The 208,638-nt window shown below is 34.5% G+C and overlaps 25 protein-coding genes and 1 non-coding gene across 32 annotated transcripts; 13 read left to right on the forward strand and 13 right to left on the reverse strand.

Annotated features, from left to right (window-relative positions):
- Nucleotides 1–7,494: 7,494 nt before the first annotated feature.
- LOC111015573 (NAD(P)H:quinone oxidoreductase) lies at nt 7,495–9,740 on the reverse strand. Its single transcript, XM_022290644.2, has 3 exons — nt 9,494–9,740; nt 9,204–9,395; nt 7,495–8,033 (listed from the first exon to the last, which is right to left on the reverse strand). The coding sequence occupies exons 1-3, from the start codon at nt 9,597–9,599 to the stop codon at nt 7,723–7,725; spliced, it is 609 nt and encodes a 202-aa protein (XP_022146336.1). The 5' UTR covers nt 9,600–9,740; the 3' UTR covers nt 7,495–7,722.
- A 2,839-nt stretch (nt 9,741–12,579) lies between these two features.
- Nucleotides 12,580–14,795, forward strand: LOC111015571 (Transducin/WD40 repeat-like superfamily protein). The gene has a single exon (XM_022290642.2). It carries the CDS (start codon nt 12,656–12,658, stop codon nt 14,099–14,101), a length of 1,446 nt encoding a protein of 481 aa, XP_022146334.2. The 5' UTR covers nt 12,580–12,655; the 3' UTR covers nt 14,102–14,795.
- A 3,438-nt stretch (nt 14,796–18,233) lies between these two features.
- HCF153 (high chlorophyll fluorescence 153) lies at nt 18,234–20,179 on the forward strand. The gene is made up of 2 exons (XM_022290636.2): nt 18,234–18,582; nt 19,856–20,179. Exons 1-2 carry the CDS (start codon nt 18,274–18,276, stop codon nt 19,982–19,984), a joined length of 438 nt encoding a protein of 145 aa, XP_022146328.1. The 5' UTR covers nt 18,234–18,273; the 3' UTR covers nt 19,985–20,179.
- Nucleotides 20,180–20,812: 633 nt separating this feature from the next.
- EMB3131 (Pentatricopeptide repeat (PPR-like) superfamily protein) lies at nt 20,813–23,391 on the forward strand. Its single transcript, XM_022290757.2, has one exon. It carries the CDS (start codon nt 21,080–21,082, stop codon nt 23,276–23,278), a length of 2,199 nt encoding a protein of 732 aa, XP_022146449.1. The 5' UTR covers nt 20,813–21,079; the 3' UTR covers nt 23,279–23,391.
- Nucleotides 23,392–25,137: 1,746 nt separating this feature from the next.
- LOC111015671 (uncharacterized) lies at nt 25,138–28,723 on the reverse strand. The gene is made up of 2 exons (XM_022290766.2): nt 28,352–28,723; nt 25,138–26,531 (listed from the first exon to the last, which is right to left on the reverse strand). The coding sequence occupies exons 1-2, from the start codon at nt 28,443–28,445 to the stop codon at nt 25,615–25,617; spliced, it is 1,011 nt and encodes a 336-aa protein (XP_022146458.1). The 5' UTR covers nt 28,446–28,723; the 3' UTR covers nt 25,138–25,614.
- LOC148212026 (small nucleolar RNA snoR111) lies at nt 26,786–26,886 on the forward strand. The gene has a single exon (XR_015790562.1). It is a non-coding gene; the product is annotated as a small nucleolar RNA snoR111 (small nucleolar RNA).
- Nucleotides 28,724–48,524: 19,801 nt separating the features above from the next.
- On the forward strand, nt 48,525–52,346 carry IQD11 (IQ-domain 11). The gene is made up of 5 exons (XM_022302208.2): nt 48,525–49,283; nt 49,367–49,729; nt 50,505–50,723; nt 51,389–51,517; nt 51,598–52,346. The coding sequence occupies exons 1-5, from the start codon at nt 49,209–49,211 to the stop codon at nt 52,234–52,236; spliced, it is 1,425 nt and encodes a 474-aa protein (XP_022157900.1). The 5' UTR covers nt 48,525–49,208; the 3' UTR covers nt 52,237–52,346.
- A 2,319-nt stretch (nt 52,347–54,665) lies between these two features.
- On the forward strand, nt 54,666–56,544 carry LOC111024492 (protein EARLY RESPONSIVE TO DEHYDRATION 15). The gene is made up of 3 exons (XM_022302189.2): nt 54,666–54,813; nt 55,434–55,814; nt 55,912–56,544. The coding sequence occupies exons 2-3, from the start codon at nt 55,502–55,504 to the stop codon at nt 56,073–56,075; spliced, it is 477 nt and encodes a 158-aa protein (XP_022157881.1). The 5' UTR covers nt 54,666–54,813; nt 55,434–55,501; the 3' UTR covers nt 56,076–56,544.
- A 1,248-nt stretch (nt 56,545–57,792) lies between these two features.
- LOC111024499 (uncharacterized) lies at nt 57,793–58,249 on the reverse strand. Its single transcript, XM_022302199.2, has 2 exons — nt 57,925–58,249; nt 57,793–57,809 (listed from the first exon to the last, which is right to left on the reverse strand). The coding sequence occupies exons 1-2, from the start codon at nt 58,247–58,249 to the stop codon at nt 57,793–57,795; spliced, it is 342 nt and encodes a 113-aa protein (XP_022157891.1).
- An 896-nt stretch (nt 58,250–59,145) lies between these two features.
- Nucleotides 59,146–67,084, reverse strand: LOC111024493 (nucleotide pyrophosphatase/phosphodiesterase-like). Its single transcript, XM_022302190.2, has 13 exons — nt 66,762–67,084; nt 66,579–66,666; nt 65,463–65,732; nt 65,154–65,265; nt 64,504–64,621; nt 63,852–63,990; nt 63,304–63,491; nt 62,366–62,552; nt 61,755–61,822; nt 61,453–61,546; nt 60,974–61,162; nt 60,674–60,754; nt 59,146–59,480 (listed from the first exon to the last, which is right to left on the reverse strand). The coding sequence occupies exons 1-13, from the start codon at nt 67,082–67,084 to the stop codon at nt 59,415–59,417; spliced, it is 1,923 nt and encodes a 640-aa protein (XP_022157882.1). The 3' UTR covers nt 59,146–59,414.
- A 2,364-nt stretch (nt 67,085–69,448) lies between these two features.
- Nucleotides 69,449–74,654, reverse strand: LOC111024497 (protein trichome birefringence-like 38). The gene is made up of 5 exons (XM_022302198.2): nt 74,217–74,654; nt 72,043–72,214; nt 71,578–71,756; nt 71,274–71,435; nt 69,449–69,951 (listed from the first exon to the last, which is right to left on the reverse strand). Exons 1-5 carry the CDS (start codon nt 74,465–74,467, stop codon nt 69,660–69,662), a joined length of 1,056 nt encoding a protein of 351 aa, XP_022157890.1. The 5' UTR covers nt 74,468–74,654; the 3' UTR covers nt 69,449–69,659.
- Nucleotides 74,655–77,469: 2,815 nt separating this feature from the next.
- Nucleotides 77,470–80,944, reverse strand: LOC111024501 (cation/H(+) antiporter 4). Its single transcript, XM_022302203.2, has 3 exons — nt 80,427–80,944; nt 78,862–79,872; nt 77,470–78,774 (listed from the first exon to the last, which is right to left on the reverse strand). Exons 1-3 carry the CDS (start codon nt 80,679–80,681, stop codon nt 77,647–77,649), a joined length of 2,394 nt encoding a protein of 797 aa, XP_022157895.2. The 5' UTR covers nt 80,682–80,944; the 3' UTR covers nt 77,470–77,646.
- Nucleotides 80,945–83,093: 2,149 nt separating this feature from the next.
- On the reverse strand, nt 83,094–86,554 carry LOC111024494 (uncharacterized). The gene has a single exon (XM_022302191.2). The coding sequence runs from the start codon at nt 86,156–86,158 to the stop codon at nt 83,609–83,611; it is 2,550 nt and encodes an 849-aa protein (XP_022157883.1). The 5' UTR covers nt 86,159–86,554; the 3' UTR covers nt 83,094–83,608.
- Nucleotides 86,555–93,832: 7,278 nt separating this feature from the next.
- Nucleotides 93,833–99,408, reverse strand: LOC111024506 (cytochrome C oxidase subunit). Its single transcript, XM_022302207.2, has 7 exons — nt 98,645–99,408; nt 97,646–97,974; nt 96,535–96,687; nt 96,186–96,278; nt 95,432–95,490; nt 94,546–94,639; nt 93,833–94,262 (listed from the first exon to the last, which is right to left on the reverse strand). Exons 1-7 carry the CDS (start codon nt 99,117–99,119, stop codon nt 94,044–94,046), a joined length of 1,422 nt encoding a protein of 473 aa, XP_022157899.1. The 5' UTR covers nt 99,120–99,408; the 3' UTR covers nt 93,833–94,043.
- A 3,136-nt stretch (nt 99,409–102,544) lies between these two features.
- On the forward strand, nt 102,545–104,606 carry ABA2 (NAD(P)-binding Rossmann-fold superfamily protein). The gene is made up of 2 exons (XM_022302206.2): nt 102,545–102,704; nt 103,614–104,606. Exons 1-2 carry the CDS (start codon nt 102,565–102,567, stop codon nt 104,410–104,412), a joined length of 939 nt encoding a protein of 312 aa, XP_022157898.1. The 5' UTR covers nt 102,545–102,564; the 3' UTR covers nt 104,413–104,606.
- A 1,332-nt stretch (nt 104,607–105,938) lies between these two features.
- On the reverse strand, nt 105,939–114,259 carry IMP4 (Ribosomal RNA processing Brix domain protein). Of its 2 annotated transcripts, none has more exons than XM_022302202.2 (10): nt 114,074–114,259; nt 113,793–113,932; nt 113,413–113,496; nt 111,871–111,980; nt 111,678–111,728; nt 110,791–110,934; nt 110,614–110,703; nt 109,935–110,041; nt 107,819–107,903; nt 105,939–106,341 (listed from the first exon to the last, which is right to left on the reverse strand). In XM_022302202.2, exons 2-10 carry the CDS (start codon nt 113,902–113,904, stop codon nt 106,243–106,245), a joined length of 882 nt encoding a protein of 293 aa, XP_022157894.1. In that variant the 5' UTR covers nt 113,905–113,932; nt 114,074–114,259; the 3' UTR covers nt 105,939–106,242. The 2 variants fall into 2 exon arrangements, with proteins under 2 accessions (XP_022157894.1, XP_022157893.1); XM_022302201.2 differs by having other exon boundaries at nt 113,793–113,939; nt 114,074–114,258.
- Nucleotides 114,260–116,879: 2,620 nt separating this feature from the next.
- Nucleotides 116,880–123,633, forward strand: LOC111011850 (deoxyhypusine synthase-like). 2 transcript variants are annotated; one of them, XM_088123478.1, is made up of 8 exons: nt 116,880–117,096; nt 120,018–120,232; nt 120,367–120,534; nt 121,239–121,457; nt 122,175–122,261; nt 122,685–122,790; nt 122,891–123,126; nt 123,324–123,633. In XM_088123478.1, the coding sequence occupies exons 2-8, from the start codon at nt 120,038–120,040 to the stop codon at nt 123,426–123,428; spliced, it is 1,116 nt and encodes a 371-aa protein (XP_087979604.1). In that variant the 5' UTR covers nt 116,880–117,096; nt 120,018–120,037; the 3' UTR covers nt 123,429–123,633. The 2 variants fall into 2 exon arrangements, with proteins under 2 accessions (XP_087979604.1, XP_087979605.1); XM_088123479.1 differs by having other exon boundaries at nt 122,891–123,106.
- Nucleotides 123,634–125,202: 1,569 nt separating this feature from the next.
- Nucleotides 125,203–138,274, forward strand: LOC111011838 (uncharacterized). 2 transcript variants are annotated; one of them, XM_088122837.1, is made up of 10 exons: nt 125,203–125,443; nt 125,551–125,705; nt 126,022–126,309; nt 127,831–127,960; nt 130,304–130,411; nt 130,512–130,614; nt 130,735–130,860; nt 134,997–135,190; nt 136,894–137,027; nt 137,772–138,274. In XM_088122837.1, exons 1-9 carry the CDS (start codon nt 125,391–125,393, stop codon nt 136,988–136,990), a joined length of 1,254 nt encoding a protein of 417 aa, XP_087978963.1. In that variant the 5' UTR covers nt 125,203–125,390; the 3' UTR covers nt 136,991–137,027; nt 137,772–138,274. The 2 variants fall into 2 exon arrangements, with proteins under 2 accessions (XP_087978963.1, XP_022141443.1); XM_022285751.2 differs by having other exon boundaries at nt 125,204–125,443; nt 136,894–137,021.
- A 1,868-nt stretch (nt 138,275–140,142) lies between these two features.
- LOC111011764 (E3 ubiquitin-protein ligase DIS1) lies at nt 140,143–143,366 on the forward strand. 2 transcript variants are annotated; one of them, XM_022285649.2, is made up of 4 exons: nt 140,143–140,329; nt 140,861–141,174; nt 141,982–142,368; nt 142,820–143,366. In XM_022285649.2, exons 2-4 carry the CDS (start codon nt 140,965–140,967, stop codon nt 143,138–143,140), a joined length of 918 nt encoding a protein of 305 aa, XP_022141341.1. In that variant the 5' UTR covers nt 140,143–140,329; nt 140,861–140,964; the 3' UTR covers nt 143,141–143,366. The 2 variants fall into 2 exon arrangements, with proteins under 2 accessions (XP_022141341.1, XP_087978891.1); XM_088122765.1 differs by lacking the exon at nt 140,143–140,329 and adding an exon at nt 140,375–140,429.
- Nucleotides 143,367–143,995: 629 nt separating this feature from the next.
- LOC111011913 (uridine 5'-monophosphate synthase / UMP synthase (PYRE-F) (UMPS)) lies at nt 143,996–148,111 on the reverse strand. 2 transcript variants are annotated; one of them, XR_015790273.1, is made up of 7 exons: nt 147,158–148,111; nt 146,743–146,826; nt 146,120–146,202; nt 145,937–146,024; nt 145,463–145,717; nt 144,268–144,465; nt 143,996–144,186 (listed from the first exon to the last, which is right to left on the reverse strand). XR_015790273.1 is itself a non-coding variant. In XM_022285892.2 (6 exons), exons 1-6 carry the CDS (start codon nt 147,959–147,961, stop codon nt 144,337–144,339), a joined length of 1,443 nt encoding a protein of 480 aa, XP_022141584.1. In that variant the 5' UTR covers nt 147,962–148,110; the 3' UTR covers nt 143,996–144,336. The 2 variants fall into 2 exon arrangements, 1 of the variants encoding a protein (XP_022141584.1); XM_022285892.2 differs by having other exon boundaries at nt 143,996–144,465; nt 147,158–148,110.
- A 4,421-nt stretch (nt 148,112–152,532) lies between these two features.
- LOC111011827 (putative ADP-ribosylation factor GTPase-activating protein AGD11) lies at nt 152,533–164,272 on the forward strand. The gene is made up of 12 exons (XM_022285725.2): nt 152,533–153,035; nt 153,169–153,233; nt 153,349–153,439; nt 154,458–154,529; nt 154,868–154,915; nt 158,945–159,029; nt 159,781–159,856; nt 161,046–161,209; nt 161,295–161,607; nt 163,079–163,195; nt 163,302–163,397; nt 163,651–164,272. Exons 3-12 carry the CDS (start codon nt 153,397–153,399, stop codon nt 163,930–163,932), a joined length of 1,296 nt encoding a protein of 431 aa, XP_022141417.1. The 5' UTR covers nt 152,533–153,035; nt 153,169–153,233; nt 153,349–153,396; the 3' UTR covers nt 163,933–164,272.
- Nucleotides 164,273–165,809: 1,537 nt separating this feature from the next.
- On the reverse strand, nt 165,810–167,188 carry SRR1 (sensitivity to red light reduced protein (SRR1)). Its single transcript, XM_022285724.2, has one exon. The coding sequence runs from the start codon at nt 166,774–166,776 to the stop codon at nt 165,943–165,945; it is 834 nt and encodes a 277-aa protein (XP_022141416.1). The 5' UTR covers nt 166,777–167,188; the 3' UTR covers nt 165,810–165,942.
- Nucleotides 167,189–177,402: 10,214 nt separating this feature from the next.
- Nucleotides 177,403–181,623, forward strand: LOC111011940 (putative glycerol-3-phosphate dehydrogenase [NAD(+)] 1, cytosolic). Its single transcript, XM_022285940.2, has 6 exons — nt 177,403–177,751; nt 177,841–178,502; nt 179,286–179,507; nt 180,095–180,342; nt 181,062–181,201; nt 181,322–181,623. The coding sequence occupies exons 2-6, from the start codon at nt 177,851–177,853 to the stop codon at nt 181,446–181,448; spliced, it is 1,389 nt and encodes a 462-aa protein (XP_022141632.1). The 5' UTR covers nt 177,403–177,751; nt 177,841–177,850; the 3' UTR covers nt 181,449–181,623.
- Nucleotides 181,624–181,983: 360 nt separating this feature from the next.
- On the forward strand, nt 181,984–184,406 carry LOC111011781 (uncharacterized). Its single transcript, XM_022285672.2, has 3 exons — nt 181,984–182,318; nt 182,733–183,032; nt 184,144–184,406. Exons 1-3 carry the CDS (start codon nt 182,170–182,172, stop codon nt 184,205–184,207), a joined length of 513 nt encoding a protein of 170 aa, XP_022141364.1. The 5' UTR covers nt 181,984–182,169; the 3' UTR covers nt 184,208–184,406.
- A 1,274-nt stretch (nt 184,407–185,680) lies between these two features.
- LOC111011882 (mitochondrial phosphate carrier protein 3, mitochondrial) lies at nt 185,681–189,716 on the reverse strand. Its single transcript, XM_022285843.2, has 6 exons — nt 189,274–189,716; nt 188,595–188,956; nt 188,440–188,483; nt 186,502–186,716; nt 186,293–186,417; nt 185,681–186,193 (listed from the first exon to the last, which is right to left on the reverse strand). The coding sequence occupies exons 1-6, from the start codon at nt 189,565–189,567 to the stop codon at nt 186,127–186,129; spliced, it is 1,107 nt and encodes a 368-aa protein (XP_022141535.1). The 5' UTR covers nt 189,568–189,716; the 3' UTR covers nt 185,681–186,126.
- Nucleotides 189,717–192,605: 2,889 nt separating this feature from the next.
- On the reverse strand, nt 192,606–199,957 carry LOC111011848 (aspartokinase 2, chloroplastic). 2 transcript variants are annotated; one of them, XM_022285765.2, is made up of 14 exons: nt 199,719–199,957; nt 198,965–199,478; nt 198,767–198,849; nt 198,646–198,686; nt 196,933–197,087; nt 196,431–196,580; nt 196,184–196,279; nt 195,890–196,006; nt 195,362–195,481; nt 195,177–195,269; nt 194,958–195,074; nt 194,409–194,525; nt 193,791–193,853; nt 192,606–193,035 (listed from the first exon to the last, which is right to left on the reverse strand). In XM_022285765.2, the coding sequence occupies exons 2-14, from the start codon at nt 199,367–199,369 to the stop codon at nt 192,889–192,891; spliced, it is 1,704 nt and encodes a 567-aa protein (XP_022141457.1). In that variant the 5' UTR covers nt 199,370–199,478; nt 199,719–199,957; the 3' UTR covers nt 192,606–192,888. The 2 variants fall into 2 exon arrangements, with proteins under 2 accessions (XP_022141457.1, XP_022141456.1); XM_022285764.2 differs by having other exon boundaries at nt 194,952–195,074.
- Nucleotides 199,958–208,638: the final 8,681 nt, after the last annotated feature.

Here is a 208,638-nt window from a genome sequence, read left to right on the forward strand (position 1 = left end):
AGATTGAGACTTTGATGCATAGCGATTTGGATTATGTTCAAATTGACATTTTGAGATCGATGGCTTCTAAAAATAGTCTATAATTTTAGTGGACTCGTAGATCTTTGTTAAATATAGACTATTGGATGATACCCATTATTAAACTTTAGTTAAATGGGGTCAAAAGCGACGGACCGTAGATCTATTGTAGTTCTAATACACTAAAGATAAATAAATTTCCCAAGTTTCCTAAGTTTCCATCAAGATATATAACTTTCCTGAGTTTTAGTTTTTTCCAAGCTTACAAAATTTTTTATTTTTATTTTTTATTGTCCTTTTCCATGAGAGATTTGGCATTACGTGGATGGCTTATATGTGGCATTTATTAAATACTATGATGGGAAATTTTCCATAATAGCTAGGAGTAGCCTTACACGACATTTTCAACTCACATGCCACACCCAAAAACAAAACTTCCTCCAACTCTCACTTTTTACGGGAAAAATTTCTGGTACCACGAGAATATCACTCTCATTCATTTATTATTTGTCACATCAACAGTTTATTAAAAATGAAGGGGAGTCGATTTTTTCTATTTATTGTGTAAGTGAGAGAGAGTATAATACTCTCGTAGTACTATAAAATTTCTCCTTTTAATGTGGCGACTTTAATTTAAGGGTAATTAATATATATAAGTATAAATTGATTTGTATATTACATAAAATAGGTTCATATTTGTCAAACTGGGTATAACTTAACTAGTTAAGATATCTATTTTTGATAAAAAAAAAATGGTGAATTTGAATCTCTATCCTTACAAGTTGTACTAAAAGAAGGTTGATTTTTTGAGTCACTATTAACTAAACTTATATCACATAATATTTAGTGATGGACAAGAGATCTTTTACATTTCTATTATTGTCCACTTTACGTAGTCTGTGTAGTTTTACTTTTAATTTTACCCAAAAGGCTTCATACGATGAGATGTTGTCCCCTCACTCATATATCCCAGGATCTCTTCTTATCTAATCAATATGTGGGAATTTAATTGTATTCCTCATATCAGAAAATGGTCGGGGAAGGGACTTGGGAACTTTGGTGGTTGAAATTCAATCACCTACCCTACAAGTCAATAAATTAAAACTAAAACATTTGATAGTTTAAAGTCCAAAATAAAATAAGTATGAAGCAAGTGTTTTTTTTTTAAACTAAGGTTTTAGGTATTGATATTGTTGATGTCTTAATTTTATGAAAGTGTCCATAGAAAACGTTGAAGAATATTTTCACGAAAATTATTAAAAAAGTATAATTAATAAATAAAAACACCACCACACACCTTAAAAATAAGTTTAAAATATTTATTATTAACATCATATTCTTATGTGTTATATATATATATTTCATGACACTCCTGTAATAAAATGAAAATTCAAATTATCCCTTGTGTCAAATGTGTCTCTTTTTTTTTCTTTTTTCTCCCGACTAGGCCGATTCTTATAGTTGAAGATAGATAATTGATACCTCGTCTACTCGTTAATATTCATAAAATTCCATCTCAAAATTGATTGGTAATGTGAGGATTAGCTCACTTATATTATCAATCTTTGTTAGATCTCTTATCAACGTGAGATCCTTAAAATACCTTCTCAAGATCGTTGCTTTTTTGGCTTATTGATCTTGGTCGGATCTCATTTTTTGATTGAATGTTCAGAACTTTTTGGACTCTAATAACATATCAATATTTATGGAATTCCATCCTTAACACCACCCAACTATCAATAGCTCAAACTTATAGACATATAAAAATGTCAATGAAAACATCGACACATGTCAACAGAAATTTAATATCGCGGCGGAGACTATCTTTTTGTGTGCCTCTTATCAACAAACACTTGGGGCTTTGCTGGGACCTTATTTCACGTTTTGGGGTTTTGGAAGCCAACTTTATGGATGGCAATGGCAGGTGTGTTGTGTTCCAATATAAATGGCCTTAGAGGGGACAAATTAAAACCGACTATTTTGAACTCATTATCTTCTCTTTTGTGATGTGTTTGTCTCCTCTTTGGGTGTCTGTTCCCACCCCCTTCTGTCTCTAATTTGGTAGCCAAACTCAAAAGAATTTGTAACATATATTGTTCAATCTAGCTAGGGTTTAATTTTCACAACCAATGTATGAGTTTTGGATTGGGTGAGGAACACAAGTACAAGTGTTTTTGGAGACGTTTAACTACGATGACATCGATTGATGGTGACAAATTGTAATTGCATGCTCAAAAACGATAGAATTGTATTTGAAATATTATTCTAGTTGTCCAAGTGGGTGAGTTTGAAATGACATTTGAAAGATCCGTACGTGCATCGTGAAAAAAGATAGAATTATTGTTGTAGTATTATTGGAATTGCTCAGATATATGGGGGAGTTTGAAATGATATTTGAAAGTGTGTGGAAAAATATATTGTAGTTTTTGTTATATACCAACTATATTGGAGTTAATACATTTTCAATATTTTCAATCTGTCACCATCAATCGACGATCATTTGGAGTTAATACATTTGAAATCATACATTATTGAATTCATATGAATGTATTAACTAATTAAATTTATATCTTAAACCGAACCCTTAAAAACTTTAGCCAAGAGACGAATTAAATTCATGCATAAACCCTCCAAGCACATGGTTTTGCATGCACTTTCCCATGGTTTATGCTTAACGTCAAGAGGAAACAAACAAAGAGTTAAGAGTCAAATATCTATCAACATTTCCATTGATATTTTATAAATACAAGAATTCGATATTAATTTAATATGTCACAAAAATACCACTAATATGAACATAAATATTACGTTATAATTATAAATTAAGTACCTAAACTTTGATAGGTTGAACCTCTAATTAGTTACTAAACTTTGAAAAGTTCTTATTACGTTTTTAAACGTTTGATTTTAATTTTGATAAGTCTCTATCATTAATGTGGTTATTTAAGTGTTAAGACGTAAATTGTACAATATAATTGAACTAAATGAGCGATGATTTAGCATGATGTGATATAAGAAGGAGTGACCAATAAGGTAGGACCAAAAAAGTTCAATTGACCGACGAATCAAAATATCATTTATTTGACCATGTTATTTTATCCAGTTAACCTACTTTATTATGACACATCATGTCAAATCAACTCGAATCATTGGATCAATCTGCCTACTATAATCAACATTTAAATAACAATGTCGAAGATATTAACTCGTTAAAAACTAAAATTGGAAGTTTTAAGAACAATAAACTAAATTCACAAACCATCAAATTTAAGGAGTACATCTTATATTTAGATAATAATGATTTAATTAGACTTATTTAAAATACTTATTTATTTATCCAATATATTTTAGAATTTTTATGAATCTTTTAAAGGATACCAATTATCATTTCTATAAAATTAAAACTTGGAGGTTTTGTTGATGTTAAGATCTTTTGATTAAAAAGTTAAAACTAATGAGTCATTACTAGCTGTGTTCAAAATCAGATTTGGGCAAGTGGAAGTTTTTATGTATCACAAGCTTAGCTAAATCCACAATGAAGACAAAAAGAAAATATGAATTTTTTTTTTAATTTTTAACTTTTTTTAAACAAAATTTTTAACTTTTTTCAAACACACAATTAATAAAATATACCAACAAGCCATGACCTCATTGCATTTTGATGGATTTGGTAAACCTTTTTTAATCTTTATTTTCTTCTTTTGGTAATATCTTTATGTCATGTGATTGGATTTTGTTAAGTGCATATAAGGATTCCATTCTTTTGCCAATTAAAAAAAATTAATAAAATAAATCAAATTAAAATCTAATTCATATAATTAAGATTAGTAAATATGGATGACGTGTATTATTAGGACCTTTTTCTTAATATCCAACTAATTTATACATATTAATAAAATTTCACTTTGGTTCGGTGGAGCACACACCAAAGCTTCTGGCCTAGTTGTGGTGTGAGTTTCCATATAGGGTTTTTTTTTTTTTTTGGTTAAAATTTACTACATACAATTATAAAAATTTATAAAAATAAAAATATATAGCAGCCGCTGACTACTCAGCTTTTGCGCTGCTGTTTATCGTTGGATCTTGCCAATATAGTCCAAACTTACTAAAAATAAATAAATAATACATATATAAACTTTTTATGTAAGTAAATAATTTAATCTTTTATATTTTATAATTTCAGATTGTCAATCATATTTTCTTTAAAATATTGTATAAATAAAGTATCCATAAATAAGAAGTTATTTATTTTTTATCTTTTAAAAATATTGTTTTTGTTTTAACTTCTTCAATTTTTTTTATCTTGATATCAAATATAACTAAAAAGGAAGAAAAACATTTTTAAAATTTTAATAAACTATTCTCTGAAAAATTGATCCCATAAAAATGAACTATGATTATTATAAAAAGATATATACTTAGTATTTCAATTTTCAATTTCTTTCTTCTATATTTATATAGAAAAATTAGACTAATATTAAAAAATATATCAATGTATTTAAATTTATTTTTATACGAATTTGTATTTTAGATCCGCCACTAAATGAAGCTATGTAGTAATTTTATTACATTGAAATTCGTAGAGGAGAAATTATGATGTATTAAAATAATAATTTAATTGATTTACAAATTTTTGAAATTACTTAGTAAATTTTTTCAACTCAATTTAAATGAAAGTCTCCTATAAATTATAGATATGGTGAGGAGGTGTGAAAATATAGATCCACTCAATTAAGTCTCTTTTTTTCAATAGTTGTTTTGAGAAAATTACAAAAATATTATAACAAAAATGGTAAAAATTACATATATAGAAAAGCCAATATAAAAAGTTAAAAAACATACACAAACATTGCACATTCTATGTTTAATATTTTCAGAGTACAGCTTGCTCTCTATCAGATTGTTTATATATTATATGTAATAAAAGCTAAATATATGCTTTGGTCATTAGGTATTTTTAGGTGTTTAAAGGTTTCAAATCGTCCTTTTATGTATTGAATTTTTTTCAAGTAAGTCGTTGCGATAACATAATGTTAAAAATGACGATACATGAATTTTGAGATATTAATTTTTATGTTTTCGTCAATCACGTAGGGTGAAAGCAAGAACTTGAGGACTAAAATATATAATTAAGTCGCATTTGATAACATTTTCGCTTTTTGTTTCTCGTTTTCAGTTTTATTAAGTAACTTAAAGCATTTGACAACTATTTGTGTTTTTTGTTTCTCTTTTTTTTAGAAACATTCTCAAAATTTTATAAAAATTTTGAAAACAACTCAATCAAATCAAGTTTCATGTTTCCATTTATTGGAATCTTATAATTATATTTTTCTTTATTAAAAAAGAGGAAATAGAAACAAAGCGCAAGTAGGAGCTTTGGTTCTTATTAATATTTTTTTCCTAAAAAATAATCACTATTAAAAGAGCAAGTAGGAGCTCCTCCCATCCTTACTGTTATAGAGAGTAAAAACGACCCAAAACGAGACAAGAGAGAATAAGTCCGAGGTCATCGACTGAGGGGGAATCGGCCCATAACGTAAAGGACCGACCCACGCCAAGCGACAACCCGACGTCGAGACCATCACGGCGCCAGCCTCTCGCCTTGGCCTTTGGGCCAAGGTATGATGCGGTTTCCTTCGCTCAGATCTAATTGCTAGAGGTTAAACACCCCTTGTTCGGGGCTGAGCCCAATATCGACCCTTTCCTATCGATTAACAATCGTTGGGCCTCGACAATATAAAATTAGGACTCGATCAGAAGGTACTGATGGGATCCTTCCAACAATTATAAATAGTTGTGTTGCCTAACCATAAGGTAAGGCAGTCTCCATACTAGAAAATAACTATTTCTCTACTCTCCTTACTGACTTAAGCATCGGAGCTCGTGTGACAAATGTCGCACTAGTTTGGATTGGGTTTGTTTTGCAGGTGTCCGCTCCCTTCACCATCGAATTGGTGTGTGACGAAAGGAGAACCGGAAGATTGCAATCCACGCATCAACACTTACCATTTTTTTTTTTAACTATGTATTATTTGGTATAAGAATTCAAAAGTATATTAAGTTATTTCAATTAGGTAGACACAATTTGACATTGTTATTATTATCAAGTTTTATATATGTAAGCATGTGAATTAGCATCTATATCTCTTTTGATTAATGGAAAGAATTAGTATTAAAAGACAAGTGTGTAAGACCACACTTAGAAGCTAATGACAGAAGACAATTGATTTGATGGATTAAAGTGGCAATTAGAAAAAATTTTCTTCCCAACATCATAATACGCAACAAGTATGTTGATATTCTCACAAAATAGTTTACAGATATGAACAAGAATGTCAAGTTAAAAGCTACAAATTTAAAGACCTAGATTTGCAAATTAATTATAAACATGCTTTAAGATATTAGAGTAGCAAAGAATAGGGTAAAATAATATACTTTCATTTCATGTATATCACTGATATATGTATATCACTGATATACCTAATCTGAAGTATATCACTGACATGATATACTTAACGCGAGAATTTTTCTCATTCTTTAGAAAAACTATCCATTTTAAAAGTATAACTTACTTTCAAATATTTTCGTTTGGGCTAAACCTTCGTTTTCTACTATATTTACAATTAACTATAAACATTTTGCTATATTTGTAAGCATGCTTAAATATGACTATTAACGTCAAAACCTCATTCTAATAATAATTGTAATAACAAAAATAAAATCATTTCTCATAAGAAAATGTATATCAATCCCAAACACTTTAAAGTTATTGTAATTATATATATATTTTTTAATTTGACCGTTGCAGAGTAAGAGATTAAACTATTGATCTTTAAAATGGTAATAGGTGTATCTTATCTATTAGGTTCGAGTTGACTAATAATAAAATCTATTGTTATAGTGATGTAGGCTATATTAATTACCATCATATTAAAGCATACAAATAGTAATCAATTTTCCTAGAGGAATACAATTCAAATAATAGGTGAAATTTGAACCCAACACCAATAACAAATATTGTTTAGTGTGTTTTTTTTTTAATTTTATAGTGAGCACTGATTAAGGCTATATTGTTTACTTGATAGTGGTGAATTATGTTGATAAAAAGATCTCTGGTATTAAATTAAAACATGTTTAAATTACAAATAACAACATATTAACCAATTTAATTAAGGTACGATTAAAATTTCGTGAATTCGAAAATCATCATCCCTAAATATTGTATTCAAGAAAAAAGAAAAAAACACTCAATCGTTTGACGAATGATATATGTCTTAACTGGTAAAATTATGCTTATGCTCAAGTTAATAGTAGTATTAAAACATATATAAAACAAATGTATTCTTTTTGACATGGTTGTTCATTCAACCTTCTATATCTAATCAAAGAAAAATCCAGAAAAGTTTCAAGAATAATCTAAAAGTACAAGTTCAAAGTGGAAATGAAAGAGATTGAGAGCTTAATGTCACAACATCATGGAGAATCTATTGCCCTTCTGGGCCAAACTTGGGCTTTAGTATTCTCTGAATTCTTTTAGTCCAATTGTAGAGCTTATGGAGTTTCATATCCCTCCAAGATTTCCTTCTTGAGGATCTAGAAGAGCAAAAGAAACTTAGCTAAAAAGTCATATATCCCCATATGCAAGAATGCTCTATATTACACACACATGACACAATAACATATATACTTATTGAGGCATATGGTTCAATTTATACGGGTTGGTCGGAGTCTCGAGGCAAATGCTTGCAAGGACAAGAGAAGAGCCTTCAACTTGTCCCTGATCTGGGCATCGATCAAGTCGCCGTTGGCGTCAAACTTGGGCGGGGGCTGGAATGCATTCAAGAAAAACTCGGGCTTGTTTATGAAATGAAGGTCGAGAAAAACTCCGATTTGGCGAAGATGGTACTGTGATCGTACTCCACTGGAGCCACCACTTGCACTCACCACTGCTGCTGCTTTGTCGCCCCACACGTTTGGTGGCCTTGATCCCCAGTCGAGAGCATTCTTTAATGGCGCTGATAAAACCATCACCAACAAGATCAACAACAACCCAAATTAAAATTATACTAAAAGAACCACCCCTAATTCAAAGCCTCTCTAGGAATGAGTACTTTTGTATTTGTATTATTCAACTCTAATGACTTTCAATAAACTCACGTCCCTCTAAAACATTCTTAAACTCATCCTAACTCTGATAAAAGTTTTTTTTTTTTTTAATATTCATGAGTGTTCGGATCAGTTTACGAACTAATCTCACCGCTCTACATACCCTGCAAAAATTCATAGAATATTAATCATATAGGTAAGGTGGGCACCATGATTTGGACACATTTCCTACTTTTTTTTCCTTAAAATTTACCTTAGCCCCTTTGGATCAATAGACCAAACCACGATAGTTAATTATGAAAAAAGTACTAGTAATTAGAGTAATAAATGATTACGGTTGCGAAAACTAGAGAAAGTCGAGAGTGTCAGGGAATTTTTTGAATCAAAGTAGCAAGGAGCGAATTTCATGCTCTTTTTAAATAATCATTTCTTCACACAAAATATTGGTTAAACGAATTTTATTGGCATGCATGAGAGAGTTTCAAAGATAATTGAAGAGCTAACATTATTATTTTGACCATTTGCTACTTTTTTTCGAGGTTGAATGCCCTCTTGTTGGTGGACTATTCCAATGATACATTTTAAAACAATTTCTTTTTCAGTACGTGTATTAGGAATTCGAATTCATTCTCATAAGTTCTCCCTCTAATTTTTTTTTCCCAGTAGTTATACAAATCTCTCTCATTCACACACTTTTTCTTACTAGTCCTATCTCTATGCACACAATTTCTCTCACTTTGTTGTTAAATTTTCTTGCAATGTTAATTATTTTCCTTTTAATGATTTATAATTTTTAAAAAACTTGATCGAGTAAATATTAAAAATTACTTTTAAAATTTTAAAAGAGAATCTAATATCTAAAATAAAATTGATAAATGTAGCTTTTTATTAAAACAAGATTAGGTTTACAATATTCGAAAAGAAACAGAAAAAGAAAAAAAGAAACGTTCAAATTTGATTCTCACGGTTTAAATGTTGAAAAGCAAAATCAATTAATCGAAATTTGTATTTTGTACCATTAATAATTTTTCATCAGGATGGATGTAAATTGTAAATAGTAAAGGTGAAGAGGAATATACCGGTGACGGAGTAATTATATTCCGGCGAAGCAAAGAGGATGCTATCAGCTTCCAGAATCTTCCGGCGAAAAGCCTCGACGGCCGGCGGGAATGTTCCGTCGATCTCCAAATCGGTGTTGAGCATCGGCAAGGGCGAGATGTCTACATACTCGATTTCCAAGCCCTTGATCGACTCCTCCGCAATCTCCGCCGCTAAAACCACCGCGCGACGGCGGAATCAGAGCCCTAGCGGGCGAAGAAGCGAGAAACAGAGGAAAAAGGAAAAATGAGGAGAGAGATTGGATAGTTACCAGCACGAATGAGGCCTCTGTTGTAAGAATTTTGGCGGAGAGAACCGCAGAGAGCGACGATTTTGATCGCCGGCTGCGCTCCGACCACCGTAGATAGCGCCGCCATTTGGATCGAAGAGTATTCTCTGATGAAGAAAATGAAATTTACCAGTGGTACGCTACGTGTGGCCACTGGTCACGCTCATTTTTGGATATTTAGTCATTATTTCCACAAATTTTCTTCATTCCCTATCCTGTCCTCATTAAAGCCCTTCCATTAATGAGAGGAACGCCACCCCTAGTTCAAAAAAACTTATCCAAACAGTAAGAGTTGGGTTGTGTTTGGTTAGATGAAACCTCGGATTAGATTGGATTGTGATTTTCTGGGTTAGGTCTCGAGGTCAACCCAACCTAAACCTGAATTTATGCATATATGTGTATTTTTCTTAATTATATATATGATAATATCTTTATCTTCAATGTCAACCGTGTTAATGATAGTCTTTCATCTAAGATTTTCATATTATCTTCTTTCATTTTGTATCTCAATGTCAATCATCCGTTAATTTTTAATTCTAATTCCTCATCACCGCTGTGATAATTAAAAATTAAAAATTAAAAAAAAAACAAACCGACATCCCAACCCAAAAAATATTGGGTTGGGTTGCATTGACCATCCAATTCAAACATGACGGTTCCTATATATGGTGAATCCGAAAATTCGGATCAATCCCAAAATCCCTCCTAACCCGATCCAACTCAACCCGTGAACACTCCTATCGCCTACCCACCCTGCAATTTGGGGTAAATACTCATGAACTTTCACATATCTTTTGAAAAAAATAATATTTGTCCTATTACCAAGACTATTTTAATATACTCTTGAACTTTCACAATGTTTCAAAAATACTCTTTGAACAAACATTAGTTAATATTCGGAATGGAAGGTTAACGTATTTAAGATGTGTTTGGAAGTAAAAGTAGAATAAGTAATTTTGAAAAGAAAAATTAAGCATAATTGATTTTCTAAAATCTCCTTCTAAAGTGATTTTAAGTTTTACTAAAATCAGTTTTCTAATTTACCGAACATGATCAATGGGTGGAGTGATTTTGAAAATGGTAAAAGTGATTTTGGCACACCATTAAAACGATGTGACAATTTTTATCGTTTTTAAATTGAGGATTAGGGCAACATTGGATAAACAAACTCTTTTGACAATAGAGGAATAAAACTTTTTTTTTTTTTAGAAAATAGAAGAATACTTCAAAATTGAGAATGAAATATTGTTAATTGTCACGTCGTTCTAGATTTTACCACGTTTTCCGTTCAAAATAGTAATCGATATTTACTCAGAGTATTTTGAAACGTTTATGAAAAAATTAGGGATAATATCAACATGATTTGAAATGATAGGTGTATTTTTAAAACAAGTGGCAAAGTTTAGAGGAATTTTTTATAATTTACTATTCATATAAATTTAAAATTGAGGTATATATGAACATCGATGACCAAATTAAAATATAAATTTTGATAGATGGCCAAAAAGTATCTGATATTGCAAATATGACATTTTAGGAATATTCTAGTATATTATTTACATGAAATTGCACCTAATACAAAATCATTTTCTCATGCAATTCTAAGACAGGTGTTTTGGGCAAATATCCATCAGCTTAAAACAAGGTAAATATTCTTAATCTAAGAGGAAATTCATAGGTTTGAAATTAAATCTTTCATTAATTAGCTGATTATTAGCCAAAGCGAGCATAGCTCAGCGGTAATTGGCATATACCTCCAACCAAGTGGTTGTGAGTTTGAATCCTCTCCCCAACATGTTGTATTAAAAAAAAAATAGCTGATTATTAATTATTTTTTTTTAAAGGAACACGATGTAACATTCAAATTCAAATACTATTTAAAAGTTGAATTTATTAGCATGAAAACAAAAACATTAAATAAGTATGGAAATATGATCTATATACTTGGTAGGTCTAAAATTCCCATTCAAGCTTTTTTTTGTCATTCCCTTGAAGAACCATTGCGAACCGTCCATAGTCTCGATACAACATTAAAAGGTTAGATATCTTATAAATGATTAAATTTATTTTAACTTATCACCTTAAACTTTTTGATTTATTGATAATTAATCATGTTTAACATAGCATTAGAGTAGGAAATCCTGTGTTCGAACTTATTTTCTCCTCACCATCTTTTGCCCAAGACCATCCTTGCCGATGACTTGTGATTGTTACAAAGTTTAACATGGATTTTCAAATTAGTTAAATTTGTCGGAGAAAACTTGGAGAGGTTAATTATCGCAATTAGATTAATTGCTACAAATTACAACGAGAGAGATCATTAGTCTCTAAGTGGGAATTGTTGGTAGACAAGGGAGCCTAATCATCAAATAGATTTTTATCTAAAACTTTCAAATTCTCAAGTTCCCTGCTCACTTAAGATTGAGATGAAATTGTAAAGAGTAATTCTAGTGATGTACTATCTTCCCGTACAAGAAAAACACAAACATATCATTGTCCAATTTTATACCATAACATTGCACATGATATTTCAACTCATATATTTGTACATAGATGCTCCAAATAAAACCAATGGTAACAATTACCAAGTACATCATATCAATATCAGCATTAAAATTAAGTTTCCACAATATCCCACTACCTAAATTACCTCTCTTAAACTAAATCTTGTATAAACACTATATTTGTTTAGTACCTAAACTTTTATGATTTATCTAACATGTCTTTAAACTTTAAAAAACGTCTAATTAGTTCTTCAATTTTCAAATTTGTATCAATCATATGTCCAAATCATGACGAGACGAAGTGTCAAATTAGGTGGGGATTTTGAACTTTCATCCTCATTTTGAGTTTTTTGTTTTTTCTTATGCTTGAACTTGAACCTCTTTAGGATGAGTGATCTTTTCACACATATCAAATTTAGAACATAGAATTACTTGTGAAGACAAATATGAGAACCTTGGTGCCAAGGTCCAATTGGTGATCAAAACACTAAAATAATAATAATAATAATTAAATAAATAAATAAACTTCATTCCCCAATTCCAACGCCATCAAATAAATTAAACATTTTAATAACCATAACGTCCATAGAAAAGAAGAAAGAAAAAGTTCAAAAAGGACCCCACCGATCATTCTCTTTCTATGAACAACCCAATATTCATAGCCAAACCCAAAGTATCCGTTACACCGACTTCTCATTCTTTTTTCCCCCAATTAAAAAAAAAAAACTCCCATTCTTCGTTTTCCATCACCAGATTCCCCTTTTTTCTTCACTTCTCCGCTCCCCTACCTCTCTCTAGAATGGATCGCGTTGTATCTGAAGCGGCGACGCCATTGCTGCACTCTTCAAGCTCCGACAGCAGCAGCAGCAGCAGCGACGCCGAGGCGCAGAGTCCAGCGATCTCTTGTAGATTCGATTTCGAGGACCTCAGGTTAAAATCGTACGATTATCTCTGCAAATCCCCATCTGGGTTTCACTCGTACCGGCCGCTGGCGGTTCTCTCCGGCCACATTGGGTCTGTTTCTTGCTTGGCCCTGTGTGGCGAGTTCATCCTCAGCGCGTCGCAGGGGAAGGACATAATCGTGTGGCAGCAGCCGGATTTGAGGGTTTTCACCCGATTCGGGCACGGTGAGGGCTCGGTGAAGGCGGTGGTCGCCGTCGGGAGCCGAGTTTTCACGGCCCACCAGGACGGCAAAATTAGAGTGTGGAAGGTTTCACGGCGGTCGGAGAACATTTTCCGCCTCACAAACTCGCTTCCGACGACCAAGGACTATTTGGGCAAATTCATGAAACAGAGCAATTACGTCCAAACGAGGAGGCACCACAAAATCCTCTGGATTGAACACGCCGACACCATTTCTTGCTTGGCAGTCCATAATGGGCTCATTTACTCCGGCTCTTGGGACAAAACCCTAAAAGTTTGGAGGGTTTCCGATCTGAAATGCTTAGAATCCATCAAAGCCCATGATGATGCCATTAATGGGGTTGTAGCCTGTAAAGGGGTTGTGTACTCTGCTTCTGCAGATGGGAAAATCAAAGCATGGGGAAGAAGAAAAGAAGAAAAAAAAGAAGAAGAAGAAGGAAGAGGGTATTCACATTCTTTGTTGGGGATTTTGGAGGGGCACAAGGATGTATCTGTAAATTCAGTGGTGGTTTCTGAAGATGGGAAGTGGGTATATGGGGGAAATTCAGATGGGTTCATAATGGGGTGGGAAAAAATTGGGGAATCAGTGAGATGGAAGGTGATTTGTGAGAAGAGGGCTCATAAAATGGCAGTTTTGTGTATATGTTTGATGGGGGAGTTTCTGTGTAGTGGGTCAGCTGATAAGAGCATTGGGATATGGAGAAGAGAGGCCTTTGGGAGGCTGTGTAACCTGTGGGTGATAAATGGGCATGAAGGACCAATCAGATGCTTACAGGCAGCTTCTAATGGTGTGGGAGGAGGCTTCTTGTTGTACAGTGGAAGCCTTGATAGAAGTTTGAGAGTTTGGTGGGTTCCTAAAGGTTCTTCTTCTTCTTCTTCTGCCATGGGAGGAGCTGCTGCTTCTGTTGCAGAGGATTCTGAGAAAGCTATCATCTCCTGTTGAGTCAACTCCGTGAAATCAATCGGTTCGGTTCGGCTCAGTTTCGTTTTGCAACCCTTTGTATGAAGCTCTGGTTGGTTGTTTTTGTTCAAGCCTGCATTGCTTCTGAAACTTTTTTTCTTTTCATAGATGTGAAGAATGGGAGAGAATAGGCAAAAGCATAATTGGTCTCTTTTTCTTTTTTTTTTTTATTGTGGGTCAAATTGTTTTTTCTTTTTTGAAAAAAAATCATTTTTTTTGAATTGTATATTTAGTTGGATAAAAATTTTAACCTTAAAGTTTTAGTTTTAAGTCTGAATTGAGTTTCGAACGCGAATAGAGTAGTGAAAATGAAATTAATACTCCTTTTTTTTTTAGAATTTAAAATATTTTGTTAGTTGCATTTGAGATGATTTATTGATTTTATTTTAACATTTTCAAACGAATAAAGTATTAATTTCACTACTTATTCAAATTCAAAATTTATTTTTGGCAGAAACTAAAAAAAATAAAAAGAGTTTTTTTTCTTTCTTACTTTACTTTTTTACTTCTCATAGAACTCATTTGGGTGTGCTTGATAGAAGTTTGTGGTAAATTGTGTGTACCTTTTTCTTTCTTCTGTTGTATTCTTTACATTTGTTACAAGTTGTAATTATAGAGAATAGAGTTGAGAGGGGGATTCAATGAATGAAACAGTTTGTTCTTGGTGTTGATCTAACTATTATATTGCATATTTTTTCTTTTGTTTTGACTGAATTTTTTGAAAAAAAAAACATTTAATGGAAAATCTATATGATTAGATAAAGAAGAAGGAACATGTCAAGCTTGCTTCAATAGGGGACATGGTTACCCCACCAAATATGAAGCAAGAATGAAATTCATCAAACAATGCCTCAAATCCCTACCAACTCAAATCAATAACTAAAAAGTTTAAGCTTTTTTGCCAACAAATCCTTCTAGCATCCCACTTTTTACCATGAACAACATTTTAGGTGCTAAACCGTATATGTCATGTCAGCACTCATCTTCGTTCCGACCATAAATAAAAATATGACACCTTGTTGGTAGGGATTTTGTTGTGTGTTTTGGAGTTAACTTCAATTTGGCTTTTATGATTTTACTAATTTTTAATTTGGTCACTGTGGTTTGATTGAACTTTGAAAATCGCCTCTCTCGCCAAAAAAAAACCTACATATTTTCTTTTCTTTTTTTTTTCTCGCCTAAATAGAAAATGTTGGCTCATACATAGACATATATCATGCCACATATTTTATATGATAATGGTTTGTGAGGTTAACTATATTGTATGAATCAAATTAAAATTTATAAAATTATAGGGACAAAATTGAAACCAAACCCTAGTTATAGGGTCCATTTGACACTTTTAAAGCTATAGAAATTAAATTAAAATTGAACTCAAATCATAAAAATCAAATTGATAATTTGATGTCAACCTTAGCATAGCTCAATGAGTCAATGTACATATTTCCGACCAAAAGGTCGTATTTTAACCTTTTTTTTTGTGTCTTACCAAAAATGTAGATGGGAGAATATTTCTTTTGGTAGGGTGATAAAGAGAATACAAGATTGCATGTTATTAGAGCAATCAATGCCTTGAAGAATCTTTCCTTACATGTGACATTGTGTGTCTCACAAATATTTTATGGTATTTGGTTAGTACTTTTTTTTTAATATAAAAAGGTAGTAGTAGCCTAGTAGGAGCGAGGAGATATGAGAACTTGATGTTACAACAATTAGACTTGTCATTGGATTTGACTAATGAACAAATTCTAGGAATGTTTTGATTTTTTTAATACAATATGTCAGGACGGAGATTCGAACTCACGTTATTTTCATCGAAGATAGTGCCTTAACTAATTGAGTTATATTCAAATTGACCTGAATACTTTGGAAAATGTAGATTTGATATGACTTTTGGAATAATAAAAAAGAATTTTAAAATTTGAGCGAGAGAATTTATGTAGTAAGAGAAAGATCAACGAGATAAAATGTATATGTCAACCTTAATATAGCTAACTGGTTATGATATATATCTACGGTCAAAAGGTCAGAAGTTCAAATTTCTTTCTACCACCGCATGTAATTGAGCTATAGAAGGAAAAAAATCAAGACACACTAACATAGTACTTTTATTGTCAATTCGATCATAGTTTGGTAATCAAGGCATCAATAACCTGGTCAAAGATTTGCATCTTTACTTGTACATTGTTCCATGTCTAACATATTAGAAGATTTTGACCATGAATATAATGTTTGAAGATTAAAATAGAATATTATAAGGAGTACCAAGTTAAATCATTGAAATGTTAAAAAAAAAAAACACATTTGGTATCTCTAAATTCATTGAAGTAACGATTTAGTCCCTAAACTTTAATTTATAACAATTTAGTCACTATACTATTCACAACAATTTAGTCTGGTGAAAATTTTGTTTAGATTTAATAAGGTTTCTTATACATGTAGATTGATAAATTGATGACTATATGAATTACAAATTGAATCATTATACGATAAAAATCTATGCTTAATGAGATTTTTCATAATAGGGACTAAATCTTTACAAACTAAAGTTGAGAGACTAAATTTGTCTGGACAAATTTTGTGTCTTTTAACGTTTTTTAATATTTTTTTAGTACAACAATTAAGAGATATGGGGATCAAACATTCGACCTTAAGGTAATGAGTGCGTGTCAATTACCAATAAACTATGCTCATGTTGACTCTTAAAAGAAGTGCAAGACGACTTTCTAAGTGATCATCCAACTTAGTATTACTTTAATCCAAACACGCTTAACTGTAGAGATGGTGCATTAGTACGATGGCACCCTTTGATAAATAAATTTAAAGAGAAGGCGTGGAAAGCAATTAAAATTAGGCTTGTGGAATCCGCAGCCGCAGGCGGTCAACCGACGATGGTCATTATCCATAGTGGAGGAGCGGCCTGAAACAATTCAAATTTGAAACTCTCCCCAATGGAAGCCTTCATTCATTCATTCTTCATATTTAAGCCAAGGATTTGGACCATTTTTTGGAAAGCAAAGTGGTCCTAAACCAAACAATGTTTTAATTTAGTCTCTTTCTTAACACTTTGGTATATATAATAAGTCTAACTTTTGAGGGCATGTGAGCAAAAAGTTGCCAAACTCAACCATCCACTAGCAAAGACTTGAAGTCAAGTTTGAAGAAAAAGTTGTAGCCAACTTTGAATGGTTCCATCAACTTTTTGGTAACAAAGAAAGTTGAACTATTCCTTTTGTGGATAATTGCACAACACACCCTCATAGTTTGAAATGGTAAAAATTCCTCTTCTTGTTGGAATATTATACATTTTTTTTAACATATATTCGTCAAACTGATCATATCTTTGATTGAATTTCCATTTAAAAATTCTAGTTAATATTCTAGTTCAAAGAATTGGTTACATCAGTATTCTAGGAAAAAAAAAAAAAACAATCCATGGCACTAAAGATGTGTAAACCAGTAAATTTTGAAATATCGTATGAATGGAAAGTATGGTGAAGTAAATTTGTCTCTAATTCAAAATCTCATCTTTTATTTACCTATCTGATACTTCATTGTCTCTGAGATATTTTCTATGGGAGTACCATACTCCCTTCTTACACAATAAATAAAAGAAATGGACCTCACATCATTTTTAATACAGTGCTAACATATCAAGTAGTGAAAGCAAAGGAATATAGTACTCTCATAGTATCAAATTTTTTCCAAATTTCCCCTAGATCCTAATTTAGTTTTGTGATAAAGTTGAGTGAAAACAATGTAAGGCAATTATATATATGCATATACTTAGGTGACTGTGGATCAGTGCTTATTATTTACTAACCACCGTTAAATTTTTTGATAATTAGTTGAAAGAAATGAATAAAGAGATATATTTTTTCTATTTAAAAAAAAACTGTAAAATTTTTCTCTGTGGTCAGCACCACTAATTGCTAAGTATCTAATTATTGTTTGACAAGAACATAGTTATCGACTTTTCTAAGGTTTGTCAACGTGATTATAATTTAATTGATTAAAGCATATATTTTCGACTGACTTTAATCTTATCCTTGGGTTGGGCCGCTTAGATTCAATTGGATGTGGGTAAAGAGGGTCTCATAGGGCTATGCCGATCCAATACTACGCGATGGACGATACAACTTCAGCCTTCCACCATGTCCATTCCCTTCTCAAGCGCTATGGCGAGCGCCAGGCTCCTTATCTCATTCCAAATCCGAACCTTTCCCATTCCCCCTCTCCCCGTCGCTCCTCCGCGGTTGTTCTTCAGACCCTCCACTCCCTCGCCGGCGCTCAGATTCTCCTGCGACCCCAGACCCCTGCGCCTGCGACTGCTGACCACTCGTGCCGGCGCCAGCACCAGCAGCTACATCTTCGCCTTCTCCATCCCCTTCTCTCTCATTCTCATCACTGTTCTCACCGCTCTTAAAATCGGCGATAACCTCGACAAGAAATTTCTCGAGGAGGTACTCTTATTTCTAATTTTGATCCGTTTTTGTTCGTGGGACTGAACTGAATTTTGTTGGTGATTCTGGTTGTTAGTTGCTGTTTCTTTTTCCTTACTTTTGTAGTTCAATTTTGGTTTAGATAAGACTGGTTTACTGTGAAATAAGGGTTGATGTCGTATTGAGGCTTTGTGGGTGGTGCAGATAACCTGTTTGATTAAATGTTTTACCGTGTTTAAGGTTGAATTAGCCTTCATGTTTAGAATTAGTCTCCTAACTAGTGTTAATGTTAAAACTAAAACTGCTCTAACTTATTCTTATACGAAGAGAAAGGGGAAATGGTAAGATGAAACTTCGTCAAGTAAATGTTGTACTCTCTTAAGTTAGTGGGATGAAAAGGAAAAAAAAAAAAAAAACAGGTAGAAGAAAACTAAACTCTTGCACTTAAAAATAAGATAAGAGCGGTTAGGTTTATAAGGAATGCAAACAAAGTCGTTGGCTAGGAAAGCAAAAGATCGTGGGTATATATACAAGGGACAACATCTTCATTGGAATAGGTGTTTTAGGTGAAACCAAAACCAAAGCTATGCCCAAAATGGATAATATCATGCCATCATAGAGATACTTGGGTACCATTGTTCTTAACAAAACCAATTTGTTAAACACTTACTCATTTCTTCTTCCTATCTTTTCATATTCGTACTTATTGGAAGAAAGAAAAGAAATACTTCTCATCCCATTAATACATTGCTGTAGAGTCGTAAGTTTTAGTGTCAATGGTACAATAATCCCCCCAGAAGTTGCCCTCTATGTGTATTGGTGCTCAAAAGCTTTTGTAGGTTCATGGCCATTTGATTAGATGATTGGTCACTTGGATAATCGGGTTATTGAGGGCCTCATTCCTTGCATTATATGCTCTCATGGCCCATCAGCGAGAGGCTTCGCCTACCCGAAACCCCAGCTCCGAGACACAAGAATTTTAAATTACTGTGTTTCCTACCTGAGACTTGAACCTAGAACTTTGGAAGGTAACTCCAAATATTCAAGTTGTTACCACCATGGTCACCCTTTGAGACTAAAGAATAAAATTTTCAATTCATTAAAATAGGAAGATGGCAAAAACCATATGCAGAAGCTCTTGGATGAGTTTGATCATGACACTTCACTGACATTCTTGCTTGTGATGAAAGGGATGAAAACTTGGTTCATTTTATGTATGGTGGTCTGTTTTTGAGGCAAATTGATTCCTGTAATTGAAAAACGACTCTTGAGTTTGTATTTGTTGGTGAACCAGGTTACTCTGAATGAAGCCATTATGGAAGCAGATGAGGAGAACAAAGATGATAATTCAGAAATATCCTTCGAACCAAAACCTGCTCTTCCACGAACTCGCAACCGCCCTAAAAGGGAAGCTGAGGTGTAAATAATGGCAGAGCTTTCGAAGGTGCCACAATCAGACGGTAGAGAAATGGCTCAAAGAATGCTTCCATGTATTATTATTGTATGTAAATTTTTCTTCGTAATAACATTAGTAAAAGAAAAAAAAAATTAACAATATTGTTGTATATTCTTCCAAGTTAAATAATTTTTCGCTAATATGAACATAATTCAATGATAATTGGTATCTTTTTTGTTAAAACTCAATTGGTTAAAGCGCTTATCTCTGAAAATGTGTTGTAAAAAACAAGGTTAAATTATTTTTCAGAATTGAATCACTACGTCTTCTTGTTCTTTAAAAATTATGACTATATTTTTATATTTTACTCTCAAATTTGTTTTGAAATTATAGTCCTGTTTCTAAAAAAAATCCTATAGTTTTCAAATTTGGCTAACATAAAAACTTAATTTTGAAAAAAAAAAGGCCAAAAATAAAATTACCATTAATTGTGTTATTAGAAGTTATCCAAATTATTTTTAGTATCTTAGAAAAGATGAGTATTGAAGTCTATTGAGATATGTTTGCAAACGATTGTTTTGATCTTTATACTTTTGTTGTTTTGATTTTTTTTAATACAATAGCATGTGAAGATAGGCTCAATTGATCTTTGTTAAAGTTGACACGTTTTAATTCTTATTTGTTAAATATTATACCAGTTATTTAATATAAATTTAGGGTTACATTTCAACCTAAAGATCTAAGACCAAAATTGTATTTAAACGAAAAAGAAATTATATATAAAGAGAGAGAAGATGTAGGTATTTTGGAGGTTGAATTGAAATTAAACACAAATGATGAGTAAACCTGAAAGATTTAAAATTATGATAACGGAATCAAAATCAAAACTAAGTTGATTAGGGTTAGAAATTAGAGATGCAGCTCTAATTCCTCCCAGTAGGGTTCAGATTGATTGCACATTGGCATTTCAGATTGCATTTTTTACCTCATCGTCTTCTTCCTTCTTCTCTCGGGTTGACACTTGAGAATACTGGAGCTGCCGATTCTCAACCTGAGGAGCAGTGAGCAGATTTCTTGAGAACTGTGGATGAATTATGCGATTTCTGCATCCACATCCCTCAAATGCCCCCTCAAATCCCCACAAAACCCCACAAATCATACTTCTACTACGGCCACCGCCACCGCAATCCCAAGCAGCACCGCCCCACCGTCTATGGCGGCCTCTTCTCCAATCGCCAATCCCTCTCTCCACCCAGCCCCCACAAACCCATTTCCCCTAAATCCCAACCCTTCGATCTTCACAAGTGGGATCCTGATCCCTCCTCTGCGCTCTCCAAGCTAACGCCGCCGCCGCCGCCGCCGGCTTCGGAGGCCTTCTTCTCCAGCTCTGTCCGCCTCTCCCCCATTGCTCGCTTCATCCTCGACGCCTTCCGTAAGAACCAAAACAAGTGGGGTTCATCAGTAATCTCTGAACTCAACAAGCTCCGCCGTGTTACTCCGGACCTTGTGGCCGAGGTTCTCAAGGCTTTTCATCGCCGTGATTCTAATCCAATTTTAGCGTCCATGTTCTTCCACTGGGCAGGGAAGCAAAAGGGATTTCATCACAATTACGCTTCCTATAATGCTTTTGCTTATTGCTTGAATCGCCACAATCGCTTCAGGGCTGCTGATCAAATTCCCGAGCTCATGGATTCACAAGGTAAGCCTCCAAGTGAGAAACAGTTTGAGATTCTGATTAGGATGCATTCTGATGGCAATAGGGGTCTTAGAGTTTACTATGTATATGAAAAGATGAAGAAATTTGGGGTTATTCCCCGGGTTTTCTTGTATAATAGGATTCTTGATGCCTTAGTCAAAACAGGTCATTTAGATTTAGCTTTATCTGTTTATGGGGATTTCCAGGAACATGGGTTAGTGGAAGAAAGCATCACATTTATGATTTTGATTAAGGGGTTGTGCAAGGCAGGGAGGGTTGAGGAAATGCTGGAGCTTTTGGCTCGGATGAGGGCAAATTTGTGTAAGCCGGATGTGTTTGCTTATACAGCAATGGTGAAGGTGTTGGTTTCTGAGGAGAATGTGGAGGGATGTTTAAGAGTTTGGGATGAAATGAGAGCAGATGGAGTAGAGCCTGATGTTATGGCGTATGAGACTCTGATTACTGGACTTTGCAAAGCCGGGCAGGCGGGAAAAGGGTATGAATTGTTTCAAGTGATGAAGGAGAAGAGGATTTTGATAGGAAGAACCATTTATGGGTCCTTGATTGATGCATTTGTGCAGGATGAGAAAGTTGGATTGGCTTGTGATTTGTGGAAGGATTTGGTAGATTCAGGGTATAGAGCTGATTTGGGGATGTATAATTCTCTCATTAAAGGTCTTTGTAACATAAATCAAGTCGATAAGGCTTATAAACTCTTTCAACTAACCATACGAGAGGATCTTAAGCCAGAGTTTGAAACCGTGAAGCCTATTTTGACGATGTACGTGAAGTCGAAAAGAATGGAAGACTTGTGGACGTTACTGTCCTTGTTGAAGAAGTTGGAACTTTCTGTGGATGGTGTTCTTTCCAGATTTCTCTCTTTTATGGTAGAAAAGGAGGACAAAATAAGCACGGCGCTAGAGGTATTTCGTGGTTTGAACGTTAAGGGCTATGGCAGTGTCGCCGTATACAACATCATTATCGGGGCTCTTCATCAGCATGGGCAGGCAAAGAAGGCATTAGAGATCTACGACGACATGAAGAGCTCAAATTTCAAACCAGACTCATCAACTTACTCCATTGTTGTTTCGTGCTTGGTCGAAATCGGGAAAATCCAAGAGGCTTGTGAATTTCATAACGAAATAGTCGAGTTGGGTTCAGTTCCTTCCATTTCTGCCTATTGTTCTCTCGCTGAAGGCCTCTTCAAAACCTGCGAGATCGATGCAGTCTTGATGCTTGTTAGAGACTGCCTAGCAAACATCGAGAGCGGACCTCTGGAGTTCAAATACGCCCTTACAATTGTCCATGTATGTAAATCAGGTAAAGCGGAAACGGTGATCAGTGTTCTTAATGAGATGATTCAAGAAGATTGCCCTCCGAGCACAGTTACATACTCGGCAATAATATATGGAATGTCCAAGTATGGGACAGTTGATGGGGGAAAGAAAGTGTTTTTGCATCTGAAGGAGAGCAGGCATTTGACAGAAGCTAACTGCATAATGTGTGAGGAATTGTTAATTGATCACATGAAGAAGAAGACAGCAGACTTGGTAAGATGTGGTTTGAAGTTTTTCAATCTTGAATCCAAATTGAAAGCCAAAGGTTCTATGTTGTTGTCAACTTAAGAATATAGAGAAGATAGCATGTATTTATTTAATAATAAACCCCCCCTGCATGATTAATTGTTTACCAACAACAATTCTTTATCTAATCCTTGCTGAATGATTCTTGTACGAAAGCGTGCATAGCTTAGCGGTAATTAGCATATACCTCCAACCGGTAATTGACATATACTTCCAACCAAAAAGTTGTGAATTCGAATTCTCCCCCCACCATGTTGTATTAAAGAAAATGAGGATTGATTCTTGTATTACTTTTTTTTTCCTTTAATATTTTTACTAAAAATTCTACCCTCCTTCAAAGTCTTGATAAAAAAATTGTAAAATTTTCTATCCTTCAAAGTCTTTGATAAAAAAATTGTAAAATTTTCTACCAAACCATGAAAAGATATCTAGATTAGGGTATCAAATTACGCCCATGAGTATCTAGTATTGAGTATCTAGTATTTAGAATTTGTCTTGACATTTTATCCCTAAGATGTCCAATCAACACCTTTGGGGTGAAAGAGACGAAATAAACAATCCATAAAAGGTCACTTACCGAATATAAAAAATATCAACAAAATACTAATACGAAATATTTATTTGTTAGTTTAAATATATTTTATAATTTTTTTATTTTTATAATATTTTAAATGATATCCAAATATTTTTACCAACATTGATAGGTCACACGCATCTCGATTAATTTCATAGGATAATTAAAACTCACTTTTTCTAAGCTCTTTACTATTTATATCGACCTTTATTGACCACTATATCAATTCATGATAGTTCCATCTATGCAAATTACAACAGAGCTTTGAACAAATGTTTATCAGCTCCAAAACTCGAACTCAATTCATAGCACGATCCCTTTTAGAATCTTATGATATCTATTTATGCTTATTTGTTTATTTAAAAATCTAGTAGATAGTAAATAAACATGACTTCTAAAAAATAGAAAACCAAACCAATTAAATAAATGAAAAGTTATTAAATGAACTCTACCAGAATCAATTTTCATCTCTCTGTAATGGAAGTGTTATCAGGTGGAACTGAAAAACTTGCAACTTAGTTCAAGCTTGCTACAGCCAGTGCATAGCTAACATTGCTACAACCAAACACATCAATCAATTTCCATTCCTTCAATCAAACATCCTGCAATCTCAGAACTACTAAAAAACTTGCAACTTAGTTCAAATTTGCAAAATATTTCAACCCTTATCTTATAATTCTTTGATTCAGACTCGACAAACGATTAAAAGTTCTCTTTCCATTTTGAAAACTTAACGAATCCAGACCATTCTACTGGGGTTAGATCGTCAAGAGAGAGCCTCCTTTTTTCATCCAAAAACCTTACAGGCAGAAAAATAGCTGAAAACAGGCTTAGATTATAGAGACAGAGCAAACAGAGCATCAACAGAAGGAGGCTTAAAATAACCATGTTTAGGAGGGTCTTACTTCTTCCCACTTACTGCTTTCTTCTTCTGCGGTTAACCGTGTTGGACTCGTACACTCGTCCTTGTGATACCCAGATCTTGGTTTACCTCCTATCGAAGCAGAGGAAATCTCAATTCTCAGAATAGTGATCAAAGAACAAGAACAAGTTGTGCATGCCCCGGAGTCTGTCTGAAAATCTGAAAAAAGGCACTTAATTCTTCTTGAGAAAAAAGAAACATCAGTGAGAATGTGGGTTTGAGGAAAAAGATATATGAAGAAAAAAAGATAACGAAAAATGAGCGAAAATAATCAAACGTTAATGAGGACAAGAGATCACTAGCACTAGCAAGGCTATCAAATGAGAAGGTTACCAAGATGACGCATTCAATGGAGCTTCATGGTGTTCTTGGCTTAGGAGAAGAAATCAGACTTACAATGCAGAATTAGATTTATAATAGAGCTGTTATTGCCTTTATAAAGCCAGCCAAAAGAGGTTTCTCAAATCAAAATGATACAAACTTAATGGAGCCTATTAATACAAGGATCAAGCATTGGGAGGGAATCTTAACAACAACAACAACTATTGACCCTCTATGCCTATATAAATCATTGGAATAAAGGAAGAAAAAGAACAGAAGAACCAAGCCATTCATATTCAGGTATATCATATCCATACGATCCTTTATACCAAAATTCCTGGAGTAATCATTCTTGTTGAAATAAAACTGAAAATTTACTAACAAAACATGGACGATCCTGCAGTTTCAGAACAAAAAAAGAAGTGATCAGCTAGTTGAGGGCAAAATCAGAATTCGTGTTGTGATTCAACTCCTCTAGCTACCATTCATAATCTCTGAGGCTTTGAATACACACGGACTTGAAACATACTCCTGGGAGGAATGGTGCCAGTCCCATGATCCCTACCACTCAATGTTAACAAATTCTGCATCTTTTGGCCTCTTGCCATACCACTGATATTTCCAACCCTGTTCATTCCCTTGATTATTTGGCTGTATTCTATCTGTTAAATTCCTGACATTCCGATTATAACTATTACTCCAAGGCCTATTATAATGATCAAAATTACAGGCACGCTGCTTCTGGTTCCAGCCCCACATGTTATTTCTTGTGTCGCTAGCAAACCCTTTAGTCTTCCAGGAGGTGGCGCCACCTTGATGCACTTTCTCTCTCCAGGAACCGTCCACCATACCCCTTGCATCACTAGAAAACCCTTTAGTATTCCAGGAGGTATCACCTTGTTGCACTTTATCTCTCCAGGCACTGTCGACTATACCCCCATTCACCTGGGTAACGCTACTGTCCCAAGGATTGCCATCGTTGTTCGCCTTCCCTGGATCACTTAAATTCCTCTGGTTCCATCCTTCTCCTGTATTTGCAATGCATTGAATACCATGTTCCCAAGCATTGCCCACATAACCTGGATCTTCAATGTGGCCTTCTGCCCAAACAGAACTGGAGTTCTTCGTCCTTTTATTTTTACCCTCCAACAAATCATCACTTTCTGTCACATTAGGAGCAAAGTATGCCCAATCCAGTTCCTCAATCATTTCAGAATCTATTTCAGGATTCCAATCTATTTTTTCAATATATTTGTCTGGATCAGGCAGATAGATGTCACACCGATGGCCATTAGTATGTGCCCAAAAACGTCTTTTGGCATTATGGAATGCCTCTTCACAAGCAGAATCATTCCAATTAACTATATTATTATGACAATAAATAAACTTCTTGGAATCAACTATTTTACCCCACGGCACACGACCAATCTCCGTGCAGAATTTCTTTTCCCATAAAGGAATACCATCTTTCCAAAACTCTACACCAAGAGGAAAAGTTAAAGTTAATTCAGAACCATCAATTTCACTGAATGATTAATAATATGGATGAGGAACCTAAAGAAACAAGGTGTTACTAGAATGCATATTCTGCTTATTCAAACAAATAAAAATTGCGCCATCGCATATTTCCAAATGCTTTATAATCAGTGAAGAAATTCAAATAAAAGGAGAAGTCGCACATTTGATCTCTAAGGTTCGGTTCAGGTTTCATTTTAATCCTAATTTTCAAAACTCAAAAAACATTTTTATAGGTTCAGCGAAAAATGAAGGCCAAGATATTGTTTCAGTCATCATTTGTAATTGGTTGGCGATTCGATTGTTGCTCATCCACATTATTGTTCTTGTTTTCTTCTTCAATCGAAAAACTTAAGACAAATTTTATCTTGAAGTTTTGAAAGTTCAACCTTCTGTTAGAGACTTCAAAAAAGTGATGGCATGTGGCAAAGCTTTTATTCATTGATTTTTCTACGTTTATGTTGCACCCTCCTCTCTCTCTTCCATCTCTTCAGTCCCTTTCTTCTCTCTCCAGTTCTCTCTCTTCTCCCTTAGGATCTCTCTGTCTCCTCCCTTTATGAATCTTCACATTCCTCCTCCCTTTCCAAATATTTTTCACCACTACATCACCCTCCACAAATTCACTGTCACTATAGAATCGGCCACCTAATCCCTTTACTTTCCCTTTTTCCTTCAGGGATTTAAATACCTCCCCACTTAACAATCTATGGGTTGGAAAATTTTGATTGATAATCGGAACAGGTAGTTATATCGAAAGAGGTATAGAAGCTGTGTTTACCCTTGATAAAGTATCCACTCTACTCAACTACGGGATTGGTTCTTTCACCTCAATTATCAACCCCCCCATGCTTAGCACACATCCAAATTCCAACTTATTCTCAATAAGGGTACCTGTTTTATCCAATAACACCTACCTTATTAGTCCAAAATCTAATATTTATTTCAAATTAGACATTGAGGTCTTGAATTTGATGCTTCATCATACATTCGGCATCTTAGATCATGAAAACAGCCTGGCCAACATGAACAAGAACCATTCAAATGTATGATGAAATGAGGATCATTATTTGAAACTTGAAAGAAACACAATGATTGACATGAGGAATACACAAAAAATGCATCGAAACCCGGTAAATTCCTTCGTATAACATTGCTGGTTTTAAAAAGTAGAAGAGGGACCAGATACAATTTTGTTTGAATTTTAATCGAGTGTTAATTATATGACTAATTAAACTAGTCTCGTGGAGCACTCCCCTTCCCCATTTCTAATCACATACACCATCGTAATCCACCACCCAAACTTGTCAGAATTTCAAAATTTGATAGAAAAAGAAAAGCCACCACTCAGATGTCACATTGCAGTTTTATAGTCAGAAACTACTCAAAAGAATAACTTCAATGCCAGTACAATTGCAGGGCAGGCATCACAATATTATGGAAAAAGATAAGGGCCATGCTTTTGGTACAAAACCTAACACGTACAAAGCAAAACAAAGGACCAATCAAACCCCCTGCCAACTCCAACCATCTAAATTCCTTCTTTCCAAAGTTTGTGCACAGCCTAAACCACAAAACTTTCCATAAAAATCACTCCTCAAAACATAAATTACCAAACAACCCAGATGCACTTTCAACAAAACAACGAAAGAAACCAAGTTAAACGGAACATCTACCCAATTGAAGAGTGGGAAAATTTCCCAGAGCCCAAGAGATCAAAGAAAATCGAAATGACAAAAAAGTAACACAATACAAATTACACAAAATGGGCAAGGGAGAAAATTACCTAGAGGAGGATCGTGATCGTAATTTCTTATGGCGGACCACGGAGGCTTCTGCTTGCGAAAAATCCTACGCGGACGCTCTCTCCAATTACCCATTACATAAAAAGATTCGAATCGCGCAGTAAGAGCGTCAACAGAGAATTTCAGGGACAAAAAGACAAGGAATCGAGAAGGAATCCATATGGGGGCACCGGAGAAGGTAACCGATGAGGATGAACAAAGCAGAGAGTGTAGGAGATGGAAAGATAGGGCGCGAAATCTGTAAGAAGAGAAGACGGTATCTGGGAAACTCTGTTGGAAGCTGAAAGTGAAAGAACTGACGAAATCACAGAGATAGAGAGAGAGCAGTGAGAGAAGAGTAGACGGTGGATTGCCTGCCTATGCGGTCGGTTAAATAACAAGATTAACTTTTTAATTTTGTGTTTATGAGTTTTACAAAAATGTTAAAATATTACGAGATAAAATACATAAAATTCCTAAGTTTCACAATCTCACGATTTACTCCTTTGGTCTCTAAATTTCAAAAGTTTCGGAAGGAGGGAGGGGGAGAGAAATTATATTTTAATTTTAATAATTTTTTCCATGTCAGCAATAAAAAATTATTTTAAATTGAAAAATATGCCACGTATACATATAAATTTGCCACGTTACGTTTCTGTAGAGAAATTATCGACGAGATTGTTTAGAACTATTTTCAAAATTTTAAAAACTAAACTATTTGATTTTGGAACTTGGAGGTCAAAAATAGAATACTAACCTAGGTCTAAAAATGTATTTTACCTTATACTATTTTGGTTGATGTGATTTCAGTTTTTGTTCATTTACTTTTTAAATGTTCGTGTGTGTCTTTCTAACTTTCTACTTTTATTCATTTTAATCTATATACTTTCGAAATGTTTGTTTCGATCATTCTACTTTAAAAAGTATCCATTTCAACACAAATTCTATATTAAAACTCGTTAATATAAGGTTAAAATATTGTTTTGGTCCCTATACTTTCAATCTTAACTCATTTTAGTCCTTTTTTTTATAATTTTCATTTTTTCCCTATACTTTTAACTTTAATTCAAAAGCTTATTAGATACTGTTTATGCAAAGATATGCACAACAGTGTATTCTAGATTGTAGCTCGAACTCGGCCTCCGGACCGATCTGAATCCTTGGGCGGACCTGCACAAAAAGGTGAGCACTCCGACCATCAAGTCAGTATAGGTCGGATTCCCAGTTTAGTTCGAGGCCAGAAATCATCGTACCTGATCGTGGAGTGAAGTCCTCTACTTATGGGTGGTAGTCCCGCTAATCTCGCAACGGTTACACCCGGTAATCTCGGGATCGTCGGTTACACCCGGTAATCTCGGGACCGACGACTATGCCCGATAATCACGCCGCTGACTGTAGTTCGCATCGGCCCCCACCGAGCTTCCCGGTAGGTCGAACCTCGGCCAGGTTCACCTCGGCCCTCATACTTAGCATCTGTCAACGCTAGTAGTGGTGATCTCGACGTCCGAGCTGGACATGACTTATGAGCCATCTTGGAGCACCAATATAACCGTCGCGGAAGATTTATCGTTGGAATATTCAAATATTCCGATGCTTCGGATCTAAGGGAGGATCCTAGCCGCTCGTTGATTACACGTGTACGGTGGGGAAATTCTTCCGACGGGCTATAAATGCCCCCAATCCTTCAGGTCATACCTTACGTTCCCTGAATTCTTGGAGTTCGACCTGAAGGCAGCTCGAACCCTTGGTAGGTCGGTCTCTTCCCTCACTTTCTCTTTCGAACGTAGTTGCCATGTCGTCCTCTTTTAGCAGCAACTCAGGATCCGATGAGGACTTAGCTCGTAGGTTAGAGTCCGAGCTCGAGGAGATAGAAAACTTTAGACTCTCCGATGACGGGGAGGATAGCGACGCCTCCACCTCAGGTCAGGGTTTAGAATACCCTTCTAGGATACCTGAGCACTACCTCGGATCCCTTCGTAGGGGGTTCGCTATCCCTGAGAACATCCTCCTCAGGCTTCCGGAGGAGGGGGAGAGAGCTGACAATCCTCCAGAGGGATGGGTCACTCTCTACTTCAAAATGTTTGAGTACGGCCTCAGACTTCCCCTTCACCCTTTTGTCCAATAATTTCTCTTCCGGACTGGGTTGGCTCCGGCTCAAGTGGCCCCCAATGGGTGGGGTGTCATTTTCGCTTTGGCCATCCTTTTTTGGCTACGAGCTCGGGATAGTGAAGAGGCCGAGCTGTTGGACGTAGACCAGCTCCTCGCGTGCTTCGAAGCGAAAAGGATAGCTAAGAAGCCTGGTCAGTTCTATATGTGCGCAAGGAAAGGCGTAGGCGGTATAGTTAAGGGGCCGACCTCCATCAAGGGATGGGTGAGGAAGTGGTTCTACACTTCTGGGGAATGGCTCGCAAAGGACGAGTCAGGTCGTTCCTTCTTTGACGTCCCCACTAGGTTTGGGAACCTAGGTACGGAGTAGTTCTTGCTTTTTGTAATTTTCTTTTCTGTCATTCAGGTCTAACTCGGATTTTGTCCTCGTGCAGTTTCAATCCGACCAGTCCCCGAGCTTACGCAAGCCTCCTTCGACACGTTGAAATATTACAAGGAGCGCTTTCCGAGGGGTAGGAAGGTCGGAACCCTGGTGACCGACGAGCTGCTGCTTGAGTCTGGGCTGCTAGATTACAACCCTGCAGTTCGTCCCATCGAATCCTCAAGGCCGAACTCCGAACTTGGTATGCCGAGCTTGCTTCCCCCATTTTTCCTCTAACCTTGCGTTGACCCCTGTTTTTATTTTGCAGCCATGGTTTGCGGATTTGCTGCTAAGCAGCGTGAAGCGCAAGTCCAAAGGCCGAGCCCATGCTCTTGAGGCCGCCCAGAGTTCGAAACCTGCCACCCCTGCCGTGGCAGGGCCTGCCTCGGAAGATCCAGCCCCAGTGATTGAGCTGGAGTCTTCTGGGGGTCCCTCGAGGGAGAAGCGCCCCAGGGATCAGACCGAGGCGGTGGACGCCCTGCCTTTGGGCGAGGAGGTGAGGGAGGAAGTCCCTCTGAAGCGAAGGAGGAAGAAAAAGAAGACGATCTCCCCCTTGGAGGTCGGAGCTTGCAGGGTCTTGCCTGCGAGTTTCGCAGATCGGGTGGACGATCCTGAGGCCAGGATGGGCGGGACGTCCGACGTGACGGCACGGTTCAGAGTTCAGCCGTCAAGTGCCGGGGTGAGGGACCAGGTGTCCCGCATCTCGGCTGCAAGTTTGGATCACTGCCTAAGGAGGGCGTCCAAATTTGTGAGCGACCCAGGGTCTGTTCTTCAGAGGACCATCGACTACGCCGCTGAGGTAAGACTGGTGTCCATTTTGGCTCAATTTACCTAACAGGTAGCTCGGTCTAACTTTCTTCTTTGTACCTTTTCTCAGGCGTTTGTTGCTTCCATTCAATCGGCTCTGGCCGTAAAGGCCGAGCTGGATGGGAGGGAAGTTCTGGCAGCGAGGGAGAAAGAGGAGTTCTCTGCTGCCTTGGAGGCTGCTTCCTCCACCATGAAGGATGAGCTACTGAAGGCTCACTCTGAGGTGGAGATTTTGAAGGCCGAGGTGGAGACCCAGGCCGAGCTGCTGAAGAAGGAAGAGGACAGGCGCAAGGCCCAACTCCGAGCTGCCCACGCTATCACCAGGGGCTTGGAGAAGGAGAAGTTCCAACTCCTGAAGGAGAAGGACGACATGCTCCAGACGCTTGAAGCGAAGGACAAGGAGCTGGAGCATGCGACTGCCGAGCTGGAGACGGCGAAGGAGCGTCTCAGCAATGGAGTCCTACTGGAGGAATCGTTTAGGCAGCATCCTGACTTCGATGGATTTGCCAAGGACTTCTCTGACGCGGGCTTCAAGTTCCTCATGAAGGGCATTGCTTCCGACATGTCTGACCTTCAGATCGATCTCAGCGGTCTGAAAAAGAGGTATGCCGAGAAGTGGGCGTCTGGGCCTGGCGGCACCCCTGGCTTCCAAGCGTTGGTGGATTAGTATGTCAGAGATCTGGACTCTGACTACTCTGATCTCGAAGAGGACCAGGTCGGCACCACACAGGAGGGCGCTCCTCAGGCGGACTCTTAGGCGATCATCCTTCATGAGGCTTTTCTCTGTCTCTCTTCTCTTCCTTTTTTGTTTGTAAGTGTCAGGGCAGAGCTGCAAGGTCTATAAGCCTTGGCTCTGCTCTTCATTCAATAAAGGGGCTCCCATTTGTTTCTACTTTGTTGTTGGCAACCTCTTTTCTTTGCTTTTTCTTTGAACTGCAGCTAATGTCACCTCGCACCTCTTACTTTTGAGGTCGCGCCTTTAATTAAAATAATTTGGATGTTTGAATTTGAATCTCTGTCTAGCATTCAATGCATTGCACCAACTCTGGATTTTTTAACATCGCCCCCTTAACTTAAAAACGTTAAAAGGCTAAAAGCCTAAGTCCGTAGCTATTCTTCACATCGCTCCTCGTACCCTCAAGTTCGGAGGCTTGACCATTTTGAACTTTTCACATCGTCCCTTTACCTTGAAGGTAGGTGTTTCACATCGTCCCTTTACCTTGAAGGTAGGTTTGAATTTTAAGTTCATGAGCGGTTTCGGCATCGCACCTCGTACCCTTAGGTTTTGGAGGATTGAATTTGAACCGACTGCTGACTGCTGGAATGCGACTGCGTGGGAGTCCGTGGCCCCCATTTAATTTATGGTCGAACTCGGAATCATGAAATTAAATCATCACATTTATTCCGATCATAATTCTTGTGGAACAGTGTTTACAGACCCATTGAAAACCCTTCCGGCGTTTCAAGGATAATAAGGCTTCAGGTGCTCCGCGTTCCACGGGTGCGCGAGGACGTCTCCTTGCAGATCGGCCAATACGTACGTCCCAGGTCGGACTATGCCCTTGACCTCAAACGGGCCCTCCCAGGCCGGATCAAGGGCACCCACATGTGTTTGGACCCTCCTTAAGACCAGATGTCCGACCTGAAAGGCCTGAGGTCGAACGCGGGCATTGTAATGTTTGGCCATTCTGCCCTGATATTCCGTCAGGCGTAGCTGGGCCATTGCTCTTCTTTCTTCCAACAAGTCGAGGTTGATGAGCAACTCTTCCTCATTTGTCATAGGCTTGTAATGCTCTACTCTGTCAGATGGCATGTCGATCTCAACCGGGACTACAGCTTCGGATCCGAAGGCCAGGGAGAACGGGGTTTCACCCATCGATTCTCTTTGGGTGGTCCGGTACGACCATAGAACCTCTGGTAGCTCCTCGGCCCACCTGCCTTTCTTGGAGTCCAATCTAAGTTTGATGCCACGCTTGATGATCTTGTTGACTGCCTCCACCTGCCCATTTGCTTGCGGATGTGCGGGGGACGAGCTAAGGTGACTTATGCCAAGCTTGCTGCAAAAGTCTTTGAACTTGGCGTTGTCAAACTGCTTCCCATTGTCTGTCACAATGGCCTGCGGTATACCAAAGCGACATATGATATTTGTCCATACGAAGGACGTGACTCTGGATTCCGTTATGTGGGAGAGCGCCTCGGCCTCGGCCCACTTGGTGAAGTAATCCACAGCAACCACAGCGAACTTGGTCTGGCCCTTACCCAAAGGGAAAGGACCAATGATATCTACCCCCCACTGCGCGAATGGCCACGGGGCCGAGATGGGGGTGAGCAGCTCGGGGGGTTGGTGGATTATGGTTCCGTAGCGTTGGCAATTGTCGCAAGTTCTAACGAACTTCTTGGCGTCCTGGCTGAGGGTCAGCCAATAGTATCCTTGTCGGATCACTTTGGCTGACAGCGACCAGGCGCTTGAGTGATTGCAGCACACTCCTTTGTGGATCTCTCTGAGGACGTACAGGCCCTCTTTAGGGGTTAGGCATCTCAATAGAGGTAGGGAAAAGCCGCGTCGGTACAATGCTCCACCTCGGACCACAAACCGAGCTGCTCGCCTTGCCAACTTTCTGCGCTCCTTGGGGTCTTGTGGTGAGTTGCCCCTAATGAAGTCCGCAATCGGGTCCATCCATGAGGATTCTGGAGCGCCGATCTCCATCAGATTTGGCTCTGAGATCGAGGGATTATTTAAGATCTCGACGGGGACCGACCTGGTCAGGTCGGTCTCGTACGTCGATGCTAACTTGGCCAAGGCGTCAGCATTAGAATTTTCTGCTTGCGGAACCCGGCTTACTTCGTGAGTTCGAAACTAGGCGAGGTACGATCTGACCTTGTCCAAATACTTCTCCATTCGGGAGTCTTTGGCTTGGTACTCTTCCTTGATCTGGCTCACAACCAGCTGTGAGTCACTGAAGACCTTAACACAAGAGGCCCCCAATGCTCTAGCGATTCTCAGGCCGGCAATAAATGCTTCATACTCAGCCTCGTTGTTAGAAGTCCGGAAGCCGAACCGCAAGGCATACTCAAATCGCTCGCCTCCTGGTCCGAGCAAGAGGACCCCGGCTCCGCACCCCTTCTCATTGGAGGATCCGTCGACATAGACTGTCCACCGTAGGTCGGACTCGCTCAGCTCGGAAGGTGGTGTGAGCTCGGCTATGAAATCTGCCGCTGCTTGTCCTTTCAACGCAGTTCTGGGTTCGAACTGGATGTCGTTCTCACTTAGCTCCATTGCCCACTTCATTAGGCGTCCAGAAGCTTCTGGCTTATGGAAGATGCTTTTTAGGGGCAAGTTAGTGAGCACCACCACCGTATGGGCTTGGAAGTATGGTCTAAGCCGTCGGGCCGAGGTGACTAAAGCGAGAGCCAACTTCTCCATCTGAGGGTATCTCGTCTCGGCTTCGGTCATAGCCTTGCTTGTGTAGTAGACCGGGTTTTGCCGCGCTTCCTCTTGCCTGATTAGGGCCGAGCTGACGGCACTGTCAGACACTGCTAAGTACAATTGGAGCTTGTCCCCCGGCATGGGCTTGGCGAGCAAAGGTGCCGAACAGAGGTAGCTCTTCAATTGCTGAAATGCTTGTTCGCACTCCGCTGTCAATTCAAACGGCCCTTTCTTGCGTAGGACTTTGAAGAAAGGAAGGCACTTATCTGTCGACCTTGCCATTGAGGCACTGAAGCTGCTTCAGCGTTTTAGGTGCCTCCATCTCGATCACGGCTTTAATCTTTTCGGGGTTGCCCTCGATTCCCCGGTTGTTCACCATGAAGCCAAGGAATTTTCCCGAAGAGACTCCAAAGGCACATTTAGCTGGGTTGAGCTTCATTTGATATGCCCTCAAGACCTCGAAGGCTTCGGTCAGATCGGAGAGATGCGACTTAGACTGCTTGCTCTTGACAAGCATGTCGTCCACATACACTTCCATATTCCGGCCGATCTGCTTGGCGAACATTTTGTTCACCATTCTCTGGTAGGTCGCTCCTGCATTCTTTAACCCGAAGGGCATGACCTTGTAACAGTACAGACCTTGGTCTGTTATGAAAGCGGTATGACCTTGATCTGGGACATGCATCTTGATTTGGTTGTACCCAGAGTAGGCGTCCATGAAGGTGAGTAGTTCGTGCCCTGCTGTGGCGTCCACGAGCTGATCAATCCTCGGCAGTGGGAAGCAATCTTTCGGGCATGCCTTATTTAAGTTCGTAAAATCTACGCACATTCTCCACTTTCCGTTAGATTTTTTAACTAATACAACATTGGAGAGCCACTCGGGATACGAAATTTCTCTTATGTATTCAGCTTTCAAAAGTTTGCTAACTTCCTCAACAATTACATCACTCCTCTCCTTGTTTGTAGGTCTTCTCTTTTGTTTCACAGGTCGGAATGATGGATCAATGCTGAGGCGATGCGTCATAATTCGCGGGTCGATGCCAGGCATGTCCTCATGGGACCACGCAAAGACGTCCGAGTTGGATCTGAGGAAGTGGATTAACTCCTCTCTGTCGGTGGCCCCCAGCTTGGTTCCTATGCTTACCTGCTTCTCGGGACTAAGCAGAGGAACAAGCTCGAGCTCCTCAGTAGGTGCGGCAAACTCCTTCCTCGGCAGGTCGGCCTCGAACTCGAGCGTCCCATCCCTACCGGCGAGAGTTTTGAGGGCGCAGACCGATGAACCTTTGAGTGCGGAGGCATAACACTCCCTCGAAGCGGTCTGTTCTCCTCGGACCGTGCCCACGCCATTAGGGGTGGGATACTTCAAAACTTGATGGAGCGTTGAGGGAATGGCCCGAAATGAGTAGATGATGGGTCTCCCAAAGATGGCATTATAGGCCGATCTACCGTCAATTACCACGAACTCGGCCATTTGAGTGACCCAAGTTTGGTCCTGCCCCAGCGTGACCGGCAAGTCGATGCAACCCTCTGGGATGACCGATTCTCCAAAGAACCCAACCAGCGGTGTCGGGCTTTTCTTCAATTGCGACTTCGTCCATCCCAGGGCGAGCTAGGTCGGTAAGGACAGGATGTTAGCGGAGGCGCCCCCGTCTACCAGCACTCTCTTGACCACCACATGATCAATCAAGGGAGCGATCACAAGTGCATCATTGTGGGGCAGGTGGACCTCCTCCAAGTCTGCACCGTCGAAGGTGATTGGGCAGGTCGGCCCCTGCTCCCTGATGATGCACACCTCGCGCCTGGCTGCACGAGCTAACTCCTTTCTTTTATGTCCGGACTGACCTCCGCTTGGCCCTCCGAAAATGGTATTGATGACCGCAGGTCGGTCAGTGCGCCGGGGCGGCGTCCTTGAGCACTTTCGCTCTTCCTTTTTCTCTGCTGAGCTGGTCCTGGGCTTTCCCACAAATTTCTTGAAGTAGCCATCTTGAATTAGATCCTCAATTTGGCGCTTCAACTCCCAGCAGTCCGACGTGTTGTGGTCGTGCTCCCGATGGAAGCGGCAATACTTGTCCTTGCTGCGCCTCTCCGGGGCTTCCCGAAGCTTCTCAGGACGCTTGAGTAGTTTTTCCATTCCAGACTCCTCGATGTTCGTTAGGATCTCGGAAATTGGAATCGTGGTCGGGGTGAAGCGTTCGTAAGGTCGACTCTTGGTAGGTCCGCTCTCCGCCCTACGATACTCAGCTCGGCCGCTGGAAAAGGATCCCTTGTCCTTGGACTTGGGATCTGCCCTTTCTACATCTTTTCCTTGAAGCACCTCGGCGAAGGTGGCCGGGGCCTCCTCTCCAAGTTTCACCGTGAGGGCTTCGTCGGCTAGACCGGTGAGGAAATAGCACATGGCCGAGTCATCGGAACAGTGCGCAACCTTCAACTGCTCCTCCTGGAATCTGGTGACATATTCCCGCAGCGTCTCACCCTCCTTCTGTCTGATGGAGGTGAGATGGGTCGCTGTCTTTTTGTCATAATGCCGAGAAGAGAACTGGGCGAGAAACTCCTTTCTCAGCTGAGAGTAGGTCGAGATCGACCTGGCTGGCAGTCTCCGATACCACAATCGCGCGCTGCCAGTAAGCGCGATCTGAAAGGCGCGGCATTTGATTGCGTCTGATGCCGCTTGGAAGTCCATGAGGCCTTCAAAGACCTCAACATAGTCCTTGGGGTCCTTCGTCCCATCATAAGGCTTCACGGTAGGAGCTTTGAACTTCGGAGGGATCGGTGCTTCCAAAACGTCCGAGGTGAAGGGCGATTCTCCCAAGTCACCATCGTTCAGTGAATCTTCTTTCTGCTCACATTTGACCTTTAAGGCCTCCACCTGAGCATCGAGCTTGCCCCTCAACTGGTCGAACTCCTCCCTTGTGACCACCCCTGTGGGATTGTGAGAGGATTCAGCTTGCTGGTTGGAGCTCCTGTGTGAGCGGGATGGTGACTGCCCTTTTCGGAGAGACGAGCCTCTCTTTCTGTTGAGATGCTCACGGAGGTCTCCCCTCTGGCGAGTGTACCCCTCGCTCTCGTTGTCTTCGGGACGTTCCTCCTCGGCTGGGCCGAGGTGGGAACCCCTTTGCTCGCGTACGTCCACGCGCGTCACTCGATTTTCAGATCGGGACCCTGCGCCTGCAGCTAGTATCATTTCGTTATACATTTCCTCCATGGACCGCATTTGTGTGCGCATTGCCTCCATCTCTCTCTGGAGTGCATCAAAGTTCTCACTTGTTGGAGCCGGGGCTGGACCCCGGGCGCCCTTCTTAGAGGTCCCACCTCGGCCACGGGTGGCCTTGGACGTCCTCAGGTGCGCAGGCGGTAGGACAGGCGCGGTGATCCGTGTCGACCTGCGGAAGGGTTCTGTTGCGAGGCCGTCGTGACCTTGCCCCTCTACCGCTGCTGCTCCGACCTCCCTCTGGTGGGCATCGCTGGCAGCTAGGGTCCTCCGATCCGCCGTATTGGTCGAGTTTGCGGGTTGAACCATTTTCGCTCGCGTAATGGTTTAAAAAGATTGGAATGACTTAGATTGTCAGTCCCCACAGACGGCGCCAAATGTTTATGCAAGGATATGCACAATAGTGTATTCTAGATTGCAGCTCGAACTCGGCCTCCGGACCGATCTGAATCCTTGGACGGACCTGCACAAAAAGGTGAGCACTCCGACGATCAAGTCAGTATAGGTCGGATTCCCAGTTTAGTTCGAGGCCAGAAGTCATCGTACCTGATCGTGGAGTGAAGTCCTCTACTTATGGGTGGTAGTCCCGCTAATCTCGCAACGGTTACACCCGGTAATCTCGGGATCGTCGGTTACACCCGGTAATCTCGGGACCGACGATTATGCCCGATAATCACGCCGCTGACTGTAGTTCGCATCGGCCCCCACCGAACTTCCCGGTAGGTCGGACCTCGGCCAGGTTCACCTCGGCCTTCATACTTAGCATCTGTCAACGCTAGTAGTGGTGATCTCGGTCGTCCGAGCTGGGCATGACTTATGAGCCATCTTGGAGCACCAATAGGGGTCCTCCACGTGTCCAGGGTATTCTCTTCCCCAAACAGATACAAAATTAAGAGTTCTGGGACTTATTAGATACAACTTGAACATTTAGACACTAAATTTGGATTTTATATAAAACTTTAGTATCAAACAATTTAGTTTACATCATTTAAATTTTGTAATGATTTTGTTATATTTAAAAAAATAATGATTTACTCATGAAGTATGCAACCATTTTCTTTTTTTCTTTAATTTTTTTTTGAAAAGATATGCAATAATTTACTTCTTGTAATTTAAAATTGGGTAAAATATATTTTTTATCCTTAAGGTTTGGCCTTGGTTTCTATTTGATCCCTGAGTTTAAAAAACTATCACTTTTAGTCCTTAAGATTTAAATTTAATTTCTACCTTATCCTTAAGTTTCAAATGTGACATATTTGATGCCTGAAATTTGAATCTAGTTTTTAATTGGTCCCTGATGTTTGAGTGTGGTTTCTAATTGATCCCTAGGGTTCGAGTTTGGTTTTTAATTGGTCTCCTGAATTGAGTTGATCATTAGTTGAGCTAATGGAATGATGATATCACAAATGACACATGTTGAGTAGATGTTACTTAGACAAAGGAGAATGAAGAATCTCATTAGGTTAACCAACGAGCAATTTAACTCAAGGGACCAATTAGAAACCAAATTCAAAATCCAAAGACTAATGAAAAACTAAATCAAAATTTCAGAGACTAAACATGTGACTTTTGAAGCTTCAAAGACCAAATTGAAACTAAATTTAATTCTCAGAGATAAAAAATGATGGTTTTTTTTAATTCAATGACCAAATAGAAACTAAGTCTAAATTTCAAGAACCAAAAATGTATTTTACCCTTCAAAATTTGTAACAATTTAAGTTCTATCGCAAGAAGTATTTGCTAAGGTGTTATGTGAGTAATTACTAAAATTTTGTGGACTAAATATTTACGTTGACAAAATTGCAAAGATCAGTGTATTTCAATAAATGTTGTTTTCTTTAGTTCAACTCCAAACAGAGGTGAATATTTGAATAGATGACCTTTAAGAAGTTATTAATGTCTCGATAAACTAAACTAAGCTGTATGTTTTTTTTTTAATATAACATGTAAAGGTGAAGATGGACAACTAAACTTTATTTACTATTAGACTTGGAATAGATTGAAATACTTGAGAGAGGAATAAATCAAGACAGATCAACCATTGGGCCATTGATCAGCTATAAAATTCTCTATTTAAATGGTACGAGGGGCAACCTGAGTAGGTCTTATAGTGTCTGGCTAATGCAAATGTTGTCATGTTAGCTAGAACACGAGCAAACAAAAGTCAACTGTTTGATATTATTTTCGTTTATTGTTCCTCGTTTTTTTTATAGTTTCCTCTTTTTTTAATAAAAAAAAATATCATTTGATAAATGTTTAGTGTTTATTGTGTTTATCTTTTATAGGAAAAAATATAAATATATTTGGTAAGTACTTCTATTTCACATTATTTGACATTTTAAATTAAAAAGAGTAAAATTCTAATACGAAATTAAGTTTCTTAAATTAAATATTCAAAAACTACCTAATGTTATATTTACTTTTTATATTGTAAAATAATGATTTTATAACTTTTTGAATTTTTAGATTTTTTTTAATATTAAAGATCAAATTGTGAATTGTCTAAAATATTAGGGAAATTTTCATATATTTAGCCCAAATAATTTAACAAAAAAAAACAAAATAAATTATCATACTTTATTCCTGAAATTTCAAAATAATTATAATAACAACAAACTATAAAATAGTTTCTTTATTATTGATGTCATAGGAATTTTCTGAAGAGACGAGACACAGACAAAATCTAAGTTTCAAAACCTACTATATTAAGAGACATTCACGATTCAGCAAACCATGGTCAATTTCTTATTTTCCTTTTCAGTACTTTTTTATTTTAGTACATTCTTTTATATATTAATAGAAAAAGAATTCTATTTTAAAATAACAAATAATGAGAGAGAAAAAGTCTTAAGAATTATTATTATTATTATTATTTTATCTAAAGCATTTGGCATGTTTGATCCCAACTCCAAAAATTTCAATTATGTTTTTTGAATTTGAAGTATTCATAATTAACACTATTGATAAAATACTTAGGTCATATTTGATAACCATTTCTATTTTCGGTTTTGGGTTTTGGTTTTTTGTTTTTTGTTTTCATATCTAAAACTTTGATAACTGTTTTTATTTTTTGTTTTTGAAAAACTGAAAATCAAACATATGTTTGATAACAACTTTTGGTTTTCTGTTTCTAAAAAGTTAGAAAATTAAAAATATATATTAGAGATAGAAAAATCTATGTATATTAGAAATGACAACGGTGTGGGGTGGGAGTCGGGATGCTCTCCTATCCGTTCTCTGATTTCGAGAATCAAGGTGAGGTTCAGGAATCCTCATTTGGGGGCGAGGATCTTCACGAGAAAATTTATTGGTTTAACAATTAATTTGAATTATTTATAGAATTTAAAAAATAAAAGTAATAAAGATATATAATTTGTATTATTTTACTAAAAAATTATTATACTCGAAGTAAAAAAAATTATTATACTAGTATAAATAATTAGATTAATATTTATTCACAATTTCATAAAATAATTTATAAAATATACATGAAAAAAAATAGAATGAGAGACAAGACATGTCGGAATTTCGTTCTCAAAGCGGGGACTCGACCCTACGAGAATTTTTGTTGTCTCTAATGTAGAGACGTGAAAATAAAGTTTAGAGATATGAAAAAAAAATTAAAAGATAAATTTTAGAGAGTTAGAGAAAAGTTAGAAAAACAAATTAGTGAGAGAAAAGTTAAAAGTAAAAAATAGAAAATTCTAGAGAGAGTAAAGTTGAGAGTAAAAAAATACATGATAAAGAACAAAAATAAAAAAGAGAAAGAAAAATTATAGTGAAAACAAAATTTGGACAAAGACAAAGTTCAAAATATATTTGTTACAAAAAGTAAATAAATAAAAAGATAAAGAAAAGCTATAAGTGAAAGAGAATTGAACGAGAAAACAAAAAAGTTGAAGACATATTTTTTAAAGAAAATATGGACTAGACAGAGAAAGAAAAATTATAAAACGTGAAATTTGAGAGTTAGAAACATTCGGAAAAATATTAAATTTTTAGAGAGGGGAAAAAAGTAATGGGTTGGAACAAAAAGAAAGAAATATAAATATATATAAATGAAAATTTAGAAGAGGGAGGGGGGAGAGAAATAATGCAGAGATTAAAATTAAAATTTTTAAAATTAAAATTTCAGGGAGGGAAAGATAAATTTTTTTAGAGGGAGGAATTGAGGTAGAAAATTATTTTAGAAAGAAAAAAAAATATTAAAGAAAAATATGTCGAAAAGAAAAGAAAAAGTGGAGCATTAGAGGAAAAAAAATGAGATTTTGAAAAACAAAAACCTATTTTTAAAATTTTTTTTTCTCGAACTCCATTAAGGATTTCATAACAATTTTAAAGAACATAACACATAAAATTGAAGTTCTTGTTTTTCAAAAATTAAAAATAAAAAGACGATAACGAAATAGTTATAAAAATGTCTTTGTATTCGTAAAATCATTTCTGTTTCAATCGGGTGATGTGATCAAATAGACTAAAGGCTCAAATAAATATAGGTTTGAGGTCAGATGGGTCAAATAAACAAACAATTTATTTATTTTTTTGTTTTTTTAGATCAAAATAAACAAACAAATTATTAAAATCAAAGTTAGAAGAATTGTATAGTAGTCGATCACATCATGCTAATTCGACCCAACTTTAATTAATGGAGTATGCACTATGTTAATGATTTATTTAATTATTATTATTTTTAATTCAACAATATCTAGAAAATATCTAGAATTGGGAGGATTGAACTTCCAATCTTTTAATTGAAGATATATATCTTAATTAGTTAAATTGAATATATCAACCTTTATTTAAGGTACTAACAATGTAGAATAAATAAAAACATAATTTAAATATAAATGATGTAATTATAATTTTTTTTAAGTATAAGGAATTTTTTTTAGTAGAATACGTAGGGTGGTGATTTGAACTCACGATCTTTTGAAAGATACATTCGTTGCTTAACAATTAAAAGGTTATTCATGGAACATAGGCTAAATTAATAATTTAATGCATTAGCTAAAGTATTTTTTGAAAAGTTAAATATATTAAACCATCTCAGCCTTTTGAAAAATTCTCAATTGAATAGTTTTCACTAGGAAAATTGTTAAAATTTATTAACAAAAAGCTTATATATTATTAAATTATGTTGGGTAAATATACGAGATATATGTAAATTGTGTAATATTGACAAACAATTACAACGTACTGACTACAAACGATATAAATTTGAACAACTTGATGAACACCAAAACTTGAAAAGAATAGTCGAGGCACACTTCAATAGCGCTAACCTGAAGACAATTATTCACTCTGCACAAATTGCTAGCAGACTACAACGATCGTCTCAACAGGATATAACGACTAACTCCGATAGAACTACAACCTCGAACTACTCGGATCTGACAGAACTCTTAGACACTTGCTCTCAACACAAACAAGAATAACTCAAAAAAAGAGAGAATTCTTGTGAGAGAATGAGAATACTCAATTGTAGTATGTTTGGATATCTCAAAGGGAATAAATCCACAACTAAATGGAGTTGTACAAATAAGTAACCTCTCACTTAAAATTAAACACATATGTAACATTTTTACATATGTTACTTAGGTAACTTTAACACATATATTTGTAAGTTTAACAAAATAATAAGATAACTTAAAATTTAATAAAATAAAGAAACAAAACCACTATAATAATAAATAAGAATAATATTCATAATTTCTTTTAAGTTTTACTTTCTTTCACATCTTAAAAACTAACAAATTATTGTTTCACGAACATATTTGTACATATAGACATCTCACTCAGATACTACTTGATATATAAAACCCAGCTCACCTATCCTATAATCAATTTCTTCCCGAGTGTCATGTATGCGTAGGTTTCCAATACATTAAAAAAACAATAATTTAACATATTTTTGTACCGAATAATTTAATTAAAAATTTTTAATATATTGAAGTAAAATAGATTAAGGATGAAATCAAGAAAAAACTTTAAAATTAAATGGCCCTAAGTATATTTAAACTATAGCTATTTGTTTGATGTGAGATTTAGATTTGGATTCCAATGTCGAATGTTTCGAATGAACCTCTACACACAAAATGAGATATGCACATCTGTATGATCTAAGTTCAAAATACTATAATGTTTAGATCATACAATGAGTCAAGTTAAACGTAGTACAGAATAGGATTGTGAAAACGTATTTTACATCATCGATCTCTCATCTTATTTATAAAGAGCTCAGTCTCTTTGAGTTGGTTGGACCAACTCGATCGGGTCGAACTGACTCTATTTTGATCTGGTAGAGTGGTCTGATCCAGTCAATTTTATCCGAACAATTCGACAGAGTTACTTTTTTAGCTTCATTTCAAATAAATTGAGTAGATTCCACCCATAATACTACTTTTAAAAAGAGTGAGAAAGAAAAGAAAATAATACATGAAGGAATTTAAGTGGGAAGGAAGATGATATTAAAAATATTCCTCGGCCACAAAAGATGAGAATATATGATGACAAGGCCTCTGTGTGGGTCCCACCACCAGCTGGCTTCCCTGCTCCCTTCAAGAACGATGCTTTGTTTTCTTTCTTACATTCTCACATTCTCTCATCTCTTTCCCATCCCCAATTCCCCATTTTACCCTCCACTTCTCTCTCTCTCATTATGTTTGTAAAATAGTAAAATATTCTAAAACATTAACTAAAGAAAATTAGGTTAAAATACTATTTTAATCCACTTTTAAATTATTTTAATATCCGAATTTATATGTTCTGTTTGGTACCTCGGATCCCACATTGAAAAGAGGGATGATCAGGTTTATAGTAGACATGGACTACTCCTCCCGTTGTAAAATGGTTTTGAGATGAAACTCATGAATATTAATAAATTCCACGGTTTGGTAACACATGATTTGATTTCAAATCCTATTTCTACTTACAAAAATTTCCATATTAAAATGGTCCGATTTTCCAAGATTTCATAAACTTTTGAAATAAATTACATATTTAACCTCGTCATATAATTAATAAATTTAGACTAAAAGCTCAAATCAATAAAATTTTTATTTTCTTTTCATTTACGGTGAACATCCAAATAAAGAAATGTAATTTAATTCGTTTCAAATTATTCTCGTTCTAAACAAGATAACAAATTTTAAATCATTTCTTGGATTTCAAATTACAGAATTTAAAACGATTTCTTCAACTTTCCCGACGTCAAACAGATGGTTAATGTTGGTTCATTTTAATTTTTGTATTTTTAAAATAATTACTTCAATCCATGTAATTTTAAAAAGTGATAATTTTTATTCCTTAATTTTATTTATCATCTCTTTTTTTTATATATAAATTTTCAACATGACATTATACTCAATATTTTTTTATTGAAATGTAATTCTGACTTTATATTAAAAAATTTCCATTATATATAGAATTTGTGTTTAAATTTTGAAAATAGATAGCAAAATGATTTTTAAAGTACATAGACCAAAACAAACATTTTGAAAGTACATAATTTAATATGAACCAAAATCAAAAAGTATATGGACCAAAATGAGAGTATAAACACCAAAATAAACTAAAACTCAAAGTACAGATACCAAAATAGTATTTTAACAAAAAAAAATTTTATCTATAATTTCAACACTATTCATAAATACTAGTGTTTCTTCCAATGAGTTATATGTTTGAATCTATTCCTCTAGATTTTTAATGTAATGGAAAAAAATTATGACATTTGACTTAGATGTATTTCGTTTGTAAATGTATAATAAAAGAGATGACTACATAACATAATAAAAGATACTTTCTATGGGTTTTGTTTAGTAAATTTGGTTTAAATAATTGGATATTTGTTTCATGACGAAATATTTTGTAAAAATGACACAAATATAAAAATTCATACATCACTATTATACGCACACCAACTAGTAGTATACTTTATTGCATAAACATCAATAATATATTTTACCAATAATACAAAAATGGTACATCAGCAAAATATTGATTTATCACATAAATGATATATAAAAATTGGTTATCAATAATATACGATGGAAAAATAGATTTAGACTCGTTATTGTACCGATCTCTACAAAAGTCTCCTAACCAAGCCAATAAAATAGTTATAATAGACCTTTATTAGACATTTTTAACCCACAAAAATTAATTAATAACCCAAGAGATCACATCAATCAACTTTTTGTTTTGTTTTTCAACTTAGGATGTTGATTAACAAGCTTTTTAACCCTAAATATGGCTTTTTGATTGCCAAACTTTTAAGGCTCTTGATTATGTTATGAGTTTGATTCACTTTTGTACAAAAAAAAAAAAAAAACAGTTGAATTAAAATATGTTTTTATCTTTTTTATTTTTTATTTTTTTTCTATTTCCGAATTTATCTTTATGAAAAAAGTCGTTGCTATGTTACATTAATGTATGAATATGCAAACACACTTGTTTTTTCTTGTGACATTGTTTCTTTGAGTATGACAGTAGAAAATTGAAACATTATGTCTTTATCTTGAGGATATGTGGATAACAAAAATGTATTTTAAGAAAAAATAAATACAGAAATTTAGGTTCCATTGGACAATAACTGTTGGATGCGAATCCCGACCTGCCACGTGTCATGATCGAAAAGGTGAGATTGATTGAACACGCGGAGGGAATGTAGGAATTGACTCCAAAATATTCAGATCGGCAGTAGGGGTAGGACCTACATTGCCGAGCCTACCTAGTACAAAGTCCGTAACTATGTCTCTTCCGTACCCGACAACACGCCGCGATTTTAGGGTGTGTCAGAATCCCTGTCGGGCCCAGTTTCTATAAATAGAAACCCTAACCTTAAATGCAAGGTACGCAATCCTAAGTAGACTCGGCAAGTTAGCTCGGACCAGAACTAACTTGGTGCTAACTTTGTTTTGCAGGTCTCAAGAGTGTTCAAGGAAGGTACGGGACCGTTGGAGGTAGTTCGTCCTGAACGAATCGTATCCGAGCTCATCAATTTCTGGCTCAAACAATAACTGTTTTTTTAGTTCTTTAATTTAAAAATTGGTTTTTTAAAATATATATTTTATTATTTTGCTTTTTCACTCTACAAAAACTATTAAAATCTGTAAAAATTTTGAAAAGTAAAAAATAGATTTTGTTTTTAAAAATTAAGCTAAAATAAAAAAAAAGTTTCAGAATTTTTTTCCATTTCTTTTTATTTATTATTATTATTTTTTGGTAAAAAGGGTATCAATTAGAGCTGTTTGGGTGTATCATTTGAAATCTATCTTGTAAACTGACTTACCTTTTTTAAAATCTTCTTATTATTTTAATATTATAAATGATTTGTAAATATATTCTCTTTCCCTCTATTTATTTAACATATGAATTGAAAAATATAAATGTTAAGTTTTACCTTAAAAGAAAAGTTTAAATACTATTTTCCTCAAATTCATTTTGATCTCCATATTTTGAACTCATCATCTTTTTTGCCTTAACTCCTTGAGTTATGTTTGATTTGACTGATATTTGTAATTTTAACTTTTGTTTATTTTAATAATTATACTTTCAAAACATCTGATCTTTGTCCGTATATTTTAAAAAAGTGACAAACTTTTATTCTTATTTGTAAAATATTAACATAAATTTTATACCTAATGAACCATTTAATATAAATAAATATATTGGGTGGGATAAAAATAAAAATAAAGAAACAAAAATGGTCACCTTTTAAATAAGACAGAGACCAAAATGGACATTTCGAAACTACGGATATTAAAATGAATAAAAGTTAAAAGTATAGAAACCAAAATAAATCAAAACATGGACCCAAATAGTATTTAAATTTAAAGAAAACACTAAAATAACACATAATAACAATAAAGCACTATTTCCATATAGTACTCCCTTGTTTGTTTTCAAAACCATCTCTAAAACTTATCCTATCAAACAAATTTCCTCCATCAATTTCTTTATATTTTATTTATTTACTTTTTGGCAAAGGAACAAGTTCTTAAATTCTTACACATGGTTTGGTGCATGGCTTAGTACCTTGATTAATAATGAGTAGTACACTATTAATTATGCAATAAACAAAAGAAATAAAAAGAAAAAGAAAAATCAAGTGGCAATTCAGTAATTTGGCACCCAACAAGCATTTGAATATGTTTGAGAGAGAAAAAAAAAAAAAAAAGAAAAGTAAAGGCTGTGACAAAAGATTGGAGGACCCATTTGAAGTCAAAAGGATTTTTTCTCTCACAAACCCACTGAAGGAGGTTCCACCAAAAGTAGGCCTCTGCCACTCTTTTTCCTTTTTTCTTCCTCCTGCTCCTTACAGTTTGTGATTGAAGCCACTGCCAGGCCCACAAAACTGGGAGAGCAACGGAAAGAAGGAACTCATATCCTCAAACAGCAAAGAAAAGAGAACATGGATTCACAAACACATGGAATTATTGGGTTGACATCTTTTCACATTTTGCCCATTTCGGTTCTTTTTTCAGTTTTTTCTCTCTGCTGAGTGCTGATTCTTATCTTGCAATCTCTTCTGATGGTTTAATGGGAAGATCTGGCTCTGGGTTCTCTTGCCCGCTTGGTGTTCGATGAAATGCCTCCTCCACTCCATTGTTTTGGAGGTTCTATCAATGGGTTTCTTTACTTTTTTCTGTAATTGGGATTGAAATTTGAAGGACCCTTGATTCGTTTTTGAGTAACTTTCTCGGAGAACTTTTTGAGTTTCCTGGAAAATAGTTTCTGCAAATGGGTTTCTGGTTTCATTGCCATAGCTTCTAGCTAGACCTGATTATTCTCTCAACTTTGGGATTGGGAATCTGTTGAGTTACTATTCTATTCTATTGCTCATCGATCTCATTGGGAAGCTGATTTATTGTCTGCGGGTTCTCTTCTCCAATGGGCAAGAAGAAGGGGTGGTTTTATTTAGTCAAGAGGCTATTTGTTTCAGAGGAACAGCCAAAGCCTGAGAAGGTAAAGATGGACAGATATCCTGCTTGATTTTTTTAACATCTCTTCAACTAATTGTTCATGCCAATAAATGTTTGTTTTTTCAGAAGCAGAAGAGATGGAAATGGGTGTTTGGAAGGCTAAAGAACAAGAGATTAGTCACACTGACAGCGCCATCGCCACCGAAAGTGGCGATGAGCCGAGAGGAAGCAGAGGAGGAAGAGGAGAGGAAGCAGGCTCTTTCAGTGGCCATTGCGAGTACTGCAGCGGCCGAAGCGGCGGTTGCAGCCGCCAAGGCTGCTGTTGAGGTTGTTTGGCTCACAGGGACCCCTCAATCTCAGCATCAAGAGGCTGCACAAGAAGCCTTTAAACCTCTCAAGAAGGCCCCTCCATATGATCTCCATAAACGTGAAAGGGAAATCCATGAATTTGCTGCTATTACTATCCAAACTGCTTTCCGTGGCTTCCTTGTGAGTACTTCTTTCTGACTGTACTTCTCTCTCTTTCTTCAATGGAACTAGAATGGAAAATGTTGAAACCAAATTGGTACTGTCCGAGTTAAAAAGTATAACCCATGAAGCAGGACTTGAAATCTTGTACTCAAAATTTTTCTTGTTAAGGAATTGAAATTTCATTTAGAAAAACAAATATTCAAGAAAATTGTCATTTGTTTACTAATTTTTTGGATGAAGATGAGACTTATGAGCAAAAAACAACAAAAATGACAATTTTATTAACATTTCTGGAAAGTTAGAAACACAAGAGAGAGAATACTGAAACTTCTTCCTTCCACAAAGTTTGGTAATGTTTCTACAAGAGAGAGAATACTGAAACTTCTTCCTTCCACAAAGTTTGGTAATGTTTCTACAAGGATATTAGAGAATGTTACTAAATACACTTATTTTATAAAAATAAAAACGAAACATAAAATATACAACACGAGAACAAATATTCCTTAGTCCTAGACATAAGAAAGTCCTAGCTTGTGTATATGCTTACAAGTCTCGACTCTCTAACCCTGTCTACCGAAAGAAAAATTATTAAATGTGGGTGTCACAATATGACTACCTCATAATAATAGTTGGACGAAATATATATGCCTCCTAATATTTTTTGGATGCAGGTTCAAAATATATTTCGTAACAGGTGTATAACTATCAGCCACATTGTTTCAACCTCTAATCATTTCTCCTGCTAGGGTGATATTGTTATTATTAAGCAAAGAATATAAATTTGAATTTGCAGGCAAGGAAAGCATTGCGAGCACTGAAAGGAATAGTGAGGCTTCAGGCAATTATCAGAGGGAGAGCTGTTAGGCGCCAAGCCATTGCCACCTTGAAGTGCTTGCAGTCCATCGTTAGCATACAATCTCAAGTCTGTTCAAATCGACTCCATCCTTCTCAAAACACATTCCATTCTCCTGAAACCAGACAGTTGCAGAGCTTGAAAGATAGGATTTTAAAGGTATGCCAATGGCCCAATTAAAAGTATAGCTGTATTCATTACTCTGTTAAACTACTGGTTGGTTTGATGATATTATTCACATTGTCTATAGTTATTTGTTTTTATGATTTTCTTCGTCATCTATTTTTCAATCTCGGATAACAGATCTCTTATTTCTTACTTTTACAATAGTATCATATTGTCTACTTTGGACTTAAAAAACTAATTTTATTTTCGTACTCTTCCCTAAAGGCTTACATGAAAGGAAGAATTATCCTTACATATCTACCAAAGTTCTTTCCTGTTTTATCTCAAGTAGGATTGTGTTTGTATCCAAGACTACTTGTACCAATGAAGATGTGTTTATGTATTCGCCTAAGATCTTCTCCATTTCTTCTCATGTTGTATCGATGATAGACTATGTTCACGTCTAAAATACTTCTCCACTCGAATAAAGTAGCACCAAACTCATCTTAAATAATTGTTCATTCGTCTCTACCGCATCGAGAGCTTGCTCTTATTTAGGCTGAATCCTCTTCCCCAGAACGTACTGGACTTGAACTGAACAAGGCACCAATTTTTGTTGCACCTTAACAACATCCTGCATCAATATACACAATAGCTGTTTATTCATTTGATATATTTTCTTTCTTATTCAATTCTGCCCTTCCCCATTGGTTTTGCAGTTGGATTCGGACGGTCAAAGGTGGGATGATAGCCTATTATCAAAAGAAGAGGCGGATGCCGTGTTCTTGAGTAGGAAAGAAGCAGTGATCAGGCGAGAGCGAGTCAAGGAATACTTGTTCGCCCACAGGGTAAAATAATCAGCCTTCTCAAACAAAAACTCTGTTTCTTAACTTCCCGAGTCAAATTTCTCATTCTCCACATTTTGCAGAGATCTGCAGAATCAGAACGAAAGAAGGTAAGAGGAAGATGGAGATACTGGCTAGACCAATGGGTCGATACCCAACTCTCCAAAAGCAAAGAACTCGAAGATTTGGACTCCATTTTCACCTCAAACCCAAAACACAAAGAAACAGACGGATTCAGCGCAAACCCAACAAAAAACACGGATCATCGAGCCACAGAACTCCCCAACCAATCTCCATCCCCAAAACCAGTTCTGAGAAAACTCTCTCACCACAAGAAGCAGCATTCACTGGGGGGCGGCGTGGACTTAAACAACTCATTTTCAAGCTCCCCGCTCGCGCCCACTTACATGGCCGCCACAGAATCTGCAAAGGCAAAGGCCAGGTCCCTGAGCTCGCCGAAGCTAAGGCCGGCGGGGGGTTTGGACACGTGCTCCGATGGAAACTCGCCGTGCAAGACGAAGCAGCTGTGTTTGGTGTCTTCAACGGCGAGTGAAGTGGCGATTGGCGGCGGCAGAAGGGGGTTCCAGTTCCAGCAGCAGCAGCGGTCGCCGGGTCTAAAAGGGCTTCCGGGGCCTACGAGATCGAGCAGAACTCTCAAGGATTTGAGCATTGATTCGGAGCATTCATTGCCAAATTGGGATGGACGAAGTTCCTTCCAATGATCTTTTTTTTTTCTCTTTCTTTTTTTGGCATATTTATGAAATGCTTACAGAAACAGTTTGTGGTGTTGTGCTCATATATATCTAATAAAAATGTGCTCTCTCTGTTTGTAGGTAGGTGTGTGAATATATTTCGATTTGTTTACGTTGGGTTTGTAAAGTGAATGCAAACAAAGTTTCATATTGACTAGGAAAGAGTATGATCCATGATAAAGTGAATGCAAACAAAGTTTCATATTAACTAGGGAAGAACATGATCATGATATATAGATGATAACAATTATCTCTATTGGTATAAAGTCTTTTGAGTGAAACAAAAACACTACAAGAGATACTTGGCATAAGAGGAGTACCATTGTCTTAACGGTTTGTTTAGTCTCAATTTTGTAAGTGGTTAGAATTTTTAATTTGAGTTATAGGATTTAGTCAAATTTCATAAATGGCTTATACTATTACAAGTTATTGTCAAATTGAATATTTGGCACATCAAGAACAGTAATTCACGTTAAATAAATGATTGGTAGAGCAAGTTGAAGAAAAGCTTATTAACAGACACCATTATTTACCTTTTAAAGTACTTTTGTGAACATTACATCTTTGAAAAAGGTAAAAGAGACACAAATTTTCCAAAAATCGATCGCAACACTTCAAGCATATTGGACAACATGTAAATAAAGACCTATAGGACCAACTAAAACTCCAAGAATTGGCTCAAGGTACTCAAGGAAGGTATGCATTTACCTCTTAAAAACTAAAAAGGACCCAGCCTTGAATAACTTTAAAGAAAGGAAGGCTAAGTTAATGAATCATGTGAGGAAAAATATTAGGTACCTTGAAATTAATTGGTCTTGAATTCTATCGAACATAATGTTCAGTAAGTACTGTGCATAAAATAGAATAACCAAATACGAGACAGTACTAGAAAACTCTATAATAAAACGAAGTAGTTGAGTGTTTAAATAGAGTCATAATAGAGAGAGTAAGGTACAACTTTGATGCAAAATTAGAGAAAATGACAGTCACTTTTAAATGGCCACAAATTAGAGACACTTATTCTTAGAGCTTTTAGAAAAATTTCTACGTGTTTCATAAGGTGTAAGTGACCACAAATTAGAATTAAGAAAAAATAAAAATAAAAAAAATAAAAAGTACACCCGTATAGAGTAGGCAAGCTATACAAAAAACAGGTAGGTCGGAGAAAAAAAATTGATTTGAAACATATTTTATTCACCCATCCATCAACTTTTTTTTTTGCTTGCCTACTCTTATGTTATCTAGTTGTCATACTCGTTTGTATCACGTCCAAATGATTATTTAATCATATGATTAAGATGTCACATCAATATTTAAATAATACTATTAAATTTATAGGTTTATTAAGTTTAAATATTATTTTAGTTTTATTAGAAAGAAAAAAAAAATTTATTTTAGCTTTCCTACTTTTAACTTTGTTTCATTTTAATCTTCATATTTTTCAAAATATCCATTTGAATAATATATCTTTTATTTTTGTTTATGTAGTAATCATTTTGATTTATTTACACAAAATTTTATATATAATAGAAACTCTTTAATATAAACCTATCGGTACATTTCAAGAAAATCTATTAATTATATTGTCATATTGCCATGGTAATATATATATATATATAAAGAAATAGAAAGCAAATAAAAGGACCATCAATCCCATTTTAGAAGTACATAAATCAAAATGGAGGTTTGGAAAGTATAATAATTAAAAAAAAAAAACTAATAGTATCGAAACAAAAATGAAGAATAGATGAACCAAAACAGTATTTAAATCACTAGTTAAAATCAAATTTGAAAGTACATAAATGTAATTAAAATGTTTGAAAGTTTACGAACAAAATAGATACATGGTTAAAATTAGAGTATTAAATTTTCATCATCACATCGACATTTTCATATGTCTATGCATTCCACATCAACACAAAAGATGAATCGATATTTCCATTGTATCATAAAAAAAATCGTTAAAGTATTATAAAATATCATTAATATATACGCAATACCAAAACAAAAAAACTTTAAACTTATTTAAAAAAGATAAAATGCTTAGGGCTTAATTTAAATATTTTTTTCCAAGGTTCATAAAACTCCCGTAAAATTAGATTTTAATATACATGTTAGGGGTGGAGTTAAAATTACCGTGCTGTCCTCACTTTGGCCTGATTTTAATATTTTTATGGATACCAACATTTAAGTTTAATAAAAATTTAAGGGGCCCGCTGATGCCACCTGGCACGGCGCAGTTAAATCTAACTTATCTTATATATTTAAGCGCCGCCCCAATAATTTAAATCCTTTTGAAGACCGAACCTCAAAAATATCTTCGCACCACCTAATCCAGCCGTCCGATGAAGACACCTTACCACCATCTGTCCGTTGATTCGGTCACGCTTTTAAGAAAAGCCGTTAAAGAGTCATCTCCGAACCTCAGCTTCGGCATTCCCTAACCTACTGCTTCGTTTCTTCTATCTCACCATTTTGTTGATCACTCGCTTCTTAAGCTACTGCTTCAGTTCTACTCCAAAAAGATTTCGTCTCTTTTTAGTCACGGTAACGAGAACGATTCTTTTTCTATTTTTGATGATTCTATTTCTGTTTTCGTTCTGGTGTTTTAGTTTGTGTATGCTGGTCTGTGAAGTTTTTGTTGGAAATTTGAAGTTTGAATGATGCAATTATTGTGCTAATACGTGCGATGAAACGTTTTGATTTGTAATTTGCAGTTGGAGGAGTGGCGATATTTCGATCATTATAATTTGTGTTATAGAATAATTAATGGATATGGATTAGGTTCCTCGGATCAAATTAATTTTAAGAGAATCATGAGCTAATTTAACTCATTAGGAACCGAAGTAACTCAAAAGGTTTATAAACTCTGTCCAATCGAATCCCTTCGGATTGGGTTGGGTTGTGTAGTTTGGATTTGAGAAACACAATAATAAATTGATTTACAAATATGATGAGAATTTCCATTCTGTATTTTGAAGTTGATGTATTGATTACGTTAAGAACTTATTATGCCACGATTTATGCATTTTCTCAAGCTTAGAGTTACATTTTAGAGACAGGATTCTAGTTGTTTTCTGCTTTATTTCAGTAGACAGATTGTAATATCCCACTTTAGTCTAGTTCAGCGGGTTTCTCATAATGTATTGCATATCCAAAATTTCCAGGTTTGTTGGTCTGTTGAGGCTTCTAGAGCTGCTGCTTGGTTTAAAGAATTGGATGATCTAGAGTAAGGATGAAATTATTGTCTGGAAGAAGTTTTTCACTGAACCCCAATGCCCCAATCTTCATTCCTTTCACTCTTCGGAATGTGGAGGATTTCTCTCCAGAATGGTGGGAACTAGTCAAGACATCGCCATGGTTCCGGGATTATTGGCTGAGCCAACATCAAGAAGATGATTTCAACAACACTATTGACGATGATTTAGGCGATGTGGAAGAGTTCCTTGATCTGGAAGAAGCAGAGTTTGAGGATATGATTCAATCAATTGAAGCTGATGAGAAGCCCGAAAAGGTGGACCAAATGGTGCTGAAGAATCACATAAAAGGTGTTCCTTTAGTCTTGTCTTATAACATTACAAAAGGAGTACAAATCGAGTAGGCAGACGCAGACCTGACCTTCATATCGGACTTTGATATCTGCAGGTTCTGAAATGGATGCTAAAAAAGTATTGAAGGACCTAGCCATTCCAAAATCTCCAAAGAATAGAGGTCCAAAGTCCCCAGTTGGTCCTTCAAAGTACAATGTGAAGCCAGCCAAGTGCATCGGCCCAAGGCGTGCTCCAAAATTTATTCACCAGCCTCGTTGAAAGAGATGCAAACTGGATATCAGATTGCAGTTGCAGCGAGCCCGCATATGGCATGAGTACAATCGTCGCGAACCCGATACGGGTAATGTAAGTTTCACTAAATGATGGTTTTTCTTTTTATACTAGGAGTCATTCACCAGCCTCGTTGAAAGTGATGCAAACTAGATATCGGATTGCAGCTGCAGCGAGCACACGGAATGAGTAGAATCGTTTTATCACACGGGTCTTGTAAGTTGAGTTTGTTTTAGTAGGTGAGAATTGAAATGGCCTTCACATAAGTTTTTCATCAAATCACTTTTGCTTTTGTGTATATATGATGAGATCACAAGTCATATGTAAAATTATGTATCAATTGTCACAGTCTTGTTGTCCATCTGTATAGATTATGAGTACTTTCTGGTCCTCTGTTTTCAAAACTTACCATTATATCATTCTCAGTAAGAGCTGCCTCTGTTAATGGGTTGTTTCATGTTCCTTTTTTCTTGACTTCAATTTAAATTGACCACTTACTCTAAGTAGGTTTATCATAGTATATTCTTCATGGTTCTGATGGAATTCCCATAGATCCAAACGAGATAAAAGAGGAGGTTCTTCATAGTTCTGATGGAATTCTCATAGATACAATCATCCAAACAAGATAAAAGAGGAGGTTCTTACTTTAGAAGTTCGTATTACGTTAGATTATGATTCTATTTAGTTCCTATCATTGCTACCGTTAACTAAATTACTAAATTGTTATATCAATTTTGGTTGAGTTAGCATGATAGGACGAATGGTTAAATAGACTAATATACCTGCTACGTCTGCATTCTCTCTTTTTCCTCAGAAGAAAATAGGACCAAAGTGGTTAGTGTTTTAAATATTACTTTGTTGTTGTATTTATTTATTATTATTATTATTTTTTTTGATAATTGGGAGTCGGAGCTGTGCTCCCTGTATGTAGGAGACGTCAAAGATTTTTGATATTAAGCTTGTTATAAGGTTCGAACTTGAGATCTATAAGCTAGTATGACCAAGAGACCTTAAGTTCTTGCCAATTAGGCCCTTGTTTTCTCTTTATATGTTCGACCCTGGTTTATTTTGGTCTCTATGTTTTCGACTTTGGTTCATTTTGGTTCCTGAACTTTTAAAATATTCATTTTAGTCTTTGTAATTTTAACTCTTTGTTCATTTTTTTTTTACTTTCAAGACATTTATTTGATATTTGTACTTTTAAAAAATGGTTATTTTGGTCGATTCATTTGAATTTTTATTTAATTTCTTTCAATCATAATTTCCACACTGACAATTCACTCACTAAGTTTCTTGAAATGTAGGCATAAATTTGTATTAAAGAGTTTTCATTGTGTATAAAATTTGTGTTAAAATTTTGCAGATAGAGATCAAATTGACCACTTTTTAAAAGTACAAAAGACCAAAGTAGACGTTCCGAGAGTAGAATGACTAAAATGAACAAAGTTTAAACAAAGTGAATCAAAATCGGGGAATAAAATAGTATTTAAGCCCTAATAATATTAGTTAAATGAATAAGATTCACATCACTCACCCAAATGAAACTATAAGATCATAACTCATGTTCTTATATTTAGGTTATATAATTTTATTTCCTTGCAAGTACAAGTACAATTACAAGTTTTGAGGTAGAAGCCATTTCATTAAAGCTTAAGCTACAACCCATTTTCTTACTCTTTCTCTACTCTTCCAATTAGCAGCTGCTTCATGGAACTGTATAGCCTGCATACAACATCATTGAATTGAAACCATCAATAACTGAAACATATATATTTATTTCTCTTGTGCTCAAAATCTTTGAAAGAAATCAAAAACTAAACCATTTTTTTTCCCTTACTTCCACACTTGCTTCCATGGGGAATTGGGTTCCCACAAAAGTCTGCAACATGAACCACCTTGCTCATGTCTAGAACCCTCTCCGCCTCCGCCGTCATATGTTGGCACATGCACCTAACATCCGCCGTGCTCACGGCGTTGCAACACGCTGGAGACGGGTCTTCCTCCGGTGCCCCTATTTGGGCAACGTTGCCGCAACGAGCAACCATATCTTCCATATTGCCCTTGCACTGCCCGTAGACAGTGATATTGTCTTTGCTAGATAATAACATTCCGAGCACTGCGATCGCAGCGAAAGCCTTGAAAGTCTTGATCAAAATGGCCATCGTTGAACTAACTCGACTCAATTCAACTCAACCTTTTCTCTCTTTGATTTGGAGTAGTACTTCTCTACTATGTATATATAGAAAGTCTATATGGTAGAATTAATAGTTTGATAGTTTGGAGTTGAGAAAAATGCTGATTTTGGGAGGTTACATGTTGTTGGCATTTTGCCCTTTAAATTTGGGATCATTTAATTTATTAAAGCGGTGGATTTTGATCCCTTTCACTTATTTATTATTTGGTTGTTTGTGTGAAAGAATTAGGAAAAATAGAGTTCTCAAAAAAAAAAAAAAAAAAAAAGAAATGGAGAGGGGTGGGGTGGAGGGAAGTTCATAACCCTCTTTTTCTATCAAAAGAAAAACTATATAGAAATTTGTGTTTGATATATTTTTTTTCTTTTTTAATCTAAGTTTCTCATGGAACGGTTCTAAAACTATATTTAAATTTAAGAACAAAAAGATTTCAAGAGCCAAAGTGAGCATAGCTCAACGGTAATTGACATATACCTCCAATCGAGAGGTTGTGAGGTCGTGGAGCTCAGCGATAACTTATTCTTCTTTGACGTGTAATCATATTTTAAAATTTTAGTCGCTTTTTAAAATATAAAAAACTAATCATCAATTTTCTTTTTGAAATTTGGGTAAAGAAAAAGCATGACGGACAAACTTAATTTTAAAATGTAAAACTAAAAACAAAATTGTTATTTAACCACATTTAGAACTTTATTTGACAAGTTTGATGTTGATTTCAACGTGAAGGAGGAAAAAATAAAATAAAAAAAGAAAAAGCAGAGAAATTAAAAGCAAAATAATAAAAAATATTATATATGTTAATTTTGATGGACACTATTCATTCAATTAAAGGATAATTCCATTTGAAGAATTTTAAATTTGGAAGATATAATGTTCTAAAATAACCAAACAAATGTTTATAATATAATCTAAAATGTACATCAAATAAAATGTACATCAACATGTGTTTGTATTCTTGCTTAATTTACTCGGTTAAGAGTCTGCCTACTTAACCATTAATTAATGACTTTGTAACACCACTCAACTAGACTTACATTAGTGGATACAGAGCTCCACGTCTTTGCCGCTGCACCATCTCTAAAGTATAGCGTCACCATTTTATTTTATAACACTAATACGTAACTCATATGTTTGCCTATGGAATTTGAGCTTTTATTATGTTGAACCTATCCTCTACTTCTCTAGTGACAGCATTCACCATCTGCATAAGAAGAAAGAAAATTAAAATCCATAACTCAGTTGGAAGTTAAAATATCCTATTTATGAGTAATCTTATTATAAAACATGAGAATATTTGAATGGCTAGATATATTCTTTTAATTTGTTTGCAATTTTTAAAATGTTAAATTTTATCTTTTAAGGGTATACAAATTTTCTTTTTCTTATGGTTTGGATCGAAGTTACTTGAATATTTTCCATACTAAACTAACACTAAACGCGGCTCAAATGTACCGTGTTATTTTCCATACTACTTGACATATCAAGACTTTATTAAGATTGACTCATTTAGATTTAACACTCAATTGATCTTTAACCTTGCACAGATTTTACTTAGACATGTATGGCTCTATCTCGAGGATGACTATTTGAATGTGCCAACGGAGCTATCACTATGTCTCTCCCTCCTTCTCATACTGTTCCTTTCAAAGGGCGTTTTGTTATGTGACATCAAAATGGGCAAATATGACGCCAAATGTGCATCAAATTGTAAGGAGTCATTCGCTACTCGCCATTAAATCAGCCATATGAAATTTGACACTTGGCGTGCTTTTTGGTATCTATAATGTGTTTCCAAGCCAATATTCACTCCACCAATGGTTGACCCATGCCTAATTTCTGGGTCTGGACACTTAACCCGAAGCAAACTCTATATTCAAATATTTTTCTTGAGAAGTATGTGCGTTAGAACAAAACGTGTTGAAAAATAACTTGTATTATTTGATTTTTTACTCGTAGAAATTTGGACTTCAATGATAGTTAAAAACTGTCACATTAACATAATTCATGATAATTATATAAGTTGTAATTTGTCACGAATAGATGTTTCATCACAATTGAAAAATGTCACAAAAACTAGTTTGACGATAATTTATAACTGTCACTAAAATAATCAAATATTTAATTCTTTTATCAATAAAAACTTAATAACGATAGTTTATAAATGTCATGAAATATTTTTTAACGACAATTTATAATTGTCATCAAATGTTTTTCAATGGCTGTTTTTCAACGTTGTATACTCTTCAATCTTGAAAACAAATTGGTTTAGGGATCAAGTTTTGATTTTGACTAACCCATAAGATTTTAGATTGGATTGACTAGAATTAATTTTCAGAATTATCAAATATTTGAACATTAATGACTACTTGAAGTTGATCTTTATTATATACTAACCTCTAAATTTAACTCCTCCTTTGTTGCATGTCCTCTTAGATAACCAAACTTGGAAACCCTAGACAAACTCCAGCTCTCTATCTGCACCATATATAAACAAAGATAAATTTTTAAAATAAACTTTTAATTCTGATTTGGTAACAATTTTGATTTTAATTTTTAAATTTTATATCAATAAACAAGCCTATTTAACAAAAATTAAAACGAAATCATTATAAAACATATTGTTTAACGTATGTAATGTACGACGATAGATAGAACGAAGTTAGAAAAGAAAGAGAAAGAGTGTAATCGGAGTACATGTACGGGAAAGTTGTCGAGGGTGAAACCCGCCATGCCGATGATCACGTGCACCGGAGCCGAGTAATTGGTATGATCATATGTATCAATTCCATTTCTATCTTTGGAAGGCATTGCCTTGCAAATGTTGTTGAAAACAGAGCATGTTCTCTCATAGTTATGCACATGCCCAAATAAGGCCAAATCTACCTACAAAACATATCAATCTCAATATATGAGCTTTTAATTTTATGTTTTTGAAAATTTAGCTTATAAACACTTTTGTATTTATTTGTTCATAACTTTTAAAAATAAAAAACTAAGAATAAAGCCGTTATGAAATAGAGTATTGACTTTCATTCATCTTGAATAACTTTTGACCCAACCACGAGAAGAGAATTTGGAAAAAAAATAGATATTATTATGAACCGGGTTGGGCTCTTTTACCTGAATATTTATGTTATGATGTTATTTTTAGTATAGAGTATAGAAAAAGTGACCTTATTTTGTAGGAGAAGTGGTTCTATCGCTACAACGAATCTTGGATCAACACTAGGAATAATTCCATCCACCGAAGAGTACATTGGTCTATGCCTACATATCATTAAAAACGTCTCAAAAACTTTGTGATAATTTAATAATTGAACATATTTGAACTAATCAAGCTATTAATAACCTTGTTTAGATGTGTGATGCTATAAACTTAAAAATATATATTTGAAAATATGTACACATAATTTAATTAGTTTTCTTTCTTTTTTTTTTCTTCTTATTTTAAGCTCTAAAATTTGTAATAACTTACCCGGTGAAAATAAGCCATGGTGTTTTCGACCTGTCAACAGAGGCCATGTCATTCTTCATCCATTCATACTGTTCAAAAAAAAAAAAGCACAATTTTATATCAATTAATTGAATAAGACATATATTAGGGCGGACAAAAAAAATACAAAAACCACTCATCAAGCCATGAACTAAAAATGGTTATCTTCTAAAACTTTTAATTTAAGCAAAAAAAAATGTCTTGTCACATCCTCCACTATTCTTTTTTCTTTTTTTTAATCCGTGAGTGTCCGGACTAACTTACGCACACCTGATTAATCTTACGGGCAACCGTCTAACCCTACAACATTAGATGCCGGAAAACACATAGAAATTACTAATTTTAAGGTAGGTAGCCATCATGGAGTTTGAATACATTCCTTCTCAATTAACCCTAGCCCATGATGAACACATTCTCTGCTATTCATTATCCATTTTTTTCATCTCGATCATCTAAAGATCGGTAAAAAATCAAACATAATTTTATCGAAAGATCCATAAGTGTCCATTTAGTACACAATATATTGGGATAAATATGATTAGGATTATTATCATTAAAGAGAAAGAAAGGGGGAAATTTTGTTGGGGGCAAACCTGTGGTGAGTTGATAGAAAAATCATGCTCAGTGGAAATGAGAGTGAAGTGAACAGATGCAATTTCAATGGAATACCATGGCTCATCTTTTGCAGAGATTGGCATTTGAAAATATGTTTCATAAGGAACTCCACATTCTCCTCCTGAATCAGGTAGTTTATACATTGATCCTGACTCATCGTAATCCCTGCACATACTCAACAAATAAAACTTATATCAACTTAGGACAGGTTCAAGGTTGAATGGAATGATCACCGAGACTACTCCAATATCAAAATAGCGATGCATGGCTCACTCTCATCATCGAGTTGATCCAAAGAAGCAAGGGTCCGAGCTCGACCTAGGCCCAAATCCTACTAGCCTCAAACATTGTTTGGATCGGACTTGAACCGATCCAACCACTAAAACCTAGACCCATCACCCAATCTATATGCCTAAATCAATGAGTCAGAGGTGCATTGGACTTGGATCAGCCATTTGGATTGGATTAGCCAATATAATAAATTACTTTTTAATTATTAAAAAATATTTATTAAAACCTTGTTCTTTGAGTTTTAGAACTGTGTTTTCATTTTATGTTTTGTACTATTTTTTAAATTTTTAAAAAATTATCAATAAATTTTGTTATATCAATAAATAATTTTTTTTAGAGGAATGAGAATGACAAAAAAAGAAAAAAATTAACCCTAAAGAATAATAATAGACTATATATTAGATCATGTTTTTCGACCGACCCAACAAGCCTATCAAAATTTTAAAAAGAACAAAGATTCATATATAATCAACAGTTGAAATAGGTCGGGCCGTGTCAAACGTTGACCTTGGACCAAGTTTGGATTGGGTCTGGAATGGACTTGGATCGACCTTTGGACTTTGAGCCCGACGATGAAACAGATGCATGACAATGGTATGAAAAGATGGATGACAGGTTTTCGTACCTCTCATGGTTTCCAATGGCAGTCATGTAAGGAACGCGAGAGGCAATGGGATTGATGAGGTGAAGGAAGAAATCCCATTCAACTAAGAATCCAGTTGCATAGCTTATGTCTCCAATGTGAAACACTGCATCTATTTCTCCAGATTCTACTTCCTCTTCCATTGCTTTCACCACTGGGATCGATCCTGGCTAGTATCCACAACATACATTCAATATAATTCTATTTTACTCTATAAACTTTCCTTAAAATCTCATTAATATTTGTGCTTATTTTGTTATGGTTTGAATTTAAATTCAAATTTAGACTAAATCATTAAAGGAGAAATGAACTGGAATGACTAAAATAATAAACGTAAATCAATGATTTGAAACAGTCAGAAGTTTTTCAAAGTTTAGTTAGGATTTTAGGTATTACAAATAGAATATGTACATAATCAAAATCATAATTTTTTAATCTAAATAAAATAGAATAATTTATCTATCTACATTTTTTTTTATATAGTTTTTCGAATTGACCCTAATATATATGGTTTAATAATAATGTTGTACCTGAATATAATGCTCAACAGAAGAAGAATCCAGAGGAGCTTTTCCCATATCACCAAAAGCAATGAAATTAAACTCCTTCGCCGCTCCGGCGGCCGGCGGCGTCTTGAACGTTTTCCGATCACTCCAACCAACTGAATCACTGCAATTTCACATCAAATATAACCCTCAAATTTTCCATTAACTCCGTTAAATTTTACGTAAAATACACTTTTAGTCCCTTCAATTTATAAAATGAATCTAAATGATTTTTACTGTTAGTTTGACTAGTTTGAAAATGATGCAGCGATTAAGTTGTTGACGGTATATTAGTTGATTTGTCAAAACTATATTAATTTAATATATATATTTTTTAAGGCGATTGAACTTTCTATATCCTTTCAATCTTCCCCCCTTTCTTCAACAAACTATGTCACACTGCTGCTTGTCATCTCTCTTGCTCTTCGTTCAGATCTTCGGTCAGATTCGTCCTCGTTCGAATTCGAATTCGACGAAAGAGGAACGCTTCCTCTTCCCGATTTGGAAGTTTCTCTTCCTAGTCCATCTTTTTATTTTATTTCCGTTGAAAGTAGTACCTACTACTATGATAATACAAGATATTTTTCCGTATAGTTCAAACGAACTAAACCGATGCAGTTGGACAGTGAAAAAATACCTTCCATAACGGTATGAATAGGTGGTAGAAGGCTGAAGTTGTGTCATTACTGCAGAATGAATGAAGCCTGGGTCATGCCAACCAAAGTCCCTTGCTGGACTTTGAATTGATGCTGAATCTGTCACCAAATCAAAATCTTTACAATTCAAATCACAATTATCTCCAAAAATCAAAATATATATACCCATTATTATTTTTTTTAATAAATTCACAAAATTTCTTCTTTTTTCTTTCCTCACTTGGATGGTTCAAATTTAGTATTAAAATCAATACATGTGACTTAGAATATATACACAAGTCCACATTTAAAAAATGGTTAAAATTTGTTAACAAAAAAGTTAATGTATCATTATTTGAATACGTAGACGCCCACTCAGATGTCATTTGACACATGAACTCAGACTTTTCCACCGTCGTAATATCCAAATATAATGAAACAATTATAATTTGATGACACGTCAGATTTATATTAGTAAATTAATAACTGAGTACCTAGAAGATTATATTAGACATTAAAAATTAAAATGCAATAATAAAGACCACCTTAATGATCTAAAAGAACATAAAATTAATTTTCCATAAATCTCAAGAACTTTTTTCTTTCTGTTATATAGAAATAAATAATTAAGAAATGGAAAAAAGGAACTCACTGCACATGTCATTTTGTGAAAATGTTGAAACTTGAGAGGTTTGTGTTCTTCCTTCTTCTCCATATTGGACTTGTTGGGGCTCTTTATCCCCACTCACCCAACTCACTCTCATCTGATTCATAATTTCTTTCGATCAAATACCAATTTCTTTTTTTTTTAATCAACAACAATTTAATAAGCACATGATCTTGGTTTTTCTTTTCTAAAATGTTCCAAATTTTTTAACTTTATATTCACTGTGATTTATTTGAGACGCATAATTGAAAGTTTAGACGACACAATTTTAAAGATATGAATTTGGGGACTCACCGATGTTCCAGTAGAATCAGTGCTAGAAAGATGTCCGTACAATGGAGCATTGGGATTTTGGAAGTTGAGAGGCGGCGTTGTTTTGAGGATGAGGCAAGGGGCGATAAAACCGCCACCAAATAGAGCGAATTCCACGTCGGTTCTGAAGTTGATGACGTGGAATGACAGAGTGGCACTACACGTCTCTAGTAGGCATCTCCCTCCGACACTTTTCTTACACTCTTTTTTTTTGCAACCCATGTAATCTGGATCGCTCTTTAAAAATGCTGCCTGCAAAAATATATATATATATATATATATATATATATTAAATTGTATACGAATAGCATAAATTTAGTTTCAATTCAAACAAAAAAAAAATTATCCCACAGAAAAAAAGGTGAAGTTTGTGATATTTTTCTAAAAAGTAAAAGTATTGATATTTTCAAAATCCATATAATATTTTTGCTGTCCAATGTAATTTTATCTTTAATTTTTATTTTTTTCTAAATTTATTTAGGGTCATTTTGTCAAGTTAAATTACAAGTTTGATCCTTGAATTTGAACAACATATTTAACAAGTTTTTGAATTATAAAAAAAAAATTTTATATATATATATATACACACACGAATTATAACCAAACCAAACTGTTAAATAAGGCAGATTTCTTTTCTTTTTTTTTTTTTTTTTTTTCTTTTTTCCTTCTAAAAAGAACTGTTAAAAGACGGTTGAGTCATAGTTGAAGCATGAAAGCCAATCCAAACGCTCAATAAAATTAGTATCTTTTTTATTATTATTTATTATTGATAAAAACTCAATGAAACTAAGTCATTTTTAATCTTGTAAAACTATTTTTTAATTTCAACCGATTATTTTCAATAAAAGTATATTTATTATTAAAGATAGTCAATTGGATGAAATATACCTTCTCCACACACTCATCAAATCAAAGAAACCTATTCACTTTAAAAAAATATACAAAATTTTTTATTATTAGAAATTTTCTAAGATAGAATAGGTTAAAAATTTCTAGAAACTGGATATGGGAAAGTGCATCTTCAACCCCAACCCGAGAAATTTCTGGTTCACCTGTTAATATACAAATCGAAAACCATAAAATAAATATGTAATTTACCTTGACAGGATAATGGCAAAGTAGAGGAAGGCTGCTAAAATCACCCGTTTGTAAATAAAAACCTTCCGACAATGGACAGCCATGAACACTGTTTTCATTCAACCAAATTAACCAACAAAATCAAGAGCTATATATTATTCCAACAATCGAAAAACAAAACACGAATAGTTTCAAGATACGTACTTTGCATTCGAGGGTGTGATCATAGCAACCCAATGATCTTCCAACGGAATCAAAACTCCGTTAACGGTAACGTTGATGAACTCTTCATTCGAAAGGTCCTTGAAATTTGAGATGACTTCAATTTGGATGAACTGGTTTAGGTTTGGACAGTCGATCAATTTTCTTCTATTGAGGAGTCGAAAATCCGATATCGCAGTGTAGTTACGATGTAATTTTGCAGAGTCGACGACCAACGGATGGAGCGACGACGAAGAAGATGGAAAGAATAATGGTAGAAGGAAGAGAAGCCTGGAAATGAAACTAAACTTGGGCAAGCTATCCATGTGAGAGTAATGAAAATTAGATTAGAGGTGGGGGAAAAATGTGGCCTTTAAATGTTTTGATGGTGGGGGAATGAATTAAATTGTGAGGGGGAGAGACAAGAGAATTAGGGTTGTTTAGGGACTAATCTAAAAATAGACTTTTCTATTTAAAAATATAAACTTTTAACGCAAATTAAATATCTATAAACGTTTGGTTTTATTTTCATCGTTAAAAGTTTTATATATTATATAATTCTTATAATTTGGTTAAATTTCTCTTAATTATTAATATATTAATGCCAACCTAAACTTAACTTAACGATAATTGACATTTTGATCCAAAAATCATAGTTGGAATCCCTCCACCTCTACTCCAGTTGTTGTACTAAAAAAATTATTGATGTATTAATCAATTTTCTTTAGATATAGTAGAGAAAAGTGATTAGTTGACTTTTGATATGTGATAGGTATAAATGTTAAATTTATGTATAATATAATTCATATACATGTACAACTAATATTAAGATTTGCGTTAGGCAAAAAATAAATGATGTATTGATTTCTCGGGTAAATGAATTATATGTTGTACAAACCTTAAAAAAAACCTTAAATCCCAAAATCTACTTCTCAAAAAAAAATCTACTTACCTTTTTTTCCTTTTCTGGAAATATTATTTGTTATTATTATTATTATTATTTTAGTTGATCAAGATGATTCATGATTCAAAAATCTTTACAAAATTTAGAACACACCGTGGTTTTAAATATTGAATGTTTATGTATATATCTCTAATTATGATATAGAAATTATCGTTAATTTTTTATTCTACATATATATCAGAAAGAAACTTTCAATCTATTTTGTCAAAGGAAAAAAATTTACAATCGTTTGAACTTCATCCTTGTGAGGTTGTTTGATTGATAATTAGTTTATAATTAAAAGAAAATGAAAATGTGAAATTAAAAAATATAATTTGTCAAAGATGACATTGACATTTAAAATAAATCAATGCTCTATTATTTAATTAGGAAAAAAATCATAGACTACAAAAATCATGCACAAAAATTTTGCATCTTATTGATACTATTAAAGTAGAAATCTTTTGTTCTTCACATACACACAAAATAATAATAATAATTATTAATAAATGTAATAAAAATAGTGTAATTAATATAATTAAATGGGATTGGGGAGATTTAGGTTTCATCATCAACTTACTATCATTCTTCTAAGTTGATAATACTTAGGAGACTTGGTTGTCTCTACTTGGCATGTTGCATTTTTACCTTTATCGTTCTAATTTGCTTTGTTTGTGGCTAGCTTTGATTTTTCCAATTATGCCCTATTAACCAATGTAAAGTCCTAACCAATTATATTAAATGTGTTAGCTTTTCATTTTTACTTTGCTAGTTGTGATGATTTTGCAAACTTAGAAATATTAACGAATTAGTAGTTGGAGGGGAACGAATTCACTCGAATTGATTAGCACGTCTAATTAATGTTATTTTTTTAGTGGAATACAATTTCAACTATGAAAAAGGAAACAAGAGATCTTCTCAAACTTTGAAATGAGCTACTATTTTATGAGAAAAATAAGAGTCGATGGTATATTGAGGACGATAATCCTAAATTTCCATTGTTGAAGTTTTATAGTCCCATAAGATAATTAATGTGTTAGTAACAACTGTTGCTGTCATTTCTCTTTCTACCCATAATTCAAAATCAATAGATTCATTGCACTTGTTGAAGAGTAAAAAATTTAGGGTGGATTAATTTGGTGATCTGGAGTTGTATTCCACATCTCTAGTATTTTTTAAATGTATTTGGTAACAGATTTGAAAATTTTGAACCTTAATTTAAAAAATAGTCCAATGTCTGTTAAGTATACTTGTAAATTAAGGTAGTTATCAACTATATTTAATTAAATCGAAAAATTTTATTAATTAATTTATTAACATATATAAATTATAACTTTTGTATCATTATTATACGTATATATAATATATAATATATTATGATTTACCTGTTTTAATTTTAACAAAAATGAAATATTTGTAACCTGAAATAGTATATATATATATATATATATAACAGCTTCTAGTTAAAAAAATACTTTTGTTAAAGTTACGACTTGATTCTTAAACTTTAGTTTGTAACGATTTTATCTCTATTCAAATTGATAACAATTCAATTCTCAAATTTTAGTATGTAATAATTTAGTGTTTGATACTTAATTTTAATAAGATTTTTCATGACAAGGACTATAAATCGTTACAAACCAAAATTCAGTTCTAGAACTAAATAGTTACTTTAATGAAAGTATAAAGGGTAAATCGTTATAAAAAAATAACGTTTAGGAACTAAATTTTATTAGCCTAAAAACAAATATGTCAAACAGATATTCATTAAATAAAAAAACAAGTTACAGAGTCCAAATTGCATACCAAACCGACCCCTAACTTGATCATTTCATTGAAATGAATGAGACCATTATACTACCCTCTATTTCAATTTTATTGAAGATTCAAAAACAAAGACGTTACCGAACACGAAGAAACTAAACACAAATTGATCTTTTGCTAACTATGTGTTGAAGTTAAGAAATGAGAGCAGCATAGAGAAGTTGATTCCAAGTATCAGGAAGGCCAGCAATGCACCAATGTGTGCAGTCCATTCCCCTGAAGCCATTGTAGCTGCTTGGATGTGCATCTTTTCTAAGCTGTGAAAGAGTTGTGATGTTCAGCAAATGAATTGGCTTTTTAATTCTTGCCAATACTTGTTGAACTGTGAATGATGCTGCTGGCAGACCACCTGGGTATGTTGAGCCAAGTAATGGGCTGCTTTCCTTTGCACAGTTTCTTGCTTCTGGCTCATTCCAGTCACTGCCACTGCAAAACATTTATCAAAGGGGATGAGCACTGAGATGGAAAACGACAACGTCTTTCTGTTAGAGTGACTAACGGAAAACTAATGACAATAATGACTGAAATGATCAAAAGTGTTTTCAATACCTTGGAGTAGAAGGCGTGTGTGTGAGACTTTTAAGTCTCGATAGAAATCAAACTCAAACTTCATAGAGCGAATTCAAAAGTATTTATGTCTAAAACTATTTTGATTGGATGTGGCTTGTAAAACGTTTGTTGTTCTTGAGAGGTTGTGATTGTTATTTTAGTTTCTCTATTATGGTTTGTGTTTAGTTTCACTTTAGTCAGTTCCAGTTTAGTTTGTTGGATCTGTAAGTGGAATATGTAAACAAAGTCCTATATTGATTGGGTTAGGAATCAACTTCATCTCCTCCGGTATCTCCTCCAGTATGAGACATTTTAGGTAAAACCAAATGCCCAAAGTAGACAATACTATACCATTGTGGAGATACATGGGAGTACAAGGGACAATGATGTCATTGTTGTTAACGTCTATAGGTTTTAAACTTTCGATTTGGTCTGTGTATAGTTTTATCAATAAATCTTCTAAAGTTAGTCTTTGGAGTCACCAAATTTTGATTTTCTCAGATGATACATTTCTTGGATGTGTGATAGGTGTTCAAAGGACCCGACAACTCGATGAACTCAACCCAAACCATAAGGGTTGGGTTGGGTCTCGGTTCAACCTTAAAAAATTCGGGTGAACCCGATACAACTAGAATTTATGTATATATATGTATTTTTTGTTAATTATAAATATATAATAATATTTTTATCTTCAATCTCAACCATCAATTTAGTTTTAATCTCATCCCTTCATTTAAGGTTTTCATATCATCTTCTTCCATTTTATATCTTAATCTTAGTCATCTTTTTAGTTTTAATCCTAGCTCCCCGTCGTTGCGTGATAATTAAAAATAAAAAATTGAAAAAAAAATATTAGGTTGGGTTGGGTTAAGTTGCCATCCAATTCAAATCCTATGGTTCTTATATATGGCCAACCCAAAAATTTAGGTTGGTCCCAAAATCCTTCCTAACTCAACTCAACCCAATCCATGTAACATCCTAATTGTGTGATATGTAATCTTATTTAGACATGGTAGAAAGATATGTGAGTTCGGATTCCAATGAAAATGTGTCCGGTAAGAAAAAGGCCAACATTTAAGTCAATAATCCAACATCTTGAGAGATTTAAACCAAAAATTATAGGAAGGAATCAAATTAAAATTAAATTGTGAGATCAACTGAAATGTAATATAATGCAAGAAGAAGATATAGAGATTTACTGGTAATGAGACGGAGAAACTCCTTGAAAGAAGACTCTTGTTTTGGTTGTATCAAGTTGATCTGAATCAACCCAATTTGCCCATGTTGTTAATCCATGGCGAAAAGCTTCCATTCGATCCATGTCCTTCAGTGTCTTGTTACCGATCTGAATGTAATCCCACCTATAAAATATAGATTCCGACACACATACCTTAAATTTTTTTTAGAGTGTTAGAGTATGTATAAAAAGATTAAATTTATCGTTGTCCATCAATTTAAACTTTTGAATTGATCAATGATTTAACAAGAGAGACGAGAGCTTACGGTTGTGTAGGTCCACTGCGATACCACCAAAGCCAAGTGTTGAAGATCAAAACATCCATATCCTTCCATATTTCACCACTTTTAATAGAATCAAGCTTCAAAACTCTCCCAAAATTGTGTTCCTCTTCAATATCCACCAAGTAATGGCTTAGAAATAGCATCAATGAAGTTCCATAATCCTGGGAAATTTTTTTATCATTCCAATAATGAAAAAGATTAAAAAATAACTTCCCCCTCAAAATTTCAATTTAATTCTTATATATAGTTCCATTCAAACTTCTCAAAACTTAATATTAACAATTTTTAAAGATGTCAAACCGAGTACAACTCAAGTGGTTAAGACATCTATCTCTGACCAAAAAGTCATGAGTTCGAATCCTCATCCCCACATGTTGAGTCGTCTCAAAACATTAGAAATTATAAATCGAAATTAGAACTTTTAAAATATAATAAAAGTGCAGTAACCTGGAATTTGATGGTGCGAATATCGCCATTGGTTTGTTGAATAATATTGGAATGAGGAACTGCAGCATGAAGCAAACATGCAAGTGACTGCCATTGATTCATGCTTATGGAGTCTCCCACAAACATTATCTTCTTCCCCCTTAGCCTTTCTAACAAATCCACTCCGTCAAATCTACACGAGTTCAAAACACTGATGTTTTAAATATCGATGTCGACTACAAACTCATAAGAGTAATTTGAGAGTCTTTCACCCATTTCTAGCAAATCTTGTAGTACAATCTAAGTATTATTCAACCGATTAAAGTATATATATAATTTTTAAAAACAATTAATAAACCAAACAAAACACTTAAAATCAAACGATAAAAAATTAAAAATTCTACTTGTTTCAAAAAAATTTTAAAAAATATACTGAAAATGTAAATTCACTATTTTAAAAGTTTGAAAACTTCATGAAATTTATTCTCTTCAAATAAAATTTATAAACTTAATTGTGTTACATTTTATTTTTAATATTTATGTATTTTGTAATTAAAAAAGCATGTTTTCATTTATGTATTTGAAAAATTAATATACATAATAATTTTATTTGTTTCTAAAATTTGTATTATTATTATAATTTTTTTTAATGACATTTCCAGAAAAAGACAGAGAAGGTAGACATCATTCTCCTCGTGAACAACAAAAAAGATGTTTGACAATGTATTTCAAAGTAAACGACATCAATGCCTCTTAAATTCAAAATCACCGAAACATGAAACGACACGTCGCACCGCAGCTAAGCAAAAAACCAAAGCAGTTTTTTATTTTTTTTTATTTCCTTGTTTATTGAAAAATTAAAATATATAATTATGTGACTGTTCTTTTATGGATGACTTTATTTAAGAATTATTTAAACCTACTTTTTTGTCATTGCATGTGAATATTAATTTCAAATTCAGAATAATATTTATTTAGACCTGCAAGTAACCAATAAATTTTTATGGATTAAAAAACGCATTTCATCCCTATATTCTTATTCTTATTTTTTTAAAATCTCTATTAAATTTTGTTAACTAATAATTTAGTTATTAAATTTTATATAATAGTTTAATTTCTTTAGTTTAAAATTTTGAACTCAACACCAACCCAATTAATAAATATTTTGGTTGGACTAGTTCAGGTTATCCAAGTCATTTATTCAAAATATTGTATAATAAAAAAATAAATACTAATATCTTAAATATTTATTTACATATTTTTTAACATTTAATCAATATTCTTAAGCAAATAATATATATCTATAGGGGTGAATTCACAATAAAAAATTGTTTTTAAAAGTAGATTTTTTGAATAAAAATTCATAAAGAATTATTGAAAATGTATCCATATATGATTTTAAGGTAATAAAAGAAATGATCTTAAAATTAATAATAAGTTCGAGTCGGTCAGGTCCAACCCAGATTTAATTAAGTTGAACTCTTAAATCAACTTCAATTTATAAAGCTTTCATTTATTCGAAGTCATATGGATTGGGTTGAGTTGATCTGTTTTTTTTTTTTAACATCTCTATCCACATCCACATGCATAAGAAGCTCCATTACTTCTCCGCCATTAAAAATTTTAAACTAAAAACGACTAAATTATTAGATAATAAGGTTCTCCATAAATCGAATCATTATATATTAAAATTGAGAGAGATTACTTTCACACGGACCAAATGTGAATTTTGAGCTTTTAGATCGTGTTTGCTAAGGACCCGTTTGGTAATGTTCTTGTTTCCTGTTTTTCCTTTTTAATTTTCTTAAGAAATATAAACATTTTGTAACTAATTATGTTTCTTATTTTTCCTTCTTTTAGAGACGTTCTCTAAATTGTATAAAAAGTTTGGAACAACCAAAACAAGTTTCTTTCTTCGTTGTTCACATTTCCAATTTTGTTCCAAAACATAAATAAAAACATATGGTTTCATCATTCTTAAATCTATAGATGTTAGGGACGTGCAGTTCAATTTTTTTCAATAAAAATAGCATTACCAAATAGGCCCTTATTTTTTTTAGGTTTGAAATTTAGATATTACTTCAACAAAGACCAAAAAGAACGAAACCTCGGAAATTACATGAACAAAAAAAAATAAAAATAAAAAATAAAAAAATAGAGGTACTAAAAAGAAAAGATTGAGGTGGAAGGGGTACCTAGGCAAATTGCAGTTGAGGGGGCGCCATTTGAAATGAAGATAAAGGCGGTCAGGGCGGCCATATTTGAGGCAATCAAATTCCTTCCGAATGAAAGGACATTCCGACGAGTTATACAGCGGAAACTCGGAATCAAATTCCCATTTTCCGCTGTAGAAATCGCATTTTCTTTCCTCTCCATCATTTTCCGAGCACGTCGCAAACCCAATCATCGAAACCAGAACCAGAATCATCAGAATCCGTTTTCCCATCTAAATATTTTCCCGAGAAACCCAGTAGAGAAATTTTCTCGTGTTTATTTTCTGTGCAGCCAAACAGGGGACACATATAGGTTCTGAGTTTGTGTGTAGATTTGGAAAGTTGGGTTCCTTTTTGAGCAAAAGTTTAAGGTTATGGGAAAATCAAAATCCTTGTTCCAATCCCATTGGGATTTTCCTCTCCACTCCTCACACATTAATTCCCTTTCCCTTTTTGTTACCATTTATTCAATCCATCCAACTTGGATACCATATGCTGTGGGATTTCCTCTTTGTTTTTTTTTCCTTTTCTTTTGTGTCAATGTGTTTTTTAAATCCCTCTTGTTTAAAAATTTTTGTTAGATATTTCAAACTTTGTTACAATTTAGTCCAAGTATATGGTTTTTGTTTTTGTAATTTATAAAAATAAACACGTTTCGTCTCTCATCAATTTAATCAACTTTTTACGGACTAAATTGTTGTAAATTTTAAGCTATAATAACTAAATCGTTATCAATTTTTTAAATAAATGGACTAAAGTTCAAAACCAAATTTGGTTTTTAATCTATTTACAAATATGATGTATGGTAAGATATTTACAAATATATTCTCTAGTATTGATTTTCTCTCTCTCTCTATTTTTTTAGTACGAACTTTATTTTCTCTCATTGATGGGTTGGATGGCATGATTTTGTTTATAAAATATATCCATTTATTATTATTTTTTTTTAATATACTTCTTATTTGGTTCCCATTGATGCATATATATATTTTTTATAGAGGTTTTTATACTCTCGACTTTTTACCATGCGAATTTTTGTTTTGATCCATGTACTTTAAAGATCATTTTGGTCCTAAATTGAAAATTTTTTAATACAAATTCTATGCATCCGTACAAAATTATGGCTATATTTCAAGAATTAGATCCTACCAAATCAATGTATTAGATCGGCTAATCTCTTGAAACTCACTAATTTAATAAAAAAAAATCAGCTCTACATGTCGTAATAAAATTTCTATTTGTAATCCATAAAACTCATCATTAATAAAATTTAATTTAATAATTCTTCAAACATAAGTGGATTAAAAGCTTCCAAGTTAATAATACTTATCCAAGTCTAAATTCTAATAAGATGAATGGATTATGGTAAAAAATTGATTCCCTCTCCTTAGTTAAACCGTGTTAAAAAAAAAAAAGGGATTGATTTGTACTTGCCAAATTCTTTTTCTTTCTTACAAAGTCAATGGAAAGTTACTTAAGTAAAATTTGTTTTCCAAAACCAAACTCACAACCCCCATCTCCTAAACTTTTCAAAAGATTCATTGAATTGAAACAAAAAAGAATTTCAATTTCCTTTTAATGTGATCTACTAAAATAGAAATCTAAAGATGTTGGTATTTCTTGTTTTATGTTTTTATTTTTCATTTTCTTGTTTTTCCTTTTTTTTGTAACAAAAAAAAACATAACTACATTTTGATAATGGTTTGTTTTAAGTTTTTTTTTTTTAACGAAACAATAATCCTTTCTTGGTCTCTATAATTTTTAATTTAAAAAAAATATAAGTTTTATATGAAAATTAAACTTTTAAGTAAAATATTCAAAATTTTTATGTTTTATTTATTGGCTAAATATTTATTATCAATTTTAGAAGTCAGGTATGATAAAATAATGTTTTTAAAAAAAATTTTAAAAAAAAGACAAATAACAAGAACTAAAAAATTTGATTTCGTTGTTTCTAAAATAAAGTTTCTTAGAAATGGAAACGAAAAACACAAGAACAATTGATAATAGGGATATTAAGGTGGTAGATTAATCAAAAAATAAATAAAATAGTGAGTTCTTTGTTTGTTTTTTTTTTTTCCTTTTGCTCTTTTTTGTTTTTTTAGTATTGGTGAGTTGTTTATTTATTTATTCTCTTTTAGAGAAAAATCAGATTAGTTGTTATTTACAGATTTGCACATGCTGGCACATGATCTAATATCTTAATAACGTGGTGCATGCTTCAATTTTTTTTTTTTTCAGAAATTTTAGTCAATAGCAAAATGAATTATGTATTTTTAAATATTTATAGCAGGTTTCATTTTTACAAAAATAACGCAATATTTGTTTCTTTAAATATAAAAGAAAACTATTCTTTTTCTTTTGTTTTTTTTAAATAAACCAATGTGGGTTGGGTAAGGTTGAGGCTTGCCCTCCCAAAGGTCTATTGAAAAATATCACGAAATGATCTTTGTTGGTTATAATTCGAAGAAGACGGTATATCATTGTAAAAAATTACTATTTTAAATCTGTTCTAATGTTTTATATCAATATAATTTTGGAAAAATGATTAAAATAATTTTGACTATATTAAAATCACTCCAAATATGATGATAACTTTAAAATAAGGGTAATATTTTCTCATCTTATCCGTCTATGATTTGTGTCTCCTAGTAATGATTTTTTATTTGGTTTTTTGAGTAGCTTTGGTGATTGTTTTGATTTTATTTTATTTTTTTCCCTTTTTAATTCGGGCTTTTCTCATGAAAGATAACTCAATCTTCTGATCTCCGCTATGAGATTTGTGTGCAACCAAATTTTCTCCTATTGTAAATTAGGCTATATTGAAATTAGATAAAATAGACGTTTGGTAGAATTATGTTTTCAGTGCTTTCAGATTCAGAATTTGAAATTTTTAAGAGACATAATTACATTAAAAAGATAAAAACTTTAATAAAATATATTACTTCATTATTAACTCTAATGTATTCTAAATTATATAATATTGTAAAATAATAATCATATAAAATTCATAAAAAAATGTTAATAAATTAATTAATATAAATTTAGATTAAATTAAAATTTAGTTTGTAACTACTCCTAATTTCCAAATATATTTTGCTAAACAAACCTTGAACAATTTTTTTAAATTGATATTCAATTGCGAAATCTGGAAATCTGCTAACCAAATGCACCCATCTTTCTAGACTCTTGAAGATTTATTTGAATATATACCCAGAAAAAAAAAAGAAGAAAATAAAAAAGCCTCCCCCAATCATTCAAGAAAAGACTTAGTTCATGGCTTTAACAACTGCTTGTCCTCATTTCTGGAGGATTTTCATAGCACAATAACTTCAAAATAATGTCCCTAAAACTATGATACAATTAAACACACCCAAAAGAAAAAGAAAAGAAATGATGCAATAAATGAAAATCATAGCTTATATATCCATTGTTGCTGCTGTTGAACCACCAAGGTGGAGGCTCTACAATCTGAATCAGCAGAAGCAAGCATGTCCCCAACAATTCCAAGTTCCGGAAACTCATTCCATTCCATCAAACCTGAAGTCTGTGGTGATTCAACCCCATCTCTTCTTCCAACTATTATAAGATCATATTCGTCGCAGACGGATCTCACTATTGCTGCCGTCTCCGACCCCTCATCTGCTCTCCTTTCCAAGTACGCAAACCGTTCGCCCCCGACGAAACTGTGCTTCATGTCGTTCAGCAGTTCTGTGTCCAGAACCTTCTCCCAATGGCTTACGCTCTCGTCTTCTGCGAGTAGGCGTATCACCGTGAGTTGTGCGATGCTCAGATCTTTGACCATGCGTGTGGCAAACGAGAATGCTTCTCTATCGTCTGGGCCGCCGATGAAAATCATTGCAACTTGGAGTGATGGTGTACGTGAATGTCCAAATGGAAGAGAGCTGGTAAGATTGCCACGGTCGATGAGGATTCCCACGGAGCAGGGTGCCCGATCTAGGACGTGACAATTTAAGGCCCTGATATTGTTATCCTCTGATTCAATGTATCCTTCTTTTGTCCATTTTCGATGAAATGGAAGGATTATCAGAGAAGTGAGTTTCCTAGCTGCTAAAGTGCATATGTCCTCATGCATTAGCTTCATTGGGGCGATTGCTGTGAATACCTCAATCGATACAACATCTCGATTGTTCCTCTCATACTTGCGAAGCATCTGGATTATATTACCTGAGAGCAACTCCTTGTAGGAACCCTTTTGGTCTTGAAGTTCGTGCGAAATGAAAACCGGGGTGGCCCGACCAACCAATTCTTCAACGTGAAGAGCATACAGGGAAATGGGAGAGTCCTCAGTCGGGCACGAGGCATCGATAAGGTTGAGCAAGACAGGTACGTCATTCTGTGTATGAAGGCACCCCAATACACTCAGCTCGGCGTTAGGCTTCAAATTGAGAATGTTCCTTTTCTGATAGCCAATATATTTTCTTGAAGGATCATAGATCCATTTCACAAGCATCGGCATCAAAATCGAGATAATCAAAATATCAACAACCAACACTGCAAAAGTTTGGTGACTCAGAACCTGCAAATTTTCATAACAAACCAACTAAAAGTTACTTTTTAGTTCATCGCCACATCTATAAAAGTCTATATTCTGTTAAGGCCTTACCTTGCTGTCATAAAAGTAGGAGGAGGCAGCAAGCTCTACAATGCCTTTGCTGCTCATTATGAGGCCAAATGCCAAGGCATCATAAGAAGACATCTTGAAATACAGAGAAGTACCAACACACACAGCCATTTTCCCCATAATGGTTATTAAGATCACAGTCATAGACTTAGCCAAAAATAAGCCACTGTAGTTGATAAACGAAAGATCAGCCTTAATCACCGCGATGGTGATAAAGAGTGGTATGAAAACTGACGTAATAATGCCATCGAGTTTATTCACTAGGCTGGCTCCTAATGGTGGTCCTTCAGGCACAACCAAACCCAAGAGAAATGGCCCAGAATAAATAGTTCGTCCCATGATGTTGGAAGTTACACTAGATACAAGCACCAATAGAATGATGAGACATATGTATCCATCCTGCACAGGTCTCCCATGTGGTGTGGATCTGACAATCCAAAGCATCACAGGCCGAAAGACAAACAGAACAATGACAACAGACAAAATTGTAAAAATAAAACCAATTGAAGCACCAAAAACGCCATGGCTGTGGACATTTTCGACCACACTAACAATGAATGAGAAACTCAGGCCTACCATATCAGCTACTATTGAAGAAGAAAGCACCAATCTACCAACTTCAGAATTCAGAATCTTAAGGTGTTCAAGCAGGGAAACCACAACTGCAAATGAAGTGTAGGATTGGTTTGCTGCTATAAACTCCAGGTTAGCAGCCTCATCCTCCTCCCCAAATCTCGAGAGACCAACTGCTGCCATCAAGCCAAGTAGTGCAGGAACAATTATTGACAAAACACCAGTTATCAATGTTTGTCTCCCTGATCTCTTAACCACACCTAAATCCATCCTAACTCCAATAAGGAAAACAAAAAGTGTGTAACCGAATCCCGTCACCATGCCCAAGATCTCTTGGGATCCAATGGAAAATAGAAAATCTTTGAATTTGTCAAATGACTCGGAGTTTCCCCTCCATGATGATCCAAGAATCAAGCCAGCCTGGTAACAAAGTGCCCACAAAAGAAGCAGAGAAAAAGGAAAAGCTAAATCATCTCTTGATCCAAAAGCTTAAACTGTTAGCTTAAAGTATTCAATATTTTCTGGCAGTTCCTAAAATCTGGCCTAATCTAATTCACAAATCCTAGTACATTGATCATGCAGTATTTTTCTCATAAACTTAGCAAGGTTAAGCAATTTTTGCCCCAAACTTTTAATGTCATCAAACTGAACCTTGGGCTTAAAACAAGTGTTGCAATTCTTCTTCAACTTACACACTCTCCTATCTTAAACAAGCGTTGCAATTATTTTTACCCTTTGTTCAACTTCGCCCACTAATTTTGAGCAAAAAGCAGACAAAAAATTATCACATGCCCAACCAATGCAGAAAATCAACTATCAAATAAATCTCCCAAAACTCATCAATTTCTACAATATTCCAACTCTAAATATTGATTCACCTCTTGATTTCTTCCCTAAAAAATAGTATTCACGTATAATACGAAACAGGGGGAGAAATATAACAAAATGCAGGAAAAAGAAAAAAGAAAACGTACGATCATTTGGGAGACAAAAACAGGGAGGCCAAGGAGCTGGAGGAAGAAATGGAGGAGCATGGTGACACAAAAAATCGTGAGCATCTGAAGCTCCAACAATGGGAGTGGAGTAGGCCTCTCAACATTCGAATGCCCGAGAACACTATCCCAAATGCCATGGGAATTTATCTTGGGAGGCAAAGTCAAGCAGAAGGTGATGAAATTGCCACTCTCCGTAGTCATAATCTCATCGTAAATGGTGTAATTGGTATCCATAATTTCCGAAAGGGCTCCTCCTTCTCCTTCTCCTCCTCCTCCGCAGCTGCAAGTTATGGCGATGGATGGGGATTTTTGCAGGTTTATACGGAAGATTATTAAGGTGAAACATGAGCAGAATGAGAGAGGGATGAAATTTGCAGGGTTTTTCAGGTAAAGAAAACAAACCAAGAATTTGTGGCGTTTTGTTTGTAACAGGCTAACAGCATTGATTGGTTAGGGTTCTATAAGCAGAAGCTTGTGAGACTGTTCGTCTTCAGTTTTTTTCTTCTTCTTCTTATATTTAGCAAATTTAAACCACCATCCAAATCCCCTTTACTCGCTTCAATCAAAATCTTCATTTTCATCAATTCTTCATTTTTTTCTCTCTCTCTCGTTAAATACTATTTTGGTTTATGTTTGGTTCATTTTCATGTTTGATTTCAGCTTTGTAATTTCATATTTTTTAAAAGGGATCATTTTGATTTATATTTTTAAAACTTTAATATAAATTTTATACGCAATCGAAATCCAATTTATTATGAATTTGTGGTTACGTTTTTAAAAAAATTTTGTGGGTAAGATATGCGAATAAAAATGAAGAAACCAAAATCATCATTTTTTAAAGTAAATCGACCAAACTATTGTTTAATAAATATAATGATTTAAATTAACCAAAGTTGGAAGCAGAAGACTATTTAAAGGAAAATACTTCTTCGAGCCATGACCAAATCTTGTCCTCATCATTATTGAAAAGATAAAAACTCTCATTATTTTTTTAAAAAAAAAAAAACTCTCTTTTTTTTATATATATTTGTCTTAGTTGTTAAATATTTAATGGAAAAAATTTCGCTCCTCACCGGTGAGGAGCATTGTGCTCCTTACCCTCACGTGGTCCTATAAAAAACAAGACAAGTGTTGGTTGTTGCTTTTTTTAATTATTTTATTAAATCTCATAATCGGACGAAAATCTCCCAAAATCTCTTTGAATTCTTTTTTTATATTAGTTGGATAACTTTTCCCATTTTTTTCCACTCCCTACCACTATGAACAACAAATTGCAGAAAGCTTCCATCTAAAATTAGAAGATAGTAAGGTATAGAACGAAACGATAGAAGAGAAATGTTATGCAATTTAAACGGATTCATTTTTCATTGAATAAACTTGAGTTGCATAAAGTTTAAAAACATAATGGAGATGAAGAAAATTGAAAAAAAAAATTGAGGTTGCACTACTCTTCTTCAAGTTGAGAAGAAAATAAAGAAGATGAGAGAAAAAGAATGGGAGTGAGAAATTGTAAGAAAGAGAGAGAAAATGGAGAAAATTTGTCCAACAAATCTATAAAAATGAATTCAAAGGATTTGAGAATTCAAAAAAAAATTGTATTAAATGATTTTAATTGTATAGAAAATTTGTATTAAAGTTCTACAAATATGGACCGAAATAGTCACTTTTTAGAAGTACAATGATTAAATGGACATTGTGCAAATACATAGACCAAATTAATATTTTAAAAATACAATAAACAAGATGAACTGAAGCAAAAAAATTCAGAGACAAAAATAGTATTTAAATAGAAAGTTAACAAATAAAATGAAAATTACCCAAGAAATCAGACACGGTAGCTTCAGCCACTTTGTTGTCATGTATGATTATTCTGCTCCTTTTCATCGAACTGAAACTAAGTTCTTACGTACTAAAATTTAGAGACTAAATTGTTACTTCAATAAAATAAAAAACAAAAATATTTTTTAACCTACAAAATATAATAATAAATTACAAAAAGAGTGAGTTCATAAAATTAGACGAAAAACAACTCTCTTTTTACTATTTCTAGTTACTATTTCTAGTAAATTAGTAATTGATGTCGAGCTCATAAAAAAGAGCCAAAGTCATGAGAGTTACACCGTTAAACCTAACTTTTATCCTACCTCTTATCATGCTTTGATCTTTCTCCATATGGTCGATTTTTATCACAACGTAGACCTCTAAAATTCTTTGTTACCTTCATTTTTTCCCCATCATCCATTTACTTCATAGCATCTGAATGATTCAGAGGCTAAGATTTTGTCAATCAGTTATGCAAATCTATCACTAATCCATTTTCCTTTATTGAAAGTTACTTGCTAGTACATATTCTTTGCCTTTAGTGACATTGACAACTATCTTGGCACATGGGGCAAAAAATAAGATTGCCATATCTGGATGGAACTGTGATTGTCAAATGACTTGCCTCTTATTTTCTAATCTTCTTAGGTGTAGTATGCAAAAATTATTGTATCACACACTTGTGCTCTAAAGTTTTCTTCGTATGGATCGAGGTGTTAAGTCGTATATTGATATGTCACTTGTTAGGACTATAGAGTCTGATCATCAGACCGATTCGATTCAAACTCATAGAAACTCGAACTGAAACTCGGGAGAAGAAGAGAATTAAAAAAGAGACAAAAAAAAAGGTCATGAGATTAGTAGAGTTTGAAGGTTTTGATAATACACCTTCATTACAAGCGTACATAAATTACATCCTTTGAAGAAACTGACATCATAGCTTACACTGTAATTACAGACATCACACATTACTGAACTCTCTCTCTCTCTCTCATGCCCTTTGAACACACAGAATGACAGACTCTCAAACTTGCAGTTCACCAACAGGGATGTGTGGAAGCCAAGATGAACTTCCTGCCACTCATTCTTCGTCTTACGTATCGCCGATGATACTTCAGCTAGTATTTTTCACACTTCTATTAGACCTCGAAATTAGTTAATCTTGCTTCTCTAACATCCTAAACACACAAGCAAGTTGCTGCTGTTGATCTTCTGCTACAAACTTTCTTCTAGAATGACAATTTTTCCTTTTTGAATTCTTTAATTTAAGTGGTCAAACAAGTTATGAAATAAATGAACTTGGCAAGATGGTGTTTGGAGGTTTACCTCTGCTACTACCATTAGAAACAAGCTTGAATGTGTTTTGCTGGAGTAAAAGCTCCTGAAGTATTATTCCGGAGATGGATTTCGCATTTGGAGGTTGGCATGACTGATTCAAAAGCCTCGACAAGAAGCGCCACCTTCTTCTTTTTGGCTGGTGCGAGTTTTGTGACGGTTCGTTGGAGTGCATAATCAAGCATCCATTCTTCTGTATTTTTCCTGTCATCCATCAGCTGATGCTTGAGATCCACCTTTTCTGCTTCCGGGTCTGGCACCAACGGCAAGTAATTCGGTTCTCGTGGATTGAAGTTCCTTGGATCTTCTAATTCATCTCCAAGCCTCCTGCATTTCGTATTGCCTTCCCACTTCTTGATAGAGAGATCCAGTTCTAGACCGGAATCAATTGCGGTACGGGATGATCTTTTTGGTGCTTTTAGTGATGAATCTGCTCTATCTTTTCCATCCATAATGTCGACCTGTGCAATGCTATTATCGTTCAAACAGGTTTTATCTGTCTTCAAATCACTCGGCCCCTCGATACCCGTCATTTCCATGACTGTGGAAGACTCAATTTCATCTTGTTCAGCAACAGAATTTCTGTTTCCATTAGCAGAGATATCTTGGCATTGTCCATGAGACAAGTAATCTTCTAGGCATATATTAGCATTTTCTTGACCAGAAATTTCATCCTCAGAAACCTCTGCTCCATGGTTTGCATCATCAAGTTGTTCTTCCTTTTCCATTTGATTATCGATATCGGCATCGAGTATTTCCTCTTGCAATACAAGATCATGGTCGGGGAGTTGGCAATCGAACAGGAAAACTTCTTCCTCCATCCTGCAGTATCCTTCATTGGTTTCGACACAATCTCCGCTGCCTGTTGACTCGTTTGGGCTGGTACCATCAACTTGAAGATCTTGATTTTCCTGTACCTTATTTGAAGCTTCCTCTGTTGCCCGAGTTACACAGTCAGTTTCTATAACTTCAGATTCCAGTTCAGAATTCAGAATCAGCTCCAAATATTCTATCTCGGCTCTCTCAACCATAGTTTGTGTAGCACCCATCTCATCAAATGCATCCTCTGAATAAGAAAGTTGATCATAACTTAAGCTCTCAGACACTTGACTAGCCTCTTCCACTTCCCAATCCGGATGGCGATTCAACTCAGAATCCTCAGTATAGAACTGTTCTTCAAAGTCTCCACTTCCTTCATAGAATTCTTTCTCTGTTTTGGAAAACACCCCTTTACAATCTTTGACAACCTGACCATATCCAACGAGTTCTCCATCCTGCAATCGAGTCTCATCTGATAAACACACCGTTTCGGCATTCAATTGATCTTCAAGCCCATCCAAATCATCGCCTTCCATGCTCAAAAACTGCCGCTCTTCCCACTCTTCCATCTCAGTATCTGTCGAACCAGCATCGTCCTCGTACTCATTCCCATGGCCGAACATACCTCCAGTTACTTCTTCACTCAAACAAAGCTCGGAGACCATGGATACATCAGAGATCTTCTCTGAAACTAGTTTGTCGTCCTCTTCATTACTTGATTCCACCTCATTGTTCACCGTAAAAGAAGTAACACAAGTGCAATCGCCATCCGCTACCCTTTCTTGATCAATTGATCCAGCACCATCAGCCATATTTTCAGCATAAATTTCAATGAAAAAATCCAACCCACCATCGGTTATCAAAACCTCTGTGGCCATTTCTTCATCCACTACTTTCCCACCAGCATCAACCTCTTTGACTCCGCAACCAGATGGCTCTACTTTTAGATTCTTCTGGGTCTTCAACAAACGTCTTCTTGCCGACAAGAAACACTTCAATGGAGGCAGAGGAGCATGTCTATGGCCATTAAGCGAGCAATAACTGTAAGGACAAACCTTCATGGCTGAAGTTCCTTCAGACTCAGTAGCCCCAGGACTCAGCATGAGGTATGCTGGAAATTTAGAGTCCTTGAGAGTGGAAGAACAGGTAGCTCTGTTAGAGTTCATGTCAGCACACAGAGCCACCCTCGAAGACTTTTTAAAACTTGGCGTTTTCGTCAAAGTCCTAACCAATTTCTTACTGGAGCATTTCGTCAAGCACTTGGTAGGCTTAAGGCCAGAGACAGACCCATGAGCTGAGTTCTCTAAATTTCTTCTCCTGGGTTTCTTATTATCATAACTAATTCGAGAATTTCGAGCACTGACCTGCGAAACCTCTTTCCTTGCATCGAAACAGCTCGTCGATTTCATGTAATTGGGCGAGCCATCGCTGGTTCTGACCACAGATGCCTGGTTCTGCTGCGACTGCTTCTGTTTGATTTCTGAAACATTAGAAGAAGGCGGTGGTTTACCAGGCAGAGTTACGTTCTTCCTAGTCTGCGACGAAGTGAAGCTCTCAAAATCCGAAAGCTGGATGGCTCGTGATTTCTTCATCTTCTTCTTCAAATCAGCTGCTCTGTTTTTGCCATCCGTGTTCTGAGAAGAAGAAGAAGTGGGTTTAAAGCTCGCAACCCTCCGCTCCCCTTTAACACCTTCACTTTGAACTCCATATTTGCCCGCCGCCGTTCTCTGAACCATTTCCCCAGAGCAAAAAAACCACCAAAACAGAAATTGACAAAGTGGGTTTGATCTGGACGATCGTTTCTTCTCTACGAAGGCAGGAAGAAGAAACCCAATACCCTTTCCTCAGGGGAAGGGGAAAAGTCAGGGGAGAAGGAAGATTCGTGAAAAGCAAAGAGAAAGCAAAGATTCTCGTCCAATTTGGGATGCTTTGGGAGAAACAGTGGGTGGATTTCTGTGTCTTGATGCTTTAGGAGATGAAATTTGAAGGAGGGAGAGAGAAGATTAAGCTGTAAAAAATGGCAGGGGGAGTAGTTTGAATTGTATAATTAATTGTATTTGTGCTCATGGGTTTTCAACTCTTAAGATTTGGCGATGACTGGTTTTCTTCTTCCTTCTCTTTCAAGAAATTCAACTCATGCTCATCGGTTAGGCCATTCCTTTCTTTCTTTTCAAATACCGCCAAGAACTTAAATAATGACGTCACTTATTTTATTTTTAAAGATAAACATAAACCAATGAATATTTATTTTTTATTCATATGGTCGATTTTTGTTTACAATGTTTTTGTTTCTTTTGGCGCTAAGGAGAGGATTCTGACTTAACGAAGTAATAAATGTCTTATCTACAAAATTGGATTATAATTCGTTTTGCTTTTACGATTATCTCTCTTTGGTACATAATTATATATCAATGAAGATATTTATCCATAGATTACGCCTTCCCCTAATCTTTGAGATTTTATTTGCATTCTCTTACAAATCCAACACTATACATAAGTGTTTATATATGTATAAACTGGGAGTAAACTGTAACGGATGCATAAAAGATATTCAATAATGTCAGTTGAATTGTTAGGCGGTGTTATGTCGTATTACATGTACCAATATGATGGCATGACTATATATTAATTTAGTTCAAGCCATGGTGGAATAGGGATTTTTTTTTCTTTTTTAACAATAAATATGGGAGTACGAGGATTCAAACCTATGACCTCAAATAAAAGAGTCTTAAGGCCTTAAATTCAAATACGATGGAAGATAAAAACTTGTCAAAACCATGATTTGAAATATCGACGTCGATGAAAATGTCGAGGTATCAATTTCATAGAAATGTCGATAAAAATATCGATAAAATGTATATGTCAAGATATTTCTAAAAAAAGTATAAAAATAAAAATTCATAAAAACAATCTAAATTAACCATTAAACCTTTCATCATTTCTAAATAAGTTAAAAATTATTGTTAAATAAGTCAAAAATAATTAATGAGATTTTGTCGATTTTTTTTTTTTTTTTGTAATATTATAGAAATGTCGATTTACCCTTTATATTGATATCCAACTCATAGATAGTTAATAAAAATATCGACATGTCGACAAATATTTAATATCATACCAAGTTAAAAGAAAAGCAGGCAGGGATGGTGAGAAAGAGGGAGAAAAAACAAGGAATAGGGGTATTATGGTCATTTCATACGAGGAAAAGAAAAATGGAAACGTGTCATGCTTTTTGCGCAATATATTCCACTGTTGACGAAGGAACCAACCATAATGGAAGAGCGTGAGCAGCGTGGGCGTGGCCGGTGCCGCCTTTCCAAAAGAAATCCGAGTGGTCGGCTTTAGTGGGCTGCCCCGTGGGCCCTACTTCTGGGCCTCTGGCCCATTAACAAACATACACGCTCCTCCTCCTCCTCTCTTTCCCTCCTTCCTTCTTTTCCACCATAATAATAATAATAATAATAATAATAATCTAAAAGTTTCAAAATATATATATAATTCAATATGCTTCCTTTTTCATTTAGATTCTATTTCCCTTCATTTATCTAATCTCAAACCCCGATCACGAGTTTGTCAACTTTGAATAGTGTAACATGAAAGAGACAAAAACCCATATTAAAATCTTCCAAATCAAAGTATGTATGCACACACACACATATATATTGTAATTGTTATTTTCTTTTCTTAACGGTAGGTTTGTGCGGGTCATTCTTCGATTCTAATAGTTCCACATAATAATTTAAGATTGAATTAACTGTGGGCATAAATTAAGTATTACTCACCTTCACGTTATTTGGCCTGACTAGCTCTATCACTTTTATGATCCAATGTGGAATTCTCGTTCTTCCTTTATTGATATTTGTTGATGCATAAATTTGGTCTATCAAAATTTACACTAATTTTCTAGAATAAAATGGAATTCGACAAGATCTACTAAATAGAAAGAGTGCTAGCAACATATGATTAAGTTAGAATCGAGATTTAATGTGAAGCATATCAAAAAGTGATTTATTCTTTATTTATATGGGGAAACTATCTTCCCCTTTTAAATTCCTTTGATGAAGGGAATTCGAAAATGGCAATTTAAATTTTTTAGATAAGAGCAGGTCGAGATCCCGCAATTTGTATTCTTTAAATGAGTACAATTCTAATTCCTTAGATAAAGAGAATTCGATTGCATTAAAAATTTAGCTAACCACAATTATAAATTTCGACCTCCGAGACGTCTTAGATAACTTCCTAATTCCAATATGGAAACTCTATGAGTTGAATATCATTATTATTTTCCTTTTTAGTAGACTGTGAGACTTGGTGATAAATTTTTCAAATGTTTTAGATTGAACAAATATTTTAATATTTTTTTAACTTTGAATGATTTTTCGTAATATTAATTGCAATTCTAATATGGATTCGCAAGATCAATTCAATCTCTACAAAAATGGGCTAATTCAAATTGTGCCTTTCATTTGGGACAAAAAATCTTAAAAATCAAGTGTCTCATGAGCAAAAATTAATCCTTTCAAAAATATATATATATTTTTTTTGGGTCAAAATGGAACCTTTATTAATACATAATTCCTTTTGAAAATGCCCATATTATGGGATTTGTAGGAATGTCTGGTTCCCATTCCAATAAGTGGGCAATTAGTTTATTGTTTTTATTTAATTTCTCTCCCTTAAAATTGGTTCAACCGAATTCTGATCACTTTTATGATAGGAGGTAGGGCGAGTTGCAAAGAGACCTACAAAAGGAGTAAAAAAAAAGAAGAAAAAAACTCGACACTCAAATTAGTTATAATATGAACTATTCGTTTAAAGGTGAGCTATCAAAATCACATACATGCATTGTGTATAAAATCTACTTCTGGATTTATAAACATGGGAGAGTGAGCCACACACATCCATCATTTTGCACGTCGCGCGAATTCAGACGTAAATCCTGTAGTGGCGGTGGATTGGGAGTTGAAGAGCGATTGACGAGCAATTTTATTTGCAAAGATAAAAGTATTTTTGAAAAAGGTTCTTGAGTACCGTTCCCTAGCTACTTAGTTTTTTTAGTACAAATGTGGGGATTAAGAATTGAACCTCTGACCTCTAGAAAATGAGTCAGATGTCTTAATTATTGAGCTAATTAGCTAGTTTAAACAAAATTCTTTTGAACTCCAACCAAAATATTGTAGGTTCGACTTTCCACCTCTATATGTTGTACTGAAAAAACAAAATTTTTTCTTTTACGCATTTTGCTCTTTAAATCATTATATTTTTTATGATCACATAAAATTATAAAATATAAATTACATTTTTTTTAGAAAATTCAAATCCTCACTTCCACGTTGATAATGTTATATTTCACCGTATTCTCGAAATATTAATGTATAACTCATTGATTACTGCCAAATTATACTCTTTGTAATCCCACGTTATTATGCTGTTCCCCATCATATTTCATTCACATGAACAGCCAAAAAGCTAAAGCCAAAAAGCATAACCAAAACTTCACACATGTTTCACTCTTTTTCCTTTTTCTTTTTATTTCAAATTTTAATATAATGTAATTATAGAGCTGCAGTAATAATTACATTATCTGATTGGATCGTTAAATTATGTTTTTAATTTGAGATAAAATATGTCATTTCAAAGAAATTTGTAGTGAAGTTTATCATTGCAAACAAGCATGAGAAATTTAAAAAAATTTCAAAGTTTGATGTGTCATGTCATGTAAAAGAAAATAAAATTAATTTTAGGATGAGTGGGGCCTTTTTATTTAAAAACTTAATTGAGTCAAGTTTACCCTTCAAATTTTAATTTCATAGATTTTTTTGAGAATAAAAGATGAATTTAATTCTATTTCTTTAGATACGTTAACACTTTGTATTAGGTGAGACCATATTTATCATTAAACTTTGATAAAAGAAAATATATTTAGATTTAAATCTTATTTTGTTACCTGAGTTATTGTATTTATTTCGTTTTGATTCCTAAATTTTCAAATGCTTTATTTTAGTTCTTCAATTTTTAAATATTTTACTTTAGTCATTAAATTTTGTATATGATTAAAAGAAAATTATTTTAGATAGGTTAGATAGTTGATGAACCTAATGATTGACAAATGAAGCAACTGTACCAACTAAGGGATGAAACACATATGATTGATTATTAGAGAATTAGGCTTTTAATATTCTAACTTTGTCAAAAATGAAAAAGAAATGATAAATGTCATTTCCATTCTTTTCTTTTCTTTTCTATTTTCTATTTTTTTTACTTTCTTTTTCTTTTTACTTTAGGTCCACCTGAAAGAAATATGAATGGAACCATCACCACTAAAATTTATACAATCATTTCATTAGCATCTGTCTTTCTTTCTTTTATAAAAGCAAATGATTTCCTTTTGGTTTTCATTAGGAAGTACAAATTAAATCAAGGATTTAATAAATGGATTTAAATCAATTTTCCTTCTATGTAGAGTATGGAGTCTAGAATACATCATTAGATTAAATATCACTAATGTTTACATCTTCTATTTTTAATGTAATAAATTAGTGTTTATGATTTAAACTTAATTTCAATTTGATTTTTGTCGTTTTAAAAATTACAAGTCTTATAGTTTGACTATATCTTCTATCATTGTCATTACAAAATATCAACATTTTTCCTATAGGTTTAGTTTATAAAAAACGAATTATTTTTATTGTACATCTTTAAAAACCCTAAAGCGCGAGCTCAACTTGGACTCACATGGATAATGTGCCGACATATGATCCTTGATCTTCGGTAAAAATTTCAATAACCGTCAAGTACGGAGGGTTAAGCTTACAAAAGCTCTCCTATAAAAGGCAAGTTCCCCTCCTTACAAAGGTACGCAATCTCAACGCAACCTTACTAAACTTGACTCAACACTAGCTTGAATTAAGCTCTAATTTAAGTTTTAGAATGTACATGGCTGAGCACCAAACCAGTGCAAGGTACTATTTTCTAGTCATCAACCCGACAAATTCAAAACTCACTTTAGTTCATGTCTAACGTGCCAACATGTCCATAATTCTGCATCAACAAAAACTATCCTCAAACTAACAACCAGGTCTACTTTGAAAATGTATGAAAGTACATGAAGTTAATTTCAACATTTAGAAGTAGAATAACTATCAAAATACAAAGACCAAAACGGTATTTAACCTCTCCCTTTTTTCATTAGTATCAATAGAAAAAAGGAATGTTACATTTAAAAATACTACTCCAAATTCTAAATGTTGCTCGATTGCTATAGATCTTTTTGAGTCTTATCCCATTACAAAGATTGATTCAAACTTTCCTATCATGGTGGGAACCGTGATGTGCCCGACTTTATTTTAAAATGGGAAATCTTTAGAGCAAGCAAGGACAGCAAAGAACATGAAAGTCTACCAACTCCTCCATGTGCTAAACAAAATATATAAGGTCACAAAAGACCCAAAAAAAAGGGGGGTTAGTTTTTGGGCTTTTCATGATAATATGCAAGCATTTAAAATTGCAGTGGTTATGAAATTTTTGTTTCTAGCATTGCAAATCCAAATGTTAGAATACTTTATACAAAAAGGGATTCCCTTAAGTAATGTCTAGACATAAGATTCAATCTCCATCCCAATGGCACACCAAAACTGGAATAATGAATATCAAATGAAGATGGGAAGTCTAGACAAAAAATAAAGTTGAAGGTGGCTCTAACAACTATAATATTTGGCCACAAAACAGTATGGTGTGGGCCAAATACAGCTGAAAAGTCTAGGACTAATAGCTGCCATCTATTATTGAAATCTCAATTATCCCCCATTGTACCAAATATTGGATCCAACTTATCATTCTAAATGAGGGTACTTTTTTCGGATTCTCGAAAAATCTTGAGAAATTTTATAGTTCGAATCTTTGGTATTCCCTTATTTATCACCTATATCATCTACTTAAAGCAGAATACTATGATCCACTGTTACTAGGAAATTAAAAGAAACCTCAGTGAAGGAGAAAAATGGAGAAAACAAAGAAGAAACAAATGTAGAAATAGAAAGGGGAATAAACAAGAACAAGATACTTTTCCTTCCCTTTATTAGAAGAAAAGAAGGATTATGACAAAACCAGTGACATGGAAAAGATCTAAGTAAATGGAAAAGAAAAAACAAAGGAAAATATAAAAGACCTGTGTATGATACTTCTTATCCTGTAGATGAAAATAAAGAAAATTTGAGGTTAAAAATAGATTAAAAAAGTAAAAATAAAAATCTCTCTGGAATCATCCATTATGAATAAATGAAAAGGGGTTATTATTTCAAGTTACATACAGATTTAAACAGTCTGGCTAATGTTGTACACTTGATATTATAAATAATATTTATGCATTGTCATATCCATAGCACATGATGTATTATTATGTGAAGGAAATGTGAGGGGGTCTATCCACTCAAACTCTAAAAGGTCATCCTCTTGGTGCTTCTGAATGTGATATGCTGAACTGAGAGTAAGCAAATATGGGGGAAATACATGTTCTCAGACTATTCGAGAGGTTCAAGTCTCTTCCTAGGTTAAATCAGTACTTTTCTGACTACTTTTTGCAGCTTACATCATTTATTTTATACTCATTCTAACTACCTTAGCTGAAGGGTCCCCCACCTCTCAGGCCTGTCCAAAAAAAACCCCCAGCTGCCAAATTAACTAACTATTATGGATTATGAAATTAATGGATTGTTGACATAATAGAGAGAGATGGGGTGGCATTGATTAACGAGGTAATAGGAGCATAGTCCTACTTGATCTACTTACTATAGCCAGGATAAATTTCAGAAGTAAAACTTACAGTGGAGCTGTAGATGTCACCGAACAACGTCTTGCTTCAAGATTGACTCAACTTGAAATTGGTAGAACGAAGTTGGATGAGTCCAATCCGACTGGAACAAGGCTGCAAATATTGTACACAAGGAAGATTGGAGAGGAAATTTGAGAACCATTAGAAGGAGATGAGGTTGGGGCAGTGAGTGCAGATTGGTTAAACGAAGATGACACTGATGTTTGTCGAGATGGCTCAGATACCACAGTGAAGTATGACAAGTGAATAGCCAAGTCGATAAGCAGCTAATTACCCAGTTTCAAATAACAGCTTCAGTGATGTTGGCATTTTCACAGACTTCTACGTCAATTCTACATGAATGTTAGAGCTTCAATAATAGCAAAAAAATACAGTTGAATTTATCTTCTCCGATGTGAAAGAGAGCAGTGACACGTGGCTACTTTGATCCTCCTCAAACTCCCACTTTCTCAAGACCATTTCAGTTCCATATACATCCGCAAATATCCAAAACTAAGTTCATGTTATCATTATTATGAACTCAAATAGTAAGCAACAAATCACTTCTAATTTCAAGTGTTCAAAGAAAAAAAGATGTCGACTCTGTTAGAATATCAGCTTACCATTGGTTAAAAATAATACTTTGATACATACAACGTAGGATATTAATCCCATTATATTTTTTTTTGACCTCTATTACTAATTACTATACGATTTTATATTCTCTTCTGTACATGATAAAAGAATGCTTCAATATATACAAAGGATACTAATCCCATTATATTTTGTTGTGACCTCTATTATACAGGATGATTTTATATTCTCTTTTGTACAGCAGCCAGTAGCACGAGAAGAATAGGAGAAAGAAGAAAAATGATGTAGGGAAGAGATTGATTAAGTACACCTTCCCCGATCCCAGTATCCTTAATACTGTTGTCAAGTTTGTTTTCAAGAAAAGCTTCAAAATAGCTCTGGTAGCCACTGTTATTTGAAAGGAAAGATGAGCTTGTCGTTACCTTCATCATTTCCATCGCCTGTGCATTAGAAGGTCCAGAATCCATACAATTATCAGAAAAGACCCCTTCAAATACTAATAATGTAGTTAAAATAAGCACTTCAAACTTTGAACCGTTAGTTGTCAGAAAAAGTAAACTGCACAAAGTACACATGTTACGAGTTAAGACTAGGCATTAGCGTCCATGTCCTTGCAGTTTGAAGTTGCCTTGTCAGTCAGTATAAGCATTGAAGATCTAATGATTTTATTTTTCACGTCATAGTAAACAGGTTTATCTAGAAAAAAAAAACATTGCTAATTACCTGGAAACTAAACATGAATTGCCTTGCTTTCTTGCTCACTCGAGGATTTGGATGAGACTGAAGCTTCTCGTACATTTCTCGAGCCTCATTTGACCTGTTTCACATTGTAACTCCCGTATCATAAACGGGCAAACAACCAATTTACTGGGTTTATGTTCAGTGTTTAGTTTTTTAACTAAATTTTCCCTCCCTTGTTTGGTATGCCCACAAATATCTAACTCCTTTTTACATATATATTATAGTTCAAACTACAAAAATCTAAATTTTCTTTTTTTTTTTTTTAGTGCAGCAAAATCTCAATTGTATTTTATGTAACCTCGTATTTATACTTGCATTGATTTTCATTTTTGCATTCATAATATTTAGTGCATGATAACAAAGCAATGAAATTAATTAATACAATAATAGAAATCTAGAACCAAGTTTTTATATTTCCAGTTGTATTTTCATTCTATTCCAAATTAGAGATTTTATGAACTACAGTACCGGAACAACCATTCATTTTAATGGATGTTTATAGGATCAAAATCAGAGGGAAAGAGTAAGAAGATATTTCTAATTCTTGAAACTGTTAGAAAAGTACATGTGTTGAAATCTAATAGACTGCTTAACTCTTGCTCTGTGAATTTTCTGGAGTAATTGACTGTTAGACAATGTTTTTTAATTTAATAGACTGCATGACCCTTGCTATGTGAAATTGCTGGAGTAAGAATACAAAACCACTTGATAAAAAGTCAACATTTGTCATCTGAAAAGTGAGAGATGCCTGAAAAAGAATATGCATGTGGGAAAAATCTTTAGCTAAAAGTTTAACCATACATGCAAAATCCATTATCTTTTTGGGCATTATAAAGGTTTTTAGTTTACTCCGAGACTATGTATGTACCTGTTGAGGGAATCTTGACAAATGGACCACTGCATAGCAGCAATTCCATGAAGCTCACTCTGCACAAACATTATTTTCAAGTAAGCAAAAATATTTAGAGAAGAAAGAAATAAAGCTTTATTTTTTTTGGATAGGAGAAACAAAGCATATGAATAAGTATATCAAAATTGTGTGTGTATATATATTTAACATCAAAGACACCTGATTTATTTACGACTTAGTCTAGAAACATTCATAATGTGCAATAAAGCAATAGCACAGCAGATGGAGACTCCCCTGTTGAGAGTGTTCTTCATTTATAAAGGAGAATCTAGGCCGACGGCTAGATGGCCAACGGAGAACAAACTAGGTTTTTGTTAGGCCTCCTATTTTGAGTGTTTAATCTAGAAAGGAAAAAAAAGTAGAGAATTATTCTCTATGTAGTTAGTTAGCTGAGAGGGATATACTTTTTCATAGGGACGTGAGGAGAGCTTCTGAAATTTTGGTAGGATCATGTGTGGGAGAGAACTAACCCTCTCGAATTGGCTAGGTAGCTTATGTATGGTGTGCTTAGGCACTCTTTGCTCTCTGTTTTACATAAATAAAAGTACCCGATACATCTATACCTATCAGGTTTGCAGTTTAAGCAAAGGAAGAAAATTCATATTGCCCGACATGCAAGCTGGTTAAAGATATTTGAGTGAGTTCTATAATGTATTCAATCAAATATATTCTTCTAAGCTGTTCAAAAACTTAAAAGGTAAAAAAAATCTACCTGGAAATTCAGTTTATCCATAATTGTTTCATAATATGGTAAGGCATCACTGAGTTTTCCAACACTCATCAACAAATCGCCTTCCTTTAGTGCCTGTAATTGTGAGAGGCTAATAAGAATGTGCTCAACATTGGAAGTACTGAAAGACAACTTCAATATGTAGACAACAAACCAAATTGATATGTAATAATATTTTGCAATATTTAAGCTTGGAGGAGTGGTTTGAAAAATCAAATCACAAATGTGACAAATGAAAGCCACAAAGTTGAACTAAAGGATGCTAGCTTTGTCGTGGAAGAAAGACCTAACAAATAAAAGTTAATAATGCTTTTTTTCTAATTAACCTCACCTCTTCACATTCAGACTTCAGTTTTGCATCTATGCTCAAGCCAAATTTTTTCTTATATGCGGCAATTAGTTCTCTTGTGCGTGCTTCCTTAGCAGTTTTTTCTTCATCCGTTTCAAGCACCTCTCCAGGGCGTATAGTTCTTCCACCTCCAAACTGAAAAAGAAATAAAAGAGTTTTTGTGCCTTCACGAACGTTGTCTTATTTACAACAACATGGAAATACCAAACTTCTACAAATATATTAATGAAATCTATCAGAATCCCATTGCACCATTATTGAAGAATTTCCTTTCAAGCAGCTTTCACTATGATCATTATCAATCAAACATATATAGAAGTTGTCACATAAACTTGATTAGTACTTGTTGAATTTACAGTTCTTTCTGCATGATGTTAGCATAGCATGCATCTGCTCCATCCTCGTTGTTCACTCATTATTAAGTCCTCTAGCATATATCATACAGTACTTCTTCCGAGTAACATATTCTTATTGTGAACAATGGCACTTTGTTATTCGTTCATGATAGACAACCTTGATGCTGCACTCCATCTTGAGGTGTAACACATTTTTCACACGCAATATTCAAGGTGTGAATGGCATTCATGTTCAAAAAAATCTAGAGAGGGAGAGAGCTTCTCTCTCCATCAGGTCAAAGTATAAGTGAAGATAATCTTCATTGTCAAAAGTTAAACCCGTTCCGGAATTGCATATGTATGAGCCTATGAGGTCATCTAATGCAATAGATAATCTCTTACAGCCTACAGGTTTATATAGTCCTCTAATCAGAGAAAGGGGTTTATAATGTCATTTCCTTTACTGAAACTTAAACTAAAAGAAACTAATAGATTAGAAGACAAGGGTACAGCTAAAAATAGAAAGATTAGCAAACTACCATAAAAGGAACAACAATCTTCCATTATTTCCTCTCTTGTGTTCCAACTTACATGGAAAAAGTACTTCATGAACCCTGAGCTAGCTTCCCTACTTGGACTAACACATAATTTATTGAAGAGATGAAGTAAGCACATAATTATTTTCCACAAAAAAAATTAATGGAAGGGGGCTAAGGGAATCATTCCAGCCAAAAGAACTATAAAAGCAGATTTTTTACCGTTTTTGAAATGTTGCCAGGTCTAGGAAAGACCCCCCATGTAGAAACCTTGGGTTTGTAAAGATCAGAATCATCTTCCTGAATTAGTTTAGTTTCCATTGCTGGTTCATCGTCAAAATTGCTCATATCACCAACAATTATTTCCACTTCAGGCAAGTCTTCTGTTGAAAAGGGGTCTGCAACTGGAACCAATCCAGCTGGCATTCCCCTGGTCTTTTTCTTGTCTGCAAACCCAAGCCCCATAAAATCAATGTTTGAGATAGACAACTCTCCCTTCTTATCAACCTTGTGTTTGTTTCCCAATTTTTGCCCTTCTCTTCCCTTCAATCCTGAAGATCACTTTAACCATTAATATCAACTCAAGTTACTAGTTGGTAGTCTTTCCTTATAATGCACGGGAAAAAGTATATAAGACCATCATAATATCATAACATGTTGAACACAAAAATCCACTGGGAAAATAAGAAATGACAACCAAATAGTTCGTCTCTTAAATTTCAGAAAAATGAATTAATAAAATCACAACCTATTAACGAGATACTAGGCTAACGAGTTGTGTGACATTAAGAAACCAAGGCTATGTTTGTTACATGGGTTTACCAATCCCTATAAATTTATGAGTCCTACCAGCTACATAATCCTAACTTATATATACTCAGCTTTTGGAACTTGCCTGTTCTTTTTGAACTTCAAAAATTACAGAGAATAATGGGATGGTAATAGGTGTCTTATCCACCGAGCTACGATCGGATGAACCACACTTTCTCAAACCATAAATCATCAGATACAAACTACACAAATCCAAACTTTCGAAACAACTCCTCCATACATCTAAATACAAACTATACAAATCAGATTTCTCCAATAAAATGTCACAGTCCAATTCAGAATAACAGCATGTTTCACGACGTACCTAGGTGCCAACTACTACCCATTACTACTTTGACCGACTCAGAATAACTCCAACACTCAATTCAAATCTACATTTTCAAAATTTACCTGGGTTGGTGTAAACTTCCCCACTATTCTTTCCATCAATTGCATCCCTCGTTTCACCCTTATATTCGTCGGCATTCTCCATCGCAATTTCAACCCCACCCTGCATTTTCCTCTGCTCATCAGCCCCATCGAAATTCGATAAACCTGATTGAGCAGTCCCGACGGAGTTTCCTTCAGAACCCTCACCCGGTTCCTGTTCGAACTTCAAATTGGAGTTCGGTTGCGCCAATTTTCTGTAGGCCTTCGCTCGCTCAAATGCGAGCTTGACAGGGTCGATAGGAGGCGGTGCAGCATCAGAGACAATTTCAGGTGAATTGGGTTGAGGAGTTTCAGGATTTGGTGGGTTTGGAGATGATGAGAACTTCAAAGATTTCGATGGAAATGGCTGCTTGGAGCTTCTGAAGATGAAGAGAGAATGTTTCGACGGGGATATGGTTTTGAGGGAAGAAAGACATGAAGGAGAAACAGAAGCCATTGCCAGAAAATTAAACCAATGGGGACAGATTTCTATTTGTGGCAGTCAGGGGTGAGCATAGAAGACCGAAAAATCGATCCGATCGAACCGACGTAGATCGGTCGGTTTATAAGATGAATCGGTCTATTTCGATTTTTCATAGTGAAAAATGAACAGTGGATTGATTGACTCTTCTAATATCAAAGGAACCGACCCATCGACTTACTAAATAAAATATATATATATAATAAAATTTCATTCCAGCATTGTACGAGAGAGCTGCAAGAAAGGAATTAGAGAAAAGAGAGAAAATGGTAACGGAGAATAGATGGAATGCAAAAGAAGAAGAAACGAGAGAAATTCAGAAAGAGGAGTTAGGAGAAAGAAAAAGAGAGGAAAATAAAGGGAAAAATGAATTGAAAAGAAAGAGGGAATGGTTAATATAAAGCCACGTGGATTCAAAAATGTAAATGGAAAAAAAAATCTTCACATGATTTACGTGAAATATATGAGTATTTACTTTGATTTGTTTATTACTATATTTTTCCTTTTTACCCACTTTTCTTCTCTTTATTGTCATTCCTTCTTTTTCAATTTCTCTCTTTCTTATCTCATTTATTTTTTCTCCTTTTTCGTTATCACTCTCTTTTCTTTCTTATCCCATTTCTTTTTTTCACACGACACTCATTTTGATCCACTCTTATTTCTTCTCAGAATTGATCAAATCGACCGACCTCAGGTCGATTTGTACAGATAGGTAAAAAAAAAGTGTTCGATCCACGTCGGTTTTGGCATCGGAATTGGCCAAAAGCCGACCCCAACCGACCCATGTTCACCCTTAGTAAAACCTAATAGATTTTTTTAAAGAAAGAAAAAAAACTATCCATTAATCTTGAAATTTTTTATTGGATCCATCATCCTTTTAAATTTATAAAATTGTGCTATAGATTTTTTTAAAGAAAGAAAGAGGAAAAAAAATAACCATTAATCATGAAATTTTTTATTGGATGGACCACCCTTCTAAATTTATAAACTTGTTACCATTTTTTCGAATACAATATCTGTCAGAGATAGATTTCTTAATTGAGTCATGCTAAGTTAACAAATTGTTATCAAACAAACTATCCCTAACTATATAAGTTATTATATTCAAAAACTATGTTATAATTTAACTTAATTTTTTTAAGTTATTTTAGAACTTAGGTTGAGTCTACGTCTCTATTAAAAATAAATTGGTGTAAAAATTTTGAGTTTAATTGAAATATGTCAATAATTTAAAGGTTTGATTGTAGCGATACTTTTAATCTAGAAATAATTTATGTATTTTGCAATATTTAAGAGTTTAGTTGTAATAAATTTACGAAAGTGATGGATCCAATTGAGAGAGTGATAGAGTGATGATAACAATTTTTATAATTCAATACGAGTTTTTGCAATTTTAGGAAGGATTACATAATAGAATGGAGAAAAAAAAAAAGAGAGAAAGAAAGTATTGAGCCACCGCATAAGAATAAAAATAAGTATATGATTTAGTTTTAACGTTGGGATATTTTTAATTTGTACATATTATTTAAAAATTTTCAATTTAATATTTTTCAGAAATTTGGAATAATTAAAAAACAAAAGTTGTCTCTTAATTTGCCTTCTAAATTTTTAAATATCAATTCACAAAGTATCATGTAACTTAAGTTTCCTATCGGCTAATTTTAGTATTCACCAATATGGATGGCATGAATGGAAATAGTTGCAACATATATCATGGATAAAATTATATAAAAATCAAGGACTAATAGCCAAATAGTCCCCGAATCTACACAAGTGGGTTTTAGAACCCAAGGTTCTTAGTAGCAGCCAACGACCTTTTATTCTCTTACTTCACATAGCTTTTCGTCTCCTTGACCAATCAATGCCTCATCGGCACAAGTACCTACTTAGTGTAGTGTCAATCGCACATTCAACATAGTGTTCGGACTCATGTGCCTTTCAAAATTAGGGATCTTCGAGCCTACTACGTATGATTAGCCAGTCTTGCAGCGATAAAAGGATTAGGCATCCCCCCATATGTCAGTTCCATGCGGTTCGAACCCAGTGTCATATTTTCTTAACCCGAAATGACAAATGGCTTAGGAGAGGAAACGTTCCTTTTTTTAGGGTACCCCGTGAATAGATCTAGTGGAGACGGGGTGAAGCAGATTCCTCTCGTTAGGTAGATGATTAGTAACTTTAGATTTCAAAAGCAACCATGATTTCAACTTAGTTTTTGAATATTCAACAAACGACACTCTTTGGTAAGAAATAATTTTAAATATTCCCTCAAGTTGAGTTGATTGTTAGTTGACTATAAATAGATGACGTGACACTTGGTGGTTAGACTTTACATTTGCATGAATTCATTTTTGTCAATAGGTTCAATATGGCAAAATACTTAGATATATAGGTAATATCAATGGTATACTTCATATATCAAACAGAAACATACCATGTTACTTAAATAAAAATATTCAACTCGAAAAAAATTTATCAGTGATATATTTAGTGCACTTCATCTTAGGTATATTAGTTATATCAGTAATATACTTTATATTATGCAATATCAAATCAAAATTTAAAAATCTTACCACATTTATAAAACAAAATAACATTTTTAAGTTTATAAATATGACAAATATTTTTTATATCGTTGAAAAAGTACCTTAAAAAATTGTTACATCTACGAGTATCTGAACTAATTTACGCACACACGACTAAAACACCCTTACAGTTAATACCCTATTGTGGCCCATAAAAATATCCAAGAAAACATGAATTGTAAATCGGTCGGGGTTGTAAAACCGACCAGTCGGTGGTCGCCGGTTCCAGATAAGGTAAAACCGATCGACCAACCGATTTATATTTAGATTGGGAAAGATGCCCGCTTTTCAAACATGACACTCACGATTTTCTAGAAACCATTCAATTTTTTTATATTATTTTAATGGTTTCTCTTGCCTCCCTCATCTCTCATTGCCCCCTAATCACTTATTTATCTTTTCATTTATTACTCTCTCCCTCTCTTTCCTCCCCTCTCTCAAAATCTTCTCTCTCACCGATTTCACTCCTCAGGATTTCTTTCTTCTCCATCTTCTTCCTTTCTTCTTACCTTATCATTTTAGATCTTTGTTTCTTTCTGGTATCTTCTTTTCTTCTATTTTTTATCGACGATGCAATCTTTCGAAGTTTTCTTAGTTCTTATTTCTTAACAACAATTAAAAAACTGTTAGTTAAACCGACAAATCCGATCGACCAGTTGATACCAAACTGCAGAGGGAAACTGTCGGTTTTGAAGTCGGGTTCAGTTAAACCGACCCCCGACCGATGATCAGCCCCAGTTAATACCCTATTGTGGCCCATAAAAATATCCAAGAAAGCATGAAAGATTTCTTCATACCCCATTAAAAAATTATCCGATACCTGTGACCATTTCACTATGAGTCACATGCAAACTGTCGTTTTCTGCCTTTTAGACACTTCCACTTCCATTGCCAAATATATCGAGATAAGAGAGAGAAACAGAGCAACAATGGCTACACCTTCTTCTGCTGAATCTTCTTCTCTCCCAACCCAAAGGTATTTCCCTTTCCTTTCCTAATCTTTCTTCTTTATTCTCTCTGTTCAAATTTTGAGGTCCCATGGATCTATCTTTGTTCTTCTTCTGTACTTTACTCATAGATTTATTCTGACCCTTTTGAGAATTTTGAAGCTGTGATGCAAATTCCTCTCCTTTTCTTCCCTAAATTGCATGCTCTGTTTCAAACATGGGATGAATCTTACTGCTGTTGATTGAACTCACTTGTTACGGAAAAGTTCTTATTCTAATAAGCTGTTACTGTTGAGGGTGAAATGTTGATTGGATTAACGCGACGGGAAAGGAAAGAACAAACGAAAGGGAGAATCAGAATGTTTATGAAACTTTCCCTTTCTCAAAGTGTTTTTTTCTTCCCTTTTTTAAGCCCATTTTTCAACCGTTCTTCTCATTTTCATTAAAGTGGTGAACATTTATGAATAACAATCCAAGTAGTATGAGAAATACTAATAAAAATTCGCTTTACTGTTTTTGTTCTTATAATAGTCCTTGTTTTTTATCCAAAAAATTTCAACTTTTCGCTGCTATTTTTGGATTTCCCCCCCCCCCCCCCAAGAAATATGATTTTTGTGAGGCGCCATACGATTTTAGCTTTACGATCGGCTTTCGAGTTCCCGAATGGAGTAGATTATACTGTTTAAGATGGGGAAACAATTGTCATTTCTGGAAAATGTTCTTACCAACATGTTTTTGCTCTATGATTTAGCTCTTGGGGCTAAACTAAGGATTTAACTGGGTTTCAAGTGTGCCATCGACTAGCTTTTTATTCATCGTTATCGTGATTCGGGATGATATATATTGTGTTCTTTTAGATTTGGTATGGGAATGTGCAAGTATTTCAGAATCAAACGTTGTAGAATTTGATATGAAGTATTGATTCTTACCATTTTCAGGTTGTTGGGGAAAGTGGCATTGGTCACCGGAGGAGCCTCTGGCATTGGAGAGGCCATTGTGCGGCTCTTCCACAGACATGGTGCAAAAGTTTGCTTTGTCGATGTGCAGGACGAGCTTGGTCAGCATCTCAACGAAAGCCTCGGCGACAATGCGAACACTTGTTACTTCCATTGTGATGTCACCATGGAAGACGACATACGTCGTGCAGTAGACTCGACAGTGAGTAAATTCGGCACGCTTGACATAATGGTGAACAATGCTGGGATCTCAGGCACACCCTGCTCCGATATCCGCAACGTCAATGTGTTGGAGTTCGAGAGGGTGTTTGATATAAACGTGAAGGCAGTTTTCGTGGGAATGAAGTATGCTGCCAATGTAATGATTCCACGCAAACAAGGATCGATCATATCTCTAGCGAGTGTTGGTAGCGTGATGGCGGGAGTAGGGCCTCATCACTACGTAGGCTCCAAGCACGCTGTGCTCGGGCTTACGAGGAGCGTTGCAGCCGAGCTGGGACAACACGGGATTCGTGTAAATTGTGTCTCCCCTTACGCAGTTCCAACGGCCTTGGCTGTAGCTCACTTGCCCGAAGATGAGAGAACTGAGGATGTGTTTGTTGGTTTTCGCGAGTTTGCTGGAAAGATTGCTAATCTGCAGGGAGTTCAGCTCGAGGTCGAAGATGTTGCCAACGCCGTGCTGTTCTTAGCAAGCGACGAGGCTAGGTACATCAGCGGAGACAATCTCCTCGTCGATGGTGGCTTCACTCGAGTAAATCACGCGCTTCGTGTTTTCAGATGATCCATGTGTGTTTGCGTTGCAATTGCATCATTAGAATTTTATGAGCTTGCCTTACTTATTGTTTTCAACACATTGTTTGATAGTAGTCTTTTCTTGATTTGTGCTTCTCTGGTTGCAACTCAAATTTAGATTTTTCAGGCTAGTTGCCGTTTTGAGAGTCAAACATAAACAGGTTCTACTTTATACTTTGAAAATTTTTCGACACGTGTCGTGCCTCTTTGATATCCAATCAAAAGGAAACATTCAATTGGGTGCAAAATTTTGAACTTTCGATCGAGCTATGTTTCTTTTTTGTAAGTGAAACATACAAGGTCAAGATCCGAATCTACAACTTTTTGCTCGAAAATAATGTCTTAACTATGCTCCATTGTCATCGTTGAGTCATACGTTAACACCTTTTGTTATGTGAAGTTAATGAATATATATATATATTTTTAGTGTGGGGCGAGGAATCGAACTCACAGACTCTTTTGAGATATATGTCAAGTAAATTACATTTCTAAAGTCTTTTTTCTCTATTTTTGTATTGGAATTTCAAATTAATAACCATCTAAATACTTATATACATATATTTTTTTGGCAACAGGATGTCAAAACTCATATCTTCTGACAAATAATATTTTGACTAATTGGGTACATAGACAATAAAATTCTAACTATTAATTAACTAGTTTTGGAGGTCAATTCGAGCAAAGTTAAAGTAGACAAAAGAACCTATTATCATCCTAAGATTGATGGGTCACTCTTCACTATGCAATAACTCAAAAGAAGAGCAAGAAGAGAGAGAGAGAGAAAAAAAAAATTAATTCTAGATCTCTTTTTGATATATTTTAAATTCGACACAATAAATATACCAATCAATTAAACCCTTAATTCGGAGAAATCTTAACTTATGATCTTTTATCTTTCTTATGAATCCCCAAATTCGTCCTCCTAACTCAATGGGTTAAAATATAAATTTCTATTAAAAATATCATGCATTCGATACCCCTCTATTGATCTATTGATGTACTTAAAAAAAATCCCAAATTCCAAATTTTCTTATTTTCTCTCTATAGCAAGTTTCCACATTTATTCTCTCTTCTCTCTCATACATGATACGTGCACATCCATCCACCAAATTCTCTCTCTCATTCATTGATTATCACTCGTTCCTTTGTTGGACTTTGTTCCTAAATTAAAGAGTCGGACATTTTTCAAATTGAAATTCTTTGTAACATTAATTGTTCTGAATCAAATCTCTTTAGATCTTTTGTTTAGTTTCCTCACGGGACTTTTGTTTTTGGGTCAGTCATACGCTTCACATTCTTTCCTCAATTCTTTTCTCCAAAAGTTTCTAGATTTAGTGTCACAAAGCATAGTACAACCCAGCACACTAAGTTTTGTATATCAATTGCAAAGTAATATTTGTTTAGTAATTATAAAGAAATTTATTCTTAGAAATAATTATTATTTTGATCTTAAACACCGATAAGACGTAAAGATATTAAAGAAAAACAATCTCATACACGGGTAAGTATGGAGGCTTCACCCAATCTAATCATTCATTTGGTATTTTCGAATGATAATTCTCATTCTCATTCTGTGTTTTGTTTAATCCTTCACCAACTTTCATGTTTTTCAAACGTAATCTAGGACGTGAAGAATACAAAAAGTCAGACTCGTTCCCTTTTACTTCTCCACCAAGAAAACTGACTTCTAATATAAAGATTCAGCTAAATCTGTCAATAATCTAGAGAAAATTTGGCATTGCCAACCCAACAAAATATAACCTTTAGAAAAACAATGTGATTGTGCAAAAGAAAATAAGCTGCTTACTTTAGCTGTTTCTCAATCACCAAGAAACTTGCGTTTCTTGGTTGTTTTCATGTATGGCCTAATCACCCATTCATTCTGAGCTTCCGTTTGATCAACAGTTCCTAACTTGATCTGCAACCACCATCCAAGAAAACCAGAAAGGGAAATTAAGATACACATTGAAATAATTATTGGCTTACCAGCCGAGAAACAATACTCCGACACAACAAAACTGCAAGTTTCGTTCTAATCGTATGAGCACGGGCAAGGCAGGACTGGTGATACGGATCAAAAGACGAAAAACGAATGAAGAAAAAATAAAAGTTTAATAAAATATGATCAGATCCAGATATTTCAGAATTAATCCACAGAACAACCTATATCTTGTGAACAAAAATAAAAGCATTAAGCTAGAGCAACAATCTTCATATTACACAACCATATTCTATGAATGCTGAGAAAATTTAACAATGTCAGAATCTGAAGACATCTATATTACACAACCATCTTATTGGCCAGAGCAAAATAGTTTGGATTATTTTTTAATAATAGACTTCATCATGTCATAAAATTCTGATATTATAGATGATACGAAAAAAAATTCACTGTAACATCAACATGAAAATTGAGATTACTAATAGTACTAGGATAATGTTGAGATGTAACCAATTTATTTTTAATCTTTGATAAAATTGCAGGTGATGTCTAGTACTGCATGAGAAACCAGAAAAGCCTGCCAGACTTAAAATCAAAATCAAGTATGAACAACTGCAAACAAAAAAGAGCTTATAACCATTTCATTTTAGATTTTCTGTTTTTGAAAATCAAGTTTATAAAAACTACTTTGATAGGAATTTTTTGGGTAATTAGGGATATTAGTAGACTAGTAAGGGTATGTTAGTAATTAGTTACGAAATTGGTTAGAAGGGATTTGTTATAAATAGACTGCGGGAAAGGGATGAAGGTGGTCAGTTTAGTTTAGACTTGAGTAATCTCAACAGGGGAGGGGGTCCAGTCAAATTACTTGGAGATAATTGTAGTCCTATCTTTTTATCTTTCAATCTATTTTAGCCATTTGGATTCTACCATACTTCTACTCATGTATTTCCTTACTTTGATATATACTCTATAAAAACATTTTCAAAATCTGAGTCAAATTTTAAAAACTAAAGAAAAAAATTATCTAAGTTCTAAAATTTTATTTTTGTTTTTAAAATTTAGCTACGAATTCAAATATTTTTTAAAGAAATGTGTAGCATACCAAAGCAATTGTGAGGAAGCAAACATGATTTTTGAAAACGAAAAACAAAAAACAAAATCATTATCAAATGAAATTTTAGTGTCAGAGAAATTGAACGAAATCGCATAGTCCAACAAAACACAAAAGGATGATAGAAAATATTATAAACAAAGTCTTTTTGACCTTATAAACATAGATCATGGTTGCTTAGTTAATTTGTTTGTTTATCAAATACTTACAAGTAAAACGTTTGAACCCATTGAGTGCTCGTTAATATTTGTTTACTAAAATGCTTTCTCCAATATTGTGAAAGCCCAACTGAAATGCATGTTATGGACAAAGCAATGAACTGAATCACAGAATAGGTACCTGATACAATCGCAATTCAAACCGAGGACCGATCTCCTTCAGCTCAATTGATTTAACACCCCCTTGCTTCTCATAAATATGATGCCTACAGTTTTAAAATCCAAATCATCAAAGAAAACAAGCAAAAATTAGCAAAGAGCTACTTACTACGGAGGAAACACAACTTTTAAAAATGAATGAACACTTTCATTCACGAGGCCATTTAAAGACAGTTCTAAATGAAAAATTAACTGTACAGAGAGAGAAATTGAAACTTTTTCTATTTGTGTTCATGCGTTTGCTAAATTTTCTTGAATAACCTTAGGCACATTACCACTAATCTTATTCTTCCACTAAGCGTTGCAATGAAAAGCAATGATGATCTCGATTTTTTTTTAATATATAAGAAACTGATATTTCATTGATGGTATGAAATATACAAAAGGGTCCCTTAAAATTGGATTACGAAAAGGCCTAACAATTTATCAAGTCATTAAGACTATAATTAATAAATGGGGAGTAAAAAATCTGTCAAAAAATAAGTTAAAAGGAAGGTGGGTGTCGTTGAATATCCTCTTGTTTCTTTATAACCATAAGCTCCAAAGGAAGACCCTGACCAAATTCACCCATATAATTCCTCCATTCTTTTTAAAATGATGGCTCACCAGAAGCAGTTGAAGGATTGCCTTTGGATTTTTGTGGAGGGGGTTTGCCAACCAAAGGACAATAGAGCCTTGTTCCAAAATCCAGCAGCAAAATCACAAGAAATGAAAATATGCCCATGTCTCAGCCTTTTTTTTTTTTCTTGAAAAGAAACTATTTCATTGATAATATGAAATATGAATACAAAAGGGAGGAACCCATGAGTGGGCTACAAAAAGGCTCTCCAGTTAGATAGAAGGGAGGCAAAACTATAGTAGTGATGAAAGAGGGGGGAGCATTTAGACCAAGAGATAACTAAGAGAACACTTTCATCTCCAAGTTTAACTCAGACGTAGCTCGCTTCTTTTTGGGTGTGAAGCAGTGTCAAACCAAAATACTCAACAAGCGTTAGCTCTCCCTGAAAAGGAGGTGATCCAGCCGCACCTTCCAGTACGGCTACCTTGTTACGACTTCACTACAGTCACTAGCCCTGCCTTCGGCATCCCCCTCCTTGCGGTTAAGGTAACGACTTCGGGCATGGCCAGCTCCCATAGTATCAAACAATAGGTGTGCAGGTGCTTCTTTAAAACAGAAAAAACAGCAGCTTGGAGAGAGAGCAATGTGGGGGTGCTTCTTTTGGACCAAATCTTGTGTGTTGATTGCACTGTGGTGTGGCTGAGCTCCCAACAAAAGAACTTAACCATTTTAAGGTATTTGTCTCTCCAAATCTTGTCAATATAGAATGGGTTGTTTGGTGGGTTAACCATTCCGTATTTAAAGCTCTCATTAGCGGGGGATTCTCCTTTCAGAATATAATCTTTATGAGAGGGGGGAGAGGGAGGGGAGCAGAGGTCTCCCTTTTTGTCTCTATCACTCTCTTTTCTTGTTTCACTGATCAGGGAGAGAAAAGCATTCCAGGCTATCTTGTGATTCGCAAACGGGAGCATGAGTCTCTTCTTCCTACCATTGTTGTCAAGTTCTTTCATCTCTGTCAAGAACCCTTTTTGTTGTTTAACTTCTCTACCAATAAGAGTAATAGGGAGTTGATCTCTAGTATCTTTGAGCACAGATTCATAATCCGTATATAATCAGAGAAAGAGAAATAACAAAAGCCATACTTGAATGCAAAAGTAATTAACCACCGAGGAATAAAGAAGTTCTAGCTAGTCAAAAGCGCATACATTTTTATATTTAGAACTTACTAATCTACCACAAATTTTATCATCTGACTATTTAAATCCAAGGTTCTTGCATCCTGAAATTGATATAAAAACAACAGATATACTCCCAATTTTCCATTTAGTCAGTAGGTTGGTGGATAATACAAAATTCCTTAAGCATCCACCAACCTTAATTCTTTACCATCTTACCAATAAATACTTGAGGTCCATATTTCACCAATAAAATCTGCCTCTAACATGAACGTTGACTACTTATGAAACAATCAAGAAAGAAAACAATGTCAACCGGGTCGAAAATTCATTAGTGAACCAACCTGAATGAAATATAATCAGACTGATTGGCAAAAGTAATCACACGTTTAGTATCTGGCTTCGGCACAGGAAATAGATGCTTTAAGATGTTGGCTGTCCTTTCACCCAACTACAAAAAAAATTGGACAATGTATAGTAAAAGGTGCAGAAAAATATAATAAAAGATACAAATTAGAAAAGACACTGAAGAACACATTATCAAAATATAATGAGCAATAAGCATAAGGAAAAACGTATAGACATAGACGTCCTCAACATGCAACCACACAAACACACATGCCAACATGGAATATGGTGGCAAATAGAAAGAGAAAAAATGGAGTCTTATGGGAACAACAGGGAGAAAATATAAAATGATGATAAGATATACTGGTACCAGCATGTCAAAAACAGGAAAATCCTGACTGAATAGTAGACTAATTACTTTTGAAATCAAATAACTTAGAGATTTAAAAAATAGCTAATAATAATGTACATCAGAAAGTTTTCGTTTTCACCTTCAACCTCTTTCATTGTTTTCTTCTCTAGAAATACAAATTCAGCATTTTAACATTATGTAACAATTGCTAATGCAATACAAATGTTAAGCTAAAGGACGCGTGGTTGAAAGGAATATATACATTTCATGAAATATGTAAAATGACAAGCAGATGATGGTATCATTCAAAACATGTGTGGTACCTTTGTGGTAAAATTGTTCAAAATTATGTGCGGATAGGCCTCAGGCATTGTTCCCATAGCCTTTTTGTCCTTAATTTCATGTCTCGTCACCTGAATTGGATACAAAAGATGAGCCTACAAGCCCCGCCTGGAGCAAAAAACCATTAGTAAAAAACTGAATTCCAAAATAACACTTACCACATTCAACAATCCGAAATATGCAGTTGGACCAAAAGGTAAATGGCTGACAATTAAACCATCTGGCACACCACGATGTTCATGAACTAAAATAACGTCAGTGAACTCGTGAGCACGACAGGTCTCTATAATCTCTGAGATAACCTGAAAAATAATAGAACATTTTCATCAAACAAAAGGCCCTACAAATGAGGAGGATATAAGAATACTACCACCACCACTTAACCAAAAACACATCATACATTCAATTTTCTTTGTCACAGGTAAAAATTTGATGAGTTCTTTCAAAAGGAGAACTTTAACAATTGCTGTACTCAAGATTTGGAGAGAAAAGGGTTATTCTTCTACATTTTCTTATTTTGCAAGTTATATAATACTATAGTTTCAATCATTTTCTTGCTCCCGAAACTATAGTATTAGAAACATTTCACAACTAAAAGTGGCTAGACCAACTTACAACTTACAGACATCTTAGCTTATCTCATGAAACATTTTTCACATTTCCAACATCTAGCATTAAAAAGCCCATGAGTTGTTAACGGCCTAGCTATCTGACTATCAAAAAACTTAGAACCCATAACCTTGAAGCCGTTGGATCAACCACTTGCTCCTTTGACTACATGAACCACCCAAGGTTCTTGTTATGAGAAAATTTAGAAGTATCTGTAACATGCTACTAATTTAAAGCCATCCATAAATAGTGTAATTAAGTATCAACTATCTATCAAATAATATAATTAAGTATGCCTATGTCAAGAAAGGCTCAAGTCACAAAAGGCCCCTTATGGTATTTGACTGCAAAGAATAATAACTTCCAACTTAAAGGCTAAATGTAGAAATGGATAAATAATAGAGAAACCAAGAAGGTAGGCAAAATGAACACTAACCTGACCACCACGATTCATTCGTTGAGCATTGGGAAACACAATTTTTAATTCCTGTGTTTAGATTGCCAGTAAAACTTCAGTTAAGGCCAAGAGCTATCCTTTTGCATCTATCAACCACATAAATTATGAAGGAGAGAATAAAGTCTAAAAAAAGTCTAAAAATATGAAAGAAAGAAAGAAAGATTATACCAACCTTTGCAAACTGTGTCAAAGGTGCACTTGGATCCCGAGATGTAGTTATCAAAATTTTTGGATCAACTTCGGAAGTATTTGCATACTCATCATCAATGTGGGTCCTCGGGACTGAATTTGATGCACACCAAAAAGCAATCAAATATTAGCAAAAATTACTTGAAACCAACTAGCACGTACAATTTGTCATTAAGATTCAGGAATTCTTTTAAGAATGCGAACATAAGAAAGTGCAATGATCTTTTAAATAAAAATTCAAATAATTCAATTTTAAAAAATTGCAAAAACTCTCCCTGCCTTCTATTACTTTGATATTTCCCCTTCACCTCTACTATAAGAAACAAAACATCATGTTAAAATAAATGTCAAATTATAAATTTGGTCCTTGAACTTCAAAGGTTGTGTCTGTTAGTCCCTACGCTTTCAATTGTGTCTAGTACATCTTCGCCGTTAACTCTGCCGATTTAATGCTTACGTGATGCACCAACTATGTTAACCAGAAATTATTTGGCACCATGTGACTTTTTCATGACCATAATTGGATTCTGCTGCCCCATTAGCTTGCCAGCCTGCTGAAAATTATCTTCACTTCCACAATGGTGTACCAATAATCATGGAATTAAAATCTCATTACAATTAATGTATGCTCCCAATCAATTTGAGCACACTCCATTTTCTTCTTAACAATCCATTTCTTTTTCCTTTAAAAACTCCTCACTATTCCCCTTAAAACTTTATTCCCCCTGCTGTTCCTCACCCAAATATTTATCCTCCTCCTCCCAATTGATTTTTCCCTCTTCCACTACATTTTCTCTCAAATTTTCTTTCACTACTTGCACAAAGTGTTCTCCACTTTCTCTTTTTCCCCCATAGCAACTAGAATTTCTTTGACTAAATTCTCCGTCGACCTTCCCTCCACTCATCTTCCTCTTAAAATCTTCCAACATCTCTACATCTTCCAACTCCATCCACCCTTGTTCACCCCTACTGGAACTGTAATACATTTCTTGACTCCTTCATATTAAATACCAGCGATTCCATAAACCACCCATTATTATTTGAGATTTTTTGCACCCAAAATATTACTTCATCAAACCTTTTCCTTTTTTTTAAGAACTTTGGATTCAACATACACTGAAGTCATTACACTTCCACCAATGTTTGTTTTCAACCAAAGAATTTAATCACATAGAAATTTGACGTATAAATAATGAGATTTTATCTTTCCTTCTAATTTAATTATTTAAAAAAAAACTCCACAACTTACCAGCTAAACTAATGAAGAAAGATCTCTTCCGCACACTATAACTAATATACTCCATGAAAATTCTTAAGTTTAAACTCCATTTTTTCACCAAGAAATATGAAAGAATTGAAAGAGACAGAGAGGAAACAGGGAATCTTAGACCATTGATGTTGCCTAAGGACACATTCAAGACCCAAAAAGTAAGTCATTGGCTTCGTTGAATTCGTTAGGAAGGATCGAGAACAGAAATAAGTGGTCATTTTCCCATTTAATTGAAGAGTAGTCATAAACTAGTACCTGCTGTATTATCATCCTCGAGTTCAATTTCTTTACGAAGCGCTGCCTCCTCATTCCGAAGCTCAGTAGGAATAGGTTTTCCCTCTACAGGAAAAAAAAAATCAACAAGGAGCTAAAAGTTAACCATTCCCAATTTAGGAGCTTAGAGTGTGGTTGGGAAGAAATAGACCAACCTTCAACCACAAATTTTCAAACTCCTCATAATACTTTTAATACAACCATTATTTTGGGTACCACGATGGTGTTCTCCTAATAGTTTCTGTAACTATTATATGTTCAATATAGAAATCAATTAGAAAGTCTATGTGACTCTTTTGACTAGTAAGGGTTATTTAATCCTCCTACTTCGTACTCTCCTTTTACCGAGCAATATGGGTTACCTTCAAGGGCTTCTCTAATCTTCCGCTTCTTCTCATAAAGCAAACGCTCCTTGCCTTCTAAACTCTTTCTGTACAAATACTCCCTCCTCAGCCGAATGTTTCTTCGCAACATTGCTCTGGGCTATTCGCTAAATCCCCACCTAGAGTCTTGCATAACAAAACGGAAAACGAAGTACCTTAAAAAAAAAACCTCCATCGAATAAAATAATCATGGACACAAGGTTCATCTGCACTGATTCGACCAGCAGATCCCCGAACATGGGTTTGTATACAAGACGTACCACGGATGAAGAGATTCGGCGAGGTGAGAGTCGACTCGAGACTAAGGGTCGTTCACAGAGAGCGTCGCCGCTGTCGGATATGGTCACCTTCGCCGCTGCATATGGCTGCCGTCGCCGGAGATGATCACAGAAAGAGAGAGAGCAGACTCGTGAACTGACAGGGGTGAGGGACGGCACGAGTAGGTTACAAAAGAAGAGGCTATGGTTTAAAAGCAACCGAACCGAACCGAAAATTTCAGGTTCGGTTCGGTCTTACCTGTACGGACATATTTGGGCCCAAAAAGAAGAAAAAGAATCACAAGTGCAAATCCATAACCACGTAACCGTAGCAACTATCAATCAAATCCCAGATCAGAATCACCCCGAAAGACTAAAAACAAACTTCTAACCGTCATTATAACACAATACAATGCGCAAGCAGTGAAACAACGAAACTTTTTCGGAGGAAAAACATGAATAACAACGATTATGAACGGTGTGAATGATGTAAAGATAGAGAGAAAAGGAAGGGAACATACCTGAGAGAAACCGAGCGTTTGAAACAGAATATAGAATCAAGCAGTGGGCAAAGGAAGGAGGAGGAGCCGAGAGAGAGATTGTCCTCGAGTAGGCTGCATGAGAACATTCATGTTTTTATTCAGAAAAAGTTTCGTTGGTACACTGCATGAGAACTTTATATGTTACAATGGCGGTTGGGAGTTGAATTTGTCTGAATTAATAAAATCGTGGTTAGTGGTCGTCAATGACCCAAGACGACTATTTTTAGAATTTTGGGTGCACACACAGAACCAGAACTGTTTAATTTTTGGAATTATTTTCAGAAGTGGTAACTGGTAAGGTGTGGTACACCACAGCACCAGTTTTATTTAGATTTCAGTTCCATATTCGTGGGAATATCTTGTGCAGGCAGTGAAGCATTGGGTCAGATGGAAAACAAATGTTTTGGCATCGGTGCACGCTATTGTTTTTAAGGAATCAGAGAATCTTGAAGGGAGAAGCATCAAAATTGAGGGATACGACTTCAATCACCGTGAAGAAAAGTATCACCATTTTCGCTGCTGGAGCAAAAGTCTAATTCACTGCAAGAATTAATTACTTTCCCAATGACATTTTTCTCAACATTTAAAAAGTCAGTTGGGAGAAAACGTTTTCTCCCGACGAAAATAAAATAGTAGGGACAATTATAAGTTTTGCCGACGTTTCTATAAAATTATTGAGAAAAAAAAAAATCATTGGGAATATAGGCAAATAAATTCAAACGCATCAATATTCTAACGTTTTAATAAAAATGTTTGGCAAAGATCTCTTCTTCTCATGCTTTTATAAAAACGTTGAGAAAAGTAATCTTATCCCAACATTTTTGAAAAAACGTTAGAATAACGTGTATCCTAACGTTTTATTAAAACGTTGTGAGAAGTAATCTGATCCGAACGTTTTTATAAAAACATTAGAATTAGTTCGACAACCATTTTAAAAAGTATTAATATATGTTATTTCTTCTGACGTTTTGCAACAAACGTTGAGAACATGGGTTGATAAATTCAAATACATGAATGTTACGCACTAAATATTCCGATGTTCTAATAAAAACTATAGAAAGATCCATTATTCCCACGCTTTTACAAAAACGTTGAGAGAAGATTACTCATCCCCACGTTTTATTAAAAATGTTGAGACAAGTAATCTTATCCCAACGTTTTTGTAAAAACGTTAGAATAACATATTGTATCCCAAAGTTTTATTAAAAACGTTACGAGAAGTAATCAGATGCCCATCGTTTTATAAAAAGCGTCGATATATATGCTATTTATTACCACGTTTTGCAACAAATATTGGGAATATGAATTTATAAGTTCAAACCTACCAAAATTGTGCACTAAATATTCCGACGTTTTCATAAAAACGTAGGACAAAGATCCCTTATTGGGTGACACGTTTTACTAAAAACATTGAGAGAATTAATCTTATCCCAAGTTTTTGTGGAAACACTGGGATAATATAAAACATCCAAACGTTTTATTAAAAATGTTGTGATAAGTAATTTTATCCGAACGTTTTTTTTATAAAAACATTGGGTGTATTATTTCTAAAATAGTATTTTAAAAATTAATATTGAAAATAATAATATTTTAAAAAACAAAACTTTGAAAATAGCTGTCACATTTGCGAATACTTATTATAATATAATAAACTTACCCATGATTTGATGGCTAACATGTTAGCATTTTTTAATTGTTTAAGATTTATTTTTTTAATGTACAAAATTTTTAATTAATTAATTTTTTCTATAAATAGAAAATGTTAGATTACGATGGTGTGAATAAAAAGATTTTTATATTATTAATAATTTGTTTGATAACTACTTTATTTTTTATTTGCACTTTCTTAAAATTAATCTTATAACTATTACTTTACATTTGTCTGGTTAACAAATTTTCAATAACATTTTTTAAAATAAAAGCTAAACTAAAAAATGAAAATAAGTAATTTATAAAAACTTATTTTTATTTCTAAAATTTGACTAAAAATTTAAATGTATTTGAAAGAAAAACGAAAAATATAATAAAGAATTTTTTAGAAAACAAGTCTAATTTAAAAAAAATATATAATGGAAAAATAAAATAGTTTTCAAACTGAGTTAAATAATTTGTTTTAGAATTCAAAAATATAAAACTAACGAGGTGATCTCTCTTTTTCAATTTTTATATCTTTCACACTTTATTATTTATTTAATAATAATAATAATAATAATAATAATATAATAATTATTATTATTACAATTGAAACACGGTGGTTTTCAGCAAAATCTTATTTTGTTTAAACAAATTTCAATCCGCGCCTCCACCCCTCGATTTTTCCCTCTCTTCCTTTATGCCACTGTGGTCGCTCCCCACCGAAGTCGCCGCCGTCGCCGCATCCCGCTGAAACCACTGCCGCCGCCGCATCGTTTCTGGAGGTCTCAGAGTCTCTGCAACGTTGCTCACCGTCCTCAGCCTCTTCGAACTTCTTTTCCTTCTTCCAAGGTATGCCAAACACTCCTCTTTCCAATCTATTATAATTTTCTTATAATTCTTCAAAATGTTTGCTTCACTGGTTGCTCAATTTCCACGTTGAAGTTAGAAATTATGTGTAAATGTCGATTTTGGTGGTGAAAGATGTGAGTTTTGGGATTCGGCATTGTAACTTTTATTCTGTATTTCTTCTGCTTGGCTATTCTATTGTGCATTTATGAATTGGAAGTGGTGTTTACCCTAGCACATCAGTTTACCTTTTTTTTTTTTTTAATGTATCGAAATGGTAAATTGTATTCGGAGTTATATCATAGATAGATGGTGCTTATTGAAATTTCTACTGGAAATTGGTGTTTGAATTCCCCAATTGAAATTCTCAAAATTGAAATTAGTGAATTGGAATTCATTATTGTACGAATTCCTGAATTTGGATTACGTTAGTTAGTGATCATTATTTGAAATTGGGAGTTGGGAATTCATGTTAGTCAATGGTTGGTTTTGTTAAGAGATCACATTAGGAGGTTATTGTCATTCTGATATTTTGTCTTTACTGATGTAAGTGAAATGTATTTGCCTGCAATGCAAGACAAACACTATGAAATAAAGCCATGATGGAAGCAGACAAGACTTCTGTTGAACATATCCCAATAAGGAATATATGAAATTAATTGATTCTAAAGTTAATGCTAGATGAATGACGCTCAAGATCAAAAACTAATTTAATATTTAGACATTAATTAAGAATTATATTTTGACTAAACAATTTCCCAAAAAGCATAACTAAAAGCAAAAGGGCCCCTTCATGTCCTGAGATTTTATAAATTTTAGGATGACTTTCCTTTGTAGGAAACTGATATATATTAGAAAAAAAGAAATAGTTTTCAAGGGTACTATGACCATAGACACTATTGCCCAGACATAAATTCTGAATTAAAGAAATAGAAAAATGACTTCCAAATTAATCCAAAGAGATAATTTGTATTCGTTTATTTTGTCCAATAGGGTTATAATAGATAATAATGAACTCTTTGCTTGATTCACTTGTTACAATGCACATACTTGGGGGCTTGGTACATGCACCTATAAACTGTACAACATTCTTGTGCCTGACTTTTCTACAAGTCAACAATAAATGTTCATCAAAAGATTATTAACATGGAACTCAACATAAAGCAGAGTAGCTCAACCTCTCTACACATCACTAGAATAAGAAAGGGAGGAAAGACAGCAGAAACAAAAATGGAAGCAGTAGAAAATTTACTTTAAAGGTAGTTACTATCATTGAAAATCTCGGTAAAGGAACAAATTCACTTGATGTCACTCGTAGCTTATGGATAGAAATGTTTAACAGTATTAATTATAACAAGCATCAAATATTCTGCCAATTATTTACTGTCCTCCAATTCATCCTTCGTATATAAAGTTATAAAATATCCCTTATATTCCATTGCTTCAGTTCCTCTCCGATCAACAACAACCCCAACCCCCTTATGGTCATAGACACTACCACCAGATAAAGCTTTTGGGGAAGACCGATATGATAGAAGAGATAAATAGAGACAGAAGTATGGAGAGAAATAGAGAGATAACATAGATTGAAGGATGTTTTAGGAAAATTATAAGACTTGTAGTTTGAGAGAGATGGTTGTTGAGTAATGGTGTGTTAGAAGAAAAAATTATTTGAAAGTTCTCTGTCAGTTCATTTGTCACTATCATTGTGTGTAGAAAAAATTGAAGGCAACAACAAAGAGGTGGCATTCATGATATTATCGAAAAATAGAATGAAAATGAATGATTATTATTCTCTTAGTACCATCAATTATAGAATCTTACATGAGTTTGTGTACTTATGATTTCTATTTTTGATTTTGTATTATGTTTTGGTTTCTTTTATATGGTCTTATTTATCTTTTCTAAAGCTTGTGATTGTTTGGTGTGAACACTCTACAAAGCTATTGTAGCCTCCGCAAGCTACAAGCATTGAGGGGAGGGGGTTTGTGTACTTAAAGTAGCTTCTATTAAGCATTGTAATTATTGTGTCTTTAAGGGGAGGATCTTTATGGGGTTAATTATTTTTAATTTAATTTAATTTTGTTTGTGGTTGTGGTGAGAAATGTGATTTTTGTTAGCTATGTTTTATGTTATATGTTTGCAGGTGCAAAATTTGTTTTTGTTAGCTATGTTTTATGTTGGTGGGTGCGGAATTTGTCTCTCTTAGCTATGTTTTATGTTTTCATCAAGCTTTTATTTTCACAGATATATAAAGTGGTGATCATTTTGGCTTATAAGTACTTTGTGCTTACATAAACTATATTTTTCAGGTTCTTTGAATTTGGCTACTATGAAGTTTTGTCATGTAGAGCTTTTGAAATGCATGAAACTTCTACTTAGGTTTATGTAGCTTTTGAAACGTATTGAACGTGTAGTATTTGATATATTTTGGTATTCAATATTTTGATATTTAATATTTTGGTATTTGACCTTCAAGTCAGGTATCCCAAGAATGTTGGGATTGAAATTAGCGCATTTTATTTTGGAAAAAAATTAAATATATATTGCCAACATTTTTGATAAAAAAGTCGTCAAAACTATAAATATACCGACGTTTGCAAAACGTTGGCAAAATAGTAGATCTGTCGATGTTTTTCAAAACGTTGGCAGAATAGTAGATGTGTAATGTTGACAGATGGAAACTTTTGCCAACATTTTGAAAAACGTTGGCAGATGGAAACTTCTGCCATCGTTTTCATAACTTCGGCAACTTTGCTAACGTTTAGAAAAAGTTGGCTGAAGTAAGCCCTACCAACATTTTTTGAAGGTCGGCAAAAGTATGGTTTTGCCAACGTTTTTCAAAAAATGTTGGCAATGTGCTTTCCCACAGCACCAGTTTTATTTAGATTTCAGTTCCATATTCATGGGAATACCTTGTGCAGGCAGTGAAGCATTGGGTCAGATGGAAAACAATGTTCTGGCATCGGTACATGCTACTGTTTTTAAGGAATCAGAGAATCTTGAAGGGAGAAGCATCAAAGTTGAGGGATACGACTTCAATCAAGGAGTCAATTACTCCAAGCTTCTAAGGTCCATGGTCTCCTCTGGATTTCAAGCCTCCAATTTAGGAGATGCCATAGAAGTTGTCAATCAAATGGTTAGCTAGCTAAAATACACGTTCCTTCGTTGTTTCAGGGATGCTTATAACATATATACTTCATCTTGGTATATATATGTTTTAGTTATCTTTGATGGTTTTCTTTTGATAAATGACATTGAATTGCATTGAAGTTAGATTGGAGGCTTGCCGATGAGGATATAACAGAAGATTGCTCTGAGGAGGAGAGGGATCCAATCTATAGGGAGTCTACGAGGTGCAAAGTGTTTCTTGGTTTTACATCTAATCTTATTTCTTCTGGTGTTAGAGACATAGTTCGCTATCTTGTTGAACATCATATGGTGAGTTATACCTGATACATAATGTTGATCAATTTAGTTTTTTTTTCTTTTTTTAGTATAACAACATGAAGTGGGGATTCAGTCGGGGTATATGTCTTAATCAATTGGGCTATGTTCAAGTTGGCATGGATCAATTTAGTATTTAATATTTGTCTTTTTAAAAAATGCTTTCAATCTAGTAGAAATTGATTAGTTAATCTACAGCTTGTTAGGAATTGATTTCAAAATAGTCTTTTGGCTTTAGGACAGATTTAGGAGAAACATACTTGGATAAATATTTTTAAAAAAAGTCTGTATTTTTTTTAATTCCTTTAGTGTACTTTTATGGATTTTGAAAACCACAAGTTTGTGTATAATAACTTCAATATGCACAATAACATTAATCTTTACAAGTCACTAATCATAAATATTAAACACAAAATTGTTTTGAAAAAAGTGTACTTAACAAGCCATAAGTATATTATTCTTTCTGTTGCGTGAGACTTGAATCAAGAATCATCTAATCGTGTTAGAAATGAATGCTCCATTTTTTGTAATATCATATAATGACCAGAGGTTCATCTAATGCCAAGACTCATGATGGATAATGGTTATAGGAAAATGTGGGGCAACAAAAACTTTCAAAATATGTGAATAATTTACTAAGGTTTTGTTGTATGATACCTTTATATCTCACTCTTGCTTTTCTCAACTCATGTTGTCAGGTAGATGTGATTGTCGCTACTACTGGTGGTATTGAAGAAGATCTGATAAAATGCCTTGCTCCCACTTATAAAGGTGATTTTTCTCTACCTGGAGCCCTTCTTCGGTCAAAAGGGTTGAATCGCATTGGTAATTTATTGGTCCCTAATGATAATTATTGCAAATTCGAGGATTGGATTATTCCAATTTTGGATCAGATGTTGAAGGAACAACTTGAAGAGGTACTTACTTTCAATCCTTGAAGAGGTACATACTAAAAGATTATATTGATGTATTACAACTTGAAGAGTACTTACTTTCTATTATATTTTTATTTTGTCTACAGTTGAAGTTGTTGGTTTGCTGTTTGCATTTTCTTAAACATGAATATAATCTTTTAGTTGGACAGCAATTCTTGTTTCTTATTTCTATCACTTTCATCATCCAACTCTTGGATTTTTGTTTTTAAATTGCAAGCATTTAGAATGAGATTTTGTTTGATAACATTCTCATTTTCCATTTTCTATTTTGTAATTTCCTCTTCTTTTTTTTTTTAAAAAAAGGAATGATAGAAACAAGATTGATACACACACAGAGATATATATTTGTTTATTCATCTCTTTTTTATTGAAAAAAGAAACAGACACACATACACAAAAATTTGGAAACAGGGGCATGAGTTAAATGATCCCTTGAACGTCTAAGAGTGTAGGTTGTAGTGCATTTAGTCTTTAGTTGCAGTGCATATCTGAGATTAGTATGCTCTACACTAAGGTCTTCATTTTCATGATAATTTTTTCCCTCTCTGCAAGTTGAGCTCGTTACTTCTGTTTTCCTTTTTTATTTTATTTTCTTTGAGGCTCTTCTTTAAAATATACAGCAGATATGTAAGAGTGTTGGAACACTTTTCCTTGTAATATGTATCTAATTTTCTCATTCATTTTGTGTGGTCTTCATAGAATGTAATTTGGACACCATCCAAGTTAATCCAACGCTTGGGAAGAGAAATAAATGACAAGAGTTCGTATCTTTATTGGGCCTATAAGGTAAAATTAAATAGAATCCTTTGTACCTGTTCTAATGTTTATCAAGTCGCTGTCATAATTATAGTTCATTATAGCCTCCTTGTTATATTTTAAAATTATCAATAACCTTACAATTGTAGGAACTAGATCTTGTTTAGGTAGAGCATGAAGATTTGGAGATCAAATTAGAAGTTTTTGTCGTCTCAAATTTATTAAGACATACGTCAATTACTTATGATGTCAAGATCTTTATTAGGATCAGATAGCTTCATTTACAAACTTTTACATAATCTGGAAGTTCGGTTTTTCCTCCTGATGTTTTATTTTTGAATTTTAGCTAATTGTATTAGAAATTTGGTAACTATCTAGAAACAAGCATGAAGCATCCAAGTGCAGTTGAATTACATTTTCAGTTTAAACAGTGAATTTGATATTATTCTGCAGAACAATATTTCAGTCTTCTGTCCTGGATTAACAGATGGCTCATTGGGGGATATGCTGTACTTCCACTCTTATCGTAATCCTGGGTTGATTATTGATGTAGTTCAAGGTCAGTCTTTTCTTTCCCTTTGTTTGGGGGGGGGGGGGGGGGGGGGGTGCGGGATGGTGGTTAAACAGTGGAATGAAGGTGAATTTGGTTATTTGGACAGATATTAGGGCCATGAATGGTGAAGCTGTCCATGCAAGTCCAAGGAAGACTGGAATGATAATTCTTGGTGGGGGTCTCCCAAAGCATCATATTTGCAATGCCAATATGATGCGCAACGGTGCAGATTATGCTGTCTTCATCAATACTGCTCAAGAGTTTGATGGAAGTGACTCTGGAGCCCATCCCGATGAGGCTGTCTCTTGGGGCAAAATACAAGGTTCGGCCAAGACTGTTAAGGTTTGCCTCATTCATCCATTTTTCATTACCAAGTTGCCTAATTCTTTTGGGTCTTAACATAAATTTCTTTCAACAACAAACCTCTTCTGTTTCCAGTTCTTGCATTTGAACAGTTTCCTGGTTTCACTCTTCATTGTTCTTCGTGTTAAATGTCATAAAGTTGTGATTCTAATCAATTCCCTTTATGGGCAAACCAGGTACATTGTGACGCCACGATCGCTTTCCCGTTGCTCGTTGCAGAAACATTTGCCTCAAGAAGAGAGAAGGAAAAGGACGTTACTGCCAAAGTCTCGGGACGCTGATCCATGTAACAGTATGAATTTTAAATCTTTGATCCTTAAATTGGCTTGTGGTGTCCAGTGAACTCTGTGAGCTTAAATTAAATTACCTCACTGAAACTCAGGGGAGGTTCTAGTCCAGAAATACCTCCTCCGTGGCAGTGCTCTCTTTATGTAATGGACAACTGTTTCACTATTGATCAAAAGAATAAATTTTGGTTCTACATTATTCTCTGGGAATTATTATTTAATTTAATTTTGTTCTCTTCATTTTAGAATTGAATTCACCTTCTCACATATTAGACTGAGCTCCTCATATTTGGTTAATCAAATGAAAGCAAAGCAAAGTCTATGCATTCGTTCAAATTGTCTTGTTCCTTTGTTTATTATTTTAGAAGGCACACTATTTTATGCATAAATAGTGTTGGAGATTTGGATTCTTTTTTGTGTGGTTTTCCAAGTCATCTCCTCTTTAGCCCTAGGGGGTTGAATGCAATGAAAACCCTGTTGTCTTGCCTTGGCCACATTTTATGCACATGGAATTGAAATTTTCCTAGAGTTGAGACTTGGTGGAGCAGGTAACTGAATATTCATAGTTTTTTTTTTAGTTCAACTTGTCGTGATGGAGATTCGAACTCATGACCTTTTGATTAGAGAGATGTATTTTGACCAATTAAACTACCTTCAAGTCTGTGAAGGTTCAGGTTGTTATCACCTATTCAACATAAAAGAGCAAGCACTCTCGCTGATTCGAGTTCCAATTATAAGTATGATTCATGCTACCAAACTTAGCATGTTTTCAATAACTTTTGAGCGAAATGCTTTATAAATAAAAATTATTTTCTCTAAAATTGTCTTTGGAATAATTATTTATTATAGTATAGTTTCCTAAATTGTTTTAGATAGCTACAATAGTTTTTAAATCATCCACGTGTTTGGTAACGAATAAAATGACATGTTTAAAAAGTCAAATTACTTTAAAATCTATTTTGAAAAAACATTGCGGGATGATCATCCGAATAATTTATTTTAAAGTGAATTGAAATTATAAAAACCGTGACACGAGGGAAAAAAAAAGAGACAGAAAACTTGAATTTTTAAAAATATATCAAACTCACTATTTCACATACTAAATCAAGCATTTAAAGTTTGCTGGTAGAATTAACAATAGGAGTCCTCGATGAAAAAGGTAAGAATATTATTTGTTTTTTATTATAGTCAAATGAGGTGGCAAATATTATCGCTTAAATTACCGTGGGACTTTAATTGCAAGTGATACGTTATTTATAAGAAAATAGTATTTGCTTGTAATGATAATAATGACCAGCTTAACGAGCAAAAAGAAAAATCCATTGAAATTGGGGCTAGATGCATTTCAATTTGATTATAATTAATTACCTGTGACGATATCTATTTATTTATAATTTGAGCATGAGAAATTTTGAGTCCTTCAATACAATGTAGATAAATCTTATCAATTTCTTATATTTAAATAGACTCGATTCATTGGTCATTTATGTTGTCAAAAACCAATTTCAACGTCAATTTATCTTTAAATGTAGATTTTGGCCAAAAATCAACTCGACCTATCTATTCGGATCTCAACTATTGGTTGAAGCCACATTAACATAAAAGAAAGCTATACGTTTTTTTTTTTTGTTAAAAAAGAAAGCTATAGGTTTTCGTATTTATTACATTATAATAAAAATAGCTAAAAGAAAAAACGTTATATTAAAATGAAAACTAGAAAATAAATTACAAATATGATAAAATTAGGTTCGAGTAAAAAATCCACAGAAAAGTCCAATTTCAACCCAAAAGAGGCAAAGAACAAAAAGGGGCAGCGAAAACTGAGAACTTCTCACGAGTTCAAGAACAAGACCCACCCAGATTCCACTGCTGCAACTCCCACTTCTTTCTTCGATTTTCTCTGTAAGCAGACGCGCAACCAATTTTGCCCCTTTTTCGCTTCATCTGTTCAGGATTATGCCAGACGTGCAAGCCGTTGTGAATGATTTCGTTATCAAGCTTAAGAAGCGGTTAGTTTATCTGGGATTGTTGGTATTTCTGGAAATTGAATTGTTGGTTGCGTTTATTGGATTGGAGTCCGTTTCCATGTTTCATTTTTGGGATGATATTGTGGCAGTAAAATCGAGGGCTCCCTGGCCACTGCGAAGCTTACAGCTGAATTGCTTCGTTCAGTCATTTCGCAGCAGCGAATACCCTACACGAATCAGGCTGCCGCTTTGATTGATGCTGTGAAAGCTGTTGGCGAGCAGCTGATTGCTGCGAATCCTGTTGGTACATATATTGATTCATTGGTTTTTGTTAATTATGACTTAATATTTAACCTTGGGTTGGTCTTTGACGAGAATTTAATTTCTTAATTTTATCTCAGGGCTAAAATTCGTGAAATATAGTGGATGTTCGTTTTTGGTTTTTTACCCATTTACAAAAATTTAATATATTTTTGTGACTGGTTCTTTGTTCAGGCTGAAAACGAATTGTTAATCACGTCTCAATTATCATCATTTGGTTCTGGCCATGTTTATTAGGTTTTAATCTACTAATTTTTTAGCTTTTTCATTTGCATTAATATGATAATGTACAACTGCAGAGCTTGCTGTGGGTAATATTGTGAGGCGTGTTTTGCACATTATTAGAGAGGAGGATCTCTCTCTCACCACAGCTGCTATTGCCGGGTTGAGCTTATCAGCAGTTAGTGATGATGAGGATGACATTGAAAAAGATGATCGCCCGGCCCTGTCAGCCGCTGCTGTTGCAGCTGCTGCAAGAAGCACTCTGCGGCCACCTTCCTTGCAAACTCTTCTTGAGGACGTTCCTAACCAAACATCTATCCATCAAACTTCATCATCTGGAGGTGATTCAGAAGGAAAAAGCAAATGTGAGCTTCCTTGTTTTATGCTGATGAGTATTTTGCATGCTTCTTACTTGGTAAGGTCTATGATGTCCTCGAAGGTATTTGATTGTGACATCCCAAAATTTTAATGATTTTTCTGGCTAAAGTTGTTGTGTGATTATCCAAAATAAAAGCTTTGCTTTTAAGGAAGCACAGCAAGCTTATGCAAGAATGTGTCATGGGGAATGAGATAAAAGTTTCTTTGTTGTTTGGTTTTGAACAAATAAGTATATTGACATATCTGGTTTTGTATTTTCTTTTCTAATAGAATTTTGAAATCGTTTGGAAAAGTTTGTTTGACTTTGGATTTCTTTGTCAAATCTTATTGTTATACATTCAAATACTATGAGAATGAGTTGAAATCATGGTGGCTACCTATCTTCGAAATCAAATGTAATAGGGTCAATTGGTTCTCCGGCGAGATTAGTTGATGTGCACGCTAGCAAGTATGTAAAAGGAAAATATTATTGTCAAACATTTATTTAGAAAATTAATTGGCTTCTTCAACTTCTAATGGATGTTATATATATTAACTTTTAGGCATGAAAAATCATTTGTAGGGTGTTGAAATTTATATATATATATAGTTTGACTAGTTTCATAATTATGCCCTTGGAAAGTTCTGCTTCTTTCCTTTTTGAGTAAACTGGGATTTAAGACCCCTTTTGGTTGCAATGCCTTTATATGAATATTTGGAGATCCAGCTGTTTAGATTTAAAGGAAGAATATAATTGATGAGGAATAGTTTATTTTTAAAAACAAAGGAAGAGTATAATTGGGATTTCTTTTGTAATTATAGTTATCTATAATCATTTGAAATTGGAAGGCTTTTATAAACTAGTGGTCTCTTGGGAGGGGTTCTCTCTACACCCACCCCTAGGTTGTTTTTTTTGGTAATTCCATCATAATGTTATTTGTTTCTGATCAAAAGAAAAAACAAAGTAGTTGAATAAGTGAGATTATATGCTTTCGCAAAAAAAAAAAAAGTGAGATTATATGGAGCAGGATCCAATTTTGCCTCTTCAGGGAATTATCGACAAGGCATAATAAGGGAACCTGTAACGATAAAGAACATCATAATGTTCTTTGATTCTATTAAAAAAAAGTACTTGAATAAGTGAGATTATATGGAGCAGGATCCATTTTTAGTCTCTTCAGGGAATTAGCGATAAGGCATAATACGGGAACCTGTAGCATCCATCAATCTTTTCTACTGGAAACTATTCACCTCCTTCTTTGGTTATTGCTCATTGCTCTCTCTTTTGATTTTAGTAGGAAGTAGGGTCCCTGATAAATGATAGTGTTATATTCTTTCTAATTCTCTTGAACAAAAGTCTATTTAGAAAATATGCACTCTGTGCATGTGTGTGTTTCAACGTTATCTTATCTGTCCATTTATTTCTGTTCGTTAGTTAAATGTGGAGTGGTTATTTTCATTTTATTATTTATTATTTTTTTCATTTGGAATGCAAGGTTTTCTTTCTAACAAGTTGTTCTCATCAACAGCTGCTGATAAGAGTTCGAGGAGTCGGAAACTCAAGCACGATGTAATTGAAGCTGTTAATGAACTCATTCAAGATATTGCAACATGTCACGAACAGATTGCTGAGCAAGCAGTGGAACACATCCATCAAAAGTATATCTCATGTTGAACTAATCTTAGTAAGCTAACCTGTTTTTTTGTATCCTCGATATCGTATTGATTTGGACCATCTGGTTTATGACTTACTGAATCAGTATAGGGTTATTAACTTTGGGAAGTATACTTAATGTATCTTAATTATTTTATCGTACTCAAGGGGTCCTTATGCAAAAATTGTCATATGTTTTTCTCATGTGTTTGTGAGAGTCCTGTTAGGGATAGTTAAGGAATGATATTAGTATATGGGTTATGAGCGTTATGGTAATTAGTTAGGGATGATTACTGTGTGAGGAACTTGAGGGAGTTCTTGGGAGAGGATAGCCCTCTCGAAAGACTATCGATATTGTAATTTCTCTTTGGATTTGCAATATAGTTATCTTGGTTCGTTTAGTATATTTGGGTTCCTAACAGTGTTTTATTTTCCATTCTAGTAAGTTGGTCTTTTGATTGCTTCTTATATCGAAAGCTTCACACACCAGAGGGTTTGGATTGTAGCTGGCCCCACTAACTCAAAATTTTATACTTTTAGAAATGGGAAGCCAAATGGTAAGATCCAACCTTCCAAGATAGATTAGACAAGGAGACTCTTCTCCCCTTTTCTTTTTATCCTTGTGAAAAATTGTTTTAGGAGACTTCTCATGAAGGTCTACTATTAATGGCTTCAAGTTGGAAAAGCAACCGAGCAGAAAGATTCATTTATCTTTCGCCTATAAGGATAAGTTCCTCAATCTTTCAAGATTATTGATCTCAAATTATTACTGGTTTAATTTTTAAATGAGTATAAATTCCTCAGGGCAGCCCAATTGGCAAGGGTTTAGGGTCTCTTGGTCATACTGGCTTAGAGGTCTCAAGTTCGAACCTTCCGGTGAGCTTAATACCAAGAGCCTGGGTCTGAGCCTTGGGGTGGGTACAGATGCCCCTGATTAAAAGCTCCGACTTAGTTATTAAAAAAAAAAAAAAAACTCTGCACCCCGATCCTTAGGTTGTCTTATTTTGTAGCTATCATTCATACGCTCCTTCTCAGTTTCTTAATTAAAAAAAAGTATATGTACAAATAAAGGTATTGAGTATCAATTGTGAAGCTATTGAAGTTCAAGATCCGGCTTCTATTATGGGTTGCAGTATTGACTCTTGGTCAATGCCCAACTTTGGTCTCCCTGAAAATGGTAACCCAAAGAGCATCCACTTTTGGACTTCAACCTCTGAAATGATTCAAAGCAAGTTGTTAATCTGGAAAATATTAGTCCCTAAAAAGTTCATAGTTAACCCTCATCCAAGCTTATCCCTCAAACCTTCCAACCCATACCCATTACCACTTTTTTTGTGCCCCAAACGATGTCTTCATTATTGTAAAATCTATGATATATTTTTACTGGGAAGGCCACAACAAGGAAGGAGGCTCTCAACTTGGTTAGCTGGTACAAGGTCAACTAACCCATTTCCTTTGGTCTTGATTTTGGAAACCTTTGAGAAATCTTTCTTTGGACTAAACAACTGTGGTGATTTACTTGGGAAGAGGACCCTATATGGAGGAAAGTGATGGATGCTGAATGTAGAGTCTCCAAAGGAGATTGGCTGACTAATTAAATGGCTAATAAAATGCTTGAAAGGTGGCATACAAGGTGCAACTACTATCTACTTCAGGAATTCACCCAATATTCCATGCTTTCTAACTCAAGGCTAGGAAACTTGCTGCCCAACCTCTTATCAGCTGAAATGAGTCCTAAGCTTGAATTCTCCTCCACGCCTACTGCTGCTTTGGGGGGTTTTGCCTATCACAATCAGATCCAGCACATGGCTTGGACGTGTTGATTCTGTGGGTTGGACAGCAACTTGAGGAAAATACATTGGAAGCCTTTTATCTCATCAATAATCAGGTCCCTGCTTTCCACCTGGAGGGCAAGGTGAAAGTTTGGGTGGTGGGGATTGATAGAAACCTTTGACCATCAGTGAGTTCAACATATACTAACAGGAGGGGGTGTTGGGTAAGCGAGTAGTGGGATGTAATGCGTGGTATGTGAATAACAATCGGGATTGTCTTATGTAAAACTGTTAGAGGTTGTGGGTCCGAGGGAATATACAGGAAGGGAAAGTTATGTGTAAGGCATTCTACATTTTTGTTGATCTTGTTCAGATGCCCTTCGGCTCTTCTTTTTATTATTAAATTAGCTCCAATCTTTGTTCAAAGGCATAAGTTTGTATTTGATTTACTTGCATTGTTCAGTGTTTCTGGCTTCACCTGAAATATGCAGTTGGAACTTAGAGGACTTTCATATATGAAATTATAATTTAGAATTTACCACAATATCCTCACGTATATTGAATACCACTTTTCAGTGAGGTAATATTAACTCTCGGGAGTTCCAGAACAGTTTTGGAATTTCTTTGTGCTGCTAAGGAGAAGAAGAGGTCCTTCCGGGTGTTTGTTGCTGAGGGTGCTCCGAGGTATGTGCTAATAGCTAGCTGTATGGTAGAATGCAGATTTATATTACACTTAGATATTTTTTGTTACTCTATGGCTTGTTTATTTTGAATGTTACCACAGATATCAGGGTCATCTTCTTGCTAAGGAGTTGGTTACAAGAGGTTTACAAACCACACTTATTACTGATTCTGCAGTTTTTGCCATGATCTCCCGGGTGAATATGGTAGGTCGTAGGTGGTAGCTGTAGTGTGTATACATGTATAAATACGCATTCTTTCAATCTTTGCATGAAATGGGACGCACATGAGAACTGATAGCTTTATTTTCAAATCTGTTCTGCAAGGTTATAGTTGGAGCTCATGCTGTCATGGCAAATGGTGGTGTCATGGCACCTGTTGGGTTGAATATGGTTGCCCTTGCAGCTAAAAGGCATGCTGTTCCTTTTGTTGTACTAGCCGGTAGTCATAAGGTAATGTTATGAATTAGGCTGAGTTTGAATTTCGATAGAATATTTAGCATTGGAGCATTTTCACCCTCATATTGTTTCTTCATCAGGATTGTATTGATCATGTCAAATTGTCTGGTTTGCTAATTGTGATAGACAACCCTGTTTTTATTGAACAAGAAACGTTGATATAATGAAAATATACAAAAATGTTCAGTAGATATAAACTCACTTTAAGATTGAAAAATAACGGGAAATCCATAAAAAACAGCAATATAATGAGAGAAATTGAAACTACCGTACTTTAAACGACAAAGACCTCCCTTTAGATCGGCTTTTTGACTCAATTGTCTTTGTAGTCATTTCTTGGTGCAAATGTTTTCCCTTATTTCTTTACTATAGTCACACTTCCTTAATCTATAGTTGGAAGTGCTTCATGTAACCCCATGGGGTCTTTTGTAATTTCATATCATCAATGAAATTGTTTCTTTCACTAAAAAAAATGATAGAAATTGAAAGCCTCCCAATTTAAACAAATATAACGATGAAAAAATAAATTGGAAAAAGAGCACCATTGTGAAGTTTTGTAAATGGCTAAGTCAAAACATTCCACCCAAGATTTTTTATTGTCTTCAAAACTTATGAGATTACGGATTTAACTGTATTAATCCATAAAAAATTGGCATTGGCCAGTAAGAATGGGCCAATTAGTAACTGAGTAACATTCTTACTTGCTTCTTTGTCAAAAACCCACTGCATGTTGAAGATCTTGAATAAGGAGGACCAACCATTAAGTGTGTAAGGACAGGAGAAAAAGAGGTGATTTTGACATTCACTATACCCCAACACATAATACACAAACTGAAGGCGATAAAGACGAAGAATGTAGTTTCCTTTGAAAAATTTCTGCTATGTTAAGGCCTGAATACCTTTTAGATCCCTCTTAATATTTTCCCAAAAAATAGTTTGATTTCTTATTTGGCAACATTTTTAACTACTTGGAGACAGGTGAAGGGTGATGGGGAGAGATTACCTTAATCAATTAACTTTAACATCCATGCATCTAAACTGCATACAGCTTAGTGACTGAACTAGAGGTTGTGGTTATGACTACCGACTGCTATGATGAAGGTGAGCTAGAGCTTTGGGCAGTAACTTGGCTTGTATCTTTGTTAGGGGGATAATTGCACAGCATAACTGCCTCGTTTGTCTGAAGAAATTGTGATGGGAAAATACAGGTGTATACCATGTCTCATTATGAACACAAACTTCTATGAGACTCTCATAGAATACAAACTTCAGTAGAAAGGATGAGGTGATAATCAAAGAATATGTAAAAGTGTTCACTTTATACATGTGTAGGGGAAAGCACGATAATATTAGAAATTTCTTTTTCTATAAATGAAATTATCTATGGCCGTGTAATAATAATTTGTGAAAGGACCTTATGATTCGATGACACAATAAAGGAACAAAGGATTTATTGCCCTATAATCATGTGGGGTGCTGCAAACCATGGTGGCCACCACCTAGTATTTAATATCCTACGAGTTATCTTGTCAACCAAATGTAGTATGGTCGGGCGGTTGGCCCGTGATTAGTCGAGGTGCGCGTAAGCTGGTCCGGACACACGGATATCAAAAATAAAAATTCATGTGGGGTTCTGATATAGACTAGAAAGCAACAATTAAAATCTTTGAAATGAAAAAAATTTCATCTACTTTTATTTTGAACTCTACCCCCAAATTGGCTTAGTCATCTCAAGAAAGAAATTGTGGTGACACAAAATTCCCCCTCTCTTGATTGCTTTTGTACTAATCAAACTGAAAGAGAAAAGGCTAGGCCAACTGTTGATCATATTATGTATCTTAGAAGTATAACTTTTCATGATTAATGTTTTGTCAGTTGCCATGTTTGGTATCAATAAATACGAACAGTTTCATATTCTATAGATCGAGAGAAAAACTTAGAAACAATGCTAGTTGGTTGAATCTGCAAGTTGCTGTAACATACATTTATTCTGAAGAAATGTAAGCTAGAATTTCAGACTGTTTCTACAACAGTATGTCGTAAAATTAAATCTGGCCTAATGTGGTTAGCATCAACATTGGTGAGGAGGAATTTTTCCTTTAGAGAGCTGCTAAAATTTAAGCTGCTCTAAATGCTTCTTTCCTATGGTTTATTTGGGTACACCTTTAAGTGGTAAGCCAAAGTCTGGCTTTTCGGAACCCGTTTAGTGGAGAAGGTTGGTCTCATGCTGGCTAAATGGAGAATGGATCCCGTATCAAAAGGGGACCACCTTGCTTTGGTCCAAGCAATCTTCTTATTATCTCTTGGTCTTCCATAAGGTTATTCTGTATAAAATGGACGAATGCACCAAGAATTTTCTTTAGGAAGGTGCTAACATGAATGCAATTGTAACTTGATAACTTGAAGCTTGTGTCTCTTCCATTTTTGCTTGGTGGTCTCTATATCGGGAAGACTACAGAAAGGAGTCAGGCTCTTCTTACCAAATGGCTTTGGTGTTTTTCAGATGATCCCCATTCACTTTAGAAGAATAATTTTGAGCAAATATAGGAAGATTGGTCGCTGGTTGCTGCCTTATTAATGTAAATAGAGTAGTTGCAGAAGTCGTGTCAAGCATCATTAAGATGTAGGGGTCTTACGATCAGTTAACTTGAATGAAAGTTAGGAATGGTGTTAATACACTTCTCTGGTTAGATGAATGGAGAAGAGGGACCTCTCATGGCACAGTCGTAGACTCTTTATGGCTTCCCCCAATAAATTAATTTGGGTTAAAAAAGCTAGAAATGCTGATGATATAGAGTGAGAGCTTTAAGCTCGGGGGACATCTTTAAAACTGGGAGTTTGTTGATTGGGTTTGTCTTCTTCAATGTATAGAATGCCAAAGACTTACTGTAAGGCAGGATTCAAGGCGATAATGCATGATAAGAATGAGATCTTCTCAGTCTCAATTCCAACATTCAACTTGAAGTGATCATATCTAACTTCCAGTATTCTGCAAGGAACTTTAGAGATCAAAAAACCCCAAAAAGAATATAAAGTTTTCTGGACCCTCACCTTGGATGGTTTTAACACGAATGGTATCGTAGTACTATAGAGAAGGAATCCTAGTTGGTATCTTAAACCCAACTGGTTCTTCTACGCAAAAATAATTTGGAAGATGCTAATCTCTTATTATTCAGCCTGGTGGTGGATAAGCTATGGAACAGGCTTTTGGATATTTTCCCGTTCATGATGCATCCTCCTAAGTATACCAAAAATCTTTGGTTCCATGTTCTCATTGGTCACTGGTTCAAAGATCAGAAAATTGTGCTATGGCATTTTTCCGATTTGGCAGTTCGATCTATAGCAGCTTTGTTTTGGACTCCTTTTGTGGGGCTGGTTTTTTATGCCCTTGTAGTTCTTTCATGTTGGTATTTTTTTTAATGCCCTTGTATTTCTTTTATGTTTCTTAATTAAAGTTTGGTTTTTCATCAAAAAATAAAAAAATAAAAATGCATTAGAAGAATCTTCAATAATAAATATAGAAGACTTGACTAGATTTGGGATGTTATTATCTTTAATGCTTGTTCTTGGTGTCTCAATTCTATTTGATACACGGACAAATTGGTGATCATTTTTAATTCCTTTGGTTTCTTCTTGCATATTTCATTATGTTAATGAAACTCTGCTTCCTATTATAAAAATGGTTAAAATACGCTTTCATTCCTTGTACTTTTAACTTGGTTTAGTTTACTCCCTGTACTTTGAAAATGGTCATTTGGTCTCTATACTTTTAAAGAATATTTATTTTGGTCCTTGCTGCTATCCACTGTTAAATAGATAACAGATTTATGACGTGTCATGTTTCTTAATATTTTTTTTAAACACATTTTGTCTTCTCCCCTTCGACTGTTTTTGCGATTTCAAGGGGGAGGGCATAAGCAAACACCTTCTATTTTCTTCTTCCTCCAACCCTAACCCACAAACTCGCAGATTCTAGATCATACTCAGAACATATTTCAATGTAGTCTTGACATGATAGATAGCTCCCACTGTTGGATGGAGAAAAGTTATAATTGTGGCTTCTGGATATTGTACAAAGTTGGCATGCTGCCTTAAATTTCTTTTCTGAATGTTTGTTACTTATTTGACAGTTATGCCCTTTGTATCCACACAATCCTGAAGTTCTACTCAATGAACTGAGATCCCCATCAGAGCTACTTGACTTTGGTGAATTTTCAGATTGCATGGACTTTGGAACTAACACTGGTTCTCCTCTTCTCCATGTAGTCAACCCAACATTTGACTATGTGCCACCATCGCTTGTTAGTTTATTTATTACTGACACGTAAGTCCAGTTCTTTTTTCTTGTATTTCATTCCTCTACTTCCCGACTCCTAAATCAAAACGAGTGGCATGGGAATATTGATTGATGGATTTTTCTTTTAATATCATCTTTGTCATTTTTTTTTTTGATAATAAACAAAGATTCATTCCAAAAGAAAAGGAGTCCAAAAAAGAGGCGTACAACTTAGGGGCAGAGGGTCGAGAAGACCCTCCCCCAAGAAACTAAGAAACTATACAATAAAGGAATTCCAACTCTGAAGAGTCAAAAGAAAACCATAGTTACAAAAAGCCTTCTTGTGGATTGAAGCCCACCAAGAAGCCGTATGCCTAATATTCACACAAAAGTCTTCAATAGAGTTCTGTTTCTCTGCAAAAATTCTGTTGTTCCGTTCCTTCCAAAGCAGCCAAAGAAGAGCTCTCGCGCCACAATTCCACTGGATGAAAGATTTTCCTTTTAACAAGGATCCACCAAAGCCTTCTTCTATAAAATCATCTATTTTCCTTGGTAAGCTGAGAGCCAAGTCTAGATAAGATGCCAGGTAGTTCCATGCTTTAGCTGCAAAGGGACAATGTAAAAAGAGATGATCCACCATTTCTGTGTTCTTGAGACACATTCCGCACACTGAGGGAGAGAGGGTCCACTGAGGTAGTTTCCTTTGAACTTTTTCAGCAGTGTTTGTGCCCCTGTAGAAGAGAGTCCAGAGGAAAACTTTAACTTTCTTTGGTACCCTGAAATTCCAGATTAAAGATGCAGTGGATGCATTTAGCTTAGGAGAGGGGGAGGTGAGAGTCATAAAGGCCGATTTCACTGTAAAAACTCCTTTGTTATCAGCAGTCCAACACAAGGAATCATTCTCAAGTCCTAAGACCAGCCCTTCAATTTTCCCGATGAACATTGCCCATCTATCAAGTTCTCTGTCAAATAGGTTCCTCCTTAAGCCAAGGTCCCATGTCAAGGCCTCTGTGTTCCAACAATTTGCTATAGAAAAATTCCTCTCAGTTGAGATAGCATAGAAATCTGGGAAAGTAACCGAAAGAGGGAGAGAGTCTGTCCAATTATCTTCCCAAAATCTGACAGAAATCCCCGAAGAAACTTTGTACACAATGAATCTGCTGAAAATTGGAGTTATTCTTTGAACATCGATCCAAGGTCTGCCTATTGAAGAATTTTTTGAGGGCTTGGACCACCATCCAAAAGGCTCTCCATCATAAATGGCAGCAATGACCTTCCTTCAAAGATTGTTTTTTTCATTCGCAAAGCGCCACACCCATTTCATCAAGAGGGCAGTGTTTTTGTGTGCTAGCGACCCAACTCCCATTCCTCCCTGTTGAGAAGGCAGCGCAGTCCAAGACCAATTAACTAGATTCCCAATCGGCCTAAATTTCCCTCCGTTCCATATAAAATCCCTCGTAAGCTTTTCCATTGCATCTGTCACAGTCTTTGGAGCTTTAAGGATGGAGAAGATAATTGGCCTTTGTCATCAATTATATCTTTAAATTATTTTATTTCGTTTCAATTCAATGATCCCCATTTTTAAAGCAAGGTGCTTTGGTTTGCCTGTTCTGTTGAATATTTGTTTTTGGATTTTTAAATTTCTGGGTTTCAATTGATTTTCTTTTTCTTAGTGAAAAAGAGGAATGCTGTTATATTGATCTTGATTTCATCTGTTTATTTCTCATTAGTTACTCTTGTCACTTTGACAGAGGTGGCCATAACTCATCATACATGTATCGGCTTATTGCTGATTACTATTCAGCTGATGATTTGGTGGTTAAACGAAGGCCTCCTACAGGGAGCTGATTGTTGTCCCTTATTATTCATCACATATTTGGTAAGGGTTAGTATATCTATTATACCATAATTGCTTTTGATTCATACATATGGTAAGAAATTGATTTAATCAATTAAATGATCGAATACCATTTAACACAGCAAGTGCATTTCTCCCTATACCAGAAAAAGAAAAACAACACAAGATCCTATTATAATGTCAAAGATGCCAATGAATAAGGCCATTATTGCATATTGGAAATGTGAACTGGAGAATGAGACTCAGTTTCTCTCATTTGCACTCAATGTTTATATCAGTGGAAAGTTTATTCCTTGCTCATTGTTAACTTTGGATCCGTCCTTTTCATTTATCAATAAAATGTTGTTTCTTGTTGGAAAAAAAATGTGGAAATAATTCTTAACTTCGTTGGTCCTATTCCAATTTTCCACATTTGTGGGTCTCACCATCATTTTGATTTCTCATTGTTTTACTTTTGTCATGAGTCTTATACCCATTTAAAATTGATTTATACTTCTGTTTTGTTTTGTTTTGATTTGATTTTGTTTTGTTCTTTCGTGGGTAATATAGTTCGTGAAGCTCTATCATCCAAGTACACCATATCATGATCCAATTATACTTGATTTTGAGGATAAATTTATGCTTGCGTGGCTCAGCTTGTTGTGAACTGCATCTTAAAACATCACACAGCTTTTCCAGTTCCCATGTTGGATTTCGTGGGCTATCTCATTGCTTCTACTCCGTAATTTTTCATTATAACATCAATGACATTTCAGTGGTCAATCATTTCAGGACCGCAGTTAGCAACATGAGCGAACTGATGAGAAGAATCATAAATTCTATCCTCTCCTCTCAACCATGTAGAACCATCATCCTTGCTGCAAGAAAGCGTGAAGAAAAAGAACAGAAACATTCAAAGTACGCTGAATGGGAAGCTAAGGTTTTGGCAATTTTGTGTTTATTGCAAGTTTCTGGCTGGGCTGAAGGGTGTTGGTGCAGAAACAATGAAATTGGTGGTGTTTTTGTTGTTGTTGGTTGTTTGTTTTGCTGCCAAAGGCCATTCATTGTATTCTGCAGCTCACTGCCAGAATCAATGAATTACAGATAAATCAAGAGATCCCTTTTTGCAGTTTGCACAGCAAACTATGGTCTATCTGTGATACTTTTCTTTATTTTCTTTTTATTTTTTTCTGGAAGCATTTTTCCATGTGAGAATTCTTGAAGAAATGAGTTCTAGTTAGGCAAGATCAATATGAAAAAAGTCCATATATAGATAAAATGCCGCATTCTTGTTATCTCATTGTGTTCTCCTTGGCAGTAATTGCAAATGAGTGGGAAGCCTTCAGTTCTTCAGGTTTTTTGATTACGGACTTGAATCAACAACTGAAAGTATAAAGATCAAAATAGTATTTCAACGTTCCTTTTAAATAATTTTGTAATTACGAGGTGAGATCGAACTATTAACCTTAAGGACGACGGTCAGATTGATTGCTTATGTTAACTTTTTTTTTTCCCTACAGTACAACATGTAAAGGTAAAGATTCAAACTCACGATTTTTTTTTGTCAGAAATAGATACTTTAACAAGTTGAGCTAAATTACGTAACAGATATTTAATGGTCTTTTTAAAGGATAAATTGTTCTTTACAGGGTTGTGGGTCAGAAGTATCTTTATCGCTTGATGTTAGGCAGTGTGGGTAAATTTGCTTTTAGACTTTCTCCATATGATTTGTTCAACATAGTGAGTGGTGGACGATGTGACAATAAAGGCTTATTGGAAAGATAAAATAATAATACATGAAGGATAAAATTAAAATTTTTAAATATTCAGAATTATGATTTTTAATTAAAACCCAAACATTTGAGATCAAAATATAAGTAAATTATCAATTTGGTCGTTATAGTTTGGAACAATCTAGTTGCTATAGTTTGAAAAGTTTCAATTTGATTCACATGATTTGGTAGAATTTTAAAATTTGTTTCGATTACCTACTAATATTCAATGTGGCATGAGCGGGTAACAACATGAATATTGGTGAGATTTGATCAAATGGTTGATTAAATTGGAACTTTTGAAATCATAAATAGAAATGTTAATTTTCCGCCAACAAACTTAGCATGTACAATTTGGGACGAGTACAGAGATGAAGAATTTTTTTCTTGATTTAATCTTGGGGACGAGATGAAAAATGTATTCCTTGCCTTACCTCGACTTTGTCCTTACCCCAAGTCCCCGATATCATTGCCTCGTCCACGTTCCAAAATTTCTAAATCATTTGTATTATATTTATTAAATATTTGTATAATATAAATGTTTAGAAATAGTAAACAATCTAGTAAATTAAATTTCTATAAATTATGTTATTTTATATTTACCTAAAAAACACTAAATTAAAAAGGAAAAGGTAACTGGGGAATTTTTGGGTGGGAAATCCCTACCTCAAATTTATGAAATTATAATCTCAAACTGAATTAAAACTAAATTTTAAACCAAGTTAAAACTAAATAATAATAAGTAAAATTTTGACTGAATTACCATGAAATTTGCCAATTGTTTTAGAAAAGTATCATTTACATTTTAAAAGTTTCAATATTGCTCTTGACCATTCACTTATGCTTTAAAAAGTCCATTGAACAAACATTCGTTTATATCTTAAATGGAAGGGTAAAATCATAAAATTTGGAATGACGTGATAATCAATGTAGATGTTTGGAATACCACAATAAATTTGACCTTTTAATGGCCGTAGAAAAAATATCGGTAGAAACAATATCAGACCCACAATCAAACAACATTAAATGTCACATTTGTTACAATGTCATCTAATTGTTCCAACAAACTTCCCCTTAATTTCTAGATCAGTATTTTGTTTAAAATATTAACCACTGTTTGCTCAAAAAGTTTTGTTAAAATGTTAATGAAATATCATATAAAGTTTAGTATTTTGTAGAACAAAAGTGGTAATTTGATCTAAAATATAAATTTAGCCATTGTTGTAATTTATAAGGGGAAAGAAAATCCAAAATTCAATTGGGAAATCTGTTTGGTTGGCGAGAAAAAGTTGGGCAATTATTACTTCTTTTTGAATTTTCAAAATATGAAGTTTGATGGAGAAGGGTCCCACAAGGGTTTTCAAAAACTTTGCTTTTTGTACTTTCTCGAGAAATTTTTCTCTCCTCTCTCTATAATCCTCGGCTCCTGTCTCTCTCAACGGCTTAATTTTGAAAAATTTTCTGTCTTGGACGAGTTGGAGGCCTACCCTTTTGGTTCGTACATTTCCGATGCGGTAGTTGAGTTTCAAACCCTACAAAAAAAATTACTCTCAATCAGTGTTTTCGTCGCGATTCGAGGTATAATTCGATCTGTTTTGTTCATTTCTTTCCCTTGATTTTAGTTTCGTTGATAATTTGGACTGACTTTGATAAAATTTTGACGATCTCTGCAACTCGGGTATTTCCCGGGGCTTGATTTGATGGAATGTGAAGTTTGTGAAACATGTTTCTCGGCTATTTAGACCTTAATTGTCTCTTAGATCCATGGTGGTTTTTCCTTTGAATTTGAGGGTGGACTTTTACTTTTTTTTTTTTTAAATGGCCGAGTTCGGATTGTGAAATTAGTGAAGATTTTATCATTTCATATTCTTCAGAGGAAGGGAATCCATGTGCTTATCACCGTCTTTTTGTCTCATTTAATGACGTGCATATTTATGGTCTCCATTAATAAAATGCTGATTTCAGCCTCGGATTCCTTTTTGGAATTCTCTTGATACAGAGTCTGTTTGTTTTGCATGTTATCTGTTGTACTCTCTACATAGCAGTTCTGCATTAAATTTTTAATAGAAGATTGATTCTGAAATTACTTATTATTATGCTTATGTTCAGATTGCATAAAACTGGCCAACCTGATCTTAGCTCAGTCGACAAGGCACTTATTACATTCTCCAAAGTTGAAAGCTCGATTCCGAGCATAAAACTGTCCTTCAAAGATGGCATCTGGAAGTCCTTATTTTGATGACATGCGGAACAAGCCAGAGGTTATTGATCCTCCCCAAAGTGAAGATTTGATGGACATCAGGGAAGCTGTGGATGATCCAGCTCAAAATGAACTTAAACCTAATGTCGCTGTTTCCAGTAGCGTTCGCGAGCTGTTGGAATGCCCGGTGTGTTTGAATGCAATGTACCCTCCAATACATCAGGTATGGTTACTAAAATTCAATTCATCTTTATGTGATGTGGTTAACTTTTCAGACTGATGGCGCCACGGTGACTTTGGTGTTGATGTAGTTGTTAGATTCTATGACTCTGGAGGTTCTAGTGAACTCAGTCAGTGTTTAGCCAAAAAGAAGAACTTCAGTGTTGGAACAATGAATTGAGTGAAATGCTTCTTTTGAAATCTACTACCAATATTTTGTTCAGTTTGGTATATCTTTATAGGTTTTGTAAGTTCCAAAAGGGATGTGGCTAAGTTTAGGCTAAATCTATATTTTAGTCCCTAATGTTTAGGTATTTTTTCAATGTATTTCCTTGCATTTAAAAAGTTACAACTTTGTTCTTATATTTTAACATTTTTCAATTATACCATCATGGTCGGTAAATGTTTAAATTTGCTAATGATAAACTTGTATGGAATGATGCGAGTTAGTAGAAATTCAGAAGAGGAGTTAAATCACATTTAAGAGAGGAAACTTTTAATTGCTCTTCCAAATTTATGAGTGTTTGGTAGAAAATTTGACTTTTCTTCTTTTAGGTGGACTAATTTATCATTAAATTGTTGCCTAACTCACTGAGTATTATGCAATGTACATTAATTATCGATCAATTTTAACACTCACCACTGAAGGTGTAATTGAAAAATTTTAAGACATAGGGAATTAAATTAAAATTTTTTTAACATTAGGAACTAAATTGAAAAAGTACTCAACCATTAGGGACTAGAGTGTATATTTAGTATTGAGTTCATGGGAAACAGCAGTTTCTTTAATTGTGTTTTTTCGTCACTGCAGTGTTCAAATGGTCACACACTATGTTCTGGTTGCAAGCCAAGAGTGCACAACCGGTGCCCTACGTGTCGGCACGAACTCGGTAATATCAGATGTCTCGCGTTGGAGAAGGTGGCCGCATCTCTAGAACTTCCATGTAAATATCAGAGCTATGGTTGCATTGGCATATACCCATATTACAGCAAGGTCAAACATGAATCCCAATGTGTTTATAGACCTTATAGTTGCCCATATGCTGGATCCGAATGCTCAATCGTTGGTGATATACCCTATTTGGTGTCCCACCTGAAAGATGATCATAAAGTAGATATGCATAGTGGGAGCACATTCAACCATCGCTATGTGAAATCAAACCCTCAAGAAGTTGAAAATGCGACATGGATGCTAACGGTAATTTTCCTCTCGGACTTTTTCTTTCGGTTCTTAGGCTGCCCACTTTGCTCCTTACCTTCTTGCGCGGATGAATCTCTTTTGCATTTCTTATGCACATTTTGAGCATTAGAATCATGTTAGATGTGTATATATTAGTGATATGATCTTGGCATGAGACCACTCACTTTTTTGGAGCTCTCCTGTCACGGAATTGGTATATGTTCTTTGGCTTAGCAATTTAGGACACATCAGAAGAAAATGGGCAGAAGGAAATGCTTAATTTGGTTTCGCTATCATATGTCAGAAAATGTACTCCTGTAAATTAGAAATATTTCTGACTTTTGTTTACTGAGTTCGGACTACCTGAATTGGAGGAAGAGTTTTGCTAGTTTAGAAATCTAGGATCCTCATTTTATTAGCTCGAATTCTTGATTGTGAGGCGACTCTGATTTAGAGTTTTGAAATTTAGGTCTTCAGTTGCTTTGGTCAATACTTTTGCCTGCATTTCGAAGCTTTCCAGCTCGGGATGGCTCCGGTATACATAGCTTTTCTGCGGTTCATGGGCGACGATAATGATGCAAAGAACTACAGCTACAGTCTTGAGGTGAGTGGAAATGGGAGGAAGATGGTATGGCAAGGGGTTCCCAGGAGCATCAGGGACAGCCATCGGAAAGTTCGGGACAGTTTCGACGGTCTCATTATCCAACGCAACATGGCTCTCTTTTTCTCTGGTGGAGACCGGAAGGAATTAAAGCTTAGAGTGACTGGTAGAATTTGGAAAGAACAGTGATACTGGTGGGAGCAATGAGGCTTATGAACATTCAGTTCAATCCTATCTTCTTGGCCAAGTAGGTTGGTTGTCTTTTTGTAGTTAGAGCAACGAGGCTTTCTAATTATGAGTTTCATTTTGAATTAAGATGCAAACACTCTTTGCTCTTTCATGAAACCATGTATTAGAATAACTTACTTCCCCATTGATTTTCAATGCAAAACTTTATCCCTCCCATTTCCTTGTATGGTATTAAGAATTTCAGTTACCTCATTGTTAAAGTTGCAGCCATAGCTCCATATGATGCTCTCAGCCTTCAGATCCACTAGATAAATTATATAATATGGTTCAATTTATAAAGGTTAATTTACCAGTTTAGTCCCTAAATTTTTAGGACATGTCTTATAAGTGTTTGCTTTCTCCCTCATCATCGTTGGTCCTTTCGACGTAACATTCTCGAGTGCCTCCTGTCTTATGAGTCTAATAGATACATAAACTTTTTGTTTGCATCTATAGATCCATAAACCTTCAAGTCAGAGGCTTCTTAGACACTTAAAAATTTATGGACTTATTAGAAACAGATTTGACTGTCTAAAACAGCATAATGTCAGCTCGATAAAATTGAGTAACACAATCTGAAAAAGTTTGATGTAGCTCAAAAAAATGTTACATCTGCAATTTCTTCAATAAACGTACCAAATCATCATATCAGATCTACTATTTATCTATTAGACTATTACATCATATTAGATCTTTTATCCAATAAACGTACCAAATCATAATTTAGTTATACAATTCTTACCATTCAAAATTCAAGCAAGTAATGAAAATCTTAGAAACTAAATATCTATTATAGTAATTCCCTCTGAGGAAAAATACGGAAGAAATTTTCTGAACTCTTTTCATTCTCATGATCACCCCCAAAGATTACACACACTGTCATTTAACATGGTTACAACTTGTCTTCTTTTTCTAGAACTACTGGTAACAGTGGAAAATTATTTCAAAGCTGATTCAGTAGGGCTTCTCTTAAATAGATCTCCCACACACACACACACTCGTACCACCTGTAGAATAAATCCTGTTTAAGTCAGATCGTATATCTCCCTCAAATGCTCTGCAAGCATGGAAGGACTGAGGGAAAGTACCTCGAGCAAAATTGAAAAAAAAAAGTAGAAAGAAACTACATTCATTTCAAAGCTAATTGAATGTTGTTGTTAGGTGGTCTTAGCCAAGTATGCATCCCATCCTTGGAGACGATACTCGCGGGCTGCATCTGCAGGATTTGGTGCCTTTATGATCCCACGCCCCACTATTATGATATCACTTCCTCTGTCATACACCACCTGCCACAAATATCATTTCCCAAATTCAGTTCATGCTAGCAAAGAATTCAGTTCACACTATGATTTTGTCTTTATAGATAATTTTTTAATGTTGGTGTACTCCACATCGTTTTTAATATAATGATGATGTGGCAGACAGTGAAGGGAAAGAGTATCCGAGTGCCAGATATTTTCCCTTAATGCCCCTGCCATTACCAGGTTTTTCTTCAAGAAATTTTCTCTCCCTCTCTCTCTCTCGATACAAACCGCATTCAGGTAGCTCCCAGACATTTCGAATCCATAACCATTTCAGAATGATTCGGAAACAAATATGTTTGATTGCAGAAAAAACAAGAAATGTCATCAGACAGCACTTCAATCAACCATTTCTCATTTTTCCTGAAGTTCCCTATATCTAACAACCAAATGGAAATAAAAAAGGGTTAAATTATAAGTTTGATAACGGTGTTTATTTAATTTTTTTACTTTAATATGTTTCTAACATCTCTAAAGAAAAGTTTCTAACAGGTTTTAAAACTTGAGGGTTGTTATTTAGATTTTATACTTTAAAAAGACTCTAATGGACCTTTGAACTTCCAATTTTGTGGCTAATAGCTCTGTTAGTTTAATGCTTACGCCTTTGAATACTTAAACCTACCTGAGATAAGTTCGCTACATAATCTTACAATACATTAGCATGTCACGTAAATGTTAAGTTGACTAAGTTAATATAAAGACTTATTAGACACATAATTAAAATTTTAGAAACCTACTACAAACTTTTTAAATGTTAGTGACCAAAAAATACAACAACAAAAGTTTAAGGTCTTGTTAGAAACTTTTGAATTATAGGAACTAAATAGGCAAAAACCTAAAAGTTTAGATACCGAACTTATAATTTAACTCAAACGACCAAGATTGGAAAAAGAGAAGTCAGAGTTCAATTTTGTATGAAAAGAAATGTGTGGCAAGGGAAGGAGAACAAAAGATGCAGCAGAAAATCTTGGAAAAAACTTACAGAATATGGGGTATTGTATTGCTGTCCAAGATTGTCACCACCCTTGACCATTTGGACCCCAGGGGTGGCATGAATAAATGTTGGATTTCCAGGCGCACCCGGCCAGGATGCTGGATTAACCGAGATGAAGCCAATGACGAAATCGGAATGTTCTTCTGCAATTTTAACGGCTGCAGATGTGTAGTCTCCCGTGGCAAGATTTCCAGCTGAGCTCATCTCAGCCAGCAGTAATAGGCCCCTACCTCGAGGCAACCCCTAACGAGATCCACAATAAAAAAAGAAAGTCAGTAATTTAACGTGCTTTTTGAGGAAGCACTCATAGTCATAGAGTACTTTTGGTCCGAGTGCTTGACCGACGAGCATTCAAAACATTTTTAGTGTAAAACTAAGCATCAAAATGAATTGTTACTAAGCACTCTCAAACACACTCTCCCTTATCAATCCGGCTAAACTGTCAACAGCGTTGCTCCATACCTTTAACTTCAATCCATTTACAATTCCAGGACCAGAGATAATATGAGCATTGACTATATCTGCCCAGTCTAATATATGAAAAATACCCCTGCATTTTCAAAAACGAGATTTCAGAACCTCCCGAGGATTACTGGAAAAGGATAGAAAATGAAAATAAATTAGATTGGAAGTTGAGAGGCCCACCCTTCATACTGCATTGTTACTGTATTCCCAATGTCTGCAAACTTCCGATCTTCAAAGATTAAGAAGTTGTGTTTCTCAGCAATCTGAAATTCAGTGAGATATGTAAGCAAAACATGTAGCAGTTTTTTCGAAACCATCATAGAGCAAAATTAACATATGGGAACTTTTTCTTAACGAGAACGTAGAGCAAATGAAAGAGAACACACGACAATACGGGGAAAAAAACTCCTTGTCGTTGAGATACGAAACAAAAGAATAGTTACATAACACTTCGAAATCCAAGATGCATTAAACCTAACCGTAGCCCACACCACCCCTTAGGAAAGGGCTCGAACATGGAGAAAAATACCCATGAGGCATTTTTACAATCCTGCTGATATCACATACAGGTACTGGAAATCTGGACAGTAATGAAATGCTGAACTGTCTAAACAAAATACGAACTTAAGTACAGAAGGTTAACAATATTCTTAATTATCATCATCCATGGCATCTCGCCATCAGAACTACCGTACATCAACAAACATTAACGACTAATCTAGGGTTCTAAATTCGCTAATTTTACCATACCCGAGATTTAGCTAAAATCTATAATAAGTGATGAGAATTCTGAAGATATATACCGAGCGAAGTTTGGAACCAAAATCTGGGGTGAAATCTGGCAGTATATCCACATGAGTTTTCAGTAAGCAAATCTCTGGCCCGACCTGATTGACACGAAGCAGTGAATAAGCAGACAAACAACAAACAAAAGTAGTTCGAAATCCATCAACTATGAAACGCGTGGGGCCGTCCCAAAATATGGGTAAATTTGAACTACCATCCTCGCTGGCCGAAGCAGCAGAAGCCAAATGGATTACACGAAGAGAACGGGAGCTGGAAGCACCCTCTGGTTTTTTCTTAAAAACCCAATTCATTTTCATCTTTCTTAGTGATTTCTTTTACTTTTCTTGTTCTGGGTGTTCGTTTGTATGTTTGACGAAAGAAAAAGGAAAACAAAAATCCGAAGAAAAATCTAGAAATTCTAGATGCTCTCACTTTCTCGGCGATGTCGAGCAGCTCTGAGGCGGTGCCAACATCCGCCGCTACGCACAAATTGCTTTCCTTCTCGATCATCACCTTGAACAGCCTCTTCCCCATCGGATTCTTCGCCAACTTCACTCTTTCTTGGAAGGAAATGGCCTTAACTCTGACAGGCTTCTCCACTTTCGGCACCGCAACCTTCCGATTCTCCTCCAAGAACCTCGCGACTACCCCTTCCATTTCTTCCCCAACCTTCCCCTTCTCCTTCAAAATCCTCACCATCTCGCTCAACTTAATCATCGAATGCAATTTAATCCCGTTCTCCTCCAAATTCTCCCTCCCGCCCTGTTCTCTATCAAGCAACACAACCGCATCGCTAACCTTCAGCCCCGCCGCCCGCAGCGGCGCAGCAGTTTCCAGAACCGACGCACCGCTAGTCACCAAATCCTCAATAATCAAACATATTTGATCCGATTCATAACGCCCTTCAATGGCCTTCGCAGTGCCATAATCCTTAATCTCCTTGCGGCGCATAACCATCGGAACATGGTTACAAACGGAGATGCAAGTGGCAATAGGAAGAGCGGTGTAAGGGACGCCGCAAACAAGGTCGTAGGAGGTGGAAGGCGGGAGCGAAGAAATTAGGGTTTTGGATATTTGGCTGAGAAGTGAAGGGTAGGAGACAATGACGCGAAGGTCAATGTAAATTGGAGAGTATATTCCGGACTTGAGCTTGAAGTTGCCGAACTTAACAGCCGAAATTTCATGGAGTTGCAGAATCAAGGACTCCATGGCTGGTGAAGTTGTTGCAGATGACATTGGCCGGAGCTTCTGGTTCTGTATATCAATGGCGGACGATTCTCAAGAGAGTACGGCCGCAGTTGCACTTGTTAGTGGAGAGAACCTAGCAATTATAAATTTATAATATCCTTTTCTTTGTCTTTTTTTTTTCCTTAATTAACAATTTTAAAAAATAAATGAACCTAGCAATTATAAATTTATAATATCCTTTTCCTTGTCTCCTTTATTTTCTTGATCGACAATTTATATAAAAAAAAAACTAATTTTAGATGCAACTTTGAAAATTCAGGACACATTTTAGTTTTCTTTTATGGTCTTTGAACTTTAATATATACATATATATATATATATATATATATATATATATATAATAATTAATTAATTAATTAATTAATTCTATTCTAAATTTACTTAAAAATTTGTTTGAAGTTTTGACTCTCCATTGATAATACATAAAATTTGAGAAATTTCGCACCATATTTAAAATATATAATATCATAACTTTTCATTTTTTTTAAATATAGTATAAATTTAAATTTTTCTAACATATCTTACATTTGAGTTTTATTTTAATTTGAATAATAAAAATATTTTTTATACAATTTTGAACTTTCTACCATATTTAAAAAATTTACATCAAATATATACATAATTATTTTATGCTATCTACAATTATTTAGCAATTCAAATAACGGACCCAATAGGTATGGCTCTGTAAATTTACATGTTGTCATATTTAATTTCTATTGAGTACAATATAAAATTGTGGTACTTGAGTTTTCAAATAGTTTTGAAAAGTACTTCTAAAAGCAACGAGATTTTTTTTTAATAATCTTTTATTTTAAATTTATTCCAAACATATATCACTCAAATTATTTCTACGAATAATGTTTGGAAAACTATAGGTCACTTATGTAATTTCACAATTTTCGAGTTGCGTGGATGTGTCGTGTGTGTTTATTTTTTAAAATTCTAGCATGTCATCTCTTCAAAATTACCATTTTGGTACAGTGGTATACACCTATTTTTTAATCTAGTGGTCCTAGGATCAAATCTCTACTATTTTTCTTTTTTATTCAATAAAATTTTATATCAAAATTATTTTCTCTTTTTTTATATAAAATTTCAATAAGTAACATTTATTTAAATTTGCTTACAAGAGAAATAATTGCAATTTAATTTATTTTATTTATTTTTTAATACGAATAGGTGTTAATTATCGTTTGCTATGTTCATGTAAATAAAAATAAATTCTATTTTCTGAAGAGACAACATGCCAGAATTCAAAAAAAAAGCACACACATGGCGCCAGCAAGACGCCATGCAATCGAAAATTGTAAAGTGACATAGATCGTCCCTTAAAGAAATTATGTATAATTTTTCAAGCATTATTCTTGAAAATAGTTTTAGATACGTTTAAAATAAAGTATTATTTTTTTAAAAAAATCCTAAATATAGATAATTTATTATTTGAATGTGAACATAGCTTTATAAATAAGAACAAATCGGGGTCGATAGTTTAATCTCTTACCTAGTTATTTAACTAATAAAAATTTATTACAAAAAGGTTAGTGAGGCAGGGTTTTGATTTAGGTTAACTCAAATGCATTCTCTTTTTGTCTTTTGTGTTTATTTTAATTTTATTTTGGTTTGTATGAAATAGGGAGATTTCAACTTCCAACAACAGAGATAGCAGATATAGTAGATGTCATTTCGGTAGGCTATGCTTATGTTTGCATTTTTGTTGGATTTTTGTTTGTTAGTTGGACCGGTTTTTAAGGATTTTAAATATTGCTACTATCTAAACATATTTCACAAATAATGTTACTTCGAAACTTATTAAAAAAATAATGTTTTGAAATTTTTTTCGCCACTAAATTGTCTCTGAATTAGACGATCAAATCCACTTCACAGTTAGTCATCTCTTCAAGAGACGATATACAGCCATGTTATGTTAAAAAATAAGAAAAATTGGTATGTCGTATATATAAGACATCACGGACTCGTTTGGTAACGTTCGTATTTCTTTATTTTGTTTCTTTATTTTTAATGAAGAAAAATGTATTGCATAATTACAAACTCCAATAATTTAAGTATGATAAAACAATTTTTATCTTTTTATTCATGTTTTGGAGCAAATTGGAAATAGGAACAGTAACTGAAAGATTTGTTTTGGTTTGTTTCTAAAATTTCTATACAATTGTGAGTATTTTTCAAAAAAAAATGAGAAACAACGAATAAAGATTGTTGTAAAATGCTTAAATTTTTTAAGAAAATTGAAAGCGAGAAATGAAAATGTCACGGAACAATAATGCTAAGTTGATGGGGGCGGTTTCATTATCACCTTAGTCATCTACAAGTCCTACGTTCAATATCTAAAAAAAAAAAAAAAAAAGTCCTTCGTTCAAAATTGAAAATTCTCATCATTTTTTTAGGTTGCAATTTGTTAAAAAAAAAAGAAAATTGCAATATAGATGACTAGTAATATTTATAATTTTTTAATAGTAATTATTTTCTTTTAGGAGAGAGAAATGTTAATAAGTAAAATTATTTAAAACAAAAAATTGCAGTATAACATTTGTTGGAAGTAATTCTCGCCTTGGCATATGTCGGTTGGATGGTGAAACGTACACGTGGTAGAATATTATAGTTTGATTACCTCGATTTCATATATATGGCTGAGCCGATGTCTTACGTGGTCGAGCCGATCAAGCTCACTCGAGGTTTATTCTCATCTATCCAGGTGAACTGTCTAGCTTTAATTCGGTTCAGTCCCAAACTCCGACAGACTTCACGATAACACGTCGTGATTCACGGCAATCTTAAAGAGCGGTTGAGGTGCTGTTGGGAAAATTGTCGGAAAAATTGCCTATAAATAGAACCATTACGCTTTCATTTTGAGGTATGCGAACATTCGATTCTCTCTCGAGTTAGTTCGGACATTCACTGACTTTAGAATTGGAGTGCTCACTCTGTTTTACAGGTCTTTTGCGCAGCATTCGAAGCTCATTGTTCAGCTCATCCTAGTCGATCCGACGTTCATGGAGTTGATCAAATTATTGATTCAACAACATTCAATTTGTTTGTTAAAAAAAAACTTGAATCTAAAACCTCTAAGTTAGATTGTGAATTCATTTCACCAAACTAACATTAATGTTTAAAAAACTTCAGAGAAGACATACAATATCGTGTATGTTGTCTAAAGTAGACTGGATAATCTCTTAAAAAAAAAAGAAAAATCTAATAGAAAAATCTAACAGTACAGGAATTTTAAAACATTATTTTTAGAATAAGTTTCAAATCAATATTATTTAAACAAAATTAACAACGTTATAAAAAAAATTGTTTTAAGCTTAATAATTTATAGATTATTTTTAATGGGTAGAAAAAAAAACTAATATTTACGAGTATAACAGCAGCTTTTTGATTTTGCAAATACTGAAAAGAATGTTAATCTAATTTTAGTCTTTTCTGTAATTCCAACTTTGCCTTTGTTGTTTTTTAGAAATCAGGATTTGTGATATAAAATAAAGTATATCACTCGTATAATTAATATGAAATAATTATCGGATATATCTTATGAAATATATTAGTAACGGCAGCTCAAAGCTAAAAAATTTATAAAGTTTAGGAACAGAATGGATAAAATAAGACCAAATTTAAAGTGAAATTTACTAAAATACCCTCGTCCCAAAGAAAGGTAGTGGCATCTTAGGAAGTTGAGACACGACAAATGTCAGTGGCGTCCACGAAACAGATCTCTTGGATGAGTGGAGAGAGACGATTTTGAATTTCTTCCAAAGGGAAAATAAATTGACTTAGGACTTGGGACTTAGGAGAAACAAATACCATATGTAACTTTTATAATATCAATATGTCCCACCTAATGTTTCAAAAAAAAATAATAATATACATATATAATAAAGTAAAGCAAATCGAGCTCATGCTGCACCCTAGGGTGGTCGCACAACGAAGAAAATTCAATTTTACATTTAATAAGTTCGTAAACTTTATAAGATATCGAATATGACAAATGCTTGTTAGATACAACGTTGAAAATTATGAACTAAACTTGTAATTTAACCAAAAAGTTATAAATTAAAATACTATTTTGATTCTTGTACGTTCAAAATGTTTATTTTGATATTTGTATTCTCAATTTTTTTCTATTTTAATCTCTAAACTTTTTATTTGGTTTTTGTACTATTAAAAAGTGATCGTGTTGGTTCATTAATCTTATTTTTTTCGACCACAATTTCAAAACTATATCTAGCCTATTTCGTGAAATGTAGTAACAACTTTATATCAAAATATCGTTGTGTACACAATTTGTATTAAAATTTTGAAAACAGAGATTAAAATGATCACTTTTTAAAAATATACCTATTCAAATACATAGATCAAAACGAGCAACGTCGAGGATGTAGAGATGAAAAAAAAAGGTTAGAATTAAAATACTGAATAATATTTCAAGGAAGAGGTTTTATTATGATTTTCAGATACTAAACCGACAAAATTAACAAAATGTTAAAATTTGATTGTGTTCTTAACGGAAGCATTGTGTCTGTTAATAATAAGTTGAACGACATACTTTTGTACTGTTGTCAAATTTCATCCCCAAATCTCACCCTCATCTTCTGACCTTTTCTTGTTCGTTACTACATTTTTTTTGTTATTATTATTTTTGATTATCATCTCTTCTGGAAAATCACTCTCATCACATCCGTATACCGCCGTGATTCGAACGTAACGATTGAACAAGTTTTCGAATTCGGACGTACCCTTCTCTTTTCTCCTCAAAATCAATTGAATTTTGCTGGGAATCAATCCAAATTGCCGTGCAATGAGAATCAGAAGACCATTCTGATAACATTGTCTCTCTGATTTCCGTGTTATTGGAATTTCTGCATTTCTTCTGCCTAATTCCGTTGAAGATGGATACGTTTAGGTTTAGCGGTTTTTTAATAATTCTTCGACGTTTTTATTCATGAATTGCGTTCTAGCATTTGTGTATGCATCATCATCTACAGCGTTTCATCTAAACGCATTAAACTATCGCCAGCGCCGCGCCCCCTTTTCTTTTTCTTGAACGGTAAGCGTCGATTATTTGTGTTTCAGCTTGTTTGTTCTGTCTTAAATTTGGCGCCGAAGTGTTTGGAATTTCGTTGTTGATTTGCTTACAAGTGCATTTTTTATTTTTTATTTTTAAATTTTGTTTCGTTCAGAGAAGAAGGCAGGGCAGAATCTTGTTAATCTAGGATATTCGTTTCATTCGTCATTTTGTCTACCTGTAAGAACTCTTCTGAATTCCTGTCCCACTATGTTCATTATGCTCTCTTGAGTTTTCTATTGAGACCCGGTTCAAGGGGGTCCAGTGGATGAGCTAAGAAAATGGCTGTTTTCAGATTACCCCATTGTTTCATGATTTGTGTGCGCGATATCTGAGGCTGGAAATGTCGACCCAGCAGCAGAATTCGGATTCAAACGCCGTTTCAGGTATTTATCATCTCTGCAAATGATCATCGCCATTGTTGTCTTGATTAAATATTGGAATTCTCGTAATATTAGAACGTGAAACTCAGTTTAACTTCAGTTTGGTGGATGTACTAGTGGCTTAGTATATGGATGAATATTTGAATATCAATTCTCAGTAGAGTAGTGAATCCTCCAATAGGGAGTTATGGAACTTTTACAGCAGTCCAAATGGCCAGTGTGGAGTGTTTGAAAGTGTTGATTAACCACTGAATAACTAGATTTCTCTTCCTCTTTAAAGAGAAGAATGGTATGAAATATTTTCATTTAATGCCAGATTATATGGGAGAGTAAGCAGGTGATGATTACTCTCCCATATAATCCAATATTTGGATTGGGGATGGTGGAGGTTGGCCGGGGAAACAAAGATCTTGGGTGGGTGACTTTAGGATTGACCACTTCTTATTTATTTGAAATGCATTATACCCTTTCGACCATCGAAATATCTTCTCTCCTATGAGCTACAAAATTCAAATTCAAATTGCTCACAACCCAATTCTTCAACCTTGAGATGGTACTTATGATGTCAGTGTCGTATGATGTGTGTTCCCCCACCTTAAAGGTTGAACAATTGTTTTGGGTGTAATAAGTCTCTTATGGACTCATGAAAAATTACTGGGATTGGAATGCAGTTGTAATATTTGGTTATGTTATGGAAGGTTCTCTCTTTAGGTAAAATAACTGTGTGAAATTGAAAATTAAGATCGACTATCGGCATGTAAGTCCAAAATTTTAAAAAATTTAAGATGGTTAACTGAGTCTTTGGATGCAAAAGTACAATGCTGAAATTGTAAAAAAAAGACCTGATTATTTATTATTAGTTTTTTAGTAATTATAATAGAATTAATTAATTGGTGTAGTGAAACTGTTGATTATTTATAATAGCATTTGTGTATGTATCTATTGTTACTGAACTGTAAAGAGCTGAGTTCATGCACCTGCTTTGCGTTGAAATTTCCTTGACACGATTCAATTGTGCCAGGCGCTTGTCTCTTTGATCTCCTGTTTCCAGATTCAGAAATGCAAGGCTGGGACTGGAGTCGAATGCCCTCTGGTATTATCTCTTCAATTCTCAATATCTTTATTACTGTAGTAACACTTATTAAGGAATACTATTGAAAGAAAATGTAGCCAAATCCTGGAGAAAATGTAAATAGTAGGAAATGTGAAGTCTAGTCAACCTGCTGAGTTGATGATAAGTAATATGCTGATGTTGTCCATTCCTAAATAATTTCACCTTCCCGGAGATTAATTAATTATTAAATTAAGGATCTTTTTAACTTTAATAAATTATTCCTTTACCGTAGTTTGAGCAATATCGGAATACTTCATTTAACTGTCAGACCTTCCACTCCTCATTGCTTCAATTCTCTATGATCTTATTATATTCAGATTCAGAAGTGCAAGGCTGGAATTGGAAAAAGGATCAACAACTCTCGGGTATTATATCTTCAATTATCAATATCTTTATAATTGTAATAGCACTTATTAAGGAATATTATTGAAAGTAGATGAAAGCCAAATCTTAATCCTGTAGAAATTGTAATTGTAAAAGATGCAAAATCTAGTGATTTGCTGACTAGTAATATGTTTTCCATTCTCAAAGAAAACTCAACTTCATGAGATTAATTAATTAGTGAATTAGGGATCATTTTTAACTTCAATAAAAATCTTTTACTGTATTTTGGGTAACACCAAAATTCTCAGTTTAGCTGTTATACCTTCTGCTCTTCAATGCTTCCAATGGTTGCTGTGAAGAAGGGTTATTTGGTGATTGATCTTTTGGACAGATATATTCTAGCAATCCTTGATTGTCTCTCGTGCTAGTTAGAAACTTAGAACCACTATTTTTTGTCTTCATTTTCCTTTTCCCCATTCCATTTGTATGTCATACTCTTGTAGTTCCCTAATTTTTGCCTAGTAGGGGAAGATGAGGGCAACCCATCGGTTGGACTACACTACAGGTGAAGTCCTTCTGTGACAAGAGGAGCACCTTGTTGTTGACCGAGACAAGGAAGGGACAAAATTAGTGGTGGGGGGGAAGAGAAGACTCATAGAATGGGAATCCACAAAAAAGCTTTACTCTTAGGGGCGCAGGTGTGCTCTACAACTAGCACTTTGCAGCCCTGAAAAATATATATATGCTACTAGAACATGATGGTTTCCAGGCTTGATCAATAGGGCTAGCTTTCTGGAGAGAGGTGAGTCAGCGCATGCTTTGCTTTTGTTGTGGAACTTTAGCTTTCCACATGTGATTTGGGATGTAGGGGATATTTTTTTAAAAAATGTGCTCAAAATGCCATCCCGCATAAGATCTCCTTTTTTAAGGGCTTTTCTTCCCTCCTCAAAAAGAAAAATAAGAGAAAGTAGAAAAAAAAGGAAGAGAAAGAAGAGATTTTTCTTATTTCACGTGAATGTCTCTATCTTGTGTTGAAAGGTTTTTGTTTATGCAATACGCCCAACCTATTGCGTCCTACCATTTACTTTTACCTTGAAAAAAGGTCCTTGTGGATGCTATAGATAGCTAAAGTTGTCTGGAAGTAGGGTTTAATTTTTTAAATATTTTTTATAAACAGTTTATTCATGAAAAAATTTCTTTTTCAGGATAATCTTTAAAAGGTAAAAACAGTGTATAACATAAAATAGTAGAAAATGAAAACTATATTTTGTTATTTTCATGTATTGTCCTTAGTATTTTTTAAGTTAACTGTTTATACGATCATCGATTGTCTTCACTCTTTTAGGCTTGATCTAAATATGATTGATATGTTAAAGAAATAATTGAAATCTCAAGAGTAAAAATATTTTTACAAACAGTTTTGACATTAAAAACTAGAAAGCATTTAAAAATAATAATAATTATTTTTATTTTTATTTTTAGCAGTTTTGGAAAGCAGATAAAAAAACCCAAACAGCCCCTTAGTTTCCTTTATTTATGAGTGCTTTACTTGAGGATGTCAAAAGAAATTAAATCAAACAAGCAACGTTAAGATAAGTCTCCAGGTATTTTGGCAAAAGATCTGGACCATTTATGACTGCCTAATTTTCTCACCACCTTTAGCGGAATGGTGGAGGAACGGAAACGTCTTTAGCAGACCTGGGCATATGATACTTTGAAGCTGGATAATATTAAGTCAAACTCAAACATCAAATATTAGAATGAGGATTGAGGAAATGATTGATTGTTTACTTCTTAAAACTAGCGTTTAGAGGATGAAATGACATATGATATTGTGGAACGCTGTGGATAAGTTTTCAGTTATTAATATCGAAAATGGAAGAAAATCTCTTTAGAAAGGTTACATGACTGGGGGTCAGCCTTTAGAATTTCAGTTTTTAAAATCTTTTTATGCAGTGCAGCAGAAAGTAGCATCTGATTTTGACACTTGGGATCGGGAACCTTGTTCTTTATCCTCCAGAGACAATCAAAGAATTTGGAAGGTTGATCCTAGTGGCTGTTTTTCTGTCAAACCTTTGGTAAAGACGAGCTCTATTTCTCCCAGAACTAATGAGGGGTGGGTAAAGGCAGTGTGAATCTAAAAGGCCCAAAGTCATTCAGTATATATTTGTTTGGTTGGTACACTTGGGTGGTCTGAATACTTCGAATAGGTTACAAAAGAAGTGCTCTTTTGTTTGCCTGCATCCTTCAATTTGCTCTTTCTGTTTTTCAGCTGAGGAAAGCCAAGAGCATATCTTTTTTCAGTGTTCTTACAGCAATAAGTGTTGGACTAGTAATCTTAGCATCTCCCGTGTCTCTTGGGTTTATGATAAAGGGTCCATGGATAATATTTCAGTTATTTTGTGTGTTGAAATTCAAAAGCAGAGCTATGATTTAATGGATTAATGCAATAGAGGCTATTTTGTGGAGTATCTGGAATGAAAGAAACCAAACAATCTTTGAAGGAAAGGCCTTGGAGTGGTTCGAAAGAGTGTATTTTGCTGAAAGCCATGCTTTTTTGTGGAGTTCTGTTTCAAGCTGTATTAGTAATTACCATTTTAATGTAATATTTTCTAGTTGAGGGTTGGTCTTAGTTCCTTGCTTTTTATTTATTTATTTTTTAATTTATAAGGAACCAAGCTTTCATTAAGACAATACAAGAATATAAAAGAAACCAGCCCAACCAAAGGGAGCCAACCTACAAAATGAGACTCCAATACACAAGAAGAACACTCGTGTATAAAGAATTTCTTGATGATCGAGGCCCACAAAAAAGTATTTAAATCTTACAAGCTCCTAGGTAACCTCCCAAGAACTCTCTTAACCCTCAACTTTGCATTGACTAGTGAAAAAGTTCAGTTTCTAAAGGTTGCGATGGCCCAAGAAGAAATGGGCCATGTAGAGTTGTGCAAAAATGGGACCAGATGCTTATGTTCTCAATGAAAGTATTGTTTCTCATAAAAAAAATAAAATAAAATAAAAAATAAAAAATAAAATTCTCCCTCCTAAATATAATATTTCACTTACACTCAATGCGGCAGATTTGACTGCATGTAACGCATCAGATGAGTTCCATCTTGCTTCCTAACTCTAGGATGAGTTGGTCTTCTTTCATATGGGAAGGAACGGAGTAGGTTAATTTGGCTGCACTCCAGTCTGCTATGACTATATTTTTCAGCTTAAAAACAGCTAATCATAAATATTGAATAAAGAACATTCTCATTAGCTACAGTAATCTTTACAAATTGATATTATGAAAGTTATTTTGGTTACTGAAGCTATGCACTATCCTCCATATTAAGTGATGAATCCCCATCAGTTCATCACCCTTAAATACTTGAAACTAACTTCCTCTTTTTACCTTTTTGGGGCTTCAGTTACTGCATTCTGTACCAAGCATTCTTTACTTTCATAGGGGAGCAGTTCAACCTAGTTACTGTATGTTATGCTATAAAATCCACATTTTAAGATCATGTTCCATGTTGACCATTCTTCTCAATTATAATTGTTTTTTTTTTCTTTCTTTCTTATGTGAAAGAAACAATTTCATTGATGATGTGAAATTACAAAAGCCCATAAAGGGATTACATGAAGCATGTCCAATTGCTTAAAAGGGGATTGTAGCTATCATAGTGAAAGAGAGGTGAACTTTTACACCAAGTAATAACCATGAAGACTAACTAATCAAAAATCCTCTCAAATGGATGGTCTTTATCATTGAAAGTTCGGTTGTTTTGCTCTCCAAGTTATCCAAAAAAAAGGCTCTAACAAAATGCATCTAAAGAATTTTCTTTTCTTTCTTAAAACGATACAGATTAAGTTTAAGAATTTTTTGATTCTCCATTTCCAAATCACTTTTGCATACGTGTTTCTACTTTCTTGTATGTGGTATTGATTTCTCACTGATAATCGTCATGTGCTCTTCTTATGTTTTCTGGAAGGAGTCATCTTGCTAATAGTCTTAAATCATTGTCTGATATAGCACAAGAAGCCCTGTGAACTATATTAATTTTTGTGTTGCCTTTAATCAGGCCCCCAGAAAAGGTTGGAGGATCTGTTGCACCAGCCTGGTAATAGATTGTGTGCAGATTGTGGATCACCGGATCCAAAATGGGTGTAAGTCCTGTCCTATTGTTTCATTGAATAGCCAGCTTTTTATTTAGTTGTTCATTAATACAAGTTGCAAATCAAATCTCTCTCTCCTTTAAGTTAGCCGGGCTGCTGGATTAAATTGTAATGTGGCAGTGTGGGAAATGTTATGAAAATCTTAAAAGGTCAGTGCCAAGGAATTGTTCAAGGGAGAATTTTCCATGCCTTGGACTCAAATTTCTTCTGACATTAATAGAACTGTTTTTCTGTTTTGCCTTTGTTTCTTTCCTCTCTTTTCCTTTCATATGGACCCACGGGGAAGCAATTCTCTTCGGGACATTTCTTCCTCAGTTCACATCAGTTATTAGGAGGTTGAATAGGTGGATTAAACATCAGCCAACTGGCAATTTTGTATGTGGCATGCCTCTTTTTCTCTCTTTTTCGGGGCACGGGGAGGGAGTGGGGGTAGAGAGTTGCAGTTTGATTTTGTCAAGATCTTTATTCGGACTACTTCAGGAAGCAACAAATGCCCTATTATTAGGAAATTTGGGATCTCAATGTACTCAGGCTGATCATTGAATCTCTTTTGGCCACTTTATGTCACTCCTTCAAAGTCCTTTTAATGTGTATAAATTACAAATCGATTACTTAATCAATCTTGGTGCCTTAGGTGGTACACAAAATGTGACATTTGAAATCTACTGACACTTCTTCTCAACATATATTTCAATTTTTAGAGTTTGGTTGCTTGTTCTTAACTTCTGATTTATGAATGCAGATCGTTAAATTTGGGAGTGTTTATCTGTATAAAGTGTTCTGGAGTACACAGAAGTCTTGGAGTTCATATCTCTAAGGTTTTTTCTTCTTTTCATATTTCTTCTTGTGGTCTTTTTCCCTCTTCAATAACAAACATGTAAGATACTCTCAGCCATGCTTCTTGACACGATCCTGCACGATAATAAGCTTTTCATATTAAAAATGATATAATTTAAACATTTGCATTAAATGGCATCATAAAGCATACCAAATATCAGCATTGCCAAAAGATACCGTCAAAGAGTCTGAGTCGTCTATCACTCCAGAATCATTATCTGAATAATACACTATAATCTTTGATCTTCTTAGGCTCATCGTCAACTCTCAACGTACTTTGAAACAAAAAGTGCACCCGACTTGGTAAAAGTTAGATGTTTGTACTGGGACGTCTCCCCCTCAGTTGATACTTGATATAGATGATACTTTTACTCCTTCGCGTGTATCAACGCCAAAAATAAAATTTGACTATCCTTGAGGATGATGGTGGGAAATCTGAATTTAAAATCTAGAGCATGTACATTTAGGATGGTATCTGTTTTGACTTGAAGGAAATTAGCACAATCTCCTGGTGGACAAAAAGATCATGAATGCACCCTAAGGGTACTGATGGTATGGGTTTTGGATGTTTGGAGATACCCTGAAAAGCCCTGGTTTTAAGCCCTAGGTGGAAAACTTAATTTAAAATCTTTGTTATCTCCCGGCAACTTTTTGGGGTGGACAAAGCCTCTCTCGGTATTAGTGGAGTGGGTCTTGAGAATTCTATTAGTCGCTGTAACCTGATAAGTCATGAAGGAAAAGAATTTCCACCTCAAATTGTCTTAGGGTGTGTTTAGGAGTGATGGTAGAATGAGTGATTTTGAAAAAAGATATTTAGGTATAATTGATTTTTCAAAATTACCATTCAAATAATATCTTAAAAATCAATTTAAAGTGATTTTAAACTTTCCTAAAATTAATTTTTTTATTTACCAAACATGATTCATGGAAAAGGAAGTGATTTTGGCAATGGAATGACGAAAATCACTCCCAAACACACCATCACTAGGGAATATAATTATTTCTAGTTGGTATCTAATTTGTGACCCTTTATATCATATCAACCTTCTGAACTGAATTTGGAAGTAATGTCTGTTTGCAGTTTTCATCTTGACTTTGAATTTCAGTACCGAAAGCTTATATCTCATGCAATGTATTTAATGATCTAAATTTATCAATAATAAATGCCAGGTTTTCTCAGTGAAACTAGATAATTGGACGGATGAACAAGTCAATGCTTTGGCTAGCTTGGGTGGAAACACTGATATAAACAAGAAGTATGAAGCTTCAATCTTTGAGGGCTACAAAAAACCGAGACCAGATGCCTGCATAGAGGAGCGCTTCGATTTTATTAGGTAGTGCTAGCACGCTTTATTTCATTTGAGGAATCTGAAACATTGAGGACATTCTATTAAAGAATCACATTTCTTGAATATTCAGGAGAAAGTATGAACTGCTGCAATTTTATAACGCCAGTAGTCATAATTCTAGTGATCACCAGTCAATTAATAAAAGTTCATCATGCTCTCAAAACAACTCTCAAAACAACTCTTCAAGCAAGAATGGTACCCATACCCATGATAAAAGGCACCATGAGAATGATAAAAGGCACCATGAGAATGATAAAAGGCACTTTGAGAAACAAGCTACCAGGCATCGCATCGGGCATGGATTTCGTAACAGTTGGGGAAGAAAAGACAGTGACCATAAGAGTTCCGAGAAGAGAAACCATTTAGTCTCGAGACAACCATCGGTAAGAACTTTTCCTTCTATTATGCATTTTGATTATGGATTTTCTTTCTTTCTTTCTTTCTTTTTTTTTTAATGATTTTCATCAGTATTTGTTTGTGGAGCACGTTAAAATTCCCATTTTATTTTGACATTTTTGGCTGCAATGCATCCATCCTTTAATGTAGTGAATCATCCTTTAATGTAGTGATGATTCATCCATCAATTTAAGGTATTAGAAGCTAACAACTTCCATCATTGATCCTAGAATTTTCGAGATTTATATAACTTCAGGTTTTTAGGGTATTAAAACTGGGGCATGTGCACAGTGATGATTCATGTAGTTATTGGTTAAAAAATAAGATCTCCCAAGTATAGAAGTGTCATAATATACACTTTGATGAGTTTTGGTTTGATTCATGGGGAGGTCTAATTGGGTCAAACTTCAGTTTAAATTGTTCTAGAATTTATGTATTGCAAAGATAATTAAGAGAAGGCTTAAATAAGGATCAAATTCACTACACACAAAATTTTTTTACGAGCGTGATGCGTCCTTTCAGAGCACAATCCACAAACACTACAACTGAAGCGTAGACATTAAGTTCATGGTATGTTGAAAAGCTACAAGTTAAGATTAGAGTATTTGAGTTACAGGCATGGTCTGATCATTTTGATCTCAGGATAGTAGTTAAGCTTTGTCACTGGCACATTGATAAAACTCATAGAAAGAAAATTAGTGTTGACTTTGTTTAGGGAGAGATTCAAAAGAGAACAGGATGTGTTTTTCAAGCTAGGAAAATTTCCAATCTGTAAAAATTTGGCATACTTTTATGAGGATAATTTGCTGAAGTTGTATTGTCTAGAATTAGAGTATCTGTGACTCTGGCTCTTATTTTTCCTGACAAATCAAATCACTTTGGCCTTGAAAAAGTATGGATGGTCTAAGCATGATGATTGAATAGTCCAAGTGAGTGATCAAATGACATCTATAGATCGTATCTTACTGAAACGGATTTAAACGAACATGTTTCGATAGTTCTCGGTGATATATTTTTCTACAAATATTCAGATTGATACCCAATAAGTTGCTTTCAAACTAGACACTACGAATTAAGAACTTTGTTAAAGAATATGATTTGATCTCTAATTTTCTTTGTGGAGTTTCTGAAAATTTGGTGTTGGTTTCATGCTTCACTGCTTCATTTGATTTCAATTTCCTTCAAATTCAGATGTTGACATAATTATCAAGATACTACTGCTAGTGACCTTGAGATTAGAACTAACTGAAAATGGAATGTCACTAGAGGTGCATTAAGCAGATTTATCTGTTCAAAATTAAATCTGGAATTATGAGTGCGTCAATTTATGTTGGAGATTAGGGACAGTAACCTAAAGAGGATAAGTGAGGAAAATAAAAGGAAAGCAAGTGTTGTGGCTTGAATTTTTTTGCTTGTTTTGGATGTTGGATCTTATTACTTCAGATGTGATGTTTGTAGGCAGGTATGGTTGAATTTGTTGGGTTGATTAAGGTCAATGTGGTTAAAGGCACGAACCTAGCTGTTCGAGATGTGGTGACCAGCGATCCCTACGTAATTCTCATCTTAGGGCACCAAGTGAGCCTCTCTCTTATATTACTTTGGTCTATCTCTCATTTATGGTGGAGGTCGGTAATCAGTCACACTGTTATTTGATGGTGACTTCTATTGCTATCTGTTACAGTCGGTGAGGACTCGCGTCATAAAGAACAACCTTAACCCAGTTTGGAACGAGAGCCTAATGTTGTCCATTCCTGAGCATATCCCTCCGCTAAAAGTGGTGAGCAACAACATATCTTTGTCAAAATGTTTATCTACAAACATCAGAGAACAAAATCATGATTTCAACACCTAAGTCAAATTTTGAGCACTATTTTGTAGAAAGTTGAGCCTCCTCTTATTCCAAATTTGTCACTAGCTTTTAACCAAATGCATCTGCATCAAGGAACCTCTTGCACACCACCATGTCCTTAAGCTTCTGATTGTTTTAGATCATTTACAGTTAGTAAGACACCAAATGATGATTTCTGCAGCTTGTATATGACAAGGACACATTTTCGACTGATGACTTCATGGGTGAGGCCGAGATCGACATTCAGCCGTTGGTTGCTGCCACGAAGGCCTACGAGAAGTCCTCAATTGATGAATCAATGCAGCTGGGAAAATGGGTGGCAAGTAACGAAAATACCTTGGTAAAAGATGGAATCATCAACCTTGTAGATGGAAAGGTCAGACAGGATATATCTCTTAGATTGCAGAATGTGGAGAGAGGTGTTCTTGAGATTGAACTAGAATGCATTCCTCTCACACAATAGCTGCTGCCATGGTAAAGTTATTGAAATCAATCAAATGATTTTAAGATTCCAAAAGCTCTATTCTATATTCCATCAATCACTGAAACAAAGATTCAAAATTGCTTTTGATGGCTATGATGATGAGAGGCACCTTCAAATGATCATGCTCCCTGGGTAGCTGTTGTATATTATTGATATTTGTGAAGTGTAAATAAAAAAGATGGTGTAATATATGCTAGATTAATCTGTCCTGTTTTATACTGCAAAGTTGGCTGTGACCATATTTTAGCCTGCACATTATAGTGGACTTGTCTTGTTGACGAAAAATCTATAGAAACAAGGAAGACCTTCCTTTTCCGTATGTATATAGGCATTGAGATTGTGATCGTATTGTTCGTAAAGATTATTGTCTACTTCCTTCACGGAGATTTCAAAGAGGAGGTTGAAGAGATCGAGGCCAGCCTCCCAGCAGTTAGGTTGGGTAGGGCCCCAAAAACAGTTACTCTGAAAGTTTTCGTTTAGATTGATATTTATCTACTTTTTGTTTAGGCATGAGAGAGAGTGGGAGGAATTGCTTAGAAATGTCGAAAATAAAGACGAACTAAAAACAAGAGATTTTTTTCGTTCTTTTTTTGTTAAATTGATATGTCATTCCAAGAACATAAAATTATGTAGAAAATAATGTTAAAACTCGTTACTACTATTATTAATTCTATCTCATCCTCTCTTCATGTTCTCTAAAAGAATTATTCCTCTAGAAAGTTGTTTCTGAAACTACTCATCCTCACACGCTGATTCTAAAAGCTCTAAATGATTTTAAAAATTATACTCGTGTAATCGAACTTGATCAGAAATTTGTATTTAAATGACTTAGTAGAGCTCACTTTAGGACCATAATCATTGGATTGTAAGATGCAGAAGAAAACGATTACCCAAACTATTGTAAACTCACACAAAATGCCATAACCTGATAGTGTAATAACGAATGTCTCTAAATCTTTAAAGAGCCAAGTAATATTGACTAATTGAGTTATGCTGATCTCAGGTACAAGTTTCTTTGCAACCTTCTAGGCAATTATCCTTAAACATAAACTTTGAAAATTCCAAAATGCCAACACCAATATCATCAAAACCCATTATACCAAACCTAAGCATTCCAACATCATTCTCAATGATACAAAGTAAAAGAAAACTAATCAGTTCATAAGCAAAATCTTCCCCAACTAAATGCTTAACCCTTATCTAAAACCAGAGGCTAGAGATTTGGTAATGAATCTTTTGACAAAGCTAGGTGTACAAGATCCTTGTGAATTGGCTATACAGTTAATTTGGCATTAACTCTAAACTCTAGAGCAGTCTGATGTCCGCAACAGAACTTGATACAAACATTTGCTCAAGTATAGTAAATTGATATTCGCTGATACTTCACGAGAATAACTACACTACATCATTGCGTACCATTGTAATACTAAGTGCTTACTGATCGATACCTATAGTAGAATCTTACCAAAAAGTCTGTTTATCCAGTTGAGACATCTTTCTCATTTTTTCAAGACTATTATGAAAAGAAGAAAGCAGACGTGCTAAATCCAATCATTTATATGGTTCTATTATCTCTTTTCATCCTTCGTCTGTATGGAACCAAACACAATTTTTTTTTTTGATAAAAGACAATGTATTCAAAAACCACCAAGTGAGAGGACAAACTAAAGACAAAGGGTGGAGATTGCCAACACTAAACAATTGCTGTTTTCCAATCATAACAATCATATTGAGGTTATAATTAAAATAAAAAATAAAAAATTCTTGTGGTTTGTAGTCCATCCAGAAGAAGCAGTGTATGGTATATTAACACCAGAAGATTTTGAGATTGGAACTGGAATCGAGCACAGCACAAGTGATAAACATTGCTATATTTGGAATTTACCAAAATTTTTAGATAACAGATCATCAGGAAAAGAACAAAATCCATGTCCAATAATAACAGTACAGCATTTACCTGACTGTTGTTCCACTCACTAGATAATGTCCTTAAAATTCTGTGAATTGCAGCTCTGTTGGTGAAACAGGGCTGAAAAATTGCCAACTTGAACTATGGAAAGCACCAAAATAATCATCTGAAAGTGTCTTGATCTTGATCTCGCTTGTGAATTTTCTAGTGGCCAAGACGTACTTCGCCGAATCAACAAGTTGTGAGCCTTTGAATTCTGATACGAACTCCTCATAGGTCTCAAAGCTATTTCCAAACAGCACAACATGATTCAACAGCTCCACCGTCCAATTTTCCTGTAAAAGATTGTTGTACAAATTTACCTCGCAGTGGGGCATGAAAAACAGTGTTGGCTTCTGCGCACATCGCCGCCCTTGCTCATTTTCTGATAGAACGGAACAACCAAAGGACTCCATTACCCGACACTCGGTCGCAGAAAGAATTGGATCGAACACCTCTAAACTTCCAATCCAACCAAATTTCCTTTTCATCAATATTGCAAGACTGAGCTGCAATCGAGGATTTTCATAATTCTCAATGCTTCCTATGCCGTAGATAACCATCCCCATATTTGGCTCCGAGGCCAAAACCCTATTCAAGAATTCCAATGCTGGCATCGTTCCGAGATCATCAACAAGGGTTTGATAAAATTGGGAGCTCTGAACCTTCTCAATACAGATTTGCATCTTCTGCAACAATTTCGATTCTCTGACTGTATCGCTGGCCTGATCAGTGGGAGACCACGCCCGCTGCTCCTCTTGATTTCTGAGCTTCGGCAAATTCTTCCTCTGCTTGCCACGACGAGGCAAAACAACAGTCCAGTCGCTATTATTTGACTGATCCGGAATGGTGATAGTTTCTGCCGACGCAGCCATCGTTCTCTAGGACATAGAGGAGATTGAAGTTCGGATTCGTAGTAAATGCGCTCAGGTTCGAGAATCAAGACGAGTGGAATCGGAGGATCAGCGAATTGAACTGCGATCACAGAATATAGTAAGATAAAGAACAAGGAGGAGCAGCATCGTTGGAATATGGAACGGGGAAAATGACTCATATCACCCTCTTTAAGTTCCCAATGTGTTCAAATAATCCACCTCTCAACAATTGTTTTGGAATGACCCAAATCTGTTTTTTTAGAATTGTCAGTGGAGTAAATGGGACGTGATTTTCTCGACCGTAAGCGTGATAATGATAACTAATTCTCGGGCAGAATCGCATTTTTTCCCACCCGAGAATTGGCTAAAATGCTAATTTTGGGTTGTTTATGGACGAGAATTGGCGAGAAGTTAGGTTGACTTACAATGAATTCCCGACTGTTAACTGGTATTATTTCGCCCGAGAATTTAAGGTTTTCCAATTAATCAAACAACTACTTCTCATCTGTGCACTCCAGCAAATCAGTCTTCTTCATCTGTGCACTTCGTACTCAGCTTTGCAGATAACAAAAAGAATATTGTACATTGAAAGTAACTCTTCTATCTGACCACACAGTTTGTTTGTAGCTGAGTAAGATTTCTACACAAACGAGGTAGGTGAAATGTCATTTACAAAGAATGGTCTTTTTTTGTGTTTTTCGTCTCTAAAGTCACACATTTATATGTCTACCATTTTGATTTTTGTTTATTTGGAAACGTTTGAGTGCATCTTTGTGGTTTTTATTCTTCCTTAGAGAACGACATGTTTGGGGCATGTACTGTAACGCCCCGCGTTACACAGGTTAGCTTGCCCCGAGTTCCGCGGAAATTTTATAACAAAATGGATTTTATTTATTGATTTATTGATTTATTTCATTTTTTTATTTTATTTGATTCATCAGTGATCTTCATTTAATTTTAGTGTGGCATCTCGGCTAGTGTGTATTGTTACAGATTTAGTGGTGAGTTAGTAGCGTGTAGTATTTATTAAGTTATGTTTATTACGGATTCCGCTATGTGACACTTGCTCTGGGCCATTGGATCAACTACGAAATTATATTATTGGTTTTGTTAACAAGGTGTGATTGGGTAAATGGGCCTTAAACAAAAGAAACTAGCCCAAGTGGGTTTATGTTGCAAAACAAAAGGAGAAGGGGAATTTAAAACAAAACAACTCTAGCCCATCTTGTTGTCCTTCCTCATCTTCTTCCACCCTCCCCTTTCGTTTGAAGCCGCCAGCCCCCCCCCCCCCCCCCATCCGGATTTCTTTCTCCGACGAAGCAGTACCGACGACGGGACAGCAGCAGGCGCGGGCGTCGGCAGCAGCAGGTGCGGCGTCGGGCAGCAGCAGCGCGGCTTTGGGCAGCGGCAGACGGCGGCAGCGCGCGACGGGCAGCAGCGGCGTGCGACGGGTAGCGGCGGCGCGTGACGTTTGGGCTGCTGCAGGCGGCATCGATACACGTGAGGCTGTTTTCGCGGCGTCCCTTCTCCGATCCAACGAGCCTAACAACCTCGAATAGCTTAGATCCGTGAAACCCGATAACTTTTCTTTGACCCACATTTATTCGAAATTAGATTTGGATTACCCACATCCAAACGAAACCGATTTGGAATACCCACACCTAAGCGAAGTTGTTTTATAGTAACGGACATCAAAACGAAGTCGTTGGAGGTCGTTTTGGGCACTTTTCGCTGCTGCAAAAACGTGGACAGCAGTGTTTTGGTGGTGCTCGGCGATTATCTTCATCCGTTCAAAGCCCGATTTACGCTACCCACACCTTTGCAAGCTAGATCTAATTTACCCACACCTACACGAAGTCGTTTGCGGTAATGAGCCCTTTGAACCCTCGTAGAATCGTTTTTCGAAGGCTGAACAGTACATTTAAATTGCTGTATTTTTCTGTTTTTGGTGCTTAGGTGTGAGATCGACGCAAACTTAAAGACGTGGTTGTGTAAGTAGCACCAGGGGGCGAGTGCGTGCGTTAATTAGCGTTAACGGAATGATTTTGATGCTGTTTTTCTTGTTAAAAATAATTTAATTGAGCACGTAGGGATTGTTAGTTTTGATTGTTGCCGTCTTTCTATTATCGAACACTTCTGAGGAAACATGCTTCCTGTTTTTTTTTTTTTATTGATGTAGGTGACTAGTAGGTTCTGAATGGTTGTAGTTAGAAGTAATTGGCTCATGACGTTTTGCAAATGTGATGTAAATGAAATGCTCGCGTTGTTAAACTGATAATTTAGTATATATTGTTCTGGTTGCGAGTTGTGGATGTATTTTGTTCATTACGAGGAAAAGCATGCTTGAGAACGGTGCAGTGATTTAGAATGTGGGAAACTTACCTATAGGTGGTCATGGGAGGGTTAGTGAAGTGATGAAGGGTGAAGGGTAAATGGACGGGTTGATAGTCCGTTAACTATGGGTTCTGACCTGAAAATGCATATAAATCGCTTGGAGGTTTAAAGCCTTGAGTAGTGGCCTTGGGAATAAATGACAAGGCCGAACGTCAAACTTCTGTAAACGAGTATTGGGGTCTTGGGGATAAATGTCAAGGACCAATACGCTGGGAAGTCATCGGTACCTTGGGGATAAACGGCAAGGACCGGTGCACAGTTCAGGCTTTGGGAATAAATGGCAAGGCCGAACGTCAAGCTTCTGTAGAGGAGTATTGAGGCCTTGGGGATAAATATCAAGGGTCAATGCGACTCGAGGAGTTAGGCTTGAGAGATAAAAGTAGAGTGGTGCTTGCGAAGTAGTGGTGCTAGGCCTTGGGAATAAATGGCAAGGTCGAACATCAAGTACTGTAAAAGGAGAGGGCACGGTAACTTGGGAATAAATGTCAAGAGTCGTCATGCCTCGAGAAGTTAAGCGGGGAGTAACACAGGGGGGGGTGCAGAGGAAGGTTTAGTACTATGAGACAAGGGCTAGTGAATCATGGGTTGTGGTCTTGGTAGTTTCGACGCTTGGTTGTTGTATGTAAATGTCAAGTTATTTATTCACTATCTCTCACTGCTTATTTGATTGCCTTGCTATTGTTTTGTTCTAAATGTCAAGTTATTTGTTCGCTATCTCTCACAGCTTATTTGATTGCATTGCTATTGTTTGTTCTTTATGTCGTGACTGTGAGCATGATTTTTGTGCTAGTTAGGAAGTGCTACTTACGGAGTACCTTATGTACTCACCCCCCTTTGTACCCTTATATGTTTTTCAGGTGTGAACGGGGTCGACCGCGGTGATGATGTGGAGAGGGCTTGACCGAGGAAGGATCACTAGCTTAGTTAGTGAGGATAGAGGGAAGGGTCGTTGGGTACGAGTAGCATTGAGATTTATGTTATTGCTAGGTGTGAACCGCGGAGGAAATTTTGTATTCTTTAGAACTACTTTATTTGTTATGGATGTTGCTGGTAAACGCATCGTTGTTGTCGTTGGAGTTTAGGTGTACGGTTGTTTTTATTTATTTAAGAATTTTTTTACCACTGAGGCGAATATGAGATGTTGTTGTTTTTAAATTGCCCACGGAGGGTGAAGTCCTGACAGTTTATGACATTTATATTTCTGATAGAACGTATGGGAGTCGAAGCTTTATTTCATTTAAATTATTTTCCCAGGGAGTTGCTTATGTCGTGTTTAGAGTTAAGGTTAGCCAGGTGAATTATTTAGCGTTGCCTAGGATGTTATATAAAATCCTGGGGCGTTACATGTACTCTGTATTTTTCCATGATTCTCGGGCGAAGTTAGGGTTATTCACGGTCGAAAATGACAATATAATATGAGTTTCTCGGGCGAGAATCATATTGTATTCGGGCGTGTATTCTCGCCCGAACGATAATAACTTCCGCCCGAGAACGTCGAAAATTTCAAATTTCGAATTTCGAATTTTGAATTCTTCTCTTTCCACATGCAGGATGCCTCACCTATTTGTTAGCTATGGTGGTAGTTGGAATGAGTCACAATTTCTATATGAAGGTGGAATTATGGGAGGTTTGGATGTGGACAATTCTATAACTTATGAGGAGCTCCTTAGTGCTATGTTCAGCCTTACCCGAATAGATCTGGTTCGGTTCAAAATCTTGATACACTGTGTATATAAGTTCAATCTGCAGTACCAGGTTCCGAAATATTACATCTTTGATGACCATAGCCTTAGATTTTTTTTAAGAGGCCCTCCACATCCCTCCGAAGTCTCATTGTATGTATCTGTCGTACCGAAGGAAATACATGGCAATGGAAGCAGTTCAATGAATCGTAACATTCCAGAAGCAGAAGCATTCCAATCATTTTCCCACCAGTTAGGGCAGACCGTTCCGTATTATGCTTCATCGTTTCCTTTTGATTCCACGCTCCCAGGTCCATCATGTTTTGTCCCATCAATGACGTCGCTGACGGACAATGTAATCCCATGTAACTTGGGTGACGATGAAACAAACTATTGCGGTCAATGGGACGATAATGATGAGAACGACGTGGAGTACGAGTATGAGGCCGAGGATGATGACAACCACGATACTGAATTCGAGGATGATGTTGATTTTGACAACGAGGAGGAAGTAGACCCAGTGGATGTAGCCGGTCCATCATCGGACCCCTCGACCGAAGTACACGTGGTCAGTACGAATGCACCGTGCGCAACCGGTCAAGCTTCTTGCTCAAGGGAAATTGTTAGGACAGATGATGAAGTTTGTTCGTCAATGGAGGACATTGCGGTAGGGAATACTTTTCGATCGAAAGAAGATTTGCAGTTCAAACTCTCGGTGTACGCAATGAAGATGAATTTTGAATATCGCGTGAAGAAGTCGACAAAAAGTTTGTACACTGTCGGATGCACCGAGGATGGGTGCAAATGGAGTCTACGTTCAAGGAAAATTAAAGGGTCAGATACTTTTCTTATCTCTACATTCTATGAGGTTCACAGTTGCACTCGTGAGGTAATGAAACATGACCACCGGCAAGCTCGAAGTCATAGGATGAGGAAGGGATTTTAGCTACCATTTCCATTTTGAATTAACCTGTAGATGAGTAAATAAAGGATCCTATGATCAGAGAAAATGACAAACCATACATATAAATATATGCTAATAACCAACTAATCCTTAAACGAACCCGAAAAAAAAACTATTTCTGTCAACTTTCTCTGGGCAATTTTCGGGCGAAGTTGTGCACGAGAATTTTGGCCATATTAATGAACTCGAACCTTTCGCTCGGGAATCATTAATCCTGTAAAAATTCTCGTGGACTTTCACGGGCGAGAACGGGCCCCGAGAATTTTTCCAGATCCTACATCTCCCACAATTTCAATTTATTTCGCTCGAAATGCCCCGGGAATTTATAGTGTTATTTATCGTCTGTAAAAATTCTTGGGGCATTTCAGGCGAAATAAATAAAAGAGGATTTCCAACACACCATGGCCGAAATGCCCCGAGAATTTATCCAACCGATAAATAATACTCCAACTGCATATCCACCACGCCCGAAAGACCCGAGAATTCATAATTTCCCAAATCCGTAACCTAATTTGCCCGAAAACCATCGAGAAATCATCAAATTCCTAATAACAAACTCCAAAACGTTGGCAATCCTAAACTATTTCGCACGAAACCCACCGAGAATTCTCCAGATTCTAAACAATCGAAGCCCTAACCCACTTCCTACGAAATAACCCCGAGAATACCTCCCATTCTAAAAACCCACAACGACAGTCATCTTCAACCTCCCATACACCTCAAACAACCAGAAATCGGTACAAATACTCGCCGGAAACTAAAACCCCTAAAAATTTAAGATGAAATCGATGGAAAAAAACGAAATCGAAAAGGAAAACAAGAAATAAACAAAATGAAATTGAACCTTCAATGTCCACGCTATTCTTAAAACGAAATGGAACGTCTAATCGAAGCTTTCTGTGTTGAAGGAAACGGAGGGAAACGAAAAGGATAAGAAGAAGAAGACGAAGGAAAACGAACGGGAAAAGAAAGAGGGGGAAAGGCCAACGGTTGGTTTTTTTGACTTCAGGGGTACAAATGTAATTTTATTCTTTTTTAAATTAATTCAAATAATAAAGTAGGTCATTGAAAACAATTTTAGAGGGCAGGGTTATTTGAGCGAAATAGAAACCTGGGAGGGCTATATGAGTCATTTTCCTAATGGAATGATTGGAGATCAATAACCATCAAAATTGTAAACGGAAGAAATTCGAGTTTTTTTTTTTTGAATGAAAAGAAATTCGAGTTGAGGAATGCATAAGGAAATAGAAGCGGCCAGTTGCAAATATTAGTAAAATAAGTTAGATAGCTAACTATATATTTTTTTTCAAATATAATATTTTTTTCAAGGAGATCCAATTTTAAAATTACAATTTTATCCTGCAATTATATCTTATACGTATTTGTAATATATCTACAATATATCTGAACAGTGATATATGTCTGATATATCACTGATATATTAACGATATACAATTGATTTACTCCTGATATAACTATGATATCTACTGGACTTCTAACATGGATTACCACTGATATACGTATGATAACCATTGATTTATCACGCCGATACAACATTATATATATCTATGATATATATTTGATAGGTCTCTAATTTACCATTGACATACAAATGATATACCATTGATATAACTATGATATCTACTGATATAACTTCTTATATATAATTATATGATTTACCACTAATATAACATTGATTTATATTTGATATATACTTAATATGTTTCTAATTTACCAGTGAATCATGATATCTACCAATATAACTATGATACATGTGTGTTGATATAATACTATTATATCAACTATTTTTTCATATAAAAACGATGATGTTATATGTATGTATGTATGCATGTATGTATGTATTAAAGGTATAATACATACACAAAATAATGTATATCATGGGTACGTTTGATAATGTATATCTAATAATGTATATCATGGATATGTCTGATAATTATATCAGGAGTACATCAGATGTATATCAGAAATACATCAGAAGTACATCAGATATAGATTGAATATCTATCAGATATAGATATATATTTGATATATATCAGATACAGATATACATTGGATGTATATCAGATATCGTAAGGTTAAAATCGGAATAATAAAAATTCAAAATATAAATATTTAAATATTTTGCTATATTTGAAATTTTGAAAAATTGGTGACATTTTTTGAAATACATCAATTATTTTTGCTATGGACCACAATTACCCAAATATAAAGGGGTTTTGATTCAGAGGTTCTTTTACATTTTTTTTCTTTTTCTTTTTCTTTTTCTTATTTACATATTAATTTTTCCCCAATTCCAAATATTAGGACATATATATCATCTCGTGTATTCGAATCCACTAAAAAAAATAATAATAAACAAATAAAAAATCTATTTGTGATTTAGCTGAAAATATATATATATATTGGACTAAGCCATGTCGATGCGTTTTATAATATATATTATATTTGATGCAGACGATAACATATTTTTTTAAAATGGTTTTCAAACGAAAACTTTATGTAAAATCTGTAAATTTTTTTTTTATCAAATTTAGGTAAAGATCGCATACTTTTTAAGTTTAAGGTATTGTAAATTTAGGATAAATCTTGATATATGTTAGCAAGTCCATGGTTAAAATGGATGTGTGTTAAAATTTTATAAATAGATACTGATAATTAAATAAATAAATAAATAAAAGAAAAAACACGTCAATCACTTTGGGACGATTTTTATTGTTTTTAGTTTTTGGTTTTCTGTTTTCATATATGTTTGACAACCATTTTTTCTTTATTGTTTTTAAAAAACATAAAACAAAAACATGTTTGTCAACTATTTTTTGTTTTTTGTTTTTAAAAAGTAAGAAAATTTTATGTAAAGTAGGGATGTCAATGATGTGGGTGCGAGTAAGGATGTCCTCTCCCATTCTCGTGCTCGTGAAAATTTTTAGTCTCCGTCTCCACTTCGTTCTTGGGTCCGAGAGATGTTCTCGAGGATAATTATCGGTTTTATAATTGTTTTAAATTATTTTTAGAATTTAAGTATAAAAAAGTGTAATAAATATATATTAATTATTTAAAAAATGAAATTAGGGACGGGGACGGGGTCGGGACATGTATTTCCTATTTTTGAGACCCGACCCTACGGAAATTTTTGTCATCCCCTAATGTAGAGACATGAAAATAGACGTTAAACTTTTGGAGTATAAATTTTAGAGAGATAAATAAAAATATTTAGGAAAAAAATAGTGAAAGAAAAGTTAAAGACAAAAAGAGAAAAATTTTACAGAAAAAAATTAAAGTTGAAAGGAAAATATATGTTAAAGAAAAAAAAGAAATTATAAAGAAAAAAATTAGAGTGGAAACAAATTTAGAGATAAAAACAAAATCAAAAATATAATTTTTAGAGAAAATAAATAAATACATAAATAAAAGTTAATTAAACGAGAAAATAAAGTATAATTTTCACAGGAAAAAATAGATTACGAAGAAAAAAGAAAAGTTATAAAAGATGAAGTTTTAGAGAAAAAAAAGTTAAGAAAAATATTAAATTTTGAGAGAAAGAAATGAAACTGATAAAAAGATTAAAAAAAATAAAAATACAGAAAACGGAAGGAAATAAATAATAATAAATATTTAAAATATGAAAATTTTAGAGAAAGAAAAATAAAGTTTGTAGAGAGAAATTTAGAAATAAAAAAATTTTATAAGAAATAAAATTTTTTAGAGATAAATATGAGGAAGAAAAATAGGTGAATGCCTCTTTTTCCCCGGAAGTTGTCGGAATTATTCGTAATAAGATATTGGCTACAATTGAAAAGGTCTTATCAATAAAATTTCCATTTATCCCAGATCTAGGCATCGGTAACAACCCCATTCTATAATTTCTTTTAATTACCTCTCGTGAGAAAATGATCCCACAAACAAAGGAATTGCATAGTACGAAATAACATAAAAACGGATTCATTAAAAAATCCTACTAGATACTAAAATTGTTTCTTTTTGATTTGACAGGAATCAATAAAAAATAAGAAATATTTCAATCGAGTTAAATTTCATCCAAATGTAGTAGGATCGGAATGAAGAGAACTATTTGGAATATTTTTTGGGGTGTGCAAACCAAATAGAATGATGCCTTTGGGTTGCACCAAGTCTAAAACCGAGTGGATTTATTTTTTGTCCCATAACCCCCATTATTATACATGTCATAATACGTAATATCTGTGTACTTTTCTTTAGTTATACATCCAGGTTTGTTTAAGCCTAATATGTTGTATTGGTATCTTTTAAACTCTTCTTCATTGAAAGATATATTTTTCAATACAATAGTTATAGAACAAGTCGTTCGTTTTATGGGATAACTTCGGTATCTGTCTTAATTCTTTCCTTTATTCAAGTAGTTTTTTCTTCGCCAAATTGCCTGAGGCTTACGCTTTTTTGAATCCAATAGTAGATGTTATGCCAGTAATACCTCTATTCTTTTTTCTATTAGCTTTTGTTTGGCAAGCTGCCGTAAGCTTTCGATGATATTTTTAATACTGTATGAGACAAATTCATGATTTACTAGAAAAAAAAAAGATACAATCTGAACCTTTGAGTTGAGTCCAATATTTAAATTCTTCTATAGGTGTGATAAATCTGGATCACTCTCATTTTCTTATTCTTACTTTTTTCCATCGAACGACCCTGTTAAAGTCCCCCACAATATATAATTGTGGGTATGAAATCCAATTTTTAGTAATGAACGACTCAACTCTTAATTTCTGAAAATTTTTTCTTATTTATAGAAAAAACTTCACTGCATTTCTTGGTGTCAAAATAGTTTAAAATGGATAATCTATTCTCTTTTTTTTTTTTAATGATCTTGGAGATTGTGTACTCTCAAACTCAGATTTTGAAAAACAAAAACCTCAAAAAAATTTGGTTAATAAACAATCTTATTTTTAAAAATTAAAATTAAAAAACCAAAAACAACGAAATGGTTAAAATGAACCATTTATTATTCTTTCGGATTCTCTCTTGATTTCCGAGTAGATCCATGGATTACAGAATCCAAAGTATAAGAGGTTTTGGTATTCCACTTAGGCCTCATTTACCTACCCGTAATCTTAATGAGAATGAATCAAAATCAATCGAAATGGAAATGTTATTTGACGTTGTTTACCATAAATTTTATAGAATCAGAATCGAAATTCTTTTCATATTGTTTACTAAAACTGTCTGGAATCGGAATCGAAATCTATAACAATTATTAGTATACCATTTTCTCATTTTTAACTAATTACAGATAGGGTGTGATAATATCTTTTAATTACAATATTAATAAAATTTAATTTAATTTATTATATTATTGATAGTAAATATTTTTTTGTTATAACAATTTATTTAACATTAAATAATATAATGGTCGACGCGAGTACAACCACCATAATTGACTTATAAATATTGTGGGTAAAAATGATAAATTAATTATAATAAATATGTAGTACCTAGCAAATAAGGAACTAAAATGAGATTGGTGGAATCGCATAGGTGTAATTGGACTTAAATTATGTGAAATTGTATAATATATATCGTTTTCTTCTAGTTCTTAGATACATGGATTGAATTTTGTGGATGCATACTTCCATTGTGCTGTCAATATCATCTTCAGATTACTTTGAAATTTGAGTAGCAATTGAATTTGAAGAAGTAAAACAAGCTTCGAAGATCTTGGTTGACTGCTACTATGGCGGCAGATTTACAATGTGTTCCAAATTGCATGTTACGTTTACATGGGGCTTATTTTTGCGCGTTGGATTACGTCGGTTCTTGATCGGCGTTGAAGAAATAAGACAACAGGAATTCACTTCTTAGGTCTCGAATTTTGCACACATGTCGATCATTTAGGGTCAGTGATAGCTGGAGCTTGAAGAAGCGAAATCGCGTTTCGATTCTGGTACGTAGAAGCTGTTTAGTTTTTTTTTCCTACAAAAGCCCTATTGAATTCGATTCACTGACAAGTTGTTTAAATTCCGATTCTGCAAGTTCGATAGAAATGGTTGGTGCAATCGATGGAAGTAGTCATACAAATGGCTCGATTCAGAACTCAAATGGTTCCATGGAGGAGAAGCTTGACGATCTTCGGCGTGTATTTGGAAAAGCCGATGGGGATCCGCTGAGGATCGTCGGGGTTGGAGCTGGTGCTTGGGGTAGCGTCTTCATCGCCATGCTACAAGAGAGTTACGTTCACTTGAGAGACAAAGTTATGATAAGGATTTGGAGAAGACATGGACGAACAGTGGATAAAGCAACTGCAGAGCATCTATTCGAAGTGATAAATTCAAGGGAAGATGTGCTGAGAAGATTGATCAGGCGATGTGCGTATTTGAAATACGTGGAGGCCAGATTAGGCGACAGGACACTGTATGCGGATGAGATATTGAAAGATGGATTCTGCTTGAATATGATTGATACGCCTCTCTGCCCTTTGAAGGTCGTCAACAACTTGCAGGAGGCTGTGTGGGATGCTGACATTGTTGTGAATGGCTTGCCGTCAACTGACACCCGCCAAGTGTTTGAGGAAATGGGAAGGTATTGGAAAGAGAGATTAACGATGCCTGTCATCATTTCTTTGTCAAAGGGTGTGGAGGCTGAATTGGAGCCTCAACCACGGATAATAACTCCTACTCAGATGATTAACAGCGCAAGTAAGCTTGCTTCCTCTTCTTTTGCCCCTTTATATCATTTGTGTTTCTTGAAAATATGGTGAAAGAATTATATTTAAAGTAATGATTTGGACTTTCGAGGTCAATAATTTAATATGGTATCGGAGGAGTTCAAATTCTTGAAATGTTATTTTCTCTTCGTGTTGTACTAATAGTCCACTTGTTGGATGTGTGTGGCTGCCTGAGGCCCTCACGGATTGGTGGTTCAGCGACAAAGCCATGGAGCCTTTAGCATATTTGGTTAGAGAATATATTGTGAAGATTTTGTACTAACTTATTGGTTTAAAGGCGTTTAGGTTCGGTGGTGATTTATCTAATCACCAAATTTGTTGAAGGAAAGGGTTTTATTAACCTATTTAAAAGTTGTAATATGCTCTCAAGTTGATTGAGTTTTTGCTCCGGTGGAATAGGAATTATGAGAAAGATGAAAAAATCCAGGAAGTAAACTCATTGCCTGGAACACGTTTCTTGTATCTTTTGACCGTTGCTTGAATAAAATAAAATGGGTTTTCTTTTCTTGTATCTTTTGACCATTGTTTGACTAAAAGAAAGTAAACTTCCAAGGGCTTATTTCCTGTTTATTGAGTCATATGAAACTCCCTAAAACAGAATTGTTTCTTTTAAGTTTTTCTTTTTCACTTCGGTTATGTGGGTAAGTGAGAATATATCGTACCGCCCCTTAATCTGTGTCCCTATTGTGCTATTAAATTCTTTAAGAATCTTAATAAGTATCAGAATTCTAAGACTCATATTACTGATTTGCAGCTGGAGTTCCTTCAGATAACATTCTTTATCTTGGGGGACCAAATATTGCCTCGGAGATTTACAACAGAGAATACGCCAATGCTCGAATTTGTGGAGCTGAAAAGTGGAGGAAATCCCTAGCAAAATTTTTGAGGCAACCCCATTTCATTGTGTGGGACAATGGCGACCTTGTTACCCATGAAGTAATGGGTGGATTAAAGAATGTCTATGCCATTGGAGCCGGTAACATAAATTTCCTATTGGGTTATTTAATGTCTTAAACAATTTGATATAACATATTTATATGGTTTTAGTCTTTTCATTCTTCTTGTCTTTGCTGCAATTTTTGTAATGTTTGAACTAGTTCTTGGCAATCTTTAGCTTCAATTTGTTCTAGATCTGGAGTAACAATTTAGGAGGCGAACATTTTTGCATCGTATTTATTGAGATCACTGTAAAAGTTGTGTGAATGATTAATGAAGTGTCAATTTGGTTTCTTTTTTTTAATTTACTTTTAACATGGATTGATGGTTTTTGTGAGAGTAAAATTGACAGAACAATCAAGATGTGTGTATTCATGAACATAAGATTTTGTGGATCACGTAAAAAAAATTCTTCACATTTTAGTGGAATTTCATGTTCTTTGAATGTGCATTAGATTTCAAGTATCCAAACTTTTCTCCTACCTTTTTCCTGGTCTTTGTTACTGTGATAGGCATTCCATTAACTTTTATTCTTATGCTGCGTGAATGAAAAAGAAATTATCACAGGACGGATCGATCTTCATCGTCCCTGTGGCTTAACTCAGTAAATGTTCATTTCTTCCACAGGAATGGTGGCAGCTTTAACAAAAGAGAGTGCCACCAGCAAAGCAGTATACTTTGCACACTGTACATCCGAGATGATATTTATTACTCATCTATTGGCTGAAGAACCAGAGAAACTGGCAGGACCGTTACTGGCTGACACTTATGTAACTCTATTGAAAGGTCGTAACGCGTGGTATGGGCAAAAATTAGCTGAAGGAGAACTGAGCCTCGAAATGGGTGATAGCATCAAAGGCAAGGGCATGATACAGGTACGTTCTTTATTGGCAAGATAGAAGTAGGGATGCTTTTTTCGGAACAATTCGCTTAAAAGTTAGAATAGTAACAAAAATACTTTCCTAGAAGCTAGAAAGAAAACGTTATTGATAATCTTTATTACATTCTTTCAAGTATCCTTATTCCCTCCTGAACCAAATAACCATAGGGACCCAGCCCACAGCAACCATTGGCCCACAATAGTCTCTTTTGCCTGTGGAACCATGGTTGAAAAGAGCTTGACATAGAAAGTTGTAAGCTGTCTTGGGGTTGCACCAGTTCAAAGTTTAAAAGCTGGAACATATTCCTCTAAACTGTTCTCGTAGTTCACGATACAAAAAACGCTTTTCTTATGCTTGTTACTCTTGTTGAATATTCTACACCAATCTGCTGGTAATTAGGGCAGCTTCTTTGACTTACTCATCATGTATGCATGTGTGTCGTGTCAACTCTAGATTTGGGTGTTTGTGCTTTAGGATGAGTTAATGAATCTTCAAGTTGAGTCCAAATTAATTTTGAAAGAATCACTTACCAACCCATCCTCCTAGATTGAACCAAAACCGACCCCAAACAGCCCCACCCATCTACCTACCCATCCCATCCCATTCGGACAGGGAGGGGATTTCAGGTTTTTGTTTCTTTTTTTCCTTATCAGTTTTGTTGACGCCCGAGATATACGTTGAGTGAATTTGACAGAATGAGATCACTCTGGCAGGGGGTTTCTGCTGTGAAAGCATTTTATGAACTGCTGAGTCAGTCCAGCTTGAGTGTTCTACACCCTGAAGATAACAAGCCTGTCGCTCCAGTTAAGCTTTGCCCAATTCTGAAGATGCTCTACAGTATACTAATAACAAGGTATGGAGAGATTCAGTTCAATTGCTTTTGTTCTCTCTCAATTTTGTTGCTGCTGTAAAAATGGCATGGAAGAAAGCCTAGTGAACCTGATCATTACTTCCATTGTTTGAATATTTTTAGGGAGTTTTCATCACAGGCCATTCTTCAAGCCTTGAGGGATGATACGATAACCGATCCTCGAGACCGCATCAAGATTGCACAAAGTCATGTTTTCTATAAGCCATCGCTCCTCGGACAGCAGCATTAACAAACCACTTCTTCTTGTATGTAGTCTTCTCCATCATGTTCATTCGAAATGTAGAACTCAAGGAAAATCAGTTTTGTAGGAACTAGGATACCTCCCTTTTTCCCCTGTTTTGTATAAGGCTACATAATTTGGACAGTGATTTTGCGTCAGTTTAGAAGTCTTTTTTTTGTTTGGAGCTTCTTTTTTTTTTTTACTAAATTAGAATTTTGAATACTCTTATAATTTAGTAAAAAAAAAAAAAAAAGCTCAAAGAATACTTTACCTTTGAAATCATTTCAATACGTTAATAATTCGACAACATCCTAAAAAATAAGACTTCTAATTATCTTTTTTTTTAATTGGTGGTTGAATCTTCCACCTTACTCAAAAAAACAAGTTATTTAATTATCACCCTTAAATCGTCCAATGGTAAAGACAATAAAACGGGTTTAAAAAAAAAATTTGAATCAGCCATTAGCTTTCAAGGAGAAAAAGTTATTTAGTCAGTGAATAAATAATAATTCTAAAAATAAAGTGTGATAAGATATATATATAAACTTGAAAAATGTGAAAAGGGAAAAAAAAAATGATATAGACGACGTCGTTTGCTTCGTGGGTCGGGTCGTGTCTTTAAAAAATTCTGGGTCGGGTCGGGTCACGAAATAACCCGACTGGAGTGAAGAGCGGGTCACAACAATTTCGTAAATACGGGAGAGAGAGAGAGAGGAGAGGGAGAACAGAAATGTCTTTGGTAGACTACGCTTCATCGGACGACGACGTGCCGGCGGCGGCGGAGGAGGAGCAGAATCCGGAGCAACCGGAAAACCACCGCGTGGAGGAGCCTCAGTTCCCGAAGCACGAACCTCAGCCTCAACCTCCTCCTCTCAACCAGTAATTTTTCTTCCATTTCTTTAGATTTCGTAATTTCTAAGTAGAATCCTGGTGCTTTTCGGAATTTAATTATTTTCCTCTCCTAATTTTTCATAAAGCATCTAGGCCTTGTTTTCGAAGTTAACAATGTGTCGACACCAGGAAAAATTGGAGGTTCTGTAGTAGTTAGGGTTGTGTTATTAAACTGATCCGGAAGAGAGTTGTTGTGCTTCAAAATGCTGTTGAATGGCTTTTTAAATTTTGGGTTTTATATGGTGTTTTGCAAATTTGAAATGGCCGCTTTTGTTCCTGAAACCTATTTGGTTTTAGGGGATGCTTTAACTGTTGGTTCGATTACCTTGGAACAAAATAATTGGTGTTTTTAGCTTTGTTTACTGGTGGATGTGATTTCTTTCCTTATGATTGGCTTTGTAGGCCCATTCTTAAACCGAATCAGCCATTGGAAACTAATGGGGACTCTTCTGTGTTTTCGGTTGAGCTTCCTGATGCTTCCCTACTATTGAATTCTCCTACTTCTTCTAGTCTTTTTGGTGGTAGCGATCACTCTTCACGAGTGGCTGCAGCTATGGCTGCCAATGCATCTCGCAAGAGAGAAACAAATGTTTCAGCATCTGCTCTTCCCCGGAGTAAAGTTCCAAGATCGACTTTGCCTCACTCAAAGAATGTTCCAGATACTTTAGGTCGATCGTTGGTTCCACCTCAGCTTACCGGAAGGTCTGTTCTTATTATCTTATCCCATCGCCCCCCCCCCCCCCCCCCCCCCCCCGACATTCATCTTCAGTTTTTGAAGTCTCATACATGCTGATTCCTTATGAGGTGATAGATTGAGAAAAGTTGTCATTCTTCAATTACAAGACATAATGAACAAATTAATCATATTTATGGGCCCATGGAGTATATTAAATGGTATGCATGCCTGTACGTTAGCCCTCGTGATATGTTTACGCCTGTACATCTCAATGCCGATAACTTTCTTAATTATTTCTTTGCTGAGAAAGATCTCTCACAGGCTTCCAACGAATACCTGTGATTCTAAGTTAGCATAAGCAGTCATAATTGTAACGTAGTACTAAAAGGGTAGGTATGAGATAAACGTGGTTTGTGGACTTTTGGCCATGAATTATTTGTAAGCCTATTTTTATCGATATTGGTGTTTGAATCTTAGTTAATACATTTGGATAGTTGAAGTTAATGCATCTGTTGGTGTTGGGCATCATCATTAGCTGCCTTGCTAGAACTTTGAAGTTAAATTTGACTCTGAATCCCTTCTATGATATCAAACCTGCAGCTGCTTGTTGTATTATATATCTAAAGTTAACAATAGGGTTGAGTTTCATGTTAGTTAGTCAGTGGTTTGATATGCTTATGACCATTTGACCGTAGATCTATATATTTCATACTCTATCTTTTGTTTATCCGAGAACAAGTTATACAATCTGCCATATGGTATAATTGATTCGGGGTTTTTGGTTGAGAGGATGCAATTGGAACATTGCATTACCAATGGTTTACTATTGCTAAAAGTAACCGTAAAGTCCTTAGATATTATAAATTCAATGGTTTTAGTTGGAAGGAGATTTGACAGAAGAATCTTTTAACTGATGGGATGATCTTCATTTTCTTTTTTTTGGTTTTGTTGCTAGTTTGTGTCACCGTTCTCCGTTCTTTAATATGCCTCGAGACTTAAACATATATATGCAGAAGTCTTGGAGCCGAGCTATAATTGTGTGAATAACCATGCATTTTCTATTCGGGTTAGACATTTGAAATATACGAATTTTGGTGAAATCTGATTGTAATCCTGCAGTTGTTTTACCTTTGCCAGGAGTAACATTGTCACTGAAGATATAAGCAAGCTGTTTGTGAAGAAGTCCGCCAAACCCTCATAGGGGGTTTCTGGAATTTTGTTTCATTGGGGTAACGGTTGTTGTCCCGTTCATTAATAGATCGTAGCAGAACGTTCAGATTGGTCTAATGCACTTGTACAATGTGAAGAATAGTGTACTCATATTACTAGAAAAAATATATATATGAAAGAAGAGTGAGAGATGGCCGAAGTTCTGTGCTTGTCTCTTTAATTGTTTCTCAGTGACAGCAATTATTTGTGATTTATGTGCGGTAGATGACTTTTTCCCCTCGAATCGATGCATAGGTTTGTACAGAGCCTTTTTTCTTTTCTTTATTAGTATTATTATTATTATATCATAGGATGATCCTGTGATTTTATATTAATCATGAGACCTAATTGAGGCATATAAAAGCTGCATGCCAATCATGGCGTGTTCTGAGTTGGTTTGATCGTGAGTTATTATGTGCTCAGATGGTTGGACTAAGAATAGCCCATACAATTTGTCCTGCACTCTTTGCTTGAACGAGAGCTTAATCTAGTAGGGAGCCTCAGTAGATATAAGGTATGTCTTGATTCTTGAACCAACATGAACTTAGCTCATTGGTAATTTAATTGGCACTTGTCTCTGATCAAGAGATCATGAGTTTGATTTCCCTCATCCCTACTTGTTGTATTAATAAAAAAGTATATGTCTTGAAAAGTTGAGTGGTAATCATCATTCATGGGATTTTAAGTTTTGCGTCGAATCAATATCGATACTCATTGTAGTAAATCATGGAGCATGATCCTCATATTCAAACTAATCCTTGTTTGTTGTTTGAATATGAGTCTTTGGGTCCGAGTAGAATTCAAGTCCTCTATAAAGGAATCTTTTATGTTTTTAAATCATTTCTCCTAAAATTACCTTCATTGTTCTGCTTTGTTTTGCTTGAAGCTTGCCAACAATTATCCCTATGTTTCACTGTTGTGTTCTTTCTTCCATATGGTAACACAAGCGAGAGATTCTAGAACAAGTGAAACCATCTTCAGTAACGATGTTTCAACAAACAATGGTTCGAGCCAAGGTTAAAGGAAAGGATAGCTTTAAGTTTTGGTGTGAAGTTTCTAAAATTATTTCATTTCACCAGCTATGAAATCTTGTGTTGGAATTTTATGCTCGGTCACTAGCATAAGTCAAACAACATCAATTTCAAGAAAAGAAAAAATAAAAAAACTCACTAAAAAAAAAAAAAACTTCATCTAATAGTGACTAAATTGTTATAAATTTTAGACTCAATACAAACTAAGTCATTATGTGCTAAACTAATTGTTGCATTCAGGTGATTTTTAACCTATATTTTATCAATATTTGTAAATACTGACCAGTGAGATTGACTCTAATCAATCTAAAAACCAACCTGTGATTTACCATTGAGCAATTCTTTTTTTTTTTTAGTTTTTCCTTTTAAAAAATACATCCAAGTAAAAATTATGTACAAACCTAGTAAAATTCAGACAGACGGGGGCATTCAGATGGTAAAAATGAGAGGTTTTGGCTTACCAAATAGCAATACATGTGAGATGAAAACTCAGCCAAATTTTTGCCCATCGCTTGTCAGTTTATTTGGCGTAGTAGTTTCTTCCTGACAAGGCTACAAAATACATCAATTGCTCATGGTTTTAAACCACCAAACTGAAAATCTCTATCTCAACTACTAAAAATGAGTATCCCAAGCTAACAAAAGGATGAGATCAAAACCATCCTTTCCCAAACAAATTCAATGAATGCCGAGTAACAAAAGAAAAAGGGAAATGAAAAATGAATGGAGAAGGGTCTAATCCATTCTATGAAGATATTCCTCCAGCTTCGAGGGCTATAAGCATCATTCTAAGGTTATGTTTATTCGATTCTATGAAGAGGTTTGGTTTTCCCTGACTCGTAAAACAAAAAAACTTTGGTTGATCGATCAAGCATCAACCTCACGCTTTTGCAAGCTCAGAAGCAGCAGGTGCGGGGGCGGCAGGAGCAACACCACCAGTAGTAGGCCTGGTCGAAAGAAAAATGTCAGTGTGAATAACAAGTATGGAATGAGTTGAGGGAAAAATAAAATTCAAAAGAAAGCTTTGATCACTGGGATGAACTTACAGTCCAACAAATACTTTGAATGCATCGTAAAGACCCCACTGAGCGCCAGTAAGAGTTCCAATCATAACAATACGGAGGGGTAGCCCACGGGTGAAGAGACCCCATAATCCGAGCTTCTTGACAGCCTGCACGATGAAAAACCAAAAGTTAAAATAAATAAATAAATGCAATGAGAACAAAGGCGACTCCAGACAAGAGGCAGCACTCACATCGCCAACGGTTGCTCCTTTGGCATTGTTGAGGAACGACACGAGATTATCAGCAGGATGGGACACGATAGCACAGAAAACACCAGCCACATATCCACCAGCAAAACTAACACCAAGCTGGAGAGATTTGCTGCACTGGTCCTTTGGTGTGGGAATGGCATACTTGTATATCATCTCAACTATTGTCTCAAAGGATGCAAACTTCATCATTGTATCTGAAAGGAAAAGCACCGGTCCTTTAGAACACAGCCAAATAAAATAAAGCAACAGTCTCCTGATCTTTAGCACCACACATTATGAAACAATAACAAGCCCCATCACTAGAATACATATGCTTAACTATTAGCTATGTCATGTGAATCATCTTCTCAGTTACTGTTTATAAATGTTAAGAAGGCTGAAAATTCAAAAGATCTGCAAAAATAACATCACATATTTCTAATCCATGATATCATTCTCATACAATTAAAAGAGAAGGGGAAAACCCCGAGCTTTAGCTTAATCAATAAGGGCAATTAGTAAACTTAAAGGTTTGTTTGGTCCAAACTCTGTTTCTTGTTTTCAGATTTAACTCTGCCTCTTGACTTCAGATTTAACTTTAAAATCCAAATTTACATTAAAAAAATAAAGATAAAAACATGTAAAACATAATATACTATAAATTAATTAATAATGTTTTAGATTGGACTAAGATAACTACCACTAGTTAACAAAAATATTACTAAACAAACACGCTTGAACAATTTTTTTTTTTTAATTTGGATTCAAATCTTAGATCCACCACCAAACACATGGAATACAACTCTTTTTTCATTGAATCTTTGGTTTTCATATTTTTGTTTTTCAAATCACCAACCAAATGCATCCTAAGGCATTCAAAATTCAAATCAAAACCTAGGAATGCATATAAACATTATATAATTAATGACCAAGCATCAATCAAACCAGCAACTTCCTAAGCATCAACTAATGAAAAGAATTGCCGACTCTAATTCATGGACCGACTAATTAAAACATTGAAACAAAGTAAACCAGATAACAATTTCATTTGTTTCCTCACAAAAACGGGGGAAAAACCAAAGAATTAAAATAACACATGAAAGAAAGCATCAGGATACAAGAATTCAAAACAGGAACTAAATAACCCATGTTTAATCTCAAAGAAAAAGTTAAAAACAAGCTTAAGAAAAACAAAACAGAACATAGTTGATACAAAGCATTGGGTTAAAGCAACTGAAAACAGAAAATTGGACAGCTCTTTAATATTGTCCTTTCCAATATTCCCTGAAAAGGCTATGTTCTATCGTATGGCTGGGAGATATAACTCTGGCATTTCAAAATCAGTTATCTCACTTCATATTGTATTCAAAAGTAACATAGACATCTTAGATAAAATATCTATAACGGCATTGTCACTATGAAATTGAGTGAGTAGTGGAGTACATCCATATTCAAATTAAACTCTCAAGTAATAAATAAGAGCAAATATTAATCTAAGATTGCAGAAGATAACTATACTAGCCCATGTAACAAATATGAACAAAGACCAATAGACACTAAACTAGTACAGGTTTATTCAAAATCAAACCTATGCTCAAATTCAAGTTTTCAGCAGGAATGCAACTTGGAGAACCACAAGTATTAACCCTTCAAATCTTGAATTACAGGAATGTACTTATAATAGCTAAGCATACCACTTTATAGATGAGTTTTTTAGGGTTTTCTGTGGGTTAATTATGAGTTCGAGTTCCAAGTTGGTTGTGTATGCGTGAGAGAACATGATCAATTAATGTAAGAAAAGGCAACAGGAACAAACCCGTAGGAACAAAAAGATAACATAGTAGTACAAATAAAGACTGTTTTTTTTTCTCCTAAAGAGAAATTATAATACCAAAAAGGCATTGAAAGCAAGGTAGTTAAAAACGATTTTCAACTTACATGGAATCTGGCGTCCCCATAGAGGAACAATACCCTTGTACAATCTGCAATTACAATCGTGTTATAACTCATTAATCCAATAAAATATCCAGAAGTTTTTCCTCCTATCACTTGACAAGTGGTGGCTGGAATTGGATTATAAATATAGTACATACCCTAGAGCTCCTTCAGATCTGACAAACTTAGGAAGCCCATCTGAAAGTCCTCTAGCAAAACCAGGCTGAGTCTGAACCCGAACCTTCACTGCTTCAAAAGGGCAAAGCGCAACATCCGCAATCACCTCAGCAGATGCAGAACCAGCAAGGTAGATCAGGGTCTTGTACTTAGCTGCGTACTCAGGTCCAGCAATATCAGAGTAATACTTCTTAAAGAACTCGTAGAAACCAAATTTGCAGGCACCCTGTGCGCTGTAGCCAAGGAGGGTAGGCACCCATCCCCTAAAGAAACCCTTAACACCCTGCTCCTTGAGCAGAACTCCGAAACCAGACGAAATGCTTTTGTATTTTGCAGGGTCAATCTGAATAACAATAATTTTGGTAGTCAATTAGCAAGCCCATTACTGGGCCTAAAATACATGAGCCAGGTTTTAGATCAGATCTATACAACATTCAAGAGCCACAAAAAAGAAAGTAACACAAAAACAAAAACCTCTTAAACAAAGCGAGAAAAACCATAGATCTGAGCAGAACAGAAGTGTATCAGAGAACGAAGATAAAATTCCCAACAGAAAACCAGTCATTCGATGCTCGAGTAACACAACAATACACAGACAGAAGTAACCTGAACAGAAATGTCCACAGAGACATAACATGATCAAATCAAAGCTAATCGAACCTGCATATTGCATTTAACCAAGTCGAGAGGGGTAACAGCCATGTGCGTGAGACCACAGCTGAGAATTCCACCGAAAGTGCAAGCGGCGTAGAAAGCCGGCGAATACATCTCGATCTTCTTAGACGGCTCGCTCGGGGCCGGAATGACAAAGCTCTTGGGGGAAGAGGAAACAGCATCGACGCTCGGAGAAGTCTGAAGCATCTTCTTGAGCGGCATGGTTCGAGTGGAAGAAGGGGAAGAATAGAGGAAGCTGGGGATCAGAGATTGGTGGGAGGGTTTATCGTAGAGCGCCATGGGAGATGAGAATCAGAGCAAGCAAAATTCCAAAAATGGAGAAGACGAACAAAGCAACCCTAGAAGAGAATTCTCTCTCTCTCTCTCTCTCTCTCTCTTCCAATCCCTCAGCGCCAAATGCTCTCTCTCAAGCTCTGTGCTTAGGAAATTGGAGAAATGGGGTTCGTGGTTGCTTTTATAGTCAACGGGCAGCCATGGCGCTGCCCGAAGTCGCGTGGTCTACACGCGAGAAATGGACGCTTTGGCGACTCCAAATTCCAAAGTGGCCTTTTTTGCCCTTCGTCCTTTTGACAATTCAACGGCTACGATTAGGTGGCGTTATAACTAAGGCCATAATCTTACATGTGCGCTGTCCTATTTTTTGTGTAATTATTGTCTAATTCAAATATTTATTTTCGCTTTTAACTTACTTTACGAAATTAATTGTTTTTTTAAGGTTTTGTTTTCCATTGAATTAATATCTCTTTTATTTTTTATTTTTCTAAGAGTGGGATCAAACCCAAAATCTATATCAATTATCCCGCTGAGTTCACTTTAACTTTTTATTTTTATTTTTAAAAATAAAAATGGAATAGGTTTGATAACTACTTTTGTGGAGCCTAAAAATTTACTTCAAGTATAGTGGTATACGTCAAAGTGATTCTATCTATCGAGTCAAATACACAATGACAAATACGGAGGAAAAGTTAGGAGCATTTTTAATATGAAAATGTAAGAATTTGTACCTCGAGTGATTGTTTATGTTGGTTATTTATAGAGACATTGTTTGAATTTCAGCGATATTGGTTTTGACAGAATTTTGGAATCTATTGTGGATTGTAGGAGCAAAGAATGCTTATGTTATGATTGTAATGCACAAAAACAGATGATTTCAGACGATTTGTTGATGCAAAAACAGTCGTATGTTGAATGTGATTGTATCAAACATAGTTGAAGCTAGAAATAACAATAAAAGACTCATTGAAGTATTAAAATTAAATACCAAGTTATTAGATCTAATTCTCGGAGACTCGGGATTTTGAAGGAATTACAACTAAAGGGAAATAAGCATTTGTATCCCTTTTATTTATGATTTTTCAAAATATACTCATGCTAAAATTAAATGTGATGGTCTTGCTATTTCAGAAAATATGTATTCTCGAAATTAAATATCAATTTGGTAGAAAAGTAATAAATATAAATATCTAAATTCAATTCATAATGTTATTCTTTGAGTTTTTTTTTTTAACTCAAATAAATAGGATGAGGATAATAAAAAATGGAAATGCAATTGGTTACTAATACAATCACTTTCTTTTTCCTCAAAGTCACCTTTCTATTTTTAACATGAAGTAATTTTAAGGTTAAAAAACGCATTTAGTCTCTGTACTTTCACTAAAGTAACAATTTAGTTTATGAACTTTAGTTTGTAACGATTTAGTCCATGTACTTTTTCTAAAGTAACAATTTAGTCTATGAATTTTAACTTGTAACGATTTAGTCCCTATAATTTAAAATTTGTAACAATTTAGTCTCTACCATAAATTTTTTTTATTAAAATTAAGTGTCAAATTTTGTATTTAATCTTTCTAATTCATAAATATATTTGGTCCCTCTTTAGTTCATCGATCCATACATACAAGAAACTTAACAAAAAAAATTCACGATAATGATTAAATCGTTACCAACTTTAAATTACAAGGACTAAATTGTTACATATTAAAGTTCAAGGATAAAATTGTTGCCAATTGAAAATATAGGGACTAAAATCGTTACAAACTAAAATTCAGGGACTAAATTGTTACTTCAGTGAAAGTACAGGGACTAAAAGTATTTTTTAACCAAATTTTAACCTCTTATATACTAAAAAATAATAATAATAAAAAATAACCTCTTCTAATGTGTTTAAAATAGAGAACCATACCCAATAATAATAATAATACAACTTTTGAATTATGAAAGGGATCTAAGTCAAAATTTGGAATGTTTAAAGATTTAGGTCTACCTGACTTTTATAAGATTGACAAATCAAAAAAATCCAGCCTAAGTCAACTTTATGTAAACTTCAATTTACACCTGTATTAATTATTATGAATTTATTGGCATACTAAAATTATTATAAATTTATAATTAGGTCAAAGCATGAATTTAAAACGAAAAACTGATGTTGAAGAACTTGACCTAATTTTTGACAGTGGCAAGGGAAGACCAGAAAAGTAGGGTGGGCTGGTGTGAAGGCATATTCCATTCTAACATCCTTTTGTAAATGTACCATTTCCATATTAGTACTACATATAAAATGACAAAAAAAAACGATAAAATTACTTTTGATCATGATACTTTTATTGAAGTAACGATTTAGTTATGTAATAATTTATTGATTATAGTTTAGAATTTGTAATGATTTAATTCCTATTGAAAAAAAATCTATCAAAGATTTTATCAAATTTCTTATCAATGTAGATTTATAAAATGATGAGGGACAAAATATGTTTATAAACTACAAAAGACTAAATTCTTATGTAATGAAAGTGAATACTTATTTTTTATAAGATTTTTCATGGTAAGAATTACTAAAGTTTAAAAACTAAATTGTTACTAATTTAAAAATACAATGACTAAAGATTAATCTTTAGAAAATAAACATGAGAACTAAATCATTACTTCAATAAAAGTCTCAAATATAAATTTTTTTTTTAACTCTATCCTATAATATGGACTCATTTGTTATACTATTTTAAAACATTACTTTCATTATTCAAAATTTTTGTTATTATTATTATTATTATTATTATTTTAAGTACACAACATACTAAAATATTTTATCATCTTTTAATCCAACAATATAAAATTTATAAATAAAGAAAATTAGATAAGATGCCATTTGTTTACTCAAGACAACATAAACAAATTTTAAAAGACGCAAGAACCATTCCTTTCTCTGATTTCTTCAAAACAGTTCTTAAAATTATTGATTAAGTCGCACTATTTAATTACCATTTTTTAAAAATGAATGATTTATAACACAAATAATAATAATAATAAAAGGAGCTAAAAAAGAGACCATAAAAGCAGATGGATTAGGCCATAAAAAGCACACTAAACATTTTTGTGAAACTTAGTGTACGCCATAAATCATGAATCCTGATTATTCTCTTCTGAATTAATTAAAACACTACACTATTAGCAGCAACAGTCTACCTAATCAAACCAATAGAAGAAACTATCTCGACTCACCCGATTTCGAGAATAAGACAATATATCGATCTCTATGTATTCGCTCCTTCCTCCTATGGTCGAAAAATGCAGCTTCCGGTGACAAAAATAAATGGTTTTCAATGCTCACTCAGTGTGTCCAGCTGAGACTGAACCATTTTGAGATATGCATTCTCCATCTAATTCGAGTCCATTGGTTTCGAAGAAGGCCGAATGGAGAGCCCTAACGCACTGCTCGGCTTCACTGTCATTTACAATCAATGAGATATTGACCTGTCCAGTGCGTAACAGAATGAGAAACCTATATATCCGAATCAAAATATAAAATTTTATGCAGCTCATGATCCATAGTGAACATACAAGCATTTCCCAAAAAGAATAGTAATTGCATAAAGGATGACGTAAATGAGTGTTTTCTATATTTTTATATCCGTGAGTGCCCGAACCAACTTGCATGACATCAACTATTCTCAAATCTGCACAAATGTCTGACTCTACTACATTTGGTTGTCAACATAACTCGTAGGATACTAAATTCTACGTAGGTAGTCACCATGGTTTAGACTCATTCCTTCTAAGTTTTTTTTTACTATTTACCTCGGCACCTATTGACCACTAGGCCAATCCATAATGTTTATATCATACATCTTATTAATCCACAGGTTCCTTTGTAATGGTATTTCACTATTTTTTGTTTTTTTCGAGGAAACCAGAGTTGTCTAGTGACAATGGTATATATGCCACTCCTCTCGTTACACTTATGCTCCACCCCATTAATCTTTGGAGGCTTCATCCACCCTAACACCGAACTCGGAGACGAGAGTTTCAAATTTTTAAGTTTTCTAACTAGGAAGGGCTTGAACCCAATTCTTGGAGATACCTCCAAACATCACAAGCCCTTATGCCACCAGGACCTATGATATTTCAAATATGAACTCGGACACAAACACCCTAGACACATGTGTAACTGAAAAGTGATTACACACATGAGAATGGATTATCGATATGAAATATAAGAAAGAATAAACCTTAGAAGCACCCTGGGATATCATTTGAACGTTTACTCCATTGGTGCGAAGAACGTGAAATGCCTGCCAAAAAGTTTTATGGCATATGTTAGAAACAGGCAACAGCCTTCTTGATAACTTCAAAATCATGTAAGTTGATAAATTTACAATTACTAGATGAATTATTATCACATTTATGGTCATCTACTTTTAATGCAATGCTGCCACTCCCAGTATAATAAATATTGATCTTTGAGCGCAGAAATTTTCTCCATTTGCATCAGAATGAAAAATGTACTTCGGAGATAATTTTTTGGAAATTGGATAAAATCCATAAACATTCAACTGAATAAAACAAGATCATAAATTAAGCTTATAAAACCTCAGTATGCCCATGTTTTATTTGTTTAATTTATCACTTTTTAGAAACAATTTTGAATCTTAGTCAAATTTAAAAACAAGAGGTAAGTTCTTTAACTTTTAATTTGAAAAAACAAAAACAAAGATGCTCGTCATTTGGGACTGAAGGAATTTACCAAAAAAAGTGTGTATGACAGAGAGAAAGAAAGAGATCTTTTGCTTTGAAGGCTAAACGAACAAGAACCAAGAGTAGTTAAGGGGGGAAACTAGATGCAGCACCTTTTCTAGTATCAGTGATGACCTTAGAACATTTCCTATGAGAGAAATGATTGATCTATGCTGGAGTAGTTTCACGACAGCAATTTTTTCAAGTTCTTCCACCACATGGTCAAGCTCCTGCCAATATGATATAATGTAAGGCCATATCAACTGTAAATGCAAAGTCTGCAGGGATGCTGATTGTTGAACGTAAATAACAGATGCAGAGTGAGGTAACAAGACTAGCATAATAAACTGTTCGTACTAGACAAGCGACAGTCTTTTCAAAACGAAAGGCACACACAAAAATTTGTCAGACATTGTCGGAGTGAAATGGGATGCACATAAAGAACTAAATAAAACTATACGATAATTTGTAAAAGAAAACAGAGCCATATAATGTATAAACAAAAACATACAATACCATAGTTTCATAGTACCAAACTAAACCTTTTTTTTATGGGATCCAAAGTCAAACTAAAACTAAAACAACCAAATTGCTTTCATCTCTAATTCTTTTAAATAAGTAAAGATCACAAAGAACAGTGAGGGTATATTTCATACGCTTGCCTGCTGTATAAGCTCTCTGCTCCAAAGCTTTGACGGATCCAGGGTCAGTGATAAACTGACTTCACTAGTAGCAACCACATCAACTGATATGCCCAAATCCTCAAAGATTGCAAACACCTGTACTCCAAAGAAGGCACCAAAAAAAAAAAAAAAGGAAATCAATTAAAAATAGCAATAATTCAATCGGGCACTGTTGAAAATAATTGATCACCTGCTCACCTTGGCAAGAAAACCATATTGACCAAGCATGCGAGTGCTAACAATATCCAACATAGTTACATTGCGTTTCAAAACAATGCTTGTTAGCACTGCCTGCAGTTGAGAATATGAAAGGTTATAGCTCTATTCAAGTCTTCTATACAGCTTTAGTTCATTCATTTTCAAAAAATCTAAGTGCTACAAACCTTGCTCATATCTCTGTTGCGGGTGATGAGAGTCCCTGGAGCTTGAGGATTGTAAGAATTTTTAACCCGAACGGGAATATCACCCTCTCTAGCAGGTCGCATCGATTGTGGATGCAGGACCTGAAAAACAAAAGAAAAGAAAAATGGTAAACCCAAAAGATATATGCACCTCAGACATAAATATACCACCACTTTGATCATGCACCTAGATTCTTGATAATCACAAACAAGGGTAAGTAATAGATTTGATGACAGAAAAATATATACAAATCAGAACCCTCATTATGCATTAATTTAGAAGTATGTAAAAGCCTCTGAAAAGAGCAAATCAAAATTTTGAGGAATGGTTGGAGTAGCATTAAAGTGCTGCATGAAAAGCAATATATAGTTTGCACATTTAAAAAGAGCCAGAAATATTACGTGTGGTCCACCTAAATTAACTAAGACATCCCGGTTAAAACTTCATAGCTAAATCAACAAATAGGTAGAAGTTGACAATTCCACCGAGTCAAATGCACAAGTATTTACCTGAGCACCAAAATAAGCAAGTTCAGCTGCCTCGTCAAAAGTCAAAAAGGGAACAGGTTCTGCACCTGAATATATATTAGGGTCACATGTCAAAACACCATCAACATCTTTCCACACCTGCAAGGCACAAAATTAATTTAATATTTGAAACTTCATTGTAATCAAGCTAGGTAGTCCATTGGTTTGACAATGTAACTAAAAAAACAACAGAAGCATTCTTCTAATCAAATAATACAATTTAACTGGAAACAGGAAACTGCAATTTCCAAAAATTATTTAAGAATATGCTGTGACCTGAATCTCCCGCAATCCAAGTGCTTTGCCTATGGTAGTAGCAGTCAAATCACTACCACCCCTTCCCAACGTAGTCACTGCACATGATCTCCAGCCCTTCAATTGGGGAAAAAAAAAGGAGATGACTGCATTATAATTATTTTCCAGATAAGAAACAAATTCTCATGATTCCATTAATTTCAAGAATCAAAAAGATCCAATCCTTCAAAAGGTGCAAACAATAAAGCAAAATGGATAATTCAAAGACCTTTCCAAGGAAGCCAGTAACTATAGGAATAGCAGGATCAGATATCCAATCACCAAGTAACCTTTTTGCGACAGCAGGATAGGTTGCTTCCAAAATGTCAGCATTTGTGAAGTCATCTGTGGTGATGAATCCTATTTCAAAGGCATCATACTGCAAGAGCAGGAATTATCATAAGTTGTCGTCATTCGCAAATTATGATTGATTATAGAATACTATAAAGCTTCTTTTCTCTTATCTGTGACTGTTCGTTGAGCTAGCTTAAAAGAAGCCCTCAACTAATGTGAAATTTATAATGGAAACCACTGTACAATATTGTAAATCATATTTACCTACTATTTCAAGAAGTTTATAATGTGAAGGAAAATAATATTGTCTTCCATATTATACTCAACACTGAAGGTTAAATATATATGGAAATACGTCAACTCCTTTTAGTTTATAGAATAGGCCAGCCGGCCAGGTGTATCAAATATATTCTACAGTAAAAGAAACAGAAGCATACTTGACGGGCTTTGACACCAATCCTATTTAAATATGCTGCAAAAATCCTCGTGGACATGCACTCTCCAAAGGAAACTAAGTAATCTCTTGTTCGTAGAGTCAACTCTTTCATCATAGCAATTCCCTTGAGAAGTTGTTCCAATTCATCAAGGTGTTCTGCAATGTAGTTATGCGATATATATATGTAACAATTATGCCCAAAGCATTGCTGTAAAAATTTAAAATAATAAATTTTGTAACATTCGCAATGTTTATGCTATTTTACTATTTATGGTCCTAATATCAATAGGAATCTGTGAACCCTTAGGAACTGCATTAGATTATTCACAAGGGAACTTGAAAAGGGGATATAAATTTAAGGCATCAGATGAAGATCTCCCTTGCTAAAGTAAAGGATTCTACATCATCATGCTAATATATCTTAACATATTCTTTCTTTTTTTTTTGGATAAGAGATCTTAACATATTCTAAGACCACCATAATTGCAAAAACAAGGTACCAAATGCAAATATTTAAACAAGGCAGGCAATCAAAAAATACTATAAAACTAAAACTTAACACTTAGAAGATTTCATCACCATCACTTCGACCTGCTGGTACTAAGATAGATTAGTAACTAGATTGTAAGATAGCACAATGGTAACCTTCTAGATTAGAAAGCTTCAGCTAAACTGTAGTCTGAGCATCTTAATGCAAGGTGCTCTTGAAGACTCTGAACAAGCATAAAAGCAAGTTGGACAACTACATTTAGATTGTCAGTTTGCCCGAGCTATGTGGGATTGTTTTTTTTTTTAATCTTCTGAGTTTTGTTTGGCCATACCCAGTAATTGCATTGCTATGGTGGAGAAGGTTATTCGAAATCCACTTTGCATATGGGGGTTGGATCCTACAGCAGGTTGGTTAATTTGCAATTATCTGGGGCCTTTAGGTGGAGAGAAACATCATAATTTTTAGGGGTCAGGACTCAGGAGAGGTCGTCGGAGATGGTTTGTCGCTTGCTAGGCTTAACGCCTCTGTTTGAGCATTGATTGCTAAGAAATTTTGTTCTTATCCTTTCGGTCTTCTTATTTTGAATTCAAGTCCTTTTTTTTAGTCAAGTCCCTTTTTTTATGACCCTTTTGTGCTTGTTCTCTTCCATCTCTTCTTCATGAAAGCTCGATTTCTTTTTTTCCTTTTTTTTTTAAACTCAAGGACACAGTTGTACAACCCACAGAACAGATCCTATTAAGTAAGATCGTAAGCTCAGGTTCTTATTTTAAAAAAAGGGTAAGTTGGACAACTACTTAGTAGTTTATAAATATTGATTTTTTTGAGATGCTGAAGTGCGATCTGCTAGTTGATGCCCAATAATGCAAAGTAATTAAATAACTTACAAATAATATCCTCAGTAGATTTAATATTTACATACCAAGACTATGAAAGGAGAAATAGGAATAATCCCCCCGAGCATTTTAGTTCATTCTTCTAGCTAACACCTTGACAGAAAAGAAAATATCTTATTCATTCCTCATTCCTAAGGACTATTAGTTTTTTAACTTTCAATATTCTGATTCTCTCTACTTTTTCTTATGGGTCCCAACCAGACCAAAGTTTATTCTTATTCTAGAAAATAAGAGACAAAATCAATAACAAAGTGCCAAACTGGAGGAAAAGGATAAGGCAGCAAGAATATCCTCTTCAACTAACAAGTTTCAAACACAAAGGAGAGCTTACTTGTAAGAATAGACCTGTCTACACCAAGCTCATCTGCAGTCCTATAAACAATATGACAACGCCCAGTGAGGATGATATATGACATTATTCAGAAGGAGATTGAAGAACTCAAATTTCTTACTTCAGGTGCAACTCTTCTATGAATTTCATCTCTTCAATATCTGATACATTAGTAACTCCACAACTAACAGCTTTTTCTCCAGCCTATTTAATAATCAGGAAACTTCATATCAACCATAGTGTATATGTGTTGAAGGAGAATAAAACGCCATTTCAAGAAAGAATATGAGTAGAGAGACTTGGAAAAGGAAATGTGTACCAGCAAAAGTTTGTTGGTTGTCTTTCCCATGGCCGAAAGAACAATCACTGGCCGCTCCTCAGGGAAGCTGCATATAAGTTCAGCAACCTCCATCATTCTCTCTGCAGAAGCCACTGATGAGCCACCAAACTTCATGACACAAGTAAACTGTTTCTCATTTTCACCATAACTTCTACTCTCAGTCGCTTTTCTGTCGAGCACATCTAGGAGGCTCCCTTCACATCTGACTCTCGAACCTACACGTCTACAGGATAATCTTTTCCCATTGGTGTACAGTCCTGCACTCTGCGCAATGGATGACACGAAATGAAGCTGCTGAGACAGTAGAGGTTGGCAACGCGGTGTTCTACTAGTAGAGGCAGGGGAAATAGTCACGCCTCCAAGAAGATTCAATGCGCCTTCCATGAGTTATTTCGACAAATAATACAATCGCAATAGTTTAACAAAATTAACTTCCAAAAATCTTAAATAGAAATCCTATCAGATTTCAAATGCTTCAGAACTGCAGCTCGATCTGCACAACCCACAAAGAAAACAATCAGTTCGAAAAACATGCGCAATAAGGAAAACATCACAAGACGCAACAAAACTCAACCATAAGCCATCAACAGCCACGCTTTAACTCTGTTTACGCCATCGGAGATAATGAAACAAAACTTATTTCACAAAAAACGAAACAAATCGCTCCATGCTTCTCAAGAACAACCAAAATTTCTGAACCTACTACTCAAAAACCAAAGATTAGGAACAATACCTGGAACACCGAGCTCCGGGGAAATGAGGAGCTGCAGAAAGCAAATCTTAGTCGTATTCCCTCAGAAAATGCTCGGAGTTCTCGGGGTTACGGCTCCGGCTCCTGAAGGGAATGCGAGGACGCAGAAACCAGAAAGCGATGCGGTAGAGAAGAGCACAAAGGCAGCAAATATACCCGAGCAGCCACTGGGCGGCGTCCCGTCAACATTTTTCTCATACGCTTGTTTGTCCACACTTTGAAAAACAGGTCATAGATTGCCAAAATCTTCAAGCCTAAAAAAGTCATTTTACAATTTTTAGAATTAATAATTGGTTCAAATCCTACTTTCTTTCGTTCTTTCTTTTATTTTCCCCCTAAACTATTCCACTTGGTTTGGGAAATTAACTAGTGGCTGGTGCTCGCTACAGCTCGCTGTCTAGAGATGTCCATTTTTTCTACGGACCGCTTAAATGGATGAGGAAACAATTTTCTCCAATACTCAAACTTTCTTTGTATTTCTCGATGTCGATTGGACGGATTGTCCATTGATAGTAGACGGTCCACTGCTACTTTCATGTATTTCTTATAAAAGATCTACTGACTCGAATTTCCAAACAGCAATCGACTCTTTTCAAGTCTAGTGTTAAAGTAGAGAACAAGGTGCTCGTCCTTGCTACCTCTGAATTTTTATGGCATTTTCACTTGCTACACGATTGGGAGGTGTCATTTTGCTATTAATTATCCTAAAAAGGGATGGAGACAAGAAGTGAGTTTCTTGTTTCCTATTTATCGTCCTGCTACACCTTTTTTTAATATATAAATATGTAATGATTAAACCATATAAATTAATTTTTGTATGGGGAAATTGAATAAGAAATAATAATTTTTTAAATTTATTTAATTGATAAATAGTTTTTAAAATAAAAAATGAATGAGGAAAAATTATCTACAGGGAACTCAATCCCCACAAGTTTTCCACGGGGATGGAGGGCATCCCCGACAAGCCTTCTTCATTTCATCTCACCCCGTAACATCCCTACTTGCAACTCCATAATATATATATAATGTTTATCTCTCTTGTTCGTCCAAACTAATTTAACGGCGGTCAACAATAAATAGGTTTAATCATCACTCAAGTATAAATTTGGTCTGCCTTTTGTATTGACTAAATGCTCGGCAGAATTTAGACCTTTAACTTATTTGCATTTTAGAGTGTGATTACTTCTCTTATTTGTCAAAATTTTAATGATGGTGAACAAAAGACGAGTTTAATCATCACTCAAGTATTATCTTTATTTTTTTTATAGTAAATTATAAATTTGGTCATTTTGTATTCAATAAATGTTGGGCGAGAATTTACACCTTTTAACTGATTAAGAGTGTGATTACTTTTGCAATAATTAAAAGTAATTATGAGATAACTTTAATTGATGGAAGTGCTTAGTAAAATTGATTATTTAATGACTTATATAAAATAATTTTCTAATTCTCTAATTTGTAGATAGCACATTTTGAGTTCAGTTTTTTCACTAAATAAATAAAAATATCAAATGTATCATTCCCTTTGTTTCTACAATATAATTGCTTTTCCTAATATTTTGTGGAATAATTTATCGTAAACATAACAGTGTATAATTTAAATCATATAAAGTTGTAAATTATTATTTAATAATAGATTTATATTAACATAGTTAACAATAATTTACCCATACTAATTTCTTCGAGATTCAAGACTAAAATTTCTTCAGAAGTCAAAAAAGTTAAGCATGCAAATTTGTCGATTGGAGTCGGTTTTTGAACAAATCCAAATTGACCCGAAGTTAATCAGTTTTGACTCGAAAATATACGGTGCCAATGGTTTCGAGCCATGCACGGATCCACGAAGGGACCATACCCTTAATTTTAAATAAATATAATTCAGTAGAAAAATGTGCCCCCACCCTGGCGTTTAATTTTGCTCCCCTTTTTTAATATATTATTTTTACAAGGTCGAATTCAGGGCAGCACGTTTGTTTGTTTTTTTTTTTTTTTCCCTCTCTTGACTTAACCATGCCTCGTGTCTCCTTCTGCCTTGTTATTTGTTAACCTTTTTTTTTCATTTTTTAATATTTTTTATCCAGAATAGGTCCAATTCTTAAAAAAATAATAATAATAAATTTATTTAGTTCTACAAAATAATTCCTAATTCTTTTAAATAATTTTTTTATATAAAATATGTCTACTTTTTTCATTTAAAAAACTAATTTTAATTTTTTTTCCTGGAATGTATTTCTTTTAATAAATTTAAGTTCATAACTCTAAACTTAGATAAATGTTATAATTTTTATCTCTATTAAATTTATGTTAGTTCATCCATTACATTTTAAAATCTACAAAAACTTACTAATTAAAAAAAAAAAAATCAAATTTGATTAGTTCACAAAATCTAATATTAAACAACTCGACCAAAACTTTCAAACGTATAACACCTGTAATGTCAATTTTGTCTAAATTCTATCAATTGTTTTTATACCAAAACATATATATTTTCTAATTCATTCCAAACATGAGATTATTTTTGTAAACAATTATTCAAATGAAAACTATCAAATGGTAAATTGTGTGACACATTTTAAAGTTGAATGTTAAAATTATAATATTATTCAACTATGAGTTGAAAATCGATACACATAGTCAAGTTCGAGTATAAAATTGATATTTTTCTATTATCTTTATATACATTTGTGCCCTTGATATCTCAAGTCTGCCGTTTTTCGAGTTGGGGCCGGTTCGGTTCTTTACACGCCAACCAAAGGAGCACCTTTTTTTTTCTTTTAAAAGAAGCAGAAGTTGCAGTATTATTAGTAGGGGCCGGGCCGGGGGCAACCTCGTTAAATAAAATTTTCCGTTTCTGTTGAATGGACATAAAGGATATGACTGTGATCACCCATTACTGACTGCCGCCTTTTTAACACCGTTCGTTAAAACCTACGCTTTAACTGCCCTAAAATCAACGGTGGATACGGGTCCTGTCACGAAAATATTATTCAAAGTACAGTTAGAATAGCATTTGCGCAGGTGGGTTTGGTTCGTAATTAATATGGTCCATTCGAAACGACACAGGCATGTGTCGTTTTTTCTTTTTCGTACTCCGTTGGCCGCAAAACCGCTGTTCAGTAATCAGTGGATGAATAGTACTTAATATTTCAATCCTGTCTGTTGGCACAATAAAAATCCAAAAAATCCATATATATAATTAATTTTATGGTTCAACGTACACGGTGTGGATTCCATATTGACAGGAGGGGTAAATCGACATTTCCATCGCAAAAGAAAATCGACAAAATATCAACAATATATACATAATATTAATATTAATTATTTTTAACTAATTTAGAAATAGAAAAATATTTATTTGTTAATTTAAATATTTTTATGTTTTTGTTTTTAATTTTTCTAACTTTTACATAAATATCCATCGACATCGACATTTCATCGATATTTTCATAAAATTGAGACATCGATATTTCTATCGACATCAATATTTAAAATCTTGATCATACATTCAAAAGAATTTAACCTCCCATGCCAGAGTAGCTGAATAGAACATTTTATTTCATCCACTTAGTCAAAACTGAAAAAGATACATCAAACTAAACACCCCCACATGACGATTTAAAGTACTAAAATACAATATTGCAATAATATATAATATTTGTGTAAAATAAATCCTCACAAAAATTAAGGACAAATTAAGTATGATTAACTAAGATTATGACCGGTAAGAAAATGGGAGATTTAATTAAAAAAAATAGATAAGATCAAATATAAATGTTTTATAGTACATAAAATATGAATTTAGTTGTAAACCTAATTCTAACTTAACTGGTTTAGGTACCTTGTTTCGATCGGATATCTATATTTTGTTGATTCACTCCAAATAATTACTGCATCCCACCAACTCAATATTTTAGTAACGATGTTCATGACAATTACTTATTATAATAAAAGTAAATAAAACTCAAATATTTTTTTGTATTTAATATTAAAAGACTAAATAGACACAAACAATCAAATTTATGAACTAAAATTGTTACTATATTTTTTTCAAATTCAATGAATCTGTTTTAACCAACATTCGGTTGACAATATTAATTATCACTCACATGCAAACTTGAAAGAGTAGAGAGCACTCGAGTATTTAACTCACACTAGTTTTCGAGTCTGTTTCACAAGCCTTCGCTCTATTATGTAACTTCCCTCAATAATTGGATTTGTATACTCTCGCTTTCATTTATTGATACCGTATTGATTGATTTTAGGTCATGAAGAACAAAAGAGGGGAATAGGGGGTCAAGTGACAATGAGACCGTGATGACATTGCTTATAAGACAAATAACATTAATTTCTACCTAGAAGAAGAAAAGTTAAATAAAGGGGATTGAAATTCATCTTCTTTTTTTATTTTTTAATACAACATGTGGGGATGGAAAATTCAAATTCACAGTTTTTTGATTGACGATAGATACCTTAACCAATTGAATTATACTTCCCTTTTGAAAATAGGAAATGACTGCACTTTAATGTATCTAGGCAGATCACTTTTTGAAAGAGTAAAAAAATGCATTTAATCCGTTAAAAATGGTCAAAATGTTATGCCAGGCCAAAAAATAAAGAAAAAAAAAAGATCCAAATATTCTAAATGTGAACTAGTAAAAATAAATGAGAAAAAGCATATACCATGCATATGCATGAGTAGAGGATTACGTTGTCTTATTGTAACAATCAATAATTGACTATCCAATAAGTCTAACAAAATTAGAAAATAGTCTCCCTATGGTTCAAGTAAGATCTGAATTATCGTTTCAAAAAAATAAAAAAGTAAGATCTGAATAAACTTAAATGTCAAATAACAATTTAAATTAAACTTATTGTGCCAAGTTCCTAAGAAAATTAGTAAATAATAATTTTCTTGGGACGTAACATATAATTATTATAGTGAAAAAAATGTATTAAACCAAACGTAACAGAAAAAAAAATATATATATATATATAATTAGCTTCAAAAGTCTTAATTAACCTAAACGAGTAAAGTTTAGCAGTAATTGACATATATTACCAAACAAGAGATTATAAGTTTGATCACTCATCTCGCATGTCGTACTAAAATAATTTTAAATTAAAAAAAAACTAAAATCACAGGTAAGGTTGGAAAAAAATCATGTAAGAATATGCAAATTCAATATTAAAAGAAAACATAAAAAAAAAAAGATCAAATCAAATATAGAATTGAAAAATGAACCCAAAAAAGAAAAAAAAAACGAGGAGAGATTTGACAGATACAAAGAACCCAACATCTTTAGGGCACTTTGTTGCAAAAGGGAAAAATCACAGAAGGAAAAAAGTTAGTAAAATTATTGGAAAATGGTGGCAGTAGAAAAAAGAACGTGCAAATCAAGAAAAGCGAACAATATACGGCGGGCGTATATAACGACGATTGATAAAAGAATCAATATGTACATTGTATCTAAAGTCTAAACCAGTATGTGCAAGTAAATATGAAATAGAAATGTTGTATATAAATCAATGTATGTAAAAGAATGAGGTAAAGAAAAAATGAATGTATAATATGATACTAAATAACATAAAATAGAGAGACGATACATTGTAAATTGGAAACTTAAAAATTAGTTAGTATGAAATAATATAGTAAATAAGTTATTTTATATCATTGTGTAATTATATAATATGATTGTAGAAAATAAACTAGAATAATGTAATTTAAAAAATAAATTACAAAAATAATGTATATTTAAAAGTAATAACAAAATAAATGTGGTATAAATAAAAAATTACAAAATTAAGTTATACATTCAAACTATTGACAAAAATAGGTTAGGTGCTAGTCAAAGTCAATAATCGCATACAATAAATGCGATTTAGGTGCCAACATGACATAGTTGAGGTGAACCTCGAATAACGAATCAGCAAGGAAATCGCGTACATTGTACGCAATTTCTATTTATGGAAAGTCGCCTACAATGAACATGATTTTCATTTAAAATATTTATATATTTATTTATGTAGTTTTTTATTTATTTTACGAATAAAATATTTTATTTTATTAGTATTTTATTTATTTTCTATTTTCTATATAGTTTTTTATTTATTAAACCTATAAAATACAATTTATTTATTATAAGTAAAAGTATACATTCGTCTAGAACATATTTTTTCAATAAATCTTAGATCATATTAAACATTACAATAATTTATATAAAAAGAATCACATGTACGTAACGGCAACATACAATACAATTGAAAATAGCATGAAGTTAAAAGAGAAAATGAAATAAAAAAAAGTAAAAAAAAAGGTAAAAAGAGAAAATTAAATTTTTAAAAGAAGGTTAAAAGAGAAATTGAAGAAAAAAAAGTTAAAAAACGTTGGAAGAGTAAAAATTGAAAATAAAAAGAAGTTAACGGCGAAAATGAAATAAAAAAAAGGTTAAAAGAGAAATTGGAATAGAAAAATGTAAAAAACGTGGAGTAGGAGTACAAATTGGACCAAAAAAAAGAGTTAAAAGAAAAAACCAAATAGAAAAGATTAAAAGAGATTGATTGAAAAAATTAAAAGAGAAATTGAAAAAAAAGGTTAAAACAAAAGTTAAAAGAGAGAACGAAATAGAAAAGGATAAAAGAGGAATTGAGAGCAAAAAAAAAACTTAAAAGAAAGTAAAAAGAGAACACTGGAGAGCAGAGATTCAAACTCTAACTCATGAATAGAGGGTTAATAACAATCATTATTATCAATACTGCACAATTCTTACTATTTAAAACAAATGACAAAATAATATATATACCATATATAACTCGCAGCAAATGTATCCAATTTTCATCCCAACACGTGGCATCCTTATAGCCATGTCACACCGAAGTTGCGGCCAATGACTGCGACTTTCACAAATTGCGGTCATTGACTGCGATTTCGGCTTGCAAACAACTATTTTGCCTAAAATTGCAGTCATTAAATGCGATTTACCTGAAATCACATCCAATGGCTGCGATTTCACTACCCTACTCTTAAAAATACTTTCAAATCTACATTATTTGTGTCATTTGTTTTTTAAAAAAAATTCAAAAATCAGTGCACCATGACCAAACTATTTTAAAAAAAAATTGCATGATACACGTATTGAATTATAAATTCAAATTAAAAATCCAAAGAACAAATCTTATATTTAAAAAAATTTTCAAATTACATATAAGGTCCCAAATTTAAAAAACAAATTTTAAATAAAAAATCTAAATCAAATCTAAAATTGAAAAATATGAACGAAAAAATCTAGATTATGTAAAAATTGAAGGAAAAAAACCTAATAATAATTTTGAAATAATTTAAAAGAAAGAGAGGGAAAATGAATTGAATTATTTTTAAAATCGAGAATCTAGAACAGATAAAGATGTGATAAAAGGTGATTTTGAAAGAAAAATTTGGCTGGCTTGCACATGAAGGTAGCCAAGAGAAATGAGAATTTTAGAGAGACAAAGAAATAATAGCAAATAGCCTAGAGAAGTAAATTTTAGGGGGAGAAAAATCAATTTTTTAAAGAGATAAATTTAGGAGAAAAAAAGAATGAAAAAGAATTTTGTTACAGACAAATATGTCAAAGATTAAAAAGAATTAAGCATTCGAAGATCAAATACTTAGTTTTACAGAGAGAAATATGTTTTTAAACCTTATTTAAGAAAAATGAGCTTTTCAGAGAGAGAAATATGTATTTAAACCTTATCTAAACAAAAAATTTAATTAGTTATAAAATAAGTTTATTTTTTAAAAATAAAAAACGGGACCTGGACGGACACAAACCATCCTAATTTATGACAACGTTGATTATTATGGGTCACATGCAAATTTATGAGAGATGAGAGACATTTGAGTGTATAATTTAGACTAGTACAATTTTTGTCTCACATATAAACTTTCAATCATAATAATATTGGCCACTTTAATATATTTTCTCCATCATATCAATATAGATGTAGATCTAGATGTTCAATTATTAATTTTAAAATCACGATGAAGGAGAGGGAAATAAGGGACCAAGTGACAGAGACACCGTGACGACGTTACATTATAAGTACACAAAATAACATTAATTTATAACGAGGATAAGAAAAATAAAAAAATAGGGATTTAACTTTTAGATGTAGGCTGGGGTTAAACTTGAATGTATTAATGGTGCATTAGATCACTTGTTGAAAAAAAAAATGCATTTAACCCATTACAAATAAAAGTTCAAGATTTTCAAAATGTTTGGTTAGGCGGAAAAAAAAAACGAAAATTAAAAAAAATATATATGTAAATAATTTTACGATAAAAAAAAGTACGTAAAAAATAAATATAAACTAGGGGGAAAATGAAAAAGGAAGAAGAAGAATCATAAAACAGTATAAGATTTCTAAATATTTAGAAATATTTTAAACAGTATTTTGGCCTTACTTGAGGTTCCAGCTCGTTTTAGTACCTATAATTTTTAAAAAGTTGATTTTGATTTATGTACGCTCAACTTTTATTCATATATTTCTAATTTCTAAAATATTTGTTTTTGTCTCGTACTTTTAAAAAGTGAATATTTTGATCACAGTTAAAATCATGATTAAAAAACGAGATAAGAAAGATAATTTTTCAAAATACTAGAACCAAAATTATGGCAAACACAAGTACTTTTTAAAAATAGAGACCAAAGGAACATTTTTAAAGTGGCAAAAAAATAAATGACTAAAATAGACATTTTAGAGGTATATCATCCTCCATATCTTGAATGATATGTTGTAAAGCTATTGTTATATTTGTTTTCGGCCCACAACATGCTTTCTAGAAAACTTAAATCAATTTAAGGATAAATAAATATTTTACTAATTAATAATATTATTATCACAATATTCATGATAAAAGTTCATC

The sequence above is a fragment of the Momordica charantia genome (assembly GCF_013281855.1).
Source record: "Momordica charantia cultivar OHB3-1 chromosome 4 unlocalized genomic scaffold, Mcharantia_2.0 BLBB01000004.1, whole genome shotgun sequence".
Lineage (NCBI taxonomy): Eukaryota > Viridiplantae > Streptophyta > Magnoliopsida > Cucurbitales > Cucurbitaceae > Momordica > Momordica charantia.

What these genes read in the sequence shown, in the direction of transcription:
- LOC111015573 (XM_022290644.2), bottom strand. Translation starts at nt 9,599, where the DNA reads ATGGCGGCGCTATCTACGGTGGTCGGAGCGCAGCCGGCGATCAAAATC. An exon ending in CAGAGGCCTCATTCGTGCTG is followed by an intron (nt 9,396 to 9,493) that starts GTAACTATCCAA and finishes CGGTGGTTTTAG; the next exon opens with CGGCGGAGATTGCGGAGGAG. An exon ending in ATATAATTACTCCGTCACCG is followed by an intron (nt 8,034 to 9,203) that starts GTATATTCCTCT and finishes TGGTTTTATCAG; the next exon opens with CGCCATTAAAGAATGCTCTC.
- LOC111015571 (XM_022290642.2), top strand. Translation starts at nt 12,656, where the DNA reads ATGAACAACCCAATATTCATAGCCAAACCCAAAGTATCCGTTACACCG.
- HCF153 (XM_022290636.2), top strand. Translation starts at nt 18,274, where the DNA reads ATGTCCATTCCCTTCTCAAGCGCTATGGCGAGCGCCAGGCTCCTTATC. An exon ending in ACAAGAAATTTCTCGAGGAG is followed by an intron (nt 18,583 to 19,855) that starts GTACTCTTATTT and finishes TTGGTGAACCAG; the next exon opens with GTTACTCTGAATGAAGCCAT.
- EMB3131 (XM_022290757.2), top strand. Translation starts at nt 21,080, where the DNA reads ATGCCCCCTCAAATCCCCACAAAACCCCACAAATCATACTTCTACTAC.
- LOC111015671 (XM_022290766.2), bottom strand. Translation starts at nt 28,445, where the DNA reads ATGGGTAATTGGAGAGAGCGTCCGCGTAGGATTTTTCGCAAGCAGAAG. An exon ending in CGATCACGATCCTCCTCTAG is followed by an intron (nt 26,532 to 28,351) that starts GTAATTTTCTCC and finishes CTCTTGGTGTAG; the next exon opens with AGTTTTGGAAAGATGGTATT.
- IQD11 (XM_022302208.2), top strand. Translation starts at nt 49,209, where the DNA reads ATGGGCAAGAAGAAGGGGTGGTTTTATTTAGTCAAGAGGCTATTTGTT. An exon ending in TGAAAGATAGGATTTTAAAG is followed by an intron (nt 50,724 to 51,388) that starts GTATGCCAATGG and finishes TTGGTTTTGCAG; the next exon opens with TTGGATTCGGACGGTCAAAG. An exon ending in AATACTTGTTCGCCCACAGG is followed by an intron (nt 51,518 to 51,597) that starts GTAAAATAATCA and finishes CACATTTTGCAG; the next exon opens with AGATCTGCAGAATCAGAACG.
- LOC111024492 (XM_022302189.2), top strand. Translation starts at nt 55,502, where the DNA reads ATGAAATTATTGTCTGGAAGAAGTTTTTCACTGAACCCCAATGCCCCA. An exon ending in GCTGAAGAATCACATAAAAG is followed by an intron (nt 55,815 to 55,911) that starts GTGTTCCTTTAG and finishes TGATATCTGCAG; the next exon opens with GTTCTGAAATGGATGCTAAA.
- LOC111024499 (XM_022302199.2), bottom strand. Translation starts at nt 58,249, where the DNA reads ATGGCCATTTTGATCAAGACTTTCAAGGCTTTCGCTGCGATCGCAGTG.
- LOC111024493 (XM_022302190.2), bottom strand. Translation starts at nt 67,084, where the DNA reads ATGGATAGCTTGCCCAAGTTTAGTTTCATTTCCAGGCTTCTCTTCCTT. An exon ending in TTCACAAAATGACATGTGCA is followed by an intron (nt 64,622 to 65,153) that starts GTGAGTTCCTTT and finishes ATTTGGTGACAG; the next exon opens with ATTCAGCATCAATTCAAAGT. An exon ending in GCCATTGGAAACCATGAGAG is followed by an intron (nt 62,553 to 63,303) that starts GTACGAAAACCT and finishes GAGTATGTGCAG; the next exon opens with GGATTACGATGAGTCAGGAT.
- LOC111024497 (XM_022302198.2), bottom strand. Translation starts at nt 74,467, where the DNA reads ATGGGAAAACGGATTCTGATGATTCTGGTTCTGGTTTCGATGATTGGG. An exon ending in CTCAACTGCAATTTGCCTAG is followed by an intron (nt 72,215 to 74,216) that starts GTACCCCTTCCA and finishes GAACTCGTGTAG; the next exon opens with ATTTGACGGAGTGGATTTGT. An exon ending in CGCAGTGGACCTACACAACC is followed by an intron (nt 71,436 to 71,577) that starts GTAAGCTCTCGT and finishes TATATTTTATAG; the next exon opens with GTGGGATTACATTCAGATCG.
- LOC111024501 (XM_022302203.2), bottom strand. Translation starts at nt 80,681, where the DNA reads ATGGATACCAATTACACCATTTACGATGAGATTATGACTACGGAGAGT. An exon ending in TTTTTGTCTCCCAAATGATC is followed by an intron (nt 79,873 to 80,426) that starts GTACGTTTTCTT and finishes CTTTGTTACCAG; the next exon opens with GCTGGCTTGATTCTTGGATC. An exon ending in CCTACTTTTATGACAGCAAG is followed by an intron (nt 78,775 to 78,861) that starts GTAAGGCCTTAA and finishes GAAAATTTGCAG; the next exon opens with GTTCTGAGTCACCAAACTTT.
- LOC111024494 (XM_022302191.2), bottom strand. Translation starts at nt 86,158, where the DNA reads ATGGTTCAGAGAACGGCGGCGGGCAAATATGGAGTTCAAAGTGAAGGT.
- LOC111024506 (XM_022302207.2), bottom strand. Translation starts at nt 99,119, where the DNA reads ATGGCTTCTGTTTCTCCTTCATGTCTTTCTTCCCTCAAAACCATATCC. An exon ending in TGGATAAACTGAATTTCCAG is followed by an intron (nt 95,491 to 96,185) that starts GTAGATTTTTTT and finishes ATGTTTGTGCAG; the next exon opens with AGTGAGCTTCATGGAATTGC. An exon ending in TGTCAAGATTCCCTCAACAG is followed by an intron (nt 94,640 to 95,431) that starts GTACATACATAG and finishes AATGTGAAACAG; the next exon opens with GTCAAATGAGGCTCGAGAAA.
- ABA2 (XM_022302206.2), top strand. Translation starts at nt 102,565, where the DNA reads ATGAGTCACATGCAAACTGTCGTTTTCTGCCTTTTAGACACTTCCACT. An exon ending in TCTTCTCTCCCAACCCAAAG is followed by an intron (nt 102,705 to 103,613) that starts GTATTTCCCTTT and finishes TACCATTTTCAG; the next exon opens with GTTGTTGGGGAAAGTGGCAT.
- IMP4 (XM_022302202.2), bottom strand. Translation starts at nt 113,904, where the DNA reads ATGTTGCGAAGAAACATTCGGCTGAGGAGGGAGTATTTGTACAGAAAG. An exon ending in CGAGGATGATAATACAGCAG is followed by an intron (nt 111,981 to 113,412) that starts GTACTAGTTTAT and finishes CATCAAATTCAG; the next exon opens with TCCCGAGGACCCACATTGAT. An exon ending in GAATGAATCGTGGTGGTCAG is followed by an intron (nt 110,935 to 111,677) that starts GTTAGTGTTCAT and finishes ATTATTTTTCAG; the next exon opens with GTTATCTCAGAGATTATAGA.
- LOC111011850 (XM_088123478.1), top strand. Translation starts at nt 120,038, where the DNA reads ATGGAAAACAATGTTCTGGCATCGGTACATGCTACTGTTTTTAAGGAA. An exon ending in ATCTTGTTGAACATCATATG is followed by an intron (nt 120,535 to 121,238) that starts GTGAGTTATACC and finishes TCATGTTGTCAG; the next exon opens with GTAGATGTGATTGTCGCTAC. An exon ending in TGAAGGAACAACTTGAAGAG is followed by an intron (nt 121,458 to 122,174) that starts GTACTTACTTTC and finishes TGGTCTTCATAG; the next exon opens with AATGTAATTTGGACACCATC.
- LOC111011838 (XM_088122837.1), top strand. Translation starts at nt 125,391, where the DNA reads ATGCCAGACGTGCAAGCCGTTGTGAATGATTTCGTTATCAAGCTTAAG. An exon ending in TTCAGAAGGAAAAAGCAAAT is followed by an intron (nt 126,310 to 127,830) that starts GTGAGCTTCCTT and finishes TCTCATCAACAG; the next exon opens with CTGCTGATAAGAGTTCGAGG. An exon ending in TACTAGCCGGTAGTCATAAG is followed by an intron (nt 130,861 to 134,996) that starts GTAATGTTATGA and finishes CTTATTTGACAG; the next exon opens with TTATGCCCTTTGTATCCACA.
- LOC111011764 (XM_022285649.2), top strand. Translation starts at nt 140,965, where the DNA reads ATGGCATCTGGAAGTCCTTATTTTGATGACATGCGGAACAAGCCAGAG. An exon ending in TGTACCCTCCAATACATCAG is followed by an intron (nt 141,175 to 141,981) that starts GTATGGTTACTA and finishes TCGTCACTGCAG; the next exon opens with TGTTCAAATGGTCACACACT. An exon ending in ATGCGACATGGATGCTAACG is followed by an intron (nt 142,369 to 142,819) that starts GTAATTTTCCTC and finishes TTTGAAATTTAG; the next exon opens with GTCTTCAGTTGCTTTGGTCA.
- LOC111011913 (XM_022285892.2), bottom strand. Translation starts at nt 147,961, where the DNA reads ATGTCATCTGCAACAACTTCACCAGCCATGGAGTCCTTGATTCTGCAA. An exon ending in TGCTCGACATCGCCGAGAAA is followed by an intron (nt 146,827 to 147,157) that starts GTGAGAGCATCT and finishes CGTGTCAATCAG; the next exon opens with GTCGGGCCAGAGATTTGCTT. An exon ending in AATACAATACCCCATATTCT is followed by an intron (nt 144,466 to 145,462) that starts GTAAGTTTTTTC and finishes TATTTGTGGCAG; the next exon opens with GTGGTGTATGACAGAGGAAG.
- LOC111011827 (XM_022285725.2), top strand. Translation starts at nt 153,397, where the DNA reads ATGTCGACCCAGCAGCAGAATTCGGATTCAAACGCCGTTTCAG. An exon ending in GGATTCAAACGCCGTTTCAG is followed by an intron (nt 153,440 to 154,457) that starts GTATTTATCATC and finishes CAATTGTGCCAG; the next exon opens with GCGCTTGTCTCTTTGATCTC. An exon ending in TTCTCATCTTAGGGCACCAA is followed by an intron (nt 163,196 to 163,301) that starts GTGAGCCTCTCT and finishes TATCTGTTACAG; the next exon opens with TCGGTGAGGACTCGCGTCAT.
- SRR1 (XM_022285724.2), bottom strand. Translation starts at nt 166,776, where the DNA reads ATGGCTGCGTCGGCAGAAACTATCACCATTCCGGATCAGTCAAATAAT.
- LOC111011940 (XM_022285940.2), top strand. Translation starts at nt 177,851, where the DNA reads ATGGTTGGTGCAATCGATGGAAGTAGTCATACAAATGGCTCGATTCAG. An exon ending in TCAGATGATTAACAGCGCAA is followed by an intron (nt 178,503 to 179,285) that starts GTAAGCTTGCTT and finishes ACTGATTTGCAG; the next exon opens with CTGGAGTTCCTTCAGATAAC. An exon ending in TGTCTATGCCATTGGAGCCG is followed by an intron (nt 179,508 to 180,094) that starts GTAACATAAATT and finishes TTTCTTCCACAG; the next exon opens with GAATGGTGGCAGCTTTAACA.
- LOC111011781 (XM_022285672.2), top strand. Translation starts at nt 182,170, where the DNA reads ATGTCTTTGGTAGACTACGCTTCATCGGACGACGACGTGCCGGCGGCG. An exon ending in CAACCTCCTCCTCTCAACCA is followed by an intron (nt 182,319 to 182,732) that starts GTAATTTTTCTT and finishes TTGGCTTTGTAG; the next exon opens with GCCCATTCTTAAACCGAATC. An exon ending in CCACCTCAGCTTACCGGAAG is followed by an intron (nt 183,033 to 184,143) that starts GTCTGTTCTTAT and finishes TACCTTTGCCAG; the next exon opens with GAGTAACATTGTCACTGAAG.
- LOC111011882 (XM_022285843.2), bottom strand. Translation starts at nt 189,567, where the DNA reads ATGGCGCTCTACGATAAACCCTCCCACCAATCTCTGATCCCCAGCTTC. An exon ending in TGGTTAAATGCAATATGCAG is followed by an intron (nt 188,957 to 189,273) that starts GTTCGATTAGCT and finishes ATTGTTATTCAG; the next exon opens with ATTGACCCTGCAAAATACAA. An exon ending in AAGGAGCAACCGTTGGCGAT is followed by an intron (nt 186,418 to 186,501) that starts GTGAGTGCTGCC and finishes TTCATCGTGCAG; the next exon opens with GCTGTCAAGAAGCTCGGATT.
- LOC111011848 (XM_022285764.2), bottom strand. Translation starts at nt 199,369, where the DNA reads ATGGAAGGCGCATTGAATCTTCTTGGAGGCGTGACTATTTCCCCTGCC. An exon ending in CAACCAACAAACTTTTGCTG is followed by an intron (nt 198,850 to 198,964) that starts GTACACATTTCC and finishes ATTATTAAATAG; the next exon opens with GCTGGAGAAAAAGCTGTTAG. An exon ending in TTACTGGCTTCCTTGGAAAG is followed by an intron (nt 196,280 to 196,430) that starts GTCTTTGAATTA and finishes CCCCAATTGAAG; the next exon opens with GGCTGGAGATCATGTGCAGT.